Source organism: Vigna umbellata, chromosome 11 (genome assembly GCF_029865625.1).
Source record: "Vigna umbellata cultivar VRB3 chromosome 11, Vumbellata_1.0, whole genome shotgun sequence".
Taxonomy (NCBI): Eukaryota; Viridiplantae; Streptophyta; class Magnoliopsida; order Fabales; family Fabaceae; genus Vigna; species Vigna umbellata.
This window is the reverse complement of record NC_142175.1, coordinates 29879844-30148061: the sequence shown is the minus strand read 5'-3', so window position 1 is coordinate 30148061 and position 268218 is coordinate 29879844. Positions and strand designations below refer to the sequence as shown.

General features: G+C 32.0%; 25 protein-coding genes and 1 long non-coding RNA gene across 42 annotated transcripts; 11 read left to right on the top strand and 15 right to left on the bottom strand.

Annotated features, from left to right (window-relative positions):
* The first annotated feature begins 28716 nt into the window (after positions 1 to 28716).
* Positions 28717 to 31052, top strand: LOC148191495 (jasmonate ZIM domain-containing protein 1-like). Its single transcript, XM_088101478.1, has 5 exons — positions 28717 to 29090; positions 29335 to 29458; positions 30022 to 30269; positions 30367 to 30424; positions 30674 to 31052. Exons 1-5 carry the CDS (start codon positions 28928 to 28930, stop codon positions 30780 to 30782), a joined length of 702 nt encoding a protein of 233 aa, XP_087957604.1. The 5' UTR covers positions 28717 to 28927; the 3' UTR covers positions 30783 to 31052.
* Positions 31053 to 48602: 17550 nt separating this feature from the next.
* LOC124831809 (oligouridylate-binding protein 1C-like) lies at positions 48603 to 54750 on the top strand. 2 transcript variants are annotated; one of them, XM_047305892.2, is made up of 12 exons: positions 48603 to 48847; positions 50396 to 50457; positions 50769 to 50871; positions 50960 to 51036; positions 51106 to 51167; positions 51271 to 51358; positions 51529 to 51604; positions 51694 to 51724; positions 52056 to 52175; positions 52691 to 52773; positions 53104 to 53280; positions 54103 to 54750. In XM_047305892.2, exons 1-12 carry the CDS (start codon positions 48734 to 48736, stop codon positions 54376 to 54378), a joined length of 1269 nt encoding a protein of 422 aa, XP_047161848.2. In that variant the 5' UTR covers positions 48603 to 48733; the 3' UTR covers positions 54379 to 54750. The 2 variants fall into 2 exon arrangements, with proteins under 2 accessions (XP_047161848.2, XP_087958122.1); XM_088101996.1 differs by having other exon boundaries at positions 48604 to 48847; positions 52688 to 52773.
* A 953-nt stretch (positions 54751 to 55703) lies between these two features.
* On the top strand, positions 55704 to 60933 carry LOC124831815 (uncharacterized). 2 transcript variants are annotated; one of them, XM_088102632.1, is made up of 5 exons: positions 55704 to 55881; positions 55964 to 56044; positions 56968 to 57557; positions 58269 to 58365; positions 60127 to 60933. In XM_088102632.1, the coding sequence occupies exons 3-5, from the start codon at positions 56995 to 56997 to the stop codon at positions 60226 to 60228; spliced, it is 762 nt and encodes a 253-aa protein (XP_087958758.1). In that variant the 5' UTR covers positions 55704 to 55881; positions 55964 to 56044; positions 56968 to 56994; the 3' UTR covers positions 60229 to 60933. The 2 variants fall into 2 exon arrangements, with proteins under 2 accessions (XP_087958758.1, XP_087958757.1); XM_088102631.1 differs by lacking the exons at positions 55704 to 55881; positions 55964 to 56044; positions 58269 to 58365; positions 60127 to 60933 and adding an exon at positions 56072 to 56605 and having other exon boundaries at positions 56968 to 57821.
* A 773-nt stretch (positions 60934 to 61706) lies between these two features.
* LOC148191494 (nuclear pore complex protein NUP107-like) lies at positions 61707 to 83248 on the top strand. 2 transcript variants are annotated; one of them, XM_088102090.1, is made up of 25 exons: positions 61707 to 61991; positions 62889 to 63247; positions 63660 to 63729; positions 65493 to 65608; positions 66182 to 66213; positions 66301 to 66426; positions 67658 to 67816; positions 68584 to 68676; positions 68758 to 68925; positions 69754 to 69849; positions 70774 to 71009; positions 71085 to 71142; positions 71453 to 71541; positions 72099 to 72230; positions 72448 to 72570; positions 73403 to 73501; positions 73584 to 73772; positions 74155 to 74329; positions 74435 to 74591; positions 74723 to 74922; positions 80069 to 80210; positions 81738 to 81898; positions 82149 to 82265; positions 82790 to 82883; positions 82955 to 83248. In XM_088102090.1, exons 1-24 carry the CDS (start codon positions 61894 to 61896, stop codon positions 82847 to 82849), a joined length of 3255 nt encoding a protein of 1084 aa, XP_087958216.1. In that variant the 5' UTR covers positions 61707 to 61893; the 3' UTR covers positions 82850 to 82883; positions 82955 to 83248. The 2 variants fall into 2 exon arrangements, with proteins under 2 accessions (XP_087958216.1, XP_087958215.1); XM_088102089.1 differs by having other exon boundaries at positions 61708 to 61991; positions 82790 to 83248.
* Positions 83249 to 86337: 3089 nt separating this feature from the next.
* LOC124831812 (protein PHYTOCHROME-DEPENDENT LATE-FLOWERING) lies at positions 86338 to 95122 on the top strand. Its single transcript, XM_047305897.2, has 12 exons — positions 86338 to 86662; positions 87517 to 87592; positions 87671 to 87735; positions 87857 to 87940; positions 89283 to 89363; positions 89701 to 89859; positions 89943 to 90041; positions 90124 to 91487; positions 91735 to 91955; positions 92030 to 92175; positions 93354 to 93392; positions 93462 to 95122. Exons 1-12 carry the CDS (start codon positions 86564 to 86566, stop codon positions 94866 to 94868), a joined length of 3840 nt encoding a protein of 1279 aa, XP_047161853.2. The 5' UTR covers positions 86338 to 86563; the 3' UTR covers positions 94869 to 95122.
* Positions 95123 to 96484: 1362 nt separating this feature from the next.
* LOC148191493 (uncharacterized) lies at positions 96485 to 99666 on the bottom strand. Its single transcript, XM_088102382.1, has 9 exons — positions 99433 to 99666; positions 99256 to 99353; positions 98934 to 99048; positions 98781 to 98839; positions 98265 to 98316; positions 97887 to 97998; positions 97537 to 97635; positions 97326 to 97453; positions 96485 to 97214 (listed from the first exon to the last, which is right to left on the bottom strand). Exons 1-9 carry the CDS (start codon positions 99600 to 99602, stop codon positions 96674 to 96676), a joined length of 1374 nt encoding a protein of 457 aa, XP_087958508.1. The 5' UTR covers positions 99603 to 99666; the 3' UTR covers positions 96485 to 96673.
* Positions 99667 to 106563: 6897 nt separating this feature from the next.
* On the bottom strand, positions 106564 to 112077 carry LOC148191492 (25.3 kDa vesicle transport protein SEC22-1). Its single transcript, XM_088102563.1, has 6 exons — positions 111918 to 112077; positions 110959 to 111173; positions 109401 to 109561; positions 109151 to 109297; positions 108006 to 108082; positions 106564 to 107076 (listed from the first exon to the last, which is right to left on the bottom strand). Exons 2-6 carry the CDS (start codon positions 111144 to 111146, stop codon positions 106993 to 106995), a joined length of 657 nt encoding a protein of 218 aa, XP_087958689.1. The 5' UTR covers positions 111147 to 111173; positions 111918 to 112077; the 3' UTR covers positions 106564 to 106992.
* Positions 112078 to 114648: 2571 nt separating this feature from the next.
* Positions 114649 to 118625, bottom strand: LOC124848877 (protein CORTICAL MICROTUBULE DISORDERING 1-like). Its single transcript, XM_047326694.2, has 5 exons — positions 118354 to 118625; positions 117262 to 117990; positions 116421 to 116663; positions 115973 to 116064; positions 114649 to 115708 (listed from the first exon to the last, which is right to left on the bottom strand). Exons 2-5 carry the CDS (start codon positions 117904 to 117906, stop codon positions 115081 to 115083), a joined length of 1608 nt encoding a protein of 535 aa, XP_047182650.2. The 5' UTR covers positions 117907 to 117990; positions 118354 to 118625; the 3' UTR covers positions 114649 to 115080.
* Positions 118626 to 118932: 307 nt separating this feature from the next.
* Positions 118933 to 127239, bottom strand: LOC124848878 (ABC transporter B family member 19-like). Its single transcript, XM_047326695.2, has 9 exons — positions 125779 to 127239; positions 125609 to 125663; positions 125340 to 125515; positions 123568 to 123732; positions 122825 to 123120; positions 122225 to 122541; positions 121906 to 122129; positions 119786 to 121720; positions 118933 to 119532 (listed from the first exon to the last, which is right to left on the bottom strand). Exons 1-9 carry the CDS (start codon positions 126781 to 126783, stop codon positions 119185 to 119187), a joined length of 4521 nt encoding a protein of 1506 aa, XP_047182651.1. The 5' UTR covers positions 126784 to 127239; the 3' UTR covers positions 118933 to 119184.
* Positions 127240 to 128196: 957 nt separating this feature from the next.
* On the bottom strand, positions 128197 to 135834 carry LOC148191491 (uncharacterized). 3 transcript variants are annotated; one of them, XM_088101855.1, is made up of 11 exons: positions 135452 to 135834; positions 134746 to 134914; positions 134453 to 134635; positions 134277 to 134376; positions 134140 to 134170; positions 133069 to 133111; positions 132829 to 132981; positions 130945 to 132664; positions 129499 to 130810; positions 129093 to 129176; positions 128197 to 128733 (listed from the first exon to the last, which is right to left on the bottom strand). In XM_088101855.1, exons 2-11 carry the CDS (start codon positions 134802 to 134804, stop codon positions 128669 to 128671), a joined length of 3750 nt encoding a protein of 1249 aa, XP_087957981.1. In that variant the 5' UTR covers positions 134805 to 134914; positions 135452 to 135834; the 3' UTR covers positions 128197 to 128668. The 3 variants fall into 3 exon arrangements, with proteins under 3 accessions (XP_087957981.1, XP_087957980.1, XP_087957982.1); XM_088101854.1 differs by having other exon boundaries at positions 135469 to 135834; XM_088101856.1 differs by having other exon boundaries at positions 135588 to 135834.
* An 18335-nt stretch (positions 135835 to 154169) lies between these two features.
* LOC124820593 (trihelix transcription factor ASIL2-like) lies at positions 154170 to 156046 on the bottom strand. Its single transcript, XM_047292317.2, has 2 exons — positions 155906 to 156046; positions 154170 to 155719 (listed from the first exon to the last, which is right to left on the bottom strand). The coding sequence occupies exon 2, from the start codon at positions 155699 to 155701 to the stop codon at positions 154577 to 154579; it is 1125 nt and encodes a 374-aa protein (XP_047148273.1). The 5' UTR covers positions 155702 to 155719; positions 155906 to 156046; the 3' UTR covers positions 154170 to 154576.
* A 107-nt stretch (positions 156047 to 156153) lies between these two features.
* LOC148191490 (uncharacterized) lies at positions 156154 to 160106 on the top strand. The gene is made up of 5 exons (XR_015783097.1): positions 156154 to 156262; positions 156651 to 156765; positions 158004 to 158070; positions 158221 to 158294; positions 159971 to 160106. It is a non-coding gene; the product is annotated as an uncharacterized LOC148191490 (long non-coding RNA).
* A 2658-nt stretch (positions 160107 to 162764) lies between these two features.
* LOC148191489 (acyl carrier protein 1, chloroplastic-like) lies at positions 162765 to 163910 on the top strand. The gene is made up of 4 exons (XM_088101540.1): positions 162765 to 162949; positions 163187 to 163294; positions 163393 to 163512; positions 163616 to 163910. Exons 1-4 carry the CDS (start codon positions 162845 to 162847, stop codon positions 163739 to 163741), a joined length of 459 nt encoding a protein of 152 aa, XP_087957666.1. The 5' UTR covers positions 162765 to 162844; the 3' UTR covers positions 163742 to 163910.
* A 103-nt stretch (positions 163911 to 164013) lies between these two features.
* Positions 164014 to 165230, bottom strand: LOC124820595 (dormancy-associated protein homolog 4-like). Of its 3 annotated transcripts, none has more exons than XM_047292321.2 (3): positions 164824 to 165230; positions 164610 to 164711; positions 164014 to 164483 (listed from the first exon to the last, which is right to left on the bottom strand). In XM_047292321.2, the coding sequence occupies exons 1-3, from the start codon at positions 165059 to 165061 to the stop codon at positions 164479 to 164481; spliced, it is 345 nt and encodes a 114-aa protein (XP_047148277.1). In that variant the 5' UTR covers positions 165062 to 165230; the 3' UTR covers positions 164014 to 164478. The 3 variants fall into 3 exon arrangements, with proteins under 3 accessions (XP_047148277.1, XP_047148275.1, XP_087957667.1); XM_047292319.2 differs by having other exon boundaries at positions 164618 to 164711; positions 164824 to 165228; XM_088101541.1 differs by having other exon boundaries at positions 164014 to 164711.
* A 14877-nt stretch (positions 165231 to 180107) lies between these two features.
* Positions 180108 to 183617, bottom strand: LOC148191488 (uncharacterized). Of its 5 annotated transcripts, none has more exons than XM_088101892.1 (7): positions 183032 to 183617; positions 182826 to 182919; positions 182600 to 182667; positions 181746 to 181802; positions 180899 to 181135; positions 180596 to 180668; positions 180108 to 180429 (listed from the first exon to the last, which is right to left on the bottom strand). In XM_088101892.1, exons 1-6 carry the CDS (start codon positions 183134 to 183136, stop codon positions 180639 to 180641), a joined length of 591 nt encoding a protein of 196 aa, XP_087958018.1. In that variant the 5' UTR covers positions 183137 to 183617; the 3' UTR covers positions 180108 to 180429; positions 180596 to 180638. The 5 variants fall into 5 exon arrangements, with proteins under 5 accessions (XP_087958018.1, XP_087958020.1, XP_087958017.1 ...); XM_088101894.1 differs by having other exon boundaries at positions 180609 to 180668; XM_088101891.1 differs by having other exon boundaries at positions 180108 to 180433; positions 183032 to 183616.
* Positions 183618 to 189297: 5680 nt separating this feature from the next.
* Positions 189298 to 192260, bottom strand: LOC148191487 (putative complex I intermediate-associated protein 30). Its single transcript, XM_088101558.1, has 6 exons — positions 192102 to 192260; positions 191902 to 192015; positions 191645 to 191790; positions 191251 to 191331; positions 191032 to 191130; positions 189298 to 189769 (listed from the first exon to the last, which is right to left on the bottom strand). The coding sequence occupies exons 1-6, from the start codon at positions 192151 to 192153 to the stop codon at positions 189581 to 189583; spliced, it is 681 nt and encodes a 226-aa protein (XP_087957684.1). The 5' UTR covers positions 192154 to 192260; the 3' UTR covers positions 189298 to 189580.
* A 1334-nt stretch (positions 192261 to 193594) lies between these two features.
* On the top strand, positions 193595 to 196277 carry LOC148191486 (cytochrome P450 704B1-like). Its single transcript, XM_088102494.1, has 6 exons — positions 193595 to 194051; positions 194256 to 194471; positions 194558 to 194854; positions 194926 to 195303; positions 195726 to 195926; positions 196013 to 196277. Exons 1-6 carry the CDS (start codon positions 193776 to 193778, stop codon positions 196190 to 196192), a joined length of 1548 nt encoding a protein of 515 aa, XP_087958620.1. The 5' UTR covers positions 193595 to 193775; the 3' UTR covers positions 196193 to 196277.
* Positions 196278 to 203506: 7229 nt separating this feature from the next.
* LOC148191485 (auxin-responsive protein SAUR78-like) lies at positions 203507 to 204570 on the bottom strand. The gene has a single exon (XM_088102354.1). The coding sequence runs from the start codon at positions 204137 to 204139 to the stop codon at positions 203753 to 203755; it is 387 nt and encodes a 128-aa protein (XP_087958480.1). The 5' UTR covers positions 204140 to 204570; the 3' UTR covers positions 203507 to 203752.
* Positions 204571 to 213959: 9389 nt separating this feature from the next.
* On the top strand, positions 213960 to 214907 carry LOC148191484 (17.4 kDa class III heat shock protein-like). Its single transcript, XM_088102151.1, has 3 exons — positions 213960 to 214106; positions 214186 to 214453; positions 214570 to 214907. Exons 2-3 carry the CDS (start codon positions 214229 to 214231, stop codon positions 214822 to 214824), a joined length of 480 nt encoding a protein of 159 aa, XP_087958277.1. The 5' UTR covers positions 213960 to 214106; positions 214186 to 214228; the 3' UTR covers positions 214825 to 214907.
* A 49-nt stretch (positions 214908 to 214956) lies between these two features.
* Positions 214957 to 222328, bottom strand: LOC148191483 (protein SLOW WALKER 2-like). The gene is made up of 16 exons (XM_088102150.1): positions 221607 to 222328; positions 221132 to 221207; positions 220506 to 220625; positions 220014 to 220089; positions 219443 to 219511; positions 219180 to 219260; positions 218742 to 218813; positions 218395 to 218487; positions 218138 to 218284; positions 217961 to 218044; positions 217708 to 217851; positions 217503 to 217592; positions 217351 to 217433; positions 216530 to 216910; positions 216007 to 216229; positions 214957 to 215916 (listed from the first exon to the last, which is right to left on the bottom strand). Exons 1-16 carry the CDS (start codon positions 222286 to 222288, stop codon positions 215251 to 215253), a joined length of 3087 nt encoding a protein of 1028 aa, XP_087958276.1. The 5' UTR covers positions 222289 to 222328; the 3' UTR covers positions 214957 to 215250.
* Positions 222329 to 223318: 990 nt separating this feature from the next.
* Positions 223319 to 225247, top strand: LOC148191482 (small ribosomal subunit protein uS2). Its single transcript, XM_088102540.1, has 5 exons — positions 223319 to 223546; positions 223679 to 223941; positions 224175 to 224372; positions 224502 to 224724; positions 224950 to 225247. Exons 1-5 carry the CDS (start codon positions 223396 to 223398, stop codon positions 225042 to 225044), a joined length of 930 nt encoding a protein of 309 aa, XP_087958666.1. The 5' UTR covers positions 223319 to 223395; the 3' UTR covers positions 225045 to 225247.
* Positions 225248 to 230845: 5598 nt separating this feature from the next.
* On the bottom strand, positions 230846 to 232802 carry LOC148191481 (small ribosomal subunit protein uS2-like). 2 transcript variants are annotated; one of them, XM_088102597.1, is made up of 5 exons: positions 232551 to 232802; positions 232157 to 232419; positions 231733 to 231930; positions 231381 to 231603; positions 230846 to 231161 (listed from the first exon to the last, which is right to left on the bottom strand). In XM_088102597.1, the coding sequence occupies exons 1-5, from the start codon at positions 232699 to 232701 to the stop codon at positions 231058 to 231060; spliced, it is 939 nt and encodes a 312-aa protein (XP_087958723.1). In that variant the 5' UTR covers positions 232702 to 232802; the 3' UTR covers positions 230846 to 231057. The 2 variants fall into 2 exon arrangements, with proteins under 2 accessions (XP_087958723.1, XP_087958724.1); XM_088102598.1 differs by having other exon boundaries at positions 230846 to 231152.
* Positions 232803 to 235931: 3129 nt separating this feature from the next.
* Positions 235932 to 247162, bottom strand: LOC148191480 (phosphoinositide phosphatase SAC2-like). Of its 2 annotated transcripts, none has more exons than XM_088101489.1 (16): positions 246396 to 247162; positions 243938 to 244142; positions 243669 to 243834; positions 242791 to 243016; positions 242279 to 242355; positions 242012 to 242199; positions 241826 to 241923; positions 241580 to 241713; positions 241368 to 241499; positions 240610 to 240976; positions 239913 to 240034; positions 239649 to 239762; positions 239012 to 239185; positions 237893 to 238045; positions 236974 to 237058; positions 235932 to 236408 (listed from the first exon to the last, which is right to left on the bottom strand). In XM_088101489.1, exons 1-16 carry the CDS (start codon positions 246504 to 246506, stop codon positions 236307 to 236309), a joined length of 2454 nt encoding a protein of 817 aa, XP_087957615.1. In that variant the 5' UTR covers positions 246507 to 247162; the 3' UTR covers positions 235932 to 236306. The 2 variants fall into 2 exon arrangements, with proteins under 2 accessions (XP_087957615.1, XP_087957616.1); XM_088101490.1 differs by having other exon boundaries at positions 241368 to 241496; positions 246396 to 247161.
* A 3927-nt stretch (positions 247163 to 251089) lies between these two features.
* LOC148191479 (uncharacterized) lies at positions 251090 to 254318 on the bottom strand. 4 transcript variants are annotated; one of them, XM_088102372.1, is made up of 7 exons: positions 253818 to 254315; positions 253613 to 253706; positions 253387 to 253454; positions 252533 to 252589; positions 251686 to 251922; positions 251383 to 251455; positions 251091 to 251220 (listed from the first exon to the last, which is right to left on the bottom strand). In XM_088102372.1, exons 1-6 carry the CDS (start codon positions 253920 to 253922, stop codon positions 251426 to 251428), a joined length of 591 nt encoding a protein of 196 aa, XP_087958498.1. In that variant the 5' UTR covers positions 253923 to 254315; the 3' UTR covers positions 251091 to 251220; positions 251383 to 251425. The 4 variants fall into 4 exon arrangements, with proteins under 4 accessions (XP_087958497.1, XP_087958498.1, XP_087958496.1 ...); XM_088102371.1 differs by lacking the exon at positions 251383 to 251455 and having other exon boundaries at positions 251090 to 251220; positions 253818 to 254313; XM_088102370.1 differs by lacking the exon at positions 251383 to 251455 and having other exon boundaries at positions 251097 to 251216; positions 253818 to 254318.
* Positions 254319 to 260084: 5766 nt separating this feature from the next.
* Positions 260085 to 263047, bottom strand: LOC148191478 (putative complex I intermediate-associated protein 30). The gene is made up of 6 exons (XM_088101557.1): positions 262889 to 263047; positions 262689 to 262802; positions 262432 to 262577; positions 262038 to 262118; positions 261819 to 261917; positions 260085 to 260556 (listed from the first exon to the last, which is right to left on the bottom strand). Exons 1-6 carry the CDS (start codon positions 262938 to 262940, stop codon positions 260368 to 260370), a joined length of 681 nt encoding a protein of 226 aa, XP_087957683.1. The 5' UTR covers positions 262941 to 263047; the 3' UTR covers positions 260085 to 260367.
* A 1334-nt stretch (positions 263048 to 264381) lies between these two features.
* LOC148191477 (cytochrome P450 704B1-like) lies at positions 264382 to 267064 on the top strand. Its single transcript, XM_088102499.1, has 6 exons — positions 264382 to 264838; positions 265043 to 265258; positions 265345 to 265641; positions 265713 to 266090; positions 266513 to 266713; positions 266800 to 267064. Exons 1-6 carry the CDS (start codon positions 264563 to 264565, stop codon positions 266977 to 266979), a joined length of 1548 nt encoding a protein of 515 aa, XP_087958625.1. The 5' UTR covers positions 264382 to 264562; the 3' UTR covers positions 266980 to 267064.
* The last annotated feature ends 1154 nt before the right edge of the window (positions 267065 to 268218 follow it).

The following is a 268218-nucleotide window of genomic DNA, read 5'->3' as shown; positions in this document are numbered from 1 at the left end:
GCTATTTTATCGGAACTACCAAAAATAGAAATACCAAACTCTTCCATGTTTTATATTTTGCCTGAATGAGAACACTGATCATTCATATATCTTCTGCAAGGATCAAAATCTTTGCATGATGAGGAAGTATTTTTCAAAGAACCCAGATGAAAATGTCCACGTCATGTGGGAAGCAAAATCTATATTTGGACACCCAAAATCATAGTTCATACCTAATGAGAAAAAGGTATATGTGTGATATATGATACATGATGTGGCAGAAGAAATAATTAATAAAATAAATATTAATTATTCGCTTAAATAAAACTGGAGTGCTGTGAATTAAATGCTCATTAAGTTCTGATAAATAGGAAAAGCTGTTTCAACTTCATTATTTTATCAATGAACTCCTTGTTCCGCTATTATGACGATGTCAATCTCTGGTTTCCAGAATGGGCTTGCTCTTTCTGTTCTGCTTAAAATGCAGTCTATAATTGAAAATTCTGGTATTTGTTCTTTGAGTGCTTTAACATTATTTATCTCAATTTCTATCCCCTATTTTAACAATCTATAATTCGTTTTATTCTAACTTACAGGACAGAATACTTGTTGAGTAATGATAATTTATATATGTATGGATTTAAATGAAAGAGAGAGTTGATTGAAATAAAAATTTGTATGATGTTGTTGAACTATATTCATAATTAAGTGGCATAATCTTTGAGTAATAGGATTCAATGATTATCAAAGTTTTTTATTAGGTCAGGTGTTAATATCTAAGAGAACATATATAATAAATGTCATATGATATATTGAGTATAAAACAAGTTATGTTGAAGTACATCATAATCACAATAAATATGATTAATGTTTAGTTGTAGACTAATTTAATCTTAATTAACTTATCCTTTTTGTGTAATTGATTGTCTTGATGATTACATTTGTATAAAATGAAATGAAGTTTATGATAAAAGTACAAAAAGAATTATTGTAATATCCCAAAAATATAGTCTAAAACTATATAAGAGAATAATCACATTAAATAATATTACAGATCAGTCTTACATTAAAAGAGAATTAAGCTTATGGTCGAACGACCTTACAAAAAGAACTAAAACTAAAACTGGACAAGGTAAGTCATTCTAACCGAACAGTTTACAAAAGCTCATACCGAACGGTCTTTCAAAACAAAGGGATAAGGTGATCGAGCGATCACCTTACTATCAGACTACACTACTGATCGAACGGTTCTACTGTTCAGTCTTAACTTCTACTTCTACTAAGTTATCTTCTTCCAACGCTTCCTCCAGCAGCTCATCTCCTTCTGCTCACATCCCCATGGATGATCATTGCAACAGAAAAACGACCGAACGTACAACAGAGACAAGACAGGAGAGTAGGGTAAGCTTATGTAATTTTAATTCATGTATAAACATATATTTCACACAATCAAAACCAAACAAGATAATTAATCACTCGTTCACACAAAGCCTAATATCAGACTGACTGTTCAAATACCGAACACGGTAGGGAGAGTAAAATGTTAAATTTAGACGAACGCTATTTTCATCTAGGTAGTTTATAGAAAGAGAGTGAGCGCTTGGTATAAGACCCAACACTAAATAGTACGAACGCTTGGTGAAAGACCTAGCTCTAAATCGTACGAGCGCTTAGTGAAAGACCTAACATTAAATGATACGAGCGCTTGGTGAATATAGGATATCAGTTGGGTAACATTCAAAAACGAACGAACACACTACTACACAGATATACTAAATTTTAATTTAAAATACCAAGAAAAGGATATCCTTGGTGGAACGCCTGTACACAAATCGTACTAGACGAAGACGCTCGTCCTCAACATAAATTCTTTCCAAATGAAAGAATCCAGTTCTAAACAAGTCCGGTATAGAAACTGAACGGTCTAGGACCATTCAGTAACGAACACCTTTTATCTTAGGGAAATTTTATACTTAGAAATCATTTATCTCAACTCATTTCTCAACATCTATTTTCATAAGATCAAACACCCATAATATAGCAAGTAATCATACTTCATATAGTCAAACATATCACAAATCATACTTCATATTAATTCATCAACTCAACGAACGTACATGCAATACAAGCAAACATACAAATTAAATTATATAAGTTTCTCCTTACCTTTGAGGTGAGTGAACGTTCAACAATGCAGAAATCTATCTCCTCACTACTGAAATCTTTAGAGTTCGACGATCACCTCTTACAAACTAAACCAAACAGGAAAACCAGAAATACTCAAAATAAAGTGACCCCTTCATGCAACCAAGAATTTGGGTTTGCATGTGTAAGAAGAACGAACGTTCTAAAGAGAAAATGACTTACCAATTTCAGAACCAAAAACCGATCGGTTCAACTGGAAGCTCTTTACTCCGGGAGTGTTCCAGCAGTGCCTGAGTGGTGATCAGAGAAGAGAAAGTGAGTATTTTGTAGAGAGAAGGAAAAGCTTTTAGAGAGAAGGAGGAGAAAAATGAGGTTTCAGAGTTTTGGAATAGAGGTTGCATGCAGAGAGTGTGATGTGATTTTCTGAAAATCAAAGTTTTACTTCCCATGTCAAAAACGGACGTCCGCTCATCTGTCAACACCTGCCCTCCACCAACTGAGTGTCGAGCCTTTCGCTTGACATATGAAATCCACTAAAATGACACGTGCGTGTATTTAAGTGGTTCTGAGAGTTATTATATAATCTCTCGTCAGGTTTTGTTGAATTTTAAAAACATGTATTGAGATATGTTTTTTATTAAATGTAATATTATATATATATATATATATATATATATATATATATATATAATCTTTTATTGGTTCTTTCATATAATTTTTATACAATAGTTTCTAATAATTTTAGATTTTATCTCTTCTTAGTGTATGTTACGAGTGTATCAAGCACTACAAGGAAACATTTAAGAAAAAAAATCTTTACTTTTATCTCATGTAATAGTTTATAAATAAGTTATTGATACTGTACTTAAGTAAAAAGACACGTGTTGTGTTATTTTTTCATCATAAAAAAATTAAACTGTTATTATTATAACTATAAAAGTAAATTTAAATAATTTTATTGTAAGTAATGTTTATTTTTTGGTTTAATGTCTCAATAGTCCCTATTTTTGTTCAGAATTTGAAATAGGTCCCTTTATTTTTTGGCGTCTCAATTGGGTCCTTATTTTTGTTAATTTGATGCAAATAAATCTTTTCCGTCAATTTCATCAATTGGGTTCCTTTATTGACACGTGTAAGGCCACGTCACACATTCATTAACGTCGTTTGATGAAATTGACGGAAAGAATTTATTTGCATCAAATTAACAAAAATAAGGACCCAATTGAGACGCCAAAAAATAAAGGGACCTATTTCAAATTCTGAACAAAAATAGGGACCTATTGAGACATTAAACCTATTTTTTTAGATAATTTTTTTTTATTATGATAGTTATGTATAGGTTAAAAAGATAGTCAAATTTTAAAATAAAAAGGTTTAAATTGAAAAAAAAAATAGTTAAACTAAAAAAAATCATTTAAAGAATAAATTTTGTAAAATAATTATTTGGTTTTTAAAAATATTTAAAGGATAAATTGAAAATCAATATATATATATATATATATATATATATATATATATATATATATATATATATACACCAAAAGAGAAAATTATCTTTATATAATAGTGGAAAATATAAAATATAGTGAAAACTTACACGTGTGTATTTCAAAAAATAATAAATTTTAATTATAAAATAAATATAAAATAGAATTTTAATTTATTTTATAAATGATTTTTATTTATTTATTTTTTTAAAATTAGTTAATTTTTTTATAAAAAAAAATCACGGATGAGATGGAAAAATATTAACACTAATCTTAACTGGTTATTTTAAATAGAGTCTCTGATTTTAGTTTAGTTTTTTATTTATAACACTTGAATTTAAGACTGGAAGAAGGAATAGCCTTATGAAGATTTCTATTTAGGTTTAGGTTTATGGTAAGAAAAGTAAATCTCATTAAATGGACACGTTTTTAGTTGACCGTGTAGATTTAGCCAGGTGGCTCTCACTGATTGGTGTAAATTAAAGTCAATTTTGTTGCATTTTTTGGCCTTTTCCTAAGACTATTCAAAGTTGGTGGAAATTCAAGACATTGCTATCCCACATTATTGTTCCATCTTCTTCCTAAATCTTCCTCAATCCCAAAAGAGTCAAACAAAAAAAAGTTCCCCCAAAATTTTAAAAAGAATAAACCACGTGCTATTAATACTCTTACTTGTTAATAAATATTGTTTACTTAAAATATCTAATGTAAATATATTATTAAATTCACTAAAAGAATCTTGGGTAGTGTAGAGTTTATTTTTTACAATTTTTTAAAATTTGAATTATTTGTTGAGCTTTTTTTGTATTTTTAAAATACATTCATGTATTTTAATGTTTTAAAATATATTAAAAAAATTAATATATCAACAAGTTTGTCTAAATTAATTTAAAATGTAAAAAAAAATAAACATAACACACGGATAATCTATAACCTAATTCAAAATATAAGAAAATCTAATACTTTTCCATGAGTACAAGAGTAGGTATTTGAACATCCATGTTAAACTCATTATCCAACCTGTACAAAAGTGTGTTAGTTTAATTTAGGTCGAATTTTTCATAATAATTAATGAAATGAAATCTAATTTAACTAAGTTGAATATTTAACCATCAGAAAAATATATAAATTAAAAGTGCTTTTTAGTGAAAATTAGTTGGTATGACTTTTAGTTGCTCGGTAATGGTTAGATAACGTGTTTTCACATGTGTAAACCATTTATATAACGCAAAATTTGTGTTTACTCATAGTTATGTTATGTGTACAAATTTATATTTATTAGATATAGTATGCTCACAACACCAAAAATATAATAAAATATCAATACAAATAAATTTATTCCTTTCAAACATTAAATTTAAATAAATTACATTATTAACTATCAATTTTTTATTTTTTCTATTTTATCGTTTTAAAATTAACATATATAATTAGAATTTAATTTATTGTTAATTATTGATAAATAATTATTAATAGTTTTATTTTGATAAGTTAGTTTTGTTGGCAATAAGAAGGCAAAAGTTGGCAGCTTTTTTAAACTCTTTATCTTTCTTTTGCATTTTTTCAAATGAATTGTTACAGGTATTTATCGGCAAAAGGTTTGCCTCTTCAAATGCCAAAGATAACTCATGATGTGTGTTCACCTAACGCCATTAATACTATTCTAGGAATACCAACCACCAAGAAATAAATTTTCTAATTTAAGTTTTACAACAAATCTCCCCCTTAAACTTAAATATTCTTCCCATTTCTCATTCCAATCAACCTTTTACAATTCTTCAGTGTGGTCGGCAGTGGTTTGGTGAATACGTCCGCGGCTTGAGCTCGACTTTCAACATGCTCCAACTTGACCTTTCCTTCTTTGACTTAATCTCAGATGAAATGAAAACGGACGTCGATGTGCTTGCTCCTTCCGTGATTAACTGGATTCTTTACCAACTCGATCGTCGACTTGTTATCAACTCGGATCACAATCCCTTCATCTCGAATCACTCCAGATGCCTTAATAGATTTAAAAGCCAGACTACATGACACACGCTCCAAGAGGCCGCCACATACTCTGCCTTGCACGTAGACAGGGATACAATGGGTTGCTTCTTTGACAGCCAAGTAAAAGTTGTATTTCCGATCATCAACATCACCACATCAATCACTATCCGAGTAACCCACTAGTCGATAGTCATCCGATTTTGAATAGAAAAGACCAAGTGATAGGGTTCCTCGAATATATCTCAGAATTCTCTTCAAGGCCTTCCAATGTGTATATCTTGGATCCTCCATGAATCTGCTCGTTATCCCAACACTCAACATTAAGTCGGGTCTCATGCTTGTAAGGTACCTCTGACTTCCGATTAAACTTTGATATCTCCCAGAATCAGCTCGTTCTCCTCCATCAAACTTCGAGAGTTTATTGCCTGGTTCCATTGGAGTAGAAACCGAGTTGCAGTTCTCCATTTTAAACTTCTTTAAAATTTCAAGCGCGTACCTCTCTTGGGATATAAAAATCCCTTCCTCCGATTGCTTCACTTCCAGGCCAAGAAAATATTTCATCAAGCCTAAGTGTGTCATCTCAAACTCTTTTTTCATTACCTCCTTAAACTCCTTAATCAGCTTCGTGTTGCTTCCGGTGAATATGAGGTCGTCGACATAGAGAGAAACTACCATCATATCCTTTTCTGATTTCTTTGTGTACAAAGCATGTTCGTACGGACATTGCTCGTACCCGGTTTTCTTGAAATACCGTCAATTCTCTCATTCCAGGCACGAGGAGCCTACTTCAGTCCATAGGGGGCTTTTCTCAATCTCAATACTTTCTTCTCATCCTCTCTCTTCATGTACCCGAGTGGTTGCTCGACGTACCCCTCCTCTTTCAACACTCCATTTAGAAAGGCCGACTTCACATCCATCTGTAGAATTGGCCATTGGTTTTGAGCAGCTAACGAGATCAAGAATCGGATTGACTTCATTCTCGTGACAGGAGCAAATACTTCGTCATAGTTTATCCCCTCCTTTTGTCTATAGCTTTTTACCACAAGTCGAGCTTTATAAGCTCAACCTCTCCCTCAACATTCATCTTTTTTTGTACACCTATTTTACTCCAATGGGTCGAGCTCCTTCAAGAAGGTTAGAGAATTACCAAGTTTTGTTGCGTTCAATCGCTCTGATCTCCTCATCCATGGTTGTTCTCCACTTTTCATCTTGGACAGCTTTCTCAAAACTCAAGTCTTCAGAGTCGACCAAAAGATATACAACATGAACTTCATTTGTAGTGTCATATATTTCCTGTAGACTTCTCATCCTAGGCTGTTGTGGCTGGGTTTCTTCATCTGAGGACCCGGTGGTTGTTGTTGCTGAAGGTACAACAATCTTCGAGCTAGTTTCTTTTTCGACCGAGTTACTCCAACACCACTCCTTTGTTTTCTCCACATAACATATCGGCTCACCACTACTTTATTGTTAACAGGATCAAACAGTTTATATGCTTTAGATTTTTTATCATACCCGATAAATATGTACTTCTTGCTCCGATCTTTTAATTTTGTCCTGTGCTGACTTGGTACTTGCCCATAGGCCACGCTACCGAACACCTTTAGATGAGAGACACTCAGCTTCACACCACTCCAAATCTCCTGAGGCGTCTTTTCGCCCAAATTTGCATGTGGACATTTATTTTGCACATAGACTGCACATTGCACCGCCTCTGCCCAAAACTTCTTCGACATATTCTTCCCTTTCAACATAGATCGAACCATGTCGAGAATAATTCGGTTCTTTCGATCTGCTACACCGTTTTGCTACAGAAAATATGGAGCCATCAAGAAACGCTTGATTCCATATTCCTTGCAGTATTTGTTGAATTCGGCAGAAGTGAACTCGCATCCTCTGTCAGATCGGACTGTTTTGATGACTTTGTTTGTTTCTTTCTCTACCATCACTTTGAAATTCTTGAAAGTTTCAAACAAGTTCTCCTTCAGAAAGTGAACCCACGTCTTACTTGAGAAATCACCAATAAAAGAGACGAAGTATCTCCTACCACTAGAGGATTTTGGAGTTATTGGCCCACACAAGTCGATATGGATCAGTTCGATCTCCGTGGGGAAAAAGTCATCGCTTGCTTTCCGATCACACATTCTTCACAAAATCTCTTTTGGAATTCCATTTTAGGCAGTCCGAGCACCATCTCCTTTTTCACCACCTCAGTCAACTCTCCGAAGTGAAGATGTCTGAACCGCAAATGCCACTTCATAGCTTCATCCTCCATATCAAGTTGCAGGCATTTATCTTGAACTATTTTCAAGTCAAGTTTGTACATGCGATTTTTCTTCATTTCTACTTCTTTATTTCTACTTGAGCGATGAGCCTCCCGAGTTTATCCCTCAGTTGTAATTCTCAGTCCTTCATCAGAACCGAGTACCCCCTTCTTCATTATCTGTCCCATGCTCAGTATATTGCTTTTGAGATCGGGTACGTAGTACATCTCTGATCTCTCCAATTCGTCCATTTTTCTGTTGATACCAGATCGTTCCTCGACCTTTAAAGGTTACTTTCGAAGCATTGCCGAAAGAAACAGATCCGGACTCCACCTTTGAAAGTACTTTGAGTAAACTATCGTCGCCACACATATGGTTACTTGCGCTGGTGTCCAAGTACCAAACCGAGTTATTAGAACAGCTCGGTTTGACCTCGGTTTCTGGAATGTTTGTTACCAGTAGCAATCCTTCTTCTTCTTTCTCGACAAGGAAGTTTGTTGGCTCCTCCTTTTCCTTCTCGGACCTACAATCCTTGGAAATATGGCCCATCTTTCCAAAGTTGTAGCATTTTACCGAGTAGCAATCCTTGGCAACATGCCCATACCTCCAACAGTTATAGCATTCAATGTTGTTTGTGTTTGTCCAACCACCCCGAGTCTCACCTCGGCCACGCTAGTTTTGTTGGCCGACTTGCTCATTTCTTCGTTCTCGTCTTCCTCTACTACCTTGGTTTTGCCTCTTCCTTTGCCTTTGGTACTTTGAGCATAAAACACATTATCCTTTTTTATTGTCGCCTTCGCCTAGAGAGCCTGTTCAAGGGACTCCCCCTCTTGTTTTTCCGTATCTGCTCATGTGCTTCCAGGGACCCAGCAAGCTCTTCAAGGGTAAGCGTTGATAGGTCCTTGGACTCCTCTATTGCGCATACGATGTTCTCGAAATCATCTGTCAATGACCTCAGGATCTTTTCAACAACTCGGTTTGAGGAAAGACTCTCACCATTCTGATTCAGTTTGTTCACCATGGTCTCCACCCGAGTAATGAACTCGGATACGCTTTCAGACTCTTTCATCCTCATGTTTTCCATCTCGTCCTTAAGGGTTTGCAGTCAGACCTGCTTCACTCGTTCGTCTCCTTTGTTTGCCTTTTCGAGTATATCTCATGCTACTTTGGAAGATTTTGCATTTGTTATCTTCTCAAAGCCATATTCGTCAACAACTCGATATAGCAGATACAAGGTCGCCTTGTTTTTAGCTCGAACGGCCTTCAACGCGTTCAACTGGACATTTGAATATCCATGTGCTTGCCGGTTCCTCATACCCAGTCTCGACCACATCCCAGTTATCTGGGGAGTCGAGAAGGGCCTTTATCTGCACTTTAGTTGTCATAGTTAACATCTTTCGTCAACTTGGGTAGCGGGATGTCATTGGTTAGACCTGTCATTTCTCTTAAGTGTTTACACTCAACTCAAACACCTCACAAAACTCTCAGTCGCTCCTCTATCTCTGCCAGTGCACACCGCGACGTTCTCTCTTGAGTTTGGTAAGGTCTCTTACTTTCACCTTACACACACGCTCTAATGTCAATTTGTTAACAACAAGAAGACAAAAGTTGACAGCTTCTTTTAAACTCTTTATCTTTCTTCTGCATTTTTTCAAAAGAATTGTTATAAGTATTTATCGACATTAATATCAGAGATAACTCATGATACATGTTGACCGCCATTAATATTATTCTAGAATACCAACCAGTAAAATATATTTTTTAGTTTAAGTTTTACAACAAAGAAATTTCAAAATACGAATCTTCAATATCCACAAATTACAAACTATCATATTATAGAGGTTAACCTAATAAATAATCATGTCAATTATTTACATATATTCATTAAAAGTATTCTTTCAACAAAGGTTATGAATTTTAGTGGAAACATTATTTTTTGTTTTCGTTATCATCACTATATTTATATTTGTTCTAATATAAAAAAAATCAAAATAATATATTTTACTGTAGAACATTGAATAGCGTAAGTAGTCGGTGGTTATTGAAGTGATAGAAACTTCTTTCAACATTGAAACTTATCTTCCAAAAAGTCAAAGTCGTGAGTTTTTTTGAGATTGACTAACATAGTTGTTTATGGTTGAACTCTTCAAAGATATCACAAGATGAATCAATCTGATATTTCATATATTATGAGGATTGTAATCTTTCTCTATTCACACTCACGCATACATTCATACATACATACACACACACACACACACACACACATATATATATTATATATTATATATATAATATATATATATATATATATATATATATATATATATATATATATATATATATATATATATATAATTATATATATATATTATTACATTTTCATTTTCTGTATTTTCTAATTAATTTATTTTCATGTCTCTTAATTAGTTAACTTTTTTATCTATTTATTTTAAGTTTTAATATAAATTGACTTTTTAAATGTTCGAATCTTTTCCTCATATAATTTATCTATACACAACGACGCATTTTGGTTCAACTGATAATAAAAATTCACTTTTATCCAATTATTTAGATATGTTTCACCAATTCCTTCATTTTATTTTCAATGCATTAAAAGAATTTGAAATTAATTAACTTTAAAAAGTTGTTTTCATTGAAAATTAGAGATGGTAACAAAACTGAGCTGGAACAAATTTATTATCTTATACATATTTTCAAAAACAAAACTATCATTATCTCTCCATACTTAACACCCCAAAATATATATTTTTGAGGTATCTCATACTTCTCAACCACTTCAGAACTTGTTTCGAAGTGACAATAAAATTTCAACAACAAAACAAAAAGGTATCATAACATAATACAATAATAAACATCAAATTATGAGCTGAAAAATGGAAACAAAGTCACTACAGTCAAGCAAAAACAAACTGTCTTTGGCTAGTTAACTTAAAGTCATTCGTATTTTTCTATCTTTTCTTACAAACAATTTTTTTCTAAACTAGTTGAGGACCTTACCACATTTTTCGACTTCTCACCAAAAAAACTCATCTCCATCAACATCTCATCCCCTCCCTCAACACCCATTTTGAATAACAACCAATAAAAACAAACACAAATCTAAGCAATTGAAACTTACCAAGTGCAAAAGGCAATTGCAACTCGAGCTTATCTCTTATAGTTCGAACAAACCAACCTAGAGTTTCCTAAGTTGCGATTTTAAACCTTCAAAGAGCAAAGATAGGTCAACGTAACAACAACTACAGAAAATGAAAAAATAAAACAACCTCAAAGCTTCGATTACTCATAGTGTTTAGTCCTCAACGACAAATCAAATGTGATTGTTCGTGATGCTAACGTCAACGAACAATCATTGATGGTACCACAAACCAAATGTCGGTGTGAGAGTGGAAGTGAGTTTGAGCAAGAGAGAGAAATGCAATTTTGATCACGGGAGAGTCCAAGGAAGAGCTTCTGTGAGTGAGTTCTATGAGCAAGGGAGAAAATAAGTATTTTAGAGAGAGAGAGGGAGAGAGAGAGGGAGACATTTCAAGAGAGTGTTATTAGGGGAAATTTATTTTTAATTATTAGTCTTTTTAAAACTTGTATATAATATCAGTAGGTAAAATTTTATCCACTTACATATGTCAAACCCCATTAAAACACACTCAAAACCCCAAGTAGTGGGATCCATGTGCCAAGAAGAGAGTGAGCATTTCAGTTAGTGAAAAACAAGTGACTGCAGGAGGGTGACCGTTCGTTTTGGGTGACGGCAGTATTTAAGGCCAAATTTCAAATGTCGTGCCACTTCTTGCATGCTTTTTCTTCTCCAAACTGCTGAAACCATTTCCTCCTCCTTCTCTCTAAAATCTCCATCTTCTCTTTAAGAAAACCTCACTTTTTCTTCTTCCGATCACCTCTCAGGCACCGCTGGAACACTCCCGGCGTCAAGAGCTTCCGTTTAAACCGATCGGTTTGTGATTCTGAGCTGGTGGGTTTCCTTCTCTTTAAGCACGTTCGTTTAGACTCGCATGCAACCCTCTATTTCTGGTCGCCTGAGTGGGTAGTATTATTCTGAGCGTTTCTGGTTTTCTATGTGGTTCAGTATTCCTAAAACGTGGTCGGCGAACGTTAAGTCTTTGGTAATAGAGAGCTCTAATTCTGCATAGTTGAGCGTTCAGTTACGTATAGAGGTAAGGGAAGCTTATATAATTTGATTAAAGTCTTGTTTGAACGTTGGTATGTTTGCATGATATGTTGTTTGATTATTTGATGAGTATGAGATATGTGTGTACTGCTTGTTTGGACGTGTGGATGGATGAATGATGCATGTGGTGAATTGAGTTGAGATAGGGATTGATCGTCAACTGTAGTATTCTGAATAAAGGTGGTAATTTGATCGAGCGTCCGTCTATATTAGGTTCTCTTATACAAGAAATTGTGGTAATAACGATTGTGTTATAATATTAGAAATGTATGAATGAGTGTTCGGTCTAGGTGTAGTTCTTCTTTAGACTTCCTAAACAGTTTAGTTAATGTGTTATATACTGCGTAAGGTCGTAGATGTTATCGTTCTTTTTCATTCAAAATAAGTGGTGGTTCAAATTGTGTATAATATATATATATATATATATATATATATATATATATTCACTCGTTTTATGTGAGTTTATTAGTGATCGGTCTTGGACCAAGCCTTCAGTTTCAGTAGTGTTCGTTCCTGATAAGCACTTGGTCTTGGACCAGCGCTCGTTAAATGGTGTTCGGTTTCTACAGGGCTCGGTCTTAAACCAAGCGTTGGGTCTTGTTTTCTATAATGTATATATTAGTACCGTTTTTAGAATAAGGGTCTTCATTCAAACTCGATAGCGTTCGTTATTCATAGTTTCTTATCAGTATTAGTATTTAGTGTCAAACAATATTGGTCTTTAAAAAGGTGTTCGGCCTAGAGTCTTAGTACTCGGCCTAGGCTTCGTGGCATCCGGTTTGAACTCTTAGGGGTCAGTTTATTGAAGTGGGTGAGTAGTGCTCAGTCATGTTAGTTTCTAAGAAGCGTTATTCTAATCGTACTTGGGCTATGATAAGCACGTATGATCTTAATTCATTCGAATATATGGATGATAAATTATGAGAGAATTTGAAATGAGGTATGAATGAAATAGTTTGATTATGAACGAGTATTCCAGGGAGGAATATATCATAAAGTGGTTATTGATTTGTAAAGTATGAATGTGGACAAAACTTAGCGGGCGTTCATCCTGATATTCCATGATTACTCGTTCTGTAGTAGAGAGGAGTAAGTCACGTGTGGGAATGGCAGGAGATCTTAGTCCATAAGGTTAACTTGGATGGAACGGATCAACCTCGGGTGGCAGCTGTTGAGGGTATCCCAGTTACTACATCACCCGGGTGCACGAACGTCGTAGCTACACAGGATTCATACAGTCCGGACAGTCAGAGTCAAGTGGTCGTTAATTGCATGCTTTGATGTATGAATGATGATTTGAGTGTTGTTGGTTTAAGTATGATTGTTGTATGTTGTTATTGAATAAATTAAATTACATAAGGTTACCCTGTTTATCATTTTTGTCTATGTTGTGCGTCCTGTCGTTGTCCTGTTGCAATGATCATCCGTGTGGATGTGAGCAGAAGGAAAAGAGCTGCTGGAAGAAGTATTGGAAGATGCAATGGAAGTGAAGGCCGAACCTTGAGAGCGTTCGGTCTGGTGTTGGCTTTATCTTTTGTAAAGACCGTGCAGTATTAGTGTATTTTGTAAAACGTTCGGTCTAGTAGTAGCTAGCGTACTTTTTAAATCCAATGTTATTATGTAAGGCCGTTCGGCCATAATCGTATCTCGTTCTGTGTGGAACTGATCTGTAACATTATTAATATGTGATGATTCTCTTATATGATTTTACACTGTATTTTTGTGATGTTATACATTCCTATTAGATACGAAAGTAACTTAATTTCCAATATTCGTATGTAACGTCTATTATATATGAATTTGAATTCATATGTAATAATTCACATATAACTGAATATTTTTTTGTATTGGTTTAAGATTCGTCACGGCTAACAAGTAATATTTTTAACATATTTTTTTCCTTACAAAGCAATATAATTGAACATTTTAAGCTTTCATAAACCTGAGAAAAGGAGGTTTACGTGTAATGTGGAAATAGTTTGTTGTTGGTTGAATTTTGATGTAATTGGAAAGTTTCCTAAGAGGTGCACTTTGCATTATATGCATGGATAAAATTCATCATAACTTTTATTTACAATTCAAACGTAAGTGGAATTTTACTTACAAGCTAATCAGTCCAACTATTATCATAATATCGGGCTCCTTCCATTATCACTGTTATAAATATATCATTTTACAAAATGCCTCTTAACTATAAAATAAAAAAATAAAATAAACATATTAAATATGTTTAATTTTATAAAAGTGTAACATCGTTATGTACGGTTCTTTAATTTAAGAAGGTAGAGATAGAGAACACGGGTACCCCGTGTTTTTTTTAATAGCCAGTTGTTGGGTCCACTAATAATAATGTTATCCTATCTGTTTTTATGTTTTTTATGCATTATCTTTTTTTTCTTTTTTTTTCATGTACCATCTATTATCAAAATCTAATATATAAGAAAGTAATATGCTTCTTGTATTGCTTTTTATAATATTATATATTCGTCTCTATATTTATTTTTTAATTTTACTTTTCAAATAATTTGTTTATATAAAAATATTTTATCAGTTTTACATTGTGTTTTTTTTAATTTAACTATATTTTTAAAATTTTAAATTATAAAATTATCTTCAAAATATATAAAAACTATTTATAATAAAATTATAAAAATATATTTATATTTAAATTTAAAATTATAATAATAATAATTTTATTATCATAAAAAGTAAGTAACCCTTTTCACTTGTTTATTATTGAAAATATAAGGACGGGTAAATATTATCAAAATAAAAAAATTGAAAAAATATAATAGATAAGTCTCTTAAAATTACATTAAAAATAAAAATAAATAAATAATTTTCTCAATTTAAACAGAAATAACTTTATAAGACTAATGTAAGAAGCAGATTCACCAAATTAAATATATTATATGTAACAAATTAACAAAATTTTGCAAAAAAAATTAAACTTAAAAATAATGTTATTAGTTTATAATGAAAGAAATACACGTTTAATGCATTTTTATTAGAGTCTATTCCAGCTCATGCAACTGAGACCATAGACGCGCAAAACGAGACCCGCAGAAACGCGGAAATACATATTTGAAAATAATTAATATCTGTTTTATTTTTCATTTGTTTTTATGCTTTAGTTTTAAAAATAAATCGTATTTTGCATTTTCCGAAAATTTAATTGATTCTTCTTAAATATAGATTGTTTAATATATATCTCTCCTCAGTCATTGAAAATTAGTTAGTATCAAATGTAACATTTTACACAATTTAAACACGAATCATTACATATTCAATAAACTATACCAGTTAACAAAAGAAAGTATATAAAAATATTTAAAATTATAAGTCAAATTTTTATATACACAACACTAATATAAAAAAACATAATTATAAGTCAAGTTTTTATATACACAACATTAATATAAAAATATGTATGCATATATAAAATGTTTTCTCAAACAATCAAGAGAAATTAATTACTCTCATCATATTTATATGATTTGAACTCTTGTAGCTTAAAGTCTATCATTATTTGTTCACACCAATTAAGTAATCATTTCAAAGAACAGAAACAAACAAAACATAACATGAAAGAGTAAAGCTAATATTATAAAAAAATCAAATCATGCAATTATAAATCATCATAAAACACAACCAAAACAAACCTAAATATATAGATAAAGTTTGGACTTGATCAGCCGGATACATGTATTATTGTCGAGGTATGGCAGGTTATGCACTTGTGGTGGCCTCAACTGTTTTGAAGTCATTGCAAATGAGTTTTACCTTCCCACACACGAAGTTAGTCTGTTAATGCCTTAAGCCAAGGTAAACCCCTTATACTAGGACCTCCTGCCATCACATGTCTCACCCTTCTGTACTTGAGTGTTGATGGCCATTAAATTGTCTGGATAACCCCAAAGCTAAGCTCCTACAATAATACATACAGTACTTGAAACAACTAGCAAGAATTTATTCTTGGAATTCTCTTCACATCAAAGTTTGTCATATTCATAGTCTCGTTTATATCTCAATATACAGTGAAATAGATAGACAAACATAAAATTACTAAGACAACTCAGAGTCACAAGAAAATAATTGAAAGAAAACCTCACTCATGATTTGAAACCAGGCTCTTAGGACTGTGCGAGAAACCTTTCTCAACCAACGAGGGAACTTTTCATCCAATGAATACAAAAATAGAGAGTTCTCTAAGCCTAATGAGAGCTCTCACCTACCCCTACAACATCTAACCACCTTCATCACTGATTCACCCAACAACCATAGGCTCGCCCAGTTCTTGCAAAAATAGTGGGTTTTGTTCGCGAGCGAGTCTGCACAAATCTACACACAGTAGTTCTACATAATTAGGCTTATCCAACTTTGAATTCCTAACTCCTCATACCTTCAATGTACACACAACCTATAGTTGATATCTTAGACACTATATTTAATCTACCAGCATGTTTATATCTAAACTTAGACACTACTATGCTTATTTTAACATGAATTCAGACTTACCAAATAAAAAATCACCATTTAAAAGCTCACCACCCAAACCTACATATTCAACCAATCGTCAATCTCACAATCTATCAAGCATAAATTCATACTCCTTAACATGAAAATTAAATCAATTATTAGTTTCCCTTACTGGATGGAAAGCTCAAACAACTCCAAAACGCAAACAATCCTTGTCTAGGTTAAGATAACTGTAGTTGTACCTATAGAGTACAAAATTATGATCAAGGTAAGTCTTTAGGACTATTGTCGACAATAAACTAAAAGGAAAGATCGCACATGCGGCAAGACTAACTTGCATGCGTCTTAAAACTGCTAAACAAATGGAAAAGGAGTAGAAATTAATTTACCATATAAAAAACTGATCAGATAAAATTGAGATCTCATTGCAGTGATCACCTACATACTTCTTAATTGTCATAGAGAACTTTTTTTTTGGAGAGATTTACATGTTTTAATTTCATTAATTTTATTTACAAGTATATACATATTTTAATATGTATATTTATTAAAAAAGTATATTGACATATTATTAGTTTTGAGAGAAATTTTTTACTCTTTATTTTTTATTTTACAAATTAAATTTTTAACAATTAATTTAAAATTAATTACATATTAATGTTAATTTAAGGAAATAGAACTTTTGTAAAGATGGATTTAGTCATAGGGTGGGTTTATTTTTTAAAGACGGATTTCGGAAAATAAATTTAAGGAGGTTTAGGAGAGAAAAAAACTAAAAGTAAAATTGTTTTGATTAAGACAAAAATGATAAAAATGAAAGATTTTAGGGTTAAATATGTTTTTAGTCCCTAAACTATTGGTCGTTTCTGGTTTTCGTCCCTCTTTCAAGGTAAGGTACAATTTGGTCCTCATTCTTTTCGAAACTTTCGTTTTAGTCCTCGGAATTTTGGTTTTAGTCCTCATTTGTTGCTAAATGAGGACCAAATTTTTAAACAGTGTTTAGTTTTCGAGGACTAAAACGAACGTCTCGAAAAGAATGAGGACCAAATTATACCTCACTTTAAAACAGGGACGAAAATTAGAAACGACAAATAGTTCAGGAACTAAAAACATATTTAACCAAAGATTTTAAGATGAAAATATTAAATAATATGATGAATTTAATAAATAAAAATTATTTTAATTGATAAAAATTAAAAAAATATTATTTTTTATTGTTATTTTATTATTTTATTATTTTATTAAAAATTAACTTTATTTAAAAATAAAACTATTACACTTTTTTTTTTCAAATCTCGACGTTATTGAAGAGAAAGTTAACTAAAACCTTTTTTTGATTTGCATAGCTATTTTATTTTATTTCGTGCACTTTATCTCTAAACAGTAAATAAGTTTTACTATAAATGCGTCATACATTTATTATTTATACATTATAGATAAGTTCACACTAAGAAGAAAATATTAATTATACATTATAAATTGAAAGGACTAATTATTTTGGGACAAATTAGAAATAATAAAATGGTAGATAATTTAGGATAGAGACAGTAATAATATTAGCGAACTGTACGTTTAATGTTATTAATATTAATTGATATAATTATAAATATAAAATACTAGTATTAATTAAAATACATTATTTAGTCGACATTGACTTGTGTATAACTTAGTGATAGTCTTTTTATATCTAAATAAAGTGGTTCATGATTCAAATTTTGATGATGTCATCTTGAGTGTGAAAAAAATTTTATTTATTGAAAAAAAATAATAATTAATGTAAGTCGTAGAAAATACAATGATTAGAATATTTATCGACAAATACGTAGAACATACGTGAATAACGTAGAAAAGCACACACCGTAGATGGTTTGTATTGTACATACATTGAAAAATGGCGTAAGAAGAAAGGAATATTTGAAGCATTGCTTATCACGTGCTTGTTTGCGAAGGAGTCACGACACGAGTCTCGAGGAAACGTGATTCAGCCGCTCACGTGGACCCCACACACGCGCTTCTGGTTGTCGGCACGCAATACCACTCTCCTCACGTTGTTACCTAACCCACTTAGTCAAACTTTACTTTTACTTACTAAAGAAAGAGTATCTTGGGACAAGAGATTAATTAATTTTAATTTAAACATGTTTTTAATTGTTAAACTTCAACTTGAATTTCGTTTCAATTTTAAATTTTAATATTTTTAATTTTCAAAATTTTAAAAAATATATATATAAATATTTTAATTTAATAATTTAAATTTTTTATATTTTAAACAATATTTTATATTAATATTAAAATTTAAATGACAATATAAAATATCGTTTAATAGGTTAAAAAAATTCAATTATATTACATAATTTTATAATATTTTTAGTTTATTTACAGTATATTATCAAAGTTTTCATAATGGTTGAATGGTCAATATTTTTAAAATAATGATTTTTTTCAAAGATGATAATGGGTTGGATCGAACACATATATTATTTATCCGCAATCCAATCTGAAAAAGAAAATTCACCTCCTATTTGATCCCTTCCTAACACAAATACTTACTTAAAAAATATCTACAGATATTTTAAAGTTCGCGGATATCCATGTATATCCGCGAATACTTGCAAATATTCAAAAAAATATGTTTTTATAAATTCTTAAAACAAAATTTAAAAAATATATAAAATATAATATAAATTTAATTTAATTTTATATAATATAAATTAGTTTTAATTAAATTTCACTTAATAAAATATAAATTAAATTTTTATTTTAAACTTTTGCATATATAGGATATCTGCGAGTACGAAATATAATACATGTATCTGACCCGTTTATAAGCAAATACTAAAATACTCACTATCAACAACCTACAAATAATAAATATTCATAAATATTAACTATCCGTCACGAATTTTATCTACAAATATTCATGCAATTTTTTTTTTCATCCAAGTTGACTAATCGGTCAACTATAATAACATTCCTTTTTGATTTAGAAAAAATAGTTCTTCTAAAAATATCGACCGTTCAATCATTGTGGAAATATTGACCGAACCATTTTATGAAATAATTAATTGTTTAATTTCTTTTACTTTTTTTTTCGGTTTAATTTGTTTATTTTTTCATCAAAATAAAAATTATGAGTGAGTAAACTAACTTAAATCTCATTGTTTGTCTAACTCCAAAATATATTTATGTGTGTACGGTGTTAGACCTGGCTTTAAATGGCTGGAAACCATTCAGCAACTATTCAATTTAAACTCGTCTTACACGTGACATATTTAATTTACGATATATAGGTGCAAACAAAAAACCGATTTAAATAATGACTTATTTTAGATCATTGTCAAATAATTACATCTTCACCCAACTTCTAAACTACTTTATTCTTTAATTTACTAGAATAAAGTAATTTAACTTATATTATTAGAATAACATAATTTAATTTCAAGTTGAAATCACACTCATGATCTAAGACTTTTAGAGCCGATTTCTTATTTCTTTTTTAAATTATTTATAAAGTGAAATTTATATTTAATATACTAGGATTTGATTATATTTTTAATAGATGTATAATGTTGAATAAAATAAAAAGAGAGACACCAAGAAAATGTGAGTAACCTTTAAACTAACGACAATTTCTCCTAACTCTAATGTGGGTCTCTTTGTTGGAAACAACCGCTTTCTGGTTCATGTGTTTTGGTTCTGAACAACTTGCAAGGTTTGGAAAAACGTAATTGAAAAGTCTTATCAACATGTGCATAATATCATAATATAAATATGTGTAATTTCTCCAATGTCAAGTCATTTTTCACCCACTTTCCCACCACTCAAATTTAGAAACAAATAAATGCATGTCCACAAAACTTTACTCTCATTATTTTAATATCTCATCTACAAAATTCCTCTTTTATACCATTTATATTCTTTTCTTCTTTCTACAGTTTGTATTTATTTATTTTTTCCTTTTTTTAAGGTTATTAAGGTAATTCTTAATATTTTACTAATAAAAGAAGTGTTAGTGAGAAACTTAGAAAGTGAGAGTGATTAATCATAACAATAATTATTAATATTTTCTATTCTGGTTTGATTTGTTCGCTAAACGTTTTGTATTTATATATGATATTTGAATTGAATATATTAAAAATTTTAGTATAATTTCATAATAATATGTTTGATTTGTGAATTAGGCACCTCAAGAGTAAGTTAGGACTTTCATAATTTTGTCTAACTTTTAAATCATTTCTTAGATGAACACAAAACTTGTGATAGGAGAAATTGACTTAAAGTATTATTAGAGATTAATAATTTATTATTTGAGCATAGTCAAGCTCCATTAGTCTAAGTTATGTTTATGGCATTCAAAATTTGAAACTTGTGCTGTTTTAGATTCACCATAAATTCTCATTTAAGTTCTCATCACTTAAGATTTTAATTTACATCATTTAAGTACTTAGCTAAGTCAAGACATGTCTACTATAAACTATACTATTTAATACACAAATTTTAATAATGATTCATATATCATCTTATATTTGTTAAATCAATTGTTATACATTTCATTTATATATATTACAATAAATACTGTAATCTTATTCATATACATTCCAATTCAAATCATATTTCATCATTCATCATACAAAATTTACATCAAACATTATTTACATCGTTATTAATCATGTGAACTATCACTATTTGCATATCAAATTTGTGATCAATAACTGTATTCTTAACATAAAAATAAATTTAATTCACCATTCATGACATTATTTGATAAAGATAATTTTTTTTAGTGAAATATAAATTAGTTTGACTTTTAAAAACAATTAAAATTATATTGCTTAAAATCTATAAGTTTTCGTTCAACCACTACTTTTGCTCATTCTTAAATATATATTTAAATTTGCTCAAACGCAGTTATGCTAGTTGAGTCAAAGGGCTTTTCACCCAATAATTTATAGTCTCCAATAAATAAAATTCTATATTTTTCACTTAATTGAATTTCTTCCAAAAAATAAAACGGTCACCTAATGTCTAAAACTCTTAGATTTTTAAATAAAATAAAATATGAATATTTCATTAATTTTGTTAAAAAGTTTATAAATAGAAAAACTCAACCATTCAAACTTCATTACACATAAACGGTTCTTTCTACAATTAAATTTTCTCTACTTTCGCTCTAAAATGGTCAGTGAAACCATTAAAGAGGAAAAAGTATCTTTTAGGTCAATTTTTTTATTTAAAATAAGTTTTTATTTATCAGTTTCTTTTTACACGTTAGTAATTTGCATGCTTGTTCATGTGGAGTTTTAGAAATAAAGATACTTATTTAGTGATGATTGTAAGACCTGAAAAATGGGTCAAGAGCAGTTGGGTCTTATATTGAGGTAGTCAGACCCGTAAAACTAAGGACATCATGACTTTAGAAAGGACCTTTCAAAATCTGAGTTGATTAGTCGACTTTCCCTTCTTTCTCTAGAACTCTTATTTTTCCTAACCTTGCTCTGCCTTCTCTCTACCATTCCCTCACATTCAGCCATTGCATGTTGGATTAGGTGGTGCTCAAGTGATCGCGGCGCAGTGAGCTTCGCAACCATCCGATTAGATTTTCCTTCTTCAGCGCTGTTTGGTTGGGTCCTTGTTGTGTGAGGCATTGTTAGAGCATTCTAGTGGGTTGTACTGCTCAACTCCAAGGTAAGGGGAGCTAGAATACTTCTTTGAATTGGTTGCATGAAGTGTATGTATATTGGATTCTGAATTGGTGCACTGTTTGGAGTTGTATTTTTGCGTTTTGAGTATGTTGTAATGTATGTGTTGATATGTGAAATCCATGAAACTGTGTTGAGCTGTTTGGAATTGATTTGGATGGGTTTGAATTGCTATAATTAACCAATTGGAAGTGATTTAAGTGTGAAATCTGGTATATTTTTGGTTGGATAGAAATTTGGAGTTTTGTGGTTTTAGCTCACTTTGAGAGGAAGTGAGGTAGTGATTTTGGGCATTTGAGGACTAAAGCACAACTGGGCTGTTGGGGCAGTCTTAGCTAGTGTACTGTGACTTGTTTGAGTCACTAAATTGATCAAAATAGGTGCAAAGCAGTAGGATTGAGTTTTGGATCCCTAAGTTGTGAAAATTGGTGTTTTAGAGTTGAAATTGAGTCTTAATCACTTTAGAATGGTAGTAGAAATGTTTAGAATAATTTAGATAAGTTTAATTAAGTATAAAGCAAGAATTAAGGGTGTTAGAAGTTAGTAAAAATGGTTAAGAATGGTTATGTTAGGTGTTGTTCATAATTCTGCATAAATTCTGCAAAATTATGCAGTTTCACCGAGAGTGAACGGATAACCGTTTGGCCATGCGCTGTTGAGCATTCGGTCTTAGTGGGTGGTCTTGGTAGCGTTCGGTCTTAGTGGGTGGTCTTAAGTAGCGTGTGGTCTTAGTGCTCAGTCTTAGGTAGCGTTCGGTCTTGATAGTGTTCGGTCTTAGGTAGCGTTATGTCTCTTAGGTAGCGTTCGGTCTTGATAGTGCTCGGTCTTGGGTAGCGTTCGATCTCTCAAGTAGTGTTCGGTCGTAGTAGCGTTCGGTCTTAGTGGGTAGTCTTAAGTAGCGTTCGGTCTCAGGTAACGTTCGGTCTCTCAAGTAGCGTTCGATCTTAGGTAGCGTTCGTTCTCTCTTAGTGAGCGATCCTAAATAGTGTTCGGTCACTTCTTCAGTCTTACCTTTTATGGACCGTTCGGTCCTGTTTTTAGGAAGAGAGATACCGTTCGGTCTCTACCATTCACAGGGTGTTCGGTCTTGCTCATTATGTGTTGATGTTTTTTGTTCGGCCTATATTCCTATTTATTCCAGTATGCTGTTTTAATTAATTGTTCCAGTTGCTTTAAGGGCTTATGTGTTCATTATCATGTTAGTGTTAAAGTTGAAAGTACTAGTATTGGACGTAATTCCATGATCCTCAAGGGGGATACATGGTGGTGCCCTTTCAGTGTGTTTAGAATGATTTGCATGGTAGCTTAGTCTTGGGGGTTTTCCTGACGCTCCAATGGTCTTTCATTCTCAAGTAGAGAGGATTGATCCATGTGATGAGGAGTAGCAGGAGGTCCTAGTCTTGGGTGCTTCCAGTATAGCCCAAGGTGAGTGATAACGAACTAACCTCGTGAGTGTGGTAGGGTGAAACCTATTGGCAATGGCTTTGCAAAGCAGTAGAAGTCACCACGAGTGCATAACCCGCCATAGCTCGGCAATCATTCTAAGTCCGGACGAGTCAAGTTTAAGTGCATCAGGTCATGTGGGTGTAATGTACTGTATCTGTCTTTGATTGCATATTGTCTGTGACTGCTATAACATGATTTTTATATCTAGCTCACCCTTGCTTGTGTGTTTGTGTTTGCTTGGGTATGCTTTCTTTTGCAATGATCATCCACTTGGATGTGAACAGAGATGGATGAGGTGCCTCTGGAGCAGGCTTTAGAGGGAGACGATGTTGCTGCTTAGTCTCCTTAGGATTCTCTTTGTATTTTTTGTATTTTGAATTACTATTTAGTTGTTGAGGATTTTCCCGGTGATTCCTATCCTTCTGAAATACTCTATTTGCATTTAAGTTTTAAATCATGTCTCATTTTGGAATGACTGTAAACTTAACTATTTTATTTACAGTCGACTCTAAGTGTCTTTTTTTATATAAATGTGGATCACTATGTTTCTATATAATACATTTAGTTTAAGAATTTAGATTTTCAGGATTCAACAAATTCGTATCGGATGCTGAATTTTATAAAAGAAAAACTGTTTGAGAATTTCACAAAAGTATTTGCAGATAAAGTTTAGGTTATTTTACAACGTTTTGTTTAGTATTAATACATTAATTTAAATCTTTAATTTCTTTCACACTTAAACTTATTCAACTAACATACTATTTACAGATGTTAACATGTTTTGGCTTACGTTATAGAAGAAGATATTTTCTTTATTTTTGGACTACCAAATAATATCAAGTGGTTGATACTTTAAAAAATATCCTACTTACCCTCCTTTTTCATGTGAAGAAAAAAAGATAAATGTAATTTATTAAACTTGTCACTTTCTTTTATTTGAAACCAAATATATATATATATATATATATATTCGTTTATATTTTTACTTTCCATTTTTTTTCGTTTCAATAAAATAATATAAATGCAAACACAATTAAAATATACTATATACATTTAAAATTATCGTGTATTATGCTTTAAATATACACATTTTATTGAATTTGCAACAATTATTTAAAAATTTATACTTTAAACTAATCAAGAGTATAAAACTATTATTGAACTTAAAAAATGTATTTCTGCATATTAATATCTGTAAATTGAAAAATTCATTGAAATTTTAATTTAATAATAGCATTCACAATTTTAAACAGAGAAAAAAAAAAACAAAATAACGAACGCTCCATTAATCTTTCTTTTATCTTATCCATTTATTTTACTGGTAATTTCATATTTTTTATAAGTAGAAATTAAATTTTAGTTCTTACTTTTATTTTGTTTAAATTGAAGGAGAGTGAAAAGCCAAACAAAAAACAAAAAATGTCTAATCACTCTTTTAGTTTAGTTTTACTGTTCTTATCACAAATTATTAATTTAAAATGATGGTTCACATGTATTAGTTATTCTTTTATAATAGATTTTGTTACTATTATACCCAATACTCAATATTTAACTGTTTCACTATGCGTAATTTAAATACTCTTTCTTTATTTCAGCCACCAAAATTATTGTAAAAAATAAAATTATAACAAAACTTTCGTCTTTAAAACAAATAATTTTAAAAAAAAATTATTTAAATTACGTTTGATATTGACTCGTAACTTATTCGTCGCACAAATAATTATATATCAATATAATTAAATGCTTCAGTTTAACAAACTAATATTTCCTATTCCTCTTCCATTATGCTAAAGTAATCATTATTAAACCTAAAATATTAGTCACGTTTTAATCGCAGATGATCGAAGTCTCTAGATAATAGGATATTACGAAGTGGGAGGCGTTCCGTGTAAGTTGAATTTTATCCATCTTTTTTCAATGCATTTATATATTCACATTTTACGAGACTTATAAATAATTATTAATCGAGAAAATCAATTATTAAAAGACCAAGATTAAATTATAAAATCACAAGTCTCATTAAAAAAAAATGAGACATTTTTAATCAATTTCATCACTACTTCTTCTATATGAACCAATTTTATAATTATTCTCTAATGTGTCAATTCTAATAATATCTTAGAGAATGCATAACAGAATAGTAAATTTCCAAATGCTATAAGTTTGATTGAAGGAGCTACTACTATGTTACACTTAACGTATACTTAAGTAAACAATTTATTTTTTAAATATCCGTTTAATATGGTTTAATCGTTTAAAACTTAAATAGTTGATTTTATTTTGTTGAACTTAAGAAACTGACAAGAAATAATCTATTTATAATACATTTAATCGATTCATACCTTTTTAAATTTACATTAAGACGTCAAATATTACTCTTAAATTATTGTTTTTTTTAACTCCAAATTTATGATTTTATTTTTAAAAAATGTTGTTTGTGGAGACAAAAATTAGGTTTAAAAAATAAATTCTCATTGTCCGGGAAATTAAAATCCTTTCTTTTATTCCTAAACCGAAAAGAAAAGAATGAAAAAGTGGTTTTGAAGACGAATTATCGCTCTTCTTAGACTACAGCTTGTTGTGACACGTATAATATTTTTATATCTTGTGAGAGTCGATATCAAGTCTAATTCAAATATATTTTTCTTTTTCAATTCTTTTAGTCATCTTTTAAATTCTAAACCGTGATGAAAGCTTTTAAATGGACAATATTTCAAATTTAGTAATTAATCATAACAATATTATATAAATGACTTTGAAATAATAATATAAAAAAATTATTGAAAATGAAATACTATCTTCAAGTAACTAATTGGAAGTTAATTCGTGATAATTAATTGGAAGTCAATTCATGACGAGCTTCCACTACATATAAAATTAAAATAAATGCTATAAGATTAAAATAATATAATAAAATGTTGCTTATATGTTTTGAATTGAAGTATAATTGATGATAAGATTTGTAAATATGTTCTGTCTAATTAGTTTGTTTTTAATCTATATTCCTTTGTTACAGAGATTTTATGTGTTGATATGTGATTGAGTTTTATATATTATTATGGCATTGTACGTTTTAAAACTTAAAACTTCATAATATGATATTTAGGCTGAATGGTTAGCATCTACCATTGATTTATCTATTATAGCAGCGTTCGTCAACTATGTGTTATACCTAATAGAGATCGAACGGTATACACTCAGCACTGTTCGGGCATCATTGTGGCCGATCAGGACAAACTGTTCCATTAAAGTTGGGCCACAATTGGCTCAATGCTTATATTATTATTGAGTCCAATGTCCAACGAATGACAAAATAATCAAAGATATCTGATTAAAGATCTTGATAGGCGGTTTATGAGCAACCAACCAGAGTTTAAGAGAAGTCTGTTTATATTTTATTGAACTTTTGTCATTTCAGGGTCCATGAGATAACTTATAAATACAGGGTCATGACCAACAGTTAGGTAGGTTCCATTCACATTCTACTCACATTATATGCACTCTTCATTGCGTCCAAATACTCAACAGTTATAACAATTTACTGAATATTCTATTGTGAGTAGAAGATCTTCCAAGACACGTTTAACTTACTTGAGTGGAGCAATAGATTCAGAAGAAGGAAAACCACGTTAAAAAAGTTAATGTCTCGGTTCCACAAAATCTCCACCGAAACAAAACTTTATTATGATTTTGTCTTATATGTTTCAAGTTATTGAGTGAAGATGTATTAAAATATGCAAAAATATATTTTTCATATAAATTCTTGTATAATTAAGCTTTTGTACACGTATAAAATCAAAAATACTTCAACTATATTAATTTTTGCTATTGGAAAAAATATGTAATCTATTCCATATATTAGTGTATATCTTTCGACACTAATTAATTTTGAATTTAGCATTGCATTAAATTTCATAGTATTCATCATGGATAACCTATTACCTTCTTTACAACCTAAACAATTTAGCAATTATGATGTTTCATATCTTTGCAACTTTCTCATTTTTCTTATTAGTAACATTATTCCATTCTAAGTTAACTAAATCTTGGTACATACTGTTAGAAACAAATACTAAATTATAAATGCAATATTTGACTTGAAATTTTTTTAGTTATAATGTAATTACTCATAGCAGATCTAACAGTACTAATGAAATCAAGATCATAAATAAACTTAATGATACTTTTAATGACTCATATGGACAACACTTTGTTAGGTTGGGTTTTTTAGGGAACAATTATTTAAATTTTATCAAATTTTTAAATAACAAATTTGAATTTTGTAAAAGATAAATACAAAGTAAGTAATATTTTTATTATAAATGTATTAGATAAAAAAATCACATCATTTATCCAATAAATTAAATTGCAAAAATAATTGAGAATAAAAACTTTGGAAATATAACTCATTAATATTATTTATATTATTTTTTGAAAAATATTAATAAAGAAATATTTTCACGCTTTTAAAAAAATATTTATTTTTAATCTGATTTAATCAATAATATATATATATATACATATATATATATATATATATATATATATATATATATATATTTCGATTTGTGTTATATATAGATAAGTAGCGGATTTAAAAAAATTACATTAATAAAAGTTAAATTGATTTTATTTAAAAAAATATTGATCGAATTCATTAAAAAATTATGCAAAATTCAAATGAATGATAGTCTTAAATATAAAAACCAAATCCTTTTAATTTAAAAAAGATAAATAATCATATTATTATACTAGAAACTATACCAGAGAATGTGATGGAAAAGTGCTACAGACGACCCTAGAATACTTTTTTTTCTCTCTCTTAGGTTAGAATAGACTTTTCACAAACCACTTAGTTTAAAGCAAAGACAGAGTTAAATAGTCTGAACAAATTCGTGCTTTTCCCCCACTAAAAACACGTGCTTCAAACAAAAAAATTTAAATTATCATGACGATTATTATTATTATTATAAATATGAATTTTGAAAATTAAAAAAAATAATTAGGAAGATAAAGACCACATGGTCTCACCCTCTTTCTCAGACCATAGCAGATTCAAGGAACATGCTTGGAAAACTGCCAACCCCGTCCATATTCCCCTTCTCAAACCTCTTCCTTTCGACTACGAACTGAACAAGGATCCTCCACCACCCAAAAGAGATCACCTTTACAAACATTCATCCACTTTCACAGCTTTTCTTGTGAAAATTTCTTGTTGGTCATCTCTTCAAAATGTCAAGTTTCCCCAACACAGTGTCGGAAGGCCGGAGGTTTGGCAAGGCGCCGGAAAAATCCTCTTTTTCTCAGACTTGCAGTCTCTTGAGCCAGTTCTTGAAGGAGAAACGAGCTTCTGGTGATTCCACCCTTGGAATGGGTGGGAAAATGGAACCTAAAGGTATAATCTTTCTTCCTCACGGAATCCTGTTTTGTTACTACTGTTCTTAGCCTGGGTCTGTAAGATTTTATCACCTGGTGTGTTTCCCATCCAATTTTTGTTGAGTAGCTTCTCTGTCACAATTGATGGTTTGGTTTGGGAAAATATTTAGCTTAATTGCGTGGAAATAGGTAGAAAGTGTGTGAAATTGCTTGTGATGAGAATTGCTGATGGGGGTGTTGTTTTTTGGATTTGGAAATTCCAGCTAGTACGAAGGATTTGTTTGGCAGCCTGCAAAACTCAGATGGGGCTTTGAAACTAAGCGCTTCTGCCATGGATTTTCTTCCCCAGCTTGTGGAAAACCCCTGCATTAAGAAGCCTAATCTTAGGTGTGTGCTGCAATTTTTGTTCTGTTCATTTTTTTTCGGAATTCTACGCCATAAGGGATGGATTGGGATGAAAAAGTGGGTTTATTTTTGTTTTTATTTTCTGGGAAATAGTTTAGGGAATGTTCAAAAATTAAAAAATGACCCCAAGAGTTTGAGCCTTGTGAAATTACCTGTATACCCATGCTTCCACCAAGTATTCACACAGAAAATTGTAGGAGACATCATGCGCTTGGTTTGGTGATGCCTTTTATATCTTGAAGGGTATGCAAGAATAAATGAACCAATATTTGTGAGGATCTAAATCATCTCTAGGTGATGACGATCTCTGTCATGCAGAATATGTGCTTTTTATGAAAAACAAGTGTATGCAGCTTGAAGTTTTTGGACCATTAGCTTGTGACTAGAATCATGCGGCTGAAAATTGAAGTCTTTATCCCCAATTGTACTAGATCCGTTTAATTTATGGGCATGTGTGTGTTACATCATGATTACTTCATCACATCTGCTAAATTTGTTCAGGTTCATGTACTGATAAAGTTCCTATTATGATTCTCGTACTGTAGATCAGCGGTTCCTGAATCTCCTCAAATGACAATATTCTATGCTGGAAAAATGTTGGTATTCGATGCTTTTCCTCCGGAGAAGGCAACAGAGGTGATGGAGTTGGCCACCAAGCTGGCGTTGGACAGTTCCGGCGGCGAAGAAACTCCACCGAGTGCTCCGGTTACCACCAAAGAATTGGCTGAGACCAAAGTGCCTCAGACAAACACCTCAGAAGCCCCTAAGCCAGGAAGCCAAGGGGTCGGTTCAGGTCAGTGTCCCCCATCTGTCATGTGAACAAAGGAACCTCTAACGCATGTTCAAAGTTCAGACACTAATTCTAGCTTCAACTTCTTTTGTCTAAACAGATATGAGGTATCCAAGAAGAGCTTCACTTCTAAAATTTCTTGAGAAAAGAAAAGAAAGGTAATTTAGCTGTTTTCTGTTTCCTACTTTTAATCATTGAAAATGCTGATCTGTGCCTTATGATATTGGTTAAAGAAGTGAAAAAGTATGAAGTTATGATTTCAAAACCAAAAGAACTTATTTTGGAGGTGATTAGTTGAAAATTAGTATAAAACTGGTGAATTCTGGGCATGGCCCTTTATTCATTTGGGTAATTTTTTTTGAAGGTTTTTGTGTTAATAATAATGATTGAATGTTGAAACTTTGCAGGGTTAATGCGAGAGGGCCTTATCAAGTGAACAATCAGAAACCAGAGGGAAGCAGTTCAGGTGGTGATCCTGAAGATCAGTCTTCTAAACAGTTTGACCTTAACTTGTAGATGTTTACTTCATCACGAACTTAGGATATACAGGCTCTGGTCAACCAAAAGCACCTAACTACATCAAAGATTGCTGAGGCCTTCATACGAATTTATCATATAATATTATATATATTTGTATGTATTATTATTATATTATTTAATCACCTAGGTCCTCTTCTGTGGACCAAACCAGAGATAAATTTTAGATTGATTAGCTTAAGAATGTTTAAAGTTACTACTGAATGCATGATTTTGATAACTTTCGATGATTACAAAGTCGCTTCTACACCTGACCCTGTCTGCATAATTTCATGTGTGGTTGTATCCTACGGGTAAAAATCTTGATTTTTTCATTCTGTCTCTATTTTTTGATTTATTTAAAAGATTATTATTATCATAATTCATCGTGACTCACGGGCCAAATTTATAAACTCCATGGTCGGAGTTTGAAAAAAAAACATTTTTATTTTTATTATTATTTTAGTGTACATGGTTTTCACTGTTCAAAAGCAATTTCTGGTATGAAGTGATGGATGGTAATAATAAGAAAAAACGAGTTGCGTGAGACAATGATGCAACGTGAAAAATGCGGATAGACACCGACTAAGAAAAATGCAAGTGGTTGTGTTGTGTTTGTCGGTATTATGGTTGGAATGAGGAATAGCACTAACACACGAACCTTTTCCCCATATGCCTATCCTCTTAGGGACCAAGCTTCTATCATATATACTATTTTTAGGTACCTCACCCAAAAAATTGTTGTTTATTCTCCTATTTTACATCTCTACTTTTTTTTCTTTCAATTTTTTTTCTAAGTACACCTTATTTTGAAGTTTTGTAAAATAATTTACAATAGATATTTTAGATTTGTTATCATCACAGTGAATAGATATTTTAGATCCATGTAATGTAAAATATCATTGTTGGTCTCTCTCCTCCGTAAAGGAAAAATCGGACAAAAGCATGATGCAATTTTGTTCTTAAAATTATCAAAATGTACAATTTTAAGAATGAAAAACTCGTGTAATTTTGGTATCATTTTAAGAAAGTCGTGTTAAGACGAATTTGAATTATTAAATTGATATAACTTTAATTAAAATTTTAAAAAAATTACATTGAATTCATACTAAATTTATATGATTTTAGTTTATATTATAATATACTGAAATTGTATTAAGTCGATACAATTTCAAATTATAACAAGTTTTACGACACATAGAGGTTGTACCAAGTTGCCATCACTTTTCAGAACGAAGTTATACAAAATTGACCCAAATTGTCTTTTCTTGTAAATATTTTTTAAATCTTCATCATTTTGGTAAATATTTTTTAAATCTTCATCGTTTTGGTAAATTTGAAAAGAAAATTACACTACTTTTGTGCTTTTGTCAGAAAAATCAGCCGGTAATTATAAAGTCATTAAGATGATATATAGAATTGTTTTTATGCATTGTATTATTATTAAAGGAATTTTAGGTTTAGTTTAATCTTATAAGTAATGTAAGGTTTATATTTATTTATATGTTATAAATTGATTTTTTCAAATATGAGACTAAATATTAACCAGAATAAATGAAATAATAAACTTAATTAACAAGAATTTCTAGGTTGTATTCACTTCGACATAATTTATTATTCAGAAGGAACGATGCAAATGAACTTTTAATTTATTATATACTGGAAATTAACTTTATTTTTAATATATTAGAGACTTCAGTACTTTTAATTAATTAGCTATTAATGCTAGGATTTTATAATTGTCTTGGGTACTGCTACAATTATGACCTAAGAGTCAAACTAAAAATACAGTGTGTAGGCACAGGAATAAATCGAAATAATTCCGTACAATACGAAATTATTAAAAATGAATATTTTATTAGCTTTTGAGAAAGAAACATTCACAAGCGTCCACGTTTGACCACATAGCATCTTATTTCACACTCTTTCATACTGCTTTCAAACGCTAAACACTCTTATGTTATGCTAATTTATTATTCAATTTCACGTCTTTTTTATTTTAATAATGTTATCTTTTGCATTGGACTTTTCTTTTTGGTGGCACCTTAGCATTAGATGTGAAAGAAAGAAATACAGAGAAAGAAAATAAAAGTAATACTGAGAGCAAGCATCACATGATTTTTTTTTTCCTTATTAATTAATCTTAAGATTTTTAATCCGTAAATTACGGTATCTTTTACCGTACTTCAGAATTACTCCAGAAATTGTAAGGGTAACGAGTAAAAGATTTAATTCCGTTTTAATTAAAAAAAATTGAGACGTTATATATATATATATATATATATATAGGGTTTGTCAAGATATCTATGTAGTTTTGTTTAGTTGGTACATTTTAGCAAGATGTATCGAATTTTAGATAACAAAAATACTCTTATAATTAAAAAATTAAGAAATCCTCAAACACTTACTCACCTCTCTCTCATCCCTCATTCCTATTAATCATTTCTCTTTCATCTCTCTGACTCTGATATTCTCTCTATATCCCCTACAGTAGCTTTAATATATATGAAGCTATTATATTATAATTTTATTATAAAAATATACCTAACATCATATAATATTGTTCAACCATCCATATAGGTAACATCTCAACAACAAAGAGGTATCTCTATACATGCACTTTCACATGCTAACATGAATGAGATGATCATTAGAAAATAATAAAATAAACAAAAAAACATATAGGAATGATAAGCTAATGTGCACAAGAATTTTTATACAATGAAAATAAAATTAATCTCACATACATAGTCAATCATACAAATCATTGGTAAAGACAAGCATACCATATACAATGACTTAAGCAAGACTCAATTATCCGATACAAGCATTGATGTGAAATATCAAGTGCACTTGTGGTAATTTCTATTGCTCTACACAATCATTGTCAATAAATTTCGCTCTACCACACAAGGTTGGTCCATTAACCTATTTGGCCAAGATAAATCTCCTAAACCTCTTGCACTCTCACCACATACCACATTTTTCTATACCCGAGCTTGAATGATTATTGGAGCGACAAGATAACCTCCAATATCTAAACTCTCACATCAATGCGTACATTAACAAAACCAAATCCTAATCCTCCTCAGATAAATACCAATCATCCTTAATAACTTATAAGATCATATTAAACATACAAATCATTAAACATGGAAGATTTAAACCCCCTATTAATCCAGCTTAGTGAGATTATCCACCTTAGTGAGATTATCCACTAGCTCAGCAAGTAATGCTTGAAAGCATACTCACCCAACGACTGGATATATTGTCTAGCGATTAGACATCTTGCCTAGTGACACAAGCATTAGAACTCATAGAGATTAAATAACTCATAATTTTTCCAACGAAGAGTTGTCATGTTCAACGACAACCAAGTCAGTGACTTTGGAGTCGCTTAGCAAGAATATCCACGCCCAACAATTGCCAAGTCAATGACTCTCTGGCATTAGCTTTGCCCTACGACACAGTTTCGCGCCTAGAGAGTCTACATAGTTCCGTAGATTTATGCTATTTTATGCTACCGATTCAACCTATACCACGTATAAAGTTCAAAATACACCAAATACAAATTATTATACCACATTCATAGGCTCAAATAATCACATTTGCAATACCATATAAACAATATTATCAAATTTCATTATACAACCTAATCATGCAATTTGAGGATTTAACCCCAATTTATCAAGTAAAATTCACCATACACTCAACCATTTAGGAAAATCATAGTACAGTGATACAATTAGTAACTTCAACATATATATAACTTAAAAACAGTTTCATTATCTTCCCTTACCCGACTTTAAAAATACCAAAATGTCTCAAACTTCACATGATGTTTTATCTACACATAAAAACATTACAAGAATGATTATGACATACCATCATGACTAATGATCAACATATACTCTCATAAAAGACCAAATGAACATATGCAAGTGAAAAAAGGCTCACATACAACAAAAAAATATTTGACCCTAGAGAAATCGGTAAAATATCAACTTACTTTATTAGAGATTTTAATCCGTCATTCTTGAACAAGTCAAGGCTTTTATTTTCAAACAAATGAACAAAGAGGACTCCTATAAAGAAATCAAAAAATTTTAGAAAAATGATTTATATAAAAATTGTATGTTTTATAATAATGAAAGAAGTTCATAAAAATATTTATTTATACTAATTAATCTTCTAATATTAAAATAATAAAGTTTTGTTATTTTTAAACTATTATTAATTTTAAAATAGCATTTTTTAAGTTTATACAAATTGTATAAAAGAAAATAGATTTTAATGTATTGTATTACATTAAATAAATAAAATAATTTTAATTAAATAATATGAAAATTTCAATTACTCTTTCGTTATATTGTAAATCATTACATTTGTATGTCTTAAAATTGAAATATATATATACAAGCTGTTTATTACAATGATTGGAATCGAAAAAACATTTAACATGTATATGTTCACTAATACAAAAATCGCGTACAACGTCGGATATTTTGGACTTTTAACTATGTATTCTCGAACGACGTGATATCAAGAGACGTTAAATTGACATCGAATTTAAAAAATTCGACATTAAATTAACATCGAATTTTGTCAATATACAATGTTAATCAATTTTTTTTTTGTTTTTTTTTTAATTAATTGTGGTCTTTTTTACAACTCTACGAGACCTGAAAAGCATAATTTTTTTTTAGTTTTTGGTATTTTATAAAGCAAGAACTATGAACAATTCGACATTAAATTAACGTCGAATTTTGTCAATATACAACGTTAATCAATTTTTTTGTTTTTTTAATTAATTGTGATCTTTTTTACAACTCTACGAGACCTGAAAACATTAAAAAATTCAGTTTTTGGTATTTTATAAAGCAAGAACTATGAACGTGTAGTGTAGTATCAACAACAAACAACAATAACCAACAACAAACAAGTTCAATCAAACAACAACAATAAACAAGTTCAACAAATAAGTTCTTCAAAACGAAAATGAAAACTAACATTCAAAAGGTGGGTTCGTCGGAATAAAGTGTCGTCACTAGTGACAGAGAAAACATAATGTGCCTATGAAGAAAGATAACATGAAAATAATCGATCAAAATAAACGAAAATCATACATAAAGTAATTAATTAACATGCATTTGTATCAAATGAGAGAAAAATTACATATGATGGTCGTCAAACTTCATTCGAGTAAAGTTTGAGAAGAGAACAGGGTCTCGGGCGCTAAAATAAAGTAAATGAATTTTTAATCTCCCGCTCAAATTTTTATTGAATTCACTAACGCGTGACATTATAAGTTGTTTTTGTACCAGTTGCTATCAACTAATATTGTATTCATTTATTACGTTTTGATTTGTAAATATGTATAAAAATTAAGAACATTAAGCTTTATTGTTCCAGTTTTTAGCTTAAAACTTGTTAGGTTTTATGTCTTGACTAATAGAAGTTCACATGGCTGTACACTATAACATGTGTGGTGTGGCTATATTCTTGAGTGGGTGTTTCAATGGAAATGGGAGAGTGGATAAGGGCTTTTTTTTATCGATATATTTGTGGAGACACTTATCAACGAAGTAATGGAAAAATCAATTTAGTAGTCTTATTTACATCAACAAACCTATAAAGGAAACAATACGAGAAAATAGTAGTACTTTCCATTCTATATAAATACTAAATATTAATGGGAGTTGAGTTAAAATCACATAAGTAATTAATTTTATAAGATAATATTTTCAAACTAAAATCTTTAAGGTTGAATTTGTAGTTACTGTTTAACTTTCTCAATTTTTAGACTCAAATTTAGATTAGTAAAACAGACAACCAAAAAAAGAGAGCAAGGAGAGGACGATTTGTATTATGCTATACCTCATAGTTTCAATCTTTCGCTTTGTAAATTTTGGTTCAATTTTAGTTTCAAAACTTGTTTTAGTTATGGAATGGATGTTATAAATTCATTAGGTATTGAGTGTTTTAATATTTGTTTCTATTGTCATTCCTGTTTTATTTCTCTTTTATTTAGGTTAAGTTGTGAGATTATAGGTAAAAGATGTTCTGATCAAATATTTCATAAATTTAATAATAAATACACAATCAATTTAATCACCTACTTCATTATCTTAAATTTATATTTATAAATTTTAAAATAAATTTTATAATATCAACAATTTAATGACGGTTTAATTATTAATAATTATATTTTGATGTAAACTAATCACCTTCGAACTTAATTTATTGATTAAAAACGATCATTTAATCTATAAGATCGAGTCATTCGGTCTTGGAATAGTTAAATAGATGTTTTTCACTATAGTACAAACCTACTTTTTATTTTATTTTATTTTGGTGATCACTTTTGCCATGACAATCTTTAAAGACATATTGTGATGATTAGGTAGTATTAAATTTTGATATATAAAGAATCAAAATAGAAAAATAATTAAAAATAAAATTAATACGATTAACATGTTATATATAGATTACGAGCATAGTTAAATGTTTTAAAACATTAGAACTTGTCGTCCTCTGTTGCCAGCTGTAGCACTAATGTTAAGCAGAACTGGTGCTGCCTAACTCGATTATTCCAAAGAAAAAGGGGAAATTTTTACTGTGAAAAATATGATGACTTAACAGGTCTTCATCTGATGTTCCACTTTTTTTATTGTGAGATTTAGATTTATATTTGAATTCTGACTAATTCTCTTTCTTAAAACTGAGTTTTTTTCACATTGATACACACCATTTCTAGCGAATATCCTTTGTTAGGAAAACTTTCGATATAAAGATTATTGTACTCATTTGAGTCTAACTTAATCACATAAGGATTGATATCAATTTTTACAAAAACTTTAAAAAATGCTTTCCTAAATGAAGAAATATTTAAACGAAAAAAATATTTAAACTGTGTTTACTCTATGTTCTTACAAAATATAAGACTATTAAGTAAGGAAAATGTGTTTCTAATATATATTTTACAACAATCTATGGGAAAACTCGTGATTAATGTGTTTTAAATATAATGACCAATGAAATAGTGACACATAATTAATTGTTAAAAAATTATTAGGAAAAGTTGGTAACATATTATAGTCTATTATAGTGTATTAAGTAAGTGTTGTAAAATGATATATAATAATGAAAAAGAGGAAAAAGACTTGTCTGGCTGCGAGTAGCAGACATGAATTTGAACATTGAATATAACTGAAAAGAAGAAGAAGGAATATTTGAAGTTTGGCTTTAGGGAGGTGGCTAATGGTAGATGGTGTAAAATGACATCATGGTCATATAAACATTTAATGATTCTTTTTGGTTAATATTTTAGTTAGGACAAATGCGACAAATGTTTGTTTGTTTTTTCCTTCGAAGACCATGTTATTACGCTCCAATACCATCTAAATCAATCACACATATCTTAAAATTACTAATATTTCTACCATGAAAAGAATAAGTACTCTTGATGCCTGAGGGGAGAAAGAATTCCCATATTTTAAAAAAAAATATACTTTGATAATATTTTTTTGACAATATTTTAATACTATCTACGTGTCATTCTGTGATTGGTCCAAAATTACTCCACAATCAATAATAATAATCATAAATACCAACCAATCAGAAAATGACACGTAAATGATATTAAAATGTTATAAAAAAAATGTTATGAAAGTATTATTATCTTTTTAAAAATTCGAAATAACCAAAATTTCATATGTATAATATAGAAAGAAAGAAAATATTAATAACATTCTATCAATACTGAAGTTAATAAAGATGTCGTTTCACAAATTTTTACAAGATTGAAGTTTCAAATTTGTTTTAAAATTTGGAAACAAAACTCATGTTTGGAATGAAGGAATATATGTAGCAGCTGGAATGCACAGGCATGGAATTAAGAAAAAAAACTAATGTTTGAATTTTGTAAAAATAATAATGTAAAAAAAAAAACTTATCACAATGTACTGTATTCGCTGCTTAGTCTCAGTCTCTTTTGTTAAATTTGTGATGCATTAGGTGGGAAAAAGAAAAGGTTTTAAGGTATCAAATAGCTATTTTTAATTTGTAAGTTTTACATGGTAGTTAAAAAAAACTTAATTAAAATTTAAGCTTTTTATCAATTTCTATATTTTTAATGAACTTTTTATTAATTTTTAATATATTAAATATCTAAATTATATATTTTTAATATAGTTATCATTATTTAATTTTTCTTATTAAATAGTATGACTACTATTTTATTTTTATTTAAATTATTTGCATTTGCAATATAAGATTTAATAATTAAACAATAATAAGTAAATAAGACAATAAAATAACATAGTTGTGACGTTATTCAAATTATAAAGAAAATTAGGCAATAAAAAATAATATAAATTTAATTAAATAAAGTTTATAATTAAACTTTATTAAGTCTAAAAAATAACGTGAAATAAAATTTTGAAAAAAAAAATCATAACTCAATGCTATCTATCTTCTTCTCCTAACATTTCTTTTTGTTCCATTGAAAGAATATGGAATGATTCTTTAGGCATTTCTTTCGATTCTCTTTTGCAAATCCAATGATAAGCAAAATCCTACCACGATAGTATGGATATTGTTCCATTAAAAACTGACAAAATTATGAACAAATAAGCACTATGCATTCTACTTTATTGTTAACATCAATCGATATCTACTTCAAAAAATCTGCAATCACTTGTGTTAGAGCATTCTGAACCACAGATTATCATATTAGAATATTGGTTTAAATCATTTCTGAATTTTTAATATGTTTTTTATTTTGAGTGTGTATTATTTTTTTCTCTTTAAATTAGATATTTTGTAAATATTTAATTATGTTAAAACTTCTTGTGAAATATTTGGTTTATTTTCTTTTATTTGTGTTTTCTGTTCATATTTTATTTATTTTTCAATTTTAGTAATTTTCTTATTCCATAGTCAGTACACAAATATGGACTTTATAGTAAAATTGGCGTAATTGAGTTGCAAGGTGAATCGTTAATGGAAATGCAACATTGTTTTATTTGTTTTAAGAAACCAAATAATGTAGACATATATGTGTGAGAAGTGATGTGGCAATTATGACATGGTAATCTGTTACCCTTACCCTTGTCTGAGGCAATGTATATATCACATATAAAAAAGAAAGTACTAAAATAAAAAAAAAATATTATATATAAGAAATATGAAAAGAAAAACTAATAATTATAAAGAGTAGTTGTTCTAACATAATTAAACATTTAATAAAATAAGAAAATTAATTTATGTATCTAATGTTGTATATTTAAGTATTTTTAAGTTGAAATATTATGATATAATTTAGAGAATTAAATATGCTTTTTTAACTTTAAAGTGAAATTAAAATTTATTTTTGTTTAAATTTTTCCTACAATTTAATTTTCAAACTTTAAAAATTAATAAATATAATTATATTAACTTAACTACATTACATTTTATTTATGCATCTTTTAAGTTATTTATAATACTTTATATTTTTCAGCTCAAATACTCGTATGCAATATTATTTACCATGTAAAAGAAATAATAACTGTAACATCCCAATATATATAGTGTAAACGAGAAGCAACATGCATGATAAAATAGTACAGTTATCCATCTAAAGCATAAAGTGATACCTTTATAGTCATCCAAAAACAACTATAAATTTAAAACTTTATACACAAACTAAAGTTTACTCAAAACTATACATAAGGTTCTACTGAACTAGGCAACTACTCGGCAACATTACCTCCCTCCAAAGCTTGCTCCAGGGAAACTTCTTCTTCCGCTGCTCACATCCAAAGGATGGTCATCGTAGAAGAAAAACAGCAGAAACATACAAAACACAAGCATACAACAGGGTAAGCTAGTTTAAAACAGAATTAATCATACATCCAATCAATAAAATTCATACAAACATATTATTCATTCACATCACTTAAATTTTTCACACATAACACCACACTGACTTTGAGTGTCCGGACTTAGAATGATTATCGAGCTATGGCGGGTCGTGCACTCGTGGTGGCTTCTACTACTTTGCAAAGCCGTTGCCAATGGGTTTCACCCTACCACACTCACGAGGTTAGTCCGTTATCACTCACCTTGGGTCATATTGGAAGCACCCAAGACTAGAACCTCTTGCTACTCCTCACGTCATGAATCAATCCTCTCTACTTGAGAATGAAAGACCATTGGAGTTTCAGGATAACCCCCAAGACTAAGCTCCTGCATCCATTCTAAACTTACTTGAATCTCAACTAGAGATTTCACTTTGAATCACAACAAGGGCACCACCATGTCTCCTCTCCTTGAGGATCATGGAATTACGTCCAAACCATACTTGAACTTTACACTTTTGATTACAACATACCACAATCACCACAGATATTACATGATACAACTTCAACTTACTTCATAGAACACTCATTGATTCATATCAAACAACATAAGAGTACACAAGACTTGAACTAGAATGTACCTCTCGCATAGCGCACACCTTCGCATAACGAAGCTATAAGCTTCTCGCACAACGAGGCTATAAGCGTCTCGCACAACGAGCTAACTCGCCTTGCGAAAACCTTAGACAGAGACCAACTACTATGGATCTCTCGCATAACGACTAAACTTGTTATGCGAATAAAAATGTGAAATACAACAGACCCCAGCCCCTCGCATAGCGTCCCCATTTGCTACGCAAGAACCTCATCTAGAGACTTGACCCCCCAAACACTCGCACAGCGAGACCCACTCGCTAATCGAATAAAATGAATAATAGCTCCAGACTCTGGCCAGTCGCATAGCAATTAGATTCGCTATGCGAATGCAAAAACAGAGAGCGACCCTCTCACTTCACTCGCACAACACACCCATTCGCTATGCGAGTGCATTGGCAGAGAGCACCTCGCCAAGGTGACTCGCTATGCGAATCCATTCACACAGCGAGTCTGCATAATCTGCAGAACGAAATTCTGCAGAATTATGCAACTCAACCACTCCTTACCAATTTTACTCAACTTGGCCAACTTCTAACACTCCTAATTTGATGTATATACTTAATTGGATTGGACTAAATGATTGTACACCTTCCTAACCCCAATCTAAAGTATTTATGCACCAAACTCTACTTTATAATCTCCAATTCCTCAACTTAGAGACTCAAAACCAATTCTACCACTTTGAACCTGTTCTTGACCATTTTGATGATTCCAACCAGTCACATATGACCTATCTACACTACCCCAGCAGTCACTAACAGCCCTTGACCACTACTACTCAAATTTACTACCTCACTTCCTCTAAAATACATTAAACCAGCTCAAAATTCCCTTTACACTTTACTTCACCACCAACACAACAAATTACATACAATAACCACTTCCAATTTGCACAATCACAACACTTAGATTCATCCAAACCAGTTCATCAATCACAATCTACAATTTCCACCATTTTAACATTTCAAGAACATACACTCACAAGCTGAAATTCTAACTACACAGCACTTTAATCACAGAATTAATCACATACAACACAAATTGATAATTCAAAACACAACCTAGCTTCCCTTACCTCAGAGATAAACAGCCCCAAACACAGAAACGTTCCAACCATACCTTGCACAGCAAGGAAAACTCAACAGAAACCTACAACTCACCAATTGGTGATAGAGAACCACACTTAGAACCTAATTTGAGCTAGAAATTGTAAGGAATAATTGTTAATCACATGCAACCAGAATCATTGCATGCTCACAGTCCAGAGAAGAACGGACATAAAAGAGAGACAACTTACCAGTTGAAGAACAAGGAAATGATCGGTCCAAAACCAAGCCCTCAACGTCAGGATCGCTTAGACACCTCCTGATCGTTGAAAAAATAACTCAACAAGAAGAAATTGTAGAGAGAATTCAGAGAACTCTGAGGAATAGAGTTCTAGAGAGATGAAATGTTCTTAGAATAATGAGAAGTGTTTATAAAAATTCTATTTATATTATAAGATTATTTTAAAGTAAATAATCTATCTCATTATTTTAACACACCAATCTGCTCTATAACACTATTTTTCAGGTCTTTAAAATAACATCATCATATTAAAAAATCTAATCCATTTATTTATAAAGTTTAAAATCTAAAATATATCAAAATTTTAAATAAAAAAAATTAATTTTGTGAATAAGTTTATAAACTACCATCATATTTAATCCTAACACTTAAAAATAGGGTAATTCAATTTCAGTGTTTCCTACACTAACAAAACATTCACCATATGACAAAAAATATATTCATTATTATGATATAAGTTATGGAACCAAAAGATAAATATAAAAATATTTTAGTAAATAAATCTACATAATATTAAGGATAAAATATAAATAAAATTAAATATATTTTTATCCTATGAAATTTTATGTAACATTAAATTGCATCTGTGTTATAAATTTTGAATTACTTTTAACCTCAAACATTGTTAATAAATGGATAAAGCTCTCATTACTTACTAATATTAAGAATTTATTATATTTTTGCTTAATATCAATTTTGGTCCCTTTATTAGTTAGTTTTGTTCGAAATGATCCTATTTTTTTTAATGTTCCAAATGGTTTCTTCTTTTGTAAAAATTGTTCAATTTGGTCTCTTTTACTTACCGCGTTTAAAATGATATCAGCGTAAAGTCCACAGCCAATATTAAATCAGCTGTTCAGTTTTGAAATATCTGACTATGATGAGACAATGTTAAAAGTTTTTATTTTACTTTTTATACTTTAATTTTTATTTTATTTTTAATAGATTATCATGTTCTTCTTGTTAAACACATCCTCACACCCAAACCACCACTGAAAACTCCAAACCAAATCACAACAGGAAAACCACAATGATCACCCTCTAAACAAAAAATTTTCACAATCCTAAATCAAAATCCTAGTTCCAAATCGCGAGATAAAAATAGGTAGAGAAGAATAAAGAACATAAAACCCAAATAACATAACCCAATAGTTCAACCTTGATTCGAATCGCTAATTTTATTTGTCAGAACCACTAAAATACACGCACGTGCCACTTTAGTGGATTCCATGTGTCAAGCGAAGGGCTCAACACTCAGTTGGTGGAGGACAGGTGTTGGCAGATGAGCGGACGTCCGTTTTTGACGTGGGAAGCAAAACTTGATTTTCAGAAAATCACGTCACACTCTCTGCATGCAACCTCTCTTCCAAACTCTGAAACCTCATTTTCTCCTCATTCTCTCTAAATCTCCTTCATCTTCTCTCTACGGAATCTCACCCTTTCTCTTCTCCGATCTCCGTTCAGCCACCGTAGAAGCACTTCCGGCGTCAAGAGCTTCCAGATAAACTGTTCGGTTTGTGAAGCTGAGCTGGTAAGTCTTTCTGTTACATAAGCTTACCCTGTGTTTCCTGTCTTATCTGTTTTGTACGTCCGGTTGTCCTTCTGTTGCAATGATCATACGTGTGGATGTGAGCAGAAGGAGACGAGCTGCTGGAAGAGGCGCTGGAAGAAGAAAACTTAGTAGAGGTAGAAGTTAAGACCGAATAGTAGAACCGTTCGGTCAGTAGTTTAGTTTGATAGTAAGGTGGTCGTTCGATCACCTTCTCCTTTTATTTTGTATGACCGATCGGTGTTGGCTTTTGTAAACCGTTCGGTCAGACTTGCTTATCTTGTACGGTTTAAGTTTGTAGCTCTTTTTGTAAGGTCGTTCGGCCAGAAGAGTACGTTCTCTTTTAATGTAAGACTGAGCTGTAATATTACTAAATGTGATTATTCTATTATATAGTTTTAAACTGTATTTTTGGGATGTTACACTATCCAAGCCCTTGCAGCCGCGAAGATGCTGAAAGATGAGATCCTCACATCTTGAAACGTCGCGCCTATCCCTGGAAACTCGCATCGAAGACATTGAAGCACCAACTATCACGAAGAAAGCGCATTCCCTGCAAAAACAAACCCATGACAGAAAAGGAGAAGGGAGCTTGCCCTTTCAGCCAATCACAACTCCTAATCAGAAAAGGAGAAGACGAAACCTCCTACCTAGCCACTGTTCCTTGCATGACGATGAGTCTCACCCGAAACGCCCAATGCAACGTCCTCATCCTTCTTATGCCACTAGGATTTGCGAGTTCGAACCAAGATAAAGGAGAAGAAAAAAATCCTGTGAAACCCGTATGGGTACACCAAGGTTGGTCTATCTAAAAACCAGAAAACAAAGAGGGAAAAACTTTCTAATTAAGGTTTCATGATAGTGAATTGAGAGTTTAATTAAGGTAAAGGAAATTTAACTGTAATAAAGAGAATTTAGATAAGGTTAATGAATTTTAATATTATTAGTAAAAATGACTAAATTAAACTATTTTTCCAAAAGAATGAACTATTTTGAATATAAAAAAAGTTATGATGGATTTAAATATGTAAAATATATATGAACATTTTTTAACAAAAATAATTAATAAAGAATCGGTATTAAACTTTATATTTTTTTATATATATTTTTATATATTTTTTTAAGTATTAAACGCTTAAAAAAAACATGGATATTTTAATATTGTTATCAAATCTACTTCGTATGCTTTAATATTCAAATTAATGGCTACCTACCTTTATGATCCAATTATTATGAGTGCATATAAAAATATTGGTGATTGATTAATATTTTTATAAATGGTAACTTTATTTATGGTAAAGAAAAAAAAAAGAGGTTAACTATATAAGAAGAAAAAATTGGGGTGCAACTTGTTAAAAAACCTTTTAAAAATGAAATTACTTTAAATTTGTTGAAAATTGTTTATATAAGCCATTATTTTAGGTTATGAAAATGCATTGATGACAAAGTTGATAGTGATTTCCATATTGATAGTGATTCACTTATTGATATAAACAAATACTATGTTTGTGAAATATTGAATGCACTTGAAAGTTCACGGTGAAGGAAACATAGTCATTATAGATTAAATTAAATAATATTTCAGAAACAAAAAAAATGTATAATAATCTTTATTGTCAATAAAAAATTATAATTAATTCATAAATTAGATTTTAAATTAGTTTTTAATATTAGCCACCAATGTTTAAGGATTTAGTCTTTAATGTTATGTTTGGATTTGAAGATAAATTTGAAAAATAATTTTGAGGAGAAATAATTTGAAAAATAAATACAACTTCAAAAAAATTTATTTAAATATTTAAATTTTATTACATTTAAATGTTTCATACTTAAGTATTTTTTTACAACTTTACTAAATATTTGCTTTTATAAATTTCTTAAATATTTATTTTATATTAAATTTATTGAAAGTAACATTATTAAAATATGTTATTTTTATAACTTAAACATTTACATATTATTTATAATATTTCAAACAAATTAATTTTACTTATATGAATTTGTATAATATATTCCATTTATTTTTTATTTAAATTTTGTTAACTTTATTCAGTATTTAAGAAATTAAGAACATGCTTATTAATTATTTAAAAAAAATTGATATTTTATATATCTGTTTAAAATGGAAATCGTTATTAAATAATTGTACATATTTTTATAATTATCTTAAAAGATATTTATTTGAGGCAATAAGTATAAGTTTTAAAGTATTTATTTTATTTTTATTTTTAAATTGAAAAAAGAAACTTAAGTCAGCTAACATAAACAATAGCCTATTTTTAACTGGAAACGAGTTTGTTTCGGTAAATAAAATATCAAAATTGAAAATATTACTTTTTCTTTCTGTTTTTAATTTATTCAGGAAAAATTCTTATTTAAATGTTAATCCAAGAGGATGGAAAAGATTGAAATGAGATCACAATTTTTTTTTATTGTATTATAATTACTAGAACGAAATGTAAAGATAAATTATTTAAAATTTTGAAATAAAAAATATTGATCTTTCTTTCGAACTTTGAAATAGTTAATTTACTGAATTAACTGCTATTTTTTTTCTTACTGAATTAGTTTTATTAAATAAAATACATTATAACTTTGTATTAAAAGATTTTTACACTAGTTAACACCAATAAACTAAATTTTGGATTCAGAACTAAAATATCAATGATCCAAAAATAGGATTTAGATTTTCTAGCTGGCTTCTTTTTTAGTCATTCCCATTCAGGGATCACAATGGGTCAGATCGAACACGGATAGTGCCTACCCGCAACTCGACTCGACAAAAAAAAAATTCATCCGCTATCCGACTCGATACCCGCATGGATATCCGCTTAAATAATATCCGCGGATACCCGTAAATATCCGCGGATACTCGCAAATATTTTAAAAAATATATTTCAATAAATTATTAAAATAAAATTTAAATAGAATTACAAAAAATATATAAAATATAATATAAATTAAATTAAATATAAATTTAAATTCAATTTTAATTAAATTTAATCTTGTAAAATATAAATTAATGTTAATTTTAATTAAATTTAACTTAATAAAATATAAATTAATTTTTTATTTTTTATTTTTTGCGGATAGTGGATATCCGCGGTACGGATAGTATAATACCCACACCTAATCTGTTTATAAGCGGGTATTAAAATATTCGCTACCCGCAGGTTGCGGATAATAAATATCCGCAGGTATCAACTATTCATCGCGGATTTTTTTTCATTCGCATTAAAAGAATTTATTATTCACAATTCTTTGCACAATTTTTAATTTTATGTGTGTTCAGACATGTAAAAAAGGAAAAGGAGTAGATTTGCACATGATTAATTCCATCTTTTGTATCCAACAAAGATTGGAGAGGATTTATCTAAAAAAACCAATTTTATCTTTGTAAAACTATATATTTTTTTGATATTTATTGAAAAATGCATATTGCATGGTAGAATAAAAATGTCCCAACTAAATTGAAAAATTCATTTATTAATTTTATTAATAATAATATAATAAAATAATAATAATAATTATTATTATTAAATTTAATGGAATTTTAAAACTTAATTTTTATTTATTTTTGTCTTTATAATAATTTTTATAATTACATATAATATTAACAATTATCATTTTATATTACTTTTATTATTAAAGTTATTTTGATAATCTTCAATTTCTATCCATTAAACTATTTTTTTATCAGTAAGGTAGATAAAATATTACACTTGTTCTCTAAAATTTTACTTTCAATTTCACTCTCACTCATCTCCATATTAACTCAAATAAATAATGATTAACACTGACTTTTCCCACATCTTTGCTTCATTTGGGTTTTCTACAGTTTAGTAAAAAACTTATTAATTGTTAAAATTAAAAACATAACTAAAAATATAAAATTGAATATAGAAAAAAGTAAATGTCACAGTTTTTAAATATTTAGAGATCAAATCAAAATTTTATTATTTTAAAGACTAAATTATTTCCTATTTACCCATTTTACAACCAAAATAGTAACTGTTTAAATATGTTTGTAAATTCTATATTTTTTTCGAATAATTTAATATTTTTATATTTAATATTAATAAACAAATTTTAATTTTTAAACTTAAAAAAATATAATGATTTAATTAGACAAACATAAGAACAGTTAAGTTAAAAGTTCCTCTGAATTCAAGCATGTTATAGTGTTCTATTGTAAATTTGAAGGAAAAAACATTACTTTCCATCAATTCCAAAATTTACTACATCTTTAAAAATTTAAGATTTTAATATCTTAATTTTAATGACCAAATTTATAAAAATAAAAGTGAATTTTCTTATATTATTATTATTTTTATTATATATATTTTAATTTTAATATTTTTCCGATAATAGAAAAAAAAAAGAAAAAAGAGAATGACGGTATATAAATAGTGGTGGATGGGAATCGAGTAGAGTCCTCTGGTTTTTCTGAGGCCTGTGCTCTTTGAGGGCCATAGCTTGGGACCCTTTGAACCCTAATCTCCACCGAAACCCATTTTCTGGGAAAATTTTCCGGACAAGAAAAAGAGAAGAGGAAAATGCAGAATCATAGGCTGAAGCAGCAGCAGCAGCAACAACAACAGGCTCTGATGCAGCAAGCACTTCTCCAACAACAGTCTCTCTACCACCCTGGCCTCCTTGCTCCTCCTCAGGTTGGACCCTACTCTCTCTCTCTCTCTCTCTCTCTCTCTCTCTCTCTTTCTTTCTCCTTCTACATCTCTATTTCCGATCATTGTTTTTGATCATATTATGTTGTCTCGATCTTCGAGTTTTGCATTTTATCTTCACGGGATTGATTGCAATGCCTAGGGTTTTGTTGCTGACATTAACTTCTCTTATCCATATAAGAAGCTGGTTTTTCATTCTTTTTTAGTTTTCTCCATTTTTTTTACTTGATGTCTAGCAGTGATGTGTTGGTCTTGTGGATAAACCTAATTGTGGAGTTATTTGGTTTGCCTGCCGTGTGAGGAGGGTTTTGCATTAGTCGGTCCAACTCATCAGAAACATGTGTGGTGGGAAATGAAACTTTTGGGTTGAGTAATGTTATTCTGAAGTATAAAAGGATGTTGTGTTTTTTCTTTTGGGGTGGTCAATGTCTATAAACTTATGTTGAAGTCATTTTGTTTCTGAAACATCTTTTTAAGTAACTGAGAATCAAGCATTGGGCAATGAGTAATGGTTAATGAACCACTTGTCATCTCAGACTCTCTGGAGGAATTTCAAGTAAAAAATGATTTGAAGTGTCCTTCTTTGCTTCCTTTTCTGGCGGTTTTGTTTTTGTCTCTGTGGTCTTAGGTTGTGTTTGAAATAACATCCAAAATGTAACCAATAATTTATTTCAATCCATCAATACTGCAACTTCTCAATTTTGTGTCCTAGAACTGTAGTTGTTTGGGAAGTGGTTATCCAAACATGCTCATAGTCGAGTAATAGAGTTTAGGTGGGCAAGCTTGCCATGTTATAAACAGTATTAACTACAGTTCTACATGTAAGAAACAAATAATTAATTTATTAAACTGATTAATATAGTCAAGTTTATTAATTTTAAGAATTTACAATTTTAAATTTTATTTCAGAAATACTCATAATGAAGTAGTGGTCATATATTTAATGACTATACTTGTATATACTGGTAAGTCAAGGAGTGAGTTTTTCAAACTATATATGTGACTTGACCTAAATTGTTTACAGATTTCACAATAAATCAAGTGTATAAAATAAAGTTAACAATTAATACATTTGAAATGGGTTTATGCTTCCTATATATTGGGCAAACAATTGCATCTATATGTTTCTTAACTAGAGAAGGTATGTTTTTATTGAAAGTTTATTTGGGAAATGAATCTGAGTGGTCGAGGGGGGGTTATTGTCTGATTTCATTTAGATGTTTCTAAAATATAAAGTAGATTTAGTATTGTTTTATTGTGGGTTTTTTCCCTTATTGCATTGGTATTAATTTGTATTTTACTATGTACTGAGTGGTTTGGGTAGCTATGGAAACATTCTCGTTAACTTTTGTCAGGCTTAGCAATTAACTCATGCATGCAATTTTTTGGTACTAGTTGGGCTACATGCTTTCTTCATTCCCATTCACCCCAGTAATGTTTTGTCATACTTGTATTGGTAGATGCAATACAAATTTTCTCTCTTGATTTGCCCCCCTTTTCCTTTCTTTCCTTTTTCACTTCTTCATTTTGCAGATTGAACCAATTCCAAGTGGAAATCTGCCTCCTGGTTTTGATCCAAGTACTTGCCGCAGTGTGTGAGTGTTTGTCTAGACAATTTTTTTTTTCTCCTTTTATTCTTTTATTTTATATCCCATTTTTGTTTGTTTCATGATTGTGATTCAAACAATCTTAGGCTACTTTGATTTTCTATTTACTTCTTTTCAAATAACGATTGGTGTTAAATGCATTTGACCATGCTTAAAAGCAATTTTAGTGTGCCAAAATTATCTGTATGTTATTTTTTAATTTTTTATTCTATTACTAAAATTAATTACTGTGTTCCGTAAATTTTTCTTGGCTTTGTTTTTTTTAAATTTATAGCTTCCTTATCTTTGAGAAAATGCAGGTATGTTGGGAACATCCATACACAGGTAACTGAACCTCTTTTGCAAGAAGTTTTTGCTGGTACTGGCCCAGTTGAAGGTTGTAAACTTATCAGAAAGGAGAAGGTATATCTTTTTAGCTTAGTTATTTTGAATTTTTATAATTGCTGATAATGGAGCTTTATATCTATCATCTGGTGCCTTTGTTTTGCAGTCATCCTATGGATTTATTCATTACTTTGATCGCAGATCTGCTGCTCTTGCCATATTATCTCTTAATGGAAGGCATCTGTAAGTGTTTTTCTTTACAAGTTAAACCAATTTTAATTTCCATTCAAAATTTAATTCAATGTTTTGCAGATTTGGCCAGCCTATCAAAGTTAATTGGGCATATGCCAGTGGCCAGCGAGAGGACACATCAGGTTGGTTCAGATTTTAAATTAAATAAATTGATATTAATGTTTAAACTAAGTCCCATCCTTTGGGATCTTTTGACTCTTATATACCGTGCTCTTTTATTTGCAGGTCATTACAATATTTTTGTTGGTGATCTAAGTCCTGAGGTCACTGATGCTACACTGTTTGCATGCTTTTCTGTCTACACCAGTTGTTCGTAAGTTTCACTCATGATTTCTTAGTAAAATAGTCATCCTCTGTGTATTTCATTTTGAATCAATCTATATCAATCCAAAATAGAGAAAAATTATACTTCTGTCATGATATTTTTTCAAGTTCGATTGTAATGTAGCTTGGCTCATCAATTATTTATTTTTGGTGGCCCAGAGATGCAAGGGTTATGTGGGATCAGAAGACTGGGCGTTCAAGAGGATTTGGATTTGTTTCATTCCGCAGTCAACAGGTCCAACTTTGGTTCTTAAACTCTTGAATATTTTAAGGAACAAGGCTCTATGATGATTTTGACTTGGTATTTTTCTTAATTTTTTGTAGGATGCACAAAACGCTATAAATGATTTGACTGGTAAGAAATTTGTTATTAACTTGACAATCTTAGACTTGAACCACTTTAAATTCAGATTAATCTCCAATGATTTTTCAAAACCACTTGATGCAAAATTGATGTTACAGCAAGGAATTGTGCATTGAGTTTCTTCTATAGGAATTGATATCTTGACTTGTAGTGTTCTTTTTGTATTTTACATTCTAGACGGAAAATTGTATTGTCGAATTTTTAGAACTACCTCTTACGAGTATATGCATTTTGTAATTGCACGAGTCACAGGCTCACATGTTCTTTCTTATGCACATGTATTTCTTGTTTTGGTCCAAAAACAATTTACGTTGTCCTTCAGGTAAATGGCTTGGAAGTAGACAAATACGTTGTAACTGGGCAACTAAAGGTGCTGGTGGTATAGAAGAGAAGCAAAACTCAGATGCAAAAAGTGTGGTGGAACTAACAAATGGCTCATCTGGTCAGTATGACATTGTTTGCGAAACAATGATAGAGATCATTGAATTAAAATATTTTATTTTTAGCTTCTCTAATTCTTGATTAGAGGGTGGATGTGGGTGGTTTCTAGCATTTTGTTGCAACCTTCGTACATGTCAGTTTTATCATTTTTTTTTCGAGCATTAATTTTAATATCTGGACCCTTATTCGTATAAGGCTTTCTTATCTCTTTTAGAAATAAGATGTTTTAGAAACTAAAATACGAATGATTAGTCATTGAACATGAATTTGTGTTTTTATGTCTTTTATGCATATAAATATTATCTTTTATTAATGATTTGAATCAATTCATAATACAATTCGAATGATTCGAAAACTAGGTCTTCCAATTCACAATGTGTACCCTGATTCAACTATCATGCCTCAGAATGATTTTATGAATGATTGAGCTTGTACAAGTTGTTGTCTGTTTTCCCAGTGAACTGATGTTATATAGGCATGATTTAACCAACATGTTTTATCCTATTTGTCCAGAAGATGGTAAAGAGGTTTCTAATAGTGATGCTCCTGAGAACAATCTTCAGTATACAACGGTTTATGTGGGTAACCTTGCTTCAGAGGTAAAGAACTTTATCTGTCTTTTTTTATTAGAGCAGTAAAATTTCGTTAAACACCAATTGCTTGAAAAGTTTGCGAGCTTATTATGATTTATGCACAACAAAAGCAATAATTTTGAACGTCATTGCCTATATTTGCATTGCCCAAACATCACTTATTACCTCTATTAGCTTTTTTTATCACTTTTGACTATTCGGTTATAAATGTAAGAATATATAAGCTTCCAAATACTTTCCTTAACACAACTTTCATGTGTACTTGTGTGCTGTTATGTTGACTTCTATAGCAATATCTGGTGCTATTTTATTCATTATGACCTTGGTGATTCACAGGTAACTCAACTCGATCTCCATCGCCACTTCCATTCTCTTGGGGCTGGCGTGATAGAGGAGGTTCGTGTCCAGCGTGATAAAGGGTTTGGTTTTGTGAGGTACAGTAATCATGCTGAAGCAGCTCTGGCTATTCAGATGGGGAATGCCCAATCTCTTCTTCTTGGAAAACAAATTAAGGTGTGGATCTCATTGAACTTTTGATGCTGTTGCTACTTGCTCTGTAATTTTTCTGTACCTTGTTGTGGGTCATGGTTCTTATCGTTGGCATACTTTGCTGGCTCTAACTTTGCTTTGTATATTTTGTTGTTTTAATTCTTTTCTTTTCACTGGGAGAGGGACAGGGACGGGGGAATTGTTTAGCTTGATTTCCTCTTTTAGTCTGTCATGAGTTACCTCCAACTCACCGAGTCAGAATCCATCCTGTGGTGTGTTTGAAATCTACAATTGAATTTGAACCGCTGACATTTATACCATTCTGTTCTGGTGTTTCCCTGTTGTGTATGGTAGTTTCTTGCATATTATTTTGTTAATTGTCTGGACCTTTGAGGCTTAAGCTACTTTTTTTTACCATATCTTCATTTCCTACGAACCCTTTTGGCCCCTCTCCTATTCATTTCTTTTAGTTGTTTATTTTATACTTCATTTTATTTTGATCAGGTGGTTTTTGAATAACGGGTTTCAAATTTTCAATGAATTTAAAATGCATAGGAATTTAACTACTTAAAGTAAATTGCTTTCATTTATAAAATATTAGTTTGGATAAAGCTATTGAAGTTCTTTCATTTGATAAAGTGGTTTAATTTCTGTCACTGTAAGTGTTATTTTGCATTTTGCATGAAAAGATTTCTGCAAAATTTCGGTTATTTTAAGAACTCTTCAGAGGTTTTTGTCAAACAAGTAATTATTAATTATCAAAATTCTCAACTTTCCACCTCCGAACACTCCCAGTTTGCATATTACACTGCAATTCTGACTATTATTATTTTGTTAAAAATGTAGTGCTCTTGGGGGAGCAAGCCCACTCCACCTGGAACTGCTTCAAATCCCCTTCCCCCACCTGCTGCTGCATCTCTGCCTGGGCTGTCTCCAAACGATCTTTTGGCATACGAGCGACAACTAGCCATGAGTAAGATGGGGAGCGTGCATGCTGCCTTGATGCATCCCCAAAGCCAACATTCTCTTAAACAAGCAGCGGCCATTGGAGCCAGCCAAGCAATATATGATGGTGGGTTCCAGAATGTTGCAGCTGCACAGCAAATGATGTATTACCAGTAACACTCCGCGCTTCTCTTGATGTGGTTTATGCAACTATTATATATCCTGCCTGCTGCACATTGATTCCTGTTAAACTTTAGGGAGCTTTTACATTTTACCCTTTTTCACTTCACGGTGGTTTGGTAGTTACACCTGCCATATTAGATAATTATGAGCAAACATTTGTATGGGTTTGTATCATGTATGCGGTTTTCTACTTAGTAGTGATGAGTGTTTATGATTTTAATAGGGATTGTCTACCCTGACATTTTTCTTCTCACACCCATTTGGGTGTTACTATGCGATGCTTGTCATCAATATCATCATCCTGTCTATAGATGCTGTTATGTATTTATTAAATATTTCAATGCACAATCACTCTGCTAGTCGTAAGGTGGGTGTGGCTTCTTCGTTCTACCACTAATAACTAAACCCAAATCAACAATTTACTTTCTCTAAAGTTTTTACCAAATCATATTTATGTCACAGATTTTTCTTTACGTATCTATTGTTTCTCTTTCCCCCCGATGATTTTAATGTAATAACTTGATTTTAAACTATTAAATTATTTTTATTTTAAATGTAAATGTTAGAAGGAAATCTTAATTTTTATAATTAAGTTTATATATTAAAATTTTACATGTACTAGAATTTTAGTCTTTTGTTTAGATAATGTATGGAGAGCGGCAAACTCATTAATAACTATAAAAAATAGTACAATAAAGTAAAATTAAATATAATTTAGAAAGTTTTAAAATACATAACTTATTATTAGAGTTCTCTGAAATTTAATGGCACACTTTTTTATAAAATTGTTAATAAATTTGTATTCTGTTATACAAATTAAATGAACTCTTTAAGAAGATGCCGAAATTTTTATTGAAGACAAAAAATTGTATTAGAAATCTTGGTAAAATTATTTCATCATAAAAAATATTCCAGTAATGTATTTTTAAAATTTTCAAAGAAAAAAAAACAAAGAAAAAGAAGTCTTGCTTTCGTTTTAACAGTTAGTTCAATTGATTGTTTTAGTTTTCAATCATTAATTATAACTATTCTTAATTAATTTTTAAAATGTTCTTTTTATCATCAGTCAAATTTAAAAATATGTTTAATTAAGTTTAAAAAATATTCATGCTCAGACAATATGCAATTTTCTCTTTTTAGAAACTAATTTACTCTTATTTTTTCTATTCAAAATTATTAATACACTAATTCTGTCTAAATTATCGAGACTTAATTATTATAATTCCGGAATATGAATGTTTTAAGAAAAGTATTAGAGAACCGTATATCTACCAACATCAACAATAAATTATATATTTTAAGGTTTGAATTCTTTAATAAACAGTTTTTAGAGGTATTTGGGAATTCAGTAGAAAAGAAGGAAATTGAAACCATGCTCTCCGCCACATACAACTATAGCGCCCGCTCGAAGAAATCTCTCTCAGCATTCATTCTCTCGTTCTGTTCACTGTCTCTCTGAGAACGCTATCTCTCGTCAAAGGATTCATCTTGATCCAGGTTTTTTTTTTTTTTTTCCAGTTTGTTAATTTATGTTTTCTTCTTTATTTCGTTAAATCTCATATAATTGGCCTCCTTTAAGGTCTCCAAGACGGGCACTAGATTTCGCCCCAAGTCAATTCCCCAATCTCTCGAAGGCGCATCTCACAATTCCAAGTCTCAGGTAAGGTCACCAATGCGCAACCGTTTCGATTGGATTTGATATTCCTATAAGCAATCGCAATTTGAGTTCGGCGTCTCTCGATTAATTCACACTTTTCTGTTTTTCTTGTCATGTGCATGATTTTGCTGTTCTACGTGTTTTTCTTAAACCATTTTTGGGAGAGGTGTTCAACTACATTAAATGTGCCTAACTCAACTGATTTTTTTTTATACCTATGGAAGAAAATAGAAAAGCTGCATTTATTTATTTATTTATTTATTTTCAAAGGTGAGTGATGTTTCATCCAGTGTTATTTTTCGTTTCGTAGAGATTATTACACACAAAAGTAATGAAGAAGTAGTTGCGCTAAGGAATTTATGGGGAGGAGGTTAGATGTCAAAATCATTGTCTACTAACAAAGCTTTAAAGTCTTTTGTTTTATTGCCACTATTTGGTTACAATGTAGAAAAGTAAATAAGTTGCATCAATTGGTTGGATTGGCTAATGCCGCACAACCGTAAAACTGATACGTATCTGTTCTTCTGATTTTCCAGCTTTGGGGATGGGATCTAATAATAATACGTGAGTTTTCTGGATTTAGTTGGCTCAGTGATTCGTAGATTATTCTATTCTTTTAAGGATGTATAACCCTGTCTTATGTTGCAATTGTCTGGCATAGTAACTCTAGTTTGATTAATAATTTCGGTTGAAAAATCAATGTGAACAGTGGAAATTGTTACATCTTTGGAGTTTTTTTTGTTGAGTTCTGTCACGGATTTTTTCTCCGGTCATCTAGATAAGAGATCTATTTCATTTGTGATTTTGACTTACTGTTTAGACCATGTTTAGGTTATATTCCCTTGATCTTTGGGATTTTTTACTCAAAACACAATCATTCCATAGTTACAATCGTATATTTGCGTTTGAATGTTTTGTGTACACAGTTTCCAGACTTAGTGTCATCAAGAACGATGAGCATCTTGCAAGGGAAACGGAAGCGCCAAGACCTGGCTTCTGCACTCTCTGCGTCGATGACGAACGAGGAGCGGGTGATTTACAATATCATTCGCGGGAAGAAGGAGATGGGGATTTGGCAAGGGGACATCAAAAGAGAAACCAACATCCCTGACAGCATATTGAAGAAATCGATCAAATTGCTAATCTCCAAGACTCTTATCAAGGAAGTTGTGAACATCCAAAACAAGTCCAAGAAGGTGTTGATGGCCATGGAATTCGAGCCCTCTAAGGAGATCACTGGTGGAGAGTGGTATACCGAAGGCAGGCTCGACACACAGCTCATCGATGCTCTGTCTGATGTCTGCTTGAAGCTTATTTCTCGGAAAAAGATCGCTACCCGCGATGCAATCCTTGAGTGGACTAGAACCTTAGGAAATGAGGTTTTTCCTGGTGGAGTCAGTCCAGGACAGGTGGAACAAATTTTGAAAGTTTTGGTTATGGAAAATAAGTTACAAGAGGTGAACAGCACTGGCTTTGGGGATTTTTCATCTGTTCCTGCTGGTGAAGTTTGTTTTAGGTTGGCGAAAAAGATAGGCACCAATGTTAAAGTTGGTGCCATGGCTTCTATTCCTTGTGGGGTTTGTCCTAGGATTAAATTTTGTACACCCAATGGTATTATATCCCCAACAAATTGTCAGTATTATCAGAAATGGTTGGACTTTTAACTGTGTGTTATCCCCAGTTCTTTCTTAGTTTTAGGTTTTTTATACGGCACTTTTTAGTTTTGACTTTTGGGTTTCGTCTACTATATAATCAATCTTTTTGATTTTTTTTTCCTCAATGTGGTGCTTCAAAAGTAATTGATTTTCCTTTGCATTAAAGTGAAGTTCTTTTGTTGTGTTTTGTTCAATAAATTGGAGACATATGCTTGATAAATTGAACATGTATGCTTGATAAATTGAAGATATATGCTATCTTCATTCAGTATTTTTTTTTTCAAACGCCTACTGATAGACATACATAATATATTCTTTCAAACAAATTATGAGTTCAGTTTAACCATCTAGGTTTTCTGATCCAGATAGTTACAAAGTATTTTTAATATATTATCTATTATGAATTTATAAACTTCAACAATGCACCATACCTTTTCCATTATTTTCCTGCCATGGTATGACTTATTTGGCAGCATAAATAAAATTTTGAAACTTAGGCTGCACAACCGGTATTATCATACCATTTTTTGAGCTTGAATAGGATATGTTGTAACTTAATTTCCTTGTCTCAGGTGGGTTTCCTCGGTTTCAATCTGGAGTTCAATTGGAAATATACCATTTGGATGTTTTGTACTATGGCTTGAGATGCCTAATCCTCCGCTGGGAGGGGTATGTGAGATTGCACACTGAGTAAGAATATGATCAAATTATAGTATATAAGTGAATGCTAACTTCATTTTACAAATTAGTGTTATGAGGTAAAGTTAGATTTAAAAACATACAATCACCAGGTAGAGACTTTTGTAAGTAACAGACAACAGATTGTTTTGAAACAGAACTCAAATGATGAAGTAAAAAGGTTTAAAACCCTATAATGTTTCAGCTTCCTAAAATGGGGGAGATATCACAATATTTTAAAGGGTTGGAAAATTCATTATAGCATCTGTATGCAATGATGTGATACAATAGTCTTAGCCCCCAAGCTGCTACATCCTGTTCTTTAGGGAGCTATCGACTAGCCTGCCATTCACAAAGCTTTACGTTAAAATTCCCACTGTATAATTGCAGAACTTTGAGGCTCTGCATCTCTCAATGCCCAAAGCCCTCAATCATCTCAAAATGACAAGACGGAATTCCTCTCACTCCCTCTTCTATTTGCATACAGCTACAAGTCTTATAGCATAAAACCCACCCTCAACGGGTTTGATTAGCTACCGGAACATTTACATATCGCATTCTATTTCTTAGACTCACATAACTAACTGCTTACCTAACTTTATCTTCCAAGGATTGGTGGTGGAATTTCAATTACTTATTGTTCAGTGTTGTACTTTCTTATTACTTAACCTTGAAGGAAAACTTGGAAAATATAATTAGACCAAGCAACTTAATTAATCAACTTAAACTGAATATTGGTTTTCATGGACCAAAATTTTTCTCTTTTAAAGATGCTTTACCATGTCTATTTAATCTTTTTATGTCTTTCTTGACTTTTACTGTTGAAAAATTTTATATTGTTTGACATTCCATTTTTACGTAGAATTCCACATTTGATTCATGTATCATGGTTTTAGTATGTGTCATTTCTTAATCATAGTCTCTGTTTTTGGTTTCCTTAGCCAAGTATGGAGCTTTATTGAATTTATCATAATGTCATGTTGAAGGTTTGCTGGTCACATAAGGCTTTTTTCCTTGTCTGTGTTTTTTGATTGGAGCTTCTCCAGAATTGATTCCTCACCTTTTCTGACATTTCTTTGTCACTGTATCTTTTAGGAATACATTCTTTAGTCTTTTTGTTGAATGTTGGGTGTGACTGTAACCTAGGTATTTAAACTAGACCAATTTTTGGTGATTAATTTTATAGTTTAAATGTGTATTCTATGCTACTATTTGTTACATTTGGGTTGATTGCAATGCGATTATTTTTAAGTAGGTTTCTTTGGCCCACCATTTGAAATGGGATAACATTACATGACCTGCTGTTATTTGGTGTAAATACATAATACTTCTGTTGTTTTATTTACCTTTTATTCACTATGAATGACTCGATATCCTCCAAATTTCTCTTGCATTCTCTTCTGTTCATATTAAGGATTTTCTTATTTTACTTTCTATAAAAGAATTGAGAAACAAACCATGCGGAATATTTGAAGGTTTTATAGGACGTTAATACCTCTGGGTGGGTGCATCAACTTGGCTTATATGGATTTTGATCCCCACTAAACATGTCTGAGTGGCAGGATTTAAAACGATTAGAGTTTGAGTGAAATATGTTTACATGGTAGACATAGTTAATCCTTGAATGATAGATTCTAATTCTAATGTGTTTCACTCCCATGTGAATATGAAGAACTGTTTTGTTTATTAGTTTTTTCCATTGTACTATCATTGTTGGAAGCCTTATTTACAGTGTATCACATAACCTTGCAGTCAGCATGTTGGGCAATGGCAAAGTCTTGGATAGATGTGCAAGTGGACTTGGAAATCACTCGTTCACAGCCAGGGGGAATTGTTCAACATTTGGATATGTAGTTGATGGATATCAATGCTTCTTCAAATTCAAGAATCAATGCTGCAAAACCGTCTAGTAGTTTGGATATCTACATACTGTGGAAGTCTGGAAAACAATTACTCTAGAGTAAAGGAGATGGAGACTTTGTTGGGCTCAAGAGAGTGTGTATCTATATACTCAAGCCTCATGATTCAAGATACACTTTCTTGGACTCAAACCTTGTGCAAATCTTGATTTCATGTAGAACCAAGGAGGTTTCAGCTTGGGTGGGCTATCTTAGTCTCAGTAGTGTTGACTAGGTCTAGCTTTGGACTAGTGACTTGAAGGTATTGAAGTCAAGAATCATGGAAGGTTTTGTGGAGGCTTGGGAGAGGAGGCAACTTTGAGGTTTGTGTTGTAGAAGCTCATTTGGCTTGGTTTTTGGTACCTTGACTTCATATGGATAGGGAGAGAGCTATGGAGTGAGTATTTGGTGGATTAGAGTAGGTTTTCTTGGTATTTAGTTATGGTGGCCATGGTAGCTTCTTAGTTAGAGTGTGCCAATATTTATGGTGGTGACTTGGGGTGGTTTCCATGGTGGTTCTTGGAGGCCAAGGATTGTTTAGGAATTATAAAACATAATACCTACTTGTCCATTCTGTATATCTCAGTTTTTGAGCCAATGACATTTCATTACATGAAATATAATAGAGAAGAGAGCCTGCACCTCCCAAGCTTTCTTCCTATACCTCCAATTTTTTCACCTTCAATTTTTTCATAATGTAAAAATTATCTATGGTAAAACTTTTTATTTTGGAAGTCGACTTTGATAAAATCAAATTTCAAAATCAGATTCTGTCTTCATCGAATTTTGAAATAGATTAATTTTATTTTTTTAATTATTTAATTTTTTTAATAATAGATTTATAATTCATATACAAAATTATTAATCAAATGAAAATAAATAAAACATATAGATCAAGTATAAAATAAGATAAATTTTAAAATAAGAAAACTTGAAGGTGTGGAAAAAAAAACTCCCACACAGAAGCTATGTTGACTCAAATTATTTTATTAATTTGGGCATCAGTGAATGTTCATCTTTTCATAATCAATTATCCTTAATATTATTTGTTTTTGAATCTGTCTTCGGTTACAATTTTATTCTTAAAATATCCATTTTAATTGGTTTAATTTTCGGTAATATTAATTTTCCATTTTAATCGGTTTAATATTTCGTAATATTAATTTTCCTAGCTTACAAGTAATGGTAATTAATCATAGAAAAAATGTATAAAAGGGACATTTTTTCAATTTCTTATCACTCTTATTAACTACATAAAATAAAGAAATATCAAGCCAAGGCAAGAAATAATTATAAAAACCTAGTTATGAACTATATGCAAAGGACGAGTTTTACAGAATTTCATAGAGCGAAGTAAATAACAATAATTAATAAATTTAATCTTAAAACCTATACATGTTACATTCGCGAAATGAGGGCTAAATTTGGTTTAGTCTTTAAAAACATTGGCGCGTGAATGTGAACGAAGAGTGTGAGGGTGAAGTTGACGCGACTTGAATCCACGAGACGCAACGTAAACGAAGAAGGGTTTTAGCCAAACCTCACCATTACCTTCCCGCGCTGAGTGAGGGTTTAAGCTCACTCACTCACTCACTGAGTCACCTCAAATTCTTAATTTCCAATGGAAGAAGAAATGGCGATGGACACTTCTCCGAATCCCGGTGATAGTTTCTTCGACCCTCAGAATCTCTCTTCGCGACAACAGTTCCGCAGATATGGGTATCGTATTTCATTCTCTCGATTCAAACCAGTGTCACTCTCTGATTAACGAATTCTTAACTTCAATCTTCGTTTATCACATTTAAACAAATTGCCGTATGTTTTACTTTTACTTCGGAGGCGCCGGGGTTTTGTGCAATTAGGGTTTATGCCTCTCACCAATCGAGCAGGTTTAGGTTGAGTTTTTCAGTTAGAAAAAAAAGGGGCAAAATGTTCAAAGCAATAGTTCGTGTCGAAAGTTTTTTCGAATCTGAACACTTGATATAATTTTAATTATTTTGGGTTTTTCTGGGCAAGTTTCTTTGTAACGACTTCTAGGAGAGAAAGGGAAAAAAAAGGAAATGTACTTCTCCATAAGTTAAAATTCGTTATGCGTACAGTAATATGTAGCTCTCTCATCAAACTTTTTCTAAAGTTTTGCATTTAAACTTGTTGATAGACTAATTTTAGCCTATAGACAAGTTTGTCCAAACATTGGGAAAGCCAAACAGTGAGGTTAGTGTTGAAGGATTGACTGGAGGAAAGCTTATAATGACGCTCTAATAGTTTCTTGAGTTGTTAAATTCGCCTACATTTGTCGTGGTTTCATCTTTTGAGTTATCGAACTGCATTTTGTGTATTGTGGAGGGTTGGTGTGTTTGATGTTATATGGAACCACCGAATGTTTTTTGGAATATAGAATGCATTATATAAACTATATGATTTTTTTTTTTCAAAGTAGTGGCTATTCAACTACAGCTCCTTTGGGGCTGACCACCCTTTAAAACACTGAGAGAACATCGTGATTTGATCTATTGCTTCATCTTTACGTCTTCTGTAGCTGCAAAATGTTGTCCTGCTTGGATTTTAATAGTATTCTGTAAACTTGTGTCAATTTTTTATAATGCAATTTTGCAGGAAGAGGCACTCAACTTCAGGTGCTTCAATCCCACTGGACAACTCGGCTTCCAAGTTGAGTGAAACTGGGTTGTTATATGATGGCAAAAGCATCCATAGTCCTACTAATGCAGCACTTGTTCTTGAAAATATTAAACAAGAGGTTGAGAGTTATGATGCTGAATACTTGGAAGAGAAGACACCATATTCCACTAGGAGGAGGTTGTCCACTGGCGTTCCTGGTGTCCCTGGTATGGATGCTGGTTTTGATTCTGTTCGCTACTCATTAAAGGCTTGTAAGACAGAGGGTGACACATTGGGAGATGGTGCGGACACAATATTTACTTTGTTTGCATCTCTGCTTGATTCTTCGTTACAAGGTAATGCAAGTATGTTTTTATTTATGTACCCTAGTACCCGGAAAAAGTTATTTCATTCATCTTCATTTTCTCATTCTGTAAATGTGGATACAAAATTATCGATTTGAAGCTTGAAATTGCAAATAAGGGAGCCTTTTTCTTATCTTTTGCTCTTATTTGTTTGGAATCTGCTGGAGCATAATGGCTGATATTATAAGATGAACACTATTTCTTTCTCTGTTATAATTTAAACTCTGTATTATTAACAAAGTAAAAGTAAGCTTGTCTGTTTATTTCCTGGGCATTTTAGTTGCTCCCATTTCTCTCAGGAGAAGAATGGATCTTGTTGATGCAAATGCAATTTTTTTGTCATCATTCTATACCAAAAAAAGTAGAAAGAAATCGTGTAATTTTTATTGTATTTTTTTTACAGGACTGATGCCTATTGCTGATTTGATACTGAGAGTCGAGAATGCATGTCGAAATGTTTCAGAGTCTATAAGGTTTGTTTGCTACTAGACAACATAAATATTTGCATATGAAGTTGTATATCACAAACACTCAAGATATTTTTACTTAATTTTTATATAAGGCTCTGACATGTGTTCTTGTTATCTTGGGGATCGATGGAAGGACGTCATTCTTTTTTCATTTTACATTGTTCTATACTTTTTTTTTTCTTATTTATTTATTTATTATGGTTAGTTTGTTTACTGTGGTTCTCTTGAGAATCTATGCATATTCGTTCAAGATTTGTTTTTAATTGAATTTGTAGAGAAACTAGAGAGCTCTTTTTGGTGGTATTCTATTGTTGGATTTGGTTGTTTTTGTTGTTTAGTTGAAGGTTTTAAGATTTCCTGCCCTCCATCTCTTTGCCCATCTTCCTCTATTTTAGTAGTGTTCTACATGCTTGCTTATATATATATATATATATATATATATATATATATATATATATAATTTAGGAATTATGTTAGTTTTTACTTCCTGATGATGTCTTGGACTGGTTAGGAACTGTTTTGCGGTATCTATCTTTACGTATTTTGTTTTATGATGCTGCCAACTTATTACTGTAAATTGTGACATTTTTAGTATATAGACATAATAAAAAAACTATGAATATACTATGAACTTAATGTTGTTAAATAACTTTTATGGGGTGCGACCATAGTGCTATAACAAAGTGTTTTTCAACCCCTCTACTATAGGTAATTTGTGAAGAGAGGCCCAGTACCGCTGTGCCATAGGCCATAATGACATGCTTATTAGTTGAAAATTTGTCCTTCTGCCATATTCCACCATTGATAGCCTTGCACAATGTGCACATATTGGACATTTTTCTTCCTAAAAGATCACATTTTAATCTGTCATATAACTGAATATTTTTGGGAGATGTTTAAATAAGAAAAATATTTTTCTATGCATAAAGTTACCATTGTTCCTTTGCAAGATTGGAATTTTTTCTGTTTGTAAATTTGAGATGAACATAGGGTATAGATATAGAAATATGTTGCTTCCAGAAACTAGGATATTAACTGTTATTACTCGCGTATTAGAGGTATTGTTGATTCTATTTTGTAGCTGTATTTGAAAACATGGATGATATTCAGTAATATTGGATTTTTTTGTTTTTGTTAAGTTGAAGTGTAAACTCATTATTTACTTATTAATGAGGAGGTTTGTTGTAATTGATGCATGCCTCTCTGGTTAGCTGTCTCGGCTGTTTTAGAAGGACTCTTATTTTCACTCTGAATGTGTTTCTCTTTCTTTCCCCAATGAATTTTTAAATACAAATATTGTTGGAAATTCCATATCAACTTGAGATATGATCAAATTATAGTATATAATTAGGTGTTATCCTTAGCTTACAAGCCAGTTTTGTGAGGTTTGACTAGGTTTTAAAGTTCACTTTCTAAGATAATATCAAAACCTATCTCGGCAAAATTTATCATTTTATATGCTATTTTATTACCCACAAATATTTAGTCTCATGCTCACAATGTTGATTCTCGTAGCAGAAAGTGTTGGAAATCCCATTTTGACTAGATATATGACTAAATTATAATATGAGCAGATTTATAAGTTGGTTTTGTAAGGGTGAGTTAAACTTAAAGTTCAATTATTAAGAAATATGAATGAAAAATGAGAATTAAATTGAACTTTTAAACTATACTGAATAGTGTATAGACCAGAGAAGTATAGTACGAGTACTTGTTAATTGCAAAACAACTTTGGTTATAATATTATTGTGGCCTTTTTATTGTAGGTATGGTTTGAATGTAAGGCATCGTGTTGTTGAAGACAAGTTGATGAGGCAGAAGGCTCAACTTTTACTTGACGAGGCGGCAACATGGTCTCTCTTGTGGTTCCTCTATGGGAAAGGAAATATATTTCAACCCATATATTTTTGGGATTTTAAGTATCTATTGTGTCTCTAACTTATATTGTGTTTTCACTTTTGGTTATTCAAATCTATTTCCTTATATTAGTTAGTTCATTCACTGACGTTCTTCTTTTTGTCTGAATCAACTCGTTCAATGATTAGGCTTTGCATTTGATTATGATAATTTTGAATTTAAAATATAAGGAAAACTCAATGTGGTATTTAATGATATCTTCATCTCAATCTGTGATATAATTTGCATTTTGGGAGAGAGCCTATTCTATTTATCACTAGCTCACTATGAACTAGATAAAGAATTCCAAAGTTTTCTCCAAAGGAAATAATTCCACCCATATATATATATATATATATATATATATATATATATATATATATATATATATATATATATATAAATAGTCTGTGAGTTCCTTCAAATACTTGCTATATTGTTATAGGAGAGACGTGAAATTGAGTGGCTCTACCGCTATAGTTCATTCTCCCACATGTTAATAGCGGCCTTTTTTCTTTGTTTTTTTTTTCTTTTTTCTTATAGTTTGTTTATATTTCAGTGACTGAAGAACTATCTAAAGATCAAATACTGGTAATACTTGTGTGATTCTACTTTATTTAACCGCCTAAACGAAACAATCTAGGAATGGGCTTATTGAAATCTGCTAACTTATCACAGGTGTCGGGAACCTCACATGTGGTGGCTTGTGAGTTTGTTGTGGAGGATCATACAGCTCAATTATGCCTTCGCATAGTCCAGTGGTTAGAAGGTTTAGCTTCTAAAGCACTTGACTTGGAAGCGAAGGTAGCTTTTGGATATTTCTGCATGGAATTTTGCATTTTTCACTAATATTTTTATTTTCCATTTAGTTGGACACACTAACAACGAAATTTTTTTTACACTATCATGTAATCATGGACTATCATATAATTGGAAATTCTTGACTTTTGTGATGATTATTTTAAAAAACCATATGTATTGTTAATTTCTTATTGGTCAACAGATATTTTTACTATAATGTTGTATCAAAATTGAACTCTTGTACTTTTTTAAATGATTCCTATTTATAAAAATGTGATCATCCATAGTAATGTATGATGCTATTTTTGATAAAAAAAAAAGTTAGGTAGTGAACAAGGAAGGATAATTTGGGAGAGGTGACGATATTATTATGTCAAGAAACTATGTGTTCACCTGATTGGATAGTGAAACCCTTGAAAATGCAAGTATTCCACTTCATGCAAATGCACTAAAGAATTATTAGTTAAATAACACACGTCCCCATAAATAAAACTTTGCTTCCCTGTATTTGTGAAGAAATACAACTGTTCATAAACTATGATTGTTAGAGTAATTTTGGAGATTCTGGGATATAGTTAGATTATAATACACAAGTGGATTCAAATTTCACTTATCAATTGATTTTGTGAGGTTGAGTTAGGCCTAAAACTTACACTTTCTTAGATGTTATTAGGACCTATTTTAGCAAGGTTTGTTAGTCATATTGTGTGGACAATCCATAAATGTTTAGATGTTATTACGTTGCTACCAGACAATCCATAAATATTTATTTTCATGTGAGATGTTCAGTTCTTGACACGGTAGAATGCGTTGAAGATCCAACATTGATTAGATATATGACCAAATTATAGTACATAAGTAGGTAAACCTTTCGTGAGTTTTAGTTATGTCTAAAATCCACACTTTCTAAGAGTTATCATTGGCTCACTATTGTTAATTAAACTAAATGTTCAATGATATGGCAGACAGTACTTATTGTCAAAAAGAAAAAAAAATTAATCATGGCTCAACTTATGGTTAGTATAGAATTGGAAATCATTTTTGTTTTTTTATTAGGTATATGACAAAAACCACCTTTTGATACACTGTTAGTTTGTAGCTTTGTTGGAAGTCCACCTTTCAAGTGAAAGTCAACTATCTCTATTTAATAGTTTATATTGTTTTACTTTATTTGCATAAATATCATTGTTTGATTAAACATTAACTGTTTTGGATTCTTCCTATATTCATGCAGGTGCGTGGATCTCATGTGGGTAGTTATCTCCCTAACTGTGGAGTTTGGCATCATACTCAGCGTTACCTGAAGAAAGGAACTCTTGACATGAATGTTGTTCATCACTTGGACTTTGATGCCCCAACTCGTGAAAATGCTAATCTTTTACCTGATGACAAGGTATTGGACAATCGCTGCTTGCAATTCTTTTGCACCTTTAATTTGGTTGTGTCTATGATCTATATTAATGGATATGCTAATTTATTTGTCTTGTATGTTATTAGCTTTTGACCGTTCCTACTGAAATTTAATTGCTCTTATGCTCATTGTTGGTTCATAAACAAATTATCTTTCTTAAGCAATATGCATTCCATATTTTTGATAACTGTACTGAGTACTTAAAACTCAGCAAACTAGTGCTAGGTTCGGGTAGTATCTGTTATATTGCAATAATTGGTAGTACATGGATTTTTAATTTGTTCATTTAGTTATGCTGTGGTGAACAGACAGTGGTGGTCTGATAACAATGCTCTTGATTCAAACTTGATTTTGAATGATAAAATTCACTGAGTTGTTGTACTTAGCAGATGTGTGTGTGTACACACACACACATATATATATATATATATATGTTTAATAGCTTTTTTGGTTTGTTATGTTGATTTTTTCAATGCGTCCCAATATTTTGAAAGTTCCTAGTTTAAAAGGTGAGTCAAAGTAAACCCTTCCGTCAAATTTATGGTGATGGTGTTATTATAGTGGCATGTGACATTCGGTGCTTGTGGCACATGCCATTTCCTTATGATAGAATATTCTGTTTTATACTTTTATAGGTTGTAATTTCCTAATTATTGATGATGACATAGAATAGTGAGGGTGTGTGCACTCTCCTAGTTGGTTAGTTCACAATGTAGTATGCCAATGATGTTTTGTTTGTTTTGATATAGAAACAAGATGAATCTCTTCTAGAAGATGTGTGGACTCTTTTAAGGGCTGGAAGGCTAGAAGAGGCTTGTGGACTTTGCCGGTCTGCTGGACAGGTAACCATAACTTTTACCCTGATAAGTTTATGGACTTCGTTAGTCTATGCTTCACATATTAGCATCTTGTTATTTTGGCAGCCATGGAGAGCTTCTTCTCTTTACCCATTTGGAGGCTTGAACCAGTTTCCTTCTGTTGAAGTTCTGGTCAAGAATGGTAAAAATAGAACTTTGCAAGCTGTTGAATTTGAAAGTGGTATTGGTCATCAGTGGCATCTTTGGAAATGGGCTTCATATTGTGCATCAGAGGTAGGGTTCTGTGTTTGCACTGATGAAACAATCTTCTTTGTTTTTTTATTGATGTTTGTGCTACCTGTGTTTTGATACTTTCCTCCCCAGATTTTCTCTTAAAAGTTTGATTATTGAAAATAGAATTTGTTATGCCTAATGTGCTCTCTTAGGTAAATCTTGTATATCTTTTCCTAAAAAGTTCGTAGGACCTGATTGGAATTTCATGACATCATAAGGCCTTATTGATAGAGTATGATATCCTTTAATTCTATATAGCATTTGATGCATCATTTTAGAAGGTAATGTATTGTATGAGATAATAGGATGATATTTTATTATGATGATTATAGAAACATTGGACAGGACAATAATTATTTTTTTTATAAAATTACTTTTACCTTTTTTATTAAAAAACAAAAATACTTTTTACTTAAAGTATATGAATTGAGTTTTGTAATTTTGCTTAGAAATAGACCGTGGACATTCAATAATAATAAAAAATTATACTTTGGATACTGATTTCAAAATTAAAAAAAAATATAGATCCCGTAGTTAATGACAGCCTGGCTGGTTTTAGGGGATATTATTAAATCACGCTGAATATGTAGCCAAACAATCCTTTGTTGTACAATAACTTTTTGGCAATGAATGGCGTACGAGTGTATAAAATATCTTCAAAATAAACTTTCTTCCCTCCCTTTTTTCACGCTTTTTTTCTGTGCTGTCAACTTTTTAGATTTTAGGTTCTTTTTACCAGTTCATGAAGTTATTTGATTTTAAGACATTTTCAAACTATTTTTCGTTCATTGAAAATGAAAACCTCCTAATTGCACTTTTGTTTTCCAGAAAATAGCAGAGCAAGGAGGGAAATGTGAAGCAGCTGTATATGCAGCCCAGTGTAGCAACCTTAAACGGATGCTTCCACTCTGCAATGACTGGGAGGTCTCTCTCTCTCTCTCTCTCTCTCTCTCTCTCTCTTAAAATTGTTTTGGAAGTTTTTTGTTCTTTCATCCATAGATATGGAGAATATGCATTCTAGGAGCATACTGGCATGCAAAGACATCGTCATGGGACTGAAAACGAGCTACTTAGCTGTAACAGTTCATTAAACTGGTGTTTAGTGCTTTAACGTAGTTGTCAACCCCATATAGTGGTATGTAGTAATTGAACCCTAAGATGCTTTAGTAGGATAGTAGAAAGTGGGATGCTACTGTTGCAAATCCGATAGAGAAAAGACATATAACACATATAAATGCTAAACAAGCAGTATATTCTAAATTTGAAGACATGTTTGAAAGAATAAGAGGTACTGGACAATAATCATGAGAGGTGGTGAATTCTTACAAAAGTGTTCTAACAAGAGCCTCTTCTAACAAATATTCCTTAAATCACTTGATGACTGTTTTGAGGAGCAGTCTTGATAGTCATAATGTTCCAATAAAAATTTGAGGAAGATGAGGGACAAGCAGGAACACAAAATTTAGACTGATTTGATTCTCATTGGTCTACATCTAGTTCAATCCAACCAACTTGAGATGAATTGTTTTATTATTCTTGAAATTCAACAGTTACATGAACTCAACAACAAATAATATGCAACACACATGAGGATGTGATCTCTTTTGAAACCCTGTCAAGAAAAGACTAAGTGCAGAATATATAGTATGTAATTGTAAACTTCACCTTTAAAACGGTTTGAGTGAAATATGTCTACATGGTAGACATAGTTAATCCTTGAATTATAGATTCTAATTCTAATGTGTTTCACTCCCATCTGAATCTGAAGAACTGTTTTGTTTATTAGTTTTTTCCATTGTACTATCATTGTTGGAAGCCTTATTTACAGTGTGGCACCTAACGTTGCAGTCAGCATGCTGGGCAATGGCAAAGTCTTGGCTAGATGTGCAAGTGGACTTGGAAATCACTCGCTCACAGCCAGGCGGAGTTGATCAACTTAGAACATTTGGAGATGTAATTGATGGAAGCCCTGGACGTGCCGATGGTTCTTTTGAGCCTTCTAATGGACCTGAAAATTGGCCAATTCAAGTTTTGAATCAACAACCTCGACAGCTCTCATCTCTTCTTCAAAAACTTCATTCTGGGTAGTTGTGTAATTCCTTTTGCTTTGTAATCTTTGTTATGGTTATATGTTACAATTGGTTCTTTTTCCGTTCTAGGGAAATGATCCATGAGTCTGTTACTAGACAATGCAAGGAGCAACAGCGTCAAATTCAGGTATTTTTTCCATTTTTTAAACTTTCATATTGAAACATTTTATAATTTTATATCATTTCCACTATCATAAGAAAAGGAAATAAGGGGAATGCAAACTTTGGTTTTCTAATTCCAACTATATGTAAATCTGTGGCTGCTGATTAGAAGATATAGAGCCTTTTACACAAAGGATGATCTTTAGCTTTCTTTTTAATTTTAATTACATTGAAGAAACTCGATAGTGCAGACAGAACAATTTTACTTTTTTAATTCTCTTTAACTTACTGTATATTTTTCTTTACTGATGTCCTGAGGGTATATTGCTTCACAGATGACTTTAATGCTAGGGGACATACCACGGGTACTAGACCTTATATGGTCATGGATAGCTCCTACTGAAGATAATCAGAATGTATTTAGGTAAGTGTTATTACTGCTCTTCATGCCATCTTGTTCTGCTTGGTGTATGGGAAAAACTAATAGACTTCCCTACAATCTTACGCTTTGCCATTCTTCTCAGCCAAGCCTCCTTACCTCTGAAATATTGAGATCATGCTTTCATTACTGCAGTTTATCTCATTAATAGATTACCATCTGCATCTTTGAATTCTTCTGTACCCATATACATTGTCGTTTTAGTATCTGTTTTTCATTTGATACACTACCCCTGGGTTGGATCACACTGACCTGAGGCTTCTTCCTCACGACAAAGCATGGGTCTGCTGTTGGACAATGCCATTTCGCAGTGTCCAAAGCAACCACAACGAGCTGCCTTGGAAAACCCAATTCATACTGCCATCTTACAGGAGCCTATGAAATTACACTGCCGATGGCAGACCTGTGATTGAGCAAGTGTATTTTAGGAGGAAGTAGTTGGGCCCCAGCAGGATGGGCCTGCGTAAGGGTAGTTTATTTTATAAACTGTAAATATGTTAATGGGGATACTGTTGACCAAAAGATTTTATGCACTCTCACAGGCCGTGTGGAGATCCTCAAATGATACGATTTGGTGCACATCTGGTTCTTGTGCTTCGATATTTATTAGCTGAGGAAATGAAGGACACCTTCAAGGACAAGATTCTAAGTGTTGGTGATAATATTTTGCACTTGTAAGTAATTTTGTGTAATCTTTCTGCCCTTTTTCTCTCAAATAATATTAGATGGAAGATGGCCATATTTAGACATTACCTTAGCGTTCCTGCTTGTTGCATGACTTCCTGGTCGGTGACTTTAAACATAGTTTTAAGTATAATTGAAGCAGGAAAACATTGTGTTGAGTGAAAATTTGCTTTGCTATATTCATTTATTGGAATGGAAAAACATTAGGTATGCCCTATTTCTCTTTTCAAAGGAGCATGAAGAGTTGGTGGGAATATATGCTTCTCAGCTTGCATGTCACCGTTGCATTGATCTCTTTGTACACATGATGGAGCTTAGGCTGCACAGCAGGTAATTTGGACTCATTCCTTGTTTCCCATTCTGTGTTTTATTTTTCTTTTTTGCATTAATCATGTCACCATGTCTGTTGTTAATCTAACTTCTTTTTTTGTTGATGTGGTTGTATTATAATATATGTTCTTATATGCTTCATGGTGATTCTGTCAACTGAACATGAAAGTTGATAACTGGCAAGTATGGACATTCATGATTTTAGACATCATATTTATCTATTTTTTGAAGTAATTGTAGACAAAGGGTTCATTAGAAGGGAAAAGAAGTACAAAGAAAGAGGGTTGAAGATATTTTTCTAAAGCAGAAAAAAGCAACAGTGAAGAACATTTAGTCAAAACGCAAACCTGTCCTTTTCATCATACTTAAATGAAACCACTTAAATAAAGCCGTGAGTTGTAACCTCGATACGACTATTGAAACAAGCCTGTAACATAAAAGAGGTGAGGAAAAAAATTGCTGAATAAGTACATCACAATCCAAATACACCGAACACCAGTAATCAATTGTGCCTGTAAAATGTTTGTAATCCTAATATTCTATGAAGGAAGAAAGTTAACATGCTTGGAAGAATGTAGGGGTGAAGTAGTTAGTCTTGGCTAATAGTTGGTTAGCTAGATAAACAAATAGGGGGAAATTTGGGAGGGAGGTTATTCAGGGAATTGTGTTAAGTGAACTAAGCAAGCGAGCAATTGTGTTAGAGGAATCTTTTGTATTAGAGCAAAGATCTTTCTCCTTTTTAAGTTAATTTTCAGTCAAGCATTAAAATTGTTTTTCCCCACTATTTCCTTGTTGGTTCCTAACAACTACGATGTATATTTTAATTAAACAGTGTACATGTCAAATACAAGATATTCCTTTCTGCTATGGAATATTTACCATTTTCTTCTCTGGATGATTCCAAGGGAAATTTTGAAGACATTATTGAGAGGTATGTAAGCTGTTGGTGTAGAATCTAATCTTTTATGTACATAGGAAGCTATTCCTTTTCATAATATATTCATTTGGAACAGAATTTTATTGAGATCCCGAGAGATCAAGGTTGGCAAATACGATAACTTGTCAGATGTTGCAGAACAACACAGACTGCAGAGTCTTCAGAAAGCTAAAGTTATCAAATGGCTTTGCTTTACACCACCATCAACAATTACAAATGTCAAAGATGTCAGTAAAAAGCTTCTTCTTCGAGCACTGGTTCATAGGTAAATAATGCATCTACTAAATGTCTCATCATGAGATTTTTCTGACAAACTGCATTTGTGAAAGTTAAGCAATTGAAATTAGTGAAACTTGTGATTGATGTTTGATCTTTCACCTCCAGTTTCTAAAAAGATGTTAGCAATATCTTGTGCCAATTCTTATTTTGTACTTAACACTTGAACCCACCTAGTGAGAATAATGCCTTTGTATTATGTTAAGTTTCAAGATTTATTAAAAGAATCTGATCTTTCCTGTCCTCCTGTCGGCTGTTTTTGTATATAACTTGTATGTCATAGCATTTTTAATCCTTTCCCGCATTATTTGCTCTGCAATTTAGTTTTACCCCTCCATCTGAATTTTGCAACCCTTTTCGTCCCTCTGTAGCAACATACTCTTCAGGGAGTTTGCTTTGATTTCTATGTGGAGAGTGCCAGCAATGCCGATAGGTGCCCACACAGTACTTGGCTTTCTTGCTGAACCCTTAAAACAGCTTGCTGAAACTCTTGAGACCTCTGAGGATTATAATGTTTTTGAGGACCTGAGGGAGTTCCAAGACTGGGTATGCTGAACTAAGCTTTCATAGTTTAAGTTTTGGAACGTCAATCCCATAATTTCTGACTTGACTGTAGCACTTAACATTTAAATTTTTCCTGCATTCAACTAGCGTGAGTATTACTCTTGTGATGCAACCTACCGGAATTGGCTTAAAATTGAAGTGGAGAATGCAGAGGTTCCTGTCACTGAACTATCACTGGAGGAAAAGGAAAGGTCCATTTCAGCTGCCAAGGAAACACTGAATGCATCCCTTTCACTCCTTCAAAGTGAGTTAGTTCACAACCTTGTTAAAAAATCTGATATTTTAGCAATATATTGATTGTGAAAGTTCTGTTCCTGTTTTAAAATTATTTAGTACATTGACATTTTAATAGACTTGTAATTGTCCTTTATGTAGGAAAAGAAACACCTTGGTTGGTTTCAACTGATCGTATGTATGAATCAGTTGAACCAGTTTTCCTTGAACTTCATGCAACAGCAATGCTCTGCCTGCCATCTGGAGAGTGTTTGTGTCCAGATGCTACTGTTTGTACTACACTTACGAGTGCTCTCTACTCTTCAGCTGGTGATGAGGTCGTCTTAAATCGACAATTAATGGTATGTTTTTTCAACCATTGACAGCTTAAGCCAGGAAATATACTGTTGTTTCTTGAACCATTTATTCCTGTTTGAATGCTTAAGTCAACAAATATACCGTTGTTTCTTTAACCATTTATTTCAAAAGACAAGTTACATGCTTTGCCCCTGTATTTTCTGGGAATCTTTAAGTAGGTACATATATGATTTAAGATGTGTAATGAGCCCTATAATTTAAAAGTAAATGCTTGTTTCAAGAGCAGAAAATAAATACTTAAGAGTAAATCATTTAATTCAAAGATTTTCTTGGATACAAAAATTAAATTTGCTTAGTATGTGTCTAATTGGTGAATGGTGTACCTTGCAATGATAACTGTTGTATGGACTGGCGTTATCAAGCTTCCATTGTTCTCTTGGATAACTGTTATATTGACTGGCTTTTCTATGTTTACGATCTATTACTTAAGATTGAAACTGTAAAATAATTCTAGAGGGCTTAATTGATCCCTCTCACAATCTTCTATTTATAAGAATAAATTGATACACAAGTACATGATAAATAGGGTAACCCTAGACACAATATAATCATGATAAATAGGGTAATCCTAGACACAATATAATCATGATAAATATGGTAACCCTTGACACACCAATGATGATAAAATAGGATAAATATCCTAACACTCCCTCTCAAGCTGGAGCATACAAATTGTATGTACCAAGCTTGGAACAAATAAACTCAATCCAAGGACCCCTTAATGACTTGGTCAATACATCTGCTAGTTGATCGTTTGACCCAATAAACTCAGTACATATTTCTTTGGTCAACAACTTTTCACGAACAAAATGACAATCAATTTCTATATGTTTAGTCCTCTCGTGAAACATTGTATTTGATTCAATGTGGAGAGCAACTTGATTGTCGCAATACATCTTCATAGTATGGATGTCACAAAATTTAACCTCTTGAAGGAATTGTTTCACCCATATAAGTTCACATGTTAGTGATGTCATTGCCCTATACTCGGCTTCCGCGGTTAATCGAGCTACTACATTCTGTTTCTTACTTTTCCATGAAATAATGTTTCCTCCCAGAAAAACACAATATCCTGTAGTATACCGTCTATTAATAGGTGAACCTGCCCAATCTGCATCACAATACCCAGAGACCTGAATGCTTCCTTTATTTCATATAACAATCCTTGCCCGAGAGCCTTCTTTACATACCTTAGAATGCGAATGAGAGCATTCCAATGGTCAACACATGGAGCCTGCATGAACTGACTAACCACTCCAACTGCAAAGGATAGATCTGGCCTTGTAATAGTGAGATAAATCAGTTTTCCAACTAGCCTCCTATACCTCTCTGGATCGGAGAATAATTCACCTTCTTCTGTCCTTAATTTCTGGTTTGGGTCCATGGGACTGTCTACCGGTCTACAATCAATCATGCCTGTTTCTTGTAATATATCAAGAGCATACTTCCTTTGGGAGATTACAACTCCATCTTTTGATTGCGCTACTTCAATGCCTAAGAAGTATTTGAGATTTCCAAGATCCTTGGTTTGAAAATGTCTACACAAGTACTCTTTTAGTTGAGATATTCCAACAACATCATTTCCTGTAATGACAATATCATCAACATATACTATTAAATAAACACATTTCCCGAGAGAAGAATGACAACAAAAAACTGAATGGTCTGCTTCACTGCGTTTTAGCCCAAATTTTTGAACAATGGAGCTAAACTTTCCAAACCAAGCACGTGGGGATTGCTTGAGGCCATATAGAGATCGATCAATTTGCATACCATACCAGACTCCCCCTGAGCAACAAACCCAGGAGGTTGCTCCATATAAACTTCTTCCTCAAGATCACCATGTAGGAAGGCATTCTTGATATCCAAAGTGACGAATGGCTGCCATGGCAAAGAAGAGACGAATAATAGTCATCTTGGCTACAGGAGAGAAAGTGTCACAATAATCAAGACCTTAAACCTGAGTGTAACCTTTTGCAACAAGTCGAGCTTTGAGTCGATCAATTTCACCATCAGGGCCAACTTTAACTGCATACACCCATCGGCAACCAACCGCCTTTTTTTCCTGGGGGAAGGGGCACCAACTCCCAAGTATTACTGTGGTCAAGAGCCTGTATTTCTGCAATCATAGCTTGTCGCCATCTAGGATGATCAAGTGCTTCTTTCACATTCTTGGGTATAACAACAGAGGACACTGAGGATAAAAGAGAAAAATAGGAGGGCGACAATCGATGATAGCTTAGAAAATTATAAATGGGATGAGGGTTTCGAGTGGAACAAGTACCTTTTCTGAGGGCAATAGGCCATGCTGAATCATTTGCACCAGGAGGCGTGGGAGGAGGTGACGAGGGAGAAGAATCTGAAGTAGGAGATTCACCATTGTCTTGGGGAGGTGGACTATCCATTGAGGCCCTGTGTGGGATGATCTCAGTATGTGGAGAAATAGGTGTAGAAGGATTGTGATCAAGACTTGGAATGACAGAGACAGTGAAGCTATTTGACTCAGCCATTGGAATAGGAAGGACCTGCTGGAGGATAGAAACATCCTGAACAGATGGAGAGAAGTAAGGAGTCTGTTCAAAGAATGTGACAATGGCAGACATGTAATACTTCTTAGTTTCAGGAGAGTAACACCGATATCCTTTTTGAAGTTGAGAATAGCCTAAGAAGACACATTTGAGAACGCGAGCGGAGAGTTTGTCTAGACCTGGAGACATGTCATAAACAAAACATACACAACCAAACACTCGGGGAGATGTATGAAAGAGAGGATCATTAGGAAACAAAATGGAGAAAGGGACTTTATTATCAAGAGAGGAGGAGGGCATCCTATTAATAAGATAACATGCAGTTAAGATGGCATCCCCCGTGATGGACACGAATATGGGCACCAAGCAAAAGGGTACGAGTAGTTTCAACCAAGTGTCTATTTTTTCGTTCTGCTATACCATTTTGCTGTGGTGTATGAGGACAATTAGACTGATGTAAGATACCATGAGAACTCAAGATGGAAGAAAAGGAGGATGAGAAATACTCTTTTGCATTATCACTTCTTAATATTTTGATTACTTGACCAAATTGATTCTTGATTTCATTCAAAATGGATGTAAAGATAGCTAACAATTCAGAACGATTTTTCATAAGATAAACCCAAGTCCATCTTGAATATTCATCAATAAAGGTAACAAAATATCTAAAACCAAAGGAGGAGATACGACTAGGTCCCCATATATCAGAATGGATGATGGAAAAACTAGAATTACATATTGATTAAGACCTTTTAGGAAAGGAAGATCTAACATGTTTTCCTAAATGACATGACTCACATTCTAAGGTTTGGAGACCACTAAGTTTAGGACACATCTTTTTTAATTTGGACAAATGAGGATGGCCAAGTCGATCATGTAGCACTTTAGGATTAGGAGCAGCAACACAGGACACCCTTGGACGAGATCCAAAATGGTATAATTCGCCAGCTTCATATCCTTCTCCAATCTGTCTCCCCGAACCACGCTCCTGTATAACAAAAGATTTATGATCAAAGGTTATTGAACAATTTAACATTTTAGTCAACTGGCTTAGGGAAATTAAATTAAAAGGACAATTAGGGACAAAAAGGACTGAGTTGAGATTGAGGGAGGGAGACAAAGAAACATGACCGACTCCTTTGGAAGAAGTTTTAGATCCATTTGCAAGGGTTATGAAATGAGGTTTTTCTCAAAAGGAAATAGATGAGAACAAAGAGGTATTACCAGAAATGTGATCAGAAGCACCTGAGTCAATTACCCATGAATTTTGACCTTCCATAGATTGAGAAACGTAGGTTGTTGATGTATTGGGAGATTGAGATGGTTGTGCCAAGCGGTTAGACTTTAATCTTAAATACTCTTGATATTCATCCTCAGAAAACATAGAAGTGGAAGTTTCAGTCTTCAAAATATTGGCGGTTTTGGAAGGAAAGCCATGTAAGGAGTAGCAATTCTCTTGAGTATGACTCATCCTTTTACAGTATGTGCATTGACGACGTCCCCGACCTTCTCGTCCTCCTCCTCTAGTGCCACGTCCTCCTCTTCCTCGTGTGGCAACCATGACAGATGGTTCCACTAGTTCATGCGCTTCTTTAGTTTGAGGTACCGGGACGCAGAAGGCGAGTGGTCAATGTTTCCATAGAGGGGACCTCATGACTAGTTAGAAGTTGATCTCTGAGATGATAAAAATTGGGATGTAGGGCACGAAGGATCAACACCATGTAAAATTTGTCTAGTTTCTTTTTGATATCTCTAATGGATCTACTTCCAAAAGCATCCTAAGTTCTTCGACAGCAGATTGAGCTTCAGCCAGGAAGGACACCATATCATGGTTGCCATTTTAAGAGATGCAAGCTTGTTCGTAGTGTCATAGAGACGTTGAATATCGTTGGCATAAATGCTTTGGGCTTTCTTCCAAAAGGAGTGACAAGTTTTGAAAGCCCTCAAAGATATAAGAAGTTTGGGTTCCACTGATTGCCATAACAGGGCGCACAACTAGAAATCTGCTTGTTTCCACTAATCAGCTTTTTCAATAGGCACATGGCTTCCATCTCGCTCAAGGTGGTCATAATGCCCTTGGCCAAGGAACCACATTTCAACGGCAGCAGACCATGATAGATAATTTTTTCCATTTAGCTTCTCGGAGGTGATTGATGGATTTCCGGAGAAGGAAAGAGTACTGCCAGACGCCATTTCTGAAGAAGACGAATATTACTAGCGAGGAACAAGAAAACCCTAAGGGTTTAGACGAAGGAAACTGTGACAGTGATGGGCGACGGTGGCCGGCGGTGGACGGTGGCCGGCGGCGGGCGGTGGCGGGCGACGAAGAACTGTGGCGCCGGACAAATATATATTACGAGACAGAAACCAGAGTGGGATCGACCCGCTCTGATACCAACTTAAGATTGAAACTGTAAAATAATTCTAAAGGGTTTAATTGATCTCTCTCACAATCTTCTATTTATAAGAATAAATTGATACACAAGTACATGATAAATAGGGTAATCCTAGACACAATATAATCATGATAAATAGGGTAACCCTTGACACACTATAATGATGATAAAATAGGATAAATATCCTAACACTATTAATTTTGCAGGTGAATGTTTCCATATCTTCAAGGGATAGTTATTGCGTTGATGTTGTTCTTCGCTGCATAGCTATTGCTGGTGATGGACTTGAACCACATGAGCTCAATGATGGTGGTATTCTTGGCACCATCCTGGCTTCTGGTTTCAAAGGTAGAAATTTTATTAAATAATGGCTAGCTTTCATGAAGTACAAGGTGTTACCTGTCATTAAAATCCCTCCCATATCTTGATATCATACAGTAAATTAAGGGAGTTTTTCAAATAAGTATGCAAAGACATTTAAGTTATATTAATCTATTGATGTTCAGTTGTGGAGTTGTTATCTTAAAGTTGGGTTAACGCTTTGCGATTTCTCATATTTTTATTCACTTCATTCCTTTTTAAGTGTAATTATTGTTCTCAAATTTAGAAATTTAGTTAATATCCTTATTTATATGATATTATCAACTCAATTTCTTAATATGCCTATTTTAATTCTGTTAGAGAACTAATTGAGACATTTTATTCATTCATATGCTTACAAGGTTATGGTATTCTATATATATATAGAATACCATGACAGAATACAACTCACTTCTTAAGTTGGGTACACACACACAAAACAACATAAACTTAATACATTTCAACAAATTCATATATCATTTCTCTTATTAAACATAGCTTTTATTGGTGCATTGAAATTGAAATTGAAATATTCAAAGCGTGTGGGTAAATAGTTAATAACATGTACAATGGTGGCTTATATTTGGTCTGGTTTTAATTTTGGATTTGTCTATAATTTATTGTTTTTTATGATAAGTGGGTGATGGTTATTTGAAGCAATAGATTAGCGTTTGCCAGCTGTAGTTAGTTATTCTAGCTGTCTTATCTGTTACAGGAGGTTACAGAAAACTGCTTTGTCTCTACTATCAATACTTGAAAATTTTGAGTGGTTCTGAAAATAAAATCAAATAAGAGAACCTTCTTCTCTTTCAATTTTCAGTTTCTCTAAACTCTTCAGAGTGTAAAATAACTAATAAAAATATAATTGAAAAAAAATAGTGTTTAATATTATCTAGGACTTTAAAACCACATAGAAATATGATTTTTTTTCTTCCGAAACCTTAATTGAAAAGTAACAGTAGCGTTTTGGTTGGGAACCCCTTCCTGTGACTTCTAAATTTTGTTGTCCTAATAAAACTGACTTTATGTAATTCAGTTCACACCTAGAATTTGGAATTGTTAAGAATTATTAAACCATGTCTTGGTCTGATCTATTCTTGTTTATATCAAGAGCCAGTCCATAACATGGTATTGAAGCCTTTTTGTTGACCAGATAATCAGTAGCATGGCTTCGCTGTTACTTCCATTCTACACTGTTGACTTAACTCAAAGAATGGTACACTGGGTCTTTGTTTCCATGTTCCAAGCCTAAGAAGCTGTTCCGTGAACGGTTTTGTAAGAAATATAAAATCCATTCTTGGGATAAACTGCCTAAACACCTATAGGCTTGCTTTTAGGATTAGGCGGTCATTCAGAGAAATTTCAAGTATAAGTGTTTTATGATTTGAAATTTATTGTTATATTTGTTTCTTCCATGGAATATAATACTGGATCATACCATTTTTAACCTTGAGTTACAATCAGAGACCTGGGACAAATGGGTAGAAGATCCTCTAACTTATTTCCTTGTCATAGGTGAGCTTCCTCGGTTTCAAGCTGGAGTTACAATGGAAATATCCCGTTTGGATGCTTGGTATTCTGACAAAGATGGCACCTTAGAGTGTCCGGCAACCTACATAGTGAAAGGACTTTGTCGTAGGTGCTGCCTTCCAGAAGTCATTCTTCGTTGCATGCAAGTAAGTCAACAGATTGTACTGACATATTTACATTTTTTGTGGATGTAACCTGTTAAAAACTCAAAACTGTTGAGAATTTTTCCAATGGGAGTTCGTTGAATCACTCAGGAGTAATTAATCAAATGGGTATCATTAATTAGTTGAGTAGTCAATTGTTTCTAAATAAAATATGTTCACAATGATTTGTTTTTTTTTAATTTTTTTGGAATTTTCAGAGTTTTATTATTTTCAACTTCTGTCTTACCAACAGGTCTCTGTTTCTCTAATGGGGTCGGGAGTCTTACCTGACTGTCATGATACTTTGATAGAGCTGGTTGGCAGTCCGGAAACTGACTTTCTTCACTTGTTTAGTCAACAACAATTACAGGCAAGATTATAGTTTCGTGTTTCTCAAAGAAACATTAGGCTCTATGCTTTAAACTTCATCCTTCGTCTATTAGCCTATTTTATGTTTGCGCGGAGTCATGAGACTAGTTATATGGTTTTCATTATTGGCTATACTGTAGCGCACAGAAGTAACTGAGGGAGACAGACAAGTCATTTTTTGCTATTTTTTTAATTTTACTGAGACGCGCCCATTTTGATATTAAAAGTATGAAAAAAAATGAAATTGAATTCTAGCTCATAGAACTTGTTATGAAGATGTTCTTTCAAAAAGACCTAATGACTTTTCGTCAATTTCATTATCGCAAAGTGCCATAAGTTGCTTAGTAATAACGACATACACCTAGTTTTCCATTCCGTATATTTCTATCTAGATATGTAAGTCATTGAGCCACTGGTTTATATGTACATGAAAAATATTAGAGCTGGTATGTTAGTTGCAACTAAAAATAGTTCTTATTTTGTCAATTTAAGCCTGAATGGATGTTTAATTCTTTTCACTTGTAGGAGTTTTTATTGTTCGAGAGGGAATACTCAATCTGCAAAATGGAAATTACAGAGGAATGATTTCTGTGTCCTCTTGAGCTGAGAGCTTTGTTCGGTACTTTTTCTGGAGCTACAAATTTTTAAAGGATGAACTGCCCTATAAACGCTTACACTTTCTTTATGTAGTTATTAATTTGCTTTTGGAAGAAAGAGCGAGGATGAAAGTGTCTGGTGCTGATTGCACAAAGTGGCCGAACTCGAACCTGCTGCTATTGTATGCCTTCGCTGTTACCATTATTCAGTATCTCAGGTTCGAGACTCGGGGTATTCCCCGAAATGCAAAATTGTTGAATAAAGTGTATCGGGAATTTTGCTTTTAGCCCTGTTCTTAAATTGTTAAAAAAGATCCTTGTATATAATTTGTATTATTTAAATCAGGCTTTTTTTTTTATATATATCATCATTGTTCTCCTTTCCGCATTGCTTGGTTGTCTTTTATTTGCTTAATATCATGAAAGAGAAAAAAAAGAAGGGGAAAAGGTCATTTGAATTGATATTAAGTTTCTTACAAAATAACAATGGTTCTCTTTATATGGAGGAAGAAAAGAAATAAAGCATCAGATGATAAACAGCCTGTAACAAATCTAATACAATACTGAAACCTTTTGCAAACTTAGCTGTGTTTGTTTCAAGTTGTGTATTATATTATTCACAGTGATTGAGAGGTGAGTGAATGTTTCGTATGTATCCATTGATGATAAAGATTAACGATTTTTTGACATACTTAAATATTTTACATTTATTTGATATTTTTTTTTAAAATAATACAAAAGTTTATACTTTTTTGATCATTTTATTTATAATTTATGTCAAATGAATGTAAAAGTGTATTATGATATTATTAATCTTTGAGAAATGAGAGTTGATTTGTGGAGATGGTCTAAAATTGGCTTCTCCTGTATATGGTGGAGCGTTGTGTCTCTCTTAGAATGATTCAATAACCAGAACTAAGTCTCTGTTCACTTGAATGGATTTGAGGGAGAGTGATTGAATGAATTTAAGAGGATTTGAATGTAAATTTTTTGTTGTTTATTTGAGTTAATTTTGGAGTAAGTGAGAGTGAATTTGGAAATAAAGTTTCTGAGAATTAATATAGAATATGATTGATGTGACAGATTAAAAAAAAAAAAAAAGATTATGTACATGCAAAAAATAATTCTTCTCCATGCCTTCTAAATCAATTTATTTAGATTTTAATTGATCTTTTGAAAACTTGTAATTTTAAATTAATTACATAGATTAAAACTATTCTTTAATTTAATCACGCATATTTTATTTTAAATTGATTATAAAATTAATGTCTTTAAAAATTTTCACAAATAATAACCTTTGTTTTTTTTAAAAGTTACTCAAATAAAGTTAATAGAACATTATTATATCAAATGGATGAAAATTAAATTTTTAATTGATTTTTTTTATGTCTGATGTCAGAAGTTCCTTGGACTTTTTAGAGAATGAATTGTGGGAGTTTTTTTAAGAAGAAAAGAAAAGAAAAATTAAATATTGAAAATTAAAATAAAAGAAAATTAATATCTTTAAAATTTTTCATAAGTAATAACCTCTATTTAAAAAAAAAGAGTTACTCAATAAAGTTAATAGAACATTATTTCTTCAAATGGATGAAAATTTAATTTTTAATTGATTTTTTTATGATATCAGAAGTTCCTTGGACTTTTTAGAGAACGAATTGTGGGAGAGTTTTGTTTAAAGCAGAAAAAAAAAGAAAAATTAAATATTGAAAATTAAAATAAGACAAAAATAATTAATTAAAAAAAATTTGAGATTACATTTTAATTACTTTAAAATGTAAAAAAATGTAAAGAAAAGATTTAACGATGATTTTTTTATTGTTGTAATATTATTTTTTTAATATAAATTAGAATAAAATTTGTTATCAAAATGATAATTCGTAAAAGATAATAAATTCGAAATAAAATATAATTTTAAAATTTTATAACTTTATTATAATTGTTGTTATTATTATTGATTATAAATTTTTTTATAATAATATTTTTAATTTTTGAAAAAATAATAGGGTTAAATATGTTTTTAGTCCCTTAACTATTAAGCGATTTTGGTTTTAGTCCCTACTCAAAACATTGATGGCATTTAGTCCTCGTAGTATTAAAACATGTAAAAATAGTCCTTAAAAATGGACGGCGTTAACTTTTGGTTCATCTGGCAAACGGCAATGTCACGTCCTCCGCCAGCTTCCTGTTCTCTATCTGCCACGCGGCGTTTTCTAAGCAGAACACTCCGATTCAAAGTTTCACTTTCCCTTTCTTCCCTCTCACCTTGCATATCTCATTTTCCTTCAATCCATGCCTTTTATTTTCGCTTTCTTTCTCCAATTCGTCTAATTTCACCATCGTTCGACGCGGTACATTTGCTTTTCTCTCTCCACGTTTCTTCCTTCAATGTGCTCTGCACCTGCCATGGATTTGGGGTATTTTGTTTCGAAAATAGAAATAATGAATGTGTGCTCTGTTTTCGGTTTTTGGTTGTTTGGGTGGAATGTTTGGTTTTGTTTTTTATTCTGTGAGAAATAGAAGGAAACCTGGGAACTGCATCTTGGTTTAGGATTCTAAGTTGTTGTTTATGAAGTAAAGATTTTGGGGCAATTTTTCGTGGAGAAAGAAATGCAGTTATAATCTTATTTAGGGATTTAATGTTTTGCTTTATAAGGAGGGTAGTAATTTTTCATGTATGCTTATAGCTTGATTTTTGGTTAGAACCGAGTACATTTGGCTTGTGTTTTTAATAATTGTATTCAGTTGTGTTCATTTTGAGTGGATTGTGCCTCCCCTGAATTCAATCTAAAAATTTCCGTCTCTCGGAGGATTTATTAGGTTAGGCATTTCTCTCAGAGGAAGATGAACATAGGGTTTTCACGATATAAGCAACGTGGCAGATAGAGAACAGGGAAGCTGGCGGAGGACGTGGCATTACCGTTTGCCAGATCAACCAAAAGTTAACGCCGTCCATTTTTAGGGACTATTTTTACATGTTTTAATACTACAAGGACTAAATGCCATCAATGTTTTGAGTAGGGACTAAAACCAAAATCGCTTGATAGTTTAGGGACTAAAAACATATTTAACCCAAAATAATAATACCAAATTTAATATCAAATTATATTTAAAAAAATTATAAAGTATTTTTATTTTATTCTTTCTCTTAAAATAATGAGAATTTAAATTCAATGTTTTTAATTAATTATTTTAAATTACTTTTCCATTATTTTAATTTTAATTTTTTTTCTCTATATTTAGAAAAATAAAAAGTAGTAAAAAAATATAAAAAATAAGATAGCTTCATTTGGAAAAATAATATATCCATGGGTCTAATTGATAAGATAATATTCTAAAAAATATATTCAAATATGTTTTTCTTTTAAAAAAGAGATTATTTTGAGAGAAAAAAAATCATAAAAAATATTAATATTTGTTTTAGATAAAATAGTAATATATTTTTTTAGGCCAATGTTTATGGCGGAAGGGACAAACTTACAAACTCAACACAAATGGAATCGAAGGAACATTTGATGTTGTGTGCGACACTGCTCGTCTCTCTCTCTATTTCTATATCTACATATGTTGTGTTGAGTTGAAGCCTTTTAACTCAACTCAACACAGCACTTTCGACTCTCTCTCTCTCCTTCGTTGTTTTTGTTTTTGGCTAATTTCTAGGGTTTTGCTGTCTTTACTATTCCCATCAAAATTGTGCTCCCACAGCATGGGGGTCTCCTTCAAGGTCTCCAAGACCGGCACTAGGTTTCGCCCCAAGTCAATTCCCCAACCGCACGAAGCCGCATCGGACAATTCCAAGTCCCAGGTAAGATCACCAATACGCAACCGTAATTCGATTCGATATTCCTCAAACAATCATAAATTGAGTTCGGGGTCTCTCGATTAATTCACAAATTTGTTTGCTGTTCGACATGTTTTCTTAATCTTTTTTGGGTGTTGTTGTAATCTACAAGTAAAATTGAAGAGTAGTTCCACACTGTGGAACTGAGGTTTGAATTCCCCTTCGGCAGGTGTTTAACTACATTAAATGTGCCTAACTCAACTGATTTTTTTTTGTTCCAAACCAATAATTCAAACAAATTTGGGCCGGATGATAATACCTATGGAAGAAAATAGAAAAACAACATTTATTTATTATCAAAGTTTATTGAAGTTTCATCCAGTGTTATTTTTCGTTTCACTGATATTATTACTCCCAAAAGTAATGAAGATGTAGTTGCGCTAGGGAATTTATGGGGAGGAGGTTAGATGTGAAAATCATTGTCTACTAACAAACTAAGTTCTTCTGTTTTATCGCCACTGTACGGATACAATGTAGAAAAGTAAATAAGTTGCATCATTTGATTGGATTGGCTAATGCCACACAACCATACAACTAATACGTGACTATTCTTCTGATTTCCAGCTTTGGGGATTGCATCTAAGGGAGCTAGGCTAATAATATGTGAAATTTGAAAATGTTGAGTTTTCTGGATTTAATTTTTTCACTGAATTGGTAGATTTTTCTATTCTTTTAAAGGATGTATAACCCTGGATTATGTTGCAATTTCCTGACCTAGAATCTGTAGTTTGACTTATAAGTTTAGTTTAAAAATCAATTTAAACAATGGAATTTGTTAAAACTTTGTTTTCTTGATTTCCTTAACTATATTTATACAGAGTGGTCTTGTTGAGGCTGGGGAAAAGATTGCTCAGATTCCACAGTCATCTTCATCTGAAACTCTTTCATTAGCAGGTCAGCCATCAAGTATATAGCTCACTTTTATATAAATCCTGAGTGTTGTGGTGTTTACTTAGTTACTTGTTTTGACAGAGAGGGAAGCTTCTTTCACATTGAACCTGTTTGCAGATGGTTATTCTATTGGGAAACCTTCTGAGGTTTGTTTAAAACAACAATTAATATTTTGCTATAATTTAAGGAATGACAACAATGTGATAGAATCGTGGAATTTGACCTTGTATGCATTCTTATGAAGTTAACTACTTTGAGAATTTTCAGAATGATGCAGCAAATCAAACAAAATATCAAGATTTTCCAAAGTTGTTACATCCCTATGATAGGTCATCTGAAAGTCTTTTCTTGGTAATTATCTCGGAACCATGTAATTTCTTATTCTTTCAGTTTTAAATTTTAAATTCTAATGCTGACAATCATTGAGTGTGACAATCAACACTTTCAGCATATGTATAGTAAGCATTTCCAATCACTGAGTGGGGCATTCACCACTCTGTATTTATTTAAAATATGCATCACTGTATGCTTGTATCAAAATTCTCATGCTAGACTTTAAGATTCTTGGCTTGATTCAATCAATTTTTAATGGCATCATAATTGAGTTTCATAATTTGAGTTTAGTGGCACCGGATTTGATATTTGTTTGACTGTCTTCACCTTCTTTACTCGGCACCTAAATATGGAAAGCATCATTATCAATCTTGATATTGGCTGACCCCAAAAACACTATAATGGGATAGCACAAAGATGACTGCTATTTGAAATATTTCTTATACATAATCTATACTGTTATCATTATAGAAACAAAATTAGGAGCTGATCCTGTGTAATCAGGAATATCTATATTATATATGTATTATTAGAAACATTTTTATTTATTTCTTTACTACATCTTTCTTATTAGAGGATATAAAATCTCTTCTATTTATTGATTGATTCATTTTCTCAATATAAATAAAGCACCCATGCTGTGTCCAAAACACACGGTTTCAGTTCAATGTTTCTCTCTTCCTTAGAGTTTGACATATACTATACACATAATTACATGTATAATGCAGATAAAGTACTCTGAAATCAGCTCATTTATAATTATTGGTAAAAAATCTTGCATTTATTAAGCAAAACGTCCAAGTAAATTACAAAGAGCAAAAGCCACGGGGATTTGGTGGTCTCCAGCATGGTTGAGCTGATAGAAGGCATGTTTGGTTGAGAAGAGAAAGGGAGAACTGATGAATTTTTGTTTTTTCTGTGGAAATGATAGGGGATTAGGGATTTTTCTTTTGGGCCTAACCAAGGCTCGATGTCATTTTTACTCTAAAAAAGCCCAAAGAAGATACTGCAACAGGGACCAAATTGGGTTTTGTTACCCATAAACCTTACACCTCTATCATGCATTACAAACCTGCAATTTGGGCTTCTATTCAGCTCCAGCAGCAAAAACACGATGGAGTCTTTGTTACTTCCTGGTGCTGCTTACGTGATATTAATAACTCTGACTGGAAATAGAAGTAGAACCAGACTTTTGCTGTTGTCTGAGACCTTTCCTTGTGTAGCTTCACATTCTGTGGCTTATCCAACAGATTATGTTTTTTGTAATTTTGTTATCAATTTCAGTTGTATGTTTATGTTGAGAATTTCTTGTACATACATTCCTTTTTATATTTATATATATATAATGATGTATTTGCAGGCCATCGAGTCAGGTCACTTACCTGGGGATATTCTTGATGATATACCTGCCAAATATCTAGATGGAGCACTAATATGTGAGGTAAGCCTTTTTATTTTTTAGATGCTTTGCTTTCAAAGTTAACATTTAGAGTTTATTTTACTTATGCAAATTTATTAAAGGGACATGAGTTTTCTTCTGTACTTTAGTTTGGTTAATTGGTTCTGTTGTTCATATGGATATCATGTCTTATACTTTTCTTTATATTGATTATAGACAATATAAAGAGCTTCTTATGTGTTCCAATATGTAGTTTTACAATTTTTTCCCACTTCACTAGTTGTTTCTTCGCATTTTTCAATTGCTATATAATATAAATTTTGATGATGCTCATTTTTTTTATAAGATTGATCTTTAAATCTATCCTGTCACTCTCCAGGTGCATGATTATCGAAGATGCTCTTTTGAAAAAGGGAGTAGTGTGTCTGCAGAAGGTTCTCCTACTGTTAGCAAAGTATGCCTCAAGATGTCCCTAGAAAATATTGTTAAGGACATTCCATCAATTACTGACAAGTCTTGGACATATGGTGATCTGATGGTAAGTATGATTCATCATTCATGATGACCAATTCCTATAATTTTTTCATTGATCTCACTTAGCTGTGTTCACATTGATGATAGGAAGTTGAATCAAAGATACTGAAATCATTACAACCAAGACTTCATCTAGACCCTATTCCAAAGTTAGATCGGCTGTGTGAAAGTCCACTTCCTGCAAAGGTATACTGAAGTTATTTTTGCCCCTTTATGAATGTAGTTCAGTGTTATGGGCATCTTAATAGTCCTGAAGTTAATGTTACAGCTCAATTTGCCAAGAAAGCGATTAAGGAATATGCCAGAGTTTGCTGTTACTTCTACCAATAAAATTCATGGGAAGAAAGTATGCATAGATAGAGTGCAAGAAGCTTCAATTAGCAGGTTAGGCGATTTGGGAAACACATCTTCCAATGCTATTGTACAGCAGACCCATGAAAATCCATCCATGCAAAATCTTACTCCGAATATTGCCATGGCCTTGAGACCTAAGAATTTTATACCTGATTCTTCCATCCCTAACTTTCCGATGATGTCCCATCAACAAAGATATGCAATGGCAGTTGGAACTACAAGAAGTTTGCAGGAGCAGGGACCAGTTCCTTCTATTAATTCATCCGGGGCTTCTCCTTCTGCACAAGATGTCATGATTTCATATGCCGATCATGCAAACTCAAGTGCTTCTCTTCATGGCAAAAGGGATCAAGATGGACAAGCGTCACCTTTACCCAATATTGCAAAAAGAATGAGGCCTACGGCTGCTGTTGTTGAAGCAATGCAGCATCAGCAAATAGGTTCACATGTTGAATCTCTTCAAGGAACAGATATGAATTGGCAGAATACATTGCAACAACAAGCTTTGGCCAGAGGTATTCAGTATGGAAGTGGTGGCATTCAAAAGTTTCCTCAGCAAGTTTTTGAAGGGGGGATGAACCAAGAGATGGCGCCAGTTTCCTTTACTTCTGGTCAGCAGGGCATGAGATTGGTTGCAAAGGAAGAACAGTTTGAAATTGACAAAGTAGATAGTGCAGAGACAAACCGCAATAGGAGTGAGATTGAAATAGAAACAAACATATTAGATCCACAACAGTTACGGCTTCAGCAACGATTGCCACAGCATGCATTCATGAGACCCAATTTTCCGCAGGCAGCCTGGAACCTGGGTCAGCATATAGAGAAAGACACAAAAAAAGATGATCAGCATCAGAAAAGGAAATCAGTTCAGAGTCCTCGATTATCGACTGGGGCGTTAGCTCACTCCCCATTATCTTCAAAATCAGGTGAATTTTCCAATAGTGCAATGGGACCAAGTTTTGGACCATCTTCAATGGCTGCTGTGGGAACAGTACAGAAAGACAAGACTGCAATGGTCTCTGTTCCTACTACTGTTGGAACTCCATCTAGTGATTCCACACAAAGACAGCAGCAACAGGCACAACTAGCTGCAAAACGAAAATCTAATTCCCTTCCTAAGACTCCAGCCATGAATGGAGTTGGCTCTCCTGCTAGTGTTGGTACAACCAGTGTCCCACTGAATGCAAATAGCCCCTCAGTTGTGACATCGAGTTTGGTTGATCAAGGCCTTCAAAATATGCTTGAACGATTCTCTAAAATTGAAATGGTGACAATGAGGTATTCTGTTTTGAATTTTAAACTGCATCCCGATGTCTTTTATATTCCACATATTTATTCTTAGAAAAATAATGCAAATATTCTGTGATTGCGTAGCTTCGACCAATATTTAATCTGTTATCTTAGTTTTTATTTTCTCTAATAATCTGATTTATTTTAATGGATTAGCCTTTGCTCTTTATTTGAAACAAATGTTGATGTCATGTTTCGTGTTGTGTTCTTACAATTATGGTGCGGACTTCTTCAGGCATCAACTTAACTTTAAGAAGAACAGGGTCGAGGATTTTCAGATGAAGAAGCAAAATGCATATGTAACAACACATATAGCACCACATATTGCCAATTCAACTAATAATGAGGGAGTGATAGATGATTCAATTTCTTTGTCAAAGTCACTTATAGGTGGGAGTATGAATGCGTGTAAAATGAGAATAATAACTTTATGTGTGCCTGAGCGTGTAGTTCAAGGTTTGTATCAATTTATCTACCTTCTTGGAAATATATATTTTTTCTTCCTTATTTGACATTCCATTTTTATACAGGAAATCATGTTTCTCTAGTTCCAAGGTTGCGAACTAGGATGATAATATTTGAGAAATCTGATGGTACTGTGGCTCTGTATTACGGGGATGTTGAAGACGCTGATTACCTAGCTGCAGAGGATTATCTCCTCACTTTACCAAATACTGTAAGTTCCACTGTAGGCACATATATATATATATATATATATATATATATATATATATATATATATATAATCCTTAAAAGTAGTTTTATGAGATTGAGATAAGTCAAATTTACATTGCAAGACTATGTTAAAAGCCTATCCTAGATTCATTAAAAGGGGTGACCTGCCATCTTTTTATCACATCTAAAAGTCCAACAGTGTTGGGTATATCGAAAAAAAAAATCTAAGTGCCAAATTGAGTATGATAGATTGTGTGAAGAAAATATAATTGAGGGACAACCCTTACCTGAAGATGGGTTTTGAGGTTTAGTTAAGCTCGATCCTTTTTCCTAACACAAACACTAAGGATGAAGTTAGATGTGTATGTTCTGCTTAAATTATTTCATATTTTAATCTATTGTTCATTTTAACCTTTTTGAAGCCTTTCAATCCAAATATTCATTTCCTACCTATTTTTTTTTTATCTTATATGCTCTTTCTTCATCTAGTCAAACCTTACGCATTTGAGACCTTTTGGGGAAATCCAATTTTTTGTTGATTTCTTCCCATTGCTATTTCCTTTCATTCTATTCCATGTACAAAAGGGGCATATTGTCATAATTTTTTGTCATATATTACTTCCTTTCATACTGGCACGGTTTATCTTGCTTCCAAATTATATATTAACTTGGATTGTACTTCTCCATTGTCATTTTGGGAGGATAGTTTTTACCGATAATGTGTTAACTCTGAACATTAAGTTAACAGTTCATTGGTCGTTGACATGAATTTGTTAATTTCTTAATGAACTTGTTAAGAGAGAGAGAGAGAGAAACATGAGAGCACAGGATAAATTTCGTGTATTTAGACCACAATCTATAGGTGAAAAATATAATTATAAAGTATTTAGTGATCTTATTTTAGGCTAATAAATTAAATATATAATCAATCAAATTAATTTAAGTATCCACCATTACTATGTTTACAAGATTCTAACAGAACTGTTAAAGTAGAGCAAGCATTTGATTTATGTATGGGATTTTCTGTAAGTTTATTCCTCTGATTTATATAAGGGGTTTTCTACAAGTTTATTCCTCTGATTTATATAAGGGGTTTTCTACAAGTTTATTCCTCTGATTTATATAAGGGGTTTTCTACAAGTTTATCCTCTGATTTATGTAACCTTTTTTGTGAATCAGCATTCTGCGGATTTGCTTGCTCAACAGTTCTGTTCACAGGTATGTCACTCTATATAAAACATACATTCGTCAATTGGTTTTCTGAATATTTTAATCTTCCTATTGTAGATGATACGTGAAGGATACGTGAAGGAAGATGACCGGATCCAACTTAAACCAAACCTTGTTAACCTTCCATCGGGCAATCAATCTACTGCTCCTAATAATGTTGTAGTTGAAATGCAACAATATGGAGAATCCGTTCCTGGCCAGTCATCTAATGAAATTGCCAAACCAGTTTCTGGAAATAATGCATCCATAAACCTATCCCAGAATCTTGTAACAAACTCAAGGATGTTGCCACCTGGAAACCCCCAAGCCTTACAGATTTCTCAAGGACTTCTCTCTGGTGTTTCAATGTCTTCAAGACCGCAGCAACTGGACTCACAACAAACTGTACAGCATCAGCAGCAGCAGATGCAACAAAATCAACACACACTCATTCAACAGCAGAATTCCCAGTTCCAGAGATCTTCTATGATGCTTGGGACAAATCAGCTTTCACACTTAAATCCAGTCGGACAGAACTCCAACATGCCGTTAGGTAATCACATGCTCAACAAGTCTTCAGCTCTCCAGATTCAGATGTACCAACAACAGCAGCAACAGCAGCAGCAGCAGCAGCCACAAATGCAAAGGAAAATGGTGGGACTTGGAACCAATGTGGGAATGGGTAACTTGAGAAACAACCTAGTTGGGCTTGCACCCATGGGCAATCCTATGGGGATGGGAGGTGCAAGGGGAGGAATAGGAGGAAGTGGAATCTCAGCTCCAATGACATCTATAGCGGGCATGGGAAATATGGGTCAGAACCCAATGAATCTTAGCCAGACTTCAAACATTACTAATTCCATAAGCCAACAATTCAGGTCTGGATCGCTAAATTCCACATCTGCTGAGATTTTATCCAAGCTTAGATTGGTACCGACTCGAAGTATGATGGGTTCCCCTCAGTCAAACTTAGCTGGCATCTCTGGTGCCAGACAAATGCACCCTGGTCCTGCTGGTCTTTCAATAATGGGTAGGACTAATGCAATGCAACGGCCGATGGGTCCACCAAAGATGATGGCCGGGATGAATCTTTATATGAATCAGCAGCAGCAACATCAACAACCCCAACAACAGCAGTTACAACTACAACAACAGTTGCAGCAGCAGCAGCAGCAGCAAGAAACAAGTTCACAATTGCAGGCAGTTGTTTCTCCCCCACAGGTGGGATCTCCATCAATGGGAGTTCCACAGTTGAACCAACAAACACATCAGCAAGCAAGCCCTCAGCAAATCAGTCAACGAACTCCGATGAGTCCCCAAATAAGCTCAGGTGCAATTCATGCCATAAGTGCCGGTAATCCCGAAGCTTGTCCTGCCAGTCCACAGTTGAGCTCTCAGACCCTCGGCTCTGTTAGTAGTATAACAAACTCCCCCATGGATATGCAAGGTGTTAACAAGAGTAATTCTGTCAGTAATGCACAATGAAGTTACACTGCCCCTCCAACCTAGGTTGTTGAAACCTTGGAACCAAGCACATGATGTTGAATATTTGTGCATTAAAGTATGCCGGAAATTGATAATTATTTACTTATTAATAAACATAAAGCATATTGAATAAATATGCTTATGCTTTGTAACTATAGGGGGATCACATGTCTTGTGTCTGTTGTAAATAGTTTATTGTTCTTTTTTGCACCCATTGGACACATCAGTTAAAGTTTTAACGATATTTAGGCCAATATTAGCTTGTATTATATTAGCTATTTTATTCTATTTTTATAGTTTTGGTAGGATTATTCTTTAGCTATTTTATCAAGCATAGTAACAAGTTATGTTTTTTGAAAGTACATCAATAGCAAAAGCTTGTATTCGAAGCTAACGTAATCATTATTAATCACAATCACAATAACTTAATGTAAATATACACTAAAATTTCCAAATATATGAAACAAAAACTAGTAAATAGTAATGAATTTTGTATTTTTAATATTGGGGGATACAAGTGTACCCTTAGATTTTTGTAAAATTTTAGGCTTTAATGCATCCTCATAATTTCTTTCCGCAATCCTCAGACTTTTGAAATGTCCATTTTACTATCTTGAAAAGTTACTTTCGGATTCCATATTTAGGAAGTTTTTCGAAACAGACTTCTCAAAAATTTCAGAACAATAATTTTGGAACAATTTTCGAAATAGAACTTTTCAAACGAAATTTCTAGAATATAATTTTCGGAACAGAATTTTTAGAATGTATGAAATGTGCTTCAGAAAATCGAAACTCAAAAAATACCTTTTAGAATGAATTTTTGAGAATATTCATATATGAAATATGTTTCTGAAAAAAGTTTTTCGCAATACGTTCTGAAAAAAAATAATTCGGAATCAATTCTTTTGTTTTCCTCTTATTCTTTTGTTGCGTCAGTAATGTGGTGAAAGAAGCAAAAATGGTGGCATGATGTGGTATAAGTATGAAGGTTGTTTTAGTTCTTTTATAGTATTGTAGGAGTGCAGTTAATAATTGTGGAGGTAGATAGCCAAAGTTTAACTTTTCATTTTACTTTAGAATCTGGAACCTTTTGACCTAATACTATTTTACTGGATTAATTGAATCAAATCGTATATATAGTTCATCACTACGTGTTAGAAAAAAAAATTCTTTTTGAGTTCCATAAATTTTAAATAGTCATTTTATCCCTTTTTTTTCATATAACGTGATGTGGAAATTTTCTGTCTTGTTCGGAAGTTTTTCAGATTATGCATTTCATAAATAAGAATTACATGTAATCCAGAACTTAAAAAAATATTATACATTATATATATATATATATATATATATATATATATATATATATTATAATTTATTTATTAATGTGGAGTAGCTGTGCTGAAAGTTTTTTTTATCAATGTTTTAACTCTTTAATAACCATTTTAATTTTAGAAAATTGAAATTGATATGAATTTTTGTTGAAATATAATAAAATAAGTTTAACATTATTAAATTAAATAAAAAATTGGGAATAGTAAAAAAATATCAAATTTATACCGTTATTACGTACCAGAGTACCTAATATTTATTTTGTAGAATGTGACTATAGATAATAAAGAAACAAGAGGAAAAGCTTAAGCCTTAGAAAAATATTTAACAAGACTGAAGTGAAAAGAAACAAGAGGGAAACACACCACAAAATCTTGTAACGACAGACACAATTTGTTCTATTTTCCAGTTAAAAAACCCAGAAACATTTGAATGGCACAATATATGAAATCATGCCCCCATAATTTTTCTTTAATTCATGCATTCCCTTTGTCTCTAAGATCATGTAAGAATTTGCATTTGTCCCCAAAATAGCACCTTCCACGGGAATAATGTCTGCACACTTGATTTATCTTAAAGCTTTCTCTATTGGGGGCCATAAATGGGTGAGAATGGTTTGCATTTGCCAAAGGTATTCTATGATGAGTGCCCATTTCAGCCATGTTAGGGTGGCAGTTCACAAATCTAGGGAGGTTTTCTCTGAAATGGGGGTCTGCATAATAGTTTGCACCAGTTTCTGCTCCTCGCACACGACCAATATCAAAAGTATTCCTAAAGTCACTTGTGTGATTTCTATGCATACTGTGAACAGCAAATGATGTTCCTCCAAAAGTTGCTGCTGAATTATTTAAAATACAGTATCTTTCTTTCATCATATTGACAGATAAAACTGAATTTCGAGATGGAAATTCAGGGTTTTCTGGATTAATGACTACATTTGTTCCTTGAGGTTGATATTGTGGCCTTGTAACGTGTGAATTTGATTGACGTTGGTTCCTTGCTTCCTTTTTGGAGACCCTAAACATATAACGCAGAAAGTACATAAAATTATTTTGTAATCATAAGTAGTTAGTACACTTAACAGTGGCAGTGTAGAAGACAAAATACTTTAAATCTGAAATGAAGTACCTATTTTCCTTGGTATGTTTCCTCTTCTCCTTTTCTTGAATCCTTTCTTCTCTATCTGCCCTAGCAAGAGATCCCCTTGAGTGTTTTTCCATCAATATTTTTTGCCTTTCTGCTTCATCTTCCCATTTCTAATATTAGGGACACAGAACATATTAATCATTTAAGGAACCTTTCTCAAAGGGAAATGAGGAGATGGTAGCAAATGAGGAACCTGTCTCAAAGTCTTCAGCCTGTAAAGGTTTCGACCCTTAATCAGTAGGGGGTAAAGGGGAGGGAGAGGCTTTTCTCCTTTACTCCAGAGCACTTCAATCTATTTATGAACAGGATAAGTACAAAGCATATTGTTACTGGAAAATCATAATGATAGCAGCTTAAACTATCCTGCTATCCAAGGAGAGATAATATGCATCTTCATTGGTATTTAAAAATATACTCCAAGAAAAGGAAACCATAAATTTTCTGTAGTCTGATAGACCAGTGACCAGTACCCTTGTGTAAGAGAAACATACTTTGCCGTAATGTTAGTATCCATCAAAGAAAACTATCTAAATTTATTCTCACCGTAAATGTATGCTGTTGTTTGGCAGCACCATAGCTTTCTTTCACTATGCGGCCTGCAACAATCCTTTTGCCACAAGGTGGACCACTAGCACTTCTGGATGCGATGTTAAACCTGAGAAAACCAAATCTTATAAAGAAACTGGAAGATGGCAGTAATTTAGAATTGAACTTCACCAATATCATTAATCTGTCATCTCTGAACAGTATATCCAATGACATGTATATTAGTAGCAGTAAGCATAAAAATACTGTGTTTGTCAATCTTTATGCATATATGTACGCCCTCCAAAATGTTTCAGTGTATAAAATATAGCATGTAAGGTCTTTTCCATTTAAAATGAATTGAGATAGAAAAAAATATATAAAAAAGCAGCTTACATTTCATAGACATTTTGCTCAAACAAAACTACATCACCAGTGCATGCATCACCTGCACAAGCCAAAGTATTTTCAGGTTCTGAAGCATATGGATGATAAAATAAAATTAGACCAACAGAGTTTGAGGCCACATAAACTAAAAGACGATGATCGCATATCTAGAGGATGTACCTAACTGCAGAAACTGTTAAATAGATATAGAAATCAGGAAAGTAAATGATACAAACAAGAAATATATTTAATATATTAGCAATAGGGATACAGGTGAATGCTTAATATTATTAGATTTCAAAAACAGAGTACTTAATTAAAACTTTGTCTTAGAAACAAAATGTTGGAAAAAAAAACAACTGAACTCCAAATATTCTTGTGGTTCGAATTATCACAATAATCCTTTCAAACTTATGAGGAACACGATGAATCAGTTTACATATTATGTTGATCCGAACAAGTAATCTCATAGCTTTTGGAAATGCTTCATTAAAACAGCATATTTAAAAAATCACAAGAACCCACCTTTACAATTAAACACAAAGCTAGAAGACGGATACTTCTTCTCCCCACCATTTAAAATCCTGAAAATCATACAATTAAAGAATTCATACAACTTTTTTTCTTTTTTTTTTGAAAAACTGCTGGTTGAAGTGTTTCACAGAAAACGTCAATTACTCCAAGTGCTCCCTTATGCGTTCTATAAGTGTGTCCTTGTTTCCAGTTAGCCTCAGACCATTCTTCCTCAAATACAACTTGCATTCATCCACTTTCAATTTCTCCAACAATCCCTCTGCCAGCCAAAACAAATGACAAATGAAAATGTTCAATAGAAAAACGTAAACACTGCAAAAAACACGCATCATGTTTATTTCCATTTCCACTTCTACATAAGAACACGAAGGGTTTAAAAGAAAGATTTGAAAAGAGTAGCTAACGATTGTTAAAATCTTCATAGTAAAACCCAAAATGAAAAAAAAGAAAAGAAAAAAGGATTAACCTTCGATTAACTTTTGAACTTTCCCAAAATTCTCTCCATCATTTACAGATGCAGTGACCACCAACACTTCCTCACCTCGACCCTTCTCCTCGATAAAGCTGATACACCAAGCTACGACCAAATAAAGCTTAAAAGTTCAATTTTAAACAATGGAGTGCAATCGGTTCATGATTTTACCGCGCTTTTGCCTTGTGCTTAAGTGAGAGGTTTGAGAATTTGCTATGACTTTCTTCAAGCGCGTCGTAGTCGGGGTCTTCTCCCGAGTCCTCCCAGTCGGAACCGGAGTCGGATCCATCGGATTCCGTAGAGATTTCGTACAGTTCCATAGGAGAATCTTTGGTCGCCATTGGTGAATGAAAGTGTTGAGAGTTTCAGCAACTCAAAGGGAGTTGAAGAAGCTCTTGACCGTTGCAAAAGCAAGGTTTTCGATGTGTGGGATTCAAAAACAAATAAATAAATAGTTGTTATTATTAATAATTAATAGTATCATAAAGAATAATTAAAAGAAAACAATACAATATATAATACCTCTTTCATTTCCTTAAAAAAGTATCTATTGAAGTTTATAGTTTATTTCTTTTATCTTCAGAATTATTCACTTGGTTTTCTTTAGGTCCCTTCTACATAAAAACAAATAACCACATCAATTTACGTTTTTTACTTAAATTGATTTTTTAATTATAAAAACAAGAAGGAATTGGGTATATATATACAAGTCAAAACACACACATGTATTCACTTTTTTTTATAGAAAATAATAAAATTATAATCATAAAAAAAATATAAATATTTTTTGATAATTTAATTATAAATAGTTTTATTTATTTTATAGATTATTTTTATTTATTTAATTTTAAAAAATATTTAAAATTTTAAAAAAATAAAATTTAAAAAATCAGTCAAATTTAAATAAAATGGTAATTAAAAATGAAAAAAAAGGTAAACACAAAAAGGATAATTCCTTTTAAGATACTGACATTTTGACACCACATTTTTTTATGATTTTTTGACATTACTGTTTCTCTTCCATTCTCTCTCTTTGTTTTGGAAATACAAAAGTTAACTTTTGACAAAATCATTTTATCTTTATAAAAATAGTCAAAGATAATGGTAATGGGGGTGAAATAACTTTATTTTCATATTTAAAATACATAACATTTTAAAATTTGACTATGGAATATTTTTTTTTTATCAATGCATACTAATTAAGTTAGAATAAAAGTGGAGAAAAAAAACAGGAAAACCATATATTATATAAATAAATAAATAAATAATTCTTGACCGTATGTACAATGCGTTAAGAAAAAAATTTGGTTGACATTTTCAAATTTTTTTATCTATCATATTATTTATTACATTGATATTTTTGTAAAGTAAGGATTGATTTGATCCTCTTTACAGAAACTGCATCAAATGTTAAACAGTAAACAAGTTAGTGTCATATATTAAATAATAAAAGTATATTAATTAAAATTTTGAATCATTAACTTTTTTTATCTATTGTCGTGATGTATAGCTTACAAATTTTCCACATTGTTTTTTCTAATATTTAAATGTAATTTTAGTTGTCATTTCATTTTTAATAAATTTTATAATATTATATTTTAATTTTATTTTTTAACATAAACTGAAATAAATTAAAATTTACTGGTATCACTCATCCCAATTTTCACTTCTTTGCTCTTCTCCCTTATAATCATCATTCATTTTTTTTTTCTTAAAATCTGTTTTCTTTTCATTCTTTGTCATTTGTTTCTACTGTAAACCAAGTTTCTCAACATTATTGTAAAATAATGAATTTTACAAACAGATATCATCTAATTTTCTCCAAGACAAAAATTAAATAAGAATTGAGTTCTTATCTAAGAACTTAGACAAAGAACTAAAACTGAATATGTCTTAAATTCTTTCCACGCTTGTTTTTCAACTCTAGGGAATTCAAATTTGATTTGTTGTGAAATACTAGAAAATAAATAAAACTAAATATAATTAAAATACGTGATACAATGTGATTTGAAAAATGTTGTAATTAGAAGAAAAATTTATAAAATATTCTATTAGAGAAAATATTTATAAAATTAGAGAAAACATGTATATGATTTTTTAGATTATTTTGTTTCTTTATTTCTCTTTTTTAGAAGATTAGACTGATACAAATAGAGATAAGAGAATGTAATTAATTAACATGAATGAAAATAATAAAATCATTCTCTTTTTTAAGTTGGTATTAGAACTCCCGATCTTGGGAGATCCGTTTCCGCTGCAACAATAGACTGCTGTCGTTGTTCGACCATCGCAGTTGTTGCAGTAGCCAATTGGGGTCATTGATAAGGCAGAAAGATGTGCCCAACTTTAGCGATCACAACACCGAAAATGGCTCCAGAATAGAAGCTGTCACGCGTCGCCACCGTCGACGGCGCATGTAACCCACATGCCTAGTTTCGACGAGACCCACTCATCATCGTCACAGACAAGGTCATCAAAGCCTCCTTAACCTTTCCATGGGCTGGTGACGTCCCGTTTGGCTTTGGCCAAGATTTGAGTATATATGAGTTTTAAGTTCTACTCCTTTTCCTGGTGTAACCCACACGTCATCATCGTCTCGGATAAGGTCACCAGAGACACCTGATTGCGTTCTATGTGATGTTTGAAGTAAAAATTATTCCTTTGGGTCCTAATGATCTACCCAATATGGTGGGTGTATATCGGTTGGATGATCAAAATTTCCTACAATGGAGCCACTATATTCGAAGTATTCTCAAGGGACGTTCAAGACTAGATCACATAGATGGAGGAGGACCAGGACCAGACGACACTCATTTTCCAATTTGGGATAATGAAGATTCACTAATTATGACTTGGATGTGGTTGTCCATGATTCCTGATATAAGTAGAAATTATATGTTACATTCTTTTGCCAAAGAAATATGGGATGATTTATAGATTACTTTTTAATTAAAAAAGGATTTTACTGCATGCTATGACATTGAAAGCAGGATATTTAATACAAAACAGGACTCCCTTTCCATATCAGAATATGACAAAATCCTGAATGGACTTTGGATTGAATTAGATCAAAACCAAACAATAAAGATGTGTAAAGCATATGTTGTCGTACTTGTTGAAGTTGTGGAAAAAGGAAGAATCTTTAAATTTCTCCATGGCTTGAATCATGAGTACAACCCAATCCGGGTACAAATCTTAGGAAGAGAAAAATTACCATCCCTATCAGAAGTTTTTTTTATGGTAAGAGGAGAAGAAATGCTGGAGGAAAGTCGTTTGAAAAAGGTACTCATGGGGTCTATTGTTCATATTGTAGAAGATTTGAACACACTAAGGAAACATGTTTCAAACTCCATGGAAGAAAGAATGTTCTTGAACGCATGGGAAACAACAAAGGGTCTACTCAAAGATGGGTAAATCATACTACCTCAAAACACAAAACCATCAATATATCTAGTCGTTCACAATCTAGTCCTTCACAATCTAGTCCTTCACCATCACCGAATCTTGATATGAAAGCTTATAAGGAGGAAATCGAGTGCTTGAAAGCAATGGTTGAATCAATGAGTAAGCCCTCTGGATCATGTATTCTTCCATGAAAGGTAAGATTTGCCTCAATATTGTTGGTCATGTGTCTTAAGGTATTTGAATCCTTGATTCAGGAGCAACTGATCATATGACACTTTATTACAGTTGTGAATGGTCAGGGTATACCCATATGCGGCTCTAAGAATATAATTTTGGATTCATTTATTGTACTAAAGGATGTTTTACATGTTCTTAAATTAGAAAATAGTCTTATCTCTGTGCAAAAACTCACAAAGGATTTAAATATTTTAGTAACATTTTTTTCAACTTATGTGTGTTTCAGGACCTTGCCACGGGAAAGACGATTTTAACTTCTAAGGAGCAAAGTGGGTTATATCTTTTGGAGTTTGATGACTAAAGCAACACAAAAATCATAAGTCAACAATCTATATCTGAGACGTGGACAAATTGTCAAATATGGTTACATCATCAAAGGCTTGGGCATCCTTCATTTAATCTTATCAAGTCCTTATTACTCCATTTGTTTACCAAGGAGTATGTTGACTCTTTTAATTGTGATATTTATCAGTTGTCAAAACACCATTGTTGCATCTTATCTTATTAGTAATAAAAAGAGTACTTTTCCATTTGATTTAATTCACTTTGATGTTTGGGGTCCTGTCATAGAATCTATTTCTTGAGGCAAATGGTTTGTTAAATTTATTGATGATTGTAGTCATGTCACGTGGACATACCTTACGAAAAATAAATCAGAAGTTTTTCAAATTTTTGTTAATTTTTTCCATCTTGTCCAAAATCAATTTGAAAAAATATCAAAAGAATAAGGTTTGATAATAGTATTGAATATGTGCATCATGAATTTCTATTTTTTTTTGTCTCATAATGGTATTCTTCATAATTTAACATGTGTAAACACCCGTCAATAAAATGGGATTGTAGAAAGAAAGAATCGTCATCTTCTTGAAGTAACTAGAGATCTTTTTTTCAAATGTCGGTTTCAAAAAATTACTAGGGAAAAGATGTGTTAATTGCCACATATATCATCAACAGGTTACCCACTCGTATCTTAACTGACATTAGTCTTATAAAGTCTCTATTGTCTTTTGTTCCTTCTTCTCCCCTAATAACGAGTCTACCTAGTCGAGTCTTTGAATGTATTATTTGTGTTCACTCTCATTATCCTAACCATAGTAAATTAGATCTTAGAGCTCTTAAATGTGTCTTCATTGGGTATCCTTCTAATAAAAAGGGTACAAATGTTATCATCTCAGAGTCGTCGCGTCTTTATCACCATGGATGCCACCTTTCATGAAACATAATCCTTTTATGTCAGCCCACCACTTTAGGAGGAGAAAACACTTAAAGTGGATGAACTCTCCTTCTTGTTATTACCATGTTTGTCTTAGCAAGATGCCCAAGATCTAAGCAATAAAACTACCATAGTCCACAGTGAGGAAGAAGACAATTTTTTTGACAAAAAATATGAAAGAAGAAAACAATCCACTTCGACTCTCTAGTGAGAAAAAATGTCTAATATGGAGGTGAGGATCCTGAATATATTAGTGAGGAGGAGGTAAATATTATTGATGATTTACTCGTTGCATTGAGAAAGGAAACAAGATCATGTGCTAAATATCCTATTTCTCATTATGTTTTCACTAACAATATCTATGATAAGCATAAAAGCACTATTGCTGCCATTGATGCCACAAAAATGCCTACCTCAATCCAGGAGGCCATGAAACTTGAACATTCATGAAAGAAGAGATGAATGCATTAGAAAGAAATTCAACTTGAGAGATTATTGATAAGCCAAGAGACAAGAAGACAGTAGGATGTAAATGAATATTCATAGTGAAACATAAGATAGATGGGACAATAGAAAGATATAAAGTTAGATTAGTGGCAAAAGGATATACCCAAACTTATGGGATTGATTATGAGGAGACATTTTCCCTAGTGGCAAAGATGAATACAGTTCAAGTTGTTCTTGCTTTGGCTGCTCATTTTTTTTGGAACTTACACTAGTTGGATGTAAAAAATGTCTTCCTTCATAGAAATCTAGAAGAGGAAGTGTACAAGGAGATTCACCCAGGTTTTGAAGTGAAAAATGAAAGAAACAAAGTATGCCTCTTAAAGAAAGCATTGTATGGTCTTAAGTAATCCCTAGAGCATGATTTAGAAGATTTACAAAAGCAATGGTTTCCTTGGGATACAGACAAAGCCAAGGAGATCATACTCTATTCATAAAAGCACTCTTCTATAAGTACACTCACTTTATTGCTTGTCTATGTGGATGATATGATTATTGCAGGAAATGATGAAACAAAAAAATTGGCGTTAAAAGAAAAATTGGCAGCCCAATTTGAAATGAAAGACCTAGGAAAACTTAAATATATTTTTAGAATAGAAATTGCTTACTCTAAGAATGAAATTTTCATCTCCCAAAGGAAATATGTACTTGATCTCCTCAAAGAAATAGGAAAGTTGGGATGTAGAACCTCAACAGTTCCTATAGAACAAAATCACAGAATTGGAAGTGAGGAAAGTGCTCCTATAGAGATGGCTCAATGTTAGAGATTGGTAGGAAAATCGATTTATCTATCACACACAAGACCAGAAATTGCTTATACAGTTAATGTAGTGAGTCAAATTATGCATGACCTAAGAGAGACACGTGTAAGAAATTGACAAAATTCTTCAATACTTGAAGTCAAGTTCAGGAAATGGACTATTATTCAAAACGCAAGACACATTGACTATGAAAATATATACTGATACTGACTATACAGATTCTATTATTGAGAGAAAATCTACTTCTAGGTATTGTGTGTTTCTTGGAGATAGTCTGGTAACATGGAAGAACATACGCAATATAGAGTATCTCGTTCTAGTGCAGAAACTGAAATACAAGCTCTTGCTCAAGCAATGTGTGAAAGACTCTAGATGAAAATAATTTTGGATGATCTTAAAGTCAATGTGGATAACCCTATGCAACTACACTATGCCAATAAGTCTACCATGAACATAGCTCATAATCTAGTATAACATGATACTATCAAACAATTGAGATTGACAAACATTTCATCAGAGATAATCCAGACAGAGGTTTTGTAATTACAACTCATGTTCCTACAAAACTTCAAATAACATACATTTTCACAAAAAGAATTTCTCTAGATATATTTCAAAATATTGTAGGCAAATTAAGAATGATTAATATTCATTTACCAAATTAAGGAGAAGTATTGTAATTAGAAAAAGATATCTATAAAATATTTTCAATTAGTGAAAATATCTATACAATCTTCCTAACTAGAGAAAACATGTTCTTTTAGATTATTTTGTTTCTTTATTTTTCTTTTCTAGAAGATTAGATTACTGTAAATAAAGATATAGAAAATATAATTAACATGAATGAAAATAATAAAATCATTCTTTTTTTTCAAGTAAAAGAAAGAAAAAAATTAAATTACTTAGATGTACACGTATATCACTCTTTCCATCTATACTAAAATATGTTTGTATTCATAATTTTTCATAAAAAAATAAAAAGGAAGCCATTTCTAGAACCGAACCGTTTCAAAACAATTGTTCACTTTGGTGTTTTTAAACAATCGAATGTAGTGTGGGATACATTCTTGTTTGTTTCCTTCCCACTTTCAAAATCTTTAATGATAATTATTTGTTGTTTTAAACAAAAATCTTCCAAGAATTCATTGAAATAACAGTGCTGTAACACAGTTAAAAAATATATACTGGTAACATACTACTCATTATCATTGTACTAGCTGTATATAAAAAGCAAATCTAATTCGGTGGCTCAGATGGAAACAATACATCGAAGAGGTAGTATATTTAATCCATTAACACAATAATCCTGAAAATAATTGATAAGTATAAAGAAGAAATTCCTATATGGATCCCCAAGGGGATATAGTTTTCTCATATCCTGACTCCTTACTATAAAAAGTTAAGGGTTCCTGTTTCAGAAAGACTGATCCAGTCATGCTTAGATGTCAGAGAGGATATAGTCTATTTTTTTTTCTAAACCAAAGTTGTCCAGAAAAAGTAGACATCATCGCATGCATCCAGGTTTTCCACCAATCTGTTCAAAATCTGGATTAACAAGGGAGAAGCCACAGTAACGCAATCCAGGATTTAAATGTCAGACACTGAGCTCGATCACCATATTTTATTTTTGATCCAGAAAAGTACGAAGACAACTCCAAAAACAATAGCAACAGGGGCCCACTTCCGAATCAGAGCCTACAGTAAATATTTTATTTTAAATTATTTATCCATGATACAGAATATAACTAGAACCCAAACATAAGCAAGAAGCTTTAAAGCTAATCATTACTTCATAAAACTGGGCACGGCAATACAGACTTCAACCATCAACTTATTCTCAACTTATTCTCAACTTATTCTCAGCTTATTCTCAACTTATTCTCAATTTATTCTCAACTTATTCTCAACTTATTCTAGATACTAGAAGGCCAACATTTTGCATTAAAGGAGGCATGCAAATATTGCAAAACATCATGGGGATTTCATAGAAATGGTAAAACTGTTCTAGGGTGTCCATCTACATTTGATATTGATTCGTACCATAACCCAAATACACTGATATAGGAATATAACCCAAATACAGTGATATAGGAATATCTCTAACTTGCATTTCAAAACCCCAAGAAACTCATTATATTAACCTATACAGATTCTGCGGCTGTTTATGAAGTTAAAAAAAATAAAACCATCAAATGATCCAATATAATTTTCTGTTTGACAACCAAATGCTACAAAATAACCACAGGTTACACAAATTAAAACCAGCTCTTAAAAAACTTACATTTCAAAGTTAATGCAAGTGAAACATTTAAAAAAAAACACACACACAAAACGGCGTACAGCCCCAGCACATAGAACAATGTTACTCTGTTTTCCAGTTAATGAAAATATTTATACAAAAAAAGTAAATGAAGTGTGTATCACGTTTCAAATCTGCGCCATTATATTTTAGTAAAAGCCAATAGAAAATGTCTTAATTCTAATATTGTAAGCTTCTTCTGTCTAAATTATAGAAGCAGTCCCTAGAACAAAACAATTTTTCAATTACAGTAATATATATCAGAGGTCAAAACCATATTCACATGGTAAAATATAATCATGAAGGAAAACTGAAAATGACTAACCTGCCTATTTAAATCTCTAGCCTTATCAGCATATATGCGAGATTCTGATGATAAGCGACTAGACATTTGACTGACCTCTGCAAATTAGAATTTAAAATCAAATGTAGAACATAAATTCCATAAAATAAACCAAATCATAAATACAAAAAAGAAACTGTATTAAAAATGGAAATAAAGATCATGTATCAGAATAATAGAGATGGAAGTGTGAACATTGGTACATCATCTTTATCTCTTTTCAAGTCAATCTGATGTAAACCTTAACCAAGTTTACTACTAATCCTAAGACCCATAGTTATCAATCTCGGATAGTTTTTACATAGCCTGCAAATTCTGAAAACCCTAAAGTAGGATAGCAGCAAGGGCTACAAGAAAACTACACAATATAAAACTTTAAAGTATAAGTTTGTGGGTCTTTACTCAACCTGGTCCTTTATACCCCAATTCAAGACTTCACATTCACACTTGCACTTTAGCAAAGTTTCAGACACTATTATGTTTCTGAAGCAAATGCATTAAAAAATGAGAAAAGTCACAATTTGTTTTTCAGGAGTAAAAAATGTTTTGGAACCCAATACAATTGTAGCACCACTATAGCTCAGTACCACACAAGATGGCACTACAGAAAGCTTTTTTGCTATTTGAATCCCATAACAATCAAGCACCATTCCACTCTGCTACTATGCCAAAGCACACTAATGACATCTGTTTCTAAGATGACGTTTATGAATGTATGTCTTAGAAAAAGTGCTAATTCCACCATCTTAAAATTTGGGTTTGTATTGAACCCAAGCTCACAAAAACCAACTTATAAAGTGAGAATTGACCACATTAATAGATTGTATTTTATTCATATCTCTAGTTGATGTGAGACCTTTAACATTGTCAATCACTCTAATATCAAGGGGGAAAAGGTACCATTTTAGAGCTCCAAAGCATGTTTTATCTCTTTAAATAAATAAATGAATTTATTAAGAAAATCAGGAAAAGCCAACTACAATGGATGCATATATAATAGACGCCTCAGTTTCTATATTATACTCAAATCAATGAAGCTCATTCCTGCAAATTTACTGTTGCATTCCAAGCAATCAGGAGACAAAAATGATAAAACTAAAATTATTCAGATATTCCAAAAATCTTACGGTCCAACTGTTCACCAACACCAAGAACTTCCTGCACATTACGAGTCATTATCTGGTGGACTTCATATAGTTCGTCATTCAATTTAGCAATATTGCGCTGAGTATGGGTATCCTGGTAAAGTTTCTTTGTCTTCTGCATAAATGTATCTTTTAAACAATTAAAAGGAAAAGAAAAAAAGGTAGATTAAGAGCCAGTAGAAAAGAACAAAAATGCTAAAAATGATAATGACGGATAGAAAGTGATATCTACCAAATTTAATGAAGGCATAAGGTCGGGCAGCAGTTTCAATTTGTGACCCATTAACACGCTCAAACTCATTCCTGAGCTCTTCAAGATACTGAAAGGCTAGTTTCTTAGGGTATGCACGGTCACACATTGTCAAGTAACAGACCCGTCCTTCTATAATATAACTAATGCTCTGTCAAGGTCATTTTAGGCTGTGAAACTCTTTCAAATAAAGCTAAAGCATGTTATTTAAAAGTGAAACTAACATAAAATATGATAAATCTCAGGAACAGTTTAAGACAAGGAAATAACTAATGATCTAGATAAGGAAGCATGGTTGTGGATTGACAAGATAGTATCCCAAGTTTCACATGCATATAATATATACAAGAACCATCAGAATCATAATTCAAGAGAAGGGAAATATGTGCCAAAACACAAAAAAACACAGACCTTACTAATGTCCAAAACCCATAGATTTACTGATACAGCAATAAAAATAAGCACATGAACAACTAAAGTAATATACAAGCATCTTGTGTCTAGCAATGAGATATCTTCCGTTAACTTGAAGAAAACAACACACAAACAATATCAAAATATAGACATCTCAACAATTTTAATAATTAAACATCACTCATTAACTGAAAATAATCTCTAAATCGTGACATTAAACAAACTTAAATTAAAAAAACATAAATAATACACCATAAGATCCAAATATAATAAGGTAGTCTAAAATTATAAAGACAATGATGAAGAGATCATAGAATTAGTGAGAGAAGGCAAAGAAGAGACTGAGTTTGAACCAGCAGGATGTTCACAAGTTTGCACTATGTACAGCCAAGGGGGGTGGCAGCAGAATTCTGGTGAGACAGTTGCAGTTGAAAGTGGCAGGAGAAGTTTAAAGATGAAGTGAGAATGTCAAAGTCCAATGGTAGATGACAAATGAAGAGAAAAGGGTAGTTAGCGATTTTAAAAACTGGGTCAAAGGGATTTGACTTGGAAATCTGGGTTCACTCTGCCTCGGTAGGGATTGATAATCCCACACGTTCATGATGAGGATCACAATCCCACCCCGACCTGCATGCTGATGATCCCATGAACGATTCCACATGCAAAGGACCCCCTAAACTCATAGGATCGTAACAATCCTCTGATTTAACTAAAACTTTTAATAACAGATTATTACACAAAGTTGTAATTCCTGAATAGTGACCTGAAGAGGCTGACCCACAAAATACTTTAGTGGATAGCAAGATGGCTGGAAACTCAACTATAGCACCATGGGTGGGCTAGAAACACGACTGGGAGCTGTGGGTCAGATGGTTTGCTTCAAAGAGATAAGGGAGCAAGACCAATAATAGCATTGGAAAGGAGTGAAAGTGGGAGAATTGTGACGTAACAGGGTTCATCAGGCAACCTATAACGACATGCTCTGTAGCACTGCTACAGTGGTTCTGTAGCACAAGATTGACCACTTAGATTAGGCATTGTACAATACACTAAGTAGGATAATCAAGCAATTCTTATTTGACTACCACAAATATATTATGCAACAACTATGATTCCATAAGGATACTGAAAAACGTAAGGTCCAGTTTCAACTGACATCCTTGATGCTTCATAATGTCCTCTTGAGAGATTCTTAAACAAAGCCTTGACTTGTTGTTTGTAGAATTCTGCATCTTTAAGATCACGACCATCATCCAGTCCTTCAGCTAGCGGAAGACCATCAGTAACACGGGCAATCATAGTCAACTTCACCATGTTTCTTTGCAACCAACCCAAAATACACTGCAATAACAAAAAAAAAAGAGACAGACAAATCGAAGTTAAACAGATTCAAGCGGATAAAAATAAATTTCACAAAAAAGAACATTACACAAACAATATTTACATTCCCATGATTCCATACTATATATGTCACTAAAAATTTATTAAATAATTAAAGAGTAAAACCCTCAATTCATACACTGCCACCAAGCATCCACAAAGGCCTGACACTACAGCATTAAACAAAGTTTGATCCGTCAACACAAATAACCAAATCAACCCAACTTTACAATCCAACAATTTGCTCTTTTTTCTCTCGATAGAAACTCGCAGTTCCAAACATACTCTTCAAATTGCAAAACATTAAACAAAAAATGGCATAACTAACACGTCTTTAAAAAAAATGAAAAAACGCGTATAGTTCAACAATGAGGTGATTGCGGTCTAAACTAAACAAAATTCATGGGAAAGCCCATGCATGGCACACGATGTAGCAGCTCATATGACCAATTCAGCTAATACCTCGTTATTGCAATTAGGATTTACGAATTAGATCTGACAAATCGCAATAGAAAAACAATAAACAAACGGCAAGTAAACCTCATATACGTCAACCAGATCTTGCACGCTTAGATCATCTAATTTATTCTTAGGCAGAAAACAACGACATTAGGTTTTTTGTTCTTATTTCAATTTCCGAAAGGAGAAGAAAAGTAACGAATAATCATTGATTGAAGTAAAAGGAAGGGACAATGGGAGAGAAACCTGAATGGCGATGAGAGGGTGGCCGGAGCTGCCGCGGAAAACGGCGGCGTGGATAGTCCAGCCGAGTCGATCGATGAACAGAGGATTGAAATTGGAATGAAATGAAAATGGTGTTAGAAATTTCGGCAAATGCCACGTCGTTTTAAATCAAAAGGAAAAGACAACAACACAGTTGGCCGTAATGAGCAGTTTAAATTCAATTTTAACTTTGAGTAAAATAAATAATTGAAGCTGTCGAGAATTTTTTATAGTGACTTTTTAATTTTTTTCTTTAAATATTTTAAAATTAAAAATATACCATTATTTCCGATAAAATTAAGTTGAATTTTACATTTAATTTTTTGGTTTGGATGGAATAACATTTTGTTTTTATAATTGTAATATCTTAATTTAATTTTATAATAATTAATGTCCTTTCTATTAATATTTTAACAGGCATGATATTTTTAAATGGAATATTAAAATTTTGATCAGAATAATGTGCTCTAAATATTTATATCTAATGCTTATAAAGATTTTATAATTTTAGGACTGTAACTGAAAGAGTTATAAAACTTATATCTTTATTTCTACTGAAATAGATAAATAAATGAAATATATTTTAATTATTTTAATTTTAGAAGTATATTACAAATATATTTTTAATTTTATAAAAAATTTAAGAATATATATTTATTGTGTAAAATATACGAGAGAGCATCGTGAGAAGAAGAGATTAGAGAAAACAATTACGCATTAGATAATTATCCAAATTAAGTAAAAAAAATAACTAGTTTAAAAATGTCAACCTTTTATTAGTAAATTGGCATAGCATATATTAATAACATATTTAATGAATCAGTGATAATATTTATAATTAGTTTGTCCAATTTAATTAGTTTGTCATTATTATTATCATTATTATTATTGTTATTATTATTATTATCACTATTATTCTTATTATTGTCATTAAAAACTAACCAGTGATAATATTTATAATTAGTTTGTCCAATTTAATTAATTATAATGATCAAATATTCTAATAATGTTTATGTCGGAGCTCCGACATCACTATGTTTTTTTTTTTCTTTTTCTTAATCTTTTTATTTTGAATAAAATTTGTTCATGTTTTTAAGTATTCTTATTTCATAAATTTCCTTACCTAAATATTTTCTTGGAATATTCTAGCAAGTTATAATTTTCATTTTCACAATAAGGGTTTTCTGTTAAGGAACCTAGGATTTTTTTTCATAGATTTTGTATTATTCTCATTCTTAATAGATTAAAATTGTCGTTCTATTATAATAATAAATTTATGAAAAAAATATTAAAAATAGTAAGTATAAAAATGAAGCTGCCTAGAATGAATAAAGTATCAAAATTTCCAGTAATTTTTACTCTTTCCTTTTCTTTTCTACTCTCTCACTTTTCATCCGACCTTCCAAACAACATTTAGAGAAATAATTACACAAGCTAATACAAATTATTTAAATACTATTAATAATTTACTTTGTTCTTTCAGTTTTATTTCATAATAAAACCTAGTTAAAAAAACTTTAGATTTAATAAATTAAATTTTAGTTATTGTAATTTACTCCTCCAATTGATTTAAATAAACCGTTTTAATCTAACATTAATATATCATCCAACAAAAAACTGTGTTTATAAAGGTTATTGTTAAACACTTCTGGTATTAATTAACAATTACTATTGATGAACTCTTTTACATTTTTTATTATTATTCAAAGCACGTTAACAAAGAAATGTCGATGGGTTTAAAATGATAACAAACGTTTTAACAATAGACCAAACTGTTTAGCATTAGAAAATTAAAGGATCAAATATATTATTAAACTTTATAGGATTAGAATTATACATTCACAACACAATAAGAACAAAAATTACATATAAGTCATGTTTTTATTTTAAACATTTATGAATCTTTTTCAATTGAAGGTTTCCATTTCTTAACTCTCATGTATATTATTTAAATAATGATTGGATGATACACTTTTACATTGATTTGATACACAGAATAAAATGGTTATAAAAAAAAGTAATTTTTTATATTTTTTCAAAAAAGAAGAGAGCAACAAAATATTAAAGAGTAATGTAAAATGAAGATAAATTTTGTGTCAGAGAATCATTTCTCGTATTATTTCATCCTAAAGTGAACTGTGTACTTAAGAATTCATGTGTAGCAAGGTGTAAGTGGGTGGGTCTGTCACATTGTAGGGCTGCTAATTTTTGTTGGCATTTGGTAACATCTCACTTTACCTTTCAACTAAGCACTCACAAAACTCTTATTTGGTTGCCAAACTTCAACAGTACATGAACAAAACTATGATGATTAGCTTGATGAGATAATATAAACTTCTTTTATTAGCATAAGAAAACACAAGTTGAACAACCCTGGTCACCAACAAAATGGTTAACAACCAATGCATATGAGTCATGTCAAACTTAACTCCACTAAGTTATATAAGTTTCTGCTTATAAAATGCAACCTAAACATGTGTATCACATTACTAAGCAAACTCCTATTCCTAGAGAAGTAAGTAACATGTTTCCATATTCTCAATTCAACTCTCTGAGCCCATATGTGTGACAAGAAAGAAGACAGAGATTGAATTATGCTGGAGAAGCAGGACACATGCTTGATTTGTGGAAGTGTTGAGCTTGTGTCCTGCTTTTCCAGCATGAATTCTTTCTCTGGGTAATGTTGTTATACAAAACAATTTGTAAGCCACAAGGTAAGCTTTTCCACCTGCTATGTGTACATGTATTAAGATTCCAAAAGGAAACAAAGTTTTCAGGAAATCATGTTACAACTAAACTTCATTTGAACAAGTCCAAATTCTCTCTTGAGTGTTTTTTAATGTTGTCCTCTGCTAAACATTAAAAACACTGATATTGGTATTTTAAAACATCAAAATCAGTATGTATCAGTGTATTTTAAAGACAATAGAAAGGAACAACACAGAAAAACTCAACAGAGAATCTGAATTTCATTTGAACGCCGTTCAAAGGGTGGTCTTTATTGTCATATCATATAACATTACATTTTGAAAAATCTGTTGGCCAAGCTTCCATTAACCATGTCTGTCTCAACCACACAAGATAGTTTAACTTATAAATAGCTTTAAATAGAATATAAGCTTTAAAACGCATCATTATCCAATAATCAAGCTCGATTTTCCAAAGCAAATGCAGCAGAATCAACATGTAGGAGCAAACAAGAATACACTTTTTGCTTCAATCTGTCAACAGTTTCCAACAGCTCTTCATTTTCCATGTTTGAAGTGTTTCTCAGTTTCTCCAACCATTCATTTGCTTGCTTAAGGAGTGACAATGTGAGAGCTATATGATTGGCATGATTCATTTTCTTCCCCGCAGGGTCCTTACTCGTCTTTCCTCTCTTCTCTTGGGAGCTTATGGAAAACCAGACATCCAATGTTTTTTCCAAGTATTTCAAAAACCATGATTTTGTTTCAATCAAAAGGACTTCTCTCAGTTCGTTTATCTCTTTTAGACCATTTACTGTGGCCCATTCTTGTTTCTCAGTGTCGGATAAATCTGGTGAGTATTTTGGAGACTTTGATGAAATTTTCCCAGGCATTAAAACTGATTTCTTGTCATTTTTGTCTGTTTCTGAAGGAGAAGAAGTTTTATATAGATGATGTAATTTATCTGTGTGTGGAACTGTACTTGTACCATTTGACTGGTTGATGAGTTCTTGGAAGGAAAAAAACTTGTTCAGTGTGACATGAGGATTCTCTGAGGCAGCTGAGCTGCAGATGTTGGCAAACATACTGAAAAGGAAAGAGAAGTAAATAATTGAAGAATCTAAATGGAAAAAATGTTATCCTTGTATTTGACACCATTTTTTAAAAGTTAATCCAATGAAAAAGCTTTACACTTTAATCCCTACATAAAAATAGTTATTACAAGTCAGTTTGAGTGTCTGCTAAAATAACATCTTTAAATTTAGTAATATAGAAACAAATTTTAAAATTTCCCAAGTAACTAAACTTTGACTGAATAATTTGACAATATAATACAAATGAATAACGTACCTTAACAACTTGGCAAGGACTGCAGTAGCTGTAACTTCTTTCTGAGCTTCTGCAGCAACCATGGAGGCTAGATGTTTCCTTCTGAGCAATTCCTAGTAAAATGAGGAAATTTGTATGATTGCCATCAAAAATTCATGAAATTGCTGAGATAACTTTGCTTTACTCAAAAAAGACACATGAGATGCAATTTGATCTAATCTGTTAAACACAATAATAATAATAATAATAATAATAATAATAATAATAATAATATGCAGTGTTATAAATACTTATGGTAGTGTTCTCTAAATAGTTTTGGAGTTTCACTTCAATAATATTTGGTGGAATCCTTTATTACATAGATTACTGAGATGAAACTCCAATTTGATTACAGAACAAGATCAACAAATTGCATCTATGTTTTATGGTAACATCTGTCATTCAAAGGAGGGATTAAATTGCAATGTACCTTTCCAGGACTCAAAAGTTTGTCTGGCAGAGAGGACCATGGAATTGCCTCTGTGCTCCAGCTTTTATCTTCACTGCTTGGCAAAATATTCAAGTTTGTAGTTTCCACTTTAGCAGAATTATGTTTGATAGATATGCGCTTAGAAGGTGACATGGCAGTCTCCTGGATGTTAGATTGAGCAACCCTCTGCCTTGGTGAAGATGTTTCAAGTAGTAGAGTACGAGTTGTATTCACTGAGAGTGTCTGTGATGCTAAAACTAATCATTCTCAATCTCTTAATTTTCATTATTACCTATTTAGCATGTAACACAGCATACAATTCAACACTAAACTTGTTACTAGGTATTGGTGGTTACGTAGTTAAGATAAGGAACTTATTTTCTAACAAAATTGGAATTTGTCACTGTTCCAAACTTTGATATATTTTAGTTCTTAAACTTTAAAATGAATGGATATAGGCTACCTAATCCAAGGATGGTAATATTTTTTAATTGTTAAATGGTGTTTCAGGCTAACATTTGATATGAAAGTTGTAAACAACTCAAAACATAAGCCAGAAACGTCATTTGACATATCAACAAAATTTAACGCAGTTAGATTAATAAGAATATATTTATTCTTTGGGAGAAGGACAAATTTTAATTTCGTGTCAAAATTTAAAAACTAAAAATATATTTAATCCTAAGTTAAATAAATTATTCATTGTATGGGGTAGTTATAGTTGTTCCCATGCTGCTTTCAAATATTGGGCATACTATAACTCTATAGAAAGGCCAAATACTTAATCCATATATTCTTGAGCCTTAAAAAGTGCCTATCAAAGACAAGAATCATACCTGACCTGTAATTTTTGCAGTTTTACTTTTGCAGATCCCACCTTCTTACTACTGTCTACATCATTCTGAAAATCATTTCCTTTTCTTTCTTCAGTAGCATCATGAACATTCACGTTTGAGGTTGAACTTCTAACACCCCGCATGTACCTGGATGCAACAGCAGATTTTTCCTCTTTAATAACAATTTTCTGCCATGGACTTCTGCTTTCTTTGACAGAGTTCATGGATTTTGAACGAATAATTCTATGATGATTATCAGATTGCACAGGACCCTCTGATGGCTCTAACATTTGCATTAAATCCTTAGGATTTCCAATAAAAGGGTGCCGGCCAGGAACCGCGGTAACATCAACAAGAATAGGAACTGGTGTTCCAGCTTCTATCCTATCCGCATAAAAAAATTGTCCAAGCTGCAACTTGTTGCTCAAGATAAGCTCGTTATCTTCCTTTGAGAGTGAAACATAAGTTGAATGAGAAGAGTCAGAGACTTTGAGGAAGAAACCTTGGTTAGGCCATAATTCAGACCCAGTTATTGCAGGCACAATGCTGACCACTTGCAGAAGGACTGATCTATATTCTCCATTAACTTTCACATTAGAATCCATACTCTGGAGAAGCTTCAGCAGAACCCCAGGAATGAGGGATGCCATGCCTCTTCACTTTCTTCTGTTTTATGTATTATATTATTCAGGGGGTCAACAAATTTGCACGTCTGCTATTTTCAATGCAAGGAGCTGCACACCAAGTAAAATTAATACATTTTGGTAGATCCTTCCGTAATTCTGTACAAATGGACTTACTTTTTATGAGTCCTAACTCCTAAGCCTATTTAAGGTGTAAAATGCAAGCAATTTTTGAGTTTTCTAATCCCCTGACATGCCAAAATATTGTGCAAAGATGTAGCTAACTGGAATAGTTAATCGTTTGATGTGATATCCAAAAAAGGAAGTTAAGCAGCAAGACTTGAACTTTCTTGATAGATAAAAAATAAGCCAAGAAACATTGGAAAAAGTTTAACATATAGATAACATATACAGCAGTGTGTTTGCATGTGAATTTGTATGTATGTGTTTGCATATGTATATATATCATGTTACCTAATTCAGATTTGAAGCATGAAGTGACAAGAGAAGTGTGCAACAGAAGAATCAAAGAGGGTTGTAAGAAATTCTGCAGACCAGAAAGGACAAACTGCAATAGTAGGCTTCCAAAAAATAATGCTTCTGATTGCTTTTCCAGAGGATTAACCAAGATTATATAAATATCTTTTATTGAAGGCACGTTAGCATCATATTCTCTTGGTTTGAAAACTATGGAACAACAACACCCTTGAGCGTGGGAAATATGAAGCACTTTTTGTGAGACATGAAATGATAAATCAGTTCCTTTACCAAAGAATTATGCCTGCTAACCCTGTTAGCAATTTAATGAATATTATAGAATACATGATGTTGGTGGGGCTCAATCTGGTCATATGTCGTTTTTAGTTAGAGCCAATGTAACCACTGAAAGATTTAAGGATACCCTCGTGCCCATTTATTGTGGCTGGTCTTACTTGAATCATTATTAGCCTCCTCCATATTGAGCATGCATTTGCATTTGCATATGCATAATCATTCTTTTGCCATAATCAAGAAAAAGTGCTATAGAAGTAAGTAAACAAAAATGTTTAAGTATTTCCTTATCAAATTTACATAATCAAGTGGCACATAATATGTATTTTTTGTTTATTTGAAAAAGAAGAAATCTGACCTAAAAGATAGAATAAAATGACTTCTGTTGTGTGACCCACACTTCAAAACAGCCCAAACCGGTTAAAGTGGTCCTTTCTTTTCTAGTTTTGACCAAATTATTTAGGCCAATGGGGGCATTCTTTTTAGTCACAATTGCTATATGCTGACAATAATGTTACAGGCTCATGGATATGATCAAGAAAAGGCATTGGCTTCTGTCTCAGCTCGAACTAGGCTAGCATACAAGCCATTTTGATTTGAAGCCATGAGAGTGTCATGGCTCCCATACTCCACCACTTCCCCGTCTCTCATAACTGCGATCTTATCAGCTTCTCTGATCGTGGAAAGACGGTGAGCAACTATTATGGTTGTTGCATCTTTGGCAACATTTTTAAGGGCTTCTTGGATGTGCTTCTCTGATTCCAAGTCCAAGGCACTGCTTGCTTCATCAAGCAAAAGTACCCTTGATCTCTTCAATATGGCTCTTGCTATAGCAATTCGTTGTTTCTGGCCACCTGATAACTGGACCCCACTTTCACCAACCTAGTTCAGAGAAAATGAAAAAATAATCATATGTTTTGCTTATAGAAAAGGGTGCTGGGAAAAAAATCTGTAAAAAAGTGATGCAGCATAAATTAGTATGAACTTGTGATTTAGAGTCAAGCTACAAATACAATTCAATGAGTATATGATGAACAAAAACTAGAGTAAAAAGTGGTTTAGCATAACAAGATATAACCTAAAGTAAGAGAAATACTAGCAACACATTTTCTTAGTATTGCTATACAGTTATTACCTGCGTCTCATAACCCTGAGGAAGGCCACTGATGAACTTGTGGATGTAAGCCTCCTTTGCAGCCCCTTCAATTTCAGACCATGAAGCATTTGGGTCGCCAAATGCAATATTCTCCCTTATGCTCCCAGCAAACAGTGCAGGTTCTTGACCCACCAAAGCCATTTGCCTCCTCAACCACTTTACATCGATCTCTCTCAAATCTTTCCCACTCATCATCACCTTTCCTTGGTCAGGATCATAGAACCTCTGAGTCAACCATATGACCGTTGACTTCCCTGATCCACTTGGTCCCACCAGGGCCACTGTGCTTCCACCTTTGACCTTTAAACAGAAGTCCCTCAACACAGTCACTTCTGGCCTAGATGGGTATGTAAAAGTCACCATCTTGAATTCTATGTTGAATGGCTTTGATCTGTCTACTTTCCTACCTTTTGTTCTATCATTGTCAATCAGTGGCCTGCGTTTTATGATATCTTGAACTGCAGGAATTGCCGTAGCCGCCGTAGAAGTATCTGGTGCCAAGCCAGCTAGTTGTCCCACAGAGAATGAGCTCAGAACAAGAATGAGAAAGATCTTAAACACGTCTCCAAGTTTTGCCTTGTCATGTTGTACAAGGTATGCGCCAAACCAAAGTGTTAAGGTGTATGCTCCATACATGGAACCTTGAAACAACCCAAACATAAAACCTTGAAGTTGTGATCTTCGTAATGATTTTCTTCTAGGTTCTGATAGGGCTCTATCAAAGGACTTAACTATCTGTTCCTGGGCAGAAAATGTGGTAACTGTCCTTATGTTCGACACTGCACCAGAAGCAATGTTACTGGCTTTGCCATAAGAGTCGTTGTCCACACGCGGCCCAACGTTTATGATCAAGTTTATGTAGCTTGCACCAAGTGCAAAAGGAGTTACAGCAGCTGCCACAAGCGTTAGTCTCCAATTGAAGGCAAAGGACACACCAAGGCCAACAGCAGCTGAACTCAACCCCATAAGAAGGACTGAGAATCTGTCACCGAGTACTGATCGAAAACTAACACAGTCGAGGGAGAGCCTTGATACCAACACTCCCGTAGAGTTTTCTTCAAAGTCAAACCACCCAGGTTCTTGTTTCAGTATGGATTCAAACAAGATGTATCTAACTCTTTGTGTCAGCTTTGATCCAGCCCAACCACACAGACCTTGTTGTCCTGTCATGGAAAGTATGCAACCAATTCCAAGGCCAACAAGTGTTAAACAAAGGTGTGCAACATCTCTTTTCATCTTATGAGTGTCATGGCCAAAATATACTTCCAAGGATATGCCTAAAATCAATGGGAAAAGGGACAGAATAGCACCAGCAAACATTCCCATAATAAGTCCTGAAAATAGCATCACGAGCTCTGGCTTTTGCAGTTTCCATACTTGAGAAAGGCTGTATTGTTTTGCCTTTGTGTCTTGTACATCATCTTCCATGTCTTTCTGTTTCTCCACCCCATGCATAGATATTAAGTCTATAGGCATAGGGATATCAGCCACGTATCTTGATCGTGATAAAGCAGCAACAGATTTATCATAGATGGATAGATCATTGGCTTTTTGTATGCCATTCTCTATAGCTAGAGGTTTTGGAATGGCTTCGGTAGCAAGCTTGACAAGGTTGTGGTATGCTCCTGCTTTTGACATAAGCTGTCGATGGTCACCAATCTCAATGACAGAACCATGCTCAAGAACCACAATAGTATGAGCATTCTTCACTGTTGCTATCCTGTGAGCAATCACAATGGTTGTTCGTCCGGCAGAAATCTTATCAATTGCCCGTTGGACCGCAGACTCTGACTCAGCATCAAGAGCACTAGTAGGTTCATCTAGAAGAAGGATTTTAGGATCTTTCATCATTGCTCGAGCCAATGCTATTCTCTGCTTCTGACCTCCGGAGAGTTTTGTTCCCCTATCTCCCACCTGCAGAATATAGCACTTCCTATTTAAGATCCAAACATCATACCATAAATTCTTTAGAAATTTGTGTATGCAGTTTTGAATGCCACACACACACAGGGTTACATAACAACTATTTTGCAACCTAGTTTAGTTGAATACATATTACTGCAGAAAAGGAGAAATATCATTGTCATTAGTTACAACACCTGAGTGTCATAGCTTAGTGGTAGGCTAGAGATGAAGCTGTGAGCATCAGCAGCAATGCAAGCAGCAATTGCCTCTTCCTTTGTGGCATCATCTTTCCCCATCATCACGTTTTCCAGAATAGATGTGGCAAAGAGGATTGGCTCCTGACCAACCATCCCAATCTGATCACGTAGCCACTTTACTTGCAATGTCCTCAAATCATGACCATCCAAGGTAATAATCCCTACAAAGATATTGAAACTCAACAAAGTTAGGAGTAGGAATAACTTCCTTAGCTTTCAAAAGATCTTTTGCAAATAATCATATAGCTACTTTTACCTTCAGTAGGGTCATAAAACCTCTCTATGAGAGCAAAGATAGTGGACTTTCCCCCACCACTGGCACCAACTAATGCCACAGTTTTTGAAGGTGGTATTATCAAACTAAGGGAATGAAGTATCAGAGAATCAGGACGTGATGGATATGCAAAACTAACACTTTTTAACTCAACCCTTCCACGAACACCAGAAAGCTTCCTACCCTCAGGGCTATAGGGATCAATCTCAGGGATTCTCTCTATAACATAGAATACACGGCTTGCTGCAACAGTCCCTTGAGCAAACTGTGCAAAATATGAAAGTGCCAGTGCCAATCCTCTGTCAATGAAAGAAATAACTTTCACTTCTATATATAAAACTTTTTACAACATCAATCAATCAGAAACTATAATTAGTATAAGTCAATAAACTTATCATTGTGATTTGTAATTGGATAATAGTATAAACAATTTGCTGATAAACTCTCGCTAAACAAAGAAAGTACAAGTAGTCCTTAACAAAATGCTTGAAGAATAATTTCCTTGTATGAAAAACATGGTTGAATATTATGGTTTTCCAAATCAAGTATGTTGTAATAAGTTAAAGAGAGAAGAAGGCACACCTTCCCCCAACATTGACACCAAAGAAACAAGCAATAGCTGAACCTCCATCAAGTTCATTCTTGGCAATTAATACAGAGCCATACCAGAATGCCAGTGCCCATGTTGAATAGGTTATTAAGTAGATCACACCCATGCCTATACCTTTAGCAAAACCAACTTTTGCCCCAATTGGAGCTGATTGCTGCAGTAGTTCATCATATTTTCCAGCTAATTGGCTTTCTGCAACAAATGAAAAAACTGTCCTAATTGAGCTTATGGCTTGCTCCGCAACGCTACCAGCTTTCCTATAAGAAGCCTTCAGAACAAACAGTTAATAAAAAGGATTAACAAAATGTTGAGACATGTAAAACAAATGTAATAAGGGATATATATATTTTTAATCTCTCAACTTTCATATAAAATTTGAATTCATCGATATTCTAAACTTTGATATAGTTTGATTCTCAAATTTTAACAAATAAATAGATATAGTCTTCTTAACTTATCTGTATTAAAGAAAATTACATGTTAAATAGTGTTTCAGATTGGAGTTATTTACTCACATTTCAGCTTAAATGTCAGTCTAGAATGTTTAACACAACATCAATGAATTAAAAGGACTATATTCATTTATTTCTGGAACCTAAAGAAAAACGTATAGAGAAAAATTGGCGATCCAGATGAATTTCAATTTTAGGTTCAATAATAATGTATTTAACCAATTTAATAAAAACTGAAGTTTCTGATTTATTTTTTATCTTACTTCCTCTTTTGCTGTTAGGCCTCCATAAAGTGCTTTGTAAGCCATGCCACAAAACATTGTCAATGGAGTGACTGAGAATACCACAAGAGAGACTTTCCATGATCTTTTAAACCCAACTATGTATCCACATATGAATGTAAATATATGATGAATGAAGTGTGCCATCTGCAATGTCAGAAACAAAAATTAAATGAAAATGAATACAAGGATCAATCTCAACCAAATTTGGAGCATAGAACTTGTTATCATTCTCTGGTGTCACAGAATATATGAAACATATTGTATTAACAACTTTAACTGAAACATTAAAGTCAATTATTAATAAGATATAACAACAACATTCCACGCTATCAATCAAGTCATGAGTGAAATTTATATAAAAGATCTAATTGTACCTTTTAAATCTTAAAATAGTAACTCAATGACATCCTTAAATAAGGGAAAAATGAGTTAAGAGGTAAATTAAACAAGGTTAAGTAATAAAAAATTATGTATAATTTCTTTGCTAATTAAGGTTGCACAATAGTTAAGGAATTAAAACTGTTTTTATTTTATATTGAAAATCATATAAGAACATACTAAAAAATCATAGTAACGGTATTTTTATGCATTTCAATAAAGAAAAGTCATTTATAATTTTTTAATCAATTTCATACCATGATGTTAGCATTTGCCTTAAATTAATACTATAGTCCTAACCATTTTTTTATTTTTATTTTTAGAGTGTTTTATTCGTTATTTAAATACGTTCTTATTGCTTAAAAGAATATAAATCAATGCCTAGACTTTTAAAATTGGTTAAAATAAAATCCCCCCTTAGCCTACAAATTATAGGAACCTGTTTAGAAAATGCAATTTGTAAAGTTTTATACTTAGTTTTCAAAAATTTAGAAAATTATGAATGGATTTCTAATGCTACTGGTAAGAAGGAACTTATTTCCTTGAAATTATATATTGTTCCAGATGTAAACTTTTAAATTATATGAATTCGTAAAAAAGAAAAAAAAATCAGGGCAATGTTAGGAACCTATATAATACAATTTAAAATTAGTTTCATTTAAAAATTCAATTTATATTAATATTATTGAATATCCTATACATTGTGTACACATTTTTAAATATAAGCAAAATTAAAAATAAACAATATAAAATGTTTAAATAAAAAAAGACACAATTAAATCCAGAAAGGTGAATTTAAAATTAAAAAATACCATATGTCATTCTTAAAGTAAATTATTTTAAAGGAAAGAGTGTAATGTAATCAATATTATAAATTAAAATCTCAAATAAAGTTATTGTTGTTTTCAATCTCTATAGAGATTTTTAACACTCTCCTCTCATATTGAAAAAAAAAAAACATTTCACACATATCATGTAACCAAAAAATATATCTCACTTAACATCTTTAATTATCCGAATATGTATATTCTGATTTTAATTCGCAGTCTACTATTTAAAAATAAAAAGTTTTATATCAAAATTTAAATATTTTAGATTTATAATATAAATGTAACTTGTATGTTTAAAAACATTTATTTACTATGATTTAGAAGTTTAAAATATTTATTATAAATTATAGTTACATAAAAATCTTTAGTATATGCAATGCATACTAAAATACTAATATATATATATATATATATATATATATATATATATATATATATATATAGTTTATTTGTATGAAAAGTTTGTATCAGAAGTTAAAATTATATTAGTGCAGTTTAGCTAGCAAGTAGTTTGTGAGTAGAATAGGAGAAAGAAGAAGCAACCTTCTCTCCCATAACTTCTTGAATCTGTGCAACATCACTTGCAATTCCATGCATAATATCACCTGTGTTGATATCTGTATCAAAGAAAGTTATGTCCTGTCTAAGAACTGCTCTCAGATACTCACTTCTAATTCTCTGTGCAGATCGCTCCCCCACTAACCTCCAACATGTGATCTCTGCCAATTTCAGTCATTAACAAAAGTTATTGCAACACATCAAGATCATAACAAAGTACAACTTAAACATCACTCGTGTCTTAATCTCCTTACGCAAATATGCTCCAACCACCACAACAGCAGCTAGCCCCGCCATAAACAGGCATATCTGAAAACCACAACAGGTCAAAGAAAATAAACTTCAACTCCACAGCACTGTGCAAACACAAACATTTGACCAATAAATGGAGAAAGAAATAAACAAGGGAAGGTTTTTTGTTAACCTTTTCTACATCCTTCATCATCTGTTTTTTGTCCTTGTCTGCTTCTGAAATCTTGTTGATCAAGTCTCCAAAAAGATAAGAGTACCAAGGAAGTGATCCTCCATTTATGAGGGCCCCCAAACACCCCACAAACACAAGCATCCAATCCCACTTTGTTGAGTACCTAAACAAGCTGAACAATCCAACAGCCTTTGGAGGACTTGCATCTTCCTCATCCATGTCTTCCTCACCTTCTTCATCATATCCTGAATGCTTCTCAATGTCATGGTGGCGATAAGTATAGCCCCCACCACTTCCACTTAGATGGCTACCATCATATGATGGTAGTCCGTGACCGACATAGCAACTCCCACCATAATCACCATGACCGTGTTTAAGATATGGGGATTCAAGACCATGATCATTGCCATTAGGTAAAATTACACGTTCTTCTGTTATGCTATAATCTATCATACTAAGCTCATCTTCTTCGGCCAATGGACTACTCTTACTTTTTCTACTACTCTGCTGGTGGATGAACCCCGATGTAGATAATCCATGATCAAAGTAACTATGATCATTGTCCCTCGCAACATAGCTCTTAAGTTCAACTCTACCACCGCCAGAATGTTCATAAGAAGAGCTTGCGATACCTCTGAACCCACTTGTTCTTGAAAGGTAGAAGTCATTGGCTGATCGTCGAAATATTCGGCTGTGATCAGAAGGGGGGCTGGCTGCCCATGGAGTCAGAAGAGAACCATAGTTTGTGCTGTAATGGTGCCACCCTGTGGCCTCAAACTTCCATGAAACCTCTTCTTGCCATGAATGGTCATCGTCTGAAGCGAAGGGCGTGGTAGGAACTCGGTTGCGGCGAGCTGTTCTGGTTGTGGAAGTAGCATCGCTGTGAAAGCTGGATGGTATGAAAGAGCCAGAGCCAGACACACTGTGATAACTCGCCGGTGTTGGATAGTAGCGTCTCTGGTGGCTTGAGAAGGAGTCTCCATCAAAGGAAAAAGAACCATCCATGGCTTGCAAGCAACTAGTTTGAAGAGAAGAAGTAGTGGAAAGAAAGGAAAAAGGAATGAAATGGGGGGAAATAAAAACAGGAGTTCTACTTTCTGATTACAGGTCCATGGAGATTGGTACAATGTATCAGACAACTTAGATTGTTCCACCCATGTTTTCTAGCATAGTCAGACAATTGAACAAAACACCAAACAGGTAAATAGGCATATCTTTGGCCTCCTTGACTATATAGAGGGTGTGGTCTGGTTTATCTTTTTGTTTGGGAATGCTTTATACATTGATCCTTATGTGTTGTGAATGGACGGCATGTAAAGCTATGTGGCCGGCTGAGCATAGTTATGACTGGGTTTTTCCAATTTTAGCCGTTGTTGTTTAGATGACATGTTGGTTTTGAATTGACTCGTGTGAGTTTTTTTCTAACATCAATTCAGTTATCCGTAATCAGAACAAAAACTAACAAGGAATATACATTTGTCATGTAGAGATGATCTTCTGACTGCAAAGTATGTTTGTGGCATCACCTCTTTGACTAGGTAATAGGTGTGTCGTGCCATGTAATTAAGACTTAACCAAGTAGTGCTTGAAATGAATATTTCAGGAGAAAAAGAAAGGAAATAAACAATGACAATAAAAGACTCTTTTTACAGTGGAATTTACAAAGCGCAGTGTTCTCCGCAAGGACACGAGTACATAAAAGACGGTAAGTTTTATTGTAAGTTTCACACGATGCCAGCTTATTTGATGGGTGAAACTCAACTTGAAAAAAAGAAAGTACTGTACAGAAAGGAATCTGGAAAACAAGGTAGGGTACAAGGTGCATTATTTTGCTGCATAAATAATAATAGAATAGTACGTTTAATCCAAGAAAATCAAATAACATTGGTGCCTTTATTTATTGTTGATTGGCCGAATTGCTTCCTAGAAGTGATCAAATCATACAAGATTGTGTCGGCTAATATTGGTTTGTCTGTTTCTTTTGTGGCTAGTCAAGATTATCTGGTGCCTTGTCCTTGCATTTTCCATTATCATTCCCGCTTTATTTTCCTTTCTTTGCCGTTAAGCATTTGATAAATTCCCAATAACGTCTTCGTAGTCACTAATTAGAGCATTAATTAACAACTTAAATCGCTTTTAAAGAAATTAAATAAACTTCTTAATCGTAAGCATTGTATAGTTTGTTTTATCCAAAAATCAATATAATAAATGGAATACAATTAGCGTTCTCATTCATTACTGTAATCGGACGGTTCCGTGTTCACAGGGCCTAAAGCAATAAATAATGGATGCAAAATCATAAGGTAAGAAGGATCGACGACCATGTTTATTTACTGTGTGATGATTTACATTAAGTAACGTGTAGCTGTCATGAAAAGGAGCATTAATAGCTGAAAATTCATACAGCTAAAAGCAACAATAAAATGGCATAGGATAAGTAGCCAATCATTCTTATTCGTTCTTTTCATGGGGAGAGGGAAATAATCTTTTGAAAGCTACTATTTTGCTCCGCAATCACATTACTCTTCTTAACTCTGACTGTACTGATTCATTCTAACAGGAGTTCAACTCTGATATACATCACACAAGTAAATCAAAATAAACGAGCAAAAGAATGCCACTCCTGCCAAAATTACAATGACACTGCACCAATAGGCGACTCTTCATTGACTACAGAATGCAGCATATATCAACACAACCATGACTAACTAAATCATAGGGGAAAACCTGAGTCCAAGAAAATATACATAACCCCAATCACATATATCTTTCATATAGATCAATGTATCGAGCCTACCTCTCTTTTCTGTATCATATTTAATATTGTCCTTTACACCTCTACTACCAGTGAGATGATCCGAATTACTTGCCAGGCCCAATCAGTGAAATTTCATCTGGTTTTCGAGTCACTACCCTTGCTTCGGAAAGTCGATAGTGAAAAAAATGATTTGGGAGCTGCAAAAATTGAAGTTAACATGTAACTATGACATCGTGTAAAAGATACTAAATCTGTAGCAAATCAAACGTTATCATTCTTGAAATCAGTGAAGAGAAATCCAAAGCATATGTGAATCCCAAGTCTTTTTACTAACAAAAGCATAATACTACTTTGGGGAGTCAAGGTTTTACATTCTTAGCAAAAAAATTCCAAAGATTGGCCCCTTAATCCAAGAATCAATGAAATGCAAACAAAGAGGACACATTTTGAGAACTCCTGACAACTTACAGAACTACTTCACCAACCTGACAAATGAAACTACACCAAAAAAGGATGAAAAATTGACCTATAGTATACTATGTTACCCAGGCATCACCTTTTAATGAACTTCCAGACATGTGATCATCCCTCAGTTTAAAATGAGCAGGAGGTGCAGGGATAGAGCTTTGCAAGGATTGGACTGTAGGAATCAAGAACAAAATTATCAATTAAAAGTTGGGTCTACTAAAAAACGAAAGTTAAGAAAGACATTAATTGAAATTTTCCTTGTCCTTCCACATCAATATCTATGGACAGGTATAACTTTTTTAAATGTGCAACCAACAGTGGAAAGACATCAAATGAATAAATTAAAGGATCCACTTCCTAATAGCAGGAATAACACAAGATATTGGCAAGATCAAATAATAAAATAAAAAATATAACCACTTAAATATCTAGATTTTAAGCAATGACAAGGCGTATTGATCAATAACAATAAATCTGAGAAAATAATAGGTTACCCTGTTCGTTGAACAGCTCATTTTCATTGAAGCTGTCATCAGAAGGATGACCATGAGAGAATCCCATTCTTGATTTCCTCAGGTCTTCTGATGACCGATTGGCCAAATCTCTTCCATCTTCAGTATCATCATCTCCTTCAGATGTTGTTGCAGAGATCCAATCAGGCAAACCTTCGGATCCTCGAGTTTTTCTACCAAACTTTAGCAATCGCTTAAAACCTTTAGTGACATCTTTGCGGGGTTGATTTTGGGATGAATTAGCAACAAGAAACGGTTTTTGAGCACTTCCCCACTTTTTCCTCATTCGGGCAGCATCATTGTCACCCTGGTTAAGAGAATGAGAATTCCAAGAAGCGGGGCTTCCAATTGGAGAATCTACGGAAGCATCAATGTCAGATGACTCATGCGGGTATGAAAAAGGATGAGGCACGCGTGAATTCCATGACACGGGACTTCCAATAGGAGAATCCTGCCCAGATCTTACACCGTTGAATGTGGATGGAAACCCAGAAGCCATTTCACCTCCTGAAATAGGGTCAACCTGGGCAAAAGACCTCGTAGAATCACCAATTTCAGATCCAGAATTACCAGACTTCCCGGATTCCTGGTTCAGACTCACCTTTCCATTATTATTATAAGCAACATCTTTGATAACCATAGTTTCAATGTCATCCTGTTCCTCTGTGCCCATCTGCAAAGAATCATCCTCATCAAATTCAAGGTCATCAAATTCTTTATTATTTTGAGTATCAGTTGCCATTGAAGCTTTCATCCGGATAGCATTGCCAACAGAACCAGAACCTATGTTATTACCCTTTTTAAGAAAAGATCTAGGCGATTGATCATAAGGGCCTAGATCAGTCTCGTCCATATCAAATTTCAATGGAGACAAAACAATCCCATCTGGGTTCAAAGGGGACAAATCCTTAAACTCTGCAGGATTAGCAGAACTTTTCCTTAAAGACTGAGCTTGCCTCGACTTCTCTTCCTTGACTCCTTGCATCTCCTCAGTGGTGCTTTTGCTACGGGAATACGTCCTTACCTGAGAACGGGTTGTTTTACCGACTCCAGAAGAAGGCTTTGTATTTTCTTTTCTTAAATCAGAAAAATTTGGAACAGACTGAGCAAGTGGGTTGTCTCTTCTCCTTCCAGATGAACGTGAGACCGACACAGCTGTTGTTCGAGGGGTAACTGAAGATGTATGTCTATTAGGAAAATTTTTCCTACTTTGCCTAGAAGAGCCATAAGTTTTCTCTTCTGAGAATTCAGAAACATATTCATCATCTTCATTCTGAAGGGAATCTATCGGATGCTGTCCAAAAAGAAGGGAGATTTAAATCAGAACCGAAAATGAAATTTCATGTTTTTAATTTAACACAAACTTTGCATTCAAAAAATTAAAATTCTGCAGTGATCACGAAAATCATAAAACAAGCCAATGAATACCTGCTCCCTCTTAATATTTGATTTGAAATATCTAAGTTTCTCGGCACGATGAGCACCTGATGCTAAATCTTGTTTGTTGCTAGAGCCCGAAAACTTGGCCTTCATTTCAGCTCTACTCATCTCAAGGCTATCTTGCATGGCCTTCATCCTAGCTTCCTTCTCAGCTCTGTTCATACTCCAATCTTCTCGAAGCTTGGCATTCCTCTTCTTCATATACTTCTCATAAAACTTTCCTCTAGAATCTTCACTCAAGTTAAGATCAGAAAAATTTTGCCCCAAAACATCACCAGAATTGTGACTGTCCACCGTCTTTGCAACCGACTTAGCATCAAAGCTAGCCAGACTGCTTGAACTCGCAGTCACTTCAGTCACATTACTTCTGGAAGGTAACTGAGGAGTCGACTCGCCTACTCCAGCTTTCCTATACTGTGACTGTTCTATATGTGCATCAGCCGGCTCAACTCTCCTCGCAGAACCAGACTGGTCCCCAGGAACCCTCAGTTTATGCTCAGCAAAAAGCTTTTCAAGTTCATCAGCCTTCATTTTCAGCTCATCATGCAGTCCTTGATTTCCTTTAGCTTGCCTCACCCTCTGATGTTGCTGCTCTAAAGGTGGGGTTGAGGATGGACGTGCATTGTCCTTAGTCTCTAAAACTTGTTTCATCTTGCTAAATTCATGAGCACTTTTGTTGGTTTCCTCCCTTTTACCCTGTGTCATGCTCAACTGTTGTTCACTTCTACCAGGTAGAGATTTCTGGAACTTCATTTTTGGGATTTGGGAATCCTCATCCTTGTTCGTGAATGAAGAAGAGTCTTCAACCTCAATCTGTGAAGATTGATCAACACGTACAGAAACATCCCTCAATTTGAGTCCATTGCCACCTTCAAACTGTGCTGATAAGGATCGAGAATGACTTCGGGGTCCCCTAATAAGTGACGGTGCAACCACATGATTTTTCACCCCACCATAAACCTTCACATCATCATCCCCAGAAGACAGCATAGGACCACCAACAACAACCTCGGATGAACCCTTCTTCACTGCTGCGGCCTCCGGAACACCACCCACCTGATCCTTAAACCCCCCGTTCATGTCCTCGTCAAAAACGGAAACTTTCCCTGTCTCCTGAGAAGACCCTTGATCAGTTTTCCCAAACTTCTCCGATTTGTTGTCGTTTCGATCCTTCTCTTCCGAAAGAAGGGACTTCGTCTGAGAAACAGAGGACGACAAGGGGCTATCCGATTCCTTCTTCTCCCCGCTGATGTCGATGCTCATGTCGCTCGCACCGCTCCACCGCCGCAGCACATCGGAGGAAAACCTCCGGAGCTCCGGTGGCTTCCCGGAGGAATTCTCCTTCTGCTTATTCTCGAATAGGTTGATCCGGTCCTGCACGCTAAGCCTCCGAGACGCCGGAGCCGTCGCCGCCGTGGTTGCCGACGCCGGCGACTCCGTCTCCTCTTTGGCAGGGGCGTCGTTGGTGTCGTCCCTCGAGCTCACGCTGGTGTTGCTTCTTCGCAGCGAAGCGAAGCTGGAAAAAGTCTTGGGCTTTGGTGGGTCTGAGAGTTGATCCTGGGCCTGAGCTTGGTTGGGCCCATCGTCATTGTCGATGGACATGTCAGAACTAATTGATGATCGGAGTTCCCTGTCATCGCCACCTGGCCAGTGACTGATAAGGTCCGGTCTTCTTTCGTACAGTGACATGTATTTAGTACACGCTTCACTGCACCGCAAAAATAAAAACATTATAATTAATAATATTATTATTTTATTCAATATTTTAATTACGAACGAAAATAAAATTTGCTTACTATTATAATTACTACTTTTATTATTTCATTTTATCTTAATTAAGGTTATTTTAGAAGAGTTAAGAAAATGACTTACTTCAATCTATGAGCACCGAAAGAATGAGCGAAATGTTTGAGATGAGTGATGGTGTGGGGATTGAAACCGGAGGCTGATGCACGAGCACATGCTGTGGTTAGGTCTTGCCTAACTGCACTCAATCGTACATCAATTGCCCTTAGGAGTTCCTTCCTGTGCAAGTAACTCGTACCAACAAATCAATCAATTACATCTGTAAAATGAACATGCAAAATGTTGCCTAGGTAGATGAAATCTTACGTTGTAGCATCTGCCACTGTTACTGCTCCTGCTCCATTCCCACCTGCCCAAATTCACCGTAAATTTTTCATCAATCATTCAACAAATAATATACTGATCAAAACTATTACCTATTTCATTTCAGCATGCTGGTTTTTATTTTGTTATGAAAAATAATACTTTATGCAGAAATTCAAAACAAAAATTTAAAGATAATGGGAGTTTGTTCTTTTTTAGTTTTCTCTTTCCCAGTTTTGTTCACTTCAGATGAATTTCATTCTTCATTTCTACTTCTATGGTAGGCATCAGCATTGAACCCTCAACCCATTTTGCCACGCTCTTATCAAAGAAGATAAGGCAATTCTGTTGGGGCAATTATGATGGGAGCATGTGGCAATTAAGAACTGAGAATGGTTTTCTTTTTTACTTTTTTATATATCCTATCTGGCTACATTTAATTTCGTTTTTCTATCTACTCTCTGATTTAGAAGAACCTACATCAACATGTCATACAGTATAGGCTATCACCGAATTGAGCAATAATTAGACAAACTATTACAGACAAGAAAACATTTTAGAAGTGCGCACATATCTAAAATTAGAAGCAAGTTCATAAATATTTCCTCAAGATTGTATTATAATAATAGTTGCATTTAATGGTAAACAATGTAGAGTGTAAAATACGTCAGCTCCCATTACTGTAACAGTAAAATGTGTTCCAGGGAGAAATAATAGTGAAAGAAGTGTGAGATTAAGTAATCAACATTGACAATAATCAAAGTTCCATATATGGAAACATGATGACAGCCAATATAACTTAAAAGTCATAAATGTGCAGTAATTTTCAATCGATTTTGTACAACAAAAGAAGAAACACAACTTTTTTCTCCATGACTACAAGATACTCAGCAGGGAAATGCAGCATAAATGTCTTAAGAGTTAAGAGTTGTAATTTATAAGACAAATTCATCAGAGTGGTTACTGATGAGTAGTGACACGATCAAAAGAAGTTCCAAATTGTCTTGGATTATAGGTCTGATTGCAAAGAGACCTGTTATTTTGGTTATGTGTCTATTAGCAAAGAAAACATACCTTGTGGATCTGAACGCTGATCCCCTGCCCCCTGAAAGAAGACATTCCAAATATCAACAAAAGAGAGAAAAACAAGTGATTGCTCAGTTCAGTTGTCTGCACCAATCTTCTCTCTTTGATCATAACTGTGTTGTTACCTGAGAATATATTCTTCGTGCTGCTTCTAATTGGGACATTTCTGCATCATAGGTATTGACCATTTCCAAAACTTCTGGTGTGCTAACAAACCGCACAAACCTGTAAGCACCAAAACCAATCAAATCAAAAAGGTAAACCAAAATGCTCGGTGCATTCAATCAAAGGGCAGTGTTACCTCTCAAATGTTCCTTTTGTAAACCACGCCTCTGCATTTTTATGTCTATCAATTTCTAGCTTGATTGATGAGGCAGCTAGAGCAACCTGCTCTTCTGCAACCTTTAAATTGGTCAAGAATGGCTTCACCAATCCTGATGCTAGTTTCTCAGTGTTTCCATCACTTGAAACCAGCAACTCACATCTGCCCAACGATAGGGGGAAAAAACAAGAAAACACGATTACAAACTCTAATAATCAACAGAAAAGCACACCCCAGCAACATGAAAATTCCATGGATGAAGTTGCCCGCACCTTGAACGCCTTGGAGACAATTGGAATACCGCATAATCAAGAAGCGTATCAGACTTCATTTTCCTATATTGAAGGTAGCACTACTCTCTGTCACTCTTCGGATCATTTCACGCAAGCAAACGCAATCTTAACCATCGTTTCCATTTGGAACCAACCATAATCAACAACACTACACACGAGAAATCCCAAAATCAGAATGTAGATTCTGCAGAAGCATGGTTAAAAAAAGAAAAAGGAAGAGAAAACTCTTGCAGAATTCAGCGTCGAACAAAGTACGTTGAGTGAGTCATTTCCCTATTTGCATTACATTATAAATCTACATTCTCTATCAAGTTCGAAATTGAACAAAATCAAGTCACAACCCAGATGCAGTTAAGGTAAATCCTACTCGTTGCAACCCTCAACAGAACCATTCCACGCCATAGATCCCAACCCATGACTCAAAGTTCAAGCTTTTTCAACAGAACAGAAACCCAAATTTGCCTCAGAAACTATTAGAAGTAGATCTGATTCAGCAAAAGACTGAACTTGACTAAAGCTGCATCGATACCAAATAAACCCAAAATCCAATACCAACCAAGCTAAACCAAAAAACTTACTAAAAAACACAATAATCAAACAAACAACAGGGAGTCAAGCAAGCATTATCACGGTTTCACACAAACAAACACCCATGCTGCAAAACAGGAAACAAAAATGGACAAACCCTAATAACTTTTTTACATTGAAAATTTGGAGTGAAATGTGGAAGTGGCGTGGAATTGAATGTGAAGTGCAGATACGGAGGTCCGAGATCTTCGATTGCGTGACCCGATCCTCCAATTTAGAGTTCAAAAGGGTACCAGCATTTGGCTCCTTTGTCTTTTATGTTCTTCTTTCTCTCTTCTTCTTGTTCTTCCCTTTTTGTGTCTCACTGTGGAGGAAATGAGCCTCTTTCTTTTTCTTTCTCTTCTCTCATTTTCTTTCTCCTTTTTTTTTAAATTGAAGTTTTACGAAACCCCACAATGAAAAAGATGGTTTTTGCTTTACTCGTCCTTCATTTCAAATCCCCTCTACTTTCTCTCTCCACACCGTCCCTCTCTCTCAGTAGAAACAGAGAATGACAATGTTCAGACAAAAACAAAAAAACAAAAACGTTGTCACATTTGCACTTCGTAAAACGCTAATTAATTAGCAGATGACATTGATTCAACTCAATCCATTTCAAAAAAAAAAAAACACTGTGCTCTGGTGAATAACGGTGATGATTGACCGCGGCAGACTCCAACGTGACTGAAACTTTTTACTTTCAGATAAATTGTTCTTCAACTGATGGTGATTAACTTTCAAAACGTGCTATAACCAAAAATTAAAAATTAAAATTTAAAATTTAAAAACCGAATCATTGGCAAGAAACATTAACCAGGTTGCATTTCCCATGTTTTTGTCATTTACTAATTTCCAATAAATAAATAATAATGGTTTTTCAAATTTCGTTTCACCCTTTGATTACTTTATTGTAGTCTATGATTGGGGTATTTGAAACTGACGCACCTATTGTATTGGACAGAAGGGACATTTTCGTAATTTTTTGAAGCCGTGGTCAACACCAGTGTACATACACTGTTGTATTGTATTGCTTCAAAGTCTTTCCATAATAATAATAATAATTACGAACACTCATTGTACAGTTATATTTAAATTCAGATTAAATGTTTCTTAGTGAAGTATATTAAGTTTGGAGAAATCTTATTATCCTATTGATACCTTTGCTTATTAAAATATATATATTTATAATATATAATATTCATTGAAGTGTAAAATAATCTTTGCAGGGTCTTTTTCTAATACGTGTAATTAATCTTTTTATTTCTGATTAACTCCCAGAAACAAACAGAGAAAAACATTTTTTTATTTCACCAATCAAATCAAGTGTGTTTCCTAACTATTTGATAATTTTGTCGTTTTCTAAATTTACTTGTATTTTCCGTCTCTCGTTCTCTTATGGTCCAACCGTATATGTGAACATTAAAATAGTATTTTATTTTAATATTTAAATTTAAATACTTTGCAATTAAAATCAGCTTTGAATTAAATAACTTTTAAATTTGTATCTTTTGTATATACATTTTGAGAGTAAACTTCTCTAAATTAAGATAATTTAAATATTTAAATAAAACATCGCTCATATTATTCTGTAGTAAAATAATTCGAGAACTTGATTGACAAACGGATTAGCATTACTGCCGCTGTTTTTATTTTTCACTTAAATTTAAAGATCAATTAGTGATTTATTGATTTGTCAAATAACATAACAAAACCAGCCTGTAAACAATAAAAAAAAATCATAATAAACCAAAGTCGTATTTTGAGGGCCTAAAAAAGTGGTTGAAAAGAAAAATGACAAAAAAATATATTTATTAATAATATTATTAATAGTATTATTAATGACTTATTATAATTTCTGTTGGAACCCACTATTGGTGAGGCTGCATATTTGAAACTTGTTAACTCATCGCATTTTTCAAGTTAATTAATTATCAAATAATTCAAACTATGTCTAACATTCATTATAATGAATCGTGTACGTAAATCACGGTTAAAACATTAAGCATGACTTAATCATTTCTTAGCTTTCATTTATGGTATGTGTATTTGTATAATTTCGAAATGATGTGTGTATAAGTTAGTGAATGGTGAAAAAAAATATATATAAAAAAAAAAAAAAAAACCTTATAGTAAAATTACTTGTATTTGAAGATTGAATTGGAAAGGGATATTTCTTAAGCAACACTTATATGTAAAGAAAATTGAAAAAAAATGAAAATTGAAAACCGAAATTGTGGATTGGGAAATAAGTGGCATGTCGTTTTGTCTCATTGATTAGGTTTTGTAACGAATTTGTCCCCAATCACAAGGCAACGAGTTTCATCTTAATTTTTGTCACCAAATTGAAATCATAAATCTCGTAGGAAAGTTGAAGTTGAATGAAAGGTACCCAATAGTCACAAATCAGAAACCCTAGGTGGGGATACCATCACCCATACTTGTCATTCATTTGTTACTATTCCAAGATAGAACTTAGAAGGGAACAAAATACTATATAAAACAAAACAAGAATGAGAAAGATCAATACAAACAATCAATGTGAATGGAAGAAAATTAAGAAATGGACAAATTTGAAAAAAAAATTACATTTATATGAAGATTTAGATGAATATAAAAGTGAGCCAAAGTAAATATATAAATTATATAAAGATGTATTTATTATTTATATTTTGTTTTGGTATACATTTTAGTTTATATATTTTAAGAGTCGAAATCAGTCACAATTTAAATGTATTTTTCTTACTTAATTCTCTTAAATGTTTTTTTAAGAATAAAATTATGACTTTCAAAATGGATAATATATCAAATACTATTATTAATCTTAATTAACACATATCAAATGCTATTATATATATATATATATATATATATATATTAATATTTTTCTTATTTAAGTTTATTTGTACATAAGGTGTTTAACATTTTTTCCTTAAAAAATATTCCATTTTCAAAAAATTAATAATTTTTTATTTTTAATCTTTTCTGTTTAAGAATAATATTACTTAAAATTTAATTGTTCCGAAATTTTTTTTAAGAATAAAATCATTACTTTCAAAAATGCACAATATATCAAATACGATTATTAATAATTCAACGGACTTAACTCATATATATATATATATATATATATATATATATATATATATATATATATATATATATATATATGGGGTTTTTTAGTAATGTATAGCAGATTTTAGTAGACAAAAATATCTTTATATATAATGTATTCTAAGTTTTAAGGTTAAGGGAAAAACTCTCATTCTCTAAACCCTTTCTCTTTCATCTCTCTCACTCCAACCTTTTCTCTGTCATCCCTACTGTAGTCCCAATTGAAAAAATCAGAAACATTTGTCGTTAAACAATTTGCCTTTGTAAAGAGTTGAGTCATTGACATATTCACCTTCAGGCAAACGTTCATTCAAGATCTCTTCAATTTCACTATCTTCACTAACATCGAGTGTTTCTGGTTTTTTCCAGGTCAATTACCAATTCCTTTGATGTCATTATGCTTGTGAAAATTAGATAAAATTAGATAAGACAAAAATTATAAAATGAAAAGTCATTATAAAATCATTTTTTTGTAAGAAATTGTTTAATAGCGAGTATGTCTGATTTTTTCCAGGTCAATTATCAATTCCTTTATGCTTGTGAAAACTGGATAAAATTAGATAAAACAAAAATTATAAAATGAAAACTCATTATAAAATCATTTTTTGTAAGATTGTTTAACGGCAAGGGTTTCTGATTTTTTCAATTGAGACTACAGTAGAAATGACAGAGAAAAGGTTGAAGTGAGAGAGATGAAAGAGAAATGATTGAAAGGAATGAGAGATGTGACTAAGGTTTGAGAGGTTTCTTTCTTTTTTTTTAGTTTTGATAATGAAAATTATTAAAATACCCTTAACCTTAAAACTTAGAATCCATGATATATAAGGATATTTTTATCTACTAAAACCTGGTACACATTGCTAAAACCTACCAACTGAAAAACAGGCGTATGCGCAAACCCACACACACACACATATATATATATATATATATATATATATATATATATATATATATATATATATATATATATATATATATATAAAGGAAATTACTCCGGACAATAATTTAAAGCTATCTTAACTCTCTTTTTTTCTGAAAATAAATAAACTTTTAAGCTAACTTTTCTTCAATCATATAATTATAATTTTTTTCTAACTTAAGTCCGTGAAGAAAATATTAAGAAGTCAAATATTACTTTTAAATTGTTGTTTGTTTCCTTGAATTCCAAATTTATGATTTTGTTTTTAATAATTGTTATTTGTGGGAACAAAAATTAGGTTTTAAAAATAATTTATCATTGTCCAAGAAATTAAAATTCTCCTTCAGCTGAAGAGAATGAAAAAGTGATTTTGAAGACCAATTATCTATCTTCTTAAATCTTGACTAGATAGTTTGTTATGATACATTTAATATTTTTATATTTTTTAAGAGTAGATATAAACTCTAATTTAAATATATTTTTCTTTTTCAATTACTTTAGACATCTTTTAAACTCTATATCTAAAATTTTAAAATCGTCAGTATTTCAAATGTAGTAATTAATCATAAAATATTATATAAATTACTATAAAATAATAATATAAAAACAATTGTTGAAAAGGAAATATTACCTTCAAATAACCATCTTGTGATTGAAAGTTAATTTATGATGAGCTTTCATCTACATATAAAATTAAAATAAATGTTATAAGATTAAAACAGTATATTCTAAATAACATAATAAAGTTTGGTTGTAAGTTTTGAGCTGAATTATAATTGATGATAAGATCTGGAAATGTGTTCAATCTAATTGATTTGCTTTTTATCTTTATTTTCTTATGACAAAAGTTTATGCATTGAGTTGTGGTTGATCTTTATGTATTATTATCACATTCGATTGTCTGTTTTAAAATTTAAAACTTTATCATAATTTTGTTTGTAAAATATATTTAAATGGTTGAAAGAAGAAAGTGTATTAAAATATGAAAAAAAAAATATTTTTCATATCAAACTGTTGTATGCACTAATTAAGCTTTATATATGTATAGAGTTAAAAATACTCATCCTTTTAACGCTAATTAATTTTAAATATAGCATTACATTAAATTTCACAATATTCATCTTCTCTTTTTACAACTCTATCAATTATGATGTTTTATATCTTTGTAACGATTTCATCTCCTCACTAATAGCATTTTCCACTCTGAGTTAACTAAAATTTCTTACACCATATTAGAAACAAATACTAAGTTATAAATGATATATTTGACGTGGAACAAATTCTAGTTACAATGTAAACTTATTGATATCTAATTTTATTAATGTAAACTTAATTCTAGTTACTCATAGCATATCTAATTTTATTAATGAAATCAAGATCATAAATAAACTTAATGACACCTTTAAATAACTTAATGACACCTTTAAAGACTCATATAAACAAAGGTTCTTTAGGAGACAATTATTTGTTTGAATATGAATTTTATCAAATTTTTAAATAATACATTAAGTTTTGTAAAAAAACAAATATAAAGGAAATCATATTTTTATTAGAGAAGTATTATATAAAAAAAGTCACATCATTTAATTATGAAATAAATCAAATTATAAAAATAATTGAGAGGAAAAACTTTTGAACCAACAGGAGACATCATGTGCTTGGTTTGGTGATGCCTTTTATAAGGGTATGCAAAGAAAAAATGAACCAACATTTGTGAGGATCTAAATCATCTCTAGGTGATGAAAAACAAGTATAAGCAGCTTGAAGTTTTTGGACCATTAGCTTGTGACTAGAATTTGAAAATTGAAGCCTTTATCCCCAACTGTACTAGATCTGTTTAATTTATGGGCATTTTTAATGTATGAACCAAAAGAACTGGGGAAGTGACGAGTTGAAAATTAGCTATCAGTATAAAACTGGTGAATTCTGGGCGTGATATAATAATAAAATATTGCTAATTCTTTGATAAGAACATGAAAATTTATTAATTTTTTTTGAAAGATTTTGTGTTAATAATAATGATTGAATGTTGAAACTTTGCAGTGATGGGAGAGTGCCTTATCAACTGAACAATCAGAAACCAGAGGGAAGCACTACTTGGAATGAGGAAAAGCTCTTTCTGGAAGACTAAGTTTGTGTTTTATTTGAGATAAAATCTCAACTTCAATAACATGCAGTAAAACAATCAGTAGTACAAAATGGAATATTAATTCTCCTACGCTTACCCATGTTCTTATGGATTAAGCTACCGAAAAACAAATGCATTTTGGTGATATGAGTAGCAAAATCAATCCCTTTAAGCTATCCTTCAACTGTATAGTCTCATATCTATACAGTCTCTAGATCCTCTCATTCCGGTGTATGTTCGATTCATCCATGTGTTTCTTCCACTGGAAGTCTGCCAAGAGCCGCTCCTTGTCAGTGCCCCTTGCACTTCGTGCCTATTGCACCAGCGATCACTCCCCGCCCTCGTCAGTGCCCGGGTGTCACATGCCCACCAACTTTCGCTTGGTTCGTCCTCGAACCACACCGTTAATGTAACATCCCGTAATCTCACACTTGATAATTCATAATTGATATATTGTAGCATTACATTTAAGGTAACATCATTTAATCTCACACTTGATAATTCATAGTTTATATATATATATATATATATATATATATATATATATATATATATATATATATATGTTTTAAACTCATATTTCAACTATAAACTCATAAATATAACTCGAATTCTTCTAATTTATTCTTCTATCTCTTTCTTCATTGGCACTGAATCAGATGACATTCCTCCATCTGCTCCCGTATAACGAATTATACGATCATCGCACATACACAAACACAAACAAATAGGGTGAGCTAACATGCAACCAACCATTTATAAAACATGCATAATTACTTTGATACACTCAACAAACCTCATATAATAATTATGTCAGACACCCTCATACCATCATACAACAATCGCATCATAGATACTCATCTATTACTTTTATACACTCAACAAATCTCATATAATAATTATGTCAGACACCCTCATACTATCATACAACAATCACATCATAGATACTCATACCATCATACAACAATTGCATCATAGATACTCATCCCACAATACCACAATTACTAATAGACACTCATCCCACAATACTTAATAGACACTCGTTCCACAATACTCAATAAACACTTATTCCACAATACCTAATGGACACTCATTCCACAATACCCAATAGACACTCATTCCACAATACTCAATAGACACTCATTCCACAATACCCAATAGACACTCATCCGGATGATATGTTGATGAGCGGTCACGGGAGCTTATGCACTTGTGATGCCTTCTACTTCCTCTTACAAATACACTTCCAAAATACTCCATATCATCCACAATGTTAGTCCTCAACACTATGTCCAAACCGGCACATAGACTAGGACCTCCTACCCCTCTCACCAATAATTCATCATTCCCTACTTGAGACTGGATGATTATTAGAGTATCAGGATAACCTCCAACTACACAACCCTCAACATCAACATATACACAAATACCATATCATTGTTGAATCTCTCCGCCAGACTCATACCATACTCATATTCCTCAATTCACATTATACCCTTACAAAATCTCCCCATAATACTCATATCATGTTCAGAAGCATAAATTCAAATCCAATATAATAAAATTCAATCATCGCAAAAATCATACAAAATGAATATATCACAATAAATTAACAATACTAAAATATCACCATAAATGGTCACTGGAGAAGAATCAAATGTTTGACGAATCAAATTCACCATAAACGCCAGTACATATGACTAGTCACAACTTACTGGATTTGACCAGGGCTGCTCTATGATCAGGGATGTACCAACTCCGGTTTTTAAGATTCCTCTATCCTACCATCACAATTATAATTCATAATTCCATATCTACCACAATAACATGAATCCATCAGACATTTTCATTCCAACGAGATATATTGCACAATAATTTAACAGTACTCAATCTGTTCAACAAGATTTAAGTTAAAAACTTGTTGAGTAGACTTCCAGGAAAGAGAGGTGCGTCACAATGGACAACTCAAGTACCAAGTCTTTCCTTAGTCAAAGTGTTCCTCAACTAGTTTTAACAAATTTCTTATTTACAGATTCAAAACAACAACATATAATATTAGCACAGAAATTTTCATTAACAGTATTCACACAGAATTTCAAGACATGAATAGTAATAAAACAATACTAAATCATAATATAAAAGCTTAGAAAGGTTAACTCCCCTACCTCTATTCTAGACTTAATCTCTTGCTCAGAATTTGTTTCCTCGAAAACCCTCCAGAACCTCTACTCTTCTTGCAACTAAAATTTTCTTCTTAACTCTTTCTTCTCTATTTTTCAAATCTGAGTGTTTTATCCACTATCAATATTTTATTTTTTTTTATTCTTTTTTAATTCTTTTTTTTAAAGAAAAAGGTAGAAAAGAGTTTGAACCCATGTTCTTGAAATCCCCACAATTTTCTACCATTTAAGCTACCAAAATTTCTTATTTAGCTTTCCACATTTTATAAACTTATTATATTTTCCATTCACAAAGAAATTTATTACTACTAGTAATAAAATTGTGTAAATATTTTTCATGGGTCTTACATCGTTAAACAATTTGTATTTTGAAAAGAGTTGAGTCATTGACATATTCACCTTCAAGCAAAGGTTCATTCAAGATCTCTTCAATTTCCCCATCTTCACTACCCTCTCTAATTTCATCATTTGCATATGTTGAATCATCATCTCTAAAAAAACCCTCCAGGCCAATTACCATTTCCTTCTGATGTCATTATGCTTGTGAAAATTAGATAAAATTATATACGACAAAAATTATAACATGAAAACTCATTATAAAATCATTTTTTGTAAGAAATTGTTTAACAACGAGTGTTTCTGATTTTTTCCAGGCCAATTATCAATTCCTTTGATGTCATTATGCTTGTAAAAATTAGATAAAATTAGATAAGACAAAAATTATAAAATGAAAACTCATTATAAAATCATTTTTTTGTAAGAAATTGTTTAATGGCGAGTACTTCTGATTTTTTTCCAGGTCAATTATCAATTCTTTTATGTTTGTGAAAATTGGATTAAATTAGATAAGACAAAAATTATAAAATGAAAACTCATTATAAAATTATTTTTTGTAAGATTGTTTAACCACAAGTGTTTATGATTTTTTCAATTGGGACTACAATAGGGATGACAGAGAAAATGTTGGAGTGAGAGATGAAAGAGAAAAGGTTGAGAGGAGGAATGAGAGAGGTGAGTAAGGGTTTAGGGGGTTTCTTTTTTTTTTTTAGTTTTGAGAATGAAAATTATTAAAATACCCTTAATCTTAAAACTTAGAATCTATGATATATAAGGGTATTTTTGTCTACTAAAACCCGGTACACATTGCTAAAATATACCAACTGAAAAATAGGCGTACGCGTTAGCAAACCCATATATATATATATATATATATATATATATATATATATATATATATATATATATATTAGTTTAAAATTTAAATATTAAGAAATCATTAAAATCTTATTTTTATAAATATTGATATATCATATATTAAATTAAATAATCATTATAGAAAATTAATATAAACAAATCATTTAATATATAATAGGTTTTTTATCATATTAAAATTTAGATCTTCCCCTATTAATTTAATGAAATTATTTTAATAAAAATTATTATTACTTATTTTCTTTATAAAAAATATTGAAGAATAATTTCATAAATAAGGGATTATATAGTAACAAAAGTAATTAAAAAAACAAATAAATATTTTATCTACAAGTTATTATTTACCTTTATACACTATTAAAATAGATTTTAGAACATATTTATTTATTTTTAATAAAATAATTATTAAAATTATTTTCTATCCAATATAATTCTGTAATATATAAATATGAATTGATAATTTTACTTATGAAATTTAAATATACAATGTAGAAATTTGGTTAATACAGCTCATCAATAATGTTTTATATGTTATTTCAAACTTGTAACTCAACTTTTATACACTTCATTCATGTATATCACACTATATTGATAATGCACTTTTATTTATATACATTCATGTATATCATATTTCCTTTTTATAATGTAAAATTTACATAATGCATAAATTACTAATTCATTTTATTTTAATTTCTTTGATAAAATAATGATAAATAATAAATTATATGTAACATGATAAAAATAATTCAAAAGACCATATATATATATATATATATATATATATATATATATATATATATATATATATATATATATATATTAAAAGTTGTTCTTTAATATTAATATTATTATGTATCTTTAAATATAGGCTATTAAAATAAATTTGTACTGTATATGCATTTGTTTTAATAAAATAATTACTAAAATTATTTTCAATCAGATATAAAATTTTAAATAAGAATCTACATATAAAATTTTGAATTTGATTGGTTTTTAAAATTCAATTTAAAATTCAATCCAATGTAGTAAAATATTTTGATATTTAATTGAATTAAAACAATTTACCTTTTACACTATACACATTTTAATTTTAATTTTTAGTTTCGCTGTCATATTATTTTGAATTGGTTTAATGCATAAAATTGTCTTCAAATAAAACTTACAAGAAAAGATGTTTTATTACTTTTTCTTTTTCAAAAAAATATGTTATTACTTGAAATTAAGATGTTCCACCAGACTCTCTTTTTTCTTGAAATTTTATATATTCTCTTCCTATTTGTCCGAAATGTTTTCTTTTCTGATTTGAAATACGGTGCTTGTAAAGACTTTCGTGTTTAATATGATATATTATATTTACATTATAAAAAAAATCTTACCTTAATAAATAACATTTCTTATATATCTTTCCTCTTTTCTAATGAACTTTGCTTAAATGAATTTGACTCAAATATATTAATTTTATTTTAAGAATGTTTAGGACATGGACATTGATTAACAACTTAGAGTTACTTTTCTTCAGGTTATTAAAGGATAGATAAACATCATTTTCTTCATGATAAAGTATTGGAATAGCAACAATTAAAAATTTCATCCTAAAAAAGGTAACAAAAGTTTGAACATCACTGTTAATGCACAAACAAGAAATTTAAAACATAACGAGGTCGAGTCAGTAACATCTGCACAATTTCTCTTAGGATGTTGTTCGGTATCTACTCTTTTAGTCCTCCTTCTTGCTCTACCGTCTGGATGTGTACCTGTCAAAGTTAGTTAATTGTCCATACGATATTTCAGTGTAATGGTAATAAATACACAGTAAATACGATCACTTACATCTTACCTTTGACCTATATTTATAGCTTTTTGTATAGGTTTGAGATTAGTGGAATCTTAATCACGACCCAATCTCAACCTAATACCTCTAATTACTGTTTACCTTAATCTTTGTATGAAACTTGATTGTTGATTGTGGTCGGCCGTTCTGCTCATGATCGTCTAGTCTTGCTTGCTGGATATGTCATGTTCAATCAATGTTTAAACGTGTCTTACTTTCCAGGACCATCCGAGTGATTTGATTATGGGATGATTGTATGTTGGTCCGGGCCATCTGATTGGTTTGATTATGGGATGATTGTAAGTATGTCCGAACCATACAATACACATCAATTCAGAAAAAACAAAATAAACACAAATACAATAATTACAAATGACCCATAAATAAAAAGAAATGTCGAATTCGTTTTATGATCTACGAATGCACAAACAATAAATTTAAAACATTAATAATAAAAAACATATCAAACCAACAGAAAATAAACACAGATGCAAGAACTACAAATGACCGAAAAATGGAAAAAAAATGTCGAACTCGTTCTTTCTAAAACAAAAAAATATTTCAATTAAAACAAAAAATTTAAAACAATATTAACTTAAAAATATCAAAGAATCAAAAAATAAACACATATGCAAGAACTACCGGAAACGAAAACAAGAAAGAAGAGCTTACTTTGTGATATTGCTTCGGTTCCTTTCTCGAACTTCAAGTTCTCCAACTTTCGCTTTCTCGAAGAACTTCTTCAGTTGTCGCGTCTCTTCAATTTTTTTCCCTTTCTCAAATTCAGTTATCGCGCCATTTTAAGATATCGTCACCATATATACATACATATATACATATATATATATATATATATATATATATATATATGTGTGTATATATATATATGTATATGTATCTATATATATATATATATATATATATATATATATATATATATAATAAGAAGAAGAATAATTGTAATAATAATAATAATAATAATGATAATAATAATAATAATAATAAATGGTATGAGAACTAATAAAAGGAATGAGAACTTCATCTTTCTCTGTCCTAAACTCATTCTAAATCTATTATATTATGCCTTTACTCTTTTTATTTCCCCATCGTATACAAAAATTAAAAAGATTATTTCATATATAAGATATATTAATTACTAGCCATTTTCGGTCATAGAAAATAGTTTTCATTTTGATAAATATTTATACTAAGCAATTTCAAGAGATAAATATAGAAAAAAAAATTGTCATTAAACATGAAGTATCATTAAATTTAACGTCACATAAATTTTTAGCGACATATAACTGAAATAATGCATTAAAAGGGTACAAGTTAAACCGTGATGCATCTACATCAAAATTTTAATTAATGCACTAAAAAAATACAATAAAATAAAGTGTTTTTTGTATTTAAAAACGAAAAATAGTTCAACCCTATTATACGAAAAACGAAAACATTTTCATTATCCACTTCAAATAATCCATGTTGCAAACCCAATTAACAAAAAATTGTTAAAATCCATAAGAAAAAAAAATGGTGATAAGTGATTTATTATTATTATTATTTATTTTCCTATGGTATTGGCAGTAAAAAGAAAAAGTTATCAAAACCCTTTATATGAGAAAAAAAATATTTTATCCGTTATATTTAAAAAAAATGGTTGGATCGATTGTATTCTAATTAGAAAAGAAACACAGCAAAAATGAAAAGAAAAATATTTACTCAACAAAATTCTAGGATATTTTGAAGTGAAAAATAATAGTTACAATAATGAATATATTAATAGTGTGTGAAATGCCAAATAATTAATTATGTTGTTAATATATAAGGAAATTTAAAATATGTTTTTCAAATACAATTAATTATAAGATATTTATAATCCATTACGAGTGTATGTATTTTATTACTATACACAATTCTTTTACATAATTTTTTTTATTTTACCTACTTAAATCTCATATATGCTAATAAATAAAAAAAATGTATTCATGTTAATTATAATTACACTATAGATTAATATTTATATATAAGATTATGAAAAATTATGCATGTATCGTTTTGTCAGGATAGTCATTTTGTATAATTTGAATAAGTTATTAGTAAGTCTAGATGATTACGAAGAAGATGAATCGATGGATGATTAAGATAATCATAAAACTAATTTATTTATAAGTAAAATATAATTATTCACAATTGATTCATAATTAAATTATTGTTAAATATTTATTCTAAAATTTATAAATATAGGTGTGATTCATATCTCTTACATTAAAAACTTCGAAACTTCGATATGACTTTGTTACTAGAATATTTTCTACAAATATCTTCTTAACAACTTAGACGAACAATGAGAAGACTCCCAATATAACTTTTAGATCCTTTTGATAATTTAAATACATTAATCATATATATATATATATATATATTATATATATTATATATATATATATAATATAATATAATATAATATACGTATAAATAAATAGAGCTTATTTTTATTATATTATTAATTAATCTTCATTAATAGTTTTTATAATTGTATGGAAGTAGGTTTAATAGAAGAAGAAATTAATTAAGCAGAAGTATTGGGTAGAATAAAAGGAAAAGAAGAGTGTGATAGTAACTACTTTCCTATTTGGGACCACCATTTTTCTTCTCTAATAAACTCAAACTCATCACATTTTTCCAAAATATATTACTTATTTCCACATCTCACTACCACTCATTTCAATAATTATAAATTTATCTACCTCTCATGTTTAATTAATCTGTTCCTTTTAATCCACTGCCACAACTCTGTCATTCCAGAATTCAACTCTTCATATTTACTTGTATATTTAATGTTACATGTGATGTGATTCCTATATATATAAAGAGAATTTCCTTTTTAATGTTCACATTTATTTTTTAAGTATTTTTTTTAAATTAAAATAATTATTTTATTAATTTTATCCTTTAAATAACTGTTTTTTAAATTTGACTATTTTTTAAAATTTAACTATTTTCTTTAATTAGAAAATTACGTATAAAAGAATTAAAAATTATTCATCATGAAATTATAAAATTATTTACAATTTAATCTTATAAATATAACAACAATAATAATAATTTTATTATTTTTTACTATCGCGTATTCTTTTAGTAATATTTAATTATATTTTTATGTATGAAGTTTAAGGTAATTATTATTTTTCTCTAAAATTGGAAAAGACTTTGTTAATCTCTCAGTTTATGTTTTTTTAGAAATTAGTGTCTAAACATTAAATTCAAAAAATTTAAACCGTTTTAAACCTTGAAATTTAAATCTTAAAGTTTTAAATTTCAGTTGGTACACTTTAGTAGTGTGTAACGGGTTTTAGTAACAAAAATACTTCAAATATTATGGATTTTTAACGGGGTATTTAAATAATTTTATTCTCAAAACTAAAAAAAATCCAAAACCCTTACTCATCTTTCTCATTTCTCTCAACCTTTTTTTCTTTCATCTTTCTCACTCTAACATTGTCATCCTATTGTAGTTCCAAGTAAAAAAAATAAGAAACACTCACCTTTAAACAATTTGTCTTTGTAAAGAGTTGAGTCATTGACATATTCGCCTTCGAGCAAAGGTTCATTCAAGATCTCTTCAATCTTATCATTTTTACTAACCTCTTTAATTTCATGATCTGCAGACGTTGAATTATCATCTCTCAAAAAACCCTCTGCCAATTACCAATTCCTTCGGATGTCATGTTTGTGAAAATCAAAACTCATTATAAAATCAATTTTTTGTAAGAAATTGTGAGTGTTTCTGATTTTTTCCAGGCCAATTACCAATTCTTTTAATTTCATTCTGCTTGTGAAAATTAGATAAAATTATATAAGACAAAAATTATAAAATGAAAACTCATTATAAAATATTTTTTTGTAAGAAATTGCTTAACAGCGAGTATTTCTGATTTTTTCTAGACCAATTACCATCCTTCATATGTCATTATGGTTGTGAAAATTATATAAAATTGGATAAGACAAAAATTATAAAATGAAAACTCATTATAAAATCATTTTTGTAAGAAATTGTTTTACAGGGAATGTTTCTTATTTTTTTTTAGTTTTGAGGGAATGACAGAGAAAATGTTGGAGTGAGAAACATGAAAGGGAAAGGATTGAGAGGAATGAGGGATGTAAGTAAGGGTTTGGGAGTTTCTTATTTTTTTTTAGTTTTGAAAATGAAAATTATTCAAATATCCTTAATCTTAAAACTTAAAATCCATAATATATGAAGATATTTTTGTCTACTAACTAAAATATACCAACTGAAAAAAAAGTGTACGCAAATTACCAAACTCACATATATATATATATATATATATATATATATATATATATATATATATATATATATATATATATAAGGAAATATTAATTTTCTTAAAAATTTATAATGTAATATAAAAGCTTAATATATATTGTTTGTATGGATATTTGAGAGAAACTTATAAATATATTAGATTATTAAATATTTTATATTTATTTTTTATTTATAATTAGTTTATTATTATTATTTATTTATATTTTAAACTTAGTCTATATTTATTTTATTATAAATATAATACCTTAGATATATTCAACAAAAAGATATTAAACTATTTTATTTTATTATTATGGTGACAAAATATCAATCTTTACTAATATTAAATTTGTGTCATGTTTTTATAGTTTCACTATGTTTTATATTTTCTCAATATTAAATCTCTATCTTATATAAATGTCCAGTGATTTTATTATATTAAAATAAATTATATTTAAAGATTTTAATAATAAAATTTTATTCTAATTTTGTTATGCTTTTTTCAAGGAATTCAAAAAATATATTTTAGAACTATTATTTTTTACATGTATCTTGAAGATTACTCTTCTATTCTTTAACATTATAGTAAACTTTCAAAATATAATGAAAACATAATAATAATATATTATTATATAGACTTAACTACTAATTTAGTAATTAAAAGTGTAATTGGATAGTAAGTTTATATAATTTGTGTATTAAATATCTTGTTGGTATTTGTTAGATATATTAAAAGTGATAAATATCTCACTTTAATCCATGTATAATAATATTTATTATTAAGAGAATGAAATTATTAAATAAAATTGTATATAAAATCATAATAAAATAATTCATGATGGTGAGAAATATATTTAGAAATTATGACACTCATTATTTAAATTACTTTAAATAGTATTAACAATATTAATATTGTCATAAATAATATTATTAACATTAATAATAAAAAATAAAATTATTAAATTAATTATTAAGTGTAAGTGGTAGAGATAAAAAGAAAAAAATAGAAATAATAAATATATCTCTTTATATATATATATATATATATTATATATATATATATATATATATATATATATTATATATATATATATATATATATATAGTTTTATATAACTATATTAAGTGATAAATAAATCATATTAATTTTATCCTATTAAAGTATTAGAAGATATACAATCACGTTAAATTCTAAGAAAAGTATCTGTGTCAATTGTATCAATCACTCAAAGTACTATAAGATGCTTGTGCCATCCTGATATTAAATATTGCTTTTAATGAAGCAAAATAAAACTTTGGTTTTGATAAAAAAAATACTAGTAAAGTTTTAATTATCTTACTTTCATTTTAGGTGATTTTATTTTTTATTATTCCTATAAAACACTAGAAAAGTTTTAATTATCTTTTCTTAGGTGGTTTTATATTTTGTTATTAATATGGAAAGTTTTATCTTGAACACTAAACTTTTATCTTCTTATCTTATTTTTTGATAAAAATAAAAACCAACAAACAGTAGATAGTCTTCCATAATTTAAAACTTACAAACTAAAAAAAAATAATTTTAGTGTACATTTTTCTCTTAATTTCCACCACACTTTTAACCCAATTTTCAAATGAACAATGTATTAAATATAATAATTAAGTAGGTGTAAGAATGTTTAATTGGGTCCGATTGTGGCATATGGTGTTGCTTACTTTGGCCAAGAAGACTAAATATATTTTTCAATTACAAATACAGTTTCTGTTGTAAAAAAAAGTTGAAACTTAAAATAGACAGCAATATTGAAGGTCAAATAGTGATCACAGAACAATATAAAAGAAGTACATAATTTAGTTTGATCTTGTTAAGTTATACGTGTTCCTTATATGCGGATAGCTATGAAGATGTACTTTATTTGGAGACTTCCATCATTGATAGAGACTTGAAGGATTTTATACAACAAAGTACTTCACCAAGGCAAGTTATTTGATTTCATCTACTCAATCTCAGCCAAGGTAATGAAAAACCAGCATGCAGAAATGCTGTCAGAGAGGAAATTAATCTTAAACATAGACACTGTCAATTACCTCTCTCTCTCTCTCTCTCTCTCTATTTTTAATGTACGAGGGAAACAACTAAAACTTCACCAAAGATGTTATCTTTTTTGGTTTGTTGGTCTTATGAACCCACCAGAATCCAATGCTTTAAATATGAGCTTTAATGATATCATTATTTAAACTCGAGGCATTTGAACATTTTTTACTTATTTCTAGTCAATTGATTGCAGATCTATTCAATAGTACAATTTCGATCTACCTAACATTCAGCATTTCTCTAGATATAAGCACTTATGATTAAATATAATATACTGGGCAATTCGAGGAACTGATATGATATGATTGGCAGCGTGGACAAGAGTCTAAGCTTTGAAATTAGGCAGAGTGCAAGAGACGTCAAACCAATATTTACCCGTATAAGAGTTAAGATGTAAGCATTAGTGTAGGGTTTAGAGGCTGTATCCAAAGAATCCAAAGCTGAAATTAGGAAAGACATCAAAAACCAATACCAGAGTGTCACCTTACAAGAATTCGTCATTAAAACTTTCATAGTAGTCATTAAATATCTCCAAGATTAGCCCAACTTAGTGTTTGGTAATCTGTCAGTGCTGTGTTGAATTTCAAGGTCCTGTCTGAGATCAAAATCACTTCAATGCACTGTGTATAGGAGCAACACAGTTTCAACAACAAAATGAATTGAAGAAACGGGATTTGACTTCCCAGACGCAAGATACCCCTGTTAGATTTAGAACTCGAGAAAAAGCATTTGTATAACAAATTTCTAGCTTTTGTTTATAAAAAAGTATCAATAGAAAGTGTTTTATAACTCACATCTTAACAACTTCATTTATTTACTATATCTTAATAATTGGAACTTTATGTTGTTATAAAGTGCATTTTAAAGTCGTCTCTCACTTTAAAACAGACAAACTCCAAAGCAAAAGATGTCTGCTGTGCACTCATTTGCTAAGGCAGATAATGTCTGTGATATATAGACTTTTTAAAGAAACGTCTCTTCAGATGGTGATCGATCAACCTTAATAGACATGAGTGTGTCTCCAGGAAGAACAGAAACAGCTCAGGAATTCATCTAATAATAAACTTTAAGCTATTGCATGAAATTCAAAATGCACTAAATTGGCATCATGAGGTTGCATTTCAAGTATGTACAAACAATAGTTTATGCTAGAGCTACGAATAATGAATGATGATATGATGCCTGATACTAATATAACCCAGAACGGTGTTACACATTATGAGAACTGATACATCTGCTGCAAAGAGATTATTAGATTATTCACTACTCAGCACATACTCCTGCAAGTTTTCCTGCTCTGTTTTAGGGTGCAGCAATCCGCTTAAGTTAACTGTAACAATTAAGGGATAAATAATAATAAAAACTAAACTCATACACCACATGCTAATGCAATTCAATCCTAACCTTAACCTTAACTTTAAGCTTAACCTAGTTATCCCTCACTCATTCTCACATTCACTCGCTGTCGCTATTATTGTTGTTATGATTGTTGTTATTGTTATTGTTCGTGGTGCTATGGTGATTGTTGCCAGGATTAGCACCTTTTCTTCCAAGCTTGAGTTGCGAAATCTCCAGTTGTGTCTTCATGAAAAACTGCATCCTCTGCAACTCCAAATCCTTCGCGAACTTCATCCTCTGCTTCTCCATCTCCACCACCTGCTGCAGCTTCGAGCTCTCCGCGTGTTCATACGCCTCGCCAAATTTCAGAATCGCCTGCGTCAGTTCCCTCACCGCGCTTCCCCAACCCTTCGCCCTCCGTCTTCCTTCGCTTCCTTTCCCTGCGTTCGAACTCATCACCCGCGGCCTCTTCCGCTCGAAACTCTCCGGGGGAAAACTGTCGCTCGAAGCTGGCGATGACGCGCCACGCTCGTCCGAATCTGATTCCAACGGTGGACCGCGGCGCCGGAACTGAATCTTCTGGTTCTTCAACGGAACCGGCTGCGGTTGTTGTTGCTGCGCCGGCCTTTGAGGACGGTGATACTGATTCACGCCGTCGCGAACGCCGACCGGAATCCCTAACGGCACTTTGTGCGACTGTAAAATACTGTTTCCGGCAGCGCTGGTGCCGGCGGTACCGGAGGAGGCTCCGGCGCCGGGGATCTTGGCGCTTGGACCGATTAATTTGTCCAAACGGTCGAAGAACGGCCACTTGCTGGTGGCGCCGGCGGCGATCTTAGCCTTCTCCGATTTGTACTTCTTCTTTACGGTGTCGATCCGGTTTTTGCACTGAATATCTGTCTTCGGCGCCTTCGTGTAATCTTCTCTGCCGCTCACGATATCAGCCACCTCCTTCCAGTGCTTCTGTTTCAGATTTCCTCTGCTCAGTTCCAGATACCTCTCTCCCCACGCGTCGATCAGTACCGCCGTCGCACCTTCGCTCCAGCAATCCTCCCTTCCTCCGCCGCCTCCTCCACCACCGTTGCCCTTCGACGGCTGCTGAATCGGAAGCGCTAATGCCAAACTATTCGACGGCGCCGGCGCCGCGACAGTCACCGTTATCCGTCCGTTCGCCCTCGGAGAAGACACCGGGGATCCGCTCGCCGGCGACGGATGCGACTGGATCTCTTCCTCATCGTCCATATCCTTCTCGCCGCCGATCTACCGTAGATAGAGAAACCGAAGTTAGAAAGAGACGGAGAAAGAGAAAAATAACGTAGCTAGGGTTTTTATTTATTTTAATCTAATTGAATTTTGGCCGGCGATAATATATCGACGCCTTTTCGTGCCTTGTTCGTTTTTATTTTCATTTATTTAAAAGAAATTTGGGTGAAATTGGTTTGGAACCTTTTTTGGGGTTTCGTTGACGGAAGGGAGTGAGTTGACGGTGACCGTCGACACGTGGTAGAGAGCAGAGGAAGAGTTGGTGACGTGGCAGAATTGAATTGGACGTGTGCAAAAACTCCGTCACCGGCTGAGTTGGTGGACCTTCTCTGTTATTGTCTGGTGTCACTGCTTCACGAGTTTGACGATAAACACAACTCTAACTCTCTTCCGCTGATATACCCATTTTACCCTCTCAAATTCATCTTTTATTTCCTGCTTAATTAAACTTACTTTACGTTATTTTTTTAGCACCGGAGAAGAAAGGAGGACAATAAGGGAAATAAAATTGTAGCTGCTTGAAGCAAAGATGAGGCAAGGGTAAGTGGTAACAGCTTTTAATGTTGCTTTTGTTTCCCTTGTTTATAGGCGTGACGTCATGTTGTTTCTTGTTAAGTAATTTGTTGGTGTGCCTAAGTATAGACTGTCCTGCACTCTCATGCTTTCACTTTTATTCATTCAAGAACCTCGCCTAAACTCATTTAATTTAATTTCAGACTAATTTCACTGAATTTGTTTTCAAGCACACCGCCAATTTCACGGGATTCTATATTATACGTATATTTTTATTCAACCAAATTCTGTTTTTTTTTAAATTAAAATACTGTCCTACTCAAATAAAAAAAGGACAGTATTACATTTTAAAAAGAATAAATAATTAAAGGAAAAATATATAAGGAGGTGATGATGATCTCTGATCTGTGAATAGGTACAGTGGTGACCTACAATTGAGGACACTACTTGACAAAGCTTCACCGTTCATTACTTATTTTCCAACACCAGAATCTCACAGGGATTGTACATTAGGTTAAGCTGCATGCCAGGTCTGCATCATACAAACATCACTTTTCTTTTTAACTAAAAATATCATATGTCTTTCTCATTATCATATAACTAGTGTTAAATTTATAGGGTTAAATATATGTTTTATTTCTTAATTTTAGTTAAAATTAAAATTAGTTTCTTTTTAATTTTAATCCAATTTAATTTATTAATTTAAAAAAATGTGTAAATTTAATCATTTTAACCAAATTTTATTGAGTTTATTAAATATTTTAAAATATTTGAATTATTTACACTGTTTAACACAATTTTTTTAATATTAATTAAGAAACATATTTAAAATTTCAAATAAAATTACATAAATTTATTTAAAAAATAATTAAATTAGTTTAAAATTTTAAAAATAAACTAATTCCAACTTTTTACTAATGAGAAAAACATACTTAACCTAAATTTCTATTCATTCTATAAGCGATTAAGTTTACTTATAGAAGATGAGATTACACAAGCAAAATCATATTAAAGAAAAAAGTTTTCCTAACACATTTATAACTACTTTAAACACGTTACCTGTGATAGAACATTAACGCTGGTACTAATATTATTATTAATATTAACTTCAAGTGTTATTATTAATAAGATAGTATTATTTTTTATTTTAATAATATTATTAGTATTAATATTAACACTGGAACATGCACATAGATTATTATTATTATTTTGATATGTAACAGTAACAAATATAAAATAATATAGTTGTGGATGAAAAAGTATTATTGAAAGTATATATTTTACTATAAATAACTCGTTCAAATATTAATTACGTATAAAAATTCCACACATGCTTCTTGTTAATAATATAATGCATGTTACTATTATATATTTTTTAAAATCTGTACAATATGAGAAACTAGTATAACCTATTATGATTTTTATTTTCTCAAAATCTATTTAATAACTTAATTTTATTAGAAAATAAAATATTAATATAGATAATTTCAAAACTTATAATTCTTTTATTTTAAGAGTGATTTTAAGTGTAACATATTGTGAGAACTTGGAAAATGGGTTAAAAGAGTGATTATGTGTATTATCCTAATGGACCAGATTTTTATTTTTTTCAGTATAAATAGATTTTTAAAATATATCCTGGTCATTAGCATAAACACCCAACCTCTCTCTAGAACTCAGTTATTCCTCTTTTCTTTGTCTTCTCTGTATCACATCTCTTCTTTCTCTCTTCCATTCCTCTTCACTGAGCCAATGGACTTCCGATCAGGTGGCGCCCAAACGCCCGCAACGTAGAGGGCTTCGAAACTGACCAATTCATTTCGGGTTCTAGGCTGGTAAGTCCCTACATGCAACCTCTTCTTCGTTCTTAAACCTAGCACATGCAATCTCTGCTGGTTGCATGTGTCTTGTACTTTTTCCTTTTTCCTTTTCTACTTCATCCTAGCTCTAAGAGTTGTTCCTATCACCCATGTGGTGGTCTATAGGGTTTTGTTGAGGTTCTTCACCGAGTAGGGTACTGTGGAAGCAGTGTTGTGAGTTGTGCTGTGACATCTCTGAGGTAAGGGGAGCTAGGATACGTTTTAAATTGGTTGCATGTGATGTATGTATGCTGAGTTTTGTACTGTTGTGTTGTTGGTATTGTGTTTTGATTTGGGAAGATTTAGTTGCATGTCCTAGACTGTATAAATGTGGAGCTGAAGTGTAATGTTTATAAACTGTTTTAGATGTATCTAATTGCTGTAATTACTAGGTTGAAGTGTTTGAGGTGAGATATCTGTTGTAACATTGAATAGGTAGGAAACTTGGTGTTCTATTAGGGTTTTAGGCCACTTTGAGAGGAAGTGAGGTAGTGATTTTGGGCATTGGAGATCTTGAGTGGAATTGGGTTGTTTAGGTAGCTCAAATAGGTCAATTTTGACTTGTTAGGAACCTCAAACTGGTCTAAAATGAGTTACAAGTAGTAGAATTGGATTTGGGTCCCTAAGTTGTTGATTTTGGTGTTTTAGAGTAGAATTTGAGCCTAAACCACTTTAGAATTGTAGTAGGAACGTTTATAAACATCTAAACAAGTTTAATTAAGTATAAAATATGAATTAGAGGTGTTAGAAGTTGGGGAAAATGACTAGAAATGGTAAAGGGTGTGAGAGTTGCATAATTCTGTAGAATTTGCGTTCTGCAGATTATGCAGACTCGCTATGCGAATGATCTCGCATAGTGAGTCCCTGTAGAGGGTGCTCTCTGTTTGAGTCATTTGCTGTGTGAGGTGGTGCGCTGTGCGAATGACTGGAGGGTGCTACTCTCTGTCTGGTGATTCACATAGCGAATCCTGTCGCTATGCGACTGGTGATGGTCTGGAACTACTAATATTTTAATTTGAAGGGCGAGTTTGGGCGCATAGCGAGACTTTGGAAGGGGTAGTCTCTGTCTAGGCTCTCGCATAGCGACCTGGGTACGCTATGTGAGAGGTTTGAATTTTGGTGCATGCTGCGAGTCAATTCGCATAGCGAATTAAGGGGTGCGCTGTGCGAGACTCTCTTGTCCCGCCTTGCGAATAGGATGCGCTCTGCGAATCCTCTGAGTCCAGATTTTTCTTTTGCTATTTCTTTGGTTGAATTAAGTGTGTGGAATGATTGGAATGCATAATATGATGGTGGTAATGTGATTATATTGAAAGTATGTGAATGTATGAGACATGTTTGGTGGTTGAATGTAACAAGTGTGGTTATTGGACGTAACTCCATGATCTTCGAGGAGAGGGTTCATGGTGGTGCCCTTGGTGTGTTTTACAATGATTTGCATGGTAGCTCAGTCTTGGGGGTTATCTAAAACTCCAATGGTCTTTCATTCTCAAGTAGAGAGGATTGATCCATGTGGTGAGGAGTAGCAGGAGGTCCTAGTCTTGGGTGCTTCCAGTATGGCCCAAGGTGAGTGATAATGGACTAACCTCGTGAGTGTGGTAGGGTGAAACCCATTGGCAATGACTTTGCAAAGCAGTAGAGGCCACCACGAGTGCATGACTCGCCATAGCTCGACAATCATTCTAAGTCCGGACGAGTCTGGTGTAAAGTGTAACAAGTGGTGTTGTATGGTTCATTAACTTTGAATTAAACTTGCATGTTGTATGTGATTGTTATAACATGATTTTTGTATATCTAGCTCACCCTTGCTTCTGTGTTTGTGTTTTGCTTGTGTGTGCTTTTCTTTTGCAATGATCATCCACTTGGATGTGAGCAGAGGTAGATGAGGTACTCATGGAGCAGGCCCTCGATGGTGATGATAATGCAGCTTAGTTTGTTTAGAAATTTCTAAATTAAGTACTATCATTTTCAAATACTCTAATGTGTTTAAGTTTTAAATTATGACTTCTTTTGGATGACTGTAATCTTAATACTTTATTTACAGTCTTCTTCTAACTGTTCTCTTATATTAAAAATGTGGACTGCTATATTATATATATATATATATTTATATATAATCTGGGACGTTACACATATAATCGTAAACATAATAAATTTTATGTATTTATACATTTTATAGAAAAGAAATGTACACTATTGTGGTTAATTCTTAGTGTTTAGGAGTATAAGATTAAAGTCAAGTTTTATGGAGTCTAACCATTTAGATGGTATATGTTGAAGACACCCTAATGTTAAAGTCAACTTAATATTATCAGTTCAAAATTAATAGCACAATAAATACATATTACTACTTCCTTATCTCAAACATGTATTTATAAGTTTTGGAGTAAGCTTTTAATTAACATTGACATAATTACGATCCAATTGTAGGTAATTACACTTTACCTTTAAGTTGGTCAATATTAAGGTTAACCGATCTGACATGACTGATTGGTCTCCCAAATGACTCATTGGATAGTCCGAGTCAAGGTTGACCATCTGGTCTATGACTAACCAGACAGTCATACAGTAAAGTTAATATTTAACTTTACGAAAAGAGTAAAAGAAACATTATTTTACTTAGTTTTTCATTGGTATGATAAAACTTTTATATTATTAGTTTATCCGATATATGCGTGAGATAATAATAATTATGCATGGAGATAAAAACAAGAGATAATATAAATACTTGATTATTTTTTTTCGAGACCAACATAACTAAGGAGTGACAATGCGGGTTGGTTTGGTTCGTTTAGGCCCGCCTCACACTTGACTTGTAAAATACGGGTTGGATTAGCCTGTCACGCTTATCAAAATGGACTGAATATTACGACGTGTCTCGCATTCTTTTTGACTTGAGAGCCCCTAGGCTGACCGCATCACTTTTTTTAAAGAAATTTTCTAACTCAACTTAATGATATACTCTATATGATCATGTTAAGAATTACACAACTTATTCCATTTATTGGTACAAATATCCATAAATAACTTAAATATATCTTAATTTAACATTTTGAATATTTTTTATTGAAATAAATATATTTAGAACTACATACAATTTGAAAGTATACCTATACTTTGTAATTAAAAATCAAGATTGTGCATAATTAACTTTAATAAAAAAAAAAGAAGAGCTTATTTCATGTTGTATAATGCATGATGGTCTTTACTTTTATGTCATATTTGCCTTTTTAGTTTAATTGATAAAGATCATATCATATATTCAAATATCATGACTTAGCATAATTTTGTGATTATGAAATACTTTGCATAATATTTTTATATTATTAAAATAAATAAAATATATTCAATATATGATAATAAGAGCCCATGAATATAACTACAACACAATGATCAACACATTGCAATAACATCACCAACTCAAACAAATGTTAAATCTAGAAAATGCGGACCAGTCAGTATATGCAAGTCAGACTTATGTAGATAAGTAGACTCATAAACATTGGAAACCTGCAAGCTGATCCGCTTAACGCATTCACATTATCATTCCTAATATAACCTTTTTAAATTATATTTATATACGCGTAATTTCTATCTATCTTTTACTAGGTTGATGACCTTCTAAAATCATTAATATTTGATATTTACGATCACCAATTTAGAAAAATGCATACTCAATTACTAAAAATCTATGTCATATGCATGTTATAACTTAGTTTAATGGTTAGTAATTACAATTGCACATAAATTATAATAGTAGATAATTATTTCTTTATATTTGAAAAATATTTTTTTTAAAATTAAATTAATTTCATTTAACAAAATGTCAACTAGCCATCATTGAAAAAAAATTAATATAAGTTATTTATGGAAAGGATGAAATACAAAGGGTTACTTCGGGAATATGGAGCAATTTTTGTAAAGTTATTCCCTTTATCAGCCTTTCCGCGTAGTAAAATTTAGATTTAGCTATATTTTTAATTTTTGAAACGTAAAACGAATTCATTTTTGATATCTTAAATTGAAAAAATAAATGTTACAGTGTTTTAACTTTGTAAATTTACAATTTTTTAATTTTTCAATAAACTTTAGTTAATAAAATATTTATTAAAGGAATAATTTATTAGCATTTCTAAAAAAAAGAAAATGTCAGTATTCTATCCCCTAAATAATAACCTGATCAAACTTGACTCGTTAATTTGGATTATTGCGACTTTGGGATGATAAATACCTAAAATAAAACACAATGACAAAGGTATGTACTGTCTTGTCTCATTGACATTGTGTTGATCAGTTGTAATGCAGACAAAAATAAGGATGAGCGACATGCACCATGAAAACATCAATGTAGGAAGTGTCTTTGTCCTTTTGGAATATATTTTGCATCATGCCATGGAATGGCTCATTCAATAATCAATACCTCAAATGTAAAAAAGACACATTTTCTGGTGCACTCCGTCCAATTTATGGCTCCTCAGAATGATTTTTCTGAATCATCGATTCCAACTCATAACCTATTAGCTGTTTGATCTAAATAGTTACACACACATACATACACACACACACACACACACATATATATATATATATATATATATATATATATATATATATATATATATATATATATATATATTTATATCTGTTTATATTCTCAATGGCATCACCCATATAAAATCTGCATTAGAGTGTAGTCAATAAAGTTCTTAGGAATTTTAGTTTTCTGGTTGAGCACTTCCCCAAATAAGTCATGGCTTATATTCTATCCACTTCATCAATTTCATTGGCTACCCTCTCCTTCAATTCTGGGGTCAGAACAACAACCACTCACCAAATGAAGAAACTGTCCACAATGGTATGACAGACACCATTTTCTTCGTCAAATTAAGTTTGTATCTTTTACCAGTTGTTTAAGTAGTAGAGACATGGATTAACTAAGTCAAAATTGTTCTGACTTAACCAGAAATCTAAAATTCAAGTCCTTAATTAGGCTATATTCTATCAGAGGGAGAATTTTGTTGTCTATAGTGATTCTTTTCAACTTAAACAGGATTGCTTTTCATGAAATGTGTAAATTTGTTTTCTTATGCAGGAAAGTTCTGTATTTAGTGGGCTAAAACATAAAGTCCAGTTGAAGAAGGCAACAAAAGTGACCTATACACGCTCTGCTGGCTTTAATACTACAATCTCTTGCTCTGTTGTAATAATTTCTTTCTCCCATTTTCTCCTGTTAAATACTTCTTTCTTAAGTCTCTTGTTTTGTTGGCTTCTCTTATGTGTTTCCTTTACTGGGCAAAGGCTCATCCGGAAACTATGCAAATTGTCCAATGCACAATTGCAAAGCAACTTTCTATTGATGAAACCACTGTGACTCCGCAAACTAAATTTTCAGATTTGGGTGCTGATTCTCTTGACACTGTAAGGCCTCAAATTCTAGCACTGTTTTTAGTTCTATCTTACATGATAGAAGATAAATAAGTATTAATCTTACATATGTTTTGATATGCCTAAATTTAAACAGGTTGAAATCATGATGGCTTTGGAAGAAAAGTTTGACATTTCTATTGGAGAAGGTGGAGCTGAGAACATCTCCACCGTCCAAGATGCCGCTGATCTGATTGAGAAGGTGAAGACTTGTTCAACCTAAACGAAGCTGGGGTCAAACCATAACTGTCCTTTCAGATTTTGACAGAAAATTGCTATAGAATGCTTAATTTCTAAGGAAGTGTCATCCTAGCATTTACCTCTTAATTTCCTCAAACAATAATCGCTCTTTTAGTCCTTTGAATTGAACAAATTGATTGATTGAGGCCATACATCTTCATGTAACTATTAATCATCTATTTGAGTTAATAGCTGATGCATGCTCAATCTTTTGATTATGTATGTATAAAGATATGTCACTAAGCACCAAGGGTCTATAAAAAAGCAGAAACATATATTTATTTATATACAATAACTATTTTCAAGCTTCATTGAGTTCACCAATAGAGATCTGAGAGTACAAAAGTCATATTTACAACAGCCAAGAAATCAAAAGGAAAAAAAAAAAACATATATACAAAAGCTGGTTTTCTACTCTTTCACAACCTTGGAATCCCATGAAGCACTGACTCAATCTGGTGGATACACCCTGCAAATCACCTGAGCCATTTTATAAGCAGGTAGTACTGATGTATTCGTATACTTTATACCATATAATATGTACATAGTATAGTAAGGTGCAATGAATAAAATAACATGATTCCCTATGGAAATTGAAATCAGTGTTGCTGTATGTACAGAAAACGTAATCCCTCTCTGCCTCTGCGGGATGATATTCAAGTCAGTTCAAAAGCAAAACATCTCATTTCCACTCTCAGTAGCGATCCAAAGCGCTCATGATCACCCTGCACAGTGCAAACAAAGCACAAAAACAACAATAAGAAAAGTTTTACACAACAAAACATGCACGTAAGTGCAAGCGGCATATCTGCCATGTTAAATGTCGTAGATATTAAGGGCAAAACAGAAACCAGAGAACCAATCGTAAATCGTCGGACTTCTATTTGCAGCACCCTCCACCGTTGACGATTTTCTCCTCGTGAACTTCTTGACACCACCGCCCGGCGCCTCGGCTGCAATTGTTAAGCGTAAAATTCTTAAAAACTGGTCGATTTAATCGAAAGAAAAAGTCAACAACTTGTGTTCGTCAAAGTTCAGTGCTTTATAGAGAGAGGTGTTACGAACGAGAGAAGGGGGTGCAAGGGGTGTCCGGCACAGAAGAAGGAGAGGCAGGAGCAGAGGTTGAGGTGCTTCCCAAACCAGAGTGAGTCCGAATAATGGTGATGCTGCGGCTGATCGGAACATCCTCCGCCACCGCTGGGCCGCCGGCGGATGAGTTGTTAAACTTTCGGAGCTTGCCCAGACCCGTTTCGGGTGTGGGACCCGCCAACGTTTCGTCCCAAAGCTTGTGAAGAAAACCCATCTTATATACTATATATCTTCTTCTTTTTCTCACGAATATTGATGTTACAACTTCAACACGGAGATCAAAGATGAACGGAACGAAACGACAGAGAGAAAATACAAAAAAGAAGAGAAACAAAGAATTTTTTTTTATATATAATTTTTCTTTTTTGTTTGAATTTGGCAGGGATGAGAGGTACTTATAATGAGAAATGGAAGGTTGGGTTAACGGGTTTAATTAATTAAATTAATTAATTAATTAGTTGATTAATCATTGACAGGTGTGTTAGTGTGTAAACTTAGCTCCGGCTAATTAGGGTTTGTTTTCAGCCATCTAATTACATAGCCCTTGCTATGTTGGCTTTGCCTAATTTTGTACATTGAAAATCATTAATAATTAATCATTTTTATTGTGGGTGTTGATTAAGATAAAATCAATGGAACTAAAGTTCATACTCTAAACACTTTCTATTGAATTCTAATTATAAAATTGACTTGAATAAAAACCGAAGTCATCGTTTACTAATTATATATATGTATACATACATACATACATACATACATACATACATACATACATACATACATACATACATACATACATACATACATACATACATACATACATACATACATACATACATATATATATATATAGGTTTAATTGCTTCCTTTGTCCCCAGTTTGGTTGAATTGTGTCAAATTCATCCTCATTTTTAAAAAAGTTTCATTGTCGTCCTCACGTGGTATAAAAGTGTCAATTGAATCCAAACATAGAAAAAATTTGTGTCAAAGTAGTCATTTTTCCTATATATCTGTGTCTTCCTTTCATATGTCACTTCTCTGGAGCTATGAAAAGCCTTAAATTGGATAAGGTAAAATGAATATCTGTACTTGATTGTATGAAAGGAAGACACAGAGATATAGGAGGAAAAATGACTACTTTGACACAAATTTTTTCTATGTTTGGATTCAATTGACACTTTTACACCACGTGAGGACGACAATGAAACTTTTACACCACGTGAGGACGACAATGAAACTTTTTTAAAAATGAGGATGAATTTGACACAATTCAACGAAACTGGAGACAAAAGAAGCAATTAAACCTATATATATATATATATATATATATATATATATATATATATATATATGTATATGTGTGTATTTTGTAATATTTTACTTTATTTCAATTTATTTAAAGTTATCTAAAATTTATTTCAATATTTTTTTAAACTTTTAATTGATGTAAAAAACATCTTATATGTGACAAGTCAAAAGGAAAAACCATGCAGTGTAAAAGTAACACAGGGTGCAGATAGAAACCGTTTCTTATAACATATTGTGTTTTCTATTTAGGCCCAACAATATTTTTTATTTGGTAAAGAGTAAGTCCAGTCAAGAGAGAGGGGTGTTAGGCTAAGATGACTTTATGGAATTATATGAACTTTCAAAAACATCATGGTGAAAAATTAAAAAGGGGTACAAATAAGACTTCCCTTTTTCATTTTGAATGGGTTATAGTAAGGTTAATGTGGGCTTTTAGACGTTCAATGTGCATCTCTTCCTACTGCACCCCCATAAATCCTATATGCACTCCGTATAATTTAAAATGACCATTTTACTTTTGTGAGGTGACTTATGGATTATCTGTTATGGAAATCTTCCAAAATCAGTTTTCCAGAGTTTGTAAAACATTATTTTTGGGATAGGATTTCTCGTAGAAATTTCTTAAACAATTTTTTGGGATCATATAAAGGGTATTTCAAAATGAATTTTATGTGACAAAAATTTTAAAACAAACTTTCAAAAACATGTGGTACTTTTCGGATTGGCTTTTAATAAATAAGTTTATTTTATCTTGGTATACTTAGTCAAATTTTTTTTATGTTATATGTCTCAATTCTAACCACAGATACATGTGAAAGACACTCCGACGCTCAAATCAGTAATTTAATCAATTGATCAATAAATGTAATTATTTACTCTTTCGGTAGATATTTTTTGTGGGACCGAGACACGTGACTTTACCGTTCCTGGATAACTTTGTCGCTCGCTCTCCGAACGCTCGCTCTCCTGCACTATAGACCGAACGCTCGTCCTTCGATTGGTCGCTCGCGCTCCTGTAATATCTTGCTGTCGATTGTTCGGTATTGGCGTGAACCGATCGGTCTCCTTCTTGACGGGGGGAGGGGGGGAAGTACCTGCAAAAGATACTCTGACGGTCAAGTTAGACGTGTGATTTGAAGAGCCTCGGCTTTTGGTTGAGTATTTAGTGAATGATTATCACTATTTGAATATTTAAGAATATGAGTTGAGTGTGAGTAGACCCTAAATGGAACGTAAGTGGAACATACCTGGCTTTTGGCCTTGTCATTGTATTTATAAGTGCTTCATAGACGAAATAACAACAAACTTACCTGAAGATTCGGTTGGTTATTGATAAACAGCTTATCAATATCTTTAATTAGATAGTCTTGATTATTTTATCATCTGCTGGACTATTGGCCCAATAACTTAAACACTGACCCAATTGCGGCCCAATCTTTGACCTGGTTGACTGTAGCGGATGAACTGAACGGTCCTGAGTGGATGGACCGAACGGTGCCGAATGTTAACCGTTCGGTCTCCACTAGGTACGATACATTATGCCCCCCAAGTCTGAGTTAAGTGTTCGACTTTAGCCGTGGATAACTATAGGACTTATGAGTTTGAGGAGGCTGTTTTTAATCATTGCTCGCTACTGGCGAAACGGTGGACTTTATAACTTCTCTTTTGAATTTCAATAGGCTGAGCGACCATTTTATAAGGCCGGATTAGATTCCACAAAGAACGTTTGTAACCGTTCGGCTTTGATGTAGGATTTCTTCTTAGGGAACGAACTTTACCGTTCGGCTTTACATTAGGAGTTATTGGAGAACTTCCTAGTGAGAGTGTTTTACCTCTTTGCTTTGACTTTGACCTAGGATTTCATCCTAGGGAACGGGCTTTACCGTTTGACTTTGCACTAGGAGTTCCTAGAGAACTTCCTAGCGAGGGTTTTACCTCTTTGCTTTGACTTTGACTTAGGAGTTCTTTCTAGGGAACGAGCTTTACCATTCGGCTTTGCACTAGGAGTTCCTGGAGAACTTCCTAGCGAGAGGGCTTTACCTCTTGGCTTTATGACTTTGACCTAGGAGTTCTTCGTAGGGAACGAGCTTTACCGTTCGGTTTTTAACTTCAGTTTGTTGGCGAGAGGGATTTACCTCTCGACCGAGTGGGATTTACCTCTCGGTCTTTGACTTCAACTTTCTGGCAAGAGGGATTTACCTCTCGGTCTTTGACTTCAACTTTCTGACGAGAGGGATTTACCTCTCGACCGAAAGGGATTTACCTCTCGGTCTTTGACTTCATCTTTCTGGCGAGAGAGATTTACCTCTCGGCTGAGAGGGATTTACCTCTCGGTCTTCGACTTTATCTTTCTGGCGAGAGGGATTTACCTCTCGGCTGAGAGGGATTTACCTCTCGGTCTTTTCTTCAACGAGAGGGATTTACCTCTCGATCTTCGACTTCATCTTTCTAGAGAGAGGAATTTACCTCTTGGTCTTCAACCTAGGAATTCCTGAAGAATTTCCTAATGGACGAGAGGGATTTACCTCTCGGTTGTTGCACTCTTCTTGGCCGAGTGGTTTGCATGGTCTTACCACCTGCACTGCGAAGCCGGACGACTGAAAACTAGTGAGGCCGAATGGCCGAGCTGTTGCATGGTTGAACACTTGATGCCAATTTTGGCTAAGTGATGAGTACATTAATAAATCTTGAACAATATTATAATATTAAATTATGATATTTAAATTAAATCATATAAATTAAATAATAAAATGAATCTATATCAAAATAATTATCTGTAGAGCCGTAGAAGCTTGTTGACGTTAATGGTGAGACTGCATCCCTGTCCGGTTCCTTGTGGTTATAAGGGACGCCCCTCGGCCCCACGGTGGGCGCCAAATTTTTTCGGTAGATATTTTTTGTGGCACCGAGACACGTGACTTTACCATTCCTGGATAACTTTGTCGCTCGCTCTCCTGCACTATAGACCGTACGCTCGCTCTCCTGCACTATAGACCGAACGTTCGTCCTTCGATTGGTCGCTCGCACTCTTGCAATATCCTGTTGTCGACCGTTCGGTATTGGCGTGAACCGATTGGTCTCCTTCTTGACAGGGGGAGGTACCTACAAAAGATACTTTGACGCTCAAGTTAGGCATGTGATTTGAAGAACATCGGCTCTTGGTTGAGTATTTAGTGAATGATTATCACTGTTTGAATATTTGAGAACATGAGTTGAGTGTGAGTAGACCCTAAATGGAATGTAAGTGGAACGTACCTGCCTTTTGGTCCTGTCATTGTATTTATAAGTGCTTCATAGACGAAATAATAACCAAACTTACCTCAAGATTCGGTTGGTTATTGATAAACAACTTATCAATATCTTTAATTAGATATTCTTGATTATTTTATCATCTGCTGGACTATTGGCCCAATAACTTAAACACTGACCCAATTGTGGTCAATCTTTGACCTAGTTAACTGTAGCGGATGAACTGAACGGTCCTGAGTGGATGGACCGAACGGTGTCAAATGTTAACCGTTCGGTCTCCACTAGGTATGATACATTTACCTTTTTATCTACTTCAATTTATAAGTTTCAAGATGAACTTATAATTAACAAAATTGTAATCACAATCTAATACATAATAAGTAAAATTTACTTTTAAACTTGATTAGAGATTATGTTTAAGGTTGTTTAAATTGTTCAGCCGTCTTATTCCTCTAACCCAACGATCGCCTGCTTGATCGTATGGGAATACGTACATAACCTTTCTAGAATACATAAAAAAGACATTTTAAAATGAAATTTTCTAAAGAAGATTTTTTTTCCACCAAGCATTATTTCTTTCTTCTTCTTTTCAGCGGGGCGACGATAGCAGTACGAGAAGGTATTTTAGTTTTTCTTTCTGTTAGTATACAATTAGTAATAATGGGAGTGCTGGAAAAAAGCTCCACTTTTGGGCCCAATTGAATCACAGCTCCAAGTTTTTGGATTTCTTAAAGGGTGTTGCTCCCTCCACCTCCACAGCCTTCTCCCTCCACCTCCCCAATTATCTTTAATTCCAATTATATCCTTAAAGTTAAAATTTTTTATTTTTATTATTTTATTATTTTAATATTTTAATATTTAAATATAAACTAATATAAATATACATTATTAAAATACATTAAAAAGATATTCAAAAATAATAAATCAAAATATTATCATCCGTTTAGGCTTCGTTTTCATTTTACGTTTTAGGGTTAAAGGATTATTGGAAAGATTATTGGAAGGATTATTGGAAGGGTTTAGGATTATTGGAAGGATTATGACTACGTACCTGGAGAGGAACCACGACAAGCACATTACACCACAAACGCACTGCACCACATACTGCACCGAAAGCAAGAGGAAGATTGCTTGATAATTCTTTTCACGATCACTGAGCTTTGCAGAAAAATATTTTACTCATACAAGGAACTACGTAGGTTATCAGTGAAATATGTTATAAATGAGTAAAATTAAGGTTTAATGTCTCGGTAGGTCCCTATTTTCGGCGTGAATCTCAAATAGGTCCCTCTTCTTTTCGGCGTCTCAATTGGGTCCCCATTTTTGTAAAATTGTAACAATTAGGGGTCTGCCGTCAAATTGGACAAACGGCCGTTTAATTGTTGCTTACGTGTCAGATGGGAATCATGCCACGTGTCATTACTGAAAACACTGTTCATGCCACGTAAGCAACAATTAAACGGCCGTTTGTCCAATTTGACGGCAGACCCCTAATTGTTACAATTTTACAAAAATGGGGACCCAATTGAGACGCCGAAAAGAAGAGGGACCTATTTGAGATTCACGCCGAAAATAGGGACCTACCGAGACATTAAACCTAAAATTAAAAAACAATAATTCTAAAAATAAAATTTTACTGAGGGGCAAAATAGTAAAGGAGAGGTGGAGGGAGAAGACTGTGGTGGTGGAGGGAGCAACACCCTTTCTTAAAGATTAGAAGCGCAATTCTTGAATAAACATTGAATATATTAAACAAAATATTTCCGATTTTTGTTTTTATAGCAGTTGAATATAATGCTATTAACCGATTTGTATCAACCTTTTATAAATATATAATTTTTAAGAAATTTTGGTAATAATAAAATATATCTTATAAAATTTTCAAAGAAATGTAATTGTCTAAAAAATTGTCATATAAAATGTCACAGAGGTAACTTTTGGATTTCTTGCATTTGAAAAATAAAGCAATAGTACAATTTGGACTTCAAATTATTTTTAACATGTTAATTTGTGATGTTACATGCTGTTTCGGTAGATTTTTACGGAACCGAGAGACTAACCTGTTCCAACGTGTCTTCCTTACCTTGGAACGCTTGGATCGCCTGCCTTCCATGTGGACCGCTCGGTCACTTTCAATCTCCTGTCACTGATCGATCGGTCTCTTTCTTGACGAGGGGGATGTACCTGCAAAAGGCACTCCGATGCTCAAGTTAAGCGTGTGATTTGAAGAGCATCGGCTCTTGGTTGAATATTTAGTGAATGGTTATAACTATTGAGTATTCGAGAGTAGCGCAGAGTGAATAATGTGTAAGTGGAACGTACCTGACTTTCGGCCCTGGCTTTGTATTTATAATTTACCTCATGGATCCTGAGCTGATATAAGTTCAATAAAATATAAACAGAATAAGATATAAACAGATTACTTGAAAATCCGGTTAGTTATTTATAACTTGCTCTATCAATATCTTTAATTAGATATTTTTGATCATTTTATCATCTGCTGGACTGTTGGCCAACAATAGCTTAAGCGCTGACCCAATTGTGGTCCAATCTTTGACCTAAGTGGGTGGACCAAACGGTGCTGAATGTTAACCGTTCGGCCTCCACTAGGTACGATACATTATGCGCCCCAAGTCCGAGTTAAGTGTTCAGCTTTAGCCATGGTTAACTATAGGACTTATGAGTTTGAGGGAGACTGTTTTTCCTGTAGTGAGGAGCTTACTTTCCATGTGCTTTACATCGTTGCTTCTTCTTTGGACCGGACGGTTTAAGTAGTGGATGTCAAATGAACTTAGTACATGAGGCCATGGAAGGCCAAGAAGTGTAGGCCGAATATCTGTGAGGCCGAACGACCGAATATCTGTGAGGCCGAATTGAAAGTATATGAGGCCGAATGGCCGAATGCATGTGAGGACGAATTCCTAGGGAACGTGTTTTATTGTTCGGCTTTGAGAGGGCTTTTACCTCCCTGCTTTGACTTTGACCTATTCCTAGGGAACGGGCTTTACCGTTCGGCTTGGACTAGGTATTTTTCACATAACGTCCCTGGGTTTTGTGCACAAGAGCGAGCGTTCACCTAGAACGTTCTCCACTGCTCGATTTGGACCAGGTGTTTTTCAGATAACGTCCCTGGGTTTTGCGTACGTGAATGAGCGTTCACCTAGAACGTTCCCCACTGCTCGGTTTGGACCAGGTGTTTTTCAGATAACGTCCCTGGGTTTTGTATACGAGAGTGACCGTTTGTTTAGAACTTTTATCACCGCTCGGTTTGGACCAGGTGTTTTTCACATAACACCCCTGGGTTTTGTTTACGAGAGTGATAGTTCGTTTAGAACTTTTATCACCGCTCGGTTTGGACCAGATCTTTTTCACATAACGCTCCCCTGGGTTTTGTTTACGAGAGTGATAGTCGTTTAGAACTTTTATCACCGCTCGGTTTGGACCAGGTGTTTTTCACATAACGCCCCTGGGTTTTGTTTACGAGAGTGACATTTCGTTTAGAACTTTTATCACCGCCAGATTTGGACCAGGTGTTTTTCACATAATGCCACTGAGTTTTGTTTACGAGAGTGACAGTTCATTTAGAACTTTTATCACCCCTCGGTTTGGACCAGGTGTTTTTCACATAACGCCCCTGGGTTTTGTTTACGAGAGTGACAATTCGTTTAGAACTTTTATCACCGCTCGATTTGGACCATGTGTTTTTCACATACCGCCCCTGGGTTTTGTTTACGAGAGTGACAATTCGTTTATAACTTTTATCACCGCTCGGTATGGACCAGGTGTTCTTCACATAACGTCCCTGGGTTTTATTTACGAGAGTGACAATTCGTTTAGAACTTGTATCACCACTCGAGTTTTGCCCTCCACTTGGACGAGTGGTCTGCATGGTCCTGCCACCTATACTGTGAAGCCGAACGACTTAACATATGTGATTGAAAGGAATTTTCTGGCTTTATTCATACAGTAAGTCTTGCCAAAATAGTTTAATTGAAATAAAACATGACATCAAAATTCAACTAATGTAAACTTGAGATGAGTCGCATTCCCAGTGTTATGAGGAACTTTTCATCATATCTTCTAGTCGATACGCCTCAAGATTGTGCGGTCAGAGCTATGGCTGCGGCTGCGACCACGCCTCCTTCCTATGTGGTCGTTCGGTATTTCTTTGTGGAGACCTTGATAAGCTTCTTATCCGCGATCGATCCGTCTTTACATACTTATGAAGATGACCCTCTCGGATGAGCTTCTCGAGGTCATCTTTTAGTGTTACACACTCTTGAGTAGTATGTCCCCGGTTCTGATGATATTTAAAGTGCTTCCTTCCGTCCACGTTTCTGGGTGTACCAGCATTTTTGACCTAGAGGAGGTCAGAATTAAGGGCTTCATTCATAATTTATGCTCTCGGCGCATTAAGCGTTGTATAGTGAGTAAACTTGGGCGTTCGGGAAAAATCCTTCGAATGAAGAACCTTTCCCTTCTCGCTACTGCCTGCAGAAGCTTCCTGATGTTGTTTCTTCCTTGAGCTCCTCATGTCCTCCATACGAACAAACTCAGCTATCCTTTCCTGAAGTTCATCCATTGTTTTTGGTGGTTGCGCATATAGTTTTTCATCAATATATCCTGGCCTTAGACATGAAGGCAGGTTGTTGATGGTAAAAGTGTGGTTAACATCTTTAACTCGCCGTGCAGTTTCATTATACCTTTTCATAAAGGCTTTCAAAGTTTTCCCTTTCTCCTGTTTAGTATTTACAAATTTCACTGGTGTTATCTCCTGCTTCTGATTGGAGGCGTATTGCCTTCTAAAGAGGGTTTCTAAAGTGGCGAAGCAATCCACTGTGTTTGGAGGAAGAGTGTTATATCATTCCAATGCTTCGTCCTTGAGCGATAAGGAGAAGGCTCTGCATATGACCAGATCACTGTCCGTGTAGAACGCCATTACATTAGTGAAGATCCTAAGATGATTGTCGGGATCCGTTGAGCCATCATACCTCTCTAATACCGGAGGATTTGTCTCTGGCATTAGAGTTTGCATGATGGTCGCTGTAAAAGGGAGTAAGCTGGTTGGCCGAACCATTTTGATGGGCGGAGGTCCTCTCCTTCTTCGACCGTTCGGGTTGTGTGCTGGGATGGCTGCCGATTACTACTTCCCTCATTTCCATTCTCGTGGTTTGAGTCAGACCGCTCGGTATGGACCTGTTCCGCCCTTAGCGCCATAGTCTCTTCTAGGTGCTTTCGCTGCATCTCTTGTTGTGCTTGCACTTGCGCCTGTATGGTTCTTGCCTATGCTTGTTTTTGTGCTTGCATCTGCGCTATCAAATCTCTGGTGTTATGCTGTTCCTCCATGCTCCTCGTGGTCACCATTGGGTTTGCCGCTCGGCCCCACGGTGGGCGCCAAAATGTTTCGGAAGATTTTTACGGGACCGAGAGACTAACCTGTTCCAACGTGTCTTCCTTGCCTCCGAACGCTTGGATCGCCTGCCTTCCGTGTGGACCGCTCAGTCACCTTCAATCTCCTGCCGCTGATCGATCAGTCTCTTTCTTGACGAGGGGGGATGTACCTGCAAAAGGCACTCTGACGCTCAAGTTAGGCGTGTGATTTGAAGAGCCTCGGCTCTTGGTTGAATATTTAGTGAATTGTTATCACTATTGAATATTTGAGAGTAGCGTAGAGTGAATAATGTGTAAGTGGAACGTACCTGGCTTTCAATCCTGGCTTTCTATTTATAATTTACCTCATGGATCCTGAGCTTATATAAGCCCAATAAAATATAAATAGAATAAAGTATAAACAGATTACCTGAAAATCCGGTTGGTTATTTATAACTTGCCCTATCAATATCTTTAATTAGATATTCTTTGATTATTTTATCATCTGCTGGACTATTGATCCAATAATAACTTAAGCGCTGGTCCAATTGCAACCCAATCTTTGACCTGAATGGATAGATCGAACGATGCTGAATGTTAACCGTTCGACCTCCACTAGATACGATACACATGCTAATCCGAGGGCTAAACTAAAAAAGATAGGAGAAAAGTGACAACATTTATTTCATCACGATCAGATGAAATTAATTTCAATATGATATTGTTGATAATTTATTATCTTTTATAAAAAAGTAAAAAAATAAACTCAATCAATGAAAAAAGTAATTAAACAATTTCTTATAGAGTAGAAACACCAACTGTCCTAATTTTAATAATAAAAAAAACAAGTAATTAATAAACATGCTAATATGTCGATGTAACATGTAAGTGTAATTATAAAAAATATTTATGATTGAAGATAACAAAAAATGAACAAAAGTAGATATTTAATGACAGAAAACTTTCTAATCAAATGACAATATGCAATATCTAAAACTATAATTTTACAATTCAAAAGCCTGAAGAAACGAAAATAATTAATGTAAAAAAATAATTTTCATACTATTATTTTTTTTAATCAAATCTGAAGAGATTACTTAATGATAGATAAACATGAGACAAGTGAATAATTAATCACACAGTAATATTTTTATATCAGAACTGAATCATCAAGTGCTTCATTATGATATCTTAGTCTGAATGTGAGTGAGCAGTGCACACAAGTTGTAATTGAAAAGAAAAAAACATTTAGAGCAATGTGTTGTGAAGGGTCTATTTCTGAATGCACAAAGGGACCATGACAATATCAACCACTCTTTCTGGGTCTCTGTCCGTACATATGTTTTTCTTTTGTATGCAACTGGTCTTAAATCTGTGTTTCACTGTCATAACTTTTGGCCATTTTTTTGCTGTTTTTTATGAAATAATCTTGTTTCAGATGAAACCCTAAAACTACCTACCACTATATGGGTATCCCAATTATATATTCAACATTCGAATTCTTTTATATTAATAGATGCCTAAAAGAAAACACACTCTGTAGTACTTCAATGCAGGTAGAGATAAAAAAAAAATTAAACATCTTATAAAAAAAAGACAGATTTATTATCTTAATATCATCATTCAATCACAAATTTCTCAATAACCTTTTTATATTGTTATTTGGGTTGGTTATTAAGACAAACCAGTTGTTTAATAATATAAGGGTTAGATATATTTTTTCTCTTAACTTTCATTAAAAATTAAAATTAGTTTATTTTTAAAATTTTGGATTAATTTAGTTTCTATTTTTAAAACGTGTGAATTTAATTTTTTTACCAAATTTTGTTAAGTTTATTTAAGATTTCAAATGCGTTTCTTAATTAATATTGAAGAAAAAATGTGTCAAAAAATATAAACAACTCAAATTTTGTTATGATGTGTTTAAAATATTAAATAAACTTAACAAAATCTGGTTTAAAAAACTAAATCTACATGTCTTTAAAATTGATTGACTAAATTGGGTCAAAATTTTAAAAAAAATAATTATAATTTTATTAAAAGTTAAGGAAAAAAAACATTACATAATATAATTATGAAAACAGTAAATTTATAGATCTTCTAATTTAAAGTGATCAATTAATAAATAAAAAAGTATTTTTTTTAATAATAACTAACATACCCAACACAGATATGTCACAGCGTGACTAACAAAAATTCTTTACTAAAGTTTCAACAATTTTATTATATCATTTAAATAATTATTAAATATCTTTTAATAACATACTTCTAACAATTATATTTATTATTTAAATAATATAAAGACCTTATAAATACACAAATACTTGTTTGTTTAGATTTATTATCAAGACGAATCATATTATCAATATAAAAACTTTAATATAATAAATTTATAGATATTTTATTTTAAAGTGGTTAATTAAGAAATAGGTTTAAACTCTCGACTGGTCCTCATTTTTATAGTTGAGTCTTTATTTTTGCAACTGTCTCAATTGGATCATATTTTTTGTAAAAATTGTTTATGCTGATGTGCATTGTTTGATTAGATGAAATTTTTATTTAAATTAAAAAATTATGACGTGACAAAAATGAATTGGTTTATATTAGAATAATATGTTAGGGATTGAAAAGGATAAGAAAAGGAAAGAGTGAATTGAAAAGGGAATTAGGGATGTGGACATTAACCACCGAACGTTCTTCATCAAGTCAGGCCATAGGCCTCCCTGTCGGCCGCCGGTCATGGTCGGAGCTTCGTCGGCGGCAATCTCTCTTTGTCTCTCTATCTCTCTCTGAAGTTCAGATTCTCTCTTTCGCTCTGGGTTGGAATTGAGTCTCTCCCATCGTTGTTGGTGTTATGAGTGATGGGTATGCCCTGCCGCTGTTCCCACACCTCACACATCACCGAAATCATCATTACCAGGCAAATGATAATGTATAATCCATTAAAACCAAATAGAATTTGCCATAGTCAAATAATCTTAACTTCAGATTTTAATGAACCAAGGAATTCATTCGAAATAACATCAATGATATACTTTCATGTCTAAAGTTGAGCAGATTTCTTTCAAAGGCAGTTTTGTTCTATTAGTATTTAAAATGTCATTAATTGACCTTTCAATCACTGACCAAGTTAAAATATTGGAGTAAAACATAATTCTCAAACCAAAATACTGTCACAAAAATGATAAAAGAAAGGAGTCAATGAGTTATTTTGAAGATTTCCAAAACCCAAATTCAAATATAGCAGATGCAATAGTATATAAGAAAGTAAGACAAAATCAAACTAACAAATGTTAGTGGTATATCATTCATCGTAGACATATCAGAAGAATGACAATATCTCTTTCGGTTTCGCGGGCACCACATCAAATATGGGTAATTGCATTAGAAAAAAACATCTCCCATGGAAGTCATAGGCCAATCCTGTACTTTAGAGCAAATTGCTTTTAATTTGAGACACCATTAGAGGTGGCATAAACAAAAAAAGGAAAGGAAAATCCCAAAAATCTCGCTCTGTCTCTCCTTTCGAACCTCTTCTCAGACTACTACAAAACGATACAGTTCTGTTGTCCACGCCAAACTCTTTCTCTATTAGGGCTTTCCCCAATCAACAAACTGTGCATCACCCAAGTGTCGAACTCGTAATCTTGGTGACGGTAGTCTCGAACTCGAAGAAGAGGGAAAGGGTTTCCCTGCTTGCGAGTGAATAGGAGGAGTTAGCGTTGTTGACGTTGACGCGGTGACCGGCGGCGAGCTTGGCGGCGACCGGTGGCGCTGGTGGCACCCTAGCTCACGCCTCGCGGCGGCCGAGCTCGCACAAGAGGCGATTGACGGAGGAACAAGAGAGCTTCTCTCTCACGCGCGAAGAGAAGAAAGAGAAGGGAGGACCTAACGCCATGGCCGGCGATGCCTCCGATGGTGAACAGCGGTGCTGGCGATGCCTTGGACCGCGACTCGCGACAACCGATTGGGTGGAGGCTGAGGCGGACGCGCATGAGCGGAGGAGATGAGCGCTTCTGGGGTTCCTCTGGTTCCCTTTTGGTTTAAAGTGGAGGATGTAGAGACCAATTGGTCTGGTAGGAGAGGCGAAAAGCCTAATGGGTTTCGGAGTGGTAGAATGCCCGTCTTTTCTAGGATTAATTCCTCTTCTCCCAGTAACCAAATCATTAATTCTCTTTCTCTAATCTTATTTCAGTAAAAATGTTTTAATCTGAAGAATTTTACCTTCAGTTGAGGGAGAAAGGGTGCGTGTCTGGAGAATGAGGGTTTGAGGGTTGAAGTTGGAAGGAAGTAGTTTAGGTGGAGGAGCGGAATAGGTGAAAGGTAATAAGTGATTGGAGGAAAGAAGAAGCACCACACATGGATTTGATGATTATAAAATACATCACATGTTCAATTTAATGCACAATGTCACGCCATCAAAACATAAAATATAACTCATTTTTACAAAAAATATGATCCAATTGAGACTGATGTAAAAATGAAAACCCGATTAAGATTACCATACAAAATTGGGATGAAGCGAGGGTTTAAATCTAATAAATAAAAGAGCATTTTATCTTAAATTGAAACTTCACCGAAACTTGAATTTTCCTTTTTGAAAGTGATTCTTGAGATAAAAGCTCTGATTGGACACATCGAGAACGTTGCATCGAGTAACAACTACCGAATAGCAATGATCGAGAATGACAAGACTACAAGTTGTGGTGCCGCCATGGTTTACGCTTTTTGCTCAAACATTTGGAAACTATGCACACCCATCCATATTCAATGTTAAAAGCACAACTTACACAACTTGTGCTACAAAAACCAACAAATCCCATTATTGTGCCTCAAGGACCCACAAATTACACTTATATTTAAAACATAACAATCACAATATTATTATAAAAAATTATCAAAAAAAATTATTTAAAATTTTTTCCTTAAAATATTTGGCTACTTGCAAGCTCTTGGTCCCAGAATGCTTTCAAACCCAAAAGTGAACTAGAAGTGTCTATCTGAATATCTGCTTTATTTTTTAACTCAATTTAATTTCCATAGCATGTGGGGTCTCTCTCCACGTGCTGTAGGACCAATCCATTTATAGAATTAATGTTCACCACCTGCCATTGTCCTTTCCTTGAATTCATCCTTTCATTAGTTCCACATGTTTTCGTGATGTGATGAAAATATCTTTTAAGGCAGAATGTTGCATTCCACATTTGTGAATTGGACAATTGGTCAAATATCACAGTGAATAAGTTTCTGTTGTGTTAGTGTTACTCTCCTTATCCTTTCTTTTCCCTGTCTACTTTAGGCTACACAAGAAGAATATTCCTTTCAGATCAAAGTGAGCATCAACAATGGTTATTACTGCACTTTTGAACTAAATATCTGAAAATCAAACACTTGCAAGAGATTGAAGATTCCACTACCATGCTCTTTGCATGGCATGGCAGGAAGTCACAATGGCCTAGTACTTGAACTAATTCTGTATAAACTATGCTCTTCCTTAATCCTTTTCTCTCATAAATTTTGAATTCTACAACTTCATTGGTAGCTATCATCAGATTAAACATCATGTTCATAGGATATTTTTTGCTTTCTGCCATTTCTACCTCCTCCTTCTGGAATTCTCTCCTTTTCTTCCTCTATATCTTGGAGTAGGTTCACCTGTCTTCACACCATGATCAAGAAAATACAAACTCAATTAAGTCTCATAATAATGCATGAGAGATATTATGCCATGTAATGTATGATGCACATGAATTGGAACTTTCACAAATACCAGCCAAAAATCTGAGATAAATTAAGCAGAAGACTAAAGGGAATCACTTACCATCTTCACATACCTCACATACTTCATTGTTTTGTATCCTCACTCATTGGTAATGATAGTTTACATGACCGACCTTGTGGACACGAACAACATAAAAGACACCTCTGATTAAAAGACTCGATGAAAGATTCAGCTTGAATAAACTATCTTTTCCCTTAACCAATACTCCAAACAGATAATGCAGATTCTTGTTGAGTTTAATTTCCATATACTTTGAGTCTAACACTTCATTTTTCATGTGTATGCCATTGATGATATATGATGTATCAAATGAAATATAAGCAAAATGCAGTATATACTAACCCCAAAACAGAAATTCTGGTAACTGGTGTCAAAGACAGAGGAGTCCTCTGCCTTCCCAAATTTCATCTCAGTGGAATTGCGTTTATTTGAACTAGAACTTTCACTGTAAGTCATGTAAGCAGATGAATTAGAGCAATCGGCAGAAGAAAGAGAGGGGCTTCCATCCAATCCAATATCAGCTTGAAACATGTCTTCAAACAACTGTTGCAACTCCTCAAAGCTCTCCTCTCCATTTTCCTGTTATTTCACATATAAATTCATCAATAGTCTATGCTCAAATACGCTTCTAGCACCAACCTTTAGATGCTTTCAATTTTTTCAAACTTCTACTAGATTATCATACCAAGGATCATTCTTTCAAAACTAGCAAAAACTCAATGGAGTTCTCAGACCGATAGTCACAGTTTAAAATATACAACAAGAGTTAATTTAGTTTTACATGTATGGAAAACACGTTATTGAAAACTTTGATGATTCTAATTTAGCCAAGAATGATAAAAGGCGTGTTGGCTAACTGGCCTTCAACTACTTGCTGTTTTGGCATGCTGCAAGAAACTTCATTATTAATTTTTTTAGGTCCAACAAGAAACTTCAATAATAGCCTTCTGATTTCTTAGCATTTGGTTAGGTCGCCAGTCCAAAAAGGAAAAGAAAAAGGTGGCTTGGTGACAATGGATTGGTCCATTCATGACAATAGAAAAACTATAAACTACATAGTATTTGACAAAAACAAACACTATGTGTATGTCTAGCTTTATCCACCAAACCAAAAGTACATATAAAACAAACAACATTGAAACTGCATAGCTTTCTGACCCAACACCCCACTAAGTAGATGATGACTCACATTTGATTTGGTCTGACTCATCATTGTTAACATTTCGTCCAAAAAGTCCCCCATGCCCTGCAAAAAAGAAATTAATTGTTTGATCAGATCAACAAAATTATGGGATCACGAACAAGATTCAGTCCCCTCCACCAAAACCAAACTCGATTCGATGAATTATTCCCCTCTCACTGAATTCTATAAGCAACATGCCCATGTGATCTGTGACACACAAATTGACTTGTAACAAAGCTTGTGCCTTTGTTTGTGACAATCCCAATGAGTACAGCCAAGTTTTTGTAGGACTTATCGGATTCTTATTACTCCCCGAGAAGATGCCCCTTTTAACAGGAAAATAAAAACATGGACGGTGCAAAAAACAGAAACGTGACAAGACTGCAGGACAACAATAACACTCATGCATTCACACAATCTAATCATCACCGTTGAGTGAAAATCAGACCCTTCAAATCTCATGCATATTATCTTCATTCACTTATGCTGATTAGAAAAACAGAACAGTATACAAATTAATAAAAAAATACGTCACTTCTATACTATTTCTGTAAAAGTTAAAACAACCTTAACAATTCAACGGTATACGATGATTGAATCACAAATCTACACTATTTGCTCTCCTTCCTTATTTCAATTTAGAACCCCCACTGAAAAAATATAAATGCATGGAAAAACAAGATTTACCCTTAAACACATAAAATAACAAAATTGCAAAAAGATAGAACCAAATTGGTTACTTCGAGAAAAAGAGGGTCAAACTGAAATTGCTTCTATTCGAGGCAATAAAACATAGGGATGAGCGGACCTCAGGGCATGGTTACTGTAGAAGATGGCATGAGATGAGGTGAATGACTTACGTTTTCGTCGTCATCACTATCGTAGACACCAACGTCGTACATTAGCCTTTTGTTGGCGTCAGATAAAACTGTCACAGAGGAAAAACACCATTTACACCAAATAAACAGCACAGGAATGAGATTTCAAACAAGAGCAAAATTCAAACTTTTCTTTAATTTTTAGGAGAAAATGAACAAGTCAATCATGGGTCAATGTTCAATCGTGGAAACATCTAAAGGGCATTACCAGAATAGGCTTCCCCAATTTCCTGGAATTTCTTCTTAGCTTGTTCCACTAACTCTGAATTCCCAGATGCAGCACAACGATCCGGGTGCCACTTCTATCCCATAAAAAAAAACAAAACATCATTCACAACGGCTAATATTTAAGAAACATGGTTCAGAGAAGAGAAAAGAAGAACAGAAAAAGAACCATTTGGGTTCAATTCAAACCTTTGCAAGTTTCTTATATGCCTTCTTTAGCTCCAATTCAGTGCACTCCTTGTTCAACCCCAAGATCGTATAGAAGTCATTGCTTTTGTTTCCTTCATTAGCCATTGCTATTCCCACCGCCACCAACAAACCAAACTTCCTACAAACCAACCACACCAAAGGAAAACTCTCCACAGAACCAATCAATTATCAAACCAAGGTTTCTTGTCGACGAATTGAACTAACACACGAACTCCGTACAACCATAACATTAAAAAAGAGACACCAAAATCACACCACAACAGCAATATTAATACTACTGTCAAGCAAATGGTATAATATATATAAAATATATTATTAAACTTTGATGGCAAGTTGGGTTTGGTGCTCTACATGTTTTTGTGAATAGGAACACGGAACTCAGCACTTGCTTTTGATTCCGTGGAGTGAAAGGTGAAGAGCAAAAGAGGATCTCATGAACACTCCAGAACCTCTAACCCTGCCTTGCACCTTATATAGTTTTTTTTTTTTTTATTTGATTTTCTTACTCTTTAAAGAAAATTTTAAAGTATGATAAAATCCCCTTTTAGTAATATCTAGTTTCGCCTATTCTTTGTAGAAAAATCTTCAAAATTCAACAACTTTGATCGTGTGTGTGTGTATATATATATATTATTCAACTTTTTTTAGAAAGATGTATAAAAATGAAAACTTTTCTTTAATAAAATGGATAAAAATAAACAAATAATTGATAAAAAGCAAGGTAGTTGGTTTGGACTATGTATGAGGATTGAGGGTGGTAATAACGTAAGGCTGAGATTCTGTGGTAGCTTAGATATTTCATGGGAGAGTGTGTCCAGAAGGTTCTTTCTCTGTGAATGTGAAAGTGTTTTTTTTTTCTGTGGATGTGAAAGTCCTTTTCTTAATGAGTTTGTGAGTTTTAAGAGGAAAGAGAGAAGAAAGTTGGATCTAATTGTGGGTCCCACTGGTTTATCAAGCTGTTTAACAGCTTGGAGAATTGATTGCATTGTCACTGTCTTATAGCACAGAAAGAGAAAAAGGTTAAGAACTGAACTCACTTTTCGAAAACAGGTTATGTTTGTGCAAAATATAGATACTTTGATTACAGACCTATGTTATTATGAACCTATAATTTTAAAGATCAACTTCACACTATAAATCAAGAATAGTTTCACTCTTGCATTGTCTCCCACGTTCAGATCCTTAATGGTCACGATCCAGAAATATACTATTTCAATTTTGACAAAAAGAAAAATAAAGTGACACTATGGAACTTTGGAAGATGAGGCCAATAAGCACCCAAAGTTGGGACATCATGGCATGTCGTCAGCATTCATTGTATGTTTGCATGCAAGGTGAAAAGAACAGAATACTACCTCTTCTGTGTAATTTTCTCACCAAAACTTATGCTGTTTATTTAACTAACCCACCATGTTCCAAATCTGTCACGATTTCAATATAATTTTATAAATTTAAATAATGTTAAAGTAACAAAATTTTTGAAATTGAACAAAAGTTATATAATATTTCTACACATTCTAAGCCGTTGTGAATGGTCCTTTGACCGAGTTCCGATCGGTTCTAGTAGATCGTTATCACTGACACATACTATCCAATCAAGATAAGTATTACTTATTAATCAATCATGCGGACAAACAGATCAAATGGACTGCCTCTAACAGTAAAAATCTTTAAAAATTATTTCTAATCAAGATTACTAGTAAAAATTGTTTACTAGATAATAAATCATGATTAAAATTTTACGAATTTAAATTTTTATTATAATCTCCTCCGCTCGAATTAACCACTTACTTTGAACATCAGAGTATTTTTGTTTGAGTACACTCAAACGATTTTGGAACGAAAAAACTTTAACTGAAAACATTTAAAAATACCTTTAACTGACTTGAAATAAAGTATGAAAAACCTACACCCAAAGTGATAATTCTTTACATTACTTCTGCTTAATAATATATACTAAAGTTGTATCACCTTACACGATTTCTTCACAAATGAAATCATATTTAACACGACTAGCCCATTTGTAATTTTTTCTTAAACTGTCCATTTCAATGATTTTGAAAAAAGAAAATTATGCCATTTTAATATTTTTACGGTAAAAAGAATTGCTCAAACACAGACTTTGACAGATACATTTTGGTAAGTTTATCAGATAATTTCTTGCAGCAAACCAGAAGAGTGATATTTTGAAGTTTTGGAACTATTCTTTCATCTCATGTGATGTAATGAAGTAGACATGATGTATGATCCCGTGGGCCCAGAAAGTGTTGAACCACAAGAGTTATGGCAGTGACAAAGACAAATAGTCCTTTGATATGTGTATATATATAAATATGTGTGTGTATATATATGTCTCTTGGTGGTGGTGGTCCCTATGGCCATGTAGGAGTAGAAGTTCCTCGAAATCACGTGCCAGAACGTGACACAATACCACACTATGTATGATTCTGTACAAGATACGACCATCTTCAATTCTTCATCACAAGCATGCACTTAAAGGTGATAGGAGACATTGTCTTGCAAGTAGAAGGAAAAGGTTCATATGTGAAGATCGTGGACTAATCCTGGCCTTAGCTTGCTTCAAGACTCTACCACCTATATATAACCCTTTTTTTTTTACCATTTTTATCACTAGTTAATCTTTTATTTTTATATCTAAATTCCCCATTATGTCACTGTTGTTTGAGTTTGATTAGACTGGTTTTAATTGGGTGTCATTGTTGTTGTTCTTTGTTAGTATTTGGATGTTTTTTTCTTCTATTAATTCTATGAATAATAAAAAAATAAATTCTTTTCTAATTCTAAACTTATGTTAAAGTTCTTCTTTTTATTTTACATTTACTATATTGATCAAAATTGAAGAGTTACTAGCAGTATTTAATGTCAAAGTCAATAAAAATTCAACAATATAATAATAACTTTATATTAAATATAACTAACTTATCATAGTACTTTCATCTTATATTTATAAATTTTATAATAATATTTAGATTTAACATAATCATCTTTACGGATTCTCTAGTTAAACTGTCCAAATTTAAAGTGATTAAATAATCATACTATATAAGATGAATTTAGTTAAATTTGTTTTTATTTACTTTTACTTTTAAAAAGATGTAAGTTTAATTATTTTTCTAGTGTTAATCTCAAGTTTAAATAAAAATATTAAAATGAAAGTGCATCCACTTATCTCGAACTAGTGAATTGATTGTAATGTTAGGATTCTGAGAATTTTTGGAAAAGCGATGTATTTGCCCGTACACATCATATCACAAACTTTTTTTTTTCAATTTCAATGTATTAAGATCAAATACAATTCAATTATTATTATTTTCAGAAAGTTATTGTACATAGATGAAACCACTTTGTAGACTAAACCAGAATTTTCTATTTGAAAAAAAAAATATAGCATTAAGATTGAAGTGGGCAACAAACATTTCTGTCCACATGATTCTTTATGAAAACAGAGCGTATTTGGCGATCATTTCAGTCAAGATTATTGGCTCAACCCCTTATTAATAAGAATATGTAAGTTTATTTTTTCTTAATGTAAATTTATTTATTTTCTTAACTCTTATATAAGTTGTAAGGTAATGCACTAACAATTTATATTTTATTAAAGAAAAAGACATTAAGTTCTAAAGCTTTATCTCACCGTCATATTAGTTCATCAAGCTAAGAAAAATAGGCGAGTCCCTAGGCTTTTTCTAGGGTTTCCTATGAACTTCCTAAAAGTACCATTTTGTTCATCTTCATTTTAGTCCAAACTTTTAGAACTAGAGTGATAATAACATGTTTAGAAACAAAATGGAAAAAGAAGTGAATTTCATTTATTTCAATAATATATTTATAAATTTTGGAAACCTAATTTAGTTTTTCTTAACTTTAAACACTAATATTAGAATAAAAATACCATTTTTTATAGACTAAACTGTTCATTCATGTTGAAAAATTTAAATATGAATTTAATTCTCATTAAGTAAAGATAAAAAATGTTCAATAAAATATAAAGAAGAAGATCCATCAATTTAATATATATATATATTTTTCTAAAATAGGACATAGGAAAAGGAAAACCATATCCTTTCTTTGGTTGTGTTGTTGGAATGCAACCACAAGTTCAAAAAAATTCCCATCTCATCGTCTTAATCACCAAAAAGTTTGTGGGGGCACTCTATTTTGTTCTATACTTTTTAAAAACTATTTTATTTCAGCTGGGTAAACTTGACCAAATACTCAACAAACAAGGCTCATGGCATTGACTTCTTATGGCAATTTGCAACTTGTTTTCACAACTTGCACATTGAGAGACATCAATTTCCAGTTCAATGCAGCCAAAATGCATCCCTTTTTGTTTAGTTACTTATGTGGCCCCATAGATTCTAATCACACTCCAATTTTAGTAACAATAATGCAAAAAAAGGAAAAAAGAGAACAAGACAGAATATAGCAAGTTGTTGCAGCAAGAATAGTAATTAACTGTCAAGTGGCTTTACCGTGACACAGAAGGACATTTTATTATTATAAGAATCAATTCACCAAGTCCCTTTCAATTGCAAAGTCCAAAGCTAAACACAACTTGCTCCTAGTTTTGCTCTTATGTACAAAGAGAGAAGGGTTGATCCTAAGTTGCAGATATTGTTGCATCACTGAATAACTTTATTTGAAAATTCATCACTGCATTAAGAAAAGTGTCATATAGTAAGTTTATCTATAAAATCACACATTAATTTGAAATTGTTTATTACTTTATTAATATACATTAAGGTTTATTACATACAAAACACCAAACATTTCTTATTATTGTTTGAACTTTTACAAATAAATATTTATAATTTAAGGATTAAATTAGTAAAACTTATATTTTGTATAAAATTAGTTAGTGGCACATCAGTATTGACTATTCTTTCTTTTTTCACAGGTATCCTTCTTCATGTCAAGATCAAACACTAAACTTCAGCACTTCTCTCCTCAAAGATTCAAGATTAGTTCTTCCTTCATGCATTGGGCCAAATTTTTATTGAGATGAAATCTATGCATGTGTTATTGGTATTATGATAGAACTATATTTGAATACATGACTGCATGCAAAGCATCTAAACCCCCTACAACTAGCCAATTCAAGTGGATCGTCTATGTGTATTCTTGTTCTAGTTACAATTCAACCAAAAACGATTTACACAGGCACTGCCCTGTCATAGAAAACTAATACCAGAAAGTACTTACATGAAAGATATTCATTCTAATCCATTCATATACATAATTAAGTGAATAAGTTAAGTGAGGTATACTAAAAATATTTATATCCAAAGAGTACATTTAACATAATAAGATCAAACAGTATCAACCTTGTAATTTCTAAGTTTATCTTATTAGGATCTTCAGTCATTATGACTGATAGCACTGATGAGATAAGATATCTTCTGCTGAAAAAAAGCAGCAGAAAAGTCATAAAAGATATCTATATCCCACTGGTTTATCAACTGTTCAACTTAAAGTTTCGTCAAGATAACGAGGAGTGGGTAGTGGCATATACTTCAAAAGGAATATAGAAGTCTTCTGGCCCAATTATAGATTCCATAATAAATCAAAATAAAACTATGATATTTTCTTTATCTTGACATTAGTCCAAAAAGATCTATTATCTTTACTAACGACTGATCTCTGTTGAAATACCAAGTTGACCACTTAACATATTCTTTCATCCGCGGAATTAAAAAAATGAGATTTCGTTTGAAAAAAATAAATAATCCAGTTCCATTCATGTTATTGATAAATAAATCAATTAAGTTTGATTCGAAGCAATATGTCACGAATACATCCCTCTCTTCTAAACATTCTCAATTATCTATTTTTAGCTTAAATTTATTACAAAACACAAAATTAAAATTGAGACTTGGCCAATTTGTTTTAAAGTTATGCATAACTTAAAATAGTGAAATGATTTTGAATTAATAAACAGCTGAAATTTGCTTTTCGATTGAAAAGCGGGATAATTGATTTTCAACAACCTAGGATATAGATTGCCAGCATTTCACATTTAGTAACCCTTTCTTAGCAGAAGGCATCATTTAGTTGGGAAAACTATAGTAATCTACTAATATTCTATAGCATGAGAAGATTATAATTGCAGGAATCAGCTTTAATTTGTGTATGGGTACAAGACTAACTGATAATGATATTTGCCCCCTATGACTAGGTTAGTAGCATTGCACATTTCTATCAAATTCATTCACCACAGTTAATTGATGACCGACAATCCAATTATGTCAGCAGTATTGTCAAGGTGACAATAAGTCTTGATTCTTCTGCTGTGAACATGATGAAAACAATGAATTTTGTTCTTCGAAAGTGCTTACATTATTGGATCTACTATAGCACTCAATAATACAGTCTTTGTATCGGTACTTTAATAACTACCAAATATATTTTTCCATTAGGAGCCATCAAATGATACATTGTTATTACAAAAAAGGGCACTCTAGAAGAAGAGGAAAATTCTTGATTTTTATGTGTAAACTATTCACTTCATTCTGTCCTCAAGGCTTTGATCCAATCAAGATCAACTCTGAAATCACCTGGTCCAGATCTAGCACCTGGGACACCACCCTCAGCATTGACAGACAAAGACATGCCCAAAATACGCGATGGATTCATTTCCAAATCTGCATCTATAACATTCCCTCTCCAAGTAGGTAAATACCGAGCTAGAGGAATCTGGCAATCAATGAATGTAACATGCATGTGATACCCATCACTTGTGTTGATTTAGAAAATCAACCAGGTACAAACAACACAAAGAAACTCTTATGTCAATAGGCAATGCCCACTAAGTAGATTACACGATGTCATTGCACTTGGATAAAGAGCATGAGTGATCCGTGTTTAGTATATTGACAAATTATGTGGGATGCAGAGGATCTACACAACCCTCCTTTATCGGGGCATGAGACTTGATTATGAAGCCATAGACAGAGCTTAACCATGTACAAAACCTAGCAAAATTCTATTATATGTTGACATATTGTCCACCCAACTTCAAAAATAAGATCGGTGCACAACAAGACCTATTTTGCTCACTAACAAATAACAATGTTGATATTTGATACTTATATGAATAGCAACCATGACAGTTGAAGACATGAGTTGTTCCAAAAATGAGCAGCACAGAAATTATAATGTTAAGCATAAGATCTATAGAAACAATCAACATTTCTTATGCAAAAAAGTTCCTTCCTGAAAACTACAAATATGGTACCACTAGAAAATTGTATAGAAAATTTTGAAAATCACACATGAATAAAAAATCCATACTTTATTTAATTATTGTGATATTAACATCTTTATTGGTATTGAGTTAAAAAAGAATAGAAAAGAAAAAATAACTTGTGTTAGTTAAAAGTTGAAATCCTGTGAACTCTCCAACATTTACACGAGTCTGATGCAGTTATGACACAAACAACTATTGTTTTGAAGTGTTTACACTTCCTTGGCAGCCTCCAGTAATATATAAGAAGCTTTCGAACTTATAAATTCCATGATCCAGTGTTAATGCTCTAGAGATTTATAATCAAAGCAAAATAATTAGTGTACTGTTATGCTTTGATTCCAGGAATTGTATTCCTAATTACACCTAGACCTTTTATAAACATTGTAGTAGTAAGGCTTCTAAGGAAGTAGATGGAACGCTACAAAGGTAATGTGCTGATGTGCAAAATCTTTCGTTGCATCTGATTTGAGTAGTTCAAGTCCTTATTTTCCCAAAGAGAAACCTATAATTTTCGCCACTTAATTTGGCACAACTAGTAAAATAATGTATAGAAGGAAAAATGGTCATAACTTGTAAGCAACAGAATACACATCACTCAAAGATAAGTTATCTGAGCAGACGTCCTACAAAAGCGAAGGCTTTAACAACACAATGAAAACCTGGTCAATCATAAGTATGTTGTAAGCAGTGAGAAGCAAATAGAACTTACCTTTGTAATGTACCAGTTGCCTTCAGGCACATAAACAAAAGCTTGCCATGAGTTATCTTCCATCTGTCCAGGTGAATTGACCCAATTCTCCGTGTAGATCTGCACAAAAATCACCAAAGGTAGAATACTCATAACATCACCCGAGAAATGAAATTTTTAAGCCCCTCAACCTCTAGATTTCCTTGCATAATATAAATGGCAACGAAAAAGTGCACTCACAGTAGATATATAACATCTTCCATCTCCTTTAAGTTTCATCGCAATGGTATCATATGAATCCAAATCAATAAAACCATCAAACTGCAGACACAAAGACTTGTGTAAGAATAACATTTAATATAGAATTTCTCTTCCACACACTGTCAGCGTAAAGATTCTTCCACAATCAACTGATCAGAAATACTCTTTGGATACGATTTTTAAAATAGTATAAAACTGAACAATCTTATTACACTTCAAAGATGACAATCTCGACGATATAATGGTTGCCAAAAACCCTTTACAAGTTACTTTGCAAGTGCATTCTAATTAATTTTTTTGGTACAGAAAAAAAAAATCAGCACCAATAATCACATTAACAGAATCCAATATGGTTGTTTTTGAAGAAATTAACCTTTTTAGAGCGCATTCCACAGAAGCCACCCCGAGTAATTTTCCATTTAGAGCCCTCAGAGACATCCAGAGAGAGGTTCCCGGAGAAGATTCCAGAAGTTACTCCATTCTCCGACTCAGTTATCTGCAGAGACGCAGAGGACAAACCTGGGTAACAAAAACATTTAAAACCCCAAAAACTGAAACGATGAAAGAATAAAAAAAAATGCAAACTTCACAATAATCAATTGAGTAGTGGCACGAAACGAGGCACCCCACCTCCAAATTCGGAATCAGAATACAAATGCCACTTGCTTAACTCTTTCTTGGAATTGAAGCTGAAGATGGGTCTCTCCGGTGGTGGCATCAAATCATCAAGATTACCGGATAAAGCTTTTGTTCCAATGCAGAAAAAGAGTTAGAGAGAGAAAATATTTTGAATGAAAGAGAACAAATTAAAGATTGAGAAGAAAAAGAACCTCTCTTGGTAGCATCAACCGAAGCTTGTATCAGTCTTCGCAATCTCGACATCTCTCCCTCTGTTTGTCACTACGGCCACCACCAACAGTGGCGACAGCTCCAACCACCAGGCTTATCAGTAAATGGGCCTTCTTTTTTGGGCTTCTTCATCTTTAGGCCCAACTTTACAGCCTAAAATATTGTGTCTGTAAGTGTAGTTTTAGGACAGATTATAATTTTGTTCCATTTGTCTCTATCTTTTTCTTAAGATTTTAGTTCAGACATAGTAAAAAAATAAGTAATTTCAGTTTCGTTCTAGTTAGGTGTTTTTATTTTATATTTGATTGACTAAATAATTTCTTGATGGTACCCAAAATGAAAAAAAGTTAGATATATAGTTTAAATGGATGAAAAAAAATAAAATAAACATGATTATTTGAAATTGATTTTAATTAAATTTAAGTTCATGTTAAATTTGATTATTTTTAATTGACTTTATATAAAAAAAATTTGAATATTAAGTATTCAAGATTTTTGTATTTTACAATTAAATCTTTATCATTTAATTTTTTTTCATTGACATGTGACGAGATTGTTATTATGTTTTATTATTTTGCTTACCTAAGAAATGTAAAATTTTGTGTTTGATATAAAACGATATCCTAATTTCTTTACTTTCTAAAATGAAGAATTATAAATTAAGTTCTTTACTTTACTTTTATTTTTTCTTAAGGTATTTTCATCAACCAAAGAAAGTGTAAAAGTTAATATTAGCATAAATTGTCAAATATTTATTTAACATTTATGTAATGATTTTTAATTGAATGAAGGCGTGAAATAAATTTATATTGACAATAGATAACTTATGCTAATTTAATAACAAGAAATTATGTTAATTTAACTAATAAGAAATTAAGTAGCTGAAATGTTAAAATTATCAGTCAAGTGGCTAAAATTTCAAAAGCACAACTCACACTTTAATTTATGATTGTTTCAATCGACACCTCCTATCATTTCATTTTGTATCTTCAAAACTTTTTAAAATTTCAAAACTGTCATTTATAATTCAAAAAATTCTAAATTTCATAGTTTCATCATATTTTAAGATTCGGTAAATGATTTTTTCTTTATTAAAATTTAAAATCTAATAAAAAGAAATTTCAAAATTATTCAACAAAGAAAAATTAATTTCTAAGGTTATTTTCGAAAATTAGAGATGCAGACGGAAATGATTGAAACAGCCTTAATTTATATAAGTAATTTTTTTATTAAAATAGTATCAATATTAAATGATTAAATTATATAAGAGAAGAATTAAAGAAGATCACCTCCATATCGGTTGTTATGTTCTGTTTAGGTCAATGGCACGAAAGAAATGAATATTTTCTTTATCTTTACAGTTCTAAAACCACAAGCACTAAAAGAATGTGACAGAGATGCTAACACATAACTAAAAACAAATAAATAAACCAGTTAGATACCTACATTTTAACTACCTCTGTTCCCTCTTAATTGTTGTAAAGAGAAACATCAACCAATCACTCAAAGCATGCACCTTTTGTGCTTGTCAAAAACAAAAAAACATGCATCTTTTGTGACATGTATATTATCGTATGCAGTTATTTTTCATGTCTTAAAAATAAGGTTTTGAGAGGAACCTGGCATTAGTTGCTACCTTTAGGGACCTATGAAACATGGGAGGGTTAGTAGTACTGATATGCATGGTTGTTTCATGGATGTTCATACATAGATGGAGTCAAAGAAACAAGAAAGGTCCAAAAACTTGGCCCTTTTTTGGAGCTGCTATTGAACAATTGATGAACTATGACAGAATGCATGATTGGCTTGTCAATTATTTGACCAAATCAAAAACTGTTGTTGTTCCTATGCCTTTCACAACTTATACTTACATTGCTGACCCTAATAATGTAGAACATGTACTCAAGACCAACTTCAATAATTATCCTAAGGTAATCTACATCAAATGTTTCAGTCATACTACTTTTACTAAATAGTGCATGCATGCATACATGGTAAATCTCTTAACTCTTACAATAATTGTCTTAAAAACCATATTAAGAATGTTCTTTTATTGTTCAACTGTATAAAAGGATTTTACTCTTTATCTGCATAATGAAAGTTTTTGATGGAAAAGTTTGTGGTTTTGATTGCAGGGTGAAGTGTACCATTCATATATGGAAGTGCTTCTTGGAGATGGGATATTTAATGTTGATGGTGAGACTTGGAAGAAGCAAAGGAAAACTGCAAGCTTAGAGTTTGCATCCAGAAATTTAAGGGAATTTAGCACAAAAGTTTTCAGGGAATATGCCTTGAAACTTTCTGCTATTCTCAGTCAAGCATCTATTCTTAACCAAGAAATAGACATGCAGGTTCTGCTACCATTCTCCATGTTCTTAATTTTGTTTTCAAAGTAGGAGATTTTGCAGTTGATGATGGTTGAAATGTTAATTACCAGGAACTGTTGATGAGAATGACTTTGGACTCCATATGTAAGGTTGGATTTGGAGTGGAAATTGGAACACTGTCTTCCAATTTACCAAAGAACAGTTTTGCCGATGCATTTGACACTGCAAATATCATAGTAACACTTCGTTTCATTGATCCACTTTGGAAGATTAAGAAAATTCTAAGTATAGGCTCTGAAGCACAACTTGAGAAGAGTATCAAAGTTGTTGATGATTTCACCTACTCAGTAATTCGGAAAAGGAAGGCAGAGATAGAAGATGTCAGAAAAAGCGGGCAACAAAATCAGGTAGCTTTATATCCTAACCACATAGTAAACATCAAACATACATTGATTCATGACCTATGTTAAAAAAACAGATGAAGCATGATATATTGTCAAGATTCATAGAACTAGGAGAAAGCAATGCAACGGACAAGAGTTTGAGAGATATTGTGTTGAACTTTGTCATTGCTGGTCGAGACACAACTGCAACAACCCTGTCATGGGCCATATACATGGTAATGACACATGCTCATGTTGCTGACAAACTTTACCTTGAGCTGAAACTTTTTGAGGAGAATCATGCAAAAGAAGAGAACATTTCCTTGCCTCAATTTGACAAAGAGGACTCAGAATCATTCAATCAAAGAGTAGAACAATTTTCAAGGCTTTTGAATAAAGATTCACTAGAGAGATTGCACTATCTGCATGCTGTGATAACAGAGACCTTAAGATTGTATCCAGCAGTTCCTCAGGTGTGCATTTTCCTACATTGATTTAGTTCTAGTTATGAAAATTCCATAAAATGTGAGGCAACTTTTGAACTATTGCTCAGAAAACAAGTTGGTTTTAAGCATGTTAGTTGGTTTAAGATAATACCTCACACTTAAAATGTGTTTTTTCTCAATTTTCTGAAGCCAACCCAAAAAGTGATTGACACCCTTTTCGATCTAAAATATTAAGATAATAAGTTTATGAATTTTCTATCTAAAGTGAGACTTATACTTATATTTGAATTCCTGAAAATGTATTAACAAGACACATTTTCTTGGTTTTATCATAAGCAAAGCACTTTCATGTACTTTTAAAGAGAGGTTCACTTCACTAAGGTTGTTGCTTTAATGTACTACTTTTTGTTTTATGAACAAGTTTTGTGAACATGAGTGTTGAATTGTAGGATCCTAAGGGCATATTAGAGGATGATGTATTGCCAGATGGAACGAAAGTAAAGGCAGGGGGAATGGTAACATATGTTCCATACTCTATGGGAAGGATGGAGTATAATTGGGGTTCTGATGCAGCTTCGTTTGTCCCTGAGAGATGGTTCAAAGATGGTGTTCTAAAAAACGAGTCTCCATTCAAATTCACTGCTTTTCAGGTACTTTGATCTCCTTAGAACTCTGTAATATGATGTGATTACAATCCAAAGTTGGTGTTTCTTATTTTCCTTTGCACCTATTATAGGCAGGTCCTAGGATATGCCTTGGCAAGGACTCTGCATATCTGCAGATGAGGATGGTGCTAGCTATTTTGTGCAGATTTTACAAGTTCAAGTTGGTGCCAGGTCATACAGTGAAATATAGGATGATGACAATATTATCAATGGCTCATGGTTTGAAAGTTACCATACACAAACGATGTTAGACACGTTTTCAGCGGTAATTAATATGTGATTAATCTTATCATCACATATTTTTAGCCTTTGAATAAATAAATGAATTGATAATAATATTATTATTAATATATAAAAGAATAAAATACTTTATAAATGTAAATGATATTCTGTGTACAACACACAATTATGAGTAACCTATCCTGTTCTATATATTTTAAGGAAAATAATAATAATAATAATTATTATTATTATATAAAAAATAATAATGAATGATAAGACATTCAGTTTTAATATTTGGAGAAATCTTTTAATTTTATTTTTAAATAGTAATGTGAGTGTTAAATTTAATCTTAATTTTTGTAATTTATGTTCAATTCGGTCATTTTTTTTATAACGTTATCTAAATCACACGTCAATTCGTGATTATTTTTTATTTTTTTAAAAAAGAATTATAATATTTTTTTAAAAAAAATTATAATATTTTTTTTAATTTTTTTAATTAAAAAAATTGTTCACGTGTCAAGTTAATATTATATCACATGACAATATCAGTACCATGTGTCAAGTCACGGGTCAAGTAAGTATTCATTTTGTTAATCTTTATTAATTTAGTTCTAATTTTTATTAACTTTGTTCAATTCAATTCCAATTTTGTTTTTCTTTAAATTGAGATTAAATTAAATTTTTATTAAATATATCTTTTATTATTTTTAAAACCAACTCTAACTATATTATTTGAATAAAATAATTAAATTTATGTTTTATTTTTTTCACATGTGAAAAATAGGGTTAGAATTGGTTTAAAAATAATAAACAAAAAAACAATAAAAAAATTTCATTCTAATTTTAAAAATAAATAAGAATTTACCTTCTAATTTTATAAATAAATTAGAATTTTTATTCTAATTTAAAAATAATAGATGAAATTTTTTTCTAATTTTAAAAATAATAAAAAATTTTCCTTCAAATTTTAAATATAATGAAGAATAAATCTTTTAGTTTTAAAATAATGAAAAAAACATTAATTTTAAAAATAATGAAGAATTTTTCATCTAATTTTAAAAATTATAAAGATTTTCTTTTCTAAAATTGAAGATTGAGACTAATAAAATAAAATAAACAAAATTTGAAACTAACTTGAATAAAAAATAAAAATTGAAATTCGATTAAATACAAAACACACTAACACTGACACATAACCCATACATTATAATTTTTTTTAAAATTAAAAAGAAATATATTAATATATATATATATATATATATATATATATATATTACAAAAAATATTTTCTATATTAATATATAAAATTAATAATAAATTACTTCTTCACGTCGATAATATATTAAATGTAGATAATTAAATGTGTGTTATATATGATTTTTTAAATTAAGTATTGGAAGGAAATGCGCATATACATGTACTTCTATTCCATACTTGTCTTAATATCTTTCCTCATTATATTTATTTTTATTTGATATTATTAAAATACTTAAATTTATATTTAAAACATATATTTAATATTTTAATTTTTTTTTACTATTATTTGATATCTATCTAACTTTTATTTGATACTTATCTAATTTTTTTTAATATTTGAAATTGAAATATATATATATATATATATATATATATATATATATATATATATTTAATACTAAATGCTTAAACTTTTTTGTTGTAGTTTTTTTAGTAATTTATTTTAGTCAATATTTGAATCATGAACAAATAGAAAAGCATGTTTTTTTTATGTGTGTACATATTAAATATAAGAATAAAATTTCACTCTCGTCTATATCGTTATTACTCTATTTATCTATATATAATGGGAAATCTTTTAAGGATATGCATATTTGCTTTTCAATTTTACATTTTATATAATTTTTTAAAATTAAAATAATTAGTTTATCAATTTTATCTGACTATTTTTTAAATTTAATCATTTCTTATTTTGATTGATTTTTAATTATAAAACTACTTAGAAAGTAAATAAAAAAAATTATAATAAAGTTATATAATTTATTTAATTTAGTTTTACAACAAGAACAACAACAAGAAGAAGAACAACAAAAACAACAACAAGAAGAAGAACAACAAAAACAACAAGAACAAGAACAACAACAAGAACAACAATAACAACAAGAACAACCAGAACAACTAGAACAAGAACAAGAACAACAAAAATAAGAACAAGAACAACAAGAACAAGAACAACAAGAAGAACAACAAGAACAAAAACAACAAGAAGAACAACAACAAGAACAACAACAACAAGAGCAACAACAACAAGAACAAGAACAAGAACAAGAACAACAAGAACAAGAACAAGAACAACAAGAACAAGAACAACAAGAACAAGAACAACAACAACAACAGCAACAAGAACAAGAACAACAAGAACAAGAACAAGAACAACAACAACAAAAACAACAAGAACAAGAACAACAACAAGAATAACAACAACAACAACAACAATTTTATTATTTTTTTCTATCATAACAAAAAATATGCATAACCGTGTACATATTGTTGCTAGTATCTAATAGTTATCTATCACATGTAATTGAAAATATTAAATTTATAATAACTACTTGTTAATCCGATATAATGTTGGGGTGAAAAATTTAAATATCCAACCCAACTTAATTTCTTTATCTGTTGTGGTCCTCATTGTTATACAAACTCACTCCATAAAAAAAATGTGATAATGAAGCTGAAAATAAGATCATTGGATTGAAAGTGCATACTACTTTTTTCATATGCCTCTTCCAATTTGATGTACACTAATATGACAAAAAACTTATCCAATTAAAAGCCTCGTCATCTTTTACATAAAGAATAAAAAAAAGAAAAAAATGAAATTATTAATAAAAATGTAGATAATAAGAAGAAAGATAATGATACTTTGACAACATTTTTTTAACAACATTTTAACATCATCTACGTGTCATTCTGTGATTGGTCCAAAATTACTCTACAATCAATAATAATAAACATAAACACCAACATGGATAAATTACATAATTACACGAAGATGGTGTTAAAATATTGTCAATAAAATGTTGTCAAAGTATATTATCCTAAAAAGAAAGTGATAGTTGCTATTTTGGAGCATGATGATTGGTTTCTGGACCTTTAAACAGCTTGCATATTCCACTTAAATTATTGGTACTCAACATGTTCTTGTAAGCATTTCGTCATGCTTCATGCTTGATGATTCTTCTAAGGTGATGTACAAACAAAAGATTACGTGATTGAACACATGATGTGCATAAACAAACCATTTTAAACCATGCAATGCCCATTGTTTTTGCTGCATAATCAAGCCATGCATATCTATGGCATATCAATTTGTGACAATGATGGTGTGCAAGTTTGATGCACATGCCCTACACATATCAATTCATTCACCACTACAAACTTCAAATATTAAACTAAATCTCACCAAAATTTGTATCACTCAACCTATGTCTTTCTGTGGGCCTTAACTCTCATTCAACCCACCACACAATATAATTTATAAATACTTTTTTTAACCTAATTAACTGATATTTCAACTATTAAATTCAATATTAAACCTTATTATTCAATACTTATAATAATATTAACTTACTTTTTAGTACATAAAAATTATAATATATAAAGTTAGTTTCATAAAATTGTGATATACTTTACACTTCCTGTGCGGCTGAATGAAATATTTGTTCGTTGTTGAATTTTTCTGAAAAAAAAATTACAATTTTAAACATATCTAGGTTTAGAAATATCAATACTGCTTGAATAAATATAAACTTTTATATATGTGAAAACAGTGGGCGATTGATGAGATGTAAAAAAAATAAAATAAAAAGGAAATTAAAATTCTGTCGTAGCCTTATCTGTCAATTAATACGTAAAAAAAATAAAATAAGAAGGAAATTGAAACTCTGTTACAGCCTTATCTGTCAATGAATACGACAGGCTAGTACGACAGCATTTACAGTTGTTAACAGAATTCTGCAGCACACAAGTGAAGAACAATAGATGTTCAGAATCATACATACACCTAAAGTAAAATAAACTATAATATTAAATTCAACCAACTCCAGCTAGAATTTCAGAGAATATTTTTCAGTAAATTAGTTAAGTTAGCATCAAATGTACACCATTTCTAATTAATTTGTACATATTAATAAATTGAAAAACAAAACATGAAAATAACTTTCATCTTTTAAATTTCTCTTTCTTTTGGGATAAGCCTCTGCATATTTTAAAAATATATATATATATATATATGACTATGTTTCTTCGTATAAAAATTGGATTGTATTTTAAGGGTATACAACATTGAGAAACTAAATCATATTTTAATGAATTAGGAAAATAAAATTTTATTTTAATTCTGATATATGAAATAAAATTAGGTATGCATATAGAAAAACATAAATATTTTTCAAAAGAAAATCTTATTTTATTAGTATTGAGAGACTGATTTGATATTGTTACACACTGGAGTCATGTTTAATATTCTAGAAAAATACTGAAAAAAAGAGTACTTGTTATTAATTAATTTTAACTATGATTATAATCAAAGATAAATTAGATATTTTTTTTTCCACAACTTTTTATAACATCCATTTAGATTAATGGATTTGGGCAAAAAATTTAGCCAAACTCAAGAAAATTAGCATTTATTTAAAAGGGGTGAGAATTTTGAGCTTGCTTATTACCCTCTTTATAAGGAATCAAATGGGACCAAAAAATTTAGAGTCTTAACCAAGCAAGCCTATATATAAAACATAAAATATGTATTTCATAAGCAAAAGATTTGTAAAAAGAGACACTTTCATTCCAGCATCAATTCCTATCCAACTAGGAAGACTAGATCCTGTAATTTCGGTAGAGATCATAGTTAGTGTCGCTTCTAACACACTTTTTGTTTGTAACAACATCAAAAGCACTTATGTTTGCGTGTGTTACTGTAATAGTTAGTTTTTCTTGTTCATTACTGATCCCCATGTTCTTATAGTATTGGATTTTGATTATGTGTAATTGAATTCAAGACAAGTCCTCAATGTCCAAGACTTTTTCAACCCTTTCAATCTTATTCTTAATGTATGGTCAAATACACTCAATGACAAAAAAAGAGAGAGAGAGTCAAACATCACTTATTTTTTGGTTGATCCAATTAGATGTTGAGATCTTGAGGACATCCATTAATGTTTGAGCTAATTAAGAAATAGTCAATTTTGGTATAATGAAAACGTGAGTGTAGCTAAAGCACCCCAGTACATATTCATTCATATATTCCACTTTTCTTTTTGTTTTTTTCCATCCACAAATCTCATTTTACTTTCCCACTTTTTTTTTAAGTTTGGAAATTGGTCATAGCTTGGTGAAAAGTGGTTGAAATATTTTATCAAAATTTACACTATGTTTCAAATTTCTTTATTTATAACATATCAATTATTTGAGAAATATTTGTGAATATATAAGTTATTTGAGAAGTGTTAATGAATATTTGAGAAAATATTCATAAATAAATGAGTTATTTGAGAAATACTCGTGAGTATGTGAATTATTTGAGAAATATTCGTGAGTATGTAAGTTATTTGAGAAATATTCGTGAATATGTGAGTTGTTTAAGAAATATTTATGAATAGGTGAGTTATTTGATAAATATTCGCGTTAATTATTTGAGAAATATTTATGAATATGTGAGTTATTTAAAACATATTGGTGAATGTGTAAGTTATTTGGGACATATTCGTAAAATATATCAAACATAAATTTAATTTATATAAGAAATTATTATTTTTGTTTCAAAATTTCAAAGTAATATATTTATAATTTATTTTACATATAATATTTAATTTTTTTTTCAATTCTATTTAACCTTCGTACTTAAATTTTTTAAATGAAAAACAAACTGACAAACAATGAAAAAATTGACATAATGTAAATCAATGAGGTATACTTGCATGACAGCATCCAATAATAACCAATGGTTGCACTGAGTTGATTAGAAACGGGATTAATACAACTAGAAATATGGTTTAAGATACTAATTAATGCATTATAGCTTCATAAGTATAGGAGTGAAGAAACAGAAACCTAAGTTTCTGTGATCACCAATGTCGGCCACTGTCATTAAAAATTCCTAAACACCATTACAAGTATGATAAGCAATTATTAATCACAGTTACTCAACTAATAACAACAGCACGAAGCATGGATGAGTAAGAGTAAAAAGTAAATGGCCTAATTATCCTCTCTTTACCTCCAAGCAACCAGCACTGAGCTATAACTCTTGCTTATTGGTGCCAAAAACCTACCAATAATATTGTCCCTATCATATTGCCGCATTCTCTCACCAATCTTGGACATGGGATTCAAAATAGTAACATGTCACCACCAAAACCTCTGTCACATAAGTTAGGCCTGTCAATTTAGGTTAGAGCGGTCCATCTGGGTTCACTCATTTTCATACACTCAATACAATTTAGGTTAATATATTTTTAATAGTAAAATGACAACATAGACTGTCATTTATACTATAAAATAACAAAAGTATAATCCATGATGTTAGAAATAAAATAGAGTGTAAACTTAGTATGTTTTAAGCTCTTGTCTATTTACTAACTGGTGTCGGATCCTATGGCTTTAAACATGAATCCAACTTGATATGTTAGATAGTGATCTTTGGGTTGCAATTATAAAGACAGTGTAACTTTAGTTGACTTCTGTATGTGGGTGCACAGATATATATTGCATGACTCAGATCTGATTTAATTACAAATAGAGATCAGACATTGCCCCTCTGGTATAATAAATTATTTAGTTTATTAAACAATAAATATACATAGGGAATTCAATCTAAATACCAATCATCAAATGTTTTTTCTAAAAAAAAAAATAATACTAATAATAAGATATGAATTCAACACATAAATATAAAAAATTGATTTATAAGTTTTATTTATTATATGTTATCTAAAACTAACAACAAATACCTTTATTTTTTATCATTGTTTATCATAACCAGACACGCTTGTCTGACTTATCGTCATAAACACTTAAAAAAAAACTTGTTTAAATTGATCGTTAAGATAATTTTAACATCACTTAAAAACTTTTTTTGAAAAAGAATTTCTTAAAAAATATGTAATACCAATAAAACATTAGTCTAATCCAATGAACACATAGGGTCGTCCCAATACAAGTTATCAAAGTTTTGGATATAGGATTGAGTTTAAACTTGAGGACTTAATTTAATCGTTTTGACAATTCCTAAATAGTAGATAATGCTTAACTTATTTCAATTTAGTGTCATTTTCAAATAAAGGAAGAAGAAACAGGACAGATGATTCGAATTGGCGTTGGATTCATTCACCTCAAACAAAGTCACAAGAACAATGAATAGAACATTCATGTCAACTACATGCCCACTTTACACAACAACAATACTTTTATATATATAATTAAGATTGAATCAATCTGAATTCACAAAGTGAGGCCAATGGTTTGGGTTTGTTTGGGCGACCACAAGAGAAACAATCGAAGTCAGCTATTACTAGGAGTGTCAGCATCGATGGATACCATCATGTGGATCAGCATGCACAAGAGTAAAACTCGACCAGCTCATCCATGGACCCCAACTGGGTCTCTTCGCTCTCAAGCATCCACAGCAAGTGCTCGAACAGCACCACCTCACAGGACACCACCACCCCATCATCATGAGACGAAGAAGACCTATCCACTAGCTCCTGGAACACAGGGTGGTCGATCACTTCGGAGTTTACGAGGTAACGCCTCCTAGATTTGCCGACATAAACAGCATGAAGCTCTTGTTCATGTGCATGTTCCTTGGATGACGAGGATGTTCTGGTGGCTTCTTTGTGGGAGGAGACACAGCTGTTGCCGCGGCTGAGCTTGGTCAATGAGGGCCATCTCTTTATGGCTGACTTCAGCTTTGTAAGTTTTCCCACTTTGGCCATCTTGCAAAGTGTTTGATGAAATGCCCCAACGAGATGAAAAGAGAGAGGGAGAGGTGTGTTGGTGTGGTGAGTGATGGGAAGGTGTGAGGGAAGGAAGGTTCGGTTATAAAGGAGGGGTTGGGTGGTGGGGAATTGAGGGAAGGCTATGGTGAATGATGGGATGAGAAGGGCTTAAACACGTGCATGGCCCACTGTTTAGGACACAGCTAAGAATGAGATATTTGGTAAAGAATTGGAAAACCCAGTTACCCTTTTGTTTGGCCTCTAGTGAGATGTTTGGGATTTGCAACCTCTGCAAAATGACAAATTCCTTTGCCTCTTCCTATTTTCCATGCATGCCCTCTTTTTTTCTGGACCATCACTTTTTTCACTTTTCCTCTCCTTACCATTCTTTTTAGTAAGAGAAACTATTTTATGGACTCCACCCCCTGCTCCATATTTATGTTCACAGTTTCTGATCAATTTTTTCTGACAGATAACCAAGTTCTGCTAATCTTTTAAATTCAAAAAATAAAACCAATAATGTAGTTCCTAAGGTAAAAATAAAATCATTATCTTTGTTTTATAAGATCAATTAAAACTGTCTTTATGATTGTATTGTTGTTACAACGTTTCAATCTGATAAATATATCTTTCCAGTAACTGTTGAATGATGTAGTTGTCCAAAACTGTTGTGATGTATCATGTTTGCTACATGGGGGGTTAATTATAAGTTCAGTTGGAAATGGTTGTGTACAAGAAAAATAAACCTCCAACTCTAAGTGACTTTTAAAGAGGCTTAAGAATTAAGAATATAATATAAACAAAACTGTGAAGTATTATGAATTGAACAACTAATACCTTCCTTAATAGGTTTATTTTCAAGAAAGTTGTTAGATTTAACTATTTCAGGTTTGTCCATTATTATTATCATAATAATAAAATAATAATAGTATCAATATCCAAGGCTCCAGAGTATGCAATCAAGTATACGTCAACAACCATTTATTGTAAAGCAACCTAGAAAGTCATAGCACTATAACCTTACAATATAGGAATCTTTGTTATTATATTACAAAAATGAAAAGAGATGATAATGAGGATATTTGTAGGGTATGGAAAAAAATATGTTTTAGGTGGTTGGACCTGATTTGTTTCTGTTCTTGTTCTAAAAACCTTGGAAATACATTAGAACAACCCGAGTTTCCTTATTATGATGAAAAAAAGAATTAGAGAGACCACCGAGGAACAAAGTTAATGAGGGTGATTGCGTGTTGGATTTGAAATGAAAAACAAGGTATATATGTTGGTTTTCTTGTTTTTGTTTGCTAATGGCATCATAGCATGCAATCATAAACAGCAACAAATTAAGGTGTTGGTTGGTTAGCAAGCCAGCAAGGATCCCATCAGTGAAATGCACTCAAACTAAGCAAATTCATCTACCTCCTCACAAACTACAAAGTGTTGGTGCCCACATCCTTGTCCTTTTTATGCATACACTTTACTAGCTTTCTTTGGTACAGAGGTACCATTAGCAAGGTTCTAAATGCATATGGGGCCTAGGAACCTCATCTAACAGAGCACTGAAAACTCCAATTATATACTTTGTCTATTTCTTCAAACTTCAATTTCAAGGACAATTAATGAAATTTCTTAGCAAAAGTGAAGAACTTCTCTTGTATGCAGATGAATTTTGTATACCAGAACTTCTGATATTTATGTGAGTTCCCTGTAATTCAGATTCTGACAGTTAAAGTTCACAATTGATAACAGTAATCTTTGTAAATTTTGTGCATACCTTATTCATGAAAACAATGAAACACTAGCATATGATGAGTTTCTGAATAGGAAACATAAATTAGGATGCCTCATGGGTCATATGTGTGAGTAATGTTTGTGGTCCAACACTAGTGTGAATCATAGATCACAAGAGCCTTAGCAGAGGCCAAATTGATGTATATTTCACATACAACACAGTGGTCCAATAGCCCCTATTCCCACTTCCCAAGCTGATGCTTCTTGTTGCTGACACCACCTTCAATTCAACCCTAGCATTTTCATCCAACGTTTTTATTTCAATGGACACCTTGTTTTTTCCGTTCTTGCAAAAGGTGATGATTGTACTAGCAAGTTTAAAATGTTCTATCTTAATTTTCAGAATCAAATTTGTTTTTATGAATGGCTTTTCTTACTTTTATTTGTTAGGCCAATTCAAAAGTACATCATTATCATGATCACAAATGGTCGACCAAAAATAAGACGATTTTATAATATATAAATAAACGCAAATTTTGTTTTATAAACTGATTTTGTAAGATTGAGTTAGACTTAAAGTTATTATAACAAAATTTATTATTTATTCTATCAGTCATTCTCTATCTAGTTATTATTACTAATGGATCATTTATTAATATCTAATCTTACACTTAGATCTATAAGACAATTTCATAATATATAAATGGATTACAAATTTATTTTTTGGAGTTGAATTAAAATTCACTTTTTAACAAAAGAAAATACATTATTCATATAACAAAAATGTTTGAAACCTCTCTCTATATATATAAAGTGAAACACTGAAATTTTAACCTATGGTGTGATCTGAATACATTTATGAGAAACTAAAGAGAAGGAATTCGAGAATGTATCATGTTTCTTTCTTGGCATTGAAAAAGGAAAAATGTGTGCATGTTTTTCTTTTGCCTCCAATAATGTTGTTTGTAATAAATCATGGTTATATCCAAAAAAATCTGATAAGCTAACATAGCAATGTTGGCATTCAGAAAATCAGTCCCCTCTTCCCTTAATACGATGGTTTTATAAATAAAATGGTCCCAAAATGTTTTGAAGAAAATATTCATTAACCGATCATGTGCTTCAGAAGAGTGGGATGGAATCCAAGACAAGATTAGTTTTAGGGGCCTGGACCATCTTCTATAATAAGAAATGCATTAAATTTGAAGATCTCATTAGGATTTGCAAAGTCTAAATCATGTGCCACCAAATTATGTAACAATACAAAATGTCAAAATCATTGTCAGTTCAACCAGAACAGAACAGAGCGCATTAAACAATTTAATAAACACAGAATAAATGCTGTTTGAGAAATAGTAAACAGACATATATCAAACACTTAGGTTGTGATTTTGTTTTCTCATGTAGCATAACCTAAGTTACGAGGCACAATCCTTTTTTGTACCTATATAAATTTATCGACAAAAAGGTGTGCCTTTTGCTGTATTTTCTTCTTTATTGAGTATAACTCAAATGTTTTTTTTCTTTTTCTCTTTTTTGACCGTAACCTTTTAATGTGCACGTAAGTGAATCCTTTGATTTATACTTTATATGCTGCAAGTGAAATAATAAAAAAAATGTGATCACATATAGGTATGCTACTATGCTAGTTATAAAGCACGTGCCATGAAAATATAAATATATAAAGGTCATGTTAGTTCGACTATTATTGACTAGAGCATATAAATAGGGTCTTAGGATGTTAAACAGAGCATATATTCTGTTAGGGAACTGATTAGTAGACAAAACATCGAACACTTTATGGGTAAGTGATTCTATAGGATATATTTTAGGGGCAAATCTCGCTCCCCTGATTTGTTCAGCCAGTCAACTACAGGCTTTTGCTGCCCTAATCTTTTTATGTGATTAAAATGTCCATTACTTTTTTATCCCTTTTCTCCATAATTATTCTTCGTTGAGTTAAATATGTTTTCAAACCTGAGGTAAAATTAATTTTTTTATAGATAATTTAGTATTTAAACTTTAAAAATGAATAAATATTATTTTTTAATCTAATTTAACTTGTATTTTAGGATATTATTTGAATTGTGTCGTGAAATTATGAATAGGTAATGATATTTTATTAGTAGTTTGATTGCTTTTTTGTTTGAAAAGTGTTAAGAGAGAGATTGATTATGAAATAAGCATCCTTGAATAATATTGTTGTATTTATAGAATCAAATAAGTGTAAGTTTAGTTGATCCATAAAAAAAAACTTATAAGACTTTATTGAACCATCCTCTTTTAATGTGCCTATTAGGCAAATAAGAACAAGAGTAGATATATTATATTATTTATTTGTTTGTTATTAACTTTGTTATTAAATAACATTATAATTTATATTTAATTAAAATAAAATTATAATTTATATTTAATTTATATTATATTTTATATTTTCTTTTATAATTTTATTTTAAAAATATATAAAATATCTTTGTTTTTAAATATTTACAAGTATCCACAAGTACCGTGAGTTTTAAAATCCTTGCACATATTTTTGAAACGTATATCCAACGAGTAATGTAACATGTAACTGATGGATTTTTTGTTGTGGGTAGACATTAATTATGTCAACCTATTGTCATCACTAGATATGTCTGTATTTGATAACAAGAATACATCATTTAAGAGACATTCGTCTTAGTTTTATAAAATGAAACTAAATAAATATAATTTTTTTATTCTTTAATTATTAATGATTTTAAGTGTGTGTTTAGATGTATTGTCTGTCACTAAATATAGTTTAAAACATTATTGTAATATCTTATTTTAATAATATAGTTTAAAACATTATTGTAATATCTTATTTTAATAGTATGAAGTTACCAGGATGAAACGTTACATAGATGCTAAAAAAACAACTGGGTAAAACAAATTTTCTTCAAAGAAGAGATATACTTCTGTAGACCATCTAACTACCTCTGTTTCACCCTCACCTTTCGCTGAAGCAACTATAAAGATTTCTTCATAAGCTCACACCATTTAGGTGATCATTGCACAAGAAAAGAACAATACGAAGACAAACAACACAAAATCAAGACAAGTTAGATACAAAACAAATCATATCACCTTTATAACATAACATACATAAATAATTTATATCACATACATCAACCCAAACATCTTAACATGCAAAGACCTAGACTGACTATCCAGATATTGTATGGACTATCTAGATATTGTATGGAATGTCGAGTTACAAAGGTTCCTACACTTGTGGTGGCCTCTATTGCTCTGCAGAGCCCTTGCCAATGGGTTTCACCTTACCACACACAAGATTAGCCCTCAAACGCCCTTTTTCCAAATGGAGAAAGGCCCCTCACGCTCAGACCTCCTACTATTCTCACGACATGACTCATCTCTCTCCACTTGAGCATGGATGATCATTAGAATGTCAGGATAAACCACAACTGACCATTCATACTATCAATACTTGAAACCACCACCAAGAAGTTCTTCCTTGAAACTCATTTTCACAACTTTGAAACCATTGATATCACTTCACCTTTACATTGAATCCATTTGAAACCATATACATATTCTTGTTTCCAATTCATATTATAAATCAATTCATACTTCACAATAAGTATTATCAACCAATCATTCAAACACTCACATACATTGAAAACACACTTTAAGAAAAATAATAAAAACTTAGTTGAAAATTTGATATTTTCGCTCAGCCACCAAGTATACTCGCTCAGTTAAAAGTGTCTACCAACCCACTCGCTTAGCCACCACGACTTGCTCAGTGAATACAGAAATAGTGGGTTTTCGTTCAGCGACTACGCTCGCTCAACTAGAAGTGTTCTGCTCGCTCAGCTAGACTGCATAATTCTGCAGCATCAAAACTGCAAAATTTTCACCTTCAACCACTCATGACCTATCCTATGCATCTTTCTCAACTTCTAAAACTCCTAGATTGTATTCTAAACTCAAATGGACCTAAACAAATATATCTAAACAACCTAAACTCGTTTTAAACTGTTTTACCACAATATTTCAATCTAAAATTTACCTAAACCTCACTTTAAAGACCAAAATCTAATTCTACAAGTTCTAGCTCATTTTTTATTAACTTAAGGACTTAACAAGTCAGAAATGACTTACCAATATCCCTCCAAAATGACCATTTTGACACAAGACTTAAGATTCAAAATCTCACTAGTTCAAACCCCCAAAATACACTTAAACAAATTTACAAATACTCCATAATGACTATCACTCCATTCTAACACACATATCAGCTAATTCTCATCCAAACAAGTAACAAATGACAAAATAACAGCCCTGAAACAATTGCTTCTTCACCCTAACACCTATTTCTCAAACTCATCTATCAAAACCTAACTTTTTAACTTCACCACCTAAGTATTTGATCCCTCTTCCCTCCAAAAACTTTGAATTAAATTTTCAACATCAAAACAACTTCATATTACATCATTCAAGACAACAAAGACATCCAATTTCATCATATCAAACATAGATCATACAATATGATTACATACACATCTAATTGAACTAACATAACATAATTACTCAAATTAATACTCAATCAAGTTAATAAGCAAACAACCACTAAACTTGCAAGACAATTATAGTTAATGATAAAACATCTAGCTTCCCTTACCTTACACCGAAACAATGGAGCTCTCTACAAACATTGAACTCCTGCTTGGAACTCAAGGGACTCTAGAAATTCCTACAAAACATCGAACAAAGATCAGAGAGAGTCCTTAGGACCTCTGATCAACAGGAAATTAGAAAAGGACATTACAACTCACATGTCACAAAAGATCATTAAGCATGATCTCAATTAAGAACGAAATGAGAAAAATGAGCCAAAACTTACTTGCTCTATTGAAGAAACTGATATGATAGAAACTTAGACCTTGTTGCCGTGGTCAATTAGGTACTTCATGGTTGTTAAAGAGATGACTTAGGAGTTAGAACTCTTAGAGAGAAGATAGATAACTCTAAAAAAGTGATTTTTAGAAAGATGATATATGTTTAGATAATATGACGCGATATAAACTTCTATTTATATTACGAAACTTTTATTATTAAATAAGTCGATCTCATTAAAATAAAATATTCATCTACTTTATATACTTAAATTTTTCGGTTCTTACAAATACAACCATAAATTAAACTAATTTGTATTGGATTTTCTAATATTATAAAAAATTTGTTATTTTATTTATTTGTGTACTTTTATATAAAGTTGGTTATTTTATTTTGTTTATGTACTTTATATATAGAATAAAATGTAATAAAATATAAAATATTTATAATATCTCAATTTTTATTTTTAAATCTAAATATATTTTTATTTTATTAAAAAATATTTATAAATTAAATAAAAAACCTAAAACAAATACTCTCAGTCCAAAAACAATTTTACATACACATAACAAATTTAATTTATAATTTTGTTTTAATAGAAATTATTGTTAGTAATTTTCTTTTAACATTTTATTGATGTGAATATCTATACTTCTATATTTATATATAAAGGATATTCTCATTTTTAGTGTTTACTTTTTTTTCACTTTTTATCATTCAAATTATTGTTTTATTTAAATTTAAAACTACTTTTTTGAAATTTAACTATTTTTTTAAAATAAAACAAATAAAAATTATCTACTAAATAAATATAAGTCATCTATTAAATAACATAAAAATATCTATAGTTAAATTCCAAAAGGTATTTATAGTTATTTATATAATTATAATTTCACACGTACTTATACATAGAGCATGTATTTTCATTGGTATTTATGACAACAGTACGTAAGGACGCTTTTTTATTGTACTCTTATAATAGAAATTTCCACGTTCTTTATTTGAAAAATAAATTCAAAATATAAGTGTCACGTGAAGCCATTTAATTTCATGAAATAAAACTAATTAAAAAAAATTTGGTCCCATAAAATAAAAATGTTTTAATTTCGATTCTTGTAAAAATAATATTTCATTCCTAAAAATTAAATTATTATTCTTAGTCCCTACAATATACTTCTTTTTGTTTAATTCTAAGTACAATACATTTTTTATTATAATCCTTCTAAATTTGGAAATTACTAGTTTACTCCTAAATTTTGTTTTAACGTAAATAAATCATATTTATTTTAAAAATTCTAAAAAGCCATAATTGTAATAACTTTCTACCTGGGATAGTGTCATCATTCATTAACAGATGTCACATGAAATATGGATAAAAACAAAATTTAAATATTTCAAGACATAAATACTAACTTTTTTTATAAAGACTAAAATCAAAACTCATTAATTTTAGTAATATCACTAAATTACTAAAATTTAATATAATTATACATGACCAAAATTATATTTAATTTATTCATTATAATCTTAACTATTTTCACTATTCCAATTTTTTTCCCAAACATTGTCACTGCACATGTTTCATCCACAAAACTTAGAAGAAAAAAAGAAGAAAGAAAACTCATGTCATTGTCAACCACCTCATATGAAAATTGTCCTCTTTTTTCTCTCAATTAACTTCAAAACTTTTGAGTTCTAAGCAAATTTTGTCATCAACAACATGAACATGTATCTTTGTCATGTGGTTTTATAAAAAGAGTGGTCAATCAATATAGTTAAATCATTCATCACTTTGAGTCTATATTCAGCAATTTTTTTTAAATCACCACCTTACACATTTATAAATTTTTATATTTTAAATTATACAATTGAGAATATAACTTTTTTATTTTGTAATGTATTTTTTATTTTATAGTTTACAATGTATAATTCAAAAAACAATTTTTTAAATAAATGTACAATTTAAAACACATTCGTATTCTGAATAAATATTTCAAAATGTATTTTTTGTGTTCCAAAAAATATAATTTAGAACATAAAAAAAATTGTATTTCCATATAGTCCATAATACAAAATATACAAGATTGTAAGTTAAAATTATAATGGCATGAAAGGATTAATTTAGTCAATGCTCCAAATTCAACTGTACATGATAACTAACCATAATGGTTTACAACCAGTTTCTTCTTACACCTTCGCATATTTATTTTTGCACCCCACATTAAAGAAACATCTCATTTTTGTCATTTTAGACTGTGTAATCCAAAATAAAAAAATGTATTTTAAATTGTCATTTTTCACTTTGTGAATTAAAAAATTTAGAAGTTATTTTTAAAAAAAACAACAATTATCAGATCGTACAATTAAAAAGTAAAAAATAAATTCCAAGTTATATAATGTAAAAACAAAAAATATTAAGAAAAAAAAGAGTTTTTAGATTACATGATTTAAAATTAAATTTTTATTTTTCTATTATACAATCCAAAAAATAATTTTTTTAAATCTTTTTTTGAATAATTCAGAAATATTTTTTATTTTCAAATTATACGAGTTTGGAAATCATTTTTAATTTATAGATTCTACAGTCCAAAAGAGTAAGATTAGAGTTTTTTTAATTTGGGGGTGTAGAGAGAAATACATGGAGGTGGAAGAAGTGTCCAGATTTTATTTTTGGGTTTTTCTTATTTCTTTACCATTTGTTTATGAAACAATTATGCAGATCAGTAGGATACTAACCCTTCCATTTTTATGATTGTTTAAAGTTAATGTATGTTACTAGGCTTACACAGTCTTTTAAGTCTGATAAAATGATTTTTTTATTTATTTTGATTTATGCGAAATAAATTATCTGTTTTTACTTTTTCTAAAATTGAAAATTATTATTTTATTTATGTGTTTTACAAGGTTTTAATGATTGTCACAAAGTGAAATAGAAATATTAAGAAAAGCTTAATTTCTCTCTTGCCATGGAGCTAATTTCATAGAATTAACCAATTTGATAAAAGATTAATGAAGGAGTGGAACTAAAAGGTATGATCATAATAGAGACAAAACTTGTTATAAAATTATGAACATGAAATATTTTGTTATAGTAAAGTGCATGGAGAACTAAATGTGATTTTGACACGTACATAGAGAGAAAGAGCGTTAACTTTCTACAACTGTCCAGAGAATTCCACGTGTGAACAAAAATGAAGAGGATGTTTCCAGAAGGTGTGGACAATTACTCTAGATCTTTCTTAACTCTTCCCAAAATTCTTCTATTTATATTTTCTGCACTGACCATCACTCAACTAACTTAATCCGAAAAAGATAATCCTTTCTAGATTCTCGGAGAGCACAAACTAAGGTTGGTAAATTCAATGATGTTTTTCTCTTGTATGTTTATGTTTTCTGAGGTTGTTTTTTTTATTGGGTGGTGAATTCAGAATCTGAGTTTTTGTGGGTTGCATTGGCGTGTGAGAAACGAAGATGAGCAGAGTTGGTGATTCGTTAAACGTGGATTTGGCGGCTGCAGTGAACAACCTCTTCAATATTCCTGAAACCATGGAAAAGTTCATGTTTCCTTCTTCTCGTGCCCATGACCACCATGAGAGCAGAGGGGTTTCTAGCATCATTCCAGTGGACATTTTAGACACTACGAAGGAATTTATATTCTTCATGGATGTTCCTGGTCTCTCCAAGTCTGAAATTCAGGTACATGACATGATGCCTCATCATCCCAATGTTCTTCCTTTCTAGTGTGTGTATAAGAAATTGGAGATTGTGTTAAAAGTGTGATGTGTTGAAATGTATATGCATTTTGCTTGCAGGTGACAGTTGAAGATGAGAAGACACTTGTGATACGAAGCAATGGGAAGAGGAAACGCCATGATGGAGATGATGAAGGGTGCAAGTATCTTAGGCTGGAGAGGAGAGGGCCTCAGAATTTGCTGAGGAAGTTCCGTTTGCCTGAGAATGCCGATGTGTCTGCAATCACAGCTAAATGCGAAAATGGGGTTCTCACTGTAGTTGTTGGGAAGCACCCTCCTCCAAAATCCAAATCTGTTCAAGTTGCTATTGCATGAGTTGAGAGTGTTTATGTGATCTTGAATAGTGTAATGAAATGTGATCAATGGTGAATCTTCATCAAACACTTCATTTTGATCTATACTTGACATTTTTATCAGAATTTAAAATTGTACGACTGCCACCAAAGATGATAGATAACAAAACCACTAATAAATTGAAATTTGATTTTTGGTTGACTAAATTGTATATTGCACAAAAGATACATCCAAATGAAGATATGGATTGATACAGGGCCATTAAATTAAACAGCCACAAGCAATACAATTTAGAAGCAGTCAAAACTGATAGCATACAAGAATAACATGGTGATACTTCCTTGCCTGATATGGAATTTCTCAAAAATTGTTATAACAAAACTGTTGATGCATTCCTAAAACTCAATCTGGCCATAGCCATCTTTTGTCTCGGTCAATGCAGCTAATTTACTTTTTTCTTTTCTTCGATTTGTTTGACTTGTTTTTCTTAGGGGAAGCTTTCTTCTCAGTGTGGTCATCATCTTCCATTAGATGCTCAAACTCTTCATAACTTGCAAATGGAGATACACCTTTCTTACCACCACTTTTATGTTTTCGTTTTCTTCTGCCAACTTCCTCCCCATCACCATCAGAGCCATCATCAACATCTCCGATCTCAATATCAATGGCATCATCATCAGCATCAGCATTATCATCACTGCCAACATCGTCAGTTGGAGCATCATCTTCCTCCCCTATATCAGCGGGTATATCCATATCCATCTCACCGTCACTAACATCACCAATCAAGTCCTCATCTTCCTCACCGGCAACTTCATCCAAATCATCATAATCATAGTCAGTGTCTGGTCCCAAAGATGGATCAGTAGAATCCAACAGATTCTCTATCTCTTCATTATCACTCTCATCCCCACCATCAACCTCACCATCATCAATATCAAACAACTCCTCGGCTGCCTCCTCATCAGCTGACTTCTTTTTCTTTTTCTTCGATTTAGTAGTAGAGCTCATTTTGTTTGTGTAGAACTTGTGGAAGACAAGATCCTCGGGGGGCACATCTGCCTCCGCTAGTGAAAGAATTTCTGCCCCAATCAATTGATTGTTGACATCCATCTGCAAAATAAAGAAACCAGTTAACAAGCTGAATCAGGAGGCTAGATAAGAGAATGGGACATTACTAGATTGAAAAGTCTACACTTTTACCTGCTTGGCAGGTTCAATCTGAGAACCACCATGCCATGTGCTTTGCTTGGGTTTTTTCTCCATGAATTTGTCTAGGAAAGCTGTCATGGAGAGATCATTTAATGGATTTCCATTATAGACAATATTGGCACCGGAAAGAAGAGTTTGGGCCATGGTAGAAACTGAAGGATGTGCATGTGAAGCAAGCACCATTAACTCCCACCAACTTACACGGTCTGCATTGCTATAGGATGAAGAAAATATGTAACGTACGATGTACAAGATAAAAATGTCACAAAGAAAGATCTGGCTCTAAATGAGAAAATGAACTTTTAAAATACAAATACATGCATCACAATCTCTAAAGATGCTGCCTTTTTCATTGGTCAGTTTTAAGAAGATTTTATCTTCCGAAATAAATACCCCACCTTGTGTTTTTTCATTTTAACAGTTCCACATGAAATTGCTTTGAGCAAACAATGGAAAAAAGAATTGTATATATTAATATCTGAAATGACGACTAGTTGCAAAATCGAATAATTACCAGTACGAAGGCTCTCTGTGTCGTGGATCGTAGCCTCCACGAAGGGAAGACTTCTCAGCAGATAATTGTGACTGTGAACTTTCATTATTAGATACAGATTTTGATTTTTTTGATTCCTTATGAACAGTTTCATCCTTTGCAAGCAGAAATCCCGCATCCTCTGAACCATCGTCATCAGAATCATCATCTTCAGAAGCTGCAGGAAGATCATCTTCACTCTCTGAAGAACTGGCGTCAGCATTGGGGTCCTCGCCATTCTTTGCAACTGCAACATCATCCTTTTGTTTATTTGATAAAGAGCTGGGTTCATTATCAGGTTCTATAACATCTTCAAAGTGTTCAAGTTCATCATCTAGAGACTCGTTCTGCAACACCATATTCCTACAAGAGAAGATGGTGTTAGAATATCCTCTATTTATCGTTATTATATTATCATTATAGTGTCTAAAGTTACTCTATCATGATTATATTATATTTAGGGTTATTCTATTTTTTATGATTATATTATGTCTAGGTTACCCTATCTATTATATACTCTTGTATCAATTTATTCTTATAAATAGAAAAAATTATGATATACTCTTGTATCAATTTATTCTTATAAATAGAAAAGATTATAAGAGAGACCAATTAAGCCTTCTAGGATTATTTTATACTTTAACTCTCAAGTGTGTCTAGAATTATTTTACACTTTTTTCTGGTCAAACGTGTTATGGAAGAATCCTGTCACAAAATTCTCAGTGCAGACTTATATAGGAAATATATGTTTTTCACACTAACATAAAAGTAGTGGCAATGGCAGTGAAAGAAAAAGCAATTACCATAAAGGTGGTCTGGCTTTAAGAAGTTCGGAAAGAAGAAAAAGGCAAGCACAGGCATATTGTGGTGGCTGCTGAAGTGCAATCTGAAAAAACAAATGTTCAGTAGTATGTGTAAGAAGAAAAACGTAGAGAAAGGGCAGTTTAATAATCACCTGCATTAGACGTTTAGAAAATGCTGCTACACGCTTTAAATTAACATCCTTTTTCATTGCTCGGAGGAGAAGTGCAATAAACATTTCTGCCTGAGGACAAACACATTAGAAAATTCTACAGATTATTGAAGAAGATTATTGAAGAATAGTATAAGCACCCATATTTTTATCAAAAGAAAATGTAAGAAAAAAAAAGTTTTCTTGCCTTGGATGTATACATGGCAGCTGGAAGCAAAAGTTTGGAATACAAAGCACGGTAAAACCGATCACTGGCTATCTGATTTTTGGATGAAATTTTATCAAGAAGCATCAGTGCTTGAACACCTACATTAAAATTCTTAGAATGAACCTGCAAGTTTGCAGAACCTTAAACCTTAAGATATCGAGGTAATGATGAATACTAATGCAACCATAACATACTGCATACAGTTTTTATTTGCTAACAAATTAGTAATTACCAGTTGGAAAAGTACTGGTGTTTGGACTTCAACAATGTCATCAGCTTCATTACTTGAGACAAAAGGAAATGTTCTATTCACGCCCTATGCCAATACCAAATGAAATACCAGATTACAACTGAATTTAACATGATAAAAAAGGTCACAAATATTAACATATATTATTATCATATTTACAGTTAGGAGAACTGATAAAAGCCGAGAGTCCAATTCCACATGTGATTCTGATAACTCTTTTGACTTGTCCTCTTTTGCATTTCCCTTGCCCTTGCCCTTGCCGCTTTTATCAAGCTTCTGGTTACTGGTTGCATTTGTGATTAAAACCTGAAGGTGTCCAATTGTAAATATTTTCCCGTTCAATTATTTTTTAGCTTGAGTAAACAAAGTCATAATATTTCAGATAAGAAAAGCTTCAAGGAAAGAAAAACCAATACCTTAAACAAAGCAAAATATACATCTATAAGACGTTTTGCCACTTTAGGTCCATCTCCTTTATTTGTTAGGCGGATTTGGCTCAAGAAATTAATCTACAAAAGTAGAAAAAGCAGCCAATGAGATTCTTCGAACAGACCATAAGTTTAAGAAAATTTAATTTAAGAAAGTAATCTAAAATTGAAGGGCCATTTCAGAAACCACAGAAAAGTGGTTTCAAACAGATATATTATACGATGCATAATATTTTCATTGATCAAGTAACAACAAAAGGTAAAAAAATACACAGTGACTCCTACTTTGCAGAAAATGATGTAAGAAAAGGTGAGGATCAAACTATAGTACATACAGCGTGGTACTGTGATCGTGGTCCTAAATGAGGCCGGAAAAGAAAAGAATCCACCTCGTCAATAACCACAGCCTGTATAGAAAAATTAACAAGAAAATAAATCAGTAGCTAAAACAAATTAAGAGGTAAAAGGGAGCCTAAACGTTAATGTGAATCATTGCCAAATATCATGAAACCCCAAAACGTAAATAGTCAATATATTCTTTAAAGGAAAATGAGATAAACGAAGTCATGCAGGCATGAAAACTTTTCAGCCTGCAAAGTTCCTTCAAGTATTTATCTTACTATCAATTACTTAGTGATATCAATAACTTAGTGATATCAATAAACAACAAATATTGGCTTAAACACTAAATATTGGCTACAAAATCATTTATAGATACCCCCAAAGCTGAAGACAAAGGTTGAAACAATAGACACATTGATAAATGTTCATACCTTCATGTTTGGGTGGTCAGACAAAAGGTTGGATAAATGAAAGTCAGCATTAGATGCTGCTTTATTATCTGGATCACCAAGCTGAAGCAATATCAAAACCACCCATCAACAAAGTAAAAGAGAGAGAAGCCACATAAAATAAAACAGTCTTAGTAACAGAATGTAGTAGTTCTATAACCGGCTATTGTAATTTTATTGTAACTTGACCACGTGAAGAAGAAACACAATAAATGAAAACTGGACATAGGTCACTGTCAACTCACTTTATTAACAAGTGCAGAAAGTAGTTTGCGTTCTTGCTCTGACTTCCGACTCAGTAGCACATATATGGCCTGCAAGCAAGAAAGGTGAAGATATTAACAACAATACATTCAATACATCTGAGAACATGTTACAACAAGGTGAAGATAAGATCTTATTTAAGCTCGTGCCCATCTCATTAGCTTTTTTAGCTTATTTAATAAGATTCATGCAAAAAACTTACTAAATATACATTTTTAGTATATTCCATCAAGCTTCATGATTTAACTTTCGAAATAAATAATGCTTTGATTAAGTTGTTTAATCAAGGACGCCCTAAATATCTTCACATAATATAAATTACAAAACCGTTCTTAAAAAAGATAAACCGATTGAGGAAAAAAAAATTCCTATTATTTATTATGAATAAGAACTTTCAAGTATCCCCCAGTAGTTAAGACAAAATTTTCAGTTTATTAAGTTGATTATAGTAGCAAACCTTTTGCTATAGTAATATTGAGTCACTTTGTAACTTGGAGGGGAATGGGAACCCAAAAAAAAACAAAAGGAACAAAGTATGAACAGAAAACCAACCTTTAACGCCTTGTTTTTCAGAGCTGGTAGCATATCACGAGATGCTTCTTCAAGGGCAACAACAAAACGTTCATACCTGAGACGTCAAAAGCTATTCAGTGCATCACTAACAAAAGAGCTTGAGTGGACTGTAAAATGGGTCTCATTGATAATTAGAAATATTCCTCAGGTAAAATGCGTAGAAAAGTGATGTAAGAAGTTTGGACTCGGTGATACAGCTATAAGTAGGCCTAAAATCATTTCTCCTATTCTTCCAAGGCAATATTATGGCTCCTCAAGCAAAATACCAATTAAAGTGACTAAATGCTAACTAGAGTTCAACTATTCTTATTATAATGGAGCACATAATTAAAATGTACAGAAAGCATCCAAAGTTTACGAAACAAAACACGCTATGAGAATATAATTTGCGTGAGAAATTTGTAACCAAGTCAAATCATAGAAATTGATTTAAGATAAAAATGTGAAAATGAATAGTGTTATCACACATACCTCTGCTTCAAACACTCCTCCCAATACCAGAAAAGGAGAAGAGAGTAACCATCTTTAGTTTCAGGAAGATGATTTAGGGGTTGCTGTATCAAGGTCTTCAATTTACGATCTGGTAATAAGCTGCAAGAAAAATAGAGAAAATAACGTATCTGGTCAGAGCGCTGAAAGTCTGAGGCATCACGTGTTTTAATGCTACGCAAGAAAGTCAATTGAATGAAAACTTTCAAAAATTTGCAAACCGCAAAAGTACTTTACATGTAATATTAGAATAACGGGCCTGTTGGGAGAGTAACATGAGATGTGTGCAAAGGAGAAAGACAGAAATATATTATTATCTTTCAAATTTGACAACATTCTAAAACTTTAGTCATGTTAGAATAATTATCATCATGTCTTATTTATTATGACTATATCGTGTTTAGGATTAGGATTATTCTATTTATCATGTATTTTGTATTAAACTTTCTTATATATATAGAATGAAAGTGGTAGGATCTTTTAAACCTTGGAGAATTATTTTCCAGTTCCATAGATTAAATCCCATTCTTACAACTTTTTTTGAAAGCTCTATGAATTATATTTCAATGATAAAATAATTTTTCACAGGGGAGTGGAAAAATGCACACCTTGCAATAAATAATTCTTGCAGTGCTTCAAAACCCGTCAAGGCATGCCGCTTCCCAACCTTGGATGTCACCATTCCTAGTTTAAACAAGAAACACTGTCAATAGCTCAACTGTAAAGACACGGTATGAATATAGTGAGAGAGTCAGTCTCACTGGTAACACATAATTGAGTATGAATATAGTGAGAGAGTCAGTCTCACTGGTAACACATAATTGAGAAGCAAGATCATAAAATTGCTATTGCATAGCTGCAGATGAAACTAATAGCAAGTGCAACACTCATCCTTTACTTTTCAGCTCTCCTACTTCTACAACACAATTCCACAAACACTTAAAAGAAGAACACCCGTGTAAGAACTATAGCTCAAACTAGACATAAATAACTAACTCATCACAAAATCCAATTAATGATACTGAAAACAAGAAAGAAATTATGACACTAGATTATCCCCACCAGTGAACATTCTTAACTTACCCAAAAGAGCGTCAAGAGAACGCAAATTTGCCATTGGATTATCCCCCACCAACACAGCAAAAGCAGACACTTTATCAGCAGCAGTCCCGGACCTCTGCGTTGAAACCAACATCCTGATATCACCACTTTTCCCCCTTGATGACTCATAATCATTAGCATACTGTGCCATCAACCTCTCCCCCAACTCCCTCTTCTTCTCCACGAACCCTTTCCAAGCTTCCACATCCGTTAACTCCACCCTCTTCCCTTCTCCAATCAATTTCCTTTCCAACTCCGTCATGTCCTCAAACCACACTCCCAAACCAATTGCTTTCATCAAAGGAAGCTTTGGCAGGTTCCTGAACTTGTTGAACCCCTTTTCCGTACTGGAACCATTCTCCAGTGACAGAACTGGGGGTTTCGGTTTGGGTTCGGATTTGGGGTTAATCTTCTGGTGGGGTCCATTGTTTTTGCTCAAAGTTTTGTTCTTTGGCTTCTGGGTGCTTTGGGGTGTGGCTTTTTCAGGTGGTTGTTGCTTCTTTGGGGGCTTGTTCGTCTTAGTTTTGCGGAAATCGACATCGTTGAACCCTGAGTGGGAGTGTGATGTGGATAATCCAAGCGAGGAAGCGAAGGAGGCAACGTCTGATTTGAGGATTTCAACATCTTCTGGTTTGTTTGACTTGCTGGTCTTCAATTTCACCATAGCTGTATACAGAACAAAAGAAGAACCACCAGTTTCAGAGAACGAAATAGAATTAGGTAGGGTTTAAGAAACTGTTGGGCCTCACTCACATAAAACACTACTTTTAGGCCCAAAACACATATCCTTCTGTGTATAATTTAAGAAAATAAAATACTGATCATTTTTTTTTCAAAGATTTTGTATACAATAATTATCAAAAGTGGTTATCTACTATAAAACATAATTGTCACAAGTAATCTAAATATTTATAAAAAATATTTAAATATATAAATTACAATTAGATTTATGATAAATATTTCGTACAATTACATACTATTATTTATAATATATTTCTATATTTATAACAATTTTAAACATTTATAACAAAAAAATATTTACATGTGTAAAATTATATGATTATACGATGTAACCCACATGGTAGTTAATGTGATAAAAGAAATACTGATTATTATAAAAAATTATTTTCTACAACTATTTTTCTAAATATACATTTTGTTCTTATTTAAACAATTGTTATATTAATTAATTTGTTGGTTATGAATAACAACCTCATGTTTAGAATGACTTATGCAATAAAATTATGAGCTATGATGTATTTATAATATAATAAATTAATTAATATTTAATTTAATTTATAATATAATAACTTATGCAATAAAATTATGTTATTTGGATAAATAACTTATGAGCTATGATGTATTTTGTAAATAAAAAACATAGAAGTTAAACCATAGAAATCAACTCATTTTATTATCCCAATGTATATTGTTTTTTACAGTACTGAACTTACATCACTGTCACTGTTTAAATTTAAACAAAGTTTAAATTTAGACAAGAAAATAAAGTTCTCCAAAACAATATTTTTTATTGATCCTGCTCATTGGTTAGCATTCTGTTATTGGGCTTGTTCGTAGGTTGTTCATCTTTTAATTGAGCCTGCTTGTTGACTGGCCTTAGCCTAAAAAATAAAAAGCCCATTGGTGAAACCCATTAGGGTTTTCTACTTTATATTACAAACGAATTAGGGTTTCCACTCTGAGGTTATTTGCTGTAGTCAGAAACACTAAGGTTTTCAAGCTCTTGTTTGGGAGCTTGCGAGAGGTAACAATGGCCGCCACAACCAACGCCGCTGCCCCGCCGCGCCAGCTCTCTCAAAAGGAAGCCGACATCCAGATGATGTTGGCAGCCGACGTTCACCTCGGCACCAAAAATTGTGATTTTCAAATGGAGCGCTACATCTTCAAGCGCCGCAACGATGGTAACTAACATTTTTATTTTATCTCTATCGATATACAATAGACAACAGCGTTGTGTTATACAATTTTGAATCTGCAATAGCTACAGGAGCGCAATATGGTTTTGATTTGTTGTGGTGTGGATTTGGTATTAGGTATTTACATTATCAACCTTGGTAAGACATGGGAGAAGCTTCAACTTGCTGCTAGGGTTATCGTTGCAATTGAGAACCCTCAGGATATTATTGTGCAATCTGCTCGGCCTTATGGTCAGAGAGCGGTTCTCAAGTTTGCCCAGTACACTGGTGCTCATGCCATTGCTGGAAGGCACACTCCTGGTACCTTTACCAATCAGCTCCAAACCTCTTTTAGCGAGCCTCGCCTCCTTATCCTCACGGATCCAAGAACAGATCATCAGGTTCATGATCTACCTAAACAGTAATATGTGAAATGCATATGTTTCTCTTTAGCTTCATTTGATTTGGTAGTTAATCTAATTTTCCGTTAAGGAATATAATGGGGATTGTTGATCAATGTTTTGCGGACAACACCTCTTGGGATGATGATTTTTTTGGTTTTTTTGTTTCGTGTTTTTCCTTCCATGCTGTTGCCTGCGTTGTGATTTTAACATACATGGGTTTATTTTTGCAGCCCATTAAGGAAGCTGCTCTTGGAAACATTCCAACCATTGCTTTCTGTGACACTGACTCACCCATGAGGTATGTTGACATTGGGATTCCTGCCAACAACAAGGGCAAACACAGCATTGGGTGTCTCTTTTGGCTTCTTGCCAGGATGGTGTTGCAAATGAGGGGTACCATTCGTCCTGGCCTCAAATGGGATGTTATGGTAAGTATTTTCTTGGTCTACTTTTCTTAGTGGCATTGTTAATGAGCTTATTCGGTATAATTTAGAGAGAGGCAGACTTTTGGGAGGATATTGAAGGAGTTTGTTTTCTTAATCTTTTGTTTGATGCAGGTGGACTTGTTCTTCTATAGAGAACCAGAGGAGGCTAAGCAACAAGAGGAGGAGGAAGCTCCTGCTGGTGATTATGCCATCACTGACTATAATCCTGGTGCTATTGCTGCTGATGGCCAGTGGCCCGGTACAATTGATCAATCGTGGACAGATGCAGTTCCACAACCTATTCCCGCTGTACCTGGCGTCAACTGGGGAGCGCCACCCTCTGCAGATGCACCTGGTACATCATTAATTTGTTTTGATAAACACGAAACTAAACTGAGTTATTTTACGTATTCTATTGTTTTATATATATTGTCATCTTTAATGTTGACTGACCGTTGCATCTGTTAGTTTTTGTTTTGGTTGTCTTTTATCTTTAATTTGTGACATGATGCAAATACAAAATGCATGTACATTTGTGATGGCTGGATCTTTGCATTCATTTTTTGTGTAATAATTGCAGTTGCAGGAGATTGGGGCGAGGCTGTTCCACCGCCACAACAAATCCCTCTTCCTTCATCCGGAGTTGAATCTGTCCAAGCAAGTGGCTGGGATTAAATTATTGTTTTTGATTCTATGATTTTGCCCCGTGTTGCAATTTAGTTTACTCTTTGGAAGTAAAATATGGATCAGTTTTTTTGTAGAAAGGAACTTTTTTGGTTTGAGTGTCAGAAATATTTTTATTAACAAACATGGAATGTTAGGTAATATGATGTCTTTGGAAATTCGTTACTCACTATTTATATTCAGTATTTCGATTATTTCGTGATTGTTGAACCGATATCCTCGGTTCTATACCGGAGCAGTTCATAGAAATCTAATTTGGCGAAGATGATACATTTTTTCTTAATTTTATAGAACCTTTACTGGAATTTGCTTTATCTTTTTAACTGTATGCCTTTGTTTTCCACCTTCATCTACGTTGATTTTTCTGCATGCGTAATTGAGAATGGGGTTTTGATATTGAATATATTATCCCTGAAAGTAGTATTTTATTTAGACATGTAAAGAGATGAGGCCATTTAGCATACATAGATTTTCAGATGTTCACTACGTCGAGGAAGATTGCAAGCTTACACCAGATTTCAAACTTCATAGTGTTAATACGAAGTAAATTTAATCAGCCTCTAGTTTTTCAAGTTTTCGCGACGTGTTTGTTCTTGGAAATTTAATAATGATTCAGTAAACATTTTAGATTTGAATTTGTATAGTTTACAAGATTCTGAAATTAGATGTTACTATCTTTTTTGCAAACGTTAAGTCCGATTCCGACTTTTTAAATTTCGTATGGAATGGCTATGTAGATATCTCTCAAATGTATATTTACCTTTATTTTGTTTAAGTTTTGGAATTTATATATCTTTGCTTATTTAATAATTATTTGATATTTTATACGTGTGTTTCAGATTTATATAAATCTTTTTATTCATATTGACATCGAACAAAAGAAATCTTTGATATTTATATAATTCTTTGTATTGATATCGACATTGGACAAAAGAAAACGTATTATTTTAAAAAAAATTATTTGATAATATATTATTATTTTTAGTGGTTTTATTTTTGTAAAAGATATTTACACTATGAAGTGACATAGGAATGGATGTATACTAAGATGATCAAAATGTTTTCAATCATGTTATTATGGATCGGATCATTCGTGTATTATAGAAAAAGAACTCAAGATATTTTATATATCTTTCAATTTTGAATGAATATACATAAAGAACTGATATTTGATATATCTTTCAATTTGGAATGAATTTGATTAGATATCTTACAAATAGAATGACTTATTTTTCCTATCCAGTTCTTCCACCACCGCCAACTTACTTAAATTCAGGCATAATATACCTTTTTAGTGAATCATGATTAGTTTTTCACATTAAACGGAGATATATCATTTTCTACCATTTTTTACTACTGTATTGTGTAAAAATAGTAGTCAAATTACAACTATTTCATAAGATATATATATATTATATATATATATATATATATATATATATATATATATATATATATATATATATATATCAAAATTGTATATATAATTTGTAAAATTTATTCATATTCTAAGAATTGTATATCCAATTTATTCACTAACATATATTATTTTATATAATCATGTCAAACTTAAGATACAACCCAAATAACACTAAAGTTTTTTTTAGCTCGGAATTAGAGGACAAAACTAAGTATTATAAGTTGTCCCTTTTTACTTTTATTTTATTAGATAAATGTTTTTGTATCATCTTAATAAAATTGAAGTAAATATATGAGAATGGAAGTTTGTGAATTAGAAAAGTGAATACATGGTTCAAAAATGAATTTTGTGTAATTAAAAGAGGGAGGTAGGAGACTCATTGTTGATGAATTGGAAGTAAAATAATGAGTGTCAATGCTAATATATACTTGGAAAACATTTCCACAACGAAAAGTTGTGAACTTTTTTACAACGTCATGGATGCCAATTAGAACATTTGAAAATAGAGTTTTACAATTTTTAATGTATCGTTGGAGGGTATTTTGGAAAGGATGAGGGAGAAAGACAAAAATCCTTTTCAGTGGTTTCTCATTCTTCTTTCGTTCTCTTCTTGGTTTCTCTCACTCAAATCTTAAACTCCTATCTCCGTCTCCATCATTGGTCTTGGTCCGTCTTGTTGTGCTATTTTGCTATGCTCTTTGTGTGTGGCGCGAACCACCATTGAAGCCGTCTCCCACCTCCCTCTCCATCATTGGTCTTGGGTTTTCTCGCTCTCGTCTTTTGTTATTGTCTTTGTGTGTGGCGCGAACCACAACCTTCGTCTCATTATTGGTGTATTGGTGTTGCAGAAACCAACACCTCGTCTCCACCATTTGTGCATTGTGTCTCTTTGCCGCAAGCCACCTAGGTTGGCTCACCAACCCACATAGTTTAATTTAATTATTTATTATTTTGTGTTTCAATATTATTAGTTAACATTTTTTTACCGTATTGTAAATAAAAAAAAAGATATTTCAAAAGAGCAATATATTATAAATTTATCCATTCAAGACTCTAATATTATAAATGGATAATGACACAAAAATTATCAATATTATAAACTTATTTATTGGCTTTTCGGGTTTGCTTTTGGATTACATTTGAGTTGTATGTTAATTTTTTTTTATTTTGAATTGTCTTTGGTGTTTATCATTTTAGAGTGAAATTATTTAAATTTGAATTATAAAAAAATTATAATTTTATTTTTATTTTAAATAAAAACTTGTAATTAAGTGAGCCAATGTATCCCACCACCCATGGTGAGCCGAGTTGGGTTCAAACCTTTTTAACTCTCTAATAAATGAGTCGGGTTTGGTTGGTTCACTAAGTGGTCAACTCGTGGTGGATTGGACCGGGTTGGGGCGGGTGGCCCGCTGTGACAATACTATTATAAATCCCTTCAAAGCATTACATATCTACATTAGAAGCCTTCTAGTTTTCTTATGGTCAGTTTGGTTGGGGAGAAATGGGGGATATAAGAGGATAAAATTACTCAAGGTTGTTTGGTTGAGAGAAAGAGTGGAGAATGTTTTTAAATAGTGGGATCCATTGTATTATTTTTCACTTGTTTCTATTTATCTGTCTATCTCGTTTCCATCTCTTCTTTTTTTCTCTTGAACTAGACATATTTAGCTTTCACTTTATTTCTTACATAATTCCAAAAATTTGTGTGTTTTCATTTAACTTATTTATCTTTTCTGTGCCGAAAAGGTCAGTAGTAATGGATATATCCATGATTATCTTATTAGAAACAAAGATTGAGTTCCGGAGGGTGTGAGCTGAACTTTAAAAGAATTTTCAGAATGGATGAAGTGTTTTCTTTAAATTATAGATAGAAATTTTCGATAAGTTGTTAACCTCAAAAGAAATGCCAAGATAATGTTCTTTAGTTTTCCATATTAATAAGAATTGATTGTGATTCAAATTTCAATAGGCAAGTATAAGGAGAAGAAAAGAACCAATAAGTTATATTGGTTTAGTCTCACAAAAGAGCTACATTTGGTTGTCTAATCTTCTTGAATAGATCAATCCACTATCATTCAATGTTTTACAATAACCTCTCAAGAATTTTAGAAAATTAGAATCAAATTTACTTAAATAACTGTTGGTTGAGCTTCTTTGAGAATTTGTATATTTCTTTTTACCGATGGTTAGTTTTGCTGTCATTTTACAGTAATATTATTTTGATTTTCTTTTCTTGATGAACTCTATCATAGGCTAAATGATTATTTTTTCTACAAATGCAGGCAGTAGCCGCTTGGTGCTGAATACAGTCATGTGCTCTGCTAGGGAGAATTCTAATTATGCAATTGCACCACAGGCGAATATTATCTGAAGGAATTTCTAACCCTGTATATTTAATTATCCATCATGCATGCTATCAGAAGCATCGCTGTTTGTGGCACATGTAGTTTTAGCTTGAGAAATAGTGGAGATAGTAATACGGCATCCGTAGTAAAAATTTAAGAATTGTTTATATGGATCGAGGTTAAATTTTTGGAAACAAAATTTTCTATTTTATGTAAAATTTATGCACCAGTTGGCAAACTTTGTGCATAAAAAAAAGGTTGAAATAGGCTTATTTTAATTTGCGAGGTTTTTAAACTAGGAAATACAAATGTGAAAACTTTAAGTAAGATCAAAACTAGTGAGTGTAAGAAACCAAAAATGCATTAAGGGGGAAACTGGATGTTAGTATTATTGAAAGAAGACATAGTAAGAGAAACATCCTTCACGCACGAGATTCTTTTAGAAAAAAGAGTCCGGGAATAAAAGAAACATGTGTTATGCGCATTATTTAAAATGCAGTCTTCGATTATGAACTTAATCCCTTTCAGCTGTCCTTTGTTATTTAAAAAAATACTTATGTAAATTTAAAAATTATTTATTAATGAAATTTTTTTTTACTACAGTTGTTAATTTGACTCTGGATTTTGTTCACGTGACAAAAAAAATTAGAATCATATAACTTTTCATTTAAAAAATTTTTGGACCAAAATGCCGCAAATGTCACATGGATTAGTTTAGTCTATGGACTTTTTTTTTCAAGAAAAAATCTTATTATTAGACTTTCAGTTTAGATTGGTTTGTCTTTAACTTTTAGTATGAATAGATTTGTCTTGATCTTTGGCCAAATCGACTAAGTTGACCTTAGTCCAGATTCACTCATTTCAACCTTTAATCTAAACTAACTTGACTTGAACTTAAACCCAAATCAACCTAAGTTAGACTGACCAATACCTTCGACTCAGAATGCATCAGTCTCAGCCTTCGACCTAGGCTAGTTGTGTCGACATTCACCTTAGGTCGGTTTGTCTCGAGCATTGCCCCTATTTGGCTCATCTTGACCTTCGGTCTGAATCCAACCGTCTCGACCATTGGCTAATGGTGGGTATGAATTTGGGTTGGAGTCGACTGGACTGAATTTCGCCAAGTTTTAATTAAGACTAACTCAACTGAATTCAGCCAAATTTTAACTAAGACCGACTCAGCTAAATTTCAATAGGGTCAACTCCATTGAATCTAGCCAAAATACAATCGAGGTTGACTCGGTCATATTTTGCCTAAGGTTTTAGGGTTTGAGATTTTGGGTTCTTTAGGGCTTTTGGTTTTTAGGGTTCAAGGTTTTTAGTGTTTAGGACTTTTAGGATTTATGGTGGTGTAAGGTGTAGGGTTTGAAGGTTTAAGGGTTTAGGTGTAAAGTGTAAGATGTAGTGTTTAAAGTTTAGAGTGTATGATTTAAGGTTTAGAGTGTAAGATTTATGTTTTAGGGTGTAAGATTTATGTTTTAAGGTTGAGGGTCCAAGATCCGGGATTTAGGGTTTGGGATTGAGAATTTGAGAGTTAGGGTTTAGAGGTTTGGATTTGGAGTTTTGGGATTTTGATTTAGGGTTTGAGGTTGACACATTTTGATACAGTTGCTAAACATTTTTGATACAGTCAAAATCTTGTAAACTAAACAAATTCAAATCTAGAGGCTGACTAAATTTGCTTGGTATTAGCACTATGAAGTTTGAGATCTTACGTTTAAGCTTGCAATCTTCCTCGGCGTAGTGAACATCTGAACATCTATTTATGCTAAATGACGCCATCTCTTTACATGTCTACATACAATACTACTTTCAGGGATACTTATTCAATATCAATACCCCCATTCTCCATTAAGCATGCAGAAAAATTCAACGTACATGAAGATCGAAAACAAAGGCATACAGTGAAAAGGAAAAGGCAATTCCCAGTAAAGGTTCTATAAAAATGTATCATCTTCGCCAAATTAGATTTCCATGAACTGCTCCTGTATAGAACCTAGGATCTCGGTTCCACAATCACGAAATATTCGAAATACTCAATATAAATTAAGGGTAACGAAGTTCCACAAACATCATATTACCTAACATTCAAGAACCATGTTTGTTAATAATAATATTTCTGACACTCAAACCAAAAAACAAGTTCCTTTCTACAAAAAAACTGATCCATATTTTACTTCCAAAGAGTAAACTAAATTGCAAGACGGGGCAAAATCATAGCATCAAAAACAATAATTTAATCCCAGCCACTTGCTTGGACAGATTCAACTCCGGAAGGAGGAAGAGGGATTTGTTGTGGTGGTGGAACAGCCTCGCCCCAATCTCCTGCAGCTGCAATTTCTAAACAAAAAATGAATGCAAAGATCCAGACATCACAAATGTACACGCATTTTGTATTTGCATCATGTCACAAATTAAAAAAAAAAAAGACAACCAAAACGAAAAGTAACAGATGCAATGATCAGTCAACATTAACGATGACAATATACATAAAACAATAGAATACGTAAAATAACTCAGTTTAGTTTAGTGTATGGTTAAAACAAATTAATGACGTACCGGGTGCATCTGTAGAGGCTGGTGCTCCCCAGTTGACGCCAGGTACAGCGGGAATAGGTTGTGGAACTGCATCTGTCCACGATTGATCAATTGTACCGGGCCACTGGCCATCAGAAGCAATAGCACCAGGATTATAGTCAGTGATGGCATAATCACCAGCAGGAGCTTCCTCCTCCTCTTGTTGCTTAGCCTCCTCTGGTTCTCTATAGAAGAACAAGTCCACCTGCATCAAACAAAAGATTAAGAAAACAATCTCCTTCAATATCCTCCCAAAAATCTGCCTCTCTCCAAATTATACCCAATAAGCTCATTAACAATGCCACTAAGAAAAGTCAACCAAGAAAATACTTACCATAACATCCCATTTGAGGCCAGGACGAATGGTACCCCTCATTTGCAACACCATCCTGGCAAGAAGCCAAAAGAGACACCCAATGCTGTGTTTGCCCTTGTTGTTGGCAGGAATCCCAATGTCCACATACCTCATGGGTGAGTCAGTGTCACAGAAAGCAATGGTTGGAATGTTTCCAAGAGCACCTTCCTTAATGGGCTGCAAAATAAACCCATATATATTAAAATCACAAAACAGGCAACATCAAGGAAAGAAAAACATGAAACATAAAAACCCAAAAATCCTTATCCCAAGAGGGGTTGTCCGCAAAACATGAATCAACAATCACCATTCTATTAAGGAAAATTAGACTAACTACCAAATCAAATGAAGCTAAAGTCAAACATATGCATTTCACATATTACTGTTTAAGTTGAACATGAACCTGATGATCTGTTCTGGGATCCGTAAGGATAAGGAGGCGAGGCTCGCTAAAAGAGGTTTGGAGCTGATTGGTAAAGGTACCAGGAGTATGCCTTCCAGCAATGGCATGAGCACCAGTGTACTGAGCAAACTTGAGAACCGCTCTCTGACCATAAGGGCGAGCAGATTGCACAATAATATCCTGAGGGTTCTCAATTGCAACGATAACCCTAGCAGCAAGTTGAAGCTTCTCCCATGTCTTACCAAGGTTGATAATGTAAATACCTAATACCAAATCCACACCACAACAATTCAAAACCATACTCCCATCCTGCATCTATCGCAGATTCAAAATTGTATAACACGACGCGGCTGTCTATTGTATAACGATAGAGATAAAAAAAAATGTTAGTTACCGTCGTTGCGGCGCTTGAAGATGTAGCGCTCCATTTGAAAATCACAGTTTTTGGTGCCGAGGTGAACGTCGGCTGCCAACATCATCTGGATGTCGGTTTCCTTTGGAGAGAGCTGGCGCGGCGGAGCAGCGGCGTTGGTTGTGGCGGCCATGGCTATGTTAACTCCGAAACAAGAGCTCGAAAATCCTAGTGTTTCAGAGAGTGCAGATAGGACCTCAGAAGAGAAACCGCGCGCCGCAGAAGTTTCGCCAGTGAGTTTTACTTTTTTTAGGCTAACGGGTCAGTCAACCAGCAGGCCCAATTAAAAGATGGACAACCAACGAACAAGCCCAGTAACAGAAGGCCAACCAATGAGCACGACTAATAAAAAGGATTGTTTTCGAGAACATTATTTCTTTGTCTGAAATTAACCTTTGTTTAAATTGAAATAGTGAGTGATGTAAGTTCACTACTATATATATATATATATATATATATATATATATATATATATATATATATATATATATATATATATATATATGGTTTAACTTCCATGTTTTAATTTACAAAATATCCTCATCCAGTAATCTTAATAACATAATTTATTGTATAAGTTAAGCAACAAGTTAGATTAGATACAAATATATATTTACCATTTGACTCGAAAAAAAATCATTTATTACTAGTTGGATATTTGTTTAAAAAAATATTTGCAAGTTTAAAAAAATATGTAAATATTCGTAAATATCCAAAAATATTTAAAAATTATATTTTATTAACTTTTAAAATTAAATTAAATTTTAATTTTAATTAAATTTAACTTAATAAATATAATTAGATTTTAATTTTAATTAAATTTAACTTAATAAAATATATATTAAATTTTTATTTTTATGTATCTAATCTTCTTTCAAACAACTTAAGTTAGAAATAAATACATTAAAAGAAGGTAAAGATTACAACCTTACAAGAACACTTGTATAACATTAACCTTTAATAAAACAAAAACAGTTATTTATGATAATATTACACACAGGCATCCTACAAACCTTGTCTACACCGCAAGTCAGAATCACAAATTAGATTTACAGCAAAAGTAAGAAACAAAAACACCTTAGTTCAGATTTTGAATACAAAAAACCATAGTCCTTCACTCATTAGCCTCATCCAACCATTGCTTGAATCCTTGTAGACTTGATTTTAACACGTTGATGTTCTTTGTCTTCCAAGAATGTTTACTTGTTTTCTTTCCTTTCACACCAGTATTCTGAATGTCTATTATTTTATTTGAAAATGAAACTAAACTCATTTATATACAAAAACACAATTATAAAAATTTTAATCAATTATGTCAATAATATAATTGATTAAAACAGATAACCAACTTTTTTTACATGTATTTTTAACCTATTTAACAATTAGTTAATAACCTAATAATCCTAACTTCTTCAAATAGGAAATCATCAAAAATATTTTTCAAATTTTAAAAATAATAAAAAGTAAGATAGATTAATGTCAAATGAATATAAAGAATTTGTGTCAAATTTTTTTATCTGAAAATGATATATTAATACAAATTTTTTGATAATGTTTTAATACAGTATATACGTCTCATTTTTTTCATTAAGTTTAGATCACAATAACAAATAAATAATAAGTCAATAAAAAATGACACGTATATTATATTAAAATATTGTAAAAAATTATGTGTCAAAATATATTTTTTTCTGTTACATAAAAAAAAGTTATGCAAAAATACTATAATTTATTCACTAACATATATAATTTTGTGTTCATTTATTACCTCTCATGTAATCATCTATTCATATCAACATCTCAATCACTTAACTTTACTTCAAAAAAAGATTTGTGTTGAATTAAATTAAGAGATTCCCATATGTTACACCACATTTTAAGTTGTCATACCAACAAATCTATATAATACCAGCATATCTACCATGTGCCAAGATAAATCCTTATGACTTATGATAAATATGTAATTGTTTTTACATATTAGGTCATAAAAATTACCTAAAAATTATCTTCTATTCTTACCATTTAGATATTTTCTTCTCTATCAACCCAATATCAACAAAAGTTAAGATATTTATATACAATATCAAATTTCACATACAACTTAAACATTTCGACATTATATTCTCTTCCTGAAAATAATTATATTTATAACCAATCACATGTCATATTACAATACAATCATCATATATTGTTATTCATACACATCTCAACTCAACTCATATTTCGTTCCATATAATACATAATTTACATTATATATTTCAATTTCTATATATATTTCATTCCACATAATACATAATTCACATAATAACTCATATTTCAAATTTACCATTCAAAACCATGTATCCCAACATAAAATAAATATCAATAAATTTTAATTCAACAATCATCACGCTATAATGACAATTTTATAAATATATAGTGAAATATAAACAACATTGCATTTATAAACATTTAGAAGCATGTTATTTAAAGCGTATAAAAACGTTCATTTTATTCGAAAAATTAAGCGTTTCTAAATTCTCCTACTCCCCCTCACCATTATGCTTACTCGCTCAGCCAATGATCATTGTTGCTCAATGAACAGGTTTTCAATAAATTGAATTTTTCCAATAACTAAATCTCAAGATTTTCAAATAAAGAAATTTTACATATGTGGGGAAACAATTAAACAAAATTACATATTGTATCAAATTATTCTTAAAAAATGTTTCAATTTTTTTTTCATAAACATAATTGAGTTATTTATTTATGAATAAATCTATTTTTAACTATATTACTCACCTGCAAATATTTCGATTTTAACTACCAAAACATACAACATTTATCTAACTCGATTAAAATATTCTTAAACTGGCTTTTTCGTGTCTTCAAATTTAAGATATTTTTAATTAATTTATACTTAATAAGAAAGTTAGTTTATAAGTTTTATTGTGTTTTCAAAATTATCGTAACAGTTTTTTAGATTTATCATTTACTGTTGACTGATAAGAGACCAAGAGTCTTAAAAAAAATAGTTTTATACTTTTGGATTTGAGTTTATTTAATTTTTCAAAATGAAAAATTATATGAGCTAATTCAATGAAGAATGTTTTAAATGGTAAAAAAATGTTCAAAGGGTGGCAACGTTACTCAAATTGAATAAAAAATTTATCATTGATCTTCATCTCTCGTAAATTGCTTGCAAAAATGCACACCTTTCTGCACTTTCCTCCTCACTGCCTCGTTTGAAAGAACAGATACTTAAAAAAGCTTAACCAGCTTAATTTTTATTTAAAGAAAACTTTATATATAGAAAAGTTATTTCCTCTCTCTCCAGCCTCTCATAACATCTGTTCAAAGCCAAAGGAAATAGAACCTCAAATATCCAAAGGAACCAAAAATGTTGTCTGCATATGATTTATTGAACAGTTATAACCTCAGAAGCAGCTATGCATTTTTTTGGTTTTTCACTTTAAATTATGTACAGAGTTGATGATGATGATATTGCGGTAAGTTTTGGGAGGAAGAAAAATGAATTACCTATTAACATCTACCGTTACCTCCCAAATGGATGCTATTGAAGGAAAACTATAATGAGTAACTCAAATGTTGTTGCCCCCATGAACAAAACTCAGCCTGTCAGCTGCTGCCACTGCTATTTGTCTGCTTTTGGATGATGATATTCTTACCATTTTTTATTTATGTACAGCAAGTCAGAAGCCCCCAAATCCTTCGGATGGGATCATAATAGTTAAGACACTATATTCTCCAAGCAAAATGCATCTCTTCTTCATTTACCCAACGTTCAAACCTTTCACTGTACTTCCTATCTTTGTTCAGTTCTTCTGCACTCTGCCTTCCCTGAAATACATTCAAGCAGATTTTAGCCACCACTTGGCTTCATGCAAGACAAGAATGTACTAAACATCATTGAAAAATGTCTTTAACACCAACATTCACATGTGTTGTCTCGGACTTTACATGAGAATGTGTGATTGGATGGTAGGATAAATTGGTTTTACACTGACATTGGACATTTATCATAGTTGAATGTAGGAAAATGAATGTACTTATACAGTTTGATTCTGAGAATTTTTAGTGCAGAAGATGGTAGAGGATTTGTGGTAAAAATTGAGGTCCCAGTTGCTGAAACTAGGCTCTCAATACTTGTAAATATAATGCTAATGTATTTGCATTGTCAAGTTGATCTTCTAAGTTCTAAACACAAGTTCAGAAGCAAATGTGATATTCAGAACAATTTATAGGGCATACAAGAATTACAGACAGAAAGGCCCTATTGTTGTTTAAGGCTTTGGAAGTTATCTTCCTTTGTTTCTTCTTAGAAAACTCTTAGTGAATCATATTTCGTCCTCAGAGGAAGTGATATGTTATTCAGTAATGGCTCTGCAAACTAACATACACTGACCTTAAGGCTGGATCCAGATTCACTAGCAGATGTCTCGGTGGTTACTAGTTCATTTGCGATATTCTCCGAGGAGATGCTGGTTGACCTGTAAAACCAACAACATTGGCATTTGTCAACAACAAAACCTTGAAAAATGCAGACTAATCCCGAGCTCAAGAACGGGGTTTTTACTCCAAAATATTGATATTACTTAAATTTCTCGACTGTTTTTATTCAAATATACAGCAAAACAAGCATTGAAAAGAAAAAGATAAGAACTTCTTACTACTTCTTCATTGTCCTTCAACAATAACAACAAAGTCATGTGCCAGTGGGTGAGCACTTAGTCTGAGAATCCATTGAGGACTTTGCACATGGTGCAAGTATTGCTCACTCTAAGAAAACAACTAAAAAGGAAATCCATCCCCTCCTAATTTCACTTGAGGATTCACTTCAGTACAAAACCCAAGACTAACATTTTACTACAATCTAAAGATAAAATCCTTTCACTAATATGCTCAATTGAAAGAGGTGAGTGAAGGTTTCCAGATATAACACCAGATAGACACTTTAACATTTGCTAAGCTAGATAAAATGCTTTCCCTCCCTCTAATTATCTCCCCTAAAGTCAAAATCTTGCTTCCCATAAGTCATAATTGCACAATATCTGGGTATTGCATAAAGAAAAGGAAGGCACAACTCCATCACTCTCTCCTCATCAAAATTTTAATTCAAAGATGAACCTCACAAATTCAATGAAATATACAATTCTGTAATAAAAGCATTCTTATTCACTCACCCATTTAACATGTGCCTCTGCACCTTTGATCAAAGATTCAAGGAAAGCATAACACAATGGTGAAGAAAAGACCATAGTTTAAAATCACTGTAATTAAAGATGGCAAGGGTATGTGATTACTAATCAAAGTTTTAGAACTACCTTTCAAGTAATTCCTCTTCACAGGAATTTCCAGAAGAAGAAAGCCAGTCCACATCAAGGAAATTGGAGCAGTCACATGCATCACCATGTTCATCGTAACAAATATGACCACTCTCACAATTTTTGCCCTTGACCATTCCTCCGTATATCTGCCTGTATGATTTGAAAAAACAAAAACGGTCAAAAAACTTGGATTTATTTAGTAAATCATATCAGCTCAAACTATGGAGCATAGTACACATAAAAGACCAGGTTACTAAGGTGCCTGACTCATTCTCCTCTATATTCTCTTGTGAAGGGCAAATCAAATGTAACAAAAACAAGATACGTTATTATTAACAAATCTGAAATAAGCACTCAGTAGTAGTAGTATTTACAAAAGATTAAGGCAGCAGCTTATTATTTTACACTTCTTTAAAAAAATTGCTTCTAACAAACTTGGAGTAGAAAAAACCTACCACCTAGCAAAATATGATGCTGTCATGCTGACCCGTGTTAAATAAGTTTGGGAACTTTAAAATATTTAAAACACTTGAAATTATAGGAATTTAGATGAGACTGAAATATATCTTAGTGATGTGATACATCATACAAAAAACACTAATCCCTCTTTATGACATAATATTTCTCTAATAAGGAAATAATCATTATACATGATGAAACTTGAAAACCACTTCTAAGAGAACATCTAAAAATAAGATACTCTATAAAACAAATAAAAATGACACAAGAATCTTCTAAGTAATAATGCTTAAGGAAGGGTTTCCTGGGGATACACAAAAATCTTTCATTTCTCCTCCCACAATTAAAATATAATAAAAAATTCCAGACAGTCGTGAGGTTTGCATGAAATACTTTTTAAACAAGAGATTATGTGGGCCTAATCCACCCTCCTTTACAGGACCTAGTGCCCTACAAAGCATGTAGCAACTGATAGCATGGTTCCTCCTACGACCCTAGATAACCTATCATATAATTCAGTAGAGTGAATGCAGTTCAAATAAGAAACCCAGTTCTGCCTAACTCTGAGGCTGTGTTATTATCAAATTTTCAGCTGGCCTTTCAGATAAGTTACATTACGTGCCTTAATTTAGCATGCAAAATGCCAACTTAGCATACCTGCAATGACAAATATCACTTCCACAAATAAAGATATCCGGCGTAGATCCCAAGCGGAAATGCTTATCAGGTTTTTCAGATGATTCCTGACAATTTGTATCATTCAAGTTCCTAATGGAAGCATCACTTTCACCGAGAATGTTACCATCTGATAGAGATCTCGTAATAGTTGACCTGCCAATATAAAGGAAAAGCGTCAATCTTCTCACAAAGAAATACTTAAAGACAATATCATTTAATAAAATCCACAAGGAACAAATAACTTGTACTCATTTGCTTTCATCCTCAAAAGACAAGAGTAAATTTGAGATTACGCTTTGCCTATATAATATTTCTATTACATAGATTTTAAGTCAAAGCAAACACCATCAATACTACTGAAACTACATACACTGATTTGAAAAGGTATTCTCTCACTCAAATCATCAATATCTATCTATATGCTTGAACAATATTTTCAGCTTGAGAATCACGCTCAAAGTTAAAAGATGGATCCAAACAGAAAAATTATAACTGAAGTTTGTCAAAAAATATCAGAAGTTCATATATGCGAATTAAATTCTTGAAAATTTAAAACTCAACGCTTGATTAAATGAAAAGGACAAAAACTAGTGCAACTCAATAATCCACTCGTTACCTAATGCTGCCATCTGTTAAATAAAGGCCACGTCTCTTGACAGCGTAATACTGATCTGAATCAAGCTCCCACAGTGCTGGTTTTCCCTGTTGCGGCTGAAAATGACCCAAGAATCTGACCCAAACAATAACATAAACAACAATAGCCATCTCATTTTAATACACTCCACTTACAAAAACTGCTTGTGTTTACTCTATAAACCATATTAGATATGGAAACAATTGTGCAAAAATACAATTAAACAAATGGGCTTATTTAGCTTACAAGTTAATTGCTTTTTGTTTATCACCATCTAAATATGTGTTGTTGTAATAACGTTGTAGGGTTCGAATAAATTCCTGGGACTGTGTTGCTGCCTTCCATTGACCTCTTCTTTCAGAAAATATCTAAATAGCATCCCAATCACAATATAAAGGAGTGAGCGGTAATCACTAATCAGAAAAAAATTTCATGCAAGGAAAACATAACAAGTGGCAAATTTAGATCTCCCTTTCAAAACTTTGGGAAAATTGTGATGGCCTCTCTAGTAAATTAATCATTAAGGTTAAATATCAATGGTTGTTTGAGCTATTTCAGAACTTTTAAATAAACTTTTAGGTCCTTTAAACAACTATAATTCAGTATCTTGATTAGGGTTTTGCCAAGGTTATAAAATAATCCAGATTCAGTATAAGTTTTAAAAATATAGGGAGCCTATTTAAACAAGAATTATGTAATAGTAATAACTGCATGCATACAATCAACCAAACCAACAACAAATTAAACACTATAGCAGAAAGTTGTGAATCAAATACATGTCTGGAAAAAGAGGCATATGTTCACTGGAGACAACCTAATAAAAGCAACAAGCTTGCAGCTTAGATTAACTTGCGTCATTTTGGATTCCATCTTACACTTTGGACGCAGTCATGCAGAATTTCTGAATGGTATAAAGTCAAAACTCCTAAACTAGAGAGATTACCTTGTTGTGTGCTGCAGAACCCCCATATTGAAAGGCTAATGTGTCTCCCATGGACTCATAGACTTCCATTAATTCCCCAGCCAAAGGGTTATCAAGATCAATATGTTCAGATTCAATAAATCCTAAAACTTGAAGCTGACGTCCAAGTGCAGCCAGTCCATAAGCATATTGAGCAACATTGGTACGATCTAAACAGTCTATGCAGTTAGTCCTCAACACCCCGGATTGAAGCATCTGGGGTTTGACACTGTAATCTTTGTTCTCATCATCCCTATAATAACAGTTGCTAATTTCTGTTTCTGTATCAACATTATTCTTATTTATGTTGGCTTCTTCTGTGATACAGTGATCAATGACATTGTTATTCCTGCATTATATTACAAAAAAGATCATCAACAAATGATAGTAAAAAAACAACCATTCATGAGTTTTTACCTAACAGCTTATGCTTTTAGAAGACTTGGTGCACAACACAATTTCAAAACTTTCAGGACTAAAAGGTTTCAACACATGGTAGGATCAGCATGTGCATTGTCTGTGCTTCAGGCCCAGAAAGCTCATTCACAATGGGCATTTTACTTAAGATATTAATTAAAAAATACAAGAATCTTCACCTAATAGCTCAAGCTTTTTGAGGGAGTTACTCCATGACAAATAATATTAGTAGCAATAACATCGAGGCAAAAACAATTGTAGAGTAATCAAATGAAATGTCAAGTTGCATAATTAGTACAAAAGTAAACTGGACCGAAACTTACTCAGAGTAGGAATATTGGGATAATCCATCTAGCCTCATATTTGGGGTCACTGGAGAGTAGAAGATGCCTGTCAGCTTCAGAGCATATGCAGCCACTTTTCCCAGCTGTCCCAATACATTAGTAGCTTTGCTGCTAAAGGTCATTGATTTAATAAAATAACACCCCATGAATAAACCTGAACCGGATGGACAAAAAAGGGAAGAGTAAGTTACCATCTTGAATGCCGATGCAGATCCCAATGAAGGAACCTCAAGCGATCTTCCCCGCTCAAACTTTTATTAATATACCTAACGGCATTTGCAAACTCGGCTCGCAGAATAGTTTCTCGAGGCCTCTTCTCACGTGTCTTAAACAGAGAAGACAAAAGAATATATAAGGTAGAAAATCTTTTGGTTTAGAGAAATGGAAAAGAAAAGAAACTTGCTTAACGGTTCAGTTACATATATGGAAATGCCTACCTTTATCAAGTTCAGAATAATAATTGGCTTTCCATATCTTTTGACAAGATTATCAAAATGAAGTCTTGTGGCCTCATAAGTAGAGTCCTTTCTTGATACTGAAGAAAAGTAAAGAAAATGAGCAATCAGCACAAATTTTAAAACAAAATAAGTAGCAGAGGATAGTTGCTTCCATATCATACATACATATAATGTCCGGTTTTATATTCAATCTAGAGGCTTCCTGAGACCAGAACAGAGGGATTGAACCCCTGTTCTGCACCACGGAACTGATTTGCATAGGGTGTCCATCACGAGCTTCTGTAAAGACTATCTGCTCTGTCTCAACATCATTAGCTACTCTACCCTTTTCATTAACTCCTCGTTTCAAATATCTGCACAAGTGCATTGATATGAAATAAAATGCAATTTTAATCTTAACAAACATGAGAAAAGCCTAAAAAATATATAAACCTGGTCCCAGCATAATGCCGTGAGCGCCTAGCAATGATAGTCAAGTTGAACTCACTGTCAGATATGGAAAGTTTGACCTACATACCATAACGCTTGTCAACAAGATAACTTTCTTGGAATACGTAATACTAGTATTTTTCTAGCACTACTAAGATGAATCTAGAAGCCAATAAATGAGTAACCATTAAAAGTTAGTCAGCAATAAAATGTTAGAAAAACTTCCTAAGGTAAATTTAATCAAACCTGGACTTGAGGAATGAATTTCCCAATGTAGTACAACTAAAAAACTAATAATTTATGGTTTAATAAATGCAGCATGAACTATATTAAAGGAAATGCAAACAAATAAGATTAGTTTCACTCCACAGAAAAATTGGTGTTAGCTACTCAAATCATATATCAGGCTAAGAAACAGGTAAAACATTCACGACTCACTAGCAATACCATTAACTACAGTGGTTACCTTCAAAAAATATCTGTTAGTTAGCCAACAAAGAAAATTTCAAATGTACCTGTTTAAAAAATCCATGTACTAAGGCTACAGTCCATGAAGTATTCTGGAGATTATTCCTGATTCCACGAGTCAAGAACTCATTCCAAACAAAAAGGGTATCATATAGTGATTGCCCTGTAGTATTATGATCAGATAAGTTGCGTTGAAGACTAAACATAACATTGTAGGAGTAGCTGAAAAAGAAGTCCTTCGCAAGATCCACACTGCATAGAAGCTTCTTGTATCTAAATCACCACAGAAGAAAGAGCAAAGCCCATTAATAAGATGGTTTTTACATAAATAAATAAAAGTGAAAGAAATTGATTGAAATCAACTTATGAAACCGATAACTCTAACCAAACGTATCAAAAAATTAAAAATAAAGTGATCTCCCAGTTGAACTTGAAACCTTGGCAATACCTTCTCTCAATCAAAAAGTTACATAACAGCAATGAAGATTGCTCCTGTACATTTGCAGGAAATTAAATGACAATAAATGTAGAACAAAGGAGGTATACACTATACAATATACATATTACATGACTCCAAAACCTTGAAGAAGCATTACTGATTCTATTTCACAACTAAGAGATGATTAAAGTGTACCACAGAAAGAAAGATGAGAAGGTTGCTCTGAAGAAGCCCACATTGTGGATACAGACTGAAGAGAGACAATCAACATATACAGTACACATAAACACTCCAAAATGTATAATTTCAACACAACTATGCTCTAACAGAATGTTTTAACAGCGCAGTGTAATGAACTCAATAAAAAATTGTAATTCATAACATCTAAGTACAATGGAAAAAGTATACTTCTCAACGCTACACTCTACATTTCTCTTTAAATTTGCCATAGACACATTACAATTACATGCAAAATTGACTAAAGACCTGTTCTCATCCTTAGAATAAGCCATTTTGGATCGCACGGTAGAATGTGGAATTGGAACCATTTCGCTCTTTGTGATAGCATATATATTGTGACCACAGATTGTGCCGATCTTCCTTCGCTTCGTTATAAGCAGCATGTAATATGGTTCAAGAAATTTGATAAATCCTAATCACATGAAAAAAATTATTATCTATTCTGATGAAAATGGTGGGGAACAAGCCTAGGATAATAATAACAATTTAGATCTTATACAGAAATAGAAAAATACCAATGATTCCATAGCAAGTTGTTACAAATTTAAGCCCTCCTGTAGACTTGTTTCCTTCATGTACCCGCCTCAGAAGGTCACAACACTCAATTTCTGAGTATATTGCTGAATCTTCAACGATATTCAATTCAGATGGTTCCAATCTGTCAATCTTTAAGACCCTCCAAAATGTTCTGTTTTTGTCTCTTCCGATCATGTAAAATTTCTGAGTGTAGAAAAGTTGTAAGACCACAATGATAGTGCTTTGTAGTTATATTATGTGCATAGACAAAAATTTTAAAAAATATTAATAAAGGAAAAGAACACCTCGGCTAACATTCTGTGTAGCACTAATAAAAACAACTAAATTTAATGGCAAACTTATTTCTAAAACAATTGAAAGTAGTTTTATTTTCTAACATAACAAAAACCAGCATAATAGTCATTTAATGCATACAGGTGTCAAGGGATGGTGTCAATATGAACCTAAATGTCAAATGAGAAATAGTTTTACTTAGTTCAGATTTAGAGGGTGGGTTTTAAGCACTATGCAGTTTCCAGACATTGTGACAATGCCACATTGAGCATGCAAGGTTATAAACAATTGCATACATATTACATGTTGCGCATGGAATGTATATGAAATGAGCAATTTATTGCTTGAACCAGACACTACGCTTTCTGTAAACCCAAACAACTTCAGAAGGTGTCATTCTCACATAGTTATAACATAATAAATCCAAAGTAGAAAACGAAAACAACATTCTACCCAGAGAACAACAATCAACATCATTATATTACCATTTCAAACAAAAAGGATGGTTGATAGACCAAGAGACAATGATGTGAAAGCACGTGACAAATGAGGGTGACATGAGTGAGAAGATCAAGTGATTAACGTCAAACAAAATTCAGATGCTAACTCTATCAACCTTTCTCATTTAGGTCTCGTTTCCCACTAAAACAGTTTAATTATATTGTTTTTTATTCTACATTTTTTCACTTTTGCTCCGATTTAATCGAAGCTTCTGAACAAGGCTACTCATTTTTTTCGAGATTGAGGGGAATAAGACAGAACATACCAGCAGTGGCTTTAGACAGAAAAAACAAAAATATGTGAGAGTGGAGGCAAATGAAGGTGACAGGATCTATAAGAAACAAGAAGTGAAATTTAATTCTTTCCTTTTTAGGTCTCCTTTCCTGAATAAGAATGTAACACTTTAATAAAATGATTTTAGTTAACTTTTTTTTCCTTTGCCCCATTTTCATAAAAATTTCTGGATATATTTAGAAGGCTACTCAATTTTGCATTACAGAGGAGAGCAGGACAAAATGGACAAGCAATGGCTTTGAGATGGAAAACATAAACGATGTGAAAGTAAGACATAAATGAAGGTGACACATTCATGAGAAGATTAACATTGACAACTTTACTTTATTTTCCTTCAAGGTCGGTCTCATTTTCCTGAATAAGAATGTAGCAGTTTAGTTCAATAATTAAGGTTCCTTTTCTTACCTTTATCCCTTTTCATCAAAATTTCTGCATATATTTCACATCATTTTTTTTGGGATAGAGGGTAGTATGAGAAGAACAGAAATGAAGTGGCCACCTTTTCATGACAAACTTCAGCAATTTCGAATTCCAAAATAAAAAACTGAAACCAAAATATATTCCAGATCCGACCAGATGCATGAAATTGATGAAAGAAAATAAAAAAACAATAACCCTGGTTTCCCAATGAATGCTTGTTAAACACTCAATCAGTAGATATCACAAAATTTTGCAGTAAGATCCAATGAATTTGGTGTCAACAAGCTCAAAGTGGACAACAAAGTTTAGGTGTTTAATAATCCATTATACACAAGTAAACCAAAAATATTTAGGGGGAAAATAAACAAAAGGCAGTGTAAACATAGTCAGACAATAAATACAATCTAAAAACAGTGGGGTTAAAGAAGTCCACGAACAGTTGTTCTGCAAATCATTTAATACTGACATTTATTTAACCTCACAAGCATCATGACGAAAACAAATGAAAGTTACAAATAACTACTTTGAATGATTGAAGTCAGGCACAACTCATCAATGCCTTATGGTGAAACGAAATCCACAAGAATCCAGACAAGACAATAGCTCATAAAACCAATCTCACAAGGACATGTATCCAAATCCCAAATGGAAAGCTCCTCATATAGAAAACCAAACTTTCCACATGACTTTGGTTCCTTTTCCCAATGCAAAAACATTATGATTCATCGCTGAATTTGTGCACATAATCATGAATTCGACAAGGGAAAGAAAGGAAAGAAATTCAAGAATCAAACCCAAACAAAACAACATCTTAAATCTTAAATCAATAAAAGAAAAAATAAACATGCTGAACTGAAAAGAAATTCATATCTAGATCATGGTCAAAAAATAATGTATCTGTAACACACAAATCATTGATTTGAAAGAAAAAAGATTAGACGTATTTACCGAGCGAGTCTCATAGAGCCTGAACTTCTGCATATAACAAGACTTAAGGTCGGCTTCATCTGCAACAGCATCGTTCTTCTGCAGCTTCTCCTTTGTTGAATTTGAATCCATCTTCACAATTCAGATCCCGAGCCTCAAGAAGCTCGGGTTTCCAATGAGATCACCAGCAGAAAATTCGAAAAAAATCACCAACAAAGAGCTTCTGTTTGATCAAACAGAAGCTCTTCGCGCTTCCAAACACAAACAAAAAAGCACAACAAAACTCCCCCCAAAAGGCCAAGAACTTTACATCAAACACAAGCTCCAGAATACACACACCCACAAGAACTACAATACAAATCTCAAAAATTTACATCCAATGGCACATATAAAATTCCCTTAACAAAGACAATGACACCAAAAATTCAAAAGGGACAAAAAATGAAAATTAAAAAGAGAGGTTCAATTGAATCAAATCAGAAACCAAGGAGAAAGGAGGAAAAAAGCAGCTTTTTTTATGAATCTAAGAGAGTGGATGGTTTTGGGGAATGGAGAAGAAGCAGGAGCAGCTTTTGGGTCTCAGATGAAAAGGAGGTGAAAATGAGATTGTCAGGGAAGGAAGCAGAGAGGAGAAGAAAGCCACTGCATCCACACACAAAAAATAAAATTAAAAAGAAAACAAAATGAATGAATGAATGAAAATCATAATGAGAGATGCAAAGCAGTAAAACAATTTTAAAAGACAAAATTGGTGTTTTCTCTGGTTTGCGTGTTCGCATTTTCTCTCTCTACCTGTGTTCCAAAAAATTTGTCAGCATATGTGAAATGTGTGACGTTTTTCTCTCTCTTTTTTCTTAATTGTTTTTGAACCTTCTCTTTCTTTTTTAATACCAAAATAAATTTTCAATCATCTTAATTAAGATTAATTAGCTGTGTAACTGATTTTAATTATTATATTTTAATGATTTTTGTCCTAAAATACAGTTATTTAATATAACTGTCAGATATAAATGATTTTTTTTCAAGTGACAATTAATTATATAGTATTATTTTGTTGATAGTGAAAAGAGGTTTATTTAACTGAAATAATTAGTATATTTGAATAATTATTTTCAAAGTTTATTAAAATCTTACGTTAAAAAAAAAAGTTTAAATTAATTTATATAAGATAAAAAAACAGTTTTTTAGATAAATTAAAATATTTGTAAAAATATATTCTATGAGATAAACTTATTATTTATTCGTTTCTACAATATTCAAATAATATATTCAAAATAAATACTATTAAACATGCATGTTAAAAATTTAAAACTTTGATTATACATACTATTATCATTCAGTTAATTTTATCATTTAATGTTTTTCTTTTGTTATCAATTTTTGTTAATGTTTTATTAGTCTGTTAAATCCTTAACGAGATAACAAAGTATTCCAAAGAAATTTTTAAAAACAATATCATAATTATATTGATTTGAAAAACCAACAGACGGTATTTTAGTTTTTATACTGTTTTGCACATTGTCTTTTCATTAAAATATTAATGGATTGATAAAATTATAAATTTTTTAATAAATGTTATAAGTGATAAATTAAATAACAATATATGTAATTAAAGAATTTTAGTTAATTGACGTGTAAGCTGGTTAAACAATTATTAGCCTTAATCACTGATTATTTGAATTATAATAAAAGTGTTGACATATTTATAATTAAAAGTACTCCTACGTCTAATTATAAAAAATATATATTTGATATTACTATTATTATATTTCTGTAAAGAACTAACAATTAGAAAAACACAAAAAATAAATGTCAAAACATTATTTCACTTATAATAAATCAAAGCTATTTCCTAAAAAGTATAATAAAATGTGAAAAATCATGTGAGAACATTTTTTCTAAACTTTATGAATGGTTGATCACGTGATCCATAAATCACATATATTTATTTCATAGTTGGTCCAGTTATTGTTACTTAGTGATTTGGTTAAACTCATAGTTTGAAAAACATATAGCTTATTACTTCAAGCAAAAAAATTCTCAAATTAAACATATCCTTAATATCCCAACAAATTCATACATATTATCCAAATTGTAAAATAAAACATTCATAGTAAAACATCAGTTATCATTCATTAATATTTTCAAATTTTATTTGTCAAATTGTAAAATATTATAATTAATAAGTATTGTTTCGGGTATAAAATTAAAGTTAATTATCTAAATTGTGTTATTGAAGGTCTGAACGCTATCTTGAAATCCATGTGTTGGGTAGAACTAATCGTCTGAACATTTTAGAAGATATTTGCACAAGATTGTTGATAGATGGAAATTAATGATATAGTAAATACAAATCACCTATCTCAAACCTCTGTTAATAGATTTTAGTGTAAGCTTTTAATTAACACTAATTTAATCATGTACACTTCATCTTTAAATTGATTAATATTAAGATTAATATGCTTTGACTTATGACCGATCAATTTACTTGATGGTAGATCGGATTTATTAATAACTCACTAAATGATCTAAATTATAATTAATCGTTCGAAATGTAATTAACCAGACCTTTTCAATTATTTTTTAAATAAAAAGTATACCTTGTTAAATTATAACATGTGGTGATTAATTTACACATTTAGCTGGAGTATATAAAATTAGTACGTTGAATCTTTCATAATTTCTCTAATCATAGTATCTTTTTGAAGAAAAACAAAAAAGAAGAAGGGGCGTGAGTATTATTTTAATCATCCACTATGATTATGATTGTAAATAAACAATGCATTTACTTCATAACAATGGAATAGAATAAGAATATTAAATTTTAAAGAAAAATATTGAGTTGATTCCACGCAGAGAAGGAATATACTAATAGATGGCTTCAAATACCAATAATTTATGGTTTATAATATTTTTTCACATTCTTCTTTTCTTCTTTTCTTCTCCACCACGTCTCCTCTCGCTTTCTTAATCTAAGATCTAACTTTTCAATATTCTTATAAAGAAAATATATCATACATATATTAAATTAAATATTTAAAATAATCACGATAAGTTAATTTTTTTTTATGAGTGTTATTGTATCATGTAACATTTAAAACTTGATAGTAATCATTTTAATATAATATAATATCCGAACTTCCTAAAAAAAATATATTTTTAAATTAAAGATATGAGTTTTATTAAGAATATAAATTTTAAATATTTCACCTAATTTTTAATAAAAAGAGTAATAGAATATTAAAGTCTCAAACTTATGATTCTACTATTAGTTGTAAAAATAAAAACTGAAGTCTTAAATTTATGATTATAGTACTGTTTATATTATATTTTAAAATTAATTATATAAAATATATACTGTGTTTGTTTTTCTTTTATTCTTTGTATTTTTATATTCTAAAAGTTAATTTGGTGAAAAATCATATTTTTGTTACTATATTTTCTAATACGAGATATGCCAGGATATTTCTTTTCATATTAGCCACTTGTATTTTATTTTTCTTAATTTTTAATATTTTATTTTATTTTTAATTTTAGTTTTTCTTTTAGTTTAGTTTTTGAAAACTTTCTACATTTAAAAAATGCTAACATCTCATTTAATAATATAAAACTAAAATAAAACATTATAAAATATATAAAATAAAAGAAATAGCAAAACATATATACATAATATAATAATATAGTTATCATGAAATAATAAACATAATAATAAAACATATACAAATTAGAGGACAAAATTTTTTAAAAACAAACTCATATAAAAAAAAATCACCACATGTTATAGAAATAACATCATCACTTTCCTCCATAAACACATTACTATTTACTTCCTCATACGCTCAAGTCAATAGGTGATAATTGCTAAAGAGATAAACAAACACAAAATATATAGAAGGACAAGCTAGTGTACAAAAGAGTTACTAAAGAAATCATGTTATATATACAATTTAAGCACATATAAATACAATTGATGCATATTCACATAAGACAAATGACTCTAAACTCAATTATTTAGATACATCTCATTAACATAAGAATTCATTAGAGACATGCATTTGTGGTGGTCTCTACTACTTTGTAGTGGTCTCTACTACTTTGTAGAGTCATAATCAAAGGAAGTCAAGATATCATAACCAATATTCTAATTTGATGAGGGGTCATATTATAAATATTAATGTTTTAAAAAAAAATAACCAACAAAAGTTACATAAAAGAGTTATAGTTCCATATTTTAGAGGGGATTTCTTTCTCTTTATCCCTCTTAAAAGAGAAACTTAAGAGAAAAGTTAAAGTGCTCTATAATTGGAAGATCAAATATCTTTGATCTACATTGTTTCTAATTACCAATAAAGGTGTTTATTTACCGCTTTATATAAGGTATTGGAGATTACTCAATTAGTTGAAATGATCAATTGCTTATTTGTTATTGGTATGTATAAGTGGATAATTTAACAATCTCACAATAAGTGATGCTCAGCGGCATTTATGGCATTCAGGGTCAAACTTTTCATAAAAGTGGTATTCATCAGTGTCCTGCTATTGTTTATTGTTGTATGAGATGTCAACAATTGCATTTTGTGATGAATTTGTTCAATTAATCAAATTGATACTCCTCTCTTAATACATTGGTTGAAAGAGTTTTAAAACATAGGAACTCATACTAATTTTCTTAATTATTCAAATTCTAAATTTCCTCAATCAACACANAATTTCTACACTTCATTGGTAGCTATCATCAGATTAAACATCATGTTCATAGGATATTTTTTGCTTTCTGCCATTTCTACCTCCTCCTTCTGGAATTCTCTCCTTTTCTTCCTCTATATCTTGGAGTAGGTTCACCTGTCTTCACACCATGATCAAGAAAATACAAACTCAATTAAGTCTCATAATAATGCATGAGAGATATTATGCCATGTAATGTATGATGCACATGAATTGGAACTTTCACAAATACCAGCCAAAAATCTGAGATAAATTAAGCAGAAGACTAAAGGGAATCACTTACCATCTTCACATACCTCACATACTTCATTGTTTTGTATCCTCACTCATTGGTAATGATAGTTTACATGACCGACCTTGTGGACACGAACAACATAAAAGACACCTCTGATTAAAAGACTCGATGAAAGATTCAGCTTGAATAAACTATCTTTTCCCTTAACCAATACTCCAAACAGATAATGCAGATTCTTGTTGAGTTTAATTTCCATATACTTTGAGTCTAACACTTCATTTTTCATGTGTATGCCATTGATGATATATGATGTATCAAATGAAATATAAGCAAAATGCAGTATATACTAACCCCAAAACAGAAATTCTGGTAACTGGTGTCAAAGACAGAGGAGTCCTCTGCCTTCCCAAATTTCATCTCAGTGGAATTGCGTTTATTTGAACTAGAACTTTCACTGTAAGTCATGTAAGCAGATGAATTAGAGCAATCGGCAGAAGAAAGAGAGGGGCTTCCATCCAATCCAATATCAGCTTGAAACATGTCTTCAAACAACTGTTGCAACTCCTCAAAGCTCTCCTCTCCATTTTCCTGTTATTTCACATATAAATTCATCAATAGTCTATGCTCAAATACGCTTCTAGCACCAACCTTTAGATGCTTTCAATTTTTTCAAACTTCTACTAGATTATCATACCAAGGATCATTCTTTCAAAACTAGCAAAAACTCAATGGAGTTCTCAGACCGATAGTCACAGTTTAAAATATACAACAAGAGTTAATTTAGTTTTACATGTATGGAAAACACGTTATTGAAAACTTTGATGATTCTAATTTAGCCAAGAATGATAAAAGGCGTGTTGGCTAACTGGCCTTCAACTACTTGCTGTTTTGGCATGCTGCAAGAAACTTCATTATTAATTTTTTTAGGTCCAACAAGAAACTTCAATAATAGCCTTCTGATTTCTTAGCATTTGGTTAGGTCGCCAGTCCAAAAAGGAAAAGAAAAAGGTGGCTTGGTGACAATGGATTGGTCCATTCATGACAATAGAAAAACTATAAACTACATAGTATTTGACAAAAACAAACACTATGTGTATGTCTAGCTTTATCCACCAAACCAAAAGTACATATAAAACAAACAACATTGAAACTGCATAGCTTTCTGACCCAACACCCCACTAAGTAGATGATGACTCACATTTGATTTGGTCTGACTCATCATTGTTAACATTTCGTCCAAAAAGTCCCCCATGCCCTGCAAAAAAGAAATTAATTGTTTGATCAGATCAACAAAATTATGGGATCACGAACAAGATTCAGTCCCCTCCACCAAAACCAAACTCGATTCGATGAATTATTCCCCTCTCACTGAATTCTATAAGCAACATGCCCATGTGATCTGTGACACACAAATTGACTTGTAACAAAGCTTGTGCCTTTGTTTGTGACAATCCCAATGAGTACAGCCAAGTTTTTGTAGGACTTATCGGATTCTTATTACTCCCCGAGAAGATGCCCCTTTTAACAGGAAAATAAAAACATGGACGGTGCAAAAAACAGAAACGTGACAAGACTGCAGGACAACAATAACACTCATGCATTCACACAATCTAATCATCACCGTTGAGTGAAAATCAGACCCTTCAAATCTCATGCATATTATCTTCATTCACTTATGCTGATTAGAAAAACAGAACAGTATACAAATTAATAAAAAAATACGTCACTTCTATACTATTTCTGTAAAAGTTAAAACAACCTTAACAATTCAACGGTATACGATGATTGAATCACAAATCTACACTATTTGCTCTCCTTCCTTATTTCAATTTAGAACCCCCACTGAAAAAATATAAATGCATGGAAAAACAAGATTTACCCTTAAACACATAAAATAACAAAATTGCAAAAAGATAGAACCAAATTGGTTACTTCGAGAAAAAGAGGGTCAAACTGAAATTGCTTCTATTCGAGGCAATAAAACATAGGGATGAGCGGACCTCAGGGCATGGTTACTGTAGAAGATGGCATGAGATGAGGTGAATGACTTACGTTTTCGTCGTCATCACTATCGTAGACACCAACGTCGTACATTAGCCTTTTGTTGGCGTCAGATAAAACTGTCACAGAGGAAAAACACCATTTACACCAAATAAACAGCACAGGAATGAGATTTCAAACAAGAGCAAAATTCAAACTTTTCTTTAATTTTTAGGAGAAAATGAACAAGTCAATCATGGGTCAATGTTCAATCGTGGAAACATCTAAAGGGCATTACCAGAATAGGCTTCCCCAATTTCCTGGAATTTCTTCTTAGCTTGTTCCACTAACTCTGAATTCCCAGATGCAGCACAACGATCCGGGTGCCACTTCTATCCCATAAAAAAAACAAAACATCATTCACAACGGCTAATATTTAAGAAACATGGTTCAGAGAAGAGCAAAGAAGAACAGAAAAAGAACCATTTGGGTTCAATTCAAACCTTTGCAAGTTTCTTATATGCCTTCTTTAGCTCCAATTCAGTGCACTCCTTGTTCAACCCCAAGATCGTATAGAAGTCATTGCTTTTGTTTCCTTCATTAGCCATTGCTATTCCCACCGCCACCAACAAACCAAACTTCCTACAAACCAACCACACCAAAGGAAAACTCTCCACAGAACCAATCAATTATCAAACCAAGGTTTCTTGTCGACGAATTGAACTAACACACGAACTCCGTACAACCATAACATTAAAAAAGAGACACCAAAATCACACCACAACAGCAATATTAATACTACTGTCAAGCAAATGGTATAATATATATAAAATATATTATTAAACTTTGATGGCAAGTTGGGTTTGGTGCTCTACATGTTTTTGTGAATAGGAACACGGAACTCAGCACTTGCTTTTGATTCCGTGGAGTGAAAGGTGAAGAGCAAAAGAGGATCTCATGAACACTCCAGAACCTCTAACCCTGCCTTGCACCTTATATAGTTTTTTTTTTTTTTTATTTGATTTTCTTACTCTTTAAAGAAAATTTTAAAGTATGATAAAATCCCCTTTTAGTAATATCTAGTTTCGCCTATTCTTTGTAGAAAAATCTTCAAAATTCAACAACTTTGATCGTGTGTGTGTGTATATATATATATTATTCAACTTTTTTTAGAAAGATGTATAAAAATGAAAACTTTTCTTTAATAAAATGGATAAAAATAAACAAATAATTGATAAAAAGCAAGGTAGTTGGTTTGGACTATGTATGAGGATTGAGGGTGGTAATAACGTAAGGCTGAGATTCTGTGGTAGCTTAGATATTTCATGGGAGAGTGTGTCCAGAAGGTTCTTTCTCTGTGAATGTGAAAGTGTTTTTTTTTTCTGTGGATGTGAAAGTCCTTTTCTTAATGAGTTTGTGAGTTTTAAGAGGAAAGAGAGAAGAAAGTTGGATCTAATTGTGGGTCCCACTGGTTTATCAAGCTGTTTAACAGCTTGGAGAATTGATTGCATTGTCACTGTCTTATAGCACAGAAAGAGAAAAAGGTTAAGAACTGAACTCACTTTTCGAAAACAGGTTATGTTTGTGCAAAATATAGATACTTTGATTACAGACCTATGTTATTATGAACCTATAATTTTAAAGATCAACTTCACACTATAAATCAAGAATAGTTTCACTCTTGCATTGTCTCCCACGTTCAGATCCTTAATGGTCACGATCCAGAAATATACTATTTCAATTTTGACAAAAAGAAAAATAAAGTGACACTATGGAACTTTGGAAGATGAGGCCAATAAGCACCCAAAGTTGGGACATCATGGCATGTCGTCAGCATTCATTGTATGTTTGCATGCAAGGTGAAAAGAACAGAATACTACCTCTTCTGTGTAATTTTCTCACCAAAACTTATGCTGTTTATTTAACTAACCCACCATGTTCCAAATCTGTCACGATTTCAATATAATTTTATAAATTTAAATAATGTTAAAGTAACAAAATTTTTGAAATTGAACAAAAGTTATATAATATTTCTACACATTCTAAGCCGTTGTGAATGGTCCTTTGACCGAGTTCCGATCGGTTCTAGTAGATCGTTATCACTGACACATACTATCCAATCAAGATAAGTATTACTTATTAATCAATCATGCGGACAAACAGATCAAATGGACTGCCTCTAACAGTAAAAATCTTTAAAAATTATTTCTAATCAAGATTACTAGTAAAAATTGTTTACTAGATAATAAATCATGATTAAAATTTTACGAATTTAAATTTTTATTATAATCTCCTCCGCTCGAATTAACCACTTACTTTGAACATCAGAGTATTTTTGTTTGAGTACACTCAAACGATTTTGGAACGAAAAAACTTTAACTGAAAACATTTAAAAATACCTTTAACTGACTTGAAATAAAGTATGAAAAACCTACACCCAAAGTGATAATTCTTTACATTACTTCTGCTTAATAATATATACTAAAGTTGTATCACCTTACACGATTTCTTCACAAATGAAATCATATTTAACACGACTAGCCCATTTGTAATTTTTTCTTAAACTGTCCATTTCAATGATTTTGAAAAAAGAAAATTATGCCATTTTAATATTTTTACGGTAAAAAGAATTGCTCAAACACAGACTTTGACAGATACATTTTGGTAAGTTTATCAGATAATTTCTTGCAGCAAACCAGAAGAGTGATATTTTGAAGTTTTGGAACTATTCTTTCATCTCATGTGATGTAATGAAGTAGACATGATGTATGATCCCGTGGGCCCAGAAAGTGTTGAACCACAAGAGTTATGGCAGTGACAAAGACAAATAGTCCTTTGATATGTGTATATATATAAATATGTGTGTGTATATATATGTCTCTTGGTGGTGGTGGTCCCTATGGCCATGTAGGAGTAGAAGTTCCTCGAAATCACGTGCCAGAACGTGACACAATACCACACTATGTATGATTCTGTACAAGATACGACCATCTTCAATTCTTCATCACAAGCATGCACTTAAAGGTGATAGGAGACATTGTCTTGCAAGTAGAAGGAAAAGGTTCATATGTGAAGATCGTGGACTAATCCTGGCCTTAGCTTGCTTCAAGACTCTACCACCTATATATAACCCTTTTTTTTTTACCATTTTTATCACTAGTTAATCTTTTATTTTTATATCTAAATTCCCCATTATGTCACTGTTGTTTGAGTTTGATTAGACTGGTTTTAATTGGGTGTCATTGTTGTTGTTCTTTGTTAGTATTTGGATGTTTTTTTCTTCTATTAATTCTATGAATAATAAAAAAATAAATTCTTTTCTAATTCTAAACTTATGTTAAAGTTCTTCTTTTTATTTTACATTTACTATATTGATCAAAATTGAAGAGTTACTAGCAGTATTTAATGTCAAAGTCAATAAAAATTCAACAATATAATAATAACTTTATATTAAATATAACTAACTTATCATAGTACTTTCATCTTATATTTATAAATTTTATAATAATATTTAGATTTAACATAATCATCTTTACGGATTCTCTAGTTAAACTGTCCAAATTTAAAGTGATTAAATAATCATACTATATAAGATGAATTTAGTTAAATTTGTTTTTATTTACTTTTACTTTTAAAAAGATGTAAGTTTAATTATTTTTCTAGTGTTAATCTCAAGTTTAAATAAAAATATTAAAATGAAAGTGCATCCACTTATCTCGAACTAGTGAATTGATTGTAATGTTAGGATTCTGAGAATTTTTGGAAAAGCGATGTATTTGCCCGTACACATCATATCACAAACTTTTTTTTTTCAATTTCAATGTATTAAGATCAAATACAATTCAATTATTATTATTTTCAGAAAGTTATTGTACATAGATGAAACCACTTTGTAGACTAAACCAGAATTTTCTATTTGAAAAAAAAAATATAGCATTAAGATTGAAGTGGGCAACAAACATTTCTGTCCACATGATTCTTTATGAAAACAGAGCGTATTTGGCGATCATTTCAGTCAAGATTATTGGCTCAACCCCTTATTAATAAGAATATGTAAGTTTATTTTTTCTTAATGTAAATTTATTTATTTTCTTAACTCTTATATAAGTTGTAAGGTAATGCACTAACAATTTATATTTTATTAAAGAAAAAGACATTAAGTTCTAAAGCTTTATCTCACCGTCATATTAGTTCATCAAGCTAAGAAAAATAGGCGAGTCCCTAGGCTTTTTCTAGGGTTTCCTATGAACTTCCTAAAAGTACCATTTTGTTCATCTTCATTTTAGTCCAAACTTTTAGAACTAGAGTGATAATAACATGTTTAGAAACAAAATGGAAAAAGAAGTGAATTTCATTTATTTCAATAATATATTTATAAATTTTGGAAACCTAATTTAGTTTTTCTTAACTTTAAACACTAATATTAGAATAAAAATACCATTTTTTATAGACTAAACTGTTCATTCATGTTGAAAAATTTAAATATGAATTTAATTCTCATTAAGTAAAGATAAAAAATGTTCAATAAAATATAAAGAAGAAGATCCATCAATTTAATATATATATATATTTTTCTAAAATAGGACATAGGAAAAGGAAAACCATATCCTTTCTTTGGTTGTGTTGTTGGAATGCAACCACAAGTTCAAAAAAATTCCCATCTCATCGTCTTAATCACCAAAAAGTTTGTGGGGGCACTCTATTTTGTTCTATACTTTTTAAAAACTATTTTATTTCAGCTGGGTAAACTTGACCAAATACTCAACAAACAAGGCTCATGGCATTGACTTCTTATGGCAATTTGCAACTTGTTTTCACAACTTGCACATTGAGAGACATCAATTTCCAGTTCAATGCAGCCAAAATGCATCCCTTTTTGTTTAGTTACTTATGTGGCCCCATAGATTCTAATCACACTCCAATTTTAGTAACAATAATGCAAAAAAAGGAAAAAAGAGAACAAGACAGAATATAGCAAGTTGTTGCAGCAAGAATAGTAATTAACTGTCAAGTGGCTTTACCGTGACACAGAAGGACATTTTATTATTATAAGAATCAATTCACCAAGTCCCTTTCAATTGCAAAGTCCAAAGCTAAACACAACTTGCTCCTAGTTTTGCTCTTATGTACAAAGAGAGAAGGGTTGATCCTAAGTTGCAGATATTGTTGCATCACTGAATAACTTTATTTGAAAATTCATCACTGCATTAAGAAAAGTGTCATATAGTAAGTTTATCTATAAAATCACACATTAATTTGAAATTGTTTATTACTTTATTAATATACATTAAGGTTTATTACATACAAAACACCAAACATTTCTTATTATTGTTTGAACTTTTACAAATAAATATTTATAATTTAAGGATTAAATTAGTAAAACTTATATTTTGTATAAAATTAGTTAGTGGCACATCAGTATTGACTATTCTTTCTTTTTTCACAGGTATCCTTCTTCATGTCAAGATCAAACACTAAACTTCAGCACTTCTCTCCTCAAAGATTCAAGATTAGTTCTTCCTTCATGCATTGGGCCAAATTTTTATTGAGATGAAATCTATGCATGTGTTATTGGTATTATGATAGAACTATATTTGAATACATGACTGCATGCAAAGCATCTAAACCCCCTACAACTAGCCAATTCAAGTGGATCGTCTATGTGTATTCTTGTTCTAGTTACAATTCAACCAAAAACGATTTACACAGGCACTGCCCTGTCATAGAAAACTAATACCAGAAAGTACTTACATGAAAGATATTCATTCTAATCCATTCATATACATAATTAAGTGAATAAGTTAAGTGAGGTATACTAAAAATATTTATATCCAAAGAGTACATTTAACATAATAAGATCAAACAGTATCAACCTTGTAATTTCTAAGTTTATCTTATTAGGATCTTCAGTCATTATGACTGATAGCACTGATGAGATAAGATATCTTCTGCTGAAAAAAAGCAGCAGAAAAGTCATAAAAGATATCTATATCCCACTGGTTTATCAACTGTTCAACTTAAAGTTTCGTCAAGATAACGAGGAGTGGGTAGTGGCATATACTTCAAAAGGAATATAGAAGTCTTCTGGCCCAATTATAGATTCCATAATAAATCAAAATAAAACTATGATATTTTCTTTATCTTGACATTAGTCCAAAAAGATCTATTATCTTTACTAACGACTGATCTCTGTTGAAATACCAAGTTGACCACTTAACATATTCTTTCATCCGCGGAATTAAAAAAATGAGATTTCGTTTGAAAAAAATAAATAATCCAGTTCCATTCATGTTATTGATAAATAAATCAATTAAGTTTGATTCGAAGCAATATGTCACGAATACATCCCTCTCTTCTAAACATTCTCAATTATCTATTTTTAGCTTAAATTTATTACAAAACACAAAATTAAAATTGAGACTTGGCCAATTTGTTTTAAAGTTATGCATAACTTAAAATAGTGAAATGATTTTGAATTAATAAACAGCTGAAATTTGCTTTTCGATTGAAAAGCGGGATAATTGATTTTCAACAACCTAGGATATAGATTGCCAGCATTTCACATTTAGTAACCCTTTCTTAGCAGAAGGCATCATTTAGTTGGGAAAACTATAGTAATCTACTAATATTCTATAGCATGAGAAGATTATAATTGCAGGAATCAGCTTTAATTTGTGTATGGGTACAAGACTAACTGATAATGATATTTGCCCCCTATGACTAGGTTAGTAGCATTGCACATTTCTATCAAATTCATTCACCACAGTTAATTGATGACCGACAATCCAATTATGTCAGCAGTATTGTCAAGGTGACAATAAGTCTTGATTCTTCTGCTGTGAACATGATGAAAACAATGAATTTTGTTCTTCGAAAGTGCTTACATTATTGGATCTACTATAGCACTCAATAATACAGTCTTTGTATCGGTACTTTAATAACTACCAAATATATTTTTCCATTAGGAGCCATCAAATGATACATTGTTATTACAAAAAAGGGCACTCTAGAAGAAGAGGAAAATTCTTGATTTTTATGTGTAAACTATTCACTTCATTCTGTCCTCAAGGCTTTGATCCAATCAAGATCAACTCTGAAATCACCTGGTCCAGATCTAGCACCTGGGACACCACCCTCAGCATTGACAGACAAAGACATGCCCAAAATACGCGATGGATTCATTTCCAAATCTGCATCTATAACATTCCCTCTCCAAGTAGGTAAATACCGAGCTAGAGGAATCTGGCAATCAATGAATGTAACATGCATGTGATACCCATCACTTGTGTTGATTTAGAAAATCAACCAGGTACAAACAACACAAAGAAACTCTTATGTCAATAGGCAATGCCCACTAAGTAGATTACACGATGTCATTGCACTTGGATAAAGAGCATGAGTGATCCGTGTTTAGTATATTGACAAATTATGTGGGATGCAGAGGATCTACACAACCCTCCTTTATCGGGGCATGAGACTTGATTATGAAGCCATAGACAGAGCTTAACCATGTACAAAACCTAGCAAAATTCTATTATATGTTGACATATTGTCCACCCAACTTCAAAAATAAGATCGGTGCACAACAAGACCTATTTTGCTCACTAACAAATAACAATGTTGATATTTGATACTTATATGAATAGCAACCATGACAGTTGAAGACATGAGTTGTTCCAAAAATGAGCAGCACAGAAATTATAATGTTAAGCATAAGATCTATAGAAACAATCAACATTTCTTATGCAAAAAAGTTCCTTCCTGAAAACTACAAATATGGTACCACTAGAAAATTGTATAGAAAATTTTGAAAATCACACATGAATAAAAAATCCATACTTTATTTAATTATTGTGATATTAACATCTTTATTGGTATTGAGTTAAAAAAGAATAGAAAAGAAAAAATAACTTGTGTTAGTTAAAAGTTGAAATCCTGTGAACTCTCCAACATTTACACGAGTCTGATGCAGTTATGACACAAACAACTATTGTTTTGAAGTGTTTACACTTCCTTGGCAGCCTCCAGTAATATATAAGAAGCTTTCGAACTTATAAATTCCATGATCCAGTGTTAATGCTCTAGAGATTTATAATCAAAGCAAAATAATTAGTGTACTGTTATGCTTTGATTCCAGGAATTGTATTCCTAATTACACCTAGACCTTTTATAAACATTGTAGTAGTAAGGCTTCTAAGGAAGTAGATGGAACGCTACAAAGGTAATGTGCTGATGTGCAAAATCTTTCGTTGCATCTGATTTGAGTAGTTCAAGTCCTTATTTTCCCAAAGAGAAACCTATAATTTTCGCCACTTAATTTGGCACAACTAGTAAAATAATGTATAGAAGGAAAAATGGTCATAACTTGTAAGCAACAGAATACACATCACTCAAAGATAAGTTATCTGAGCAGACGTCCTACAAAAGCGAAGGCTTTAACAACACAATGAAAACCTGGTCAATCATAAGTATGTTGTAAGCAGTGAGAAGCAAATAGAACTTACCTTTGTAATGTACCAGTTGCCTTCAGGCACATAAACAAAAGCTTGCCATGAGTTATCTTCCATCTGTCCAGGTGAATTGACCCAATTCTCCGTGTAGATCTGCACAAAAATCACCAAAGGTAGAATACTCATAACATCACCCGAGAAATGAAATTTTTAAGCCCCTCAACCTCTAGATTTCCTTGCATAATATAAATGGCAACGAAAAAGTGCACTCACAGTAGATATATAACATCTTCCATCTCCTTTAAGTTTCATCGCAATGGTATCATATGAATCCAAATCAATAAAACCATCAAACTGCAGACACAAAGACTTGTGTAAGAATAACATTTAATATAGAATTTCTCTTCCACACACTGTCAGCGTAAAGATTCTTCCACAATCAACTGATCAGAAATACTCTTTGGATACGATTTTTAAAATAGTATAAAACTGAACAATCTTATTACACTTCAAAGATGACAATCTCGACGATATAATGGTTGCCAAAAACCCTTTACAAGTTACTTTGCAAGTGCATTCTAATTAATTTTTTTGGTACAGAAAAAAAAAATCAGCACCAATAATCACATTAACAGAATCCAATATGGTTGTTTTTGAAGAAATTAACCTTTTTAGAGCGCATTCCACAGAAGCCACCCCGAGTAATTTTCCATTTAGAGCCCTCAGAGACATCCAGAGAGAGGTTCCCGGAGAAGATTCCAGAAGTTACTCCATTCTCCGACTCAGTTATCTGCAGAGACGCAGAGGACAAACCTGGGTAACAAAAACATTTAAAACCCCAAAAACTGAAACGATGAAAGAATAAAAAAAAATGCAAACTTCACAATAATCAATTGAGTAGTGGCACGAAACGAGGCACCCCACCTCCAAATTCGGAATCAGAATACAAATGCCACTTGCTTAACTCTTTCTTGGAATTGAAGCTGAAGATGGGTCTCTCCGGTGGTGGCATCAAATCATCAAGATTACCGGATAAAGCTTTTGTTCCAATGCAGAAAAAGAGTTAGAGAGAGAAAATATTTTGAATGAAAGAGAACAAATTAAAGATTGAGAAGAAAAAGAACCTCTCTTGGTAGCATCAACCGAAGCTTGTATCAGTCTTCGCAATCTCGACATCTCTCCCTCTGTTTGTCACTACGGCCACCACCAACAGTGGCGACAGCTCCAACCACCAGGCTTATCAGTAAATGGGCCTTCTTTTTTGGGCTTCTTCATCTTTAGGCCCAACTTTACAGCCTAAAATATTGTGTCTGTAAGTGTAGTTTTAGGACAGATTATAATTTTGTTCCATTTGTCTCTATCTTTTTCTTAAGATTTTAGTTCAGACATAGTAAAAAAATAAGTAATTTCAGTTTCGTTCTAGTTAGGTGTTTTTATTTTATATTTGATTGACTAAATAATTTCTTGATGGTACCCAAAATGAAAAAAAGTTAGATATATAGTTTAAATGGATGAAAAAAAATAAAATAAACATGATTATTTGAAATTGATTTTAATTAAATTTAAGTTCATGTTAAATTTGATTATTTTTAATTGACTTTATATAAAAAAAATTTGAATATTAAGTATTCAAGATTTTTGTATTTTACAATTAAATCTTTATCATTTAATTTTTTTTCATTGACATGTGACGAGATTGTTATTATGTTTTATTATTTTGCTTACCTAAGAAATGTAAAATTTTGTGTTTGATATAAAACGATATCCTAATTTCTTTACTTTCTAAAATGAAGAATTATAAATTAAGTTCTTTACTTTACTTTTATTTTTTCTTAAGGTATTTTCATCAACCAAAGAAAGTGTAAAAGTTAATATTAGCATAAATTGTCAAATATTTATTTAACATTTATGTAATGATTTTTAATTGAATGAAGGCGTGAAATAAATTTATATTGACAATAGATAACTTATGCTAATTTAATAACAAGAAATTATGTTAATTTAACTAATAAGAAATTAAGTAGCTGAAATGTTAAAATTATCAGTCAAGTGGCTAAAATTTCAAAAGCACAACTCACACTTTAATTTATGATTGTTTCAATCGACACCTCCTATCATTTCATTTTGTATCTTCAAAACTTTTTAAAATTTCAAAACTGTCATTTATAATTCAAAAAATTCTAAATTTCATAGTTTCATCATATTTTAAGATTCGGTAAATGATTTTTTCTTTATTAAAATTTAAAATCTAATAAAAAGAAATTTCAAAATTATTCAACAAAGAAAAATTAATTTCTAAGGTTATTTTCGAAAATTAGAGATGCAGACGGAAATGATTGAAACAGCCTTAATTTATATAAGTAATTTTTTTATTAAAATAGTATCAATATTAAATGATTAAATTATATAAGAGAAGAATTAAAGAAGATCACCTCCATATCGGTTGTTATGTTCTGTTTAGGTCAATGGCACGAAAGAAATGAATATTTTCTTTATCTTTACAGTTCTAAAACCACAAGCACTAAAAGAATGTGACAGAGATGCTAACACATAACTAAAAACAAATAAATAAACCAGTTAGATACCTACATTTTAACTACCTCTGTTCCCTCTTAATTGTTGTAAAGAGAAACATCAACCAATCACTCAAAGCATGCACCTTTTGTGCTTGTCAAAAACAAAAAAACATGCATCTTTTGTGACATGTATATTATCGTATGCAGTTATTTTTCATGTCTTAAAAATAAGGTTTTGAGAGGAACCTGGCATTAGTTGCTACCTTTAGGGACCTATGAAACATGGGAGGGTTAGTAGTACTGATATGCATGGTTGTTTCATGGATGTTCATACATAGATGGAGTCAAAGAAACAAGAAAGGTCCAAAAACTTGGCCCTTTTTTGGAGCTGCTATTGAACAATTGATGAACTATGACAGAATGCATGATTGGCTTGTCAATTATTTGACCAAATCAAAAACTGTTGTTGTTCCTATGCCTTTCACAACTTATACTTACATTGCTGACCCTAATAATGTAGAACATGTACTCAAGACCAACTTCAATAATTATCCTAAGGTAATCTACATCAAATGTTTCAGTCATACTACTTTTACTAAATAGTGCATGCATGCATACATGGTAAATCTCTTAACTCTTACAATAATTGTCTTAAAAACCATATTAAGAATGTTCTTTTATTGTTCAACTGTATAAAAGGATTTTACTCTTTATCTGCATAATGAAAGTTTTTGATGGAAAAGTTTGTGGTTTTGATTGCAGGGTGAAGTGTACCATTCATATATGGAAGTGCTTCTTGGAGATGGGATATTTAATGTTGATGGTGAGACTTGGAAGAAGCAAAGGAAAACTGCAAGCTTAGAGTTTGCATCCAGAAATTTAAGGGAATTTAGCACAAAAGTTTTCAGGGAATATGCCTTGAAACTTTCTGCTATTCTCAGTCAAGCATCTATTCTTAACCAAGAAATAGACATGCAGGTTCTGCTACCATTCTCCATGTTCTTAATTTTGTTTTCAAAGTAGGAGATTTTGCAGTTGATGATGGTTGAAATGTTAATTACCAGGAACTGTTGATGAGAATGACTTTGGACTCCATATGTAAGGTTGGATTTGGAGTGGAAATTGGAACACTGTCTTCCAATTTACCAAAGAACAGTTTTGCCGATGCATTTGACACTGCAAATATCATAGTAACACTTCGTTTCATTGATCCACTTTGGAAGATTAAGAAAATTCTAAGTATAGGCTCTGAAGCACAACTTGAGAAGAGTATCAAAGTTGTTGATGATTTCACCTACTCAGTAATTCGGAAAAGGAAGGCAGAGATAGAAGATGTCAGAAAAAGCGGGCAACAAAATCAGGTAGCTTTATATCCTAACCACATAGTAAACATCAAACATACATTGATTCATGACCTATGTTAAAAAAACAGATGAAGCATGATATATTGTCAAGATTCATAGAACTAGGAGAAAGCAATGCAACGGACAAGAGTTTGAGAGATATTGTGTTGAACTTTGTCATTGCTGGTCGAGACACAACTGCAACAACCCTGTCATGGGCCATATACATGGTAATGACACATGCTCATGTTGCTGACAAACTTTACCTTGAGCTGAAACTTTTTGAGGAGAATCATGCAAAAGAAGAGAACATTTCCTTGCCTCAATTTGACAAAGAGGACTCAGAATCATTCAATCAAAGAGTAGAACAATTTTCAAGGCTTTTGAATAAAGATTCACTAGAGAGATTGCACTATCTGCATGCTGTGATAACAGAGACCTTAAGATTGTATCCAGCAGTTCCTCAGGTGTGCATTTTCCTACATTGATTTAGTTCTAGTTATGAAAATTCCATAAAATGTGAGGCAACTTTTGAACTATTGCTCAGAAAACAAGTTGGTTTTAAGCATGTTAGTTGGTTTAAGATAATACCTCACACTTAAAATGTGTTTTTTCTCAATTTTCTGAAGCCAACCCAAAAAGTGATTGACACCCTTTTCGATCTAAAATATTAAGATAATAAGTTTATGAATTTTCTATCTAAAGTGAGACTTATACTTATATTTGAATTCCTGAAAATGTATTAACAAGACACATTTTCTTGGTTTTATCATAAGCAAAGCACTTTCATGTACTTTTAAAGAGAGGTTCACTTCACTAAGGTTGTTGCTTTAATGTACTACTTTTTGTTTTATGAACAAGTTTTGTGAACATGAGTGTTGAATTGTAGGATCCTAAGGGCATATTAGAGGATGATGTATTGCCAGATGGAACGAAAGTAAAGGCAGGGGGAATGGTAACATATGTTCCATACTCTATGGGAAGGATGGAGTATAATTGGGGTTCTGATGCAGCTTCGTTTGTCCCTGAGAGATGGTTCAAAGATGGTGTTCTAAAAAACGAGTCTCCATTCAAATTCACTGCTTTTCAGGTACTTTGATCTCCTTAGAACTCTGTAATATGATGTGATTACAATCCAAAGTTGGTGTTTCTTATTTTCCTTTGCACCTATTATAGGCAGGTCCTAGGATATGCCTTGGCAAGGACTCTGCATATCTGCAGATGAGGATGGTGCTAGCTATTTTGTGCAGATTTTACAAGTTCAAGTTGGTGCCAGGTCATACAGTGAAATATAGGATGATGACAATATTATCAATGGCTCATGGTTTGAAAGTTACCATACACAAACGATGTTAGACACGTTTTCAGCGGTAATTAATATGTGATTAATCTTATCATCACATATTTTTAGCCTTTGAATAAATAAATGAATTGATAATAATATTATTATTAATATATAAAAGAATAAAATACTTTATAAATGTAAATGATATTCTGTGTACAACACACAATTATGAGTAACCTATCCTGTTCTATATATTTTAAGGAAAATAATAATAATAATAATTATTATTATTATATAAAAAATAATAATGAATGATAAGACATTCAGTTTTAATATTTGGAGAAATCTTTTAATTTTATTTTTAAATAGTAATGTGAGTGTTAAATTTAATCTTAATTTTTGTAATTTATGTTCAATTCGGTCATTTTTTTTATAACGTTATCTAAATCACACGTCAATTCGTGATTATTTTTTATTTTTTTAAAAAAGAATTATAATATTTTTTTAAAAAGAATTATAATATTTTTTTAAAAAAAATTATAATATTTTTTTTAATTTTTTTAATTAAAAAAATTGTTCACGTGTCAAGTTAATATTATATCACATGACAATATCAGTACCATGTGTCAAGTCACGGGTCAAGTAAGTATTCATTTTGTTAATCTTTATTAATTTAGTTCTAATTTTTATTAACTTTGTTCAATTCAATTCCAATTTTGTTTTTCTTTAAATTGAGATTAAATTAAATTTTTATTAAATATATCTTTTATTATTTTTAAAACCAACTCTAACTATATTATTTGAATAAAATAATTAAATTTATGTTTTATTTTTTTCACATGTGAAAAATAGGGTTAGAATTGGTTTAAAAATAATAAACAAAAAAACAATAAAAAATTTCATTCTAATTTTAAAAATAAATAAGAATTTACCTTCTAATTTTATAAATAAATTAGAATTTTTATTCTAATTTAAAAATAATAGATGAAATTTTTTTCTAATTTTAAAAATAATAAAAAATTTTCCTTCAAATTTTAAATATAATGAAGAATAAATCTTTTAGTTTTAAAATAATGAAAAAAACATTAATTTTAAAAATAATGAAGAATTTTTCATCTAATTTTAAAAATTATAAAGATTTTCTTTTCTAAAATTGAAGATTGAGACTAATAAAATAAAATAAACAAAATTTGAAACTAACTTGAATAAAAAATAAAATTGAAATTCGATTAAATACAAAACACACTAACACTGACACATAACCCATACATTATAATTTTTTTTAAAATTAAAAAGAAATATATTAATAT

Coding starts and splice junctions, on each gene's coding strand:
- LOC148191491 (XM_088101855.1), bottom strand. CDS start 134,804: ATGAAGTCTGATACGCTTCTTGATTATGCGGTATTCCAATTGTCTCCA. Junction 133,112..134,139: donor TCAGCGTTCAGATCCACAAG/GTATGTTTTCTT, acceptor GAATTTGGGCAG/GTGGGAATGGAGCAGGAGCA. Junction 129,177..129,498: donor TGAGCTGTTCAACGAACAGG/GTAACCTATTAT, acceptor TGATTCCTACAG/TCCAATCCTTGCAAAGCTCT.
- LOC148191486 (XM_088102494.1), top strand. CDS start 193,776: ATGGGAGGGTTAGTAGTACTGATATGCATGGTTGTTTCATGGATGTTC. Junction 194,052..194,255: donor ACTTCAATAATTATCCTAAG/GTAATCTACATC, acceptor TTTTGATTGCAG/GGTGAAGTGTACCATTCATA. Junction 195,304..195,725: donor TGTATCCAGCAGTTCCTCAG/GTGTGCATTTTC, acceptor GTTGAATTGTAG/GATCCTAAGGGCATATTAGA.
- LOC148191484 (XM_088102151.1), top strand. CDS start 214,229: ATGAGCAGAGTTGGTGATTCGTTAAACGTGGATTTGGCGGCTGCAGTG. Junction 214,454..214,569: donor TCTCCAAGTCTGAAATTCAG/GTACATGACATG, acceptor TTTTGCTTGCAG/GTGACAGTTGAAGATGAGAA.
- LOC148191481 (XM_088102597.1), bottom strand. CDS start 232,701: ATGGCCGCCACAACCAACGCCGCTGCTCCGCCGCGCCAGCTCTCTCCA. Junction 231,931..232,156: donor ATCCCAGAACAGATCATCAG/GTTCATGTTCAA, acceptor TTTATTTTGCAG/CCCATTAAGGAAGGTGCTCT. Junction 231,162..231,380: donor AGCCTCTACAGATGCACCCG/GTACGTCATTAA, acceptor TTTTTTGTTTAG/AAATTGCAGCTGCAGGAGAT.
- LOC148191494 (XM_088102090.1), top strand. CDS start 61,894: ATGGAAGAAGAAATGGCGATGGACACTTCTCCGAATCCCGGTGATAGT. Junction 66,214..66,300: donor TATCTAAAGATCAAATACTG/GTAATACTTGTG, acceptor AACTTATCACAG/GTGTCGGGAACCTCACATGT. Junction 74,923..80,068: donor TCTTAAATCGACAATTAATG/GTATGTTTTTTC, acceptor TTAATTTTGCAG/GTGAATGTTTCCATATCTTC.
- LOC124831815 (XM_088102632.1), top strand. CDS start 56,995: ATGAGCATCTTGCAAGGGAAACGGAAGCGCCAAGACCTGGCTTCTGCA. Junction 57,558..58,268: donor GCTGGTGAAGTTTGTTTTAG/GTTGGCGAAAAA, acceptor TCCTTGTCTCAG/GTGGGTTTCCTCGGTTTCAA. Junction 58,366..60,126: donor CTAATCCTCCGCTGGGAGGG/GTATGTGAGATT, acceptor ATAACCTTGCAG/TCAGCATGTTGGGCAATGGC.
- LOC148191483 (XM_088102150.1), bottom strand. CDS start 222,288: ATGGTGAAATTGAAGACCAGCAAGTCAAACAAACCAGAAGATGTTGAA. Junction 217,593..217,707: donor CTGCCATGTATACATCCAAG/GCAAGAAAACTT, acceptor GTTTGTCCTCAG/GCAGAAATGTTTATTGCACT. Junction 215,917..216,006: donor AGATTGAACCTGCCAAGCAG/GTAAAAGTGTAG, acceptor TTTATTTTGCAG/ATGGATGTCAACAATCAATT.
- LOC148191478 (XM_088101557.1), bottom strand. CDS start 262,940: ATGTCGAGATTGCGAAGACTGATACAAGCTTCGGTTGATGCTACCAAG. Junction 262,578..262,688: donor TTCTGATTCCGAATTTGGAG/GTGGGGTGCCTC, acceptor TTTGTTACCCAG/GTTTGTCCTCTGCGTCTCTG. Junction 261,918..262,037: donor GAAGATGTTATATATCTACT/GTGAGTGCACTT, acceptor ATTTTTGTGCAG/ATCTACACGGAGAATTGGGT.
- LOC148191479 (XM_088102370.1), bottom strand. CDS start 253,922: ATGGCTAATGAAGGAAACAAAAGCAATGACTTCTATACGATCTTGGGG. Junction 252,590..253,386: donor ATAGTGATGACGACGAAAAC/GTAAGTCATTCA, acceptor TCTTTTTTGCAG/GGCATGGGGGACTTTTTGGA. Junction 251,217..251,685: donor ACCAGAATTTCTGTTTTGGG/GTTAGTATATAC, acceptor GTGTGAAGACAG/GTGAACCTACTCCAAGATAT.
- LOC148191492 (XM_088102563.1), bottom strand. CDS start 111,146: ATGGTGAAGTTGACTATGATTGCCCGTGTTACTGATGGTCTTCCGCTA. Junction 109,562..110,958: donor ACTGGACCTTACGTTTTTCA/GTATCCTTATGG, acceptor ACAGAGCATTAG/TTATATTATAGAAGGACGGG. Junction 109,298..109,400: donor TTATGCCTTCATTAAATTTG/GTAGATATCACT, acceptor ATTGTTTAAAAG/ATACATTTATGCAGAAGACA.
- LOC124831812 (XM_047305897.2), top strand. CDS start 86,564: ATGGGGGTCTCCTTCAAGGTCTCCAAGACCGGCACTAGGTTTCGCCCC. Junction 89,364..89,700: donor ATGGAGCACTAATATGTGAG/GTAAGCCTTTTT, acceptor GTCACTCTCCAG/GTGCATGATTATCGAAGATG. Junction 93,393..93,461: donor CTCAACAGTTCTGTTCACAG/GTATGTCACTCT, acceptor TTCCTATTGTAG/ATGATACGTGAAGGATACGT.
- LOC124820593 (XM_047292317.2), bottom strand. CDS start 155,701: ATGGACGATGAGGAAGAGATCCAGTCGCATCCGTCGCCGGCGAGCGGA.
- LOC148191477 (XM_088102499.1), top strand. CDS start 264,563: ATGGGAGGGTTAGTAGTACTGATATGCATGGTTGTTTCATGGATGTTC. Junction 265,642..265,712: donor AAAGCGGGCAACAAAATCAG/GTAGCTTTATAT, acceptor TTAAAAAAACAG/ATGAAGCATGATATATTGTC. Junction 266,091..266,512: donor TGTATCCAGCAGTTCCTCAG/GTGTGCATTTTC, acceptor GTTGAATTGTAG/GATCCTAAGGGCATATTAGA.
- LOC148191482 (XM_088102540.1), top strand. CDS start 223,396: ATGGCCGCCACAACCAACGCCGCTGCCCCGCCGCGCCAGCTCTCTCAA. Junction 223,547..223,678: donor CTTCAAGCGCCGCAACGATG/GTAACTAACATT, acceptor ATTTGGTATTAG/GTATTTACATTATCAACCTT. Junction 223,942..224,174: donor ATCCAAGAACAGATCATCAG/GTTCATGATCTA, acceptor TTATTTTTGCAG/CCCATTAAGGAAGCTGCTCT.
- LOC124848877 (XM_047326694.2), bottom strand. CDS start 117,906: ATGGCATCCCTCATTCCTGGGGTTCTGCTGAAGCTTCTCCAGAGTATG. Junction 116,065..116,420: donor AACTTTTGAGTCCTGGAAAG/GTACATTGCAAT, acceptor TCATTTTACTAG/GAATTGCTCAGAAGGAAACA. Junction 115,709..115,972: donor GTCCTTGCCAAGTTGTTAAG/GTACGTTATTCA, acceptor TTTCCTTTTCAG/TATGTTTGCCAACATCTGCA.
- LOC124848878 (XM_047326695.2), bottom strand. CDS start 126,783: ATGGATGGTTCTTTTTCCTTTGATGGAGACTCCTTCTCAAGCCACCAG. Junction 125,664..125,778: donor TGATGAAGGATGTAGAAAAG/GTTAACAAAAAA, acceptor TGTGGTTTTCAG/ATATGCCTGTTTATGGCGGG. Junction 122,542..122,824: donor GGTGTCAATGTTGGGGGAAG/GTGTGCCTTCTT, acceptor TTTCATTGACAG/AGGATTGGCACTGGCACTTT.
- LOC148191493 (XM_088102382.1), bottom strand. CDS start 99,602: ATGGCGACCAAAGATTCTCCTATGGAACTGTACGAAATCTCTACGGAA. Junction 99,049..99,255: donor AGTTCAAAAGTTAATCGAAG/GTTAATCCTTTT, acceptor TTTGGCTGGCAG/AGGGATTGTTGGAGAAATTG. Junction 97,215..97,325: donor AAACATACCAAGGAAAATAG/GTACTTCATTTC, acceptor TTATATGTTTAG/GGTCTCCAAAAAGGAAGCAA.
- LOC124820595 (XM_088101541.1), bottom strand. CDS start 165,061: ATGGGTTTTCTTCACAAGCTTTGGGACGAAACGTTGGCGGGTCCCACA. Junction 164,712..164,823: donor CCCTTGCACCCCCTTCTCTC/GTTCGTAACACC, acceptor TAACAATTGCAG/CCGAGGCGCCGGGCGGTGGT.
- LOC148191488 (XM_088101889.1), bottom strand. CDS start 183,136: ATGGCTAATGAAGGAAACAAAAGCAATGACTTCTATACGATCTTGGGG. Junction 182,920..183,031: donor CATATAAGAAACTTGCAAAG/GTTTGAATTGAA, acceptor TTTATGGGATAG/AAGTGGCACCCGGATCGTTG. Junction 182,668..182,825: donor AATTGGGGAAGCCTATTCTG/GTAATGCCCTTT, acceptor CCTCTGTGACAG/TTTTATCTGACGCCAACAAA.
- LOC124831809 (XM_088101996.1), top strand. CDS start 48,734: ATGCAGAATCATAGGCTGAAGCAGCAGCAGCAGCAACAACAACAGGCT. Junction 50,872..50,959: donor AACTTATCAGAAAGGAGAAG/GTATATCTTTTT, acceptor TTTGTTTTGCAG/TCATCCTATGGATTTATTCA. Junction 51,725..52,055: donor CGCTATAAATGATTTGACTG/GTAAGAAATTTG, acceptor GTTGTCCTTCAG/GTAAATGGCTTGGAAGTAGA.
- LOC148191489 (XM_088101540.1), top strand. CDS start 162,845: ATGGCTTATATTCTATCCACTTCATCAATTTCATTGGCTACCCTCTCC. Junction 162,950..163,186: donor TGAAGAAACTGTCCACAATG/GTATGACAGACA, acceptor TTTCTTATGCAG/GAAAGTTCTGTATTTAGTGG. Junction 163,295..163,392: donor CTACAATCTCTTGCTCTGTT/GTAATAATTTCT, acceptor TACTGGGCAAAG/GCTCATCCGGAAACTATGCA.
- LOC148191487 (XM_088101558.1), bottom strand. CDS start 192,153: ATGTCGAGATTGCGAAGACTGATACAAGCTTCGGTTGATGCTACCAAG. Junction 192,016..192,101: donor GGTTGATGCTACCAAGAGAG/GTTCTTTTTCTT, acceptor TTGGAACAAAAG/CTTTATCCGGTAATCTTGAT. Junction 191,332..191,644: donor GTGGAATGCGCTCTAAAAAG/GTTAATTTCTTC, acceptor TTGTGTCTGCAG/TTTGATGGTTTTATTGATTT.
- LOC148191480 (XM_088101489.1), bottom strand. CDS start 246,506: ATGGATTCAAATTCAACAAAGGAGAAGCTGCAGAAGAACGATGCTGTT. Junction 239,186..239,648: donor TTAACAGATGGCAGCATTAG/GTAACGAGTGGA, acceptor TTATATTGGCAG/GTCAACTATTACGAGATCTC. Junction 238,046..239,011: donor AGTGATATTTGTCATTGCAG/GTATGCTAAGTT, acceptor CAAATCATACAG/GCAGATATACGGAGGAATGG.
- LOC148191485 (XM_088102354.1), bottom strand. CDS start 204,139: ATGGCCAAAGTGGGAAAACTTACAAAGCTGAAGTCAGCCATAAAGAGA.
- LOC148191495 (XM_088101478.1), top strand. CDS start 28,928: ATGTCAAGTTTCCCCAACACAGTGTCGGAAGGCCGGAGGTTTGGCAAG. Junction 30,270..30,366: donor AAGCCAAGGGGTCGGTTCAG/GTCAGTGTCCCC, acceptor TTGTCTAAACAG/ATATGAGGTATCCAAGAAGA. Junction 30,425..30,673: donor CTTGAGAAAAGAAAAGAAAG/GTAATTTAGCTG, acceptor GAAACTTTGCAG/GGTTAATGCGAGAGGGCCTT.